At 37.5% G+C, this 288,358-nt stretch overlaps 1 protein-coding gene and 3 long non-coding RNA genes across 31 annotated transcripts; 2 read left to right on the forward strand and 2 right to left on the reverse strand.

The window, feature by feature from the left end:
- Positions 1 to 4,822: 4,822 nt before the first annotated feature.
- On the reverse strand, positions 4,823 to 166,010 carry ADGRL2 (adhesion G protein-coupled receptor L2). Of its 26 annotated transcripts, none has more exons than XM_064428495.1 (26): positions 165,671 to 165,817; positions 164,213 to 164,876; positions 132,752 to 132,924; positions 80,512 to 80,725; positions 60,217 to 60,326; positions 55,554 to 55,568; positions 53,809 to 54,609; positions 45,622 to 45,918; positions 44,970 to 45,073; positions 43,947 to 44,132; positions 42,279 to 42,317; positions 39,238 to 39,421; positions 37,268 to 37,390; positions 36,788 to 36,993; positions 35,592 to 35,765; positions 34,381 to 34,590; positions 33,196 to 33,416; positions 31,856 to 31,922; positions 24,845 to 24,936; positions 23,953 to 23,997; positions 23,639 to 23,665; positions 22,803 to 22,971; positions 13,320 to 13,448; positions 12,833 to 12,929; positions 10,029 to 10,157; positions 4,823 to 6,680 (listed from the first exon to the last, which is right to left on the reverse strand). In XM_064428495.1, exons 3-26 carry the CDS (start codon positions 132,822 to 132,824, stop codon positions 5,926 to 5,928), a joined length of 4,467 nt encoding a protein of 1,488 aa, XP_064284565.1. In that variant the 5' UTR covers positions 132,825 to 132,924; positions 164,213 to 164,876; positions 165,671 to 165,817; the 3' UTR covers positions 4,823 to 5,925. The 26 variants fall into 26 exon arrangements, with proteins under 26 accessions (XP_064284565.1, XP_064284567.1, XP_064284571.1 ...); XM_064428517.1 differs by lacking the exon at positions 165,671 to 165,817 and adding an exon at positions 7,372 to 7,424 and having other exon boundaries at positions 6,541 to 6,680; positions 164,213 to 165,054; XM_064428518.1 differs by lacking the exon at positions 165,671 to 165,817 and adding an exon at positions 7,386 to 7,424 and having other exon boundaries at positions 6,555 to 6,680; positions 164,213 to 165,054.
- LOC135305161 (uncharacterized) lies at positions 162,974 to 182,083 on the forward strand. 2 transcript variants are annotated; one of them, XR_010366439.1, is made up of 4 exons: positions 162,974 to 163,259; positions 163,707 to 163,774; positions 179,360 to 179,491; positions 181,924 to 182,083. It is a non-coding gene; the product is annotated as an uncharacterized LOC135305161 (long non-coding RNA). The 2 variants fall into 2 exon arrangements; XR_010366438.1 differs by lacking the exon at positions 181,924 to 182,083 and having other exon boundaries at positions 179,360 to 180,088.
- A 3,530-nt stretch (positions 182,084 to 185,613) lies between these two features.
- On the forward strand, positions 185,614 to 199,174 carry LOC135305160 (uncharacterized). 2 transcript variants are annotated; one of them, XR_010366437.1, is made up of 5 exons: positions 185,614 to 185,718; positions 189,300 to 189,376; positions 192,816 to 192,965; positions 194,050 to 194,162; positions 197,569 to 199,174. It is a non-coding gene; the product is annotated as an uncharacterized LOC135305160 (long non-coding RNA). The 2 variants fall into 2 exon arrangements; XR_010366436.1 differs by lacking the exons at positions 185,614 to 185,718; positions 189,300 to 189,376 and having other exon boundaries at positions 192,094 to 192,965.
- Positions 199,175 to 231,993: 32,819 nt separating this feature from the next.
- Positions 231,994 to 237,240, reverse strand: LOC135304145 (uncharacterized). The gene is made up of 3 exons (XR_010365590.1): positions 237,133 to 237,240; positions 235,907 to 235,967; positions 231,994 to 232,191 (listed from the first exon to the last, which is right to left on the reverse strand). It is a non-coding gene; the product is annotated as an uncharacterized LOC135304145 (long non-coding RNA).
- Positions 237,241 to 288,358: the final 51,118 nt, after the last annotated feature.

Below are 288,358 nucleotides of genomic sequence, written 5' to 3' on the forward strand. Positions count from 1 at the left end.
GAAGCCATTAAAGCAAATGCGTATTAAAGAAGTGAGAGCTAAAGTAGTTGTGCATTAGAAACTAAGAGGTAGAGCAGGATTAAATGGTTGATTTTTTTTTAGCATGACAAAAGGCTAATGGTCTAGTGCCCCTAGACTGTTCAACTGGTGCTATCTGAAAATGGGGATGAGCATGCTGCCGGGGTGGTGGCACTGTTTGCTGTTAGCACAGAATTACTTCAGTTAATCAGAACTAGGGAAGATTGTGATTGACCTGGGTTAACAAAGTGAATAAATGGGCAGTGTGATGTAGATGAAATGCAATGCTGAGAAATGCAAAGTTGGGCACACATTCAAGAGAATAATTGGAAGTGTTTGTAGGCTTTGCTGGGCTCTAAATTAACCAAAACTATTTAGGTCATTACTGACTATGTCCAGCCTAGTGGAATAGTATGTTTTAAAGGGATCCTATGAAAACAAAAGATAATGTGAGACGATAGGGGGTGGAAGTAGCGCAGAATAGAAGATACAGCTCCCATCCATAAATCAACATGACCCCATAATTTTGTTCTTGCCCCATTTCTTAAAGCATACTGGTAAAAAGTAACCCTGAAGACTGCTAACTAAATAATTAAAGAGGTGGAGGATGCTGAAAACAAGGGTTTGTTTAGCAAGAAATTAAGTAATAGGAAACAGAGGGCAAGTATTTAAAACAATGAATGGTGTTTGGAATACAAGGTAAGAAGCTCCTATTTATACTGCTAGTGCAAAAAAAAAAAAAAAAAAAAAGTGGTATATTTAAAGAGAATTAAAATGAATTCTTTTCATGAGAACCTCATTAACCCTTGGGAATCATTCTGTTCAGCAATCTTGGCCAAATGTTCAGCAGCATTATGTTATTTTAAAGCAATTCTAATGCTAGAATAGGACTGGACCAGTTATTCCATTGCTATCTCCAGAGATCCAGCTTCTCCATTAAAAAAGCCCATACAGGTACTAACCTGCTGCCTCCTATTTGGGAACCTGAGCTTTTAAAGTGCACTGATGTTTTTGTGCTCAGCTTTGCTGGCTAAACTTTGAACTGGTTGGCAGTGGAGAGTCTACATTGTGCCAGGGCTCCTACTTCACCATATAAAAGAAGGCGTGCACCCAAGGAAGAAATGGTTCAGTACACAAACTTTGCTGTAGAAAAATTTTCTTTATAGAGCTACCTATTCTGAGGGTAATTTATGCAACTGTGATTTCCCCCATCTGGGATCCCAGAATGATGTCTGCAGCAGCTGGTGCATGATATTGAATGGTCCTTTAAAATCTCCTTGCTGCTGAGTAGAGGCTTGTGTGATTTTCAGTAGCATTTATAACCACTCAGGCTGCACCATGGTGTGATCCCCTGCACATCCCCACTTGGATGGGGAGCGGCTGAGATTAATGATGACATAACACACTAAGAAGAGATATTAATGCTCTTAGGCATGAATTAATGAAATACCATTGAGAATTTATCCTGCATGAATAAAAGGATTTGGAAGTTGTCGTTCTAAAAACCACATGAACATTTTACTGAAAAAAACCCCAAACACTCTGTTGAAATAGACAGGGTCCTAACAAACTCCAGACTTTTGGCAGAGCCAGATGATTGAACTGGAGCCATTAACTGAATGCCTACTAATTTACAAAGTGTTTGTGTAAATGAGAGACACAGATCTCTTGCTTTCAGGGTTGTGACAGTGATAATTTTTTATCTCCAACTCAGTGCAAAACTGTGGTGTCACTGTGGAATAGAGACCCAGCATACCAGTGGCATCCATAAATCTGGGATCCTCATCCCACAGCGCAGCAATACAGCAAGATCCTTGCTTACTGAAATGGTAGTGCTGCTCTTCATAAATGTCAGAGGTGATTGTCACAATTTATTTTTTAAAAAATTAAGGAATGCTTTACTGCGATCTCTCTGGGGTGTCTTTGCAGGATTACTGAAAAACTGAAGGATTACTGCCGAATCCCATCTTTTTAATTTCTTCATGGTTCCCTAGAATTAGTGAATCAAAATGTTGGGTGTATATATATATATATTTATATGATTGTCTACCTGTAGCTTCTCTTGATTTTGAAAAGCAATTTTATTCAGGGATTAAAAGTTAACACTACTGTATGTTGTTATGTAATCAAATCTGGAAGAGAAGTTTTGTTATTTTTGAGGCAAAGGAAGGATAACACCAGCTACAGTACACAGGGACCGTTTAGTCTTTTGTTGCTCTGTTAATGTCTGTTCTGAGTAGTAAAAAAAAATTCTTAAAACTTAGGACATCAAGTATGACACATATTTTATCCATAATTTATGGCAACTTGAAACACCTTTTATTGCCTACATAAGTGAATATATGTAAACTTTATTAGTAACTTCATTTCAAATTTAAAATAAGCAAAGGTGTATTGTAGAATTTACAGAAAAAGGTTAGTTTTAACTAAGAAGTTATTACCAGTGTTGCATTTCTTCATGTTATGGTTCACTTATGTAGAATTGAGATGTATTTTATATTCGACAATGCATAGCACCATTATACAACAGTTCACTAAATGCACATCCCATTCAATCTTTTGTAGGAATTAATATAACTGGACTGAAGTTACAAGGAAGAATTGAACTGAGCCAGTAGGGTTAACACTGATACTAACAGGAAATTACCAGCCACAAGAAAATTACAGCTCTTCTGAAAGACAGTGCCTAAAATAGCAACATATCGTGGGCACCATCATAGGAACTGGTTAACTGATGACCCTGAAGAAACATTTGTTTCCATTAATTCTGCTGCCATTACTTCGCTATTCTTGAACTCTTCCTCTGAATTCTTCTGTCCTTCTGATCCCAAGACAAGATGGCAGGAATGTTAGAAGAGAACATAAATGACAATAAGCTGTCAACTATATAATTATACTGTAACCTACTACATTGAGAAATTGCACCAACAGAAATTTGGCAATGTATTGGCTGCCAGCTAAACACAGGACACTCACTAGCTCAACATAAAAAAAAAACCAAAAAAACCAGGCTCACTAAAAAGCAACATCTACATTACAAAGAAGCTAACAAAAGAATTCCCTTATGATACTTAGGTTCAGCTGGTTCATCTTAGGTTCATCAGCTACATTTTCTTGTTTCATGAATACTTGTTACATTTGCAATTGTAATATGTATTTAAGATCACAATGCTACAAACCTTTCTCCAGTATGTAGTTTTGCCACCTTTAGTTAGACACAAAGGAGTAATTGCTCGAAATGGGGTTGAAGATTCTGCAGAAAGTTGATGTTATTAGGTCATATGTACTGTAATTACTTGAGTACCATAATTTTGAAATCCTTAAGAACATGATTTCCTAGGTAGAAGGCAGCAAGTATGCTTTTGCCCGACAGACTAAGGGAATAAATTTTGCTCCAAGGAGTCTGCTGTGTACCCTGAATCAGAACTAAGTCCTGTTTCATAGAGACTTCAGATTTTTGAAGCATCTCTACTAAACAGAAGTAAAGCCTTTCTGATTAAATTTTAAATGTTTGTGACTCTACTGCAAACACAGTAGCTTTTAAGCATTAAGGAACTTACTGGCAAGAGTTACCAGTGGCTGATGGTGGAAGATGCTTTTATACTCATGAACAATTGCTGCAGTGTCACAGTCCTGAATAGATATATTGAGGTTACCTGAACCCCACAGTTCCATCTCAACCTGGATTTTAGTTTGAGCTTGAACCTTCTCAAAAGTGGGAAGTCTTGCCCAAAACATTCTTCTGAAACCCAAACTTAAAAATGCATTGACTTATTTTCCAAAAGGACTTTATATATTCCAGTGCATTAGAAGATAATGATACAGCTTTCAAGTGAATTTTTGCTGATATCATACAGAAAGTCACAGTGGCCACATGTGAAACTGTGGCCTCTGTGATGATGAGGCATTAATTTGAGAGTTATTTGAAAGAACACAGTTTAGGAAGTGGTGACAAATGCAGTCCTTGATGCTATCTTTGAAAGGCCCTGGATGAGAGGAACAAAAGAGGCTTGGGAATCAATACAAAAAAGATTTCAGACTTCCAATTTAGCTACTGATTTGTGGATAACATCTTGGGCATCAGCTGCTTTCTGCAGTTCACTAGCTTGACAAAAATAGGGACAGTCATGCTTATTTATCTAACACAAACCAGTGCCATGATGGATGAATTATTTAGCTAGCACTCAGTGCTAGCCAAATGCTGCTTATTTGTGTTTTCCCCACTGCAACAATGTATCTTCATCACTAATAATTAGCTGCTCATTACTGTTGCTAAGAACATGAGAGTGGTGTTTACCACCTTATTTTTAATTTTAGTGCAGATGCCTACTTAAAAGTTACACAAATATATGAATTTACAGTACATTTTCCTAATGACCCTGCTATATCTGGGTTTGATCCTATTCAATTGTGACAAAGGAACAGTAAAGATGACCTCTCTTCTGTGGAGCTATAGACAGTTTCTGTTGGATTCTCGACACTTAAATCATGAAATGTAAAGATGCCATTCTAGGCAGGACACATCTGGGTCGAAGGACTGCTGATGCCAATTATGCTTTGTACATAATAATGCACATTTTACCTATTTGGAAAAAAATTCACATTTATTTACTGTCAAACAGGTGTTAAACTTTACACTGGGTATTAGTGATGGGCTCATTATTAACAGGTTTACACAAAGGGATGAAAAAAGCAGAATTTTGTTGAAACAATTTACATTTCATTTGATTTTTTATCATAAAATAAATTAATTACTAAATATAGGCAGAAGGAATATGGAAGAGTTATAGTTATGTTTTATTTATTTTTTTTTTAAGGACAGGCACCTTTTATTCACGAGAAAGCTTGTGAGAAGTGTCCAGTGTCCCCTTTACCCCTTACCACCCAACCCTGATTAAAGAATGAACAGGGAATTGAGTTACAATCTTTGTTAGCTACACCAAATTTGTGCAAGGCTTGGCATAATTGGCTTCTAAAACAACTTTCTCCCCAATTATGTTCATTTTTTTGGCAATAAAAATTCAAAACTTAAGAATAAAAACTAACTTGTCAAAGCAGAACACTGTTTACAGTGAAAAAATAAGTGAAAACAGGTAGAAGTTGCATTTTAAACAAACTATTGTACTATGAACAGTGTAAGAAAAACAGCTTATAACATATGTGCAACCAAGAGCTTTTCACAATATTTTCTTCAAACTCTTTAAAATTATTTTTTAATGACAATTATATTTCAGTTGGACACAAATGTATTTATTTTACCCTAGCAATAGAACAAAATATAATTTCTTTAGCCATTTTTTCATGAGAACGGTTCATTGTACAGTTGAGGAAATATATGAAATAAGGCCTGTGGCTTGATTGCTAGTGGTTAGACATGTATTCAATCTTTGCCCTAATGGAAAAGATTTGCAGTGAACTGCAAATTGATGCAGAATATCTCTCCTGCTTTTGCAAGTCTTGTCAGGAACAGTAAGGTACAGTAAATTTGTCCCACAGGATTTTAAAGCCTACGCCTTGTATATAATACAATGTAGGCCTAGGAAAAAAAAATGGTGCAGCCATATTTACAAATTTAGTTCACAAACTGCTGCAGCAAAATGGCTGGAAAGTGTTTATTTCTCTTTTTTTTTCACAATTTTGTTAAATTCAGCAGCAGAAGATATCGTAAATACCTTGTTGGTATTTCTTTTCTTTGTAACAAATAATTCATTTTAGTATACTCTGTGTATATACAAAGTTTTTGTTTTATAAAAATTCACAGAACTGCGAGGTCCAGTCACCCCTGTTACTGGAGAACCACAGGGTCAACAGAATTGTCTCTTCGAGCAGATATGAGGGAGCCTGCACGGGGCCAGTTAAGTCTTTTTAATACTTGAACGTGACCTTTAATATTTCTTTGCTACACTATTAAAGGCTTGTCACTAGTTGCATTTGTCCTTCTCTAACATCTCCTTCCGGAATACATCCTTCTTTGTTAATGGGAATGATATAGCCGTCGCTATTGCCCCTGCTGATTTGATAGTACATCTGAAGCTGATGGCCAGCTCCTAGGTTTGGCATGCTCTTGTAGTAAATGTCCTCATTTTCACTCCTCCTGGAAGGAGAGAGGTCTTCTTCAACGTCGGGGCTGCTCTCTGGATAGGGAGAGTCTCTGAGGTTGGGCATGCTCGTGTAAAGAGAGTCTCTGTTGGGGGACTGGAGGTGGTCGTCAGCCTCAGCTGTCAGCTGTGAGACGTAGCTGTCAGTTCCCTCGGTCTTCACTTTCTTCTGGGGCTGGTACAGAAGGGAGTGAGTCCGCTGAGGGATGAGCGGGGCTTCCAGCTCTTTGTGGTGGAGCTCCAGCCCGGGGGCGTCACTGTGCATCAAAGATGAGGCGTCTGCCACGATGGCGTCATCTTCGCTACTGCTCCCGCCGATCACAGCCTTGGCTGGCAGCGCCCGCTCCAGGTTGTGGTTCTTGCTGCTGCCCCGCAGGTTGTTGTGCACTAACTCTGAAATGATCATTTTCTCAAAAGCTGCATCATTCAGGCTTAGTCCACAGTCTACAACTTGCACGCTGTCGTTATAGTCTCCATTGCGCAGTGAGTAGCTGTTGTTGAAATTACCATTTAGCGGTAGAGTATCCATGGCACTTGTATCCCTGGCATTGTTCAGTGAATGTCCTGAAATGGAAAAGGACAGATCTGGTTATTGCCTGACATGTTTTTATCACCTTTTTTTTTTTCTTTTTTTTTCTTTTTAACAAAATTCTTTAATGTAGTTCAGGACAAAGTTGTACTTGGAAGTAAAACTTGAGAAAAGTTAGGTTACTGAACATTCCCAAATGTAAACATTTGCACACCTTATAGGAAAGATGCATTCTAAAAATACCAATGTGTGTTTCCTGTGGGGAATAATGGCATTTCAATTTCTTAATTTAGTGTCAATTATGTGACTTTTCCACAAGGAACTGTTCACTCCATGCCCTTGCATATGTAATGCAAAGCAATTCATTTGGAAACATCTATGTTTTGAAGTACATCACCATGATTTAGAAAAAGAAAATTAACAGAATTTGTCCTAAACAACACTAAATTAAAAAGGAATTAGATCACAGACATAACTGAAGGTAAATGTACAACATAAACCCACATAACTGGCAAGCAACTACTTTAAAAACATTTCTAACATTTTTTTCCTGTTTTTTTGGTTGTTTTTTTTTTTTTTTTTGAGATGGAGTAAAGAAAAGAATGAAAAAAATGGATAAATACAAAGAATTTATGTTAAACAAGGACAGCCATCTTTCACACTACAGGGACCAGGGCCCACAAGCACCATCCAACAACACGATAGACAGCAGGTGGAATGACTCACTTTGGACAACTCACATCATGTCTGTCTGCTCAGGCTATCTGGCCTAAGAGTAGCTGATATATAAAAGAAAGTAAAATGATTTATTGTAACATGATGAAGAATTACTGAGCTTCTCAGCAACTTAGTCAGAGCAAGGGTTCAGCAAATTAGATTACTAAGCAATAACAGCTTTTCTTTTCCCACTTAATGAAATTTTTTTGCACTAATATTCTGTCTGCCAACAAAGGCCCCAGGCTCCTAAAGGTCAAAGTTTGCCTGCAGTCTGCATCAGTCACAGTGACAGCGCTGAATGAACCAGAATAGTTAATTAAGAGCTAGGCCCACAGTTACCATGGGCATGGAAGTCAAACGCAGAAATGTTAGGAATTTCTGTAAGTATGGGTCACAGAAATTAAACCAAAGAATAAATATTAGTTGTGGAATGGGAAGAGGAAATCAGCCATGGCTGATATTTCATAGTTGTTGAGGGAATGACAGATTGGGTAACTCTGCTGAAAACATGAAAAGGAGTTTAAGAGGGGGGAAAATGAAGTCTTATGATGATTAAAGTCTTTATGCTTTGGGTTTTGGCTTTTTTTTCCAATAACTTGATAAAGAAAAGGTTTTCCTATAGACACAAAGACATGTAAACTATGACAGCACAGTGCTTCCCAAGCAAAGCAAAAAAAAAAAAAAAAGGAAAAAAAAGAAAAAAAAACTTTGCAAGAAATTAAACAGTCTGAACCATGGAAATTAGATGGTTAGAGCATTCCTAGAAAAGCACTTGATCTACAAATATGTCTGGAAGTAAAGAAAGAATGAAGTGACTTTACTGAAATGAGACTGACCACTGTGAGGCTGCTGCATAATATGCAAGGCTTGGAGGAGTAAAAGGGAAAAGCTTTTTTGAAAAGATTTTACATTTTCTTATTTTGTGGATTTCTTTTTTCATAATTAAAGCTGCAGCTTATCCTAGAAAATTCAATATTCTCTGGAAATATTGTTTTCAATTAAAAAGAGATTGCATTTTCTCATGAAAAGATTTTTGTCTTCAACTTTGGAAAATAGAGTAAGCATTTCCAAATAAATTCTCAGCAATTTGCAAGTCATTTTGCATTTGTGTTATTGCTAACTCTTCTCCATGTGTACTGATTTTAACAGTGATGAGGGTTGTTTGAAAGACCTCTTTAAGCTTTGATTAAACAACTATGTAGTTTTGCAATTTCATGTATGTTCCAAGATTTTTCTTGCAATGGATTTAGCTGTGCAGAACATATGGCATTTATTAAAGTAGACAACACATGGACCACATGCTGGATTCATTTCCCTCATGAAAGTGATTTAATTCTGTAATTTTAATTTTCTTTTCCTCTGCTAAAGAGATATCAAAATACATCTGATAATCCAAAATGAGTTTTCTATGATACACTGCAGAGTTAAGCATGCTAGAATATATTCAAATTGGTTTGATGAGGCAAATTTTGTTGCCCATGATCAGGTAATTAATTTGAAATCTTTCATAGCCTGTAGCAAGATTACTGTAGGAATGTAAAAATATAAGTAAATTGTTAAGGATTTTGGCATGACACTGCTTTGGTTTTGAACAGCAAATTATTTCAGCATTGCATAACTTGTGTTACCAATAGGGTTTGCTACAGACCTCATGGTGTTTCCCAAAAAGCAGTTTGCAAGTACTTTTTGAATGTGGAAACATTTTATTTGCAAATTGTGAACCACTTGCCCGCTGAGTCTACTTCATGACCGCTAGATATGTTTTAATTGTGCCCATTAAAAATCATGCTGAAAAAATTTACATTTGATAGGCAAAGTTAAGTTTTACTCCCATACTTGTCTCTCTGTAGGTTGCTAGAGGAAAGCATAAGGAAAGTAAGAAAACAAGAGAATGAAAATAGAAACTACAGTTCAGTTAAAAAGGAGACTTGAAATAAAAACTGGAAACAAGGTTTTATGAGCTCTTTTTCAAAGATTTATCATTCTATTTACACTAAAGTGATCTTAGGACTCATTAAACAGTATCTGCAAGATATTTACTGATGAACTGCAACATCATTAAAAAAAGCAAGTAGATAATGTAACAACAAAATGTTAGGTAAATGATGACACCCTTTATTCCTGCAGAACTAAACTTTTCTAACTGTTCATCTCAAAATTTTCCTACAGGAAAATGATCTCCCATAAAGCTGCACTATACTATAGTTTAGATCTGTTTGATGCTGGATACAATTTTCTACACCGGGGTATCCAAAGGAGTCAAGATGCCTTGCACTGCTTTAGTATCTCATCCATTCCATAAGCAGAATTTTCTCAGCAAGCTTTAGAGTCAACCTTATATTGCATAGACATGATACCTCTAAGTGATATTTATCTTGAAGATGGGCTCTCAGACCATGTGGTGTCAGTCCTTTAATAGTATATTAAGATTTATGCCACCTGTGTTAAAAACATGGATAATTACTGGTAAATACTGTTAGGGCAAAGGCATTACTATAATATAGTGCAGTTTTACAAGCTGACATTGGCAACACTGCATTTCTCGAATTTATTTCAGAAATTCAGACTGTATGGCTGGGGTATTGCAACTTGAGTTTCTATCTAGGGAAAAGAGGGAGTTTGGAGTGAGCCAAGAAAAGCAGTTTATTCAGGAAGTATAAGCACACCTGGTGAGTTAAACACAGGAGCTGAAGGGGCATTACATACAACTGTTTCTGCGAGCAATGTGTTATAGGGGTTGTTAGTGCCGTGTGGTCGAAGAAGAGGGTTTGTTAGTAGGTAATTGCCAGTCATTCCTAAAGCAAAAGAAACAGAAAAAAAATGTCAGTTGCTTAATTTTAGCCTGACAGTTTCAATAAAGAATAATTTTTATTCATCATGAATCATGTAGGATTCTAAAATGTAATTCAGCTGAAAATTTCTGGATGTATTTGAGCTATGCACTGGAAATGGGAGCAGGAAAACACAGTTAGATTCCAGTAATTCACAGGTGCTATCCAAATCCCCAAAGTAAACATCTAGTGAAAGTGATATTTACTAATGTATACAAAATCACTGTTACACAAGAGTAGCAATTAAATGTTTAGAGATCAAGGTACTACATAAAGCTATTAGGACTTTAAAAATGATCATAGGGAGCACTTCTGTCCAGAATTGACAGAACTGAATTTCTCAAACTGAAGGGTATTGAAAAATCTCTTATGACAAGATCAGAGCTGTTACTCACTTTATTAAAAACACACAGATAGTGGAAGGGAATTGCTGTTTTCAAACAGACAGTGGATGACAAATTGCAAGAAGTATATGCAAAAGTATGCATGCTGAGGGGAAAGCAAAATATTTGCTCTAAGAAATCAGAGTATTCACATTTTCTCCTGGGACAGTCATGCTGCAAACGTATCTGCCAGGTTTTAAAAAAGAATTCCTTGAATGACAAATTTCTTTAAACTATCAGTTTACAAACAATGTAAGACAAAGAAAATTACTACACGAACATACTCTTTTAAACTCTTGTGCACTCAAATTTACATGTTAACGCAACACCATTTAAACACTCTCAGAATAAGAAGATAAAAAAACAGCCTTTTTCAGAAATTATTAAAAAGTCAATTAATCTCTGATTTGTAGCTACTAAAGAAAAGTACTGTGATTTAAAAAATAATTTAAACATTTCAATAAGATTAAAGTCGTTTCTTTTTTATTACTTTGCAAAGCAGTACATCAGGATCAGTGTATTACAGACCCAAGGACAATTAGAGAGACAGCTCTATTTTTATAGTATATTTTTTATTTGGCAAGTGATGATATATATTCCAAATATTAATGTTTTTGTACTCCCAGAGCTACTCAGCAGCAGAAATGAGCAGAAAATTCTAACACTCAGAGAATTATGGTCTAACTATGCTAATCTTATTTGAAAGTTTGTATTAGTGATCAACTAAAAAAATTATCATAGTTTTTTCACATTGTAAAGTACTTCTTACTAGAAATAATAACTGAAATATATTTTGCTTGATTTTTTTTTACATTTTGCATACTATATTTAATCTTAGAATAATTATGTCCAATTTATAGTTATCATTTTTTTCAATCCAAATTTCCTTGTCACAAGGAAAAAAAAAAGATTAATTGAAAGCTTGATTTTTATTTTAAAGGAAAAATTACACATCATTAATTATTAAGCTACCCTTATACGTATATATCACTGAGATAGTGACAAAATTATAACTAAACAGAGTTGATAGAATTTTTCTAATCATGGCAGAACATGTCCAGTGACGTGACTGGAACTTGAAACAGAGAGAAGCTGCTGAGACCTCAGTTCAACACTGAATTAACGAACAGTGCAGCACAGTTAAGGCAAACCTCAGGAGTCAGAGATGGCAAATTAGGGTAAATACCAAATTTTATGTGGCTTGTATTTTTGGAATTTTAGTAAGACACTGAAGGAGACATGAAAAATATACATTTTCTACCTAGGAGAAGTTACGTAATTTTGAGTTTTGCCAGAAGAACATGCAGGATTCATAAGGCGGGTGGGAGGAGCAGTAAGACACACAGGTCTTAGCCACTTTCTATGTACCAAACAGCAAAAGTAGAATCACGCTTTCTGATACCTTCTACTTTGCAAACGCCACGGTTTTTACTTCCAAAATAAATGTAAATTCACGTTCCTGCTGTCACATCCTGAATTTGGATTTTCTGTTTGAAACATTCTGAGTTGAGCAGGAAGTGGTTGCAGTGTGACCAGGGCTACCTGCTCTTCACTAAAGGCTTGGGTGGAAGAACAGGCTTCAAACCTGGCTTGCACAGAGCAGTCCTCCCTCCTCTGCTGGCTCAAACTGCCTCCAAAACACAGCGGGGAGGGGAGACAGGGAGGGACAATCTGTCTTGGTTAACACCCTTCTCTTCTGTCTGGGCATGAAAATGAGCTTACAGATTCCAAAGTCTATCTGAGATGAGAAGTTTTGAGTTTTGACTTCTCTGTGCGTGAAAATCTGCATTCTATCCCATGTTACAGACATGATGCTCTTTGAAATAGAAAAGATAAATGCTTTACAGACATCTTTTGCATAGAAATGATATCAATTAGATTTCACTGGGAAAATTTCTGCACCTAAAAATCAGTCAAATATGCATTAAAATGTTACTGCACTCATATTTCTATTTCAGATTTAACCTATAAAGGTTAGGAAAGATTTAAAATTATGATCTTGCTTTTAAGCTAAATTATTGATGAAGCTAATTTAAATACATTGCCATGAATTGAAGAATTCAGCTTCTATAGCAGGGGCCAGTTAAGGGAACATGGTTTTCAAAACTGATGGTGGATAACTTTAAAACTCTGCTTTTAGAGAACACTTGTTCCAGATTTTTTTTTTAACATCATTTTCAATTCTTCTGTGTTAAGTGATATAAAATCTTTAATAAATTTATGGATTCTAAAACTGAAATGTTCCCAGTGACTGACCTTGATTAAGTGTTGAAGTGCTGTTGATGTCACCTGAGATAAAAGACGATTCCGATTGTTTTCTCACAGTGTCATTCCACATCCTCCTTATCCGACTCTGTTAGCACAAAGCAGTGAGACAAAAGCATAGTAGATTACAAAAAGATTTTTTCCTACTCATGTGCTATTATGTAGAATATTTGTGTTTATTTTAGCCTAAAGTAAAGCATTTTTCTAGCACATTTAAAAGTTTAATTTATTAAACTTTATTTCAATGAAACATGATGGTATAAACCTTCTCATAAATCAATCCCTAATTACAAGAAAAAAATAATATATTTGTATTAGTCCAAAATAACTGTTTAAAAAGAAATAATTCTACAATGCAGTAGTATGTATTTACTAAATGACAATAATGAGAAGACAATTAGTCTTTCTGACTGGAAGACATCTCAGTAGGCTTTTCATAAATAAGGTAATTAAGAGATGCTGTCAAAATCTGTGTTACCTGAGTGCCAGAGGAATAACGAGCACTGGTTCTGGTGGTTGATGTCTTCACTGAACTGTGGGGACTCTCAGTTGGAAGTCCTCCACAGCAGTAGGAATGTCGGAAGCATTTCCCATATTCCTTACGTACCTGTGGGGGAAAAAAAAATTGCTTAGCACACAAAATAGTTTTAAATAGCTGCTGGCAAAAACACATGAACCTTGCATTGAAACTACTCACTTTTCAAGCAAATAGATAATTCTTGTCTGTTGAATTGCTGGCTGTTAGCAAACCCACATATTTCTCTCTATTCAGTGGCAGTATTAGCAGCTACCCAGGAGTTTTGAACCAATTATTTCCAAGGTATACACACACTTCTAAGAGATGTCCCTGAATAATCATTACTGACTTAGTTATAGGATTGTTTTTATTTCATTTTCATAATGTAGATTAATATAGTTCAATTTACCTGAACTGAATGCTGGATGGAAATAGTGTTTTTTATAAGAGCTTTTGGTGCAGAAAGCACAGCAAGCCTGTCTTCCCATCCTAGCAGGCAAGAAGGGCTTGAGCACTGCTCAGTAGTACTCCTTATGCAATGACTTCCAATAAAGAGTGCCAAATTTCCAATGCCTGTAAAGGAATTTTCTTACTCTCTGTAACTCATCCAGCTGCTACTTCAGATGGCCACACCTGCCCTGGCACTGAACCGAGCTCACAAACAGCACTGCCCCGCTCCAGGCACAGCCCCAGCTATGCTGCTGGTGCCACTTGCCAGTGTTCCAGAGTCACTTTTTGAACCATAAAGGCTGGGAATGAAGCATCTTTCACTTTTAGGACCAAAACATAAAATTCTAATTCCTCTCTTTGTTGAATATAGCAATTTGAATATACCCACGTTTATGATTGTTTTAGGCTGTTTGTTTTTGGTTTTTTTTCCGACAGAGCAGCAAAACTAACTAATGACTTCAGTATTTGGGCTACATTTATTCACTTTCTGTTTCCAGTGACCTAGTGGAAACTTAAGTTTTGTTATGAGTGGTAACAACTGCCATAAAGTAATCAGGATCATTTTACAGAGCAGTTAATTCTCTTATATTCCATGACTGCTTCACTGACTATTATTTTTGGATAACAGAAGAGTGTGTGCATATCTTGGCAGCAAGGCTGCATCAGTGAAAGGACACAATGGATAGAATTTGTATAGATGTGTAAGTCTAAACTCATAAATCTTCTATCAGATTACATGTGAATGTCTCAAATGTCTTCTCTTAAGTGTCTGTTCTACATCAATGAGACTCATGAGTTTCTGAGGGATTTCAAAAGAGGGATTTCAGCTAATCTGGAAATTTTGCCTGATCTATGATTATATAAGACAGAAAGTTATGTGTACGCAAAAAGGGGAGAGGAAAAAATGCAAAAAATTAATAGTGTGTGTTGGGAAGGATGAAAGTTTGACAAGAAAGTCTCGCAGATATGTATGCTTAGCAGAAAGATTTTTGAATGTAGAAGCTGAGGAAGGAATAGAGATGGAAGCAAGTTTTGATATAGAAGAAAAGAATTGCTGAGCCAGTCTTACTGGATAACCAAGGAGGCAAAGGGTATGTTAGTTAGACGGGGGTTTTTATGACTTAGAACAAAGGATAAACCCACCTCAAACAAGAAGATGTTTTTACCAAGCAGAAAGATAGCACAGGCAAACAAGTCAGCAAATGTTGCAAATAGAAAAAAGGTCTCAGAATTTTCCACTGCAAGAAAACTGAAGAACAACTTCTAGCTTAAACTGTAATGTACTAACCTTTAGTGATTGGAGAATACTAACATGAATATGGTAATTGTATTAGTTATGATAGGCTATAGATAAAAGTTAAGGTATAGATTGGTTCTACTGTATTAAGATGCTCAGCAAAGAAAAGTATATAATGCATTTGTAACCTAAACTCAGGGTCTCCAGGCCTGCCTGCAGCTGCAGCTGACAGCTGTAGGCTCAGGCTCTGTCGCCCACGACCCTGGACTGCTCTAACATCTTGCATGGAATAAACTGCATTTTGGAAGAGCCGCCTGGAGTCCCGCATCTCTCATTTAGGCTCTTACAGTGGCGCCCACGTTTTAGTTGGCAAACTCGGACTTATTAGCAGTAAGAGACCTCTCGGTGAACTCAGTAAAAAGCGGCCGCATGGATTAGGCACCTGAAACGAGGGTGACCGGGGCCCGGACAGAAGCTGCTGCTGGACAGTGCCTGGATCGGAGCCTCTATATACAGCGCCTGCTGCATAGCTGGACAGCAGGTGAGCACCGGGAATAATGGGGCAGAATAAGTCTGTTCCTCGGAGAGATGTGTATCAGCATTTAAAATCATTAGTTAAATCAAGTCCAAAATCCTTGCCTAAGCGAGAGCTCAAAGCGCTTTTTAAATGGACTATAACTCGTATCCCAAATGCTGACTCTGAAGCCTTCTATACCAGAGACTTTTGGGAATCTGTGGGGGTTAAATTATACAATGCTATCTCTCGGCGCGATAAAACAGCAGCGAAAGTTCTCCCCGCTTGCCGAGTCCTTGTAGAAATCTTCGCCGCGAATGCCCCACCGCCGCGCCCCTGCCCCTGCCCCGTTCCACCCGCACCCTCGCAGCCGCGTCCCTCCGAGCGGGCCCGGCCGGCCTCTCCAACCGCGAGTGAAGGGGAGGAGGGGGAGAAGAAAACAGCAACTGCCCATGCAGCAGGAGAGGCAGACGAAACTAACGATATCTCGGAGAGAGAGGGGAATTGCTTTATTCCAAAGCCAGAAAACCCCGAAAACCAAGTAGAAATATTTCCGAATAACGCCAGGTCTTGCCCCGGGAATGGAGATTTTTCAACCCAGAAAGAAATACCTAGCCCTGGGAATTCTCCGGCGCTGCTTCCTGGTTCGGAAGAATCCCCACAGGGATCAGATTTCCAGCAGCCCGGCAGTCCTAGAATGGGGGTTCCCATCCCCCCTCACGAAATTAAAGAACCAGTTTTACACAAGAGCATCCTCCACGGCCCGGCACCTGTACCTGTGCAGCGGCGCCGGCATGCCCAAGGTGCACTGGAGCCGGCAGCCCTGCGGGGTCCGGCCCAGCCACTTCAGCCGCGGCTCGGGCACCGCGGCCCGCCGGGTGCTGCCCGCGATCGAGGCACCCAAGGCGGTCGAAAAGGACCAAGACGAGAGCCAGAAGATGACTCCTCAGAGGCAGCGGGACCTGCATCTCATCGCTGCGCAGGTCGCCACTGGCACCAACAACCACTGAGGGAGCCAAAAAATCATCCCCCAGATCTCCTACTCCTAAAACTAGCAAAGCTTTGGAGAACATTGCCGATGTTCTGCAAAATAGACAAGCTCATCGCTATATTCCACGTAAACCTTTTTTCCTTGCAGTTCTAGGAGAAACGCTGAGACAGTATGGCCTCATTTTCCAATGGGATTCCTCTCAAAATGATCCTTTGTTGATAATTGAATGGGTTTTTCTTTCTTACAGGTCACCAAAGACAATCTTCACATCTTTAGAGATGATTTCTCAAATTATCATTAAGGGCAGAGCAAGGCTTCTCTCTATAGCAGGTTGCGAATTTGAAATAATCTATTTACCTATGATTAAATCGTATTTTGATTGGGCCATGCAAAAATCAGAAGATTTGCTCTATGCCTTGTTAGATTTTCCAGGTGTTTGCTCCATTCATTACCCAGCACACAAACTGATCAAAGCTAAATTGTGCTACAAAGAGAAACCCCTTATCAGTGAAGAACCATTAGATGCAGTCACTCTTTTCACTGATGGGTCAGGACAAACACACAAAGCAGTGATTACATGGCAGAATAAAAACACTAAATCTTGGGAGCAAGATGTTCAAAAAGTTGAGGGTTCTCCTCAGATTGTTGAATTGGCTGCAGTTGTAAGAGCATTTCAGCTCTTTCCAGAGCCCTTTAACTTAGTCACTGATTCAGCATATGTTGCTCATGTTGTTAAGAGAATTGAAGGGTCTGTTTTAAAAGATGTTAGCAATGACACATTGTGTCTTTGGCTTACCTGTCTTTATCAAATTTTGTTACACAGAACTAATCCTTACTTTGTTGCTCACATTAGAGCTCACTCTGGTCTCCCAGGATTTATGGCAGAAGGGAATGCACGAGCTGATGCATTGGCATCAGCAGCATGTGATGAGGGAACTGAAGGAGACGTTAAAGATTGCACTTCTGTGCTTCCTGCAGCTACCTTACCTAACACTGTTGAACAAGCTAAATTGAGTCATACCTTTTTTCACCAAAATGCACAGGCACTCAGACGAGATTTTCACATCTCCCTAGAGCAGGCACAAGCCATTGTACGGGCTTGCTCTGACTGCCAGCTTGTTCAGCCTATCCCTTCTACGGGAGCAACCAACCCAAGGGGGTTGGAAAGTTTGCAAAAGTGGCAAACAGATGTCACAAAGTACTCTTCTTTTGGGAAATTTAAAAATATCCATGTCTCTATTGATACATTTTCAAAAGCAGTTTTTGCATCTATACATACAGGAGAAACAGCTAAGCATGTTTGCCAGCATTTTTCACAAGCATTTTCTTCATTAGGTGTCCCTCAAGAAATCAAAACTGATAATGGTCCTTCATATGCTTCACAAGAATTGGCCACATTTTTAAATGACTGGGGTGTTCACCATACATTTGGCATTCCCTATTCTCCTACAGGTCAGGGAATGGTAGAAAGAACACATCAAACTCTAAAACGCATTTTAGATCAACAAAAAGGGGGGGGAGTCCAGGATACACCTCAAAGAAAGTTGAATAAGGCTTTGTATGTTTATAACTTTTTGAATAGCTCTGCAGAAGAGCCAGATCCTCCCATTTACAGACATTTCAAGAACAACAAAAAAGCAAAACTGAAGGAACACCCTCCAGTTTTAATTAAAAATCTAGAATCAGGAAAAATAGAGGGACCATTTGATCTTATTACATGGGGCAAGGGGTTTGCATGTGTTTCTACAGATACAGGACTCAAGTGGATTCCAGCAAAAAACGTGAAACCGTACCACCCCTCAAAGCCCGTGGATGCTTCCGCAGCAGCCAGTGACCCTGCGAGTGGAAGCCGAGAGACAGGCACGCAAACGTGATCTACGCAGGATCACCCAGAGAAAACTGTCTGCCAGAAACTGTTCAAGAAGAGAATGGAGTTGTATTATAATTTGCGCGGGTGTATGTTACTTTTAACCTTTTGTTTTTATCTTTGCAGTGAAGCTTTACCTGTAACTCAACCAAAAACAAATGTTTGGGTTTCTTTAGCCAAGTCTGCAGGCTCTGACACCATTTGCTTATCTAACACTAGCCCTGATAAACCTTTTTCAACTTGTTTAGTTGGAGTGCCTTTCCCAGAAGGTTTTGATAATGTTACTTTTGAGAAATATTGGCCATATGATGATCACCACATTTCTCAACCTCCCAGCCCAAGACACCAAACTTATATTGATAATTTTAAAGCTGATAAATCTGATCTTCAAGAATTAGAAATTTTAGGCTCATTAACTATGGACACTTGTTATTTGTTTCATTTTATAGGACAAAATGGGCCACATTTAAATGTTACTCCTTATCACCCAGTTTATAACAATATGACTTCTTGGTGTAATCAAACTAAGCTTCTTATATATGATGAACCTTATGCAGATCGTTTTAACAAACTTCCAATTCAATTTCCTAAAGGAATTTGGCTCATATGTGGAGACAGGGCTTGGCAGGGTATTCCCTCAAAACTAGATGGCGGCCCTTGTGCCCTGGGACAACTTACAGTAATTGCTCCCAGTATCAAAAAGCAATGAAAAAGAAAAATAGAAAAATAAGATCTTCCTTAGGGCATCATTATGAGAGCAACTGTGATAGTGAGTTTCATCCATGGAACTCTGGAAATTCAATTGTTACAAGCATTTTTTTACCTCAATTAAGTTCTGCAATTGCACTAAAACAGTTAAACAAATTAGGGTGTTGGCTCAGTAAAGAAGTGAATGCCACCTCTACAATAATTAGTGATTTGCTGACAGATGAGGAAGCAGTCAGACATGCCACTCTACAAAACAGAGCTGCTATTGACTTTCTTTTACTAGCACATGGACATGGTTGTGAAGATTTTGAAGGATTGTGTTGTATGAATCTGTCTGATCATTCTGCTTCTATTCATAAACAGCTGCAAAATTTAAGAGATTTAGCTAACCAAATTACAACAGATAAATCATCTTGGTTAGACAATTTGTTTGATGGTTGGAGCTTTGCACCTTGGCTGAAGGAACTTTGTAAGTTAGGCTTGATTGTGTTAGTGGTGATAATTACAATTATGTTAGTAGTACCCTGTGCACTTCAGTGTGTGCAGAGAATGATGAATAAGACAGTTTCTAGCATCTTTGTTGTTCATCAGAACGGGGGAGATGTTGGGAAGGATGAAAGTTTGACAAGAAAGTCTCGCAGATATGTATGCTTAGCAGAAAGATTTTTGAATGTAGAAGCTGAGGAAGGAATAGAGATGGAAGCAAGTTTTGATATAGAAGAAAAGAATTGCTGAGCCAGTCTTACTGGATAACCAAGGAGGCAAAGGGTATGTTAGTTAGACGGGGGTTTTTATGACTTAGAACAAAGGATAAACCCACCTCAAACAAGAAGATGTTTTTACCAAGCAGAAAGATAGCACAGGCAAACAAGTCAGCAAATGTTGCAAATAGAAAAAAGGTCTCAGAATTTTCCACTGCAAGAAAACTGAAGAACAACTTCTAGCTTAAACTGTAATGTACTAACCTTTAGTGATTGGAGAATACTAACATGAATATGGTAATTGTATTAGTTATGATAGGCTATAGATAAAAGTTAAGGTATAGATTGGTTCTACTGTATTAAGATGCTCAGCAAAGAAAAGTATATAATGCATTTGTAACCTAAACTCAGGGTCTCCAGGCCTGCCTGCAGCTGCAGCTGACAGCTGTAGGCTCAGGCTCTGTCGCCCACGACCCTGGACTGCTCTAACATCTTGCATGGAATAAACTGCATTTTGGAAGAGCCGCCTGGAGTCCCGCATCTCTCATTTAGGCTCTTACAAGTGTGGATTTACATATGTAATGTGCTGTTTTATACAGGAGTTTCACTCACAGAATACATACTTGTGCTGTTTCTGTAAATCACAAGATGAAGAAAAGTTGAATAATTTGTACTTTAACTTCAAACTAGGCACAATAGTTCAGCTTTTTATAAAAGTATATGGTACATATTTAAAGTCAACCCCTACCTATATCAGCACAAAAGACATGTAAAAAATGAAAACAGAAATGAAACAACCTAGAATTATAATTTTTTAACCCTGGAAAACAAAGGTGTATCTACATCGTCACTAGGTGGTATAACACCTAAGAAAAAACACTCCTGAACACTAATGGATACTAAATGCTCTAAGCCACTACAGAGTAGAGACAATAGCAATCAAAACTGTATTTTTACCCAAATACCACCCTCCAGGGCTGGTTTTGCCTAATGCCTGTATTGCAGTGAATGTACATTATCTGTCAGGACTGCGCATTCCACTGTCATTATTCCTAAATTATAGTTTGTTGGAAACTGATGGAAGCAACAGCACTATCATCTCGTCAGAACTGGAAACATAATAGTTTTCACTTCCACAATTCTATTTCTCTGTTCAATTTAGTGACCAAGTAGTAATAACAGAATAAAAAGACTACATTAGCTATGCAGACAGAGCACAGGACAATATCCAGTCAAAGGCAGTGACACTTAAAAATCTTAAATGGCAGCTTTAACATTCTTTCAGGTATAAATCTTATTGCTCTAGGTTATGTTTTTTCACACTTGACTGGTATTTTAATATTGCCTTTTGCTGACTCCACTGTATATAAAAACAATGCACAGCTGTAAAAAGAAATAAAAAAGGAATCTGTTTCTGATTTTTAAGTCCAATACAAATTGTAAAAAGGGAAACATATGAAACTCTAACCTAGAAATTATTTGCATTTTGGGGATGTTTGCATTTTTTTCCCTACCTTCTTCTCTTAGGCTCAATCTTCTAAGTGTGCTTTTGTTCTCTCCAATTGAGTGGAGTGGAATATTCATCTGGGTAAAATTCTGTCTACCAGATCTTTTCCTAAAACACTTCTGAATGCCATTGTCTCCACTAAATTTAAGAGATGCTGGTCATATTAGAGCTGGTACAGTTGATAACATGAGCCTAGGATTTTTGTATTTAAACAACACTTCATCCAATGGTCTCAAACCATCTTATAAATATCAGTTAATTATGTCTCCAGTGAGCTAATTATAATGGGAGTTAATAATTGCTAGGTCTCCAGCCTAAAACTGGTAAAAATATTTAGAATCTAAATATTGCAAAGTGGATATTTCCAAATGTAGGACATACTGCATTTCATGTCAAGTTTGTTTGGGTGGGATTTTTTGACATTCACCCTTCCTCTCAACTCTTGTTACTTTCATTTGTCCTGCCTTCTAACAAAGGCTTTCAGAATTTTTAATGCACTCTTCATTAAAACACCACTAAGGCATACTTGGAAGCAATCTCCACCATCTGGGGAAGAGAAAGGGTGCAGGGAACCCAAAAAAGGGTCCCACAGAGCGGTGCCCTTTACTTTCCTTCTCTCCTAATTGTTCCTCTCTCCCCTTCAAGATTTCTCTCTGTCTCTGTCTGTCTCTCTTTGTCTCTCTCTCCTTCCAGGTCCTTCTGGACCCTTCTGCTTTCATCCAGCGAAAGGGAGCAGAACTAGTTTAGCTCATCCCACTTGTGAGGGAGGCTCCAGTGAAGACCACAAAGCTATTGGGAGTTCTGGGGGAGGCAAACACTTGGAAAAAAAGCATTAATGCTGGCATCTTTTCCATCTTCAGAAAGCTACTCCAGGTAGCAGCTGTCTAGCATTAATGACTACTTTCTTCTAAGGTGTGTCAAAGTTCATAATGAAATAATCTTTTACATCCCACTTAAATTTGTAATGAATGAGCACATATAGTACAGTCCCTGCCTATCACCCATAGCTTTATGTAGCAGCTTAATGGGATCTCAGGAAAGGTGCTCTGCCTTGATCTAAGAAAAGGCTGATATGGGCTGATATCATAACTTATCCTCTGTTTGCAGCACTGCAGCAAAGGCAGGACTTGTTTCATATGGACATAAAAGATTTTTGGCTGTAAGTGCAGGTTAATATGTACCACACTGCCAGTGTTAAACTTTTAGATTTTCTTCACATAACCTTCAAACTTTTCAAGCCCAGCTTGGAAATGCTGCATCCATGTTAAACCTGGCTGGGTCACAGAGCAGTTACATGACTCCCACTAGCACATACAGCAGGAGCTGCATTGGAATTCTAGTCCCCTCCTCAAACTATTTCAAAATACTCCAGTTCTTCAAATTGTTAATTTTATCTCTATTTTCTTAAGAATTATGTGTGGCATTTCTAAGGAGTTAGGGAACATTTATCTATGGTTTTGGTAACTTACTTTCTTTTGAAGGGCACAATGAAAGATGAAAATAAACATTCCTTGGAAAGCATTAAATACTGTGAAGAGATATGTCATCACAACGGTCCCTTCATTTATAAACAGCAGACCAAATGACCATGTTAGGCCAAGGAGACACAGGAGAGCAAATGCACCCAGGACCCAGGATCTGTAAAAGAAAATTAATTTTAGTAACATTACTTACGAGAATGTACTTCGCCAAATCCAATATTAACATTTCAGTTCCTGCAGTTGACTTTTACTATTTTCACATTCAAATGTAAAAATTCCTTGGGTTTAACCTTTTATCTATTAAAGAAAGAACAATTCCATTCAGTACTCTTAGACTCCAATGAAAACAGCAAGAATAGATGTAACCTTTGTCTTTCTCAAGAACAGCATAGGATGTCAAAACTATTTTGAAATGCAGAAGTATAGCACAAGCCTCAGCTAGTCCATTGCTTTATCTGCTTTTAGAGAAGAGATTGATAAATCTGGCTTAGCCACTAATCACACCATAGATTTTAAGCAGTGGTGCTGCCATATGACACCAAATAATGTAACACAAATGCACAAAGGTTAAACAGCAGATTAAAAGCCTAGAGCCCAAATCATTAATGCTTCGATAAACTCAGCTAAACTGAAGCTAGAGGATGTAACTTCCGCATGAAGAAACCCTGCTGAAATGCGACAAAAATATGGATATTGCTTTACAGAACAATCTAAAAAAGATTCCATCATGAATAGGTTAAGGAAAAGGAATTGTAGCGAACAGCACAGAATGAAAGGGAAAGGGAATTTAGTCAGTGAATTCCACATCTAACTAATGATCTTACTTGATAAATGGCTTATTATCTTCATAGCTAGAAAGCATTATAAGCAGAAAAGAGAAACAAAATTATTAGACAGAATTTAAACAGAAATTAATAAGAGCATTTTTAATTGTCTATAAAAATTAGTCAAAATTAGGAAATTCAAAATGCAGAGGCAAGCAATTTAAAAGTATAAAGGCAGGTAATAGTTTAAAAGTCTTTAGCAAATCAGGTATCTCAAAAATAGTTAATTAAAATTAAGGGAAATCCACAATATGACCGAGTTTGTAAAGTTAAAAATCATGCTAGAAGTTTGTTAATGTAGGGTTCTATCTTACCCAGGTAAGTCCGTATTATAGTAGCCATCACAAACACGGTAATTACTGGTGTGGATGAGAAGACAGAGGAAAAGGAAGAAAAGAGAGAGATGCTAAAGATTAGCTCTCTCTCTCATCATGCAACATGCAATGAAGCTGATACTGACCTATCTAGAACATCTAGTTCACAATGTTATCCTTACTGAAAGTCTCCCTTTGCCATTTCCACCGTTCAAAGCAGATCTGTAAGACCCTTTCACATCCAACCCTCAGTGTTAGAAAGTGGCACCATCCCTTCAGTGGTGGTAACAAAAACCTTGAATACAACGTAAGGCTAAACAGAATACAGTAAAAAGCTATCTAAAGAAGTGAAAGCTGCCAAAGCCTGGTTAGTTATCAAAAACTTATATTACTCTGCAAAAGGGATACTACAGGAGAACACCATGATAAAGTAAACATTTGTTAAATTAGCATGAAAACAGCAGATAATCTTCAAGTTAACAATAATAATAGAGTCAATTCTCTTGGGAGAACAGGATTACGAGTAGAAACTGCTCAGAATCCCTAAATCAAAAAGTCATTTAACAAAACAAACTTAATAATATCAGCCATGCAAACAGGAACATAATTTTTGAACTGCATTTTAAATGCAAATGAAATTACTACAGTGCTGTGGCATTTCCGTGAAACAGTTTCTTGGCACTAGTTCCAGCCTGAAATTATCTAATTTTGACCGGCGTTTGTGACACTACAGCAACAATGTGACGAAAGCAGGATTGGCTCTGTTTGCTTCTAATTGACATCTGCAGTTGCTGGGAGACAATGGCATGTGCTCCTAATGGAGAGTAGCTTTCAATCAGTTCAGCAATCAGAAAATAATCATAGTTCTCATACTTGAACACAAAGCACTTACTTAATGTTTTCCAACCTGCTAGAGTCTGGTTTCAAAGTGTTTGAGTGCTTCACCATTTTGCACAATGTGATCACCAGGAAGATAAGATTCAGCTGTCAAAACAGATAAGAATGAAATTAAACTACTTCAAGTAATAGGTTGAATAATGATGATGTTACAGGCTAAACAAAAACCCTGTAGTTTGTTTCCAAGTAAGTAGTGAAAATTGGTAACTGTATCAGATGGTCTGCAAATTGTGATTGCAAATAAGAATGAGAAGATAAAAATATTAGAAGTCCTTGTTTCACTTAATTTCCAGAATGCACCACATCATCACGAACCACCATATTTAACTCATGTCCAACACTTCCTATTGTCAGTTTAGCTCTGTCCTTCAGCATGTTTTGCTCATCACCTTCTCCCCTTTACCTGTCACCCTTGGCCCTGTTCCCCATATCACTCTCTGAGGACAATGGTCACTGCTTTACTGGGCTATACTAGTTGTCTTTTTATCACCCCATCCTGATTTTGAAATGTTTTTCACCTCTGCTGGTTTCTCCTTTATTTTTTTTTTTATTCCTTTTTGTTCTCACAATCCTACTGGGGTCTTGAAAAGACCTTAAATGTAACTGGGAAAAAAAAAGAAGAAGAGAGGAAAAGAAGAAAAAGAAACACAAAGATGTAGCAAATGCATCAAACTTAACAGTGCCATAGACATATGCTGGTGGTGCACCCTCCTGCTGCCCTCTTTGCCTTTGTAGTCTGGATTCTGTCGAAGCAAGACTCTGTGTGCACTTGAAGGACTGTGGCATCTTATTCTTGTTGTGTCATTCATACAGGTAACACCAGGGAAGATACTGAAGGAAATTTTTTATCATTCTCTTATTGAGAAACAGAATCACAGATATCAAAGTTACTGGGTGCCTTTCTCCTATCGATTTCAAAGCCTGTGAAAAGCACAGGCAAGCCAAATACAAGGATGCCTGCAGGACACGGGCTAAAAAATGGTATCCTATTAATTTCAGTAATTAGTTTGTGCTGTCCTATATCACACAGAAAAGTTGGACAAAACTGTATCTTTGAAACCAGTAAGAGCCATGTCCTTCCAGCAAGAAGGCACACATCCTTGTCTAGACTACTACAACGGTGCACACAAAGTGGCTGGACCAAAAGCTAAGAGAAGATGGAAGAATATGCTTGGACATCTTTATAGTACATACATTAGACAGAGAACCCCATCCTCACAATCTTCCATATATATACATATACATATACATATACATATACATATACATATACATATACATATACATATACATATACATATACATATACATATATATATATATATATATCTGCAACTGGTTACTGGTGGAGCATAATTATACCCAGTCTCTCAGTTTGGGAAGCCTGTTGTTTGAGACAGCTTCAAAATCTTCATTCTTTTTGTAACACTGGGGATACCAGTTCATGCTAGATGTGTTCCTGCAGCTGTGCCTCAATGGTCAGAAATGTCACTGAAATCCTAGTAAAGAGCTGGTCTTAATCTTGAAAAGATTAGTATTTTGAAGTAATCAGAGTCTGTTAATAAGAACATGAATTATAGAAATAATTCCTACTGCTACAGGCAATCATATTATTGCTCCTGTTGCTGTCTTAAAATCAGGATGGACAGCATGAACTACAATGCAGTTCTTAACCCCAGAAAAGTGTCTGGCAACTTTTCATCTTATCATGCAAAGTCCAACATTTTTACAATTGCAGGTTGAGATTAATAGAAAAAGGTGTTTGTGATACAAATAACAAAAGTAATCTTTTATGATTGATTTCTGTTTGTGTTTCAAGAACTGGCTGAAAATACTTAATATTTAGGCTGATGCATGTACATGGTATAGGTTATGCATATTTCCATTGCTGCAAAATGTAATAGAAGTGTCAATAATTCATGATCTTGGTGATAATCTTTTATGATTCTTATAGGACATTACTAACCACATGAGAAAAAACCCTTTTGTTACATCATTGTGATCTCTTCCTCTTATCTAGGTTTCCACTGTAAAGTGTAACTTCACTGGATGAGAAAACAAGCTGCTTCTTTCCCTGGCCTTTGCACCAGACAGGAGAAGGGCTCTGCAACTGACCTGACCCTCAGCTCCATGTCTTTGCACACAGATTTCATTTTCCTCTATTTGAAAAAGTTTCTTGCACAGTTTGGTAGCTGACATAACATGAACTTCAGCCTGCCTGAAAAATGCAACCTCAATTTGCTTTTTGTGAAAACAAACAGATTAAGAGCTAAGACACATGCCTTGTGTCAATCCTAACATGTACATCAACTTTGTCTGCAGCCTATGCATCCGGGAGTGCACAATCCAGTTCAGAATAATATTTACAGCACAGCTGGAAGCTAATCCCTGCCTAAGTAGCTACCCTAGAGTATCCTGTATTGTACTGACATCATCATTCTTGGATCAAAAACTCATAGATATGGCTTAGCTCATAAATGACTGCCTTATGAAACAAGAGGGTTTTATTGTCTGATTCTTTGTGCAACTGAAGTGCTGGTTTGCCACATGACAAATAAAAACTTGTATTCACACACTGAGGTTCCTTTGGTGATGTGGGCAGGCATGGCCTTACCCCACAGCTTGAGCCAGGCTCCATTGTGTTGAACAGGTTTTATGTAGGTGCTCAGCTCTGTCTGGGTGTATGCCCTTACTGCTCCAGGGAACACTGCACAAAGCAGTTTCTTAAGTGACATTTTAATTGTAATTTATGTACAGATCCACAAAACCAGCCCACAGAAATAATAATGCCATATCACAGCAGCTGAGAAAGTACTTCTAAGTAAAAAGGAAAAATACTGTACTTTGGAGACAAAGTAACTATGACAACTGAGCATATGATACTTGTTTCTCCATCACTGTGAAATGTTGCATAGTTTTCAGTTTCAGCAGTCAAAAGACCATGGTTTGCCACTTGTTCAAACATTCTGGCATCCCTTTTACACATCATTATAAAAAACCCTATTTTGCTTGCTTACAGATACTGTAACCAAACCTTTCTATAGATTTGCTTTTGACTCCCTAATTGTTTTTCATCTAGAAATTGACTGTTTTGGAGGAATTGACAAGTTAGACTTTTGGGCATCTTGCCTTTTTTTTTTTCCCTTTTTTTCTCATGAAAGACACTAAGCAGGGAGGGAAGGGAACTTGCTGGAAAAGAATTGCTTTTATAAGGAATAGCTGAATTAATTTTCTTGGTGAGAAATATGTAGGGGGGGAGAAGAAAACACAGTTAGGACTTTTGTTTTCATTTGTACAAGCAAAGCTTTTCCAGCTCTGAGCAACATGGTCTGGCCCAGAGCTGAGGCTATTTTGAGAAGAAGGCTTGACCACAGATGTCCTGGAGCTCCTTTCAACCTGAATTACTTCTGTGAGGACTGAACTGTTACTGATCTAAGCAAATGAATTTGTAGATGTTTTCCAAGCTTGACAGATGGTCTGAGTAGGACACCTTTCTTTAAGAAAATGTTCACCACAAGCATGCAGTACTCTGAGGTCATACAAAGGCCCACATGAATTGAAAGAGAGACTTTTGAGAGCAATCTTCTAAGAGAAAAAATGGGCCTCTGACAATGGTTGCGTTCTCATCGCTTCATGTAACATAAATGGTCAGTGATTGGCTGGACCTCACCCTGACAGCTGGGCTGCATCCATCCCAGATGAGCCAAAATCTGCAGCTGAACAGTACCCCTCTTCTTTAATGCTAATAAAAAGTATAAATATATTGTTCACACACACAGATGCACAATGAAATGGGGCATCTTAGTAATTTTTGCTTAGACAGCTCTTGGTAGACTAATACATGGGCTCTGCCTGCAAGCTGGGAGAAGCAAACTGCAAGTTTTGGCTAAATTAAACCAACACCACTCTTTCCTTGGACATGAATGAATACAGACCTACACAGCAGTCAAAGTGCTCAGGCTTTTCTGACCACAGATTACAGAAGTGCACTGTTTGTTTTATAGCCATGAACCTGCTCAATGGACTCACGTCTGCCTTGAGCTTAGCAGCTTAAAATTCATTCCACACTGCCTGCAGTGCTGACATGGATACGATAAGACAGAAGAACAGAAACACCACTCTGAAGTAACCTAGCTGAACTGCACATGTTCTGACCCTTTTTGAACTCCCCAGAGCTTTTGTTACCTGGCAAATGCAGCTCTAAAACTGCTCTTGTATCTCCAGATCTTTGCTCTTAGCCATGCAGAAGCCGATTTCTCCCTGGGACTGGCAGTGAGAGAGGTGCTCTCTGAAGGCTTCTAAATGAGTGTGCACACTGAACTCTTACTGAACTGAATTAATTATTAAAGATGCAGATGGAGCTGTCCAAATGATAAGAACAGCTCCTGACGTATCATGATCCAAGCTTTCATTAAACCATTTCAGGCATACTAATGGTTTCCCACCGCTCATTACTTACATGCTCTTTTCTCATAGATATAATAACCCTGGTGCCCAAAGGCATGACAGGCTATAGAAATAGTGAAGTTAAAAGTTCCTCAGAAGATATACTGAGGAGCTTCATGCTTCCCCCTCATACTTCCCATTCTCATTTTGTGCAAAAATGGGTACTGATGCAAATAAAAATGTTTATAGATTCAGAGAAAAAAAACTGTAAATTAAAAGAGAGGAGAATACTGTCAAAAAAGAGTTTATGTGCAATACTATTAAAGTGAGAAACATAGAAGTGATTTAAGCCACATGTTAAAAAGTTTACCAGGGCAACATTCTCACATGCTGCTGACACTAAGTAAGCTACACTACAAATATAGCTCTTTGGTTACAATGCACATGACATATTATTTTTCAGCCACTACACTTCTCACACTTCTTCCTCTGGTTTCTCTTGCTTTTTCAGCTGGGACGATTAGAGGGCAAAGCAATTGCTAGAGAAGAATTACTCCTAGGTACTGTGCTGTGATTGCTACCTGCTGTTTCATATTTTTCAAGTTGGGAATACTGCTCCCAAAAGCCTTTTGCGTCTCAGTCTAAATGATTTGCTGGAGGATAATAATGTCATGGCCAGTAAATAATAGTGAACTATGTCTGTACATGGTCAATATGATTAAATGTCCTTCACCTCTATTCTCACTCTGACCTGGTTATGAGGAAGTGAAAAAGCCGTCAGCAAAGCCCAAGGCTTCCCATGTGAAATGTTATTTTAGAGAAAGGAAGAGAAATATAGGTGACTTAGCAAAATACCCCCAGTAACAATAAAATAAGGAAGGAGCTACAAAAAAAGGAAAATTATCACCACATAACTAGACTTGACGTGACTTAACTATTGTAGCATGAAACTCAGAACAATTTTCAGAATAATTACAACTGCAAGAAACAACTTCATGTTAAAAAAATATTTTCTATCATGTTGAACATATTATCTTTCTAAGATTTTCAACTGCAATTGTAGATTTAATTGTTTTAAAAATCCCCATCATTCTGAGATATGATTTAATTTAAATGTATTTAGAATAAACTCTGTGCAATTATTATGGTCTACACTTAAAATTTACTAACATGACAATTTTTCTAATTCAAGTCATACACACATAAATTTTGGCATCTACACTCATGTCTTTGAAAATATGCCAATGAACTCTAACAACCTCTACATTGCACAACTATCTTTTCTTAAGTGATCGCTGAAGGATTCAAATAGTTTTTGATATAAACAGAGTAAATGCAAACCAAAACATTGGCCAGGAAAATTTTTTAGTAGAAATTTCCATAATCAAAGTATCAGTTTGTACTATAAGTACCAAAAGTGGTGAAATATGATGTCTGGCACACAGATCTATAAAAGTCAAAGAAATTTCAAAATTATGCCTGATGCATGTGCTTCACACTGAAAAAATAGTATTTCTGAATATGGAAAAGTAGAATTCCTGAATTTGGAATAACATTACACAACTCTACTACTGTGAAAGAGCAGGAAAACATGCAACTATTTAAGATTTCAAAAGCATGAAAACAAGTGAATTCATCCCTCCAAAGTATCAGTAATTATGAGAAAAGGCCTTTATGTACATAAGCTATGTGCCCAGCCAGCTTTCTACAGTATTTCCCAAGTAAAGCCAGGCTTTAAAGATACAGAGATAGCAGAGAAAACCCAGGTGAGCCAAAATGCACATCTTGCATTCACTGTGCTCAAAAATTCCTCCACTCTGCAGTGTTGGCATTGCTAGTCTGAAATAAATGGGAGAAGTTCTCTCCCTGGCTGATGGGTGACTACAGGCTTTGTACCTGGAAGTGCTCAGAGAATTGGTAATTGATGTCTGAGTGAGCATTCTGTGTTAAGGGGACAGTGGGGCACCCAGCTGTGGGTGCACAGATGGGTGCAGGCACACAGTGTCTGCAGCAATGAATGTGCACAGGTTACATAACAGCCCATTGTTTATACTAAAACAGGGGAACTTCTGTGCTGACAGGCACTACATGCAACACAAATACACACAGAAGTAGGCATGGAAAAATGTGCATATGCAAATACACAAATACTGTGTAAGTGTAATGGAACAAAAAATTATTTAATTATCCATTGCATTAGAATACCCTTTTGAGATAATTATGTTGGATAATTAGCAGTTAAATTCTAGAATGTGTACAGTAGTGACTCAATTGAAAGCAATAATAATGGTTCCTTTTAAAAAAACCCTGTGTTTAGTACTTCATTGATCTTTCATATGACTACACATGTCAATATGACCTTCAGAATTCAAGCCATTAGGAAAAAATGGCCATGCTGAAGTGCTACACAGCTTTGACAATTAATCATTTGGTCAGCACTCTTTAAAGATTTCTACACATTTATATAACTATTAGTCAAATTACAAATTGTTTTGAAGCATTTTTATGGAATGTCTTGCGAATAAGGATGGCATTGAATGAAATTTTAATTTCATTTTAATTTTTTTAATCTGCTGTGAGGCAACCTAAAAAGAAAAGAAAAAAACCCCAAACTTCTTACCAGAATAATAAAAGTAACAGGTCCAATGAAACTCCAGATAAAGTAGTTATCTACGTGTAGCCAGCAACTATTATGAAAGAAAGAGAATGAAAAGTGAAAAGCTGCATTAGCACCTCAGTCTGACAAATGGAAAATGCAAAAATATTTCTTAAGGTAACACTTTGCCAGTAAACAATGATGAACATTGCACAGTACCACTTATTCCATGAACACCTAACCTGAACCTCTTCTAATGAACTCTGTGTAACACGACTGAACCTGAAACTACATCATTAGGAATAACTAATATAAGGAGAAACAAAACCAGAGCAAGCCCTCCTTTCAGTCAGAAGGTTTGGTGATAGGTGCTATCATGGACTAATGAAACTAACATCAGTAAATAATTTTTGCAGGCTTCCCATGTGATCTTCAAAGCCTGCTTTTAACTTTATATCATATGTTAAGTGCTCACGCCTGAGGAATATGAGACAGAAAATGCTCAGATGCCATGTTTTGCTGAATAATAATATGGTATAAATAAAATGTCCCATCTGGGAGTTGAACTGTAGAGAAAGAATACATAAGATACCAGACTAAATGACGTATAAACCTATTAGGGCCAACTTCACTTAGCAATTCATTTTTCATACAGCCCAGTTCCCTGCTGAATTCTCTTATTTGTCTTTCATCAGTAGCAACATCAAGCAGCTTTCTTGTAGTCAACAATATCTTCCCCTTCTGTAACTAATTTCATCAAAGGACAAAATAAACACTACTGAAAGGCAAATTCATGCCTCCAGCAACTCAAATCCTCAGAAATGTTTCCTGTCTACCTTCTGTCACTTCCTATATACATCTGTATTTTTGTAAATAAAAGGCAGCGGCTAATTTTAATCCCACTCTACTTGCCTGATAAAATATTACCAAAATAAAACATATAGGTTGGAATATTGTACTGTCATACTTTGGAATGAGAGCTAGCTAGAGGGACAGCTGAACAAAGAGATCTAATGAAGCATTAGCTTAAAACTGGGTGGTTAGGCTCGTCAGATACTTTAAGTTGAGAAATTTTGCTTAATATACATCTGAGTACAAAAAGTTATTTACTTTTTCAATTTGTTTCAGGTCAATCTTTTGTGTTAAAAGAAAGACCATAATTTAGAATTGGTCTCTCTAGAGTACAAATCCCCTGAACCTAGAGAATTACAAAAGACTTGATTGTAATTTGTGCACAGCACTGCCATTCTCTTACCAATAAAGCTTTCAGATGGTGTTTTAGTCTGTCAGGGACCCTCTGACAGCTAATAGGCTTTAAAAAATTATTCACTTGAAAAACACTCAGGTCACTTGCAATTACTTACGCTTTCTCTGTTCCATAGCTCTTGTAGTCAATAGCTGCTGAGACACCAACTACTGTAGCAGGGAAGAGGTAGCCAGCAACATAATAGTACTTCTTTCTAGAATATTCACTTTCAAATACTTCTACTAACATTAGATAAAGCTGCACTCCTTCTAGACACATCCAGGCAAAGGCTGCCAGGAAGAAAAAGTGTAAGAGACCTGCAAAAACCGGACATGCAATCTGCAAAGAAAGAGAGAGATGGAAATGTAAACCACAAAACCTTCACATCACTACCTCTCCAACTGAAAAATGCAAATAGAACTGCAGAGAGTTTTATTAGAAACCTTTTACAAATTAGGACCATGTTCCCTATCTCAAAACATAATCTGAACATTGGAAAACACCAATATGTGCTCAGTAGCTACAGAAAGTGAATTATCTGAACAGTATGAATGAAGATATGGAAATTGCACCCTCATCACCCAGTCATCAATTTCAGAGTGAACTTCTTAATTTTATAAGCAACTTTTTTATTTTGAAACTGATATAGTTTTAGGACTTACAGTTTAGATAATCCTAGACATGAGCAGTTGGTTCTCTATGCGTAATGTGATACTACATATTTAAAATTATGTGTCTGCCCCACAATTTTTTGTCTGTTGTAATATGGAAATTTCTACCGTTGTAACAGAAATTGGTCTGAATTCTTTCCTGATTGGCCAAATTCTGGATGAAACTATGCTAGATTATTAATTTCAACCCAATGAATCATGTCAGAATTAATTTTACCAATACCACCAAAATACCTGCCTGAATGTGAAATGTAAAAAATGTGTATACATATAGAAAAGGCTTTGTACTAATATATATGAAAATGTAGTCAATACCTGTTAAGACATTTGAATAGATATAGAAAACATATTTATGTTCCTAATAGTCAACATTCAATTTTATCTCCTCTTTCAAAAGTCTAACCACCTGCTTTGTTAATAGTCAGTGTTTCTCAACTGAAAATAAAAAGCATATTTTGGATGGATGTAAATACTATGTATGAATATATCTATCTTATTTTCATGCTGAGCTTTTATTTCAGCCTTGCTGTGTTGGAGTGCTAAAAACTTGTCAGTGTTGTCATGTTTTAATTCAAATCCATTTCAAACAGTCATTTCAGAGAACGAGATCAGTACACAGAGAGAAAACTTACCTTGTACTCAGTCTTATCGATGCCTATTAGGAAAATGAACTCAGCAATGAATAGGTTGATACAAAGGTTCTTGTGAATAGTGTTACGATCACTTTGCAGGCCACGGAAAAAACAGAATGTGAAGATGCAGATGGCCAGGCAAACAAGAGAGATGAGAATTCCCACCCAGGTGATGACAGTGAGGAGCAATTCGTGCACTCCATCTTTGTACTAGAAATAACCAAGAATGGAGAAAATTAATATGACTCTTTATGAGTATAAACAAAAACCTATTTTCACAGGTATCTAGAAAAGTTACTTGTTCATTACATGAGATGGGCAAAATGTACTCAGTAATTTCTCAGTCTCAGGTCAGCTTCCCAGAAGAGCAAGATCAGGGTAAGTAAAAGAGGAGCAGGCCTGAGAGAAAAATGTGGCTATTTTATCCAGATCAGATAGCATTTTTACTTTTTCTATGGCTCACTGCAGACTGGTTGGAAGTATGAGCAGAGAAACATAACATTTTTAAGGTACTACTAGGCTCTGATGAAAGGAGGGAGGAAATCTTTCCCTAGGACTTCCTGCAGACCAGCAACTCCACAGCAGAGAAGAAAGCAATGCTTTTCACAATGATCAGAACAAAATGCAGAATACGTTGCCCATGTAATTCTGGCTTCAATCTTATGTTTAGCTAAAGGAGATTCCTTACTTCAGTTCTTCACAGTGACCTTTTCAAATACAATGGCTTAATGAGAAGTCTCCTATCCCTGCAAATATTGCATGCTCTTGGGCCCCTGACATGCAGGAAGTGCTTTAAATAGACAAGATTTCTGACTATGAAGAGGTGTTTAAACAACCAGTATGGAAGTTCCTTGACCTTCCTTGGCAAGGAGAGCTGGCACTTGGGTTTCCAGGGAACAGCCTGCACAGCTGTCTCAACAGACACTCTCCATCTGCACTGAGAGAGAGTCTATAAAATGATTGTAAGATTGGTCAGTAACTTTAAAATATGGCTTGCAGAAAACTCTTGCTCTTCCTTGTTTTCCCTGTTATTTTGCTTGCAACTTTATGGATGTGGAAGAAAAGTGCTACAGAAAGCAAATTGCTTTGGAAAGAGTGGGAAGGAGCCATAAATACTAAAGAAACTTCGGCAATTTTGGATCTTGCTAAAAATTTAAAGCTAAGTCTTTTAAGTTTGTTCCCTGCTGATGGCTGGAAATATCATTACCTACCACAATTTCCCGACGAGCCATAAGAATTGCAAAGTTGGTGAGGTGACTGCAAGCACACGTTGTATGAGTTTTGTTTGTGTCAACCAGTTTGCAGCCTTGAGTTGACCAGTATCCCATCATAGTCCTCTCTGAGTAGTTCCAGAAGGAACAATTTGCATTGAAATAATTGTCAGGCTGGGAGATAAAAGGAAAACATAAAATGAGGTTTTTACACATTAAGATGGCAATAACAATTGTTTAATACGTGTAAAAGGTAATTTAGATTAAACTTTGCACGTTTTGGACAATAAAGTTTTTCATCAGCAAAGCTGTGGACTATGTTCCACAAGGAAGACATCTAGTTTAAAAGGGACTTTATAGTCCGAAGCACTCTGAAATGTAGTCTCAATTCCTGTAGACCCCATCTTAAATAATTACAATTTTTATGCACGGATGGTACATTATAGCTATTTTTCCTTTCTGGAAATTTAGGCCTGTGAATTTATTCTGAAGGGTTTTTTTTCTGAAATTGACAATTTGAAAATAGGATTTTTTTCCTTTGGTTCTCACCTTTGGTCAGGCCAAAGTCACGTGAATAGGTATCACTAAAAAATTCACTCTTCAATGCCTATCGATTTTGATGAAAAAAAAATCTAACCATATTTTCTCTATTACAGTAGTGATTGTTTATTTTCCCCATGTCACTCATGAAAAGAGAAAAGGACAAACTTAAGAGCAAAGAAACACATTAAACAAAATACCACGAAGAAAATATACATAAATTCGAAGTATAACAGATCAAGATACCATACTTTATTCTTTGCTGAATAAATGCAATTTGAAAAATTTGTATAAGCTTTCATAACTTGGTCCATAATTAATGTAAAAAGTTAAAGAGTCTTAAAACTTAACTACATCAAACTATCAAGAATCTTATTTTCTACCCCTCTACCAAGGTAAGAGTTAATTTTCAGTTAGAAACAAATGAGTCATTTACATTTTCATGTTGATTACTGAATTAGCTTTCATTAAGAATACACTTAAGTTCTAATAATCACTGAACCAGGCTCATTTAATTTTATGTTCATAGACTTAACTCGAGTCTCTGACCTAGTGCAACATTTAAAATTCAAATGGAGAAAAAGGATGTTTCTCTGCATTGCTTTTCTCTCTTGCTGATTTTGTGACCTTCCCATTGACTCATTAGCATAACTCACATCAATGTGCTCCAGTGTGAAGTGCACAGGATCAGTCAGGTACACTCGGCTCGACTCCTTGTTGATGGAGGCCGCGATGACGTGGGAGTTGACGGCGATCGTGCTGTTCTGCCCCGCCAAGTCACTGCCCAACTTTATGGTTGCATTTTCAGTACTCAGGAAACGACCCAAACTTTTGTAAATAATGAAAACCAGTTTGGCTAGTCCTACAAAAGGGAAAAAAAAGCCCATCATCACTCCACAGAGGTCTACAGCAATCTGCACTCTAATGACAATTAAGCATCAGTAAACTGAGAGGTATTTTCAGGCCATAGACTTGAAGAAAAACAACCAGGTACCCATAATCATAAAAAAAAAAACAAAAAAAACCAAAAAAAAACCACAGAGCAGCTTTGTGGTGTTTTGTTTTGATATTTTAACTAGGTAAGGTAGGTTTTATAGAAGTTAATGGAGTTCCACTGTTCCGTGCCCAAGGCTCACCGTTCCTGCTGTTCTGTTTCATGGTTCGTGCAGAGAGCTGAATCCAGTTGCCTCCTTTACCAGCCTGAGGAAATCGCAAATCCTGCACTTGGCCCTCAGTAGAAAGCACTGCAACATCCAAAACTAAGCAGACCAGAGGAAAAAAAAAATTGTTAAAAAAAGAGAATGCAGAGAAAGTCTCTTGGCCAGATTACAATATGCCAGACGACAATTTTTCCCCCAGCCTTTATTTAGTTTTCTCACGTGGCTGTCTGTAAGGCAGATTTGCACTGCATGCTTCAATCATCCAGACATAGCTTCTTTAACTAAATCTAATGCACACTGCTAAAATGACAGCATTTTAGTAGTGATAACATGACATCAAACCTTGTTCAAATTTGTGCCCACAAAACATCCACTTAAAGATACTACATACATGTTGCAAAAAAAAGGTTAGTTTTGAAGATCTTAATGCCTATGCAGTATCCTCTGCTGACAAATTTAGAACTTTAAGTATTGATTTATAGTTTTTAAACAGTCAGCAAAAAATACCTAAGTATACCCATGCCATGTATTCAGCTAAATCAGAATGCATAGCTAAAAATTATTTCAAATTTTTTTTCTACATCCCATTCTTTATATTTATGGGAAACCATTTTATTAGTTCTGCTAATAAGCATTTAAATTGAAAATCAGATGCCACTCAGTATTACTTTTATAACAGATTGCATATCAGGAAATTTTTATGGGATTACCATTGAATGCTGTATTTTCTTGGACAGATAAAATCATATAGGTGAACATGGACAAATGGTTGACAAAAATCTGTGTTATATTAAACCAGTCTAGCTACAGCTCTGAACTACAGACTGACAAAAAGCATGAAATTAGGAAAGCACTTCTCTTTCTTCAAGTCATACATACATATGTGTACTAGCAATTCAGTCTTGCATGGCATCAGGGAAGTGTTATTATGACATGAAGACAGCTTATCACAAGAATATTCAGTGTCTACTCATCTCCATGGAACTGTTTGTGTACATCCAAAGGCAGATCTGTGATTCTACCCACATTCCTTCAAAACAACTGGTGCAGTTCCTTTGATGAAGGCTGTGAGACTTTTCCCCATCCTTTCCCCATCTTCCTACTCAATTAAAAACTAGGCGGAATCATCTACAGCTACCAATATGCAGACACTGAAACGTGAAAAGTCTCATTTCTGCAGTCTATTCCAAGTCTCTATCTTGGTACTCTGCATATTAGCAGACTTTCAGGTTCCTTGTACCTTCCTAAGACTACATTAATCTCTGTAACAAGGAATTTTAATTTTATGCATAGCAATGATTTTTGCTTTAGCACATCCTGCGCAACAATATTTGCACATTTCTAATACCAAACCCCTTCATTTCTCTGTCACCACTTAAATTCTAAATTACGCTCCAACTATCTCCAGCTATTTTGCAGTCTCTGGAGCATAGCTATTCTGCATTATGGGAGATGTAGTTCACTGAACACATTTTTACCTGAAGGCAGTCATGTTTAATATAAACATTTGGCCTATGCTGAGTGCCTAAAATATTTAACTGCCACAGTACATTGCAAAAAAAGTAATTTAAATTTATTAGGAACAGTTTATATTTAATAGAAGCATATTCTCTGCAGCTCTACAGAAAGCAGTTACCTCAAAAAATCCATACTCTGCCTTTTAAGCACTCTTCAAATCCACGCATTCTGCTAATGATTTTTCAATGATAAATCAACTTTGTAACATCAACTACTTTCCATTTTATAATGTACTAATGACAGTAAAGAAGAAGGCTAATTTCAAACAAGAAAAGTGTGTTTTCCCTGCTTTGGAGCACTCACCTTTCCATCAAACATTGCACAGCTCGGCCTTCAGAAAGTATGTTGCTGTCTGGAGTACTTTTTCCTCCTTTTGTGTAAAGCAATACACAGCACTTTAACTTCTGCTCAAAAATAAGTTTACTTACCAATATTTTCTGTGGGCATTGAGACTCTGCTTGGTTCTACAAGGTTATCAGCCAAGACAAAAGCCCCTTCTTCTAATGTATCAAGTAACATTGTGGCTGCGTGGGCTTGTTCTGAAGAATTCATGTCCTTCCAGGACTCCAGAGCTTCAGGCCTGAGCAAGTTGTCCACTGTATCCACAACTGCCTGCATTCATTAGAAAACTATCATTAGGTCTGAAGCCCTAGGCAGCTGGGGAAAATTCCCAATGTTATACGGCGACAATTATAATACTTAACTGTCAGAATGATTTACTGTGATTTAATGGCACAAGAACACTATTTTCAACATTAAAATATTTTCCATCTGTTTGTTGGATTAGCATGAGTAGAAGCGCAGCTAGCCACTAGCATTGTGTGGTCTCTAAGCAGTAAACATGCAAATTTGACTTGTTTTGTATCAGATATAAGTATGGTATTATTAATGTGCTGAAAAAATGTAAAAATAAATGCCAGAAGTCTTGCCTGAAGCTTTCATCTTAATGTCAAAATGTATAACTTCTATTTAAAAATGCTAACGCCAAAATTAGCACTCTGCAGTTTAGGCTAAAATGACAATAATAGTCCTCTGGAAACTGAGCCCCACTAGTGCAGCCATAGTATATAAACTACTTGTCTATGACAAATAGACCTTCTTTATTACAGGAGGCATGAAATGAAGCTGACTCAGTGGATATAAATTAGTTTTGGCCACTCACTCCCCCTCCTTTTCCTGTACCTGTTCATAGATACTTAGAAGGATTACCAACTCCCATTCCTGCACAAAGGTCAGTTAGAAAAGGAAATCAATAGAGCAAACAAGATGTCCACTGACCGTTCCTGCTAGCAGTGACGGCAAAACTGTAAAGCTGAATAAAAGCTGCTATTTTAAAAAGTTTTACTTGTAACAACTCTATCATCATGCTTTAAGGTTCACTGAGCTGCATATAAGGTAGTAATAAATAAGGAAGAAGAATAATTCAGTGACATGATTACATTATTTTACAAAATAATCCAATCAGAGTAATCAGGTAATCAATTGAAGGCAGGCTTTTACATTAATGCATAACGCTGCTGTGCACTGAGTACAGCAGGCACTGCTGTAACACCCTGTTTACTCTGTCCCATTTACCTATTCCTAATGTGTCATTAAGCATATATATAATTTGTTTGATCAATTTAAAAGCATTGGAAATGGAAACAGAACACATTATACAAACAGAAAGATGTCAGTCTGGAGTACAATATTGTGCAAACAAATGAATGGGAAAACTTGGTCAAGGCTATTGTCAGAGCAAGATTAATTAGCCTAATCCATTTCAATATCCTCTTTCTGTCTGCATTGTGAGCCACCACGACCTTCCTGGCAGGTGGAAGATACTTGGAAGTGGCTTTAAAGCCTTTTTTCTTTCTCTAATGGGAGAATAGTCAAAATGCTCGCACTGATACTGCTGCAGCCATTAACTAGAGTGGAACAGAAATTGGTCTGCAGAGGCCAGATTCATTAGTCACTAAGAAATACAGATTGGAGCCTCTAATCTGAGGTACAAATGAATTCTCTGTCACAAAGTGGGAACTCGCTTCATTTGCATAGTGTAAGTCAGCTTTTGATTTGTAATTTCAAGAGGTTTATTAGTCTTATCTAAGCAGAGAAGCCCATTTGAGACGTACAGAAAATGACACCAGTTGGAAATTAAGGTTCTGCTCTGGTTTCTCATGTATCGCCATACAGCACTGACGGTATGCATTCACTGATACGATACGCTTTTTGCTTATTATGGCATAACCTAACTCTGCATTTTCCTTGTGGAAAATCATCACCTGCCCAGTAATATCTCTGATGTGCTTCTCCTCTCAGAGAGAGGCAAATGGATGGGAAAAACCCCACAGCCCCTGTGACACAGCTGCCAGAGAAGCCCCGTTACTGCTCTTCTCACAATCCTATTTGCTAATGAAAACGAAGCAGAAAAACCCACTCTACCCAAACCACATCTGATGGATTACCCTTTACTATTAAAATATATTTTCTAATATAAACGTATTACAACTATTATTGCTTAAGAAGTGAACTTCTCTCCAGATCTCTGTCTTTTTTGTCAAATTTCAGTATAACTGGACATCTCCCATCCACTTTCAGGGCTTTAGGATAAAGGACAGAGGTGCCCTGTACAGAGAAATCTCTTTTTCAGTAAGAATCTGAATTTTATTATGTTGGAAAGTATTTCAAAATTCTTTCCAAAAATAATTCTTACATTTAATCTCAGAGGATACAAGTAACAATCAGTATTTTTAAAGAAGTTTTCAAAAAATCTGCAACAAAACCTTTCAGAGCCAGACATGTCTGTTCTAGAACTTTTTTCTCCCCTTCATAAGGGCGAGGTGACATTATTGGCATTGTACTGCAGCAAAGGAGCTGGCCACTACAGGCAACCATTCTATAGCTGATGAAAGGAACTGGAAATCAGGTAGCAATGTGTTACACGCTTCTATATAGCCTGGTTAATGGGACACGTGGCAGACATTTTACTGTGAAGTTAGAGAAATGTTTGTCTTTGCATTGTATCCTCAAGTCACTGAATTGTAACAATTCTTAAAACTGTAAGAAGGAGTGATTTTTACTAGGCATAAGAATACACACAAATCAAGCCACATAATGTATATTTTTCTTGCAAGCAAATTAACTCTAAACAGTCTTTGATATAAAATTCTACCAAAGTGAACTAATTTCTTTGAGTTGCAAGGTTTTTACCCCTACCCAAAATTTTTTTACAAGAGAGATGTTACTTCCAATTCAGATAATAATCCCTTCTGCTCTTTTAGTTTAGAACAAGTTACAAGACGTATGAACTTTGATTTTTTTTTTTTCGGAGTGTTATACCTGTGCAAAGCCAACATTTGTAAAGTTGATATGGGGCACAATACACATTTATCAAAGACTGAAATACATAGGATCATGCAGCAAGATGATAAAGCGTGGCAGGTTGCTGAAGCAGGGAGAAAGCAGGGTGACAGCACAGGAGATATACCTTAAGGTAAGCCCTGCACGTCTTCTCTCGTTTTTGGAGCTTTTTAATAAGGAAAAAGAAAATCAGAAGTTAGAAAGATTCTGGAAAACTTCAGAAAGAGAAAAAAAAATACTCTGGTGTTTCAAATCCTGATTTTGAATGACAGCCTGGACATAAATCTAGTTTCTCTTCATGATGACTACAAAAGAACATCACACAGGAAATGCTTTTTCCCAGCTGTGGTTTAAGCCCAGCTGGCAACCAAAAACCACACAGCCACTTGCTTGTTTGCTCACCAGCAGGATTGGGGAAAGAATCACAAGGGTAAAACTGATAAAATCCATGAGTTGAGATAGACACAATTCAATAGGTAAAACAAAATAAAATAAACCAGGGAATTAATTCACTGCTTCCCATGGGTAGGCAGGTGTTCAGCCATTCCAGAAAAGCCAAGCTCCATCACATGGAATGATTACTTGGGAAGACAAACACCATAACTTCAAAGTCCTCCAGTTCTTCCTAATTCCCGCTAACTTTATATGCTGAATATGATGTCACATCATATGTATGGAATACCCCCTTGGTCAGCTGGGCTCAGAGGTCCCAGCTGTGTCCCTCCCAAATTCCCATGCACTCCCAAATTCCTTGACAGTGCAGCAGAATAAAAAGAAGAAAATTCTGTGAAAGTGCTGCTCAGCATTAACAGAAACATCTTTTTGTCAAAGATATGAAAGATTTATTGCAGCACAAATCCAAAACATAGCCCCATACTAGCCACTGTGAAGAAAATTAACTCTACCCCAGTCAAAAGCAGCACAGCAACCTTTACTCAGGGGTCTAGATATCTTTTGCCCAAATGGTGGGGTTTGTATGAAAAGGTCAAAGGAAAAAATCTGTGTGTGGGCACTTGATCTGTCTCTGGGAAAACTATTTTAAGGGCATCTAGGGACTGTAAATAAAACTATTGCCAAAATAACAGAGAAGTGCACAAATCTCTCTCTAAAGGAGAACGAAAAAATATTTCATTTGTGGCTTGCTGACTTGGCTCATGCAAGGAAGAGGCTGAGAAATATAGCATTTCCTCTGAGAAAAAGAGGAAAGGTAATAACACTGTAATTTGTATTTAAACCACAAAGACACATTTTTTCTGAAATGTTTCTTGGAACATGTTTCCAGAGAAAACATTAATTCACGTTTTAGTTATGTGCAGTAAGGCCTTTTTATAAAGATCAATTATAAGTCATGTTGGTGTCTTTAGAAGTCTAAGAAAGTGCTATTATTCTGCAGGAAGTTGGATTAAAATAAAACCTTGCACCTATGCAGAATTCCACTGATTTTATTACATGTTCAGGGTTAAAAGGATCACTGGATAAACATGCTGATTTGTTACAGAATTTCTGAGAGCTAATACTCATTTCCCTCACACTAGTTATAATGCATTCCAGATTTTAATATGGGACACAGCTATGTATTTTAGGACCAGTCAGCTATTGTGAATTATATCTTATTCCCTAAAGAAGGTAATTACAACTTTCTGCTATGTATTTACTGCTGTTTTCTCTCATATGCTTATTCCAGAACTGTACACATGCAGGAACAAAGTATAGATTAATATTTCTGAAAGGAAGAAAATACCAAACCCAAGAGCAATTGTTATCCCTGCAGGAGGAGGTGATGGGAGGTGTGTACCTTGTTATAACTCCTTCCAGCAGAGTCTTTTTCACTGGGCCGTAGTTCCTGAAGCTGAGCATCCAAAATATCCACGAGCTGTTCCATCAGCCTCACTGATGAACTAACATCACCAGCAAAGACCGGTCCTTTGGTGTGTTTAGCCAGTTCATTGGCCAGACTAGCAGCATTTTCTCCACTTCTGATCTGAAATGACAGTTTCTATTATCTCAGCAGGGTCTCTTGTTCTGCTTGCAGCTCCTAATTCCAATTCCCTATGTACCTTTGTTGTGGTGAAATAACCATTTGCACATACATTGAAATCTGTAACTAATTGAGACCAATAACGTTCTCTTTATCTCAGAAGATTAAAGGTTCTTAGATCCGTGACACACAAAAGCAGTTCTTAACAGCCATCAAAACCAGAAATCTGAGTGGGACTTTTGGGCTCGATCTTCTATTCATCCTCACTTTTATTTTACTGCCATTATCAGACAGTAAGAAATCTGTTTGTTCATACCAGTGCTTGAGGCATTTGAAAGTCAAGTAGCCTTGTACTGACAACAAATTATCCAGTTTTCATAAACTTTGCAAATCTCAGTAGGGAAGGAAAACACAGAAAGTGGTTCTGTGGTCTAATCATACTGTTATCAACGCACTCAGACAAAAATCTATTTATTACAGTGTAATTTTTTAGTGAACAAAAAAAACCTTGCTGTATATCAGAGGTTTTGCTGTGTGTTGTATATTATTTGATTTTTTAAGGAAATATTCTTTTGGTTTTTGAAAACAAGCAAAGCTACTTTGTTTTAAATAGTGATGAGGACATGTAATCACAAATTCAACATAAGAATTTAGAGAGGGCATAGGAAAACACACATAAGAACATAACTGTTGGCCAGTACTTTGCACATGGAGTACACATAACTCCTTCTTTTAATGAACACAGAGTAATAAAGACAACTTCAACAAACTGAAATATTAATGCTCAGAGTTAAAATCCTTAATCACCAGTGTATGCCAGATTAAAATGTTTCAACCAACCTTCTGAGCCAGCTGATTTACCCAGTGTGAGGTACAGTTGCTAAGATCAGGGCCTTTGGGGTTCCACATTCCCGTTAAGACCACGCAGAGATACGAGGCAGTTCCTACAACAGATGTAGAAAACAACAGTGAAATGGAAACCATTTTTCTGCGTGCATTCAGGAAATTGGCTACACTGTGCTCCTAAACAACATTCAGTTCTGAATGCTGCTAATGGTAGTAGTTGACAATAATTGACAAAAACGTAAGGAAATAATGTAGATCACAAAGAGCAATAAAAAAAAAAGTCTGTGAAAAGTACCAGACGTTTTCTGCAAACAAACAAAAAGCCCTTGATTTTTCCTGGAGCTCATCCAGAGGGGAGTTCATAATGAGAAAGGCAGCTGTAAGCATATTTCACAACAGTCCTCAAGCAATGACCTAAAATTTGACCTGGATTCACACAAGTGCAAGCACAAGGTAATTCTGTGGCTATGCTCAAATGACAATTGCAGATTTTAACTTGACCACTGCCTGTAGATACTGCACTCCCTGGGTAACAAAAAAATCATGGGACAGACAGCCTGAGATTAAAAAATATTCATCATGAGAGAGCTGCATATTGCTTTTGAAATGTCTGCTTGACATCAAGATATAGTTTTAAAGGCAATACCTCGTGTTCCTTTGGGGCAAGGGCGTTCAACCATCATTCCTCTTTGTGTTTGAGGCCAGCTAATTCCCCTGGCCTCAGTCGGTTCACAGAATCTCTCTGGCAAAGGGAAAAAACTTGTCACAGGAGGGATTTTGGTTGTGGAAATGGGTGGCGGTGGTTTGGGTCCTCTGCTTCCTTCCTTTGTTCCTCCAGCTGATGTTGTGCTTATGGGACCTCTCTGTGACGTAGTGCTAGTGGTTGACACTGTGGTTTTGTAAAGCTCTGCTGAAGAAGTTATTGTCACTGCTGTGGTAGGCACTGCACAGGGAAAAAACAGAGTAATAATAAAATAAATTACTTCAGAATTATATATAAAAAATGTTATTTAAAAACTATTTATGTAGCTTTCAAGGATTCTCTGGCGTCTCCTTTCCTTTATCTTAATATTACTCTTATTGCTATTCTGGATGCTTAAGATATAACTTTGAAATTTTTTTTGTTTTTTTTTTTTTTCTTTTTTTACTCCCAGCTCATACTGTTATGACGTTTCACCACATTCTCCAAATAATCTCTTCTGTAATAAAAATTGATAGTTACATTTCTAAAAGCTGAAAGGCATACTAGGGAATTATCAGTACATAACAAACACACTCAAAGCAATTAAAGATTACTTAATCACATTTGCAGCAGGAACAACTCAATAGATAGAATCATTTGAATCAGTGTGCCGTGAACAATGTAGTCCAGCTTTAACAACAAAGGCAGCGGGCTGTAACTAACGAGACCATTTTTGAAAAACAGACCCCCAAACTTCAAGTCACCCAGCACACCTTCCAGGGCAATAATTACGATAACATCTTCCTACCCAGCAGTCGTGCTGCTTGAGAGAGCTGCATGCCCGATTAGCTCCAAGCAGAGGCAGCACCCAGCAGGTACATGGCGCTCTCCTCTTTGAACATTCGGGGCTTTAACATCCTTTTTTGATAGAGCAGGTATGAAGACACAATTCATACAAGCCAGTGGCAAGGACTGAGTTTTCATCTTCAAGGCAACACCAGGACAGGCTTAGGCCAAATCCCTCCTGCTCAGGATGTGCAGCTGCTCCTGCCACTGACCCACAGCAGGAACTCATGGCTGGAGCTGCTGAGGTGCAGCCCGAGCCATGCCAGGGTTTTCAGGCTTTGGAGAGATAATATAAGTTAATGCTAATGGAGTCTGGAATGGCTGTGCAACACCCTCACTGGTAAAGCAACTGCAACAGTTATCATTATTTCCAAATATTCATTAGTGTTCAAAATGCTTTACAGGCACAGAACAGTACAGAGGCTTGTGCTGAGAAAAAATAAGCCCATGAAAAATATTTTCGGCTTTTTTCTTTCTCTTTTTTTTCGTATTCTGCTAGGCCGTTGCATTCTTGACTTACTGGACAATGCAGCTTCTCTAAATTAAATCATAAATAAAATAAAACCCAAATAAAGAGCAGTCTCACTTTTTTCAGCAGCTGTTTTGTAAATTAGTGTTTTGCATAATATTAAATTTCAGCCATTTGGCAAATTACCATTTTCTCAAAACCCTTTTTCAGTTATGTTTCACTTACATTAGAGGTTTAGAATATTAATTTTATTTATTTTTTATTTTCACATGAATTTAGGGCGAAGTTTTGATCATCATAATCTGGTGTTTCAAGACTAAAGGCAAAGATGTGCCTATCATCCCTCTCCTGCTCCCAAACTTTTGCAGAGCCTGTCTTCTCTTCAGTCTCATTCTTGGCTGCTTGAACACAGCCTGTGTAATTGTGCTGAACTTGTGGTGTAGCCAGCGACTACTGAAACCCCCAGATCTGTTCTGCAAGTGCTCGCCTGACATCTTGTGAAACTGCTCTAATTTGCTTTTGATTACAATGCATCCAGCCTTCTAGTGCTTCCCAATTAACATTTGTCAAAAGCATTTGCAATCACTTGCACAAGTGTCAGGCAAGGCCTGCTGAATCAGGTCCTCAGGAAAAGGGAGCTCATGGGGATGGAGAATGATGCAGGGGACAACCAATTATTACGATCCATCTCCTAATACACTCTGCTAATTAATACATATTTAAACATCAAAATGGGTATTAGCATTATTGCAATTAATACTCAAACCCTGTAATGTTTAGGACAGTTTTGTCTCAGAAGCAAAAAGTGTCAGAATTCATAAAACTCTTTGAAGTTGAGTGGTGAGGTAACAATTTTCAGAACATATTTGGTGCTGCACTCTGAGCTAAAATAATTCTGGCTGTCATTACACAACTTTAGTTAGTACAATTTTCATGCTAACAATTAAAATCAGTTTCAAAGCCTATCACCCATGATTAAAAAATGACCTGCATAGCATGGTAGTACTACATAGAAATATATAAGTAATCTCACATTGTAAGAGAAAGCCTTTAAACCACCTCTCACGAAAAGAAATGAAAAACATTGCAGATAACTTCTAAGAGTTTTTCTCTTCAATCAAATTTTTGAAAATAAGTCGGCATATTTAAGAATGCACCAGGAAACTTCAGACCGTGCTGGAAGTCTGGGAAAGAAGATGGTTGAAAACTAAGAAACAGCCAAACACATCACTTCAAGGAATATATCTAGCTTTTAGAAAGCAGGTCATTTTGTCTTTAATGACCTGTGGGAACTTAATCTGCTCGGCCATTCTCCTGAGCTGCACGAAGACACATGACAGCTGCCACCACCTGATGTGCCTCGTTGGCAGAGCTGAGGGCGGTGGCATCTGCGGGCTCTGCCTCGCCGAGCACTTTGCCAATACAAGGTAATGGCAGTGGTGATTAACAGGCTGCAACAGAGAAGAAGAACAAACTCCATGTCAAGGTTATTAACCTATTGTTCTAAGCAGCAGGGGTGAAGCTATGTAGTTTTTGTCCAACTCCAAAAAAGCCACTTTTACAATGTGAGATTCTATTTTGACTTTTTCACTAGGCTTGATATGCTGAGGAGAAAAGTGAAACCTCTTTGTCTTCTTTTTTTATTAAGAATAGGTTCTTCTTATTATCAGCTGAAGATTGTCACTAAAATTACCAAAATAAGAGAAAAGAGCAATAAGAAGTGAATCCAAAGACTCAAATTGAGGTGCAATTAATTTACATTTGTTTCATGCAGTTCCTAACAGCTGATTTAAACAGTTATGTATCCTATCTGTTACTAAAAATGAAGACACCACTGGAGTAAAACTTAACACCTGTTTAGCAGTGTGATGTCTATAAAAAACTTAACACAATTGCTGTAGGACAGCAGGGGAATAGTAACTTTCTTTCCCCAACTATCAGTGAAGAGCAGGTTTAGAGACAGCATACAAACTATCTAGTATTCCTTGCCAACAGGTTTGTATTCTAGGCAGACATAAAATAAGTTATTTAAAAAAATAAAACTAAACCAAGCCAAATCAAAAATATCCCCACCCAAAATACAACTCTAACATTAGATTTACAATTGTGTTAATTATAATGCCCAAATGACGTGCCACTTCTGAAAATGGTTTAATTCTCCCCTCTGGCATGCAGGTCATTTGTGAAATCAGCTGCATGGATTTTTCAGTTAAATGTACATTTTTATAGGTCAGGTATTTCAATTTATTTGGACACATGAAAATCTATGTGCTCGCCTTTATTGTCAAAAGGTGTCATATACAGAGCTGCTATGTAAAGCAACAGAGATCAGAAACCTGTGCAAATCACATTTTTCCTGCCTTCTGCTTATTACTGATCTATACCTGTTTTTGTGCTTCAGTGAATTGCAGGGAAGGTACTAAGAGTCACCTAATTACCTATAGATGACTCCAGCTATTATGTTAGTCAGTATTCTACTGACCCTGCCAAATCCCATTCAATTGAAAGTGAAATGTTTACACATTCATTTATAAATTTATACCTTGAAAATGATAACACACGTGACAAAAAATATTAGCAAAATACCTGTGGTTAAGAAATATGCTATCTGGTCCCCATTATATTGTCTTGTACAACCACTTTCTCATTCATCTGTAGTCTATCAGATTTGATATACTAGTACAGACCAAATTTACTTAATTTGCTGCATGACTTTCTTTTAGATTCTTGGTGTTGCACTAGTTTCCTATTACTTCATATTACTAGTTTCCTATTACTTCCTATTACTTGGTGATGCTACTCTCTGAGTTTCTGTCTATACTCACAACATCCATTTCTTCCTGCAGTGATCCAATATTACTTAATGATGGGTATCATGGCACAAAAGGGGAGACAACTACAGTTTGAACAGTTAGCACAAATTGGGATGAGTGTAGATGAAATCTCTCCCTAATGCACTAACACAGAACAAAAGGATTTATCTTCTTTTTGTTACCAAGGAAACCTTACAATGTAATGCTCATATTCAATTTTTAGAGGGAACATTCCCGCATTCTTCCTGGTCTTTTAACTTGGAATTCCTTTAAAAAGTCCTGTTTCATCAAGGATTCATTTGGACTCTTGGTACCTCCTGTAGAAAGAATGTACCTGAATATATCCACTAAATTTACCAAGGATTTAAAAACTCTGGTTTGTCTCAAATTTTTCAGTGTCTTTTTGCAAGGCCTGACATATTTGATTTCATTTTAAAATTAGGGTTGTGATTTTTAAATACTTTTTACACCTGATCTTAGAAAACATGCTCTTCTGCACCATCTGAGCGGTACTTGACAGCTGTAGCTCTGGAAACCATTTCTACATCGACACCAGAGACGCACAGCTGCAGGCTGAATGTTTTACACGAAGCACTGTCTTGGCAGACACCTTGCAAATGCACCATCTTGGCAGACACAAGCACTGCAGAAACAGGAGCACCCCTTGCAAATGCAGTTGGAGCATTTGCTCAGCATCAGATGTGCGGACGTGGAGCTCAGGGACATGGTTCAGTGGGGGACTCGACAGGGTGAGCTTTATGGTTGGACTTAATGATCCTTCCATCATTCTATGATACATCTGTGTATTATTTCCGAGAGAAGCGGGAAGAAAATAACATAAAAAGAATAGGGTTAAGGGAGGAGTTCTAAGGGCAGCAGACCCCACTGTCTGAGTACTAAAGAAGCAGTCTGTCTCCAGCAGCTACAGTTTTAGAAATCTGAAGAGTTTCTCCTGAAGACTAAGAAAATAAGGATACTGGGAAAGTCACAAGAAGAGAAAATGGTGTAGGTTTGCAGCAAGACCAAGGTCAACATTAGGTTAATTGCAGTGGTATTTCAGAGGTTTCAACAGGGAGATTTAAAAATGAAGGAGACAATACAGAAAACAAAGCCAGGAGTTCCAGGACATGGATGAGCCCAAGTTTGGGCCCAGGGAGCAAATTTGAAGGGAAAGTGCAACTCAAGTCTGACAAATTCATCTTTCATGTAGGAAGAAAGACTGGTGTTTTTGAAGCACTTCGTAGCTGGACATTGTGGTGTAGACAAAAACTAATAGCCAAGACAGATATATAGGGAAAAAACCTAAAAATCAGTGTGTGTCTTATCTATCATTATTTCTCACTTGGCAATGGAGGGAACACAGATTACGGGTTTTCCACAATGGTCCCAAGTTAACCATTTGAAAAGAAAGGGCCATGACTTCCAATTTTGAGACACTGACCTTGTGACACCATTAAATACTTGATATTAAAGTACTGTTGCAAAGGACACTGACAGAAAGTTCTTGTGTTAGGTGACTTACAGAATGTTATGGTAGCTCTTACGTTGTTGAGTAGATGATTAAGAAATCTGAGTTGACAAAAAAAACCCCAAACCAAATTAGAATAAAAAAGCACGAAAACACCATTCCTCAAGCATGCTTAAAAGCTGATCTAATTCCACATGAGATAAAAAAATCCAAATGTGTGTTACACATGTAGATCCTTTATATAATAGTCAAAGGACTGAGCTGCAATTTATACAGAATTTATATTGAAACAAAGAGGAACTGGAAATATAACAGAAATAAATATAGAAGTAGATACCATAAAGAATTTCTTCTTGCTTTTATAGACGTACATCTCAAGGACAATTATGTTAGATAATTCTTCTTTTCATTTAGTAGTTTCTAACTACAGGCAATTGGCTTAGGCAAAAGAGGAAATTACCTGAAACATATTCTTAGATCTGCAATGTACATACCCACACAAAATTAAAATATTGGGTATTGGCTTTATCCAAGGAAAAATACTGTTTGTGAATGTATGCATCACATGCTCAAATGAAATGAGTGTCTTCATTTGTTTTCTATATTTTAAAAATATCAGAATCAAAAGATATTTACTGATGTCCTAATGCATTTAAAACCCAAACTCATAACTTACTGAAATATTCCTCTTCTGTCTTCATGGGTGAATGGACAAATAGCTCAGAGGAGAGGCAAGCACCCTGCAGTGTGCCCTGGACTCATTCTCGCCTAGTTCTTGTTGGAATAAAAATTTCAGCTCCTGCCTTGCATGTCAGCAAGGAGCCCAGGAAGAGAACAGGGTGCTGGTGGATGCCCAAACACGGTTTTGAGAGCAGATGGGATGTGGCCTGCACATACACGATAACTTAAGATCTTGAAGACTCTCTCATAATAAAAACATTAAGAAATGCCTTACTGGAGATGTCTGGAGGTTTACTAAAGTGAACAAAGGATTCCACAAAGCCTTTTCTGCCCCTGCTTTCCTTTTACACTTCTTCTTCTTCTATGCAGTGATTTAAAGATTAGCTTTTTTCACATTCACAGCAGCTGCCTGAACTGCAAAAGCTACTTAGAGCCTGCACCTCCATCTTTTCCTCTTACTCTTAAAGCTTTGGAGAATTTAAAATGCATCTTTGTCTCGGCTGAACTGAATGAAAAGTAGCATGCATGAGAATGTATGAAAATGAAAGCTTTGATTTTTTTTTTAATTACATAGGTGGTTTATCTCTCTGCTAAGGGCAGCCCCAAAGCCTCCCTGAGGAATGGACTTGCTCAGTGTACAGAGAGCAAAGCCGGCCAGTTCCCCAAACACCTGTAACCTGCCTGAGCCTGGCCAGGTATTGTCAGGGAGGTCTGTAGGAGAGTGGGCAGATCACCCATGGCTTTGGAGATCACTAACGTATGGGTTCTACACCACCCTGTTCTGCTGCCTTATATGCAGTTTTGTATCTGGAAAAGCTATATGTGTGCTGTTGTAATTGTAGTGTATAATTCAGTTTGCACTGCTGTGCATGAATCAGCTTTGCTGAAGCAGGACAGCAACTTTTCATGTGGAGAAGCCATTATTACTAGTTTCTTGAAGTAGAAAAAATGGCTGCTAAACATGCATAGCAGTTAGATGAGAGAAGTGAAGTATTACCTTCATTGCTAAAGCAGCTTTTGCTGCATATATCTTCTGCCACAGAGCATTTCTCCTGATATTTACTTTCCTCTGTAGATGTTAATATGTGGCTGTGCCTGTTCATGTCATTTTTTGGGATTTCTGACACCTAAAGTCCTCCATTTTTCTTTTCCCTTTTGACAGTTAGTATCTTTCATTTTAGGAAGTAGTACCAACTTCTGGCAAGCTGGAATGCAATTGTAAGGGGCTTACTGAGAAATCCACTAAAAAGATGTCAGACAATCTTGTCTAACCCGACATTAGAAACTGTGAAAATAAGGCTGCAGAAAAATACTTATGCTTGGTATTGCACATTAACCCCATATGTCTCCTCTGGGACCTCCCATCACACATTGCTCTCCACTGCTGGCGCCAAGAAGTTAAAAGGCCTGCGTGTGTGCTGTAATCAATTCAGAAGGCAGGTAACACTGAGCGGATGGGAACAGGCTTCTGGCTCAGCATGAAGCAACTCCAACTCAGTTTAGCTATTGGAGTCAAACTGACTGATGGTATAAAGTAAATAATTCCCCAACTCACTCTCAACCACAGAAAAGCTACGCAATTGCATTTAAAAAAGGAAAAAAAGAAAAAAAGCAAAAAAAAGCAAAAAAAAAAGAAAAAAGAAAAAAAATGAACAGCACGAGCCTGTAAACCAAATAAAGTAATCCTATTTTTGTTCACAGGTTCTGCAAATTTGTCTTGCACTGCTGTAATGTTGCTCAGCTTAGCACAGTGCAGATAAAAAAACCCTGCCTCGCCCTTCTGTCATGAGCTAAATCTAAGACCAAAAGCATCGTAACTTATTTCTCTGAATGGAAACATCAAGAGATCAAAAATGAGAAAAAAAAATTCTTACCTTGGGCAGGATCAGGTGGGCCGAACTCCAAGGAGTATCGCAGAATGAAGTTGTTATTCCACACATACAGCTGGTTGTCTCTGGGGTTGTAATCCACTGCGGCGATGTACTGGTACTGGTTGGGAAAAGGAATGTCCACGTGCTCGCCTCTGCTCAGCCTGGTGTTGTAGATGTAATCGATGGCGTTCCTGCCGGTCTCGCTCTCGTTGTCCTGATACACCGACCGCACTACGTACAGGACACCACAGATCATGAAAGCATTGGATGCTGCCCGCTTGTCGTAGGTCGTTTCCCAGGTGGCTTCGAAGCGCAGAGTGTAGGGGTTCAGCTGGCTAATTACTATCATCCCATTGTTTTGTTCTGTAGCATAAATTACCCACAAGCCGTTTTCATCAACTGCCAAGTCAATATCAGTCTTTCCTCCCCATCGGTAGGGAGAGGTGTCGTGGTAATTAGCATAATTGATTATAGCCTCTCCACTCTTAATTCTAGTCCTCAAGTCAAATTTTACTATGTTCCGAGTTCTTTCCTTGTTGAAAAAGACAGCTCCATCATACACCACAAATCCAGTACCATCCACTCGGTTTGGGAGTTTGTACGTCGTCTGCTGGCGTCCGTTCTGGAAGTCCTCTAAAGAAGCATATTCTATCAAAGTATCCGTGCGATACGGAGTCCATGGCATGAAGTATATTTTATCTGCAGCCTGGAGAGGATCTTTGCACCAAGCACCTGCTTTTTGCTCAGCTTCATATAAATACGGTGAGTCCACAATTGCTTTCAACGTCCCCGGGCAAACAAAAACTAACAGTCACAGAGAGAAGTAAGACAAGAATTACGTCAAATTAAGACCATCTCATAATAAAAATGAAAAAAAGAAAAAAAGAAAAAAACCAAAAAGGTAGGTAAATCATAATGACTGTGTCAGGAAGAAAAAAAAATCAATTTAATTGGCACTAGATTATACCATATGTTATAATTAATGCAATTATCACCCTTTATCATCCACTTTTCTTAAAGTTACCATGTTCTTGCTGTACCAGTATGGAAAGTGGATGGGAACTGTTTTCACTAGTACAGACCAAGGCTCAATGGCATACACAGACAGCTGAAAATGTAGAGCTACTCTTGCATTTTCGTTTCAGACTTTTAGTGAGTACACATTAACGCTCCAGAGCTTTTAACTGGTGTGCAGCAGTGTGCTAGGTCATTTCAGTCCAAAAAAAAATCACATTGACTTGTTTAGAACTTTAAGAAGTGGTGAGGCTGAAAAAGGAGGTGCCTCGATTAAAAATAAAGGAACAAAACAAATCATCAGGTATATAGAGAAAGCAATTAGGAGCAGAGAAAACAAAACACAACCAAAGCAATGAATGAAACAGACCAGGAAACCCTGTAACCATGGCATGCTATGGAGAGGGTTCTGGAAGCCAGGCAAGATGACACTTGATTAACAAGAATTTACCCAAGGGTGAGAGAAAGAGAGGGAAAGAAAGACAAAGAGAAAGGGAGAGAAAAAAGCAAGGGAGTCTTCCCTCCAGCCCAAGTACTTCAGACACTATACCCCGCCACCTACTTTAAGCAGCCAAGTCACTTTATTGCAAACAGTCGACTTCTTTATGAGGTGTACTTATGAGATCCTGCTGATTATCATAATATAAGAGTGTTGTGGGGAGGGGAAGGGAAGAGGTTAACATCCATAAGGCACATAACAAGGAGCTGGGGTTTGGACTGTATACGTTATTTACCTTTTTGCTCCACTTCTATTTTAAGCATCGGAAGAAAAATAAAAAAGTGCAAGGAAAAAAGAAAGAAGATTAACATAAATTGACTATTAGTCTAAAAGATTAAATTAGTAACAGACGCTAAATATAGGGAGAATAAGAACTGCTCTATATTGGATAAAGAGAAACAGACAACAGGACAACCTAGCAGGAGAGAGATTCTACGGTTACTCAAATGAACATGGATCAATTATTTTAGTAGATTAAGGAGGAAATACAGATATGTTGACATGTAGTTTCACTTAGTGAACCTGAATAAATAATTAATTACTTTACTAATACATGCTATGTACACTCTTCTTCTTCTAAAAGCATAATACTAATCAAGTTGGTTTTTAAGAAACATATTAATTTATCATATATGTGCAAGTGCACATATACATACTGTATTGATTGATAATTAGAAATACAAAATTCAGTATATTAATTATATAGGTTTGCATATGTGATTATTAAACCTCCCCCATCTTTGCCCCAGACATTTCCCTGCTTTTCTTTCTTGTAAAGAAAGCAGCTTGCACTCTTGGGTCTCCTTAGGCTGTATTTTATTTGTTTTCCTGAATGTTAATCTTGAGAACTTTTGCCACTTCTTAGTCTATAACTGCAAAATCAGACTAGAAGGAATAAGCAAAAACATCTAGAAAAAAAGAAGCAAAAGCACAGTAAGCAAGAGGAAAAAGAAGAAAAAATTAACAATTAGCTCATTCAGATATTCCCCAGCATCATCGATTAAGCCCGAAACAGCAAGCTAGTATGCAAGGACAGTATTGTGTTTAAAGCAAACATCCATCCTGCCACCATACACGGAAGACATAAACCGAAGCCAATTAATAAAGTTATATTACTACAGCAATTTTTCCCCCAGGAAGTTTTAAGGAAGTTACAGAAAGATATATAGCTGAAGCCCAGCTAGTAAATAGCTTTTCAATAATTATTTGCAATAAAACCTATTTCATATACTCTGTGGCCTTTGAAGTATGCTCCCTTGGTTTCATAAAATGACCTGGAAAATGACAGATGTACCAAGCTGTGCAACAGTAGCTGCTGATACCAGGGAAGTGTATCAAAACTATTTGCACAGCTATTACATTTTCAGTATTACAATATTATCCTGAAAAATGCGTTTGCATGTTTCATATAAAGTTTTGGATTTTCAGTTTCATTTAATAAAATTACATATGATTATTTTGGGAATGATATTGGCTGATCTGATCTAGTGTTTCTTCAGGAAACAATTCCAAAACTTTACAGGGGAACCAGAGGGTGTCAATATTTTCAAAATGAGCAGTAGTTTTCCTAGCCTTTGTACCATTATACATCTTCAGGTAAAATACCCATTTTTCTGTAATTTGTAATTCTGGATTTATCTGAGTAAACAGAAGATGTATTCTGAGGTGAATTCTTGTGTTTCACCATTAGTATTAATGACTTTCAGATGATTCTGTTTGTGAACTTCTATGCATTATTTCTCACCAAAGAGCAATATTGATACAGTACCTGCTTAGAATTAGTAATAGGAGACAGGGGGAAAAAGATAGGGATAACTAAAATCATTACTGGCATGCCTGCTCTGCATGCATTGGTGTACAGCTGCACATTTTTCAGGGACAGATGGGCTTATTGAAATAAACAAATGCTGCAAAGACCAATCAATACACAGAGAGAGATAATAAAACACTTTAAAATGCTTTCTATTGAATTCCTGAGTCCAAAATAGGCTTAAAATAAAAATGCACAGATATACAAAATGGCACTTTTGATGTTCTTTATAAAAGGGTTGGCTTCTGTTAGTCAAAGTGCCAACATACATCGTGAAGCACAAGTGAGAGAAATGTCAAGTATAGTACTCTCAATCTCTTTGTAATTTAATTGATAGCACTCTTATTATTTCAGGACAAAGCAATGCCTATCAAATTTGTCTGGAATTTTTGTTCAAGATCCAACTGAGTATCTGAAAAAATGTTTTGTTGTTTGGTTTTTTGGGTTTTTTTTCACTTTGAGATGCAAAAAAGGAAGCATTTATTAAGTACTTTCAAACTTAATTAAATTTGCAAAATGAAGTACTTTCAAATAAGCAAAGCAGCTATGTATTTCTGGAGGCCAGCAAGACATAGAGGAGCTCATAAACTGCATTTTGTACAAGGGTGACAGCAACTCCAGTGCGTAAGAACTCTCACCTTTCACCACAAAACCTATTAAAATTGCTGTTTGTCATCTCTCATGGAGTGAAAGCTACCACAGTGAGTATTGCAAATTTTTTAGTCTTGTAGTAACTGAAGATGAAATTAATGAAATAAATGAACTTTGGTTAGAAGTGCTGTGATCACTAAACTCCTCCCTTCCTGGGCCCACAAAAGCTCATCCTACCTTCCTAAGAAGTCTCCTACACTGATACAGCTGCTATTTGCAAATCTAATGATTTCAGTCATTCTGTAAATTGAGATAAGGAGCTCTGGAACAAGTAAGGAAATAAAATTTAGATTTGGTAACTGGAGTTTAGCAGGCATCAAAAAAAGAGACTTGGAAAAATAACAGGATAGGCTTTGTGGGACAGGGAAGAAAGAGAGTAAACAATCAAAATGGCTACTGAAGCACAATGTGATTTGAAACCAATCTTCAAAACTCATTTTAGTAACTGGCAATCTTTTTGATGACTGCTGGTAATGACAGGTGATGCATCTTACAGTTCTGGAATTGGGCAGCGTCATCACTGTACGTGCTGCAGTTGACAAACTCCGAAACTTACAGACTTTGAAAAAACAGGGAAGTATCCAGAATCCTGAATTATGATAGACACAGAATTACAGAATTCAAAGGGTAGGCCAATGCAACTGACAAAAACAAGCACTTTAAAATTAAAGTAACTACAAGTTAGAGTACAGGGTAGGCCGCGCTGTGGCACTATACTTCTGAAACTGGAAAAGAAAAGATTCCTGGAGATAGCAATACCCAATCAGTAGAACATATCCACACTTCTCTTCCTAAAACAGCATAAGAAATTATGTTTTAACATTATTTGCATTACATTTTTTCCTCTATGAGCTAACCTACTGGAACTGGAAACGTAACTTCTTGTCACTTGACTGACCTCAGGTTTTGGAATCAGATGCACTGCCCTCTTTCTGAGAATTTGGAAATGAAAATAGTGCTAAAGCAGAAGTGGTCTTTGTGGAACAAAACTTTGGTTAGATTGGGGTAAGACATCAGTCCTCAAAAGTGGCACGAGAAGAACAGTTACAACAAGCCACCAATACTACACACAGGAGGAATGGTACTAGGGATCACTGTTTGCAGTAGGCTTCCAAACCTACAAATGGTACAGGGAAAAAAATCAGCAAGCAACCATTTCACAATGACACAGCAGAAATGAAGAAAAAACAGATGATCTGTGCTTGGCCTTTAACAACAGTGAAGGTTCAGTATGGTGAAGCAGTACGAAGTAGTTTTCAGTTTCAGAACTCTAAATTTTGCAGGAAACAGTATGGACAGTTTTGGCATGGCTTTGCTTATGCCAGAACTCATTTCCTTCCTTTTTCAATATATACTGTCACCACAGTGTTTTTGTATCTCAGACTTGGCCAGTTTCCTGTACCAACAGAAAATACGACTTTGGTTAAGGATTACTGCAGATCAAGAAACTCATGCTTAATAATAACTCAAGGGAATGATCAGTGCACTGCTCAAATTCCATTGCAAGCACAGCTATTTCTCTGTTGAGTTACGGGACGAGGGAGAAGTCACTGCAAAGAATGACCTTACAAGAAAGCAAAACCAGTTAAAGTGTCGAATCTGCAGAACTTTCATGAACATGCATACATGTCAATAAAAAAAAGCATTAATTATTGCAAGGAAATAAGAAGTATGTCTAAAGCTACTGAACTTTGGCATTATAAAGAATATTGCACAAAACTGCTGAAGTAGCCACAACTTCACATTTTTCTATCTCATCATGATTTCACTATTTACTTTGTTTTCAGTGAAAAACTCTATTTTGCTAGCTGATTCAAGACACAACTGACATTTTGTCTTTCAATTAAAAGCAAACATTTCTTTCTCACTCTTTTCCCCTTTGCTTTTAAAGAACGCAGTGTGAGTACCTTATTAATGAATTATTCACTCTGAATCGGCGTTCATTTATAACGAAGCACAAAATCCTTTTACAATGTCCCCCAACTGGGTCACTTGCCTCTGAATGTCAGTGCTGGGTTTTGCTGTGCACCCAAAGTCACCACAGCAGCAGGTAGCCTTTCAAGTAGATCATGATTAAAATTGAAGTCAATTCCTGCTTTACAAGTCTGTGAGCCAAGCCAATTTGTCAGCAACTGGTTGCGGGCAAAAGTACAAATTTCTATCTGGCCTATTGAATAGCTAATTTGAGTTTGTTTTCTGGAAAAACAGTAGCCTTAAAAGCCAAACACTTAAGAACACAGACAGACACTTGGCCAGCATCACACCATGGCTTCCTTCCACACTTTGTGAAGCTAATTGGAGGCCCTAGTCTGCAAGTGCTTTGCATGCATAATGGGGCCATGGGCCATAAACATATGCTTCTTTTCCATGTAACAGCACTCCAGCTTCAATTGTGAGGGCCAGAGGAAGTGAGCAAGAATAAAAAGATTATACTTACTGTAAGGAACGCATTCATACTGAACTTCTAGATATTTGTATGTTCCAGGACAAGGATCAGGAAACACATCTGACCCAGTAACTACTATACACTGTGTTCGGTTGTTGCACCTGTAATGGGAAAAGAAAGCAAGCTAATTAATTTAAAATTACATTTAATTTGCAAGTTCATACTAAAGGACTACATTCAGTGCTAACTCTCTTCACACTTGGGCAGTTCAATCCATAAGACAACAAAGTTAATTAATACTAATTAGCCAAAGTCCAAAAGAAGACTTCAGGGCAATATTTTAGTTCAGGCTCTACTTAAAAATTTGGAGATCTATGCTACCTTAACTGTCCCCACTATCAGAGACAGCTGTATCAAGTACCAAGTATAGACTGATTTGACACTACTTCAACAAAATGAAAACAAAATGCAAATACAACGACTGAAAAAATGTGCCATTTTGAATAATGTATAATAACAACAATGAGTAATTCTTTCCATCTTTAGAGACATACATCCTGCTGAATGGCTTTACTTCTCAGAGAGATTTTTCTTGTGACTCAAGGAAATTATTTTGGTTAGAAGAGCTATTGTAGACAAAGAACATTAGTGTTTCCATTTTAATTATTTTAGGAGCAATTGGTGGACTCTAAGCCTCTTCTGTTAAGGCTACAGGAAGCAGTAAAGAAAATTAATTCAGATGTATTTTTAAGGAAACTGAAACATAACAACTATTTGCTTAACAATGAAAGAAAATGCATTTTCATACAAAGAAGAACTTTATTACAATGCCTCTAATTTTGAGGATCTACTAAACTTCATGTTTTTGAAGAGTAATAATAATAATAATAATAAATTTTAGACTACTATTATTTTTTCCAGAAAATAAAAACCCAAAAACAAAAACCAAAAAATTAGCTTGGAAATTAAAAGTGAACAGTCACCTAACCTTGAAGAGATAGTCAAAATGTAATGCAGGAAAACAGTCACGAGGAAGAGGAAGAAAAAAAAAAGGAAGGTCAGGGAGTTTGGTTACTAAAAGGGAAAGAGCTTGGCTGATCTTCTCAGGGGTTAGTTTTGTTTGTCAGCAAACTGAATAACAGAAGTCTGAACTTAAGTAATAGACTAGCCTTTGACTCCAGCTGTACATCAACTTCTCTATTGCTCCACTTCTTCCCATACTCCTGAATACCACATAACCCAAGCTAAAATAATCTGCCTTGTATCAGTGGCTTTCCACAGCTGCACAGCACCAACAGCTATTAGAATAATTCATGCTACCTCATGAAATGTGGAGCAAACATATTCAAAGAACTCTATTATAAATTACTTCCTTTTTTATACAGTAATCAAACTAGGATAGAGCCAGTCAGAACATGCTGTGTGCCTCTCTGCTGAGCAAACTCAGAGACAAAAGCTCTCTGAGTTGATCGGTTAACTATTTTTATCTTTTTCCTCTTTAAAAAAAAAAAAAAATAAAGTTGCTTATTTATATCATTATAAGGCTCATCCCTGCAGAACTGATTGGAAATAGTCAGGGATTTCTGCATATACACAAACATGGATATGGATAGGTGGTGGGAATTCATCCACCACTGTTTCCAGAGGGCAAAGCCAGGTCCCCTGCACAGCCCTTGCACAAATAATGCCACCCCACTCCCACCCCCGTGGCTCAGTCAGTGCAGCAGTCTGGAATGACTCAGACACACACAGTGGCTTCAGACCCAGACTGAAGTGGTGAAATGTGCACCCAGCTTGCTGAGAAAACCACTGTACTCAGTGTGTAAAATGTGAAAATGTGCACACAGCCCCTCCCGTGGAGGACAGAGTGCTGCTGCTGTGTGTGTGGTGTAGATGGAGGCTGCAGAAGCAGGAGAAGGCAATGTGGCCCCAAACCTCACAGACCTCTCTGCAATATCCCCAGTACAGGGGTTTGTATGTGCCACACCTCAGGTACACTAACCAGCATGAGAAAATCTCAATTGTAAGATTTTGTAACAAATTTATTTAAATTTGTGTTTCTTTAGCAAAAATCTTATGCTGAATCTGAAGTAATCCCTACAAGACTTCTCCTAGTGCATCTTCTGCATGATGGTTCCCACAGCTTTGAGCTGTATGAAAATTTTATTTTATACTCAAATGAGCAGCAATTAAGACAGAATTATTTATTTGTTACAAAATAAAATGAGTACATATTGGGAGAAATTGCTTGAGAATGAAGCTAACCAAGGTCATATTTAGCAGTGAGAAAAAGATAGACTAATTTCCCTGAGAAGAGTTGTTTTCTTCAGTTTCATTTTCTCCCAGTAAAATGCTGCCATAAGCTAGGAAACTGAGAAGAACTTCATACTAGGTTGATAACACTCCAAAAACTTTTGACAATTCCTTTATGAAAAATTTCACCTGCTGCGTATATAGTCACCTTTTGCCCCCCCTTTGGCTAAACCTAAGAACAAAACGAGTTATGTCCACTGCTGTAGTACACAGAAGTGCTACCAGGCCCACCAGCACTTCCCCAAGAAGGGGAATTACTTGAATAACTACATGAATAGTGTATTTGTGCTTTAAATTATAGCTTTGCACATTCAAATCACTGATTTTGCTGCACTGTTGGCTGTATTTTATAAAACCTGAGCAATTTACACACACTTCTAAGATTTCAAATTAAAGACACTTGGTTAGGATATCTACAGTTTTAAAAGCTGACATTCAGGTAACCATAATCATTTTTTATCTATTTAGAGGTCATATTTCCATTAGAGTGAGATTTTAAGAAAAACCAACAGCAACTGTAGCAGCTGTCAATCCTAATTCATGGGTTACAGAGAAGAGATGAAGAATAAGTGAATTTTGTAGAGGTATTTCTGAGACAAGTAATTCAGGGAATTTATACTACTGTGATTTGTTCTCTGAATAAATTAAAGCCTTCTGTCTGCTGAAAACCAGGGATACTTCTGTTATTTATTGGCCTATACTTCTGCTACTGTCTGCAAAAACCATTTTAGAAACTGGTAAGGGTTTCAGCTGAGCTTCTTAAGGACTAGAAGCCCCAAATTCTGTAGCACATCAGATAAAAGAGACTCCACTCTCCACAAAATAGCACTAAACAGTAGATTATCCTACGTGGCTACAGATTATCAAAGCTACCTCATCACTGCTACAGCAGAACTTCATGATTTTAAGAAACCTTTACACTTAGAAACACTGTGCTTGAAGAAGAGAATATTCCACTATTTCAGCCTTAAATCTGGTGGCCCATTTATTTTTGTAATGGGCAAGAACCTTTTGTGTCACAAGATTCTCCAAAACAAGGCTATTGTAGAAATAAAGTGCCTTGGAAATTGCAAAATTGGCCTAGACACCATTAGGGAAAAGAAAATTTAAAAATCCAAACTTGAACTGATGAATACCTTGGAGTCGCTCATTCATTTTAGCCGAAGTTATTTTTTCTACGTGATATATTGTTAATTGGTCTCTCTATTCAAACTCTTTCAGAATTGTTATAATGAAGGTGTGATACAAACCAGCTGTAATTTCTGCAAAGTTAAGAAGACAAATCACACATACTCTGGTGTTTCAGTGTTTGTAATCTAGTGTTTAAGTTCTCTGTAGGTTTTAAATACCATTTAAGCATTCTGCAATCTACCTAACTGCATGCTTCCCCAGTATATGTTAAAATATGGACATTTTTTCAGGGGATTATGTACAATCTTAAAATTCATACGATTACACACTGAGAAATGTTTTCCCACTCTAGAAGAATTCACAATATTCAGAAAGATTTATGACACAATGACTTTGCCATTTACAAGAAAATACAGCAGATCAGCAAAGAAGTCTGTATAACTCAGTTAACTTAGGAGAGGCAATGTATTAATTAAAATTGAAATGCTAGTTAGGAAGGACTAACTGCAGTAATGAAAGAATGATAATTCAGGTTCTTGTGCTAGCAGTGACAACACTTTTGCAAGGGGAAATGCAGGAATTATCACTATTCTCATGAATGCAAGGAGCAATTGTGTACTCTGACACGCGTTCCTTCTGCATTTTAGTATGAATGAAGAAAGGTTACATCTTCATAATGCACATGCATCACTTAGAGTAATCTAAAAATCAAATGGAGTGTTTAATTAACAGTTACAGTATAATGTCTGAACTCCTTTCACCTCAGGAAGAAGACTGTGCAAATGAGAAATGGCCCTTCACATTTCAGATGAATACAGAAAGAAAAAGGAAAGTAAAGCAGCTCCAGCAGGGCCGGTATTATCTTCTGCTCATGATGCAGCCCTGTCCCTGCTGCATCCATCCTCTCTGCTCAGCTATAAGGACAGCTGTATTTTCCATGATAATTTGTTTGTATTTCAACTCTAATCTTGACTTGTACAATTCCCAACAAATTGCTTTTGCTTTTTTTTTATTATTATGATTATTACCTTATGCTTATTATTGCACTTTTTCATGTGCAATGTATGGAGATGAGATTCCATGTGCAATCTATTGTGCGAGGTGTTTTAATCAATAATCTTGTTCTGCTGATTAAGCAGGGGCTTCTGTTTTGGCAAGATAACATTACTTTCTCCTGTCATGCTCCCAAAGCTATTGGGAATCTTCAGCAGATCATTAGATATGCTACAATAAAGCTTTGGTACATTCTCTTTTCTTTCTTAAATTGCTTCTTCACTGTCCTATCATTCCTCGTCACTGCTGGCACTGCATTATTATTACAGCTCCCCTGAAACCTGCACTAGAGCTATGTCTGCAGGCCATAGGATGCCATTTTCAATTGAAGATTCTGCTTGAAAATATAAATTAAGAAAATTTCATTATCTCCTGCCAAGGGCCATTATTCACCATTGTTCTAAGGAAGATTAAAAACGCACAATCTATGGACTTGAACAAATACTCCAGCATTAAAATGAAAACCTCAGTGTATTATGACTGGATCAGAAAGTGAAGCACTGAGATCTGAAAAACAGATTCTGGAAAGACATTAGCACTGCATGGATCAAAACTGACTGAGGGAAGAGGTCATCTCTGTGAGCAAGTCACATCTGACACAGAAAGATACACGCAGATCCTTAACAAGTGGGTCTTGCAGTTTGCAAAAATCAGGTACGTATGAAATAACGTATCCTTCAAATGCTTTTGTTTTGCATACACAACTTTGACAAAGATAGTAACATAAACATCATGATATTTTGAAAAGGATATGGATCAATGTATAGCCAGAAAAAACCTATCAAAATAATTTTGGGTATTCCTAATGCTGTATTTCTGTGTAGGTAGTGTTTCCGTAAGTAGGGTGAAATGCAAACACAGTCACATGTAATTTACTATTTAAAAAGAGATACACTATAAATCACATTTAATAGGTAAAATTAATTTTTAGTAACATAGTTGATACATTAAAAAAACTATCTTGGTATGTTTTGAAACTTTCAAGCCAGTTCTGATATTTCTCTTTCAGCATATTGATTAAACACTTAAAAGCCAGCACGATGGCATGTTCCTGCATATCGCCTGCAGCAACCTGCTTAAACACCACTCGAGGCACGTAAACTCTGAGCTGCAGCACCACATACTCCATATGGTCTTCTTGTTCCTTATTCACCCTGGTGAGCTGCAGTCTGAGTGAAAAGATATGGGAATACGGGATGAATGCACTTCATGTGATGACTTACACTGCAAAATCCCTGAACCTCATTATCCAAAGTAAGTAGCTGTCTTTACAGCTGTATTCCTAATGGTCTACAACTGCCATGTGAGATGTGGTTTTGCTTTTGTATGAGTATTCACTAAACCTCCACTCCTGTCATTAAATGCAAAGTTACAGATGCATGAAGACATCAGATATTCCTTAAATGCTACGTTTTATTGCAAAACTTACATGTAAAATGGAGAACAGAGATTTTATTTTAGAGGTGTTTTGATATATGAGTATGCACAAAGAAATGGCGCAGTAGATAAATTTACAGGCATGTATTTAAATTCTGAGTTTCAAATTCACCTCACAAGCCATACCTTATTATGTACTGAGACCTAATGAGTTAGCAATTTAAGCCAAACCAAAGCCTGGAAAAAAGACCGCTGTGAAAATCCAGCCTTCCTATAAAGCCTGGATTTGAAGGAGGATTGGTCAACCATCACTGCTGTTTCCACTACCCTTCCCATGCAGGGTGAGTGCACACATCCTACAGAGCTGCACGTCCCTAAAGATAGATCTATAATCCTGGGACTGGCCTGACAACATTGCTCATTAATTTGTAAGAATTTTTTTAAATTATTTTCAATTTAGAAGCCCCAAGACTATTATAGGGGAATGAGCACGCAAAAAGGAAATAGCACCTATTTTACTGAGCTCAAAGAGGAAATGGATTTAGTGAACTGTGCTTTGCAGTTTTCATTATTAAAAAGACAAAAGGAGATACATGAGCAGGTATGATAGCAGAATTTAGCCATAAGAGCTGTGTCTAGATATTGGTGACACACCTATGATTGCAAAAGCAGTGAGGCGTCCTACAACCTGGGTTGAAAATTCATGAACCAGCCCTAGGATTTTCTATACATTTGGCAACATGACCATTACAGTAATAAATCTGGGAGATTTGGATGAAAAATATTTGGGGTGAAGAAAAAAAAGGGTGTTTTTTTCCTTCTGTTTTCTTTCAAAATATAATACTGATGATTTGTTGAATCTTCCTAATTACCAAGTAAACACATATAAGGAAGCTAAATAGTCTATAATTAATATTGTAGGAGAAGGTGTCCCATAGCCTTGTTTCCATTTGCCCAATAAAAAATTGCAATAATATTTAATTGTGCTTTCTTTTTACAATGTAATCTTGTGGGAGTCTAAGGGTACACATTAAGCATAAAAACCCCAAATAGACAATAAAACACAGCATAAAATATGCAACTCCCATAGGCCTTTTCTTAGAATTACTCTGTCTGATTCACTGTCAATGAATGTGTATCAGACTTGCATGGCGAAGTAATTTAACTATATATCTTGCTTTCAACCTCTTCTTACAACTTTAATACATTTAGTTATGACCCATTTGCCTTTTAGTATTCATGTTTCTAAGTTCAAAGCAGTCACTGTTAAAATGAGGAATCTTCTCACTTACTCACATCTAAGCTATCAGAAATAGTTTTTCTTGTTACAGTTCATCCTTGTTCTAATACTTTTCTTACTGGTGTAAATGCTATTATTATGGGGTTATCATTAACCTGAAACTGGAGCATCAGATAAAACAGGGAGAAGGGGAAAAAAAAGAAAAAGGAAAAATAAAGTGGATTTCCAGTGGAATACATAACTCCTGCTTTCTCCTGATATTTTTAGGTACTTTTATAATCCTGCTTTTCTATCTCTGCTACTTTCTACCACTTACACCAAAGGCCTACAAAACAATCAGAGTTTGTGAGGAGATGGCTGTAAATCAAGGACAGTAAAAGTAAGTATCAAAGATGCAATGAGGTGTGCAAAGTAAATAGAAATCTCCTGGTGAGGTCTGTGGAGAGAAACACAAATCCCATAACAATATGAAGCAGAAGAGACCTGTTCTTTAGAGAAAATGTTTCTAATGCAACCCCACCTGAGGAATAAGAAATGGAAATACAGTAATTTTATTAATAATAATAATTTCCGTATTATTTACATGCATGCATATTTGCAAGCAAGCTGCAGCGTGGGATTACGGGCAGTGCACATCTTAGAACACCAACTAAGCCAAGCAGATCCGCACTGCTGAAAAGTAATAAGTTCAAAAGATCCAATTAAATGTTTCACCATTTAGACAAAATAAATAGCCTGCAGCTATGCTTACTTACTAATGAAAACTTTAGTAGTGCAGCATCGTCGTATCTGAGCAATTTGCACAGATTATTCACACCGAATGAGCACGAGTGCAGCATCATGCCTCGCGTGTTGAGCAGGTTTCAGGGGAGAAACATGGGGCTTTGAATAAACCCAGAGCTTTAAGAAGGGGCATTTATTTCAGAGGCACAGTGCTACAGCAGAGCTATAGAAAATCCAAGAGAAAATCCTGAAGCACAGTGTCTGATCCTCAGGAATAACACTGCAACAGACTTGCAGGAGAAGAGACTACCAGGCAGAGAGTATAGGATAACAGTAAAAACCCTTTAGAATTCTTTTTTTGCAGCATAGTTGATCTTTTTTATCCATGGCTTGGCATGCACCATATTCATAACGTAGCTAAAAGTTATGTAACTTAAGACAGCTTCTGAGTCATTATTAAATGAGTAACTTTGAAAATTATAATATTGAAAACATGTAGCCTTATCCTTCACGTTAATTTGCACAGATCTGAAATACATTTTTAACACCCACTTTAATTACTAAAATAACGTATTTTAGATGACAGGTATGATTTGTTACTGCAACTTTTGAAACAGAAGCCTTCATACACTTTCAATGCTCACACTTCCACCAGATCTCCAGGTCTGCGCAATACATATTCAGGTTGATTTGCTATGGCTCTCCTGAGTTTAAAACATCTTTTCTGCATACAGAAATGCATATTCAACAAAAAACTATTTTGCCTCTTAACAGGAAATTAAGATTTAGTCATTTACAGAACTGGCCACTGGGTCAACCAGATTCCACAGAGTCCTTTGGTTTCCTTGTGCAACAGGCAGGCTGAGGACAACTTCACATGGGGCATGCAGTGGGCACAACCCCAACTCAACTTTAACACATGCATCCACTTTGAATAATTAAAAATATTATAGCCTGTATCAATTAGGAGAAATTATTTACAAAAATGTTCACCTATTGCAGTCAGCATATGGAAAAATAATCATATTTTTAACAAGGGAAATGGGAAATCGCTATGGGATGCCCTACTTAGATTAAATTAGCAAGATCTTGTTATCAGACCATATAAAAGATACACCATAATAAGACATGACCTTGCAGAACCTTGGAGCCAATCCGTGATTTTTCCCCTATAACCCTTCCTAATTATCTGCAAAGTTACAGACCCGTTTGTGGCAGGCTATTTTTCTGTGAATAGTGAGGGGTTTTGGGCTTTTAAATATTTAATTAGTCTTCTGAAATGAGAATTGTTGCACATGCCAACTGCTTCGATTTTCAAACTGTGTTCATCCTAATTATGTTCAGATTTAGATTGGTCATCCCAAACCTCTCACTCTTGTAATTATTTACTCCTTAAAGATCATTCAGCAGAGAAATATTTTTCACCCTTATGGCTCTTTCTTTCCACAAATGGCTTTTCTGGTCCGTTAATTACCCACTCAGAGGATTAGAGTTTGTAATAATGCAAGAGATCCTGCATGTAAGATGAGTTTTACAGGGTGAAAAAGAATAAATTGTTTTTTGTAAACTTGCCTTAGGGAATATCCCCTTTTTGGGTTATCATTTTCATCAACAGAGGCCATGTGCCCACTGCTGCATATCCACCAACTCCATAAGGCTGCAGAGTGACTCATTTATACAGCTCAACAGAACTCAGAGCAAAATGCTGAGCAAGAGGCAAAAGACAATTTGGTTATTTTAAGAGATTTATAAAAGTGCAATCGGCTAGCAAGAAGATACAGTCCTTTTTTTTCATAGTTTTTACTACAGATTTCATGGCCTTAAAGTTACACGTATTTAACTGATAACTAATAATAAAATTACAACTTTTCTCATTTCATCTGCTGATTTTTTCCAGAAGTGTTGTCCCTTGGTAGATCTTTAATCAACTCTCTAACAGTGGTGTCATTTCCTATTAAAATGTCTCTGAGAGTCCTCACTACGAGTACTTTCTTTTCTTCTGAGAGGAATGCCTGTCACAAAAGCACTGTTATTCATTACCCACAGTGATGTCTGGATCTAATTATCATCTGGAAAGCTAGCAGGGCTTCCAGGTATAGGACTTCCCCTGCAAAAGTATGCTGCTCTAACTTGGAAAGCACAATCCCAGTTTTTCTATGCAATCCGAAGTTAAGGGATTAAGTTACTGATTTGAACTGTGCACTCTCTGTTTCCTGGAACTTCCAGTTTTGAGCCCAATGAAATTTAAGGGAATGCTTTGGTTTGCTTGTTCCCACATCTGCAAAAATCCTGTCTATTCTGCAGCTGGTTTTTACACAGGCCAAGCAGATTCACCACTTTAAAACATAAATCAGAAATTTCACTGGCTTCACTTTGTCAATGCACAGATAATCTTTAATTATGTCAAAAATATTAATGATCTAATCCTTTTATGAAACTGCCTGCCACTGAAGGAGTCTCGTGTGCCTGCACAATTAAAAACCGCATGTTAGCCATACATAATACTGTGTTACATTTGATGCAAATCCTTTACTATTGAAATAAGCACTGGGCTGACAGCAGGAAGTGGCTGATAAGAAAGCAACAAGGCACTGCTGATAGCATTCACGATAAGTGAGCTCTAACTCATATGTGTTCTGTCTACAGTACATTACCCAAAGTGCTCCTGTTTTAAATGTGACTCCAGGAGGTGTTCTTTTGCTGTATCTCTGTCAAAAAGGCAGCAAAATTATCCAAGAAAGCTAAATACACAAAGTAAATTATGTTTTTCATACCCACCAGTGATGCTGGCACCAGAATAATATACTGAAAGTAATATCACTGCTGCTACCTCCTAGATGAGAAAACACCTACAGTTTCATGAGTGTAACAGTAGAGTTGAACTCAATGTCTGTAATAAATTCAGTAAACAGGGAAAGATTATGGGTTCAGAACTGTCATGTTATTGCTACACTTACAATTCAGCCTAAAAGAAAGTATTTAATAGACAGAGCACAAACTCTTGAGTTATGACAAAACAATTTTACAGTGCTGCAAAAATGTGTGTATTAAATATATTTCCAAATTGCTTCTTCATTATATAGACCTATATCACAAGAAGCAAGGTATCTAAGAAGCAATGAACAGTAAGGTTTAAGATCATAGATTACTACTAAGAAATGAATACAGATGCCTTTGAACCTACAACAGCAAAATAGACATCTTGCCAGATGAAACATTGTACAGGTTGATGTCACTGAGAAGGAGTTAAGAGTTCTTCCTCCAAGGTGTTCAATGTGCACGACTTTGGTTAGAGCAGCTTGCCCAATTAAATTATTTTTCTGACTAATTTCTTTTCTTGTTTTTCTGTTTTGCATGTATATGTGTGTATGTGTAGCAGAACAATTTGAAATTCAAAGGTTCCAATAGTTACTGTACTACCAGGTAAACCTGGAAAAAATGGCTTTCAGTAGTAAATTTGTAGTAAGACTTCTGTACTGTAAGTGTATTGTAAATCAGGTTGGACATGGAAAAGAATTCCTTGTGGTAAGAACCTTTCCTTCCCATTGACATGTCTACAGTAGGCTAAAAATATCCTGAATATTGAGTATTCGGTCTATGTAACACTCTTAAGACTGCATTAACTTCATTGCAGTAACTTGTTTTATAGGCTCAGTTCATCATGACCTATAAAATGTTAAGCTGAAGTGCTTTAAATATCTGCTAACACCATGTGCAAGCCTGGGAGTACAAGGCACTGTGCTGTGAAGCGGCAAAGACAGCGCTCTTCTGAGAAAGTAGCACGCACTCTTATGTCACTGATATAAACAGGGTAAGCCTGCTAAATAATGTATGAAACAGGCAGCCAATCTTTATATAAAGCAGGAATTCTAGTTGAATTCTTTGTGTGATTTTATTTTACCAGTATGACATTAGTTGTTTAGATTGCTTCCTAAAAACCACAGAAGCTGAGTATCATACTAGACTAAAGGACACACATGCAAACTCCCTTCATTCACAGTTATTACACAAAGGGAAAAAAAAAAAGAAAACTTCTTTCATTTGTGATAGTAGTATTTTTGCTAATTATTGTTCTGCAATATGGATAAGATAAAATGGAAAGAGGGAAATTATCTGTGTCTCTCAGTAATCATGGCCCATTTATTAAGCAATTAAATTGCAATTTTATTATTAGAGGAAAAAAAAAAGAAATGCTGTAAAATAGCACCATTGGTTGTACCTTTGATCCTTAAACTCTTCCATTTCAGCAACCTCATTAATGTCAAAATACCACGAATATGGCCATCCCTTTTTAGAATGTATACTCTGGGCACAGGCAGAATCTATGGGATTCAATAAAGAAGACTCTTCTTGTTGAATACAACTAAAAGCTTAATTGAGCCACAAAGGTCAGAAGGTTCTTTTTATTGCAAGTAGGAGATTATTCTGTGGCAGAAAGACATTTACAGAATATGAGATCTGCTAATTTCTCTACTACTCTGTAGATAGTTTTTAATTTTTAAACCCATGTTACTCCTCTATTTCTTTACTCTGAATTAAACATCTGCACTGTAATAATCTTTAAATTCCATTTCCTTTGTGTTACTAATGAAAACTTTTCACTTTCATGGCTACTGCTGACTTTTAACACTAGAAAGTACTCATAATTTACTTACATATATTTAATTCATATTAATCTGTCCTAATTTATGATCTATACCCTGCTCTGCCCATCTTCATGTACCTTTTCCATGTCAGTTCTGTTTACTAAGTGATATTCAACAGATTTCCTATAGTGCAATGAACCTTAACAGGCAGCTTTTAATTGCCTCGCGTAGGAAACCACATCACTATTAATTCCACAGCAAAAGTATAAAATAAAACTATTGCTTCTCAGACTCTAGAGCAATTAGACCTCTCGGCTATTTGGCTAACTCTGCTTCATGATACCCAGTGCAGTTAATTATATTTTTTGATGTTAATAGTCTCTGTCAGTTTCAAGCATAACTCCTCTTTGATGAATATTTAAATTATATTTGAATAAAAAAATAATCTTGGTTACATTTCATATTCAGCAGTCATCACAGCTTAATAAAGGTCTCCTCAGAAAGGGTTGAGATAAATGGCTATATGAACACATGTATAAAGTCCTAAATCAACTTATCAGATAATGTAGCTGTTTTGGCTAAATATTATAGAGGTTTTATTGGGGTGGGAGGAATTAATAGGCTTCAACAATTACATTATTATTCTATATGAACTAAATTTGGTGCAGCAATATATAAGTAAATTAGAACTTTTTAATAATAAAGTTCTGACTGCAACTGAACCAGGAACTTATACTGGCTAGACTAGAAATATGAAAACCATGTAAAATTCATGCAAACTCATTCAAGATGACACAAAATTCAACTGAAAGGTGCTGAAGGTTAAGCAATGTTGTCTCAGTCAAGTTCTCTAAAAAATTAGCAAATTACTAAGAGAGGCAATTATATACCCAAAACATATAGTACGTGATTAACTGGGCTAAACAGTGTGCACACCTAGTAAAGCCCATTTCAGCAAGCAGAAAAAAAACCACAATAAAATCACAGGCTGAAGCATGTATTTTATGTGAAGCTCAAATACACAAGCAACAGCATAAAATACTTAAAATTTTATGTATATATATGTATAGTTAGTTACATTTATTTTCACTCCATGAATAGCAAGGAAACACTGATGAGTGTGTATATATGATCCTGCCAGATAAGAGATACGCTGACTTAAGAAGAATTTGATTGTGGTTTTGCCAATAATAAAGGAAGAAAATTACTTGAATATAAGATATGAAAACACTAAATAGAATATCAAGCTACACCCTAGTAAAATAATGAATCCCCTGTTTTTTTAAGCAAACTAAATCTAAATTTTAAATGTAATTAGTTGGGATGAACGATCCTTTTGTTGTTTCCTTTGTAGCCTGTCCAATGTCGCGACTACTGCCCCATGTGTTATGTGTTTGCACGTGTGTAGTAAAATTTCTTCTGCAGGAAATTAAAATAGAACACACTGCAAAATGATGATCAAGTACCACTGACAGCTATTTCCCCTCACCTGACTGCTAAGAACCTTGTAATATGAGGATTTCTATTTCATTTACTAAGTAATGCCATGACAGAACAACCCCATTAACAAATCCCCCTATTTTTAATGAGTAAAACTAGACCTACTACTTTCATATTAAGAATTAATGATAGTGAAAATACACAATGTCAGAAAAGGTTCTTTTCAGTCATGGGTATTACTGTTTCCTGCTGTAATAACACCAAGGACTGTGCTGTGTTTCAGGAAACTTCTAGGCTCTGTGATTATGCCTTGTTCATGAAAACAGACTACACATATTTCTGCTTTTTTCTTCATATTTAAGTCATAACTAAGTCTTGTGACTAACACATAGAAAGCAAAACAAAAATCAATCTGGCCACAGCTTGCATGAAAAGCTTAGTTTCACAATAAAGAGCATTTTAAGCTTCTGCTGCATCAAAATAGTCACAGGGTTGACTGCTGTACTATTTCAGATTAACAGAAGTCTTAGTTTTAAAAGGGTGCTTAAGAAAAAAATATCCAATGTTAATGATGTTGTATGGCAAATGTTTTGTTATAAGCAAGCTGGAACAGAAAGCACTGGCAGGCCAAAGCAAAAAGTCCTCGTTTGTGAGATCAGCATCAGTACGACAGAACTTACAATGTGTGCAAATTCCAAGAACGTACCCGATGCACAACAGCCTGTGTACCCTGTCATCAGCACTGGGATTTCTCTGACATGAAAAAGGAAAAAGACATGCAGAAAGCAGAAAAAGGCAAGCTGTATCTCTTATTCAAAAACACTTTTCACCTGATAGTATCTTTAGCAAAGGGAGACAAACTTCTGCTGCTGCAGAAGGAAAAGCAAGGGAAAAGCAAGGATAGCAGCAGGGGTCAGCAGAGCCCTTGCCTAAGCCTGGCAGACCCTCGAAGTGCAGTGTGCCACTACCTCAAATACAGGCAGCTCCAAACGGCAAAGGACAAAATCCAGCCCATGAAAAAGGCTGTAAGTCATACCACCAAGAAATGCCAACCTGAAGTGTGCTGCAGTTTAAACACTGAATCAACCCTGGGCCCTGAAGGAGCTGTTTTTAAAAGAGGCTCTGAAATTCTTCTCTGGAAATCTTGCACAGGCTGGAATTCAGATCTGCAGTGACCCACAGCAGGCTCTGCATTCTATCAGCAAAGCACCCTGTGCCAAGTTTCCTTTTGATCACACCTTTTTGCTACAATGAATGAGATTCATCGGTTATAGATTTCACCCAAGCTTGCAGTCCAGTAGAAGATTTGCTTCATCCACTCACATTACAGGACAGACCAAACTTGTTTTCATTTGAAAGGACACTAATATGGTGTGACAGTGCTTTCTGCAGACCTGACAAGCAGGAACAGGAAAGAGGGCTTGAGAGATGAGTCTTCTTTGAAATAGAAATCATTTTGTTTTCTTTCAAAAATGTCTCACTCCTTTATATATAGGAGTTTTCAAAATGACCTATTTCTTGGACGTGTGAATAGATGGAAAAGAATGAACATCTCCCATGGGACGCATTAAGGAAAAGTAAATCCTGGGAGAAGGAATGTATGTGCTGCTTCCTTCAGCTTTGCCTTGGTCACTCAGCAGGGCAGGGGTGTGTTGCTCACGTTGTGAAAACCCTCTGCTGGAGTGCAGCTGTCTCGCAGAGGGATGATGGACACAACAGGTTACGAGCATTGCCATGGGAGAAAAGTTCATGGTAACAAAAACCCAGGCGTGAACTCCTCACTGGTGTCATGATGGACATGGTAATTGAAGGTACATGTGTTGCTTGTGCTATAGATAGGACAGGATAGAGGAACAGGAAAAACAAACACTGCTGAAGAGGATTTATTCCTCTCTCAATCCCTTTACTTTTCTACAGTAATGTTTTAAAAGGCAAGAGTATCTAAAAAAACTGACAGTTGCCTAAGTTCATCTATTATACCTGACATATTTTTATGTTTAAGGTTACGTATGGAAAATGAGGTTTGCCTTGTTTGTGCACATTTGGAAAGCAAAATTATATGGATTAAATATGCTTAGTAAAGATATAAAGTACACAAAAGCCACAGTTATAGTATAAATTGTAGGTGAAAACAGAATTTAAAGGCTATTTCAGTGCAAAACTGATATAACTGCCTTTTTGTTGCAGATCAAAAACTAGATCCAAAATAAACTGAATATTCCAACGTGAGACTACTTTTTTTTTAATGCAGATGTTTACATGGTCTGAAAAAGAAGTCTAAACATTTTGGATTTTCTTCTTTTCAGTGTTTACAATACTCGTGGTATCAGATCAGAGAACATACAGTTCCTATTTAAAAATTCAAGGTATTTTAGCCTGTATTACAAGGGAAAAAGTGTTTTCCTTCTGAACTTAATATTATTTGGCTGTCAAAAGTAAATGTTTGAATTTTTCATCTATGTGAATGATTCCATAGATTCTGAGTGAATAGGCTTCATTTTCTTTAAATACAAAATACTAATTTTCTACTAGTCCCAACAATAGTAATAACTACAATTGCTTAAAAAATAAAGTGTACAGATTGGAACAGACCCACCATTTTTTAAATATGGGGTTTATCAAGATTTAAAATGATATAATTCCAAATTATATCTGCCACACCATCCAAGTATATATTTAAATACATAGTCAATTAAAAAAAAAAAATCTAATTGCACTGTCCTGGAATCACAAAGATCATTATCCAATTGTGACAACAAATAACCCTGAACTTCTAAACAAAAAATTTAGGACTAGGAAAAATGACTCCTACTAAACAACCCCTAATTGTAATTTAAAACGAATAGTCCCAGCATGCAAGAATCCATCTTAGCATCTTATTATTCCACTATAAAATTACATACATAAGAGACTTTTGATTTGAAATATATTTTAAGTACATATTTAGAAATATCTATTAAATATCTGTTATTCTTTTACCTATGGTCCAGACCACAGGAGACACTGGAGACACAAAATGAAACACCCAGGCGGTTTGAACAGAACTCACAAGATCCACCTGCAATCTGCTTGCCACAGAAATGGATAATACAAGGTCATAAGTAAATTTTATGTTGTTAATTTTCAAATCTCTGCTGCGCCTATAAAAAGCAGTATTAGCCTTATCAACTTCAAAGTTTCATGACAGTTTCTGATACAGCCACAAAAATGCACTTTATGAGCAAGCAACTAGAGCAATTTCCTCAGGCTGCTTTGCATCTTCTGCTTCCCTGTTCATTTAATTTCTTTTTAAATGAAAAGGAAACAGAGGAGATTTGTCCCTGCTAAAGGACAGCAGAGCACAGAGGAGTTGGACTATTTTAAGAACTAAAACGTGCGTGAAACATGGATCCTCTGCCACTCACTTATGCTACTTGCTCACCAAATATTCCAGAAATTAGCTTATTTCTGTACTGAACTGCAGCATGTGGTAGAATCTCTCAAACTTGATGGTATGCAAACGCTGGGGTTAATTATCAGAGAAGTGTGAAAGAGGAGAAGGATTTTCTAAAGGTCTACACTCCTTCTTCAAAGCTTTAATTTCAACCGTGCCAGTCTGAAGTTTACATAGAATCTAAATACATCTGAAAGACTTTATTCTGGAATAATTGGGATGCAATTTCAATCAGGGACTAAAATTTAATAACTACTTTACAGAGGTAAAAGCAAAGCAATGAAGTCATTAGTGTTCTAGTCAGGCTTCCTAGGAATGCATTAAGTTAAAAATCTTTTGAGAACTGCTGAAAAGAAAGAATAGGGTGAGGTAGAAAAGATTAAGTAGCAGCTCATTCTGAGAAAGAGGAGCTGATGCATCAGTGGACACTGGCAAGGTCTGTGTGCTACTATCTCAAATTCTCTGGAAGGGGAGCAGGGCACGTGATTACATGCCTTTGTGTTAAACTGGAAACCTCATCTTATTTTTCAATCTTCAGATTTCACAGTATTGATCTCATTAAGCTAGTGTTTTCACCTTGTAATTGCAGAAAATGTAGTTGCTCTGCAAAAGCTGTGGATTAATGTTGCAAATGAATAATGAGCACTTAATAAATGCTGCAGAACTACATTTAACTGTATCTCTAAACCGAATTGAGTGCTCAAATGCAGTGGTAACACAGTTGACTGAAGTGATAAAAACAGGTTCTTAAAAGGAACACTGCAAGATGTAAAGTAGAAATATAGAAACTATTGCTGTTTATTTCTAAAGGTAGAGAAGATTTCACTGTCATCAAAAGCTCTAACCAATTAAATGAAAAGGAAAACCAATGAACCTGATAGTCCTTCAGGTTAGATTTTTCTATGCAATTGCCGCCATCAAAATACAGCTGATGTGTTACTTTTATATATCAGATCAAGGACATGTGCTGAGTACCAAACAACAATTTGCCTGAGACAACAAAAAATTTCAATCACCGATGCAGTTACAAATAAATGAGGTATAAGAACTTTTAATATTTCATAAGAAGTTTGCAACACTCTTATGTGCTTTTAATATAGCACATTCTAAAATTGAGCAATTTTGGAAAAAATTAAGCAAGAGATAGCTTTTCTACTTAATGACAGGATCTAAGAAATAAAACTATGAAAGCAAACTTCAAATTGGTATAAATGTCAGACAAAAATAGAAAGCAAAGTGTCAAATGATCTTTGCCATTTGTTCAGACAAAAAAAAAGAGAACAAAAACTAAAAACACTTTGAGCATAGATAATCTGAACCAATGTCCTACATGTGATCACAATTTTATTTTAATGTTGAACAAAGCATAAGAGTAGAAGATGGGGGAAGTGTAAAAATGCACTTTGCTATCATATTTTTACAGCTGATTAACTGAGAGGGAAAGACTGAAATTTCAGCTTTTCAGTAACAGTCTGATGTCTCTTCAGCAAGATTGCGCCTCTATACTTGTCTCTCACTACCCTAATCTGTATATTTGCAGTGAACATAAGGAAGACTTTGATCAAAACACAACATGCATTTTACACAACAAGGAAGTCTACAGAGCGGCACTACATTTACAAAAGCAATTGAAGGTGGTTTCAAAGGGAGTTGACAGATTAGAGGATGATGACACTGCTGCTGCAGTCTCGATGGAAATCTGGCTTGATCTAATTAACAACTACGAAGTCAAACCACAAGAAGATAATTCAAACATGATTTAAAGAAGTTATATTACCTTTTTAACAGTGTAGCGATGGAGCCTTTCCCTTACTGATCAAGCAACAAGCCACAGGTTCAACACAGAACAAGAAATAAAAGACCTGATATCCTCAATTTACCTCCAGCATTTGAAATTGATGTCTGATCTACAGCCCAAATATTTGACTACAGAAGTAAAAAACATCAGCATGTTTGTATAAAAATGATAAAAAATTGTAAGAGTCCCACCCATGACAACTTAAGTGAATCAGTAAATCAAAATGGAAGGCTGTTTTTAAGAGGTGACCATGGGACTAAGTGTTACCATGTTCAAACAGAACAGAGGAAATGAAGCACAGAAGGCAGGACAACTTGCATATTTCATTTGACACATCTGTGTACAGGCACCAGAAAGCTTCCAGGTTATTCCCATTCCCTTTTTATTCAGATTCCTCACCCCAGGAAAAGGCACTGAGAGGAAAACTTCCAACCAATCCTGAACTCATTCAGGCTTTTAGTTTAAGCCAGTAGCAGTGCCAGTGACTTATTTGTGCTGACATTTCCACAACTGTCTAGTAGTAGGTGACTGTGCTGCCCATATACAGCTTTTAGCACAGGACTTTCTGTGAATCTGAGCTCTCATGCACCTTTTGTAATAAAAATATTTTTATTGGCAGTTGGGGACATGATTTAGAGGTGGAATTGGCAGCACAAGGCTAATGGTTGGTTTCAATGAACTTAAAAAGTCTTTTTCAACCTAAATGACTTTATGATTCTTGGTTGGTCCGTCTGTCTCCTCTGAATGTCAAGAACTGTCTTGTACTTATATGCACATGTATGCTCGTACACACATGTATAATGACATATAATCATCCTGACATGCAATCATTTGCATGCCAGGATGACATTTTCATGGAGGGACATGACATTTTCCATTGGAGGGAACTACTATTAGGAACTATGGCAGGGATTTACTGCATTTACTGAAAAATACAGCAGCCATTTGGAACAATTCTCAGGGCTATTTGACCCCCTGAAAGACAAGGACAGGGAATCTCCAAGTAAGAGAATAGTTTCATTCTCCTTGAAGTTATCTTTCTGCTTTTTAATGTTTGTTTACAGAAGTAAAAAAAAAACCACAAACCTGTAATTACAACTGGTAGCTTCTATTTCCTTTAAATAGATAGAAACAATCTACTTGAATAGCAAAGTGGCAATCACAGCTCAACATTTCTACAGCATACACCTCTCTCTGTATTAATGCAGACATTTTTCCTCGTTAGTCCTCACCACGATTTGTATATTTTTACCTTTGTGTCATAATTTTGTAGGCGTCTGGAAGGAAGCATTCTGTGTTCTCCATCTGGAAAGGGTCAGCATCACAGATCTTGTCGTCTGTCCGTCCGTAGTTGGCACTTTCTATCATGATGACGTCGCTGCCTGGACACCGCAGGTCGATGGAGTAGCCTTCGCAGGAGAGCTCCCTCCTCACCAAACCAAACGGTAGGGCTGCTCGGCTGAAACCTTGGGAAAAACAACAAGGACAAAATGGGCTTGAGCCTGAAGGACACACTGAACTGGACTATTCCTTTTCTGCCACATAAACACCAATTCTCATGTGCTAAAGGAAGTGCACCTTTACACAGTTTGACCTGGTACCATGTTAAGTGAGGCATCTTTCATGGAACTGTTACATCCCCACACCACGGCTGCTGTGTCCTTAATCTGGGAAAAGAGGAAATTCCTTTTCACTGCTTCTAATCCTGGGCAGGGCAGACAGTGGAGCCTGTCTGCATGGCTACACTGCACGTTCCAGTTTCCACCTCTTTTCTCTCTGCTTGTGTCTCCAGTCCTTGGGCACAGTCAGACAGGCTGTGTCTGGAAGCAGGAAGCAGCAGAGCAGGCAGGATTTGCAGAAGTGATTTAAAAAAAAACAAAACAACAAAACAATAAAACCACAAAAAAGCCCAAAGCTGTAGTTCCAACTTCCTACTTCATTAGTCTTTCTTACTTTGTCTCTTCCTTTCTCCAGGAAGAGCTGGTTACTTTTGCTTAAGTATTTTGTGACCTCAGCATGGACATACACGCTGACACTTCACCTAGTTAAACTCCACTGCTCGTTATGGTGTCTTCTACATGAATTTAACTACATACAGGTAGGATTTTAAAACAAATACAGACAGTAGCACTACCAAAAATCACATATGTGTACTGCATAAAACCTCCTAATCTCTCACAAAAATTAAAATTATATTAATTTTAATTTTTAACATGTTTTTTTCTGCTTAACAGAATTCCTAAAAATAAGTAACTTCTCCAATCAAGCAGTGTAAAATATTTTTTTTACTAAAATACATCAGAATAAGAGTATCCGCATGCTACAGTTTCTTGTGCACAGTTACTGATGGATTATTATTAAACAGTATTTTTGTTTCTTACAAAATTGTGTGACTTTTGGAAAACAAGCTGGGCAATATGGTGGTGTTAAAAACCTATTTCTTTAAAATAGTAAATTCTGAATTTTCAGGAGAACTTCCTATTTTTTTAAAATTCCTTCATAATACAGTAACACAAGGCCATTGATATTTCTGGGCAGGCTGTTGGAGACTATTGTGACAGCACAGAGAAATAGCTGCTAAGTATGGACAGTTGGAGCTCTCTGGCTTTTTGAAAGTGAAGAAAATAAACTTTTCTTAAAAAATATGATGCACTGGAAGAAGCAAGGAAGCAAGCACCTAAAAAAATCAAGAACAACTTGAGATAACCCCTTGATAGTAAATTTTCCCATGAACCAGAGGCTGTAACTTTTTCTATTGAATTCTGTATATTAAAACTCCTACTATATACAGATGATTATCTGTTTAGACAGCAAAAGTTTTTTATAATGATCACACTAGTAAAAGGATGTGGCTCCCTGGCATGAACTTGCCCAGCCACAAGGAGAACAGTTGGCCAGAGCCCAGTGGCCATGCCTTTGTATTTGTGGAACCATATCCTACAGGAAACCAGTACTGTTATTCGGCCAGTATGCTTCAGTATTTGTTAATCAGGGAAGGAGTCAGTGCTGTGGAAAGCATCAAGTTCCACCTCAGATTCACTCCTGGCCCTCAGTGTGGCTGCACATACCATGAGCAATGACAAACACTATGATTACAGGCTTGCTGAGGTGTCACGGGCTGAGAGCTGGAAAGAGCTAGAACACAAATCCATCACATTCATACCCTGCACGTTCCTCCCGTGCAGCAAACTAATACAATGAAGACAGAAGTCACTCACAGCTCAGGGAGGGTGTGAAACGGGAACAGGGAGGGGTACATGCAGAGTCCCCACCACACATGAATACAGCAACTCCTTGGATCAATTACCATCACAACAGCCAAGGTGGGACCAAATATGATGCTGCCATTCCTATATCCAACTACTCCTGTCAAATCTAATGCCATCCCCAGGAAGCTCATCCCTCCAGCTGGCAGCAATGGTGCCTGTATCTCCTGCACTCAGCCGGGATTCCATGGCCTGCAGCAACACCATGGCCTGGCTGGGGGAATCCACCCCTCCCAAACCTTTTGAGTTTCCATCAGCAAGAAGGGGAACAGCACCTACAGCTGTCCAAAGAGGTGTTTGCACCAGGGCAGGAGGGTACAGCTGCTGAAGTGTCAGTGGCTTCATGTGCAGCAGCAGCTCAGGATGGTTATGGGGCCAGGGCTGACAAAGCCACACACAGCCCCCTGGGACCAGCACTGACCCTTACTGTGGATCCTGCAGCACAGGCTCCACATCTGCTAGGAAACACTCTGAATTCAAACACAAGACTTCTGCAGTTATGCTACAGAGAAATCAGCAGCCTGCAAATCTTACTTCATCATCTACGGCAACTGCTATAATGACTCTGAATGTGTTTTATCCTGCAGTTTTTTCCCCTGCAGGCATCCACAAGAAGTTCTGTATCAGGACAAACATTAAAAATATTAGAGCAAGGTTAGATCACTTTGCAGGCAACAGAGGACACACCTGAAATTGCTACGTAGGTGTTACATTGCAAAAGCAGCAAGCAATAAAGCAAAACAATGCAGTGTGTGTTAGGTGGGAATGCTGCTCTAAGGAATCTCTGTGGTGCAGAAAGAATTTTAACTAAATAAAATAAATAAATTCAAAGTCCACTAGCAGATCTGCTATGATCTTTATGCTGAAGCTTTATTTGTAATTTTTCCTATCACCAAAGAAAAAATAAATATATCAACAAGCAAAGTGTAATTCAATCCATCTTGCAATCCTGACAATAGAAGAAAGAACTTGTGGGAGGCCCTGTAAGCGAAAAATCAATATTGCAGCTTTGTGCCGTGCAAATGTGAATACTGCCAAATAGCAGTGCTTAGGGTAAAATGAACTGTTTTGCTCCATTTTCTCCTCTCTGAACAAATGATTTTGAAAGGACAGCTTTTTTTTTTTTTTTTTTTTTTTTTTTTTTTTTTGGAGCTATAAAACGTCAAGCAATAACTCCCTGCGCCTTAGGCAAGTGATTGGAATAAATACCTCTTGGCAACAAGTGCAGTGACTTAGGACTGAAATTCATTTACATTCAGGAGATAATTCCCGATAAGCAGATGCACTGCCACGGGATGGAAGTGTGAACAACTGGCATCTGAATGCTTCAGCATCATTCCAGAGTTTTTTAGACGTAAGTATGTGGCTCTGTCAATAATTACTGTTGTCACCAGTAACTTTGTATCTCCAATGCAATTCCGCATGAGTATTCCCAACACTGTATTTTCTTAAACCTGCTGCTTGCCTTACCGAACCTCCAACAAACCCACTTTGTTTGGCTGTCCTCCGGCAGCTGAAATCAACATTCCTCCTCTTCCTGCTAATTGCTTCGAGGCAAACTGTGCCCTGGATGACACCGCTCCTGCTGTCTGCCGCCCAAAATGCTCCCTGATTGCAGAGGCCTTTTGGTGCCTGGGCTGGGACTTCCAGCACAACCTAAACATTAACTCGAATAAGCGTCTATTACCTAATGCAACATATGCTGTCTCTGATTCACTCATGCTTGTGTATATTAATCAGTGTTGTATGCCAGTTTTTAATTTATTTTTTCTTTTTGATGGAAGAAGATTAACACCTAATGAGAAAAAAAAAACATTGTTTCTGTCCTGCTGACCGTTTTGATTATAGAAAAGCTTCCTGGCAAACATATGTTTCCTGCAAATTTTATCTGCTCACAAATTAGTTGAGTGCAGGTTCTTTATTGAAAGGAGCAAATAAACTGCTTTTGTGAAATCTCATTTCTAAGAAAAAAAGGTAGAGGGGGTGTTTAGTGGCGATATACATTCTTTAATTCTTTATTGATCAATCCATGTAAGAAAAATAAACTGAAAGGAAAAATCAAAATTTCTCCTCTGGTATTTTAGTCTATAAAATGAAAAGTACAAGTCCTGTACAAGAACCGTAATTCAGAATCATGTTTCAGAAATGTGGTAAATTCAAATCTGGCTAAAAAATTTTTAATTTAAGTTTGCAAAGCCTTATTTACCATTCCACTGGTAAATTCCATTGGTTCCCTCAGAAAAACTATTTCTATTTACAAAGACAACCTAAATTTGTCAAAGCGCAAAGAAAAGTTAATAATTCACAGCATCCTGCCCACTAGCACACCATATTTTTGAGCTGTCAATAATAAGAGAGTGCGCTAAGTTTGGTAGATAAAAGCAAAAAGGCACCACCACATTTGAATGTTCATCGAATACAGAGGAAAAACAGTGGAATGTAAACAGGCTAACATCAGTACTCGACATCAGAAGCAAGGAACCTTTGATTAAAACTTAAAGCACATAGAAAGTCAATATGGAAGTATAAAATTATTTCAAAGAATGAAGATACTGGAAGAACTGAGAATCCAAAACAAATCTCTGCAGAAATAGCTATATATGGCTCTGTGAGCAAGGAAATATTGCTTCTTGTGTTATTTGGCTGTAACAGAAAGGTCTTTTGAAAAGAGCACATCTTTTCAAACAGAATGTTTACAGTTGTCTCTTTCACAATCTCTTTTATTTTACCATATCATGCAACACGATGATTTAAGTTCTACACTAGATGAAGTGATGTGTCCTGGGCAGCATTTCAATAATATATGTTTAACAAATGCAAAGCCCAATGAAAACCGTGCTGAGAATCCTCTCCCTCTCCACTGAAGTGCATACATGCACACACGGGAGGGTGCACAAAGACAGCTGAACACACTTTGCCATCTGAAAATCATGCAAATGCTCAACATGGGCGCCTCAAAGCTTTTATAATTCCTCAGACAAGTCTCAGCATCCTGCAGTTTCTAAAGAATCCCATGAACTCTGACAAGGGAGACTTTTCTCCCCGTCTCTCAGCACTGTATATATTTCACACAGACAAGCATGTTATTTTGTTAAACAACTTTTAAATTATCCAACCCTGGTCAACAGAACGCTACCAACTACTACAAAAGACAGAGGCAATTTAAATGACAACTGTGCTTTCTCATTCCATCTTTGAAGGAAAAAGTCATTCTGGCAAGCATGTCTATTAAAAGATTACATTGGCACAGTAAGAGCTACTGACAGTGCACAGAGGTCTGGAGTTCACAGCACTCGGCTCTTCTTTCAGGGAAACCCAGCAGCCGTGCACAGGCAGCCTGTACTGCAGCCCAGCACACAAAACCCCACTGTTCAGTCGGGGTCAAATTAGGCAGGAAGTGATAATTTCAAAAATATCCTCCTACAGCTGGATTCTCTACCATTTTATGTATACACTCCTTCTTGTCAATTAAGATGCTGAATGGAGCAGACATCGGGAGAAAAGGGGTTTTTTACTAAAGGAAAACTATTTTCTACTAAGAGACACCTCCCTCATTTTTTTTAAACTCATTCATAAAAATGGGATTATCTCAAAACAAAGTACATGAAAGTAGCTCATTATTTGAACTTTAACAGAGACACAGAGTCCTAAGGAACAGACCTGACCATTTAAATTACACTGAAGCCAGGCAACTTCTTCACTGAATAAATGAGCTGTGAGAGGAGATTCTTAATACTGGTTTTTAGAATTCTGCTTCTCAGACATTTCATATTTCAATTGCATAACTAAAGTCTGGAAGCCCGTCTCTTACTAAATGGAAATATGATTTCCTATCAATAAAAGCTTTTAAAAATATTAAGTAACTAGCGAAGGCTTTTCATAGTATTTTTTTACATTTTATTTGAGCATGATTTGGCCTTTAAAAAAAAAAAAAATTAAATCTTTGACAAGTTTTAATGTTTTTCAAGATTCAGTGTGAGCAGCAAAATTAAAACGGCATGTAATTTTCTGTAATTATACACTTAATATTCAGTATACATAAACATAAAGTACATATGTCTGCTTAATGAGATTCAGGAGAGAAGCCAGAGTTACACCCTCTGACTCACACCAGGATGGGTCCTGCCTTCCAGGTTCACTGAAACTTATTACAATTTTCCTTCTATGTTTTCAGTCTCCATGCAATTCTCAAATATAACCCTATGAGGCTCTCTTCAGCAAAAAAAAAAAAAAAAAAGAGTCAGGGCTTACCTACTTTCTGCACCTTGTTAAATGATTCAGCAAAACCTAAAGTGAGCAGCAGCATCTCAGCCTTTTAATCTAACAGCGTCGATCCTTCCTGTGTACTGCTGGCAAGGATCTCATTTAAATTCTCCTAAACAGCTCTCACCCCTCATTCAGAAGGGCAAGAATGTGTCTCTCTGAGCCAGCAGAATTAAAGGGCTTTTTTTGATTGTGTTTTTGTTAGGCTTTGGGTGTGTGTGGGGAGAGTGTGTGCACTTACATAGCAGGAGAGAACAGAGGGCAGGGATGAGTGCTACACCGAGAGACCTGCAGACCACAGTCCTTCAGTCACCTGGAACAAGAACAGGCAGGCTGCAGCCATGCAAACATCCCCATGCTAGCCCAATACGTTTGGGCCCTACTCGGAAGGAATCACCACTCGGGGAAAAGAGATAGTTTGGTCTTCGTGCCCATTTAATCCTTCACCTGCCTGCTGAGGCTGCCATTAGAGTGCTAATTAATGCTAAACTGTGAAAATGGGCTTCTGCACTTTGAATCCAGCCACACTGAAACTGGAGAGAAACCACTAATTCCTTTAATGAAAGTCACCAAACCAGAGCCTGGTTCCTGGCAGCATTTTAGCAATGCCTACATATGGCAGATGGAAACCATGTGATCTAAACATGAAAGTCTAAATATCTAATGTAAAAATACATGTTCTTCAGTTCTCACTGAACACCACATTGTATTCTCGTATGCATGCACCTTTCCCATCCCTTTCAGTGGTGCTGTATGCATGAGAGCAAAACTTTGCCCTCTTGATCTAAAATTATCCCTGTTTAAAACAGTATTCATCTGCCAATGATATTTCTTTTCTTTTGCCAGCCAGATGTCTGTTCTCAGGCTTCAAGAATCTCCTTCCTTTTTTCCTTCACATCATACACACTTGATCCTCTGCCAGCTCACAAAAAGCACTCTACCCTTTTCTTTCTTGCCATTAAATACATTGCATCTTCAAAATTTCTCTAGGCAAGTAAGTCCCATGGTCTTTGTAAACCTGCCCTCCTGAAGGTTATCTCCAGTTTACCTACTGTGAACTCTCTGAGCACACCACCTGTCAGGAAGGAGAAGCTTCTGAATCAGAAACAACCTCTTAAAAAGGGAGGTAAGACACACAAAGGCTGATGTGTCAGAAATATTGTGTTAACAGGATTTCCCGTTGAATTATTTCCTCTGCACAGGATACTGGTAGCAGAATAAAAATAAATATTCTTTTATTTTCTATAAAAGTGTATCTTGACAACAATTTATATTTCCAGTTATTGCAATCATTTTTTGATTGGAAAACATGTGTTAAGGAGGGGCAGAGGAAGAGGAAGAAAGGGGAATTTCCATCATCAGTATTCAGAGTGGCCAGCTGACAGAACTATTTTCTTCCCTTCGTTAAGAAACCCAAAGCCTTGTCACCTCAGAGACTGACAGAAGCCACCGCAGAGATGTATAATTTCCTTGGGAATATGTGCATTGGTGGAAGCCAAATCATCCCAGCAGGTGACATGCTGGGTGCTAATAATAACCCTTAGTGTCCTGTGTACACTGCCTTCTTAGCAGGCTACACCCTAACCTATGTAAGAAAGTAAAACATTTAATCTCACTAAGATACCTGACAATTCTGGCTCATTTTAAATAAGACATTACTCTACAGTTGCCAGAGTTTAAAATACCAAATGCAACTCTAGTGGTGAAAAAATAATAGATTTAATTATTGTACAATTGCTACCACATGGCAATACTTGAGATCACAATTGCAAACTTAAAACCGGGGCATTTTCTTGTTTACAAACAGAATTATATATACACTAGAAATGGAATCAAGAAACGATATAAGAGTTCACATACTCTCTTTTGTTTCAGTAAAATGATGGGGTGGAGTCAATTGTCACAGTATAATTTATAGTGGAAAAGTTATGTGGTTAATTTTAATGATGGCAAGCTGCTTAAGAGTGCTTATGAGCATGCAAATAGCATAGCAACCCCCCTCTTGTAAGTATAGCTTCAGAAACATTTCAGAGAACTCAGGGGTAGAAAGTAGAACCCTTGGAAACATAAAGGCAGGGATTCTGCAGATGAAATCAAAATATACAGTCATACCTTTTGAAAACAAGAAGGGCCATGTGATAAATGTACTTTAAGGTAAATGTGCCATCACTTTAAATGTTCCCATAAGTAGATACAAGACAAGAGCAGCATGCAATCTTGGAAAATACCTGTCAGAGTGAAAGGCTTTCTTCCTGACCTTGCCTTCTATGAAATATTTGTGGATTTTAAAAATATTATTATAGAGAGGAGAGGGATGTACCACACAGCTTTTATAATGTACTTAATGTTCTGGCACATTCTATGAATCATGAAATAATTCTACATACACACTTAAGAAAATCCTCTGAATAATAAATTTCATGAAGAAAGGAAAACTATTTCATTTTTTGTAAACAACGAGGTAATTTAAAAACTCCTAAGGAATATGTGCAGCTCTGACATGCTCCCTGGGCAGCAGGGAGTAAGAATGGCAACACAGGTACCATTTCCAGAGTAAATAAATGAAACAGGCACTTTTCCACCCATCAAACTGCTGTTAATCACCTGTGAAGGAACTGCATATCCATATGCCTCATTACAAACATGAAAAACAAGGGAGATAAAGGGATAGGATAATTAAATTCCACCTGGAATCAAATTCAGGGCTTCTGAGTTTGAATTCCGGTTTTCAGTCCTGAAATTTGTGTCTTCCTCACCAACCATCACAATGTGTATGGCAAGAATGCCTTCAGCTTTTAGAGAACCAGCTAATGAAGTTTCAAATGAAATAAATGAAAAATCAGGATTCCTGAAATCTCTGAGTACTAAGACAGTAGCTAAGCAATTTTCCATTATCGTGTGTAAGAGCTCCATATTTAATACTATTTATATTAGAAAGTAACAAGAGGGATGAACAGGCACTGCAGCACAACACAAAAAGGAAAATTTTGCATTTGCTGATTACTTCAATTTAGAAGCACACATCTAATAGCTGAAAGACTGTGTTTCCAAAGCTCTGCATTGATCTTAATGCAACCCATAATGAAGGCAAGGGCTAGGAAAGCTCTGCACCACACCCAGGGAAAAAAATCACTCAAATGGAAACTCAAAACCAACAAGATAGAAGTGCTGCACCATTACTATAGATGTGAAAGGTAATTTTCTCAGTAATTAATCTGCATGGTGCTTCACTGTCCCAGGTCAGAGTTTTCTGTTTAAAAAATCTTGCCCCACGTATTTAAAGCAAGTATCTCAGGAGACAGCTGTGAAGTATAGAAGATCTGATTGCTCCACTTTTTTCCACACCACCTAAAGCGAGGCTTTGCTACCGACAGCACGGTGCTCTCCTGATCCATGACTGAGGTGTACCAAGAGGCAGCGGGATGCTGGCAATCCGAGGGGAGGGATGGCTCCAGAGCTCACTGCAGGGCTGTGGGCAGCACCTGGGTGCCCAGAGCTGAGCACACCCAGGGCGCTCCGCCCGCCCAGCTCTCTGCACTGCTGCTGCCTTCTGCAGCGGTGAGTGCTCTTCATCAAGGTAATTTCCATTTCGAGCTCAGAGCGTGATCAAAGTGGCCATTATGGCAGCGTAATTGAGGAGGGAATTGTTAATGTGCTGGGGATGCCAAGGAGGGAAGGAGAAGGTTAGGGGTGTCCACAGGCGGCAGGAATGAGCAGGTGTTAGGGTAACTATTTAAATTAGGCATCCTGACACAATCATTTATAACAGGGGCTTTAGACTCCCTGGAAGGCACTACAGCTGGATATCCTATCTATTCTACTCAGTAAGCAAATAGCATTTCTTTTGGTCCAAACAGTGACTTTAGTAAGTCTGCAGTACTGCAAAGTGAGCTGCATTTAATTAAACTATTCTCTGCAACTTAAACAATGCCATAGTACTACTGCAGTGCCTTTTCTATCTCTGCCACTGCTGAATTTGACCTCCAAATCCTTACTGGGATTCAGCAACGTGTGGCCCGCTTTATCTTTAAATATACAATAAAGGCAATGTTTGAGCTCCAAAACCAAAAGGAACCCTATTTTCTGCAACGCTTTTCACATACACAATCCTCTAGAAGACTACAAGGGCACATTGCAAATCAAATGCAAAATGCAGAAATAGTATTATCTCCCACTGAATTGCTGTCATCTCTGAAGGATGTGTTGAGATCCAACATTATACAACTCTTCATAGTAGCAATTTTGTAATATTTTACCTACTTGAAAATAATAGGGAATTTTAGGTAAGCAGAATCTTAATTACCTCAATTAAGTTCTCATCCTGCATCACTAATATCATTGGGAGCTTTGTCATTAACCTCAGTGAGTGCAGGACAGATTCTTTAGAATTTAACCTGGATACTCAATATTCTTGTTCTAATGAAAAATGCATTAATGAGCTTCATTAGACTACTCAATTTTAAAGAAGCATCTTCCCTCAGCAGTCAGCCTCCCCCAACAGCCTAATGGGACACCAGTGCATGAGTGAGCCAGAACCTGACACAAAGAGTGTTTAGGTCACTGTAAGTCTTTTATTGACTCAGTGAGCTTCATGTTCAGCCCACCATGGGAAGAGCAACACCTATTGACTCACTTCAGGAACTCCCTGAGGTGGAGATGCTAAAACGTGTATACACTTTGGTACAGCTGAAAGACTGCATGCAGTGAAATAAACACAATTAAACCAAGAAGTCCTCCCTATAATTAAAAAATGACACAAGTTTTCTACATAGTCTGCACAGAGGATCCTCAATGCATTTCAAACACTACCTTTTTTCCAGTCATCTACTGGGACACATTATGGCAAAACCAGTGATCTTCTGTGACCTTCATTTTATTTTATTAAATGCAGCAGACTCCTCATGCTGAATACGAAATAAAAAATATGCAACCCAGGAAAGTACTTTGAGAAAAAATGCCCTTTGGAAGACCCAATTTCAATCTTGATGTATAATGATACAAATTTGCCAGTGACATTTAAATAAAAATCTCTATTATTTATATTATTGTGTTCAGACTTCTATTCTGCATTACTAAATTTAGAACAGGCACTGAAGATCACTATTCAGTCAATGTTTTATAAACATGGGAAATACAATTTCAATAAATATTTGAAATACATCTCAAGTTAGAAAAGACTGGCTGTACTCCCCAACTTTGGACACAATTTAGGAGATATTTTCCTTTTCAAATAGCTATCCACCTGGTAGTAGAAAAAGCTCCCAAGTATCAAAATGCACTTTGTTTACACAACAGTGACTGATGTATTGCTAATAAAGCTTTCAAGGAGAAAATAATGTGAGTTGCCTGAGCAAGGGAAACTGACACTAGCAGATATTTTATCTTTCCCACAGCTCTAAGGACAATTGAAAAGTATCACTTGTTGCAGTCCCTTGAAAAACTGGGTGGGGGGAGAAGGTTAGGAGGTCTAGTATTCCTGCTAGTAAGTGCAGATTAACAACTCACCACCCAACATAACATCCACTGAATTTCAGTTATCTGCTGTCTGAGTAACCTGCCCAATATTCCAAATGCTAAACACAGAGCCAAATTTGTAGCTGGTTTAGAGCCACATCAAGGTGGGATAGGTGTAGCTGGTCATAGCAATAATGTGGGGTTATTCAAATTTGGAAGGGAGGGGACTTACTGAAATCCTTCTCCCTAATTAAATCAGAGAATGAGAGTTTGAAGTGGTAAATAATAAATCACAAAGAATCCCCAATCTGGTTGTCAAGGAAACCAGTATGCCTCTGCCATAATTGCTGTGAGCCCAATCTTGCCCTTTTTGACATCAAGCCTTATCATGCATTCTGGTCAGAGACTGAGGAAGTGGCTTTTCTATTCCTCTCAGGCAGAGCTCGGGCTCGCCGGAGCGGGGCCGCACACGCACGGCGGCTCTCGGCGCCATCCGTCCCCTGCCTGCAGACAGGGATGGCGATGGGGACGGACCAGGGAGCGCCAGCACAGCCCCATCAAGTCCTCACTGAGACACGGGACAGCCAGTCCCAGACAGACAGACACTGCCGTGCAATGCCACAGCTGTGTTTACTAGGAAGGCATTCCTGATTTACTGGTGCTAGCATCTTCAGCCTGGTCATCACAGCCCATCACAAGTCCCAGGTATTTCCAGCTCCCCTGTGCTCCTACTCCCTTAAGCACTTCTGGAAACAGGAATCAGCCATTCATTTCACTCATGGACATGTAAGATACTTATAAAAGAGATGAAGAGGGAAAGGGAAGTACAAGACAAATAAGCTTTCAAAAGCACAACAAAACAGATTAAAAATTGACTCCATGCCAAGTCATTCAGATAGCTCAATGCATCATTGTCTTTTTCCTCTGCGACGATAATTACCTTCTATAAACATATCCAAACTTGTTTTTTCCTTCTGTTTCTGGTGTAATCACACATGGCCACTGGACAAGCACCAAACTTTGAGCATAAGCAATTCTCAGTGCTGCAACATCAGGAAAGCCAAAAAAGGAGGATAACTATATTAGTGTCTCTATCTCATCCTTCAAGAAATCCTGAAGCAGATTTCAGAGGAAGTATCTTCAAAGTAAGGAAATAGGAGGAGCAATGGGCAAGTACATTATGTTCCCAGCTGACTTTAAGGAAAAGAAAATCTAGAGACAGAAGAATTGTGAGAATGAAAAAAAAACCTATAAAAACTCCCTTTAATAACAACAGAGAGAAAAAGATTACCAGAAAAAATTCCTGTAGATTCTTTGAATCTTCTGCAACTAGTTGACTGGCTCCTTGTTGTTTTACCAATGGATAAATCTTCTTTTCATTCCTAATGTGTTACAAGCAAAAACCACTAAAACCATTTCCCTAAATATATTTTTATAAATTTAATGTTAGCAAAACATGTTCAAAGTAGTAAAACTGATACACCCTTGTGATTTTACACCATTCTAATGATCTTCATTTCTTTCAGTTTATAAAGAATGTAAAAGATTCAGCTCAGGATCCAAGTTTCAATGGGACACTGGGGATACTCACTGCATAATTCCAAATCTTCATTTCGACACCACACTTGGGTAAAGGCAATTTACTGATTTATTTTTATCCATTTTTACTGAAAGGGGTGTGCTAACAGCATTTTCCTCTATCTGCTCAGCCACTACTCAGAGATGGCTCTTTAGTTTTACTGACTCTAACAACTGGCATCTTTTTTATGTTAAGTTGGTAGATAAACCAAACATCTCAGCAAAACATATGGTGTGACACAATTTTTCTGCTGTAATATTCAACTACTCAAACATTAACTAAGGACATTGGTAAAATCCTTTGTGCAACAGATCTGCAGACATGCAGTGCATAAAAAGCAACAAATGTTTGTTCCACAGCAGGCTCAATCAAAGCAAACTAAACTCTTCTCCAAACCCAACCCAAATCCCTTCCATATTCTTCTTCCAAGGAAATATAATGCTGGTGTTTGGTAGCTAAGAGAGCTTGAATTCAACTTTGACCTTTGTTCCAAAACAATTCATTGCAGAATATCATGAGATAACTCAAGCTGAAGTGGATTCCTGCCTCGTCTTATATGTTCAAAATAGTCTTTAATCCAAATGCTTCTTACAGCTATAAAACTTAAATCACATATAGGAAGAATTATTCCTACATAATTTAAGAACTGAAGCCCCTCTAGTTGTCATCCCAGTTAAAAAGGTACAATTATGAATTAGTTACAACCAATTACAATAATGTACATTACTCTCTGTATGACTGTATATGCCTCTAAAACTTGATTGCCTTACCAGAAAAAAATATAATAAAAGTTTCCATCAGAAAAGATAACACAAAAGTAAATGATTGAGCCATTTGAGTATAAATACATTCATTTGCAAAATATACATGTACATCCATCAGAAGAAAAACAGGCCTGTAGCTGATTTACAGATAATTTACTATGGCACACTCTTACTACTATTTCATTCTTATTTGAAAAATTAGTCTGGATTCCTGAGCACAATGACAGGAACCAGTTTATTTTTATGTCTCTCGCTAAATTTCAGTGATCTTGAACCTTTAGGGCTAAACATCTCTGACAATCTGTTTTTATCATCCAAGAGTTTCACATACTTCAAGATTCAAAGAATGGTGTCACTAGCTTTCCCAGTGACATATCATGCTGGAAAAGGAGTTCAATATTACCCAGGACCTGCTCCATCATAATCCACTGTGAAAAAAATACCTCTGTCTCTTCTGTTGGTAGGAAGCCATAATAAGCTGATATTTCTCCTCTGAACAATCTTCCAGGTGGCCAATTTGATTTGTCAATTCTTTAGAATTTTTATGTCCTCTGAGCAGTATTCTATCCACTATCTTTTGTCTTCACCTTTTTGCTTAGGCTCCTGCAATTTTGAACAAAAGCTTTCAAACCTCTTATCCTCTGTAACACTAAACTCTGGACTTCAATAAGCTTTGCTATTATGTGGGGAGTTTTTGCAGAGCATTATTGGCTCTTCTTCTGAATCCAACGTGCTACTTTCACCGTATGAACCGAAACAGAGGCAGTTTGTCCTGTAGCTGTGGGCACCAAGGGCATCCCACCTCTGTCTGTGCCAGCCTGCACCAGGCAGCAGTGGGATGCTGCTCCTGTGCTTCTGCAAACTTCAGCTCACTGCCTGCCCTTCAGACATCTCAAGAGTTGTGCTGCAGGGCTGAGCACTGCCTGCTGAGCACTGCTGGCTTTTGGAGGTTGGGCGTGGCACCACTAAACTGTAGATTAGCAGTTTCTGAACAATTCTGAACTCAAATGCAATCTTAATATACCCCTGTACAGCTGAAGCATCCACAATCATATCCTGCTGTAGTTATGAAAAATGGTCATTAATTGTAATTGGCCTAAGCTACTTTTAGAGAAATTCTATCTCCAGGCTTCATCATCTATCTAAACAGCCTTTTTTTGTCAATGTGTCCTGCATTTCCTCACAGAATACCAACTATATTAGCAAAAAGGACTGGAACCAAAACAGGAATGAAAAATTAAAGGCACTATGAAACAAACTAGTTGTGATGCTTATTTATAGGCAACTTATTTATAGTCTTTCTGGGAGAGTAAGAGGAGACTGAAACTCCCAAACAGCTAACCATAGCATTCCCCTTTGTGAAAGTAACAAACATTAACTTGAGGAAAAAGCTCTGCAGGCAGGACAATGTTCCACTGTCTCTTTTCTTTCTTTCCCTGGTCCTGGTCCTTCTCCTCCCAGGTACCTGACAGGATTAGATACAGTTCACAATCCCCATTTGAAAACAAAAATTGTCTTGGTATCAGATTCAATAGAAAAACATCCTAGCTGCATGGGATAATTGATAATTTTACTATGGCTAATGATTTTGAAAGACAAATCATTTCTCATTGTCATGACAATCCTGTCCACTTATAAATCAGAAACCCTTCAATTTAAAGTTCTGTTTTAGGCACTTCCTGTTAGCCTTTGGACACCAGATCTGTAACAGCCACAGGTGATGGCATATCAGAAGACAAAACAAGGGTTATTTCACCTCAGTAGCTAGTGAGAAGCTTTACCAGGCTTTTCCATCATCTTTCTTCACCTGTATAGCAATAAACCAGCCAGTGGAGCAGACAAAGGAGCTAAATTTGTGCAAGCCTTGCTCAGTAGGGCTGCTGGAACTAGGACACTGAAGAACATCAGAGTGGAGGCAGTTTTACCAAGAAAAAACAAATTTGGCACTAATATGAAATACCTGACAGTTTGGAGTCTAAAACTTGATCAGTTCTGAAGGTCTGTGCTTTATGAAAAGTAACCACTAAGACACCTGCAGAATAATTCAATGAACTGGAATCTTGGCTTCCTTTTTTTTTCTGAAAATACCACATTTTTTCTTAGGCTTGCCAACAGTTTGAACAAGTAGCCTTAGAGAGGTGTGATTTAGTAAACAAACATACAAAAAATTAACTTGTGAATTATAAGTACTTGAAATAGAATCTGCTGTGCCCACAATTCATATTAACATGGTAAGCTCTTACAGAATGCCTTTTCAAGGAAAGAAATATATTCCTTGTGTGTTCAAGTATAGAGCCATAAACCATATGAGACCCTATTTATTTCAAATTTCCCATGATGCCATTTACTCCAGCTTTTAACCTTTTATGTGACATTGAGCTATTTTACAATCATAAAATAGTAGGAAAAAACGACCTGTTAATTTGAAAGGGACACATTACAACATCTCTCCCCGGCGCTATAATATTTTAATTTCTTTTTTTCAAGGGAAACCAGTTGGAAAGTGACCATCTGCTAGTCTTTTAGCACTATTCAAGCAAAGAAATGCACAAAATGTCCTCCTTTCCCAGAAAGTGTAGGACTATTAACTGAAAGGAATTTAAGATATTGTCATGTGAGTTTAACAGATTGATTAACAACAAAATTTAATCTCCATTTCTTAAATTATTGTTAAATTTACTGACTATAAGATGATGATATAAAACTGCTGCACATTGTATGACATCTAGAGCAGTATAAGAAATCTGAACCTTTCCAAGAAATAAATCAGTATTACCAAATTTCCTATGCAAATGGTGTTCTTCTATTTTGAGTGTTAAGCTAAATACAAGCACACTTTACAAGTACAGTTCTATTTCTCACTTCAAAATACACAATGTGCTTTGGACACTGGGTAAGTTTTCAGTATCACTCTAAGGTTTTGAATATTTCAAAACAGTTGATAACGGCAGTGAAAGAGAAACTCGACAAGCTCTCCATGCTGATAAATATAGAACTTTTTGGATGAGTAGAGCTCAATGGAGCTGTAATCTTGGCTGGCACCTGTACATGATACTATAACACATACAGCTAGAACTGCAAGTTTGTGAGAATAAATTAAATTAAATTCACATTCACGTTAGCACTTTAAAAGATGTTGTCAGTACAACTTTGTATGCGCGCAAGCCACTGCACTTTTGAAAGTTTTACCCTTAATGTTTAGAATTCAAGCACACTGTCTCTAAGGGTTAGGAGACACACTGGCTGCATCTTAGTTGGCCTTTATCCACATTATTCACATCTGTACCTCCTCAACATGCCTAACTAAACTGCAAATTAGGCTGAAAATAAAGTAACTACACTTCAAATTGTTAAATTCTAAACGAGTTTATAGTATCTGAATTGTGAAATATAGCAGATGTCAAACGCCCTTACCAAAATGTACTCCACAGTTGCCTTAAATCTGCACTATATTTTACTTTAAAAGCATTTTTCCCCCTTGTTCCTCCTCCTAGTCTCTCTCTCCCTATAAAAAAACAATCAAGCAATTCAGGAATTTATACCAGTAGCAAAATGCTTGCTAAATATAAAAGACAGTTTCTCGCTGTTTAATGGAATAAATAGATCTTTTTGATCAGCTATTAATGACATAGAAGTCATATCCATTTGCCCAATAAATGTGCAAGTTTTACTGCTTTCCTTATTTTTATTTATAAATTTCATAATGGCAGTAAGGCACTTTAAACTGTATTTCTCAGGGAATACTGCACTTTGGGGACTGTTAAAAGTCACTTTGCCTTCAGCCTTTATCACCCTACGTGAGGTACAATAAACACTAAGAAATGTGCTGCCTATTGTGTGCCTTGTTATAAAGTTTAGGCCCAGCAATTCTCCTGTCCTTTCAGTTTGAATTTCCTTTCTTCCCAAGCCCTTCTCAGACATGTTCTTAGCCAGTCTAACTGATTCATCCTAATTTTGGATGACAGACTGGGTTGAGCAGTACAGGCTCAAGTTATGCAACAGGCTCATTCACATGTCTAAAACCTCACCTACTGCTTATTCCATTCAGTTGTGGCTTGGGAGTACTGCTCACTCATATGTTACATTCTGGACCATTTTCTCTAAAATATTCCACTATTCCATAAGAAATTTCCTGTGCTCTCTTTCAGTGTCCAGTTTCCAGTAGCCATACATTGCCAGGCTTCAATTAAGTCAAACAGACCTTGCTCACGATGTTTCTCAGGATCCAGAGCACATTTTTAATACAAATTCAAGGAAGGTTGTACATCATTTATGCAATTTCTTTACCCTGAGGTAAGACAATCTAGTGGTATTTTGCAAGGTACAGAGAAAAGTTCTAGTCAAGCAGTAAACTACAAAAGCTATTCAGAAGACAGTGATCCTCTAAACTTGCTAGGATGCCATGCAGATGTTCAAAAGCCACATTATCTACAATTTCCTTGGTTCTTGGATCACTGAATCAGACAAGAGAAGGCCAAGACTACAAACTTGCTGTGAAGATACAATTGTTAATTCTCTACATGGTGCTAATACTCACACAAAAAGCCAAGCATGCACATAAATATGCATTTATTTGCTGTTATGTTAATTTTGTTAAAAAACATCAATAGTTGATAAGCTGAATGATGTGTGCAATTTTGAAAGGCTTTGCAAACATAGATGTCTGACTTGACCTTATGACTATTTTCTCCTTCAGGCAAACCAATATTATAACCAGAACAACACGAGAGGATGAACATTGTTGGGGAGTTGCTCACTGTGCCTGTCATACCCCGTTAATGCAACTTTGATTTGCCTTTGTTCTGACAGTAGCAAACAGCTGCTTGTAAATGAGCCACAGTCCCTGGGCTGCCTCCCATTATTCCACACTTTTGTTTGACAAGGTCACTTGCTGTGGGGATTTTGGGGAGAAAGAGTGTGCAGCCTATGGAATTAGAGTTAAACCACAGGCAACCCAGCTTGAATGCTCTTATTATATTTTTTCATAGCACCAGCAAAGCAAAAATAACAAAGAGGAAATCTTTTACTCTGTGAGCAAGTCAAACTTTTCTTTTTCCCAGTGTTCATTTCATAATCCTAAAACTATCTTACAAAAAGCAAGTCATGTTTCCATAAATCCCCTTTCATTCAAATCTTAACAGGATTTATATGAAAGATGTATTTAATTACAAAACAGGATTAACAAAAACAGATTAATATTGTTTTGTTCATCCACTGCTACAATTCATCAGGAGACAATACCGAGCTATAGCTAACAGCAACTCCGACAAACACTGCAAAATCATAAAGAAACAATCTGATTTATGCCAGTTTTCAGAGGAAATCGATTTATTTGTGATAGGAACTAAGGCACGTTAGTCTTCCAGAAAGAAAAGCATCACATAAGCAAATTATTGCTATGATAGCTGTCCATATAAGGGCAAGTAGACATTTCTCTGGCTGGCTTTTATGATGCTGAATTAAACTGTAAGATCAGTTTACAAAGATATTAGGATAGTATCTGGTGCTATCAAATCATCCCAGAACTTTCATTTTCCAATTTGACCTGTAATCTAAAGGCAGTGAAAGCTGTCATTTAGGATAGCCTGTTTCTTTGTGACAACTGTTGCTTTTGAAGCCACGAATAAACAAGGAATAGGTAGCAAATATTCAAAGGGATGGTTGATGCCATGGGAGGAGACAGCCAGTGGCAGTCTGCAACCACAGATGAATCACTGCAGTGTGCTTTCAGAACTCACAAGTCAAGAGAAAAGAGGGACAGACTTTAAAAACGCCTTTCAGGCTCTTCAAGAAGGGTCACTGAAAACAATGAATGGAAATCAGTCCAAAAACCTCCCCCAGCAGCCAGCTAAACTATTCCGAAGGGACAGTCCCGATTGTTCAGATTTTTATCTCATCAACCCAAAAAGTGACTGAGCTCTTCCTGCCCTGAATCGTTTGCTTCCTAGCTCTTTGTTTCACCACTGGAAGAAATGTCTTCATCACAAAGGCCTCTGCATCCGCATTAAAAGAAAAGCACAGGGACATTTCTGGAATCTTTGACTTAAAAGTTAAGTCTCCTGGTGTTCTCAACAAAAAAGCACAGATGACTGTTAGACAAATTTACACATCTTCCCTGGACTCACTGAAAATGCCGACTTAGCTTGGAAGATTAGATTTATGACAATAGGATTGGGATAGGCAGCCTTCCACTCTCTTCTCTCTTCCAGCTAATTCAGCTTGAATCTCACTCCCCACCACAAATCTGTCAATGTGCAGGTAAGACAAGTCTTCCCAAGTTTCAGCTGGAAGTAGTTTCCCTTGTCAAATGTAAGTTACAAAATACATAATTAGTGACATACCTAAAACATTCTAACCGAATTAGACTTGAATTATCCAGTGCTAACAAGCAGTCATCAACAACAACAAAGTCTAATGATAATTCATGGTGACAACACTCACTTTCCAATAAAGCACCCTGAAAACATTCCAGTAGCTGACTGCCAGAGTGCAGGATGGGAGGTTGTTAGCCTCATTTGTATTCAAAGGCAGGCAAATCACTAAAAGTCATTTACATCCTTCCATCTTTCTTAGTTCATGTCAACAGCAGGTGGTCTATCGATACTACCTTTGAAATAAGTAGGTGGCTTAAATTGCCTTCAAATTTCAGTAAAAACCTTGAATTATAGAATAGACCTTGAATCTTAACTTTCCTGTTTTCTTTGTGTGGGCTGTAATAGAACATGAATAAGTACAGCATGCACTTTGTTCATATTTAACCTACATTAAAAACTAAGTTTTGCACATAAATCTCGGCACCTTAATCTTGAGCCTTAGCAGACAGTTGCAGACACGACCATTTATGAGCTCAGCAAAGTGAGTTACAGAAGTTTATTTGTAATGGTTTGAGTAAAATCCACAGCAGATTACAGAAGATTTCTATAGTTTTTTGGTTTTTTTTAGTTAAAACACACATTTTTGGGATAAACAGATGAAGACTGACTCTTGAATCCTTCCATGCATGTGTTTAAGTTTCCCTGCTGCTAGCCCACTGGGAACTACTCCTCTGAATAGATTATGTTCACTACACACTCCTAGGGACATATGTCTTCTATTTTTCTTTGTGTCATTGTGACTATTTCTAACAGTCAGTTTAAAAACACAAATGTCTGTTGTCAATCAGGACCAGTTTCTGATGAAGTGAGAAGAAACACTGCCTGAGACAAGAATCAAGGCCATCTTCATGCCCAAAAGAGTACACAGCCAGCAGTAAGCAACATCACAAATGTGTTAAACAAATCCAGAATAGATTAAAGTAACTAAAACTAGCATTTGGTTGCTTTTCTTCTGTGATGTTTGCTTTCACATTTTGACAACTCCCTCAGAATTTGTGTGAAATTCAGTGTCCGCCATAATTACTACTTTGATGTCTACTTTCAAACTTCCATGAAGAACAGTGACTTTTGAAACACAGAGGTCAGTAAGAACTCTGCAGACTGTGCAGATTATGCTAAATTAACTCCCATATTTTGGTCAGCAGGTGGAGAAAGCATAATGCACTGTTGCAGCATCCCTGAAAACCAAAGCTGGGGTTAGTCCCCACAAACCCATTGCAAATTCAGAGGCTTTGTTTATTACCGTCTGGCTTCAGCTGAGCATTAGTAAAATATGACACGCAGGATTCACATTTAAAGGTCTGTGTAAGATTTTGTTGCTAATAAATACACATATTTGTTTACAAAATTGGGATTTTTCTGTGTGAAAAATGGTAAGGATGCTGAAGGTGTCCCCTGAGCTACTAAGCATAAGGGAGCCTGTACTTCACAATGAGTTAAAGATTGTTTAAAGACCAGGACAGTCATTAAGCTGTATTTACTGTCTAGACAGGAATAGCTCCACCTAACCATTCCCAAAGGTTGTTAGCATTTCTAAAAATTAAGCAGCAGCAGGAAAAGGTTAAGATCAACTTACTAATTAAGTTACGCTCACAGAAATCTGGAGAGGGGAAGGGAATGTAAATATGAATAGCATCCCCAGTCTGAGTTCAAATCCTTAAATACAGGTCTTGCTTTACTAAGGAAAACATTAGGACTGAGCATCAGCGTGAAGTTGATGCCCAGACATGGGGCTGCACAAAAATGCCATTAGCCTCAGACAGATAAACTCCAAGGGGTTTATTTTATCTAAGTTGCTGGTAGACACAAGCAGTGTTTTTCTTTCCTTACTGTAAATCTGCAGTCTACTGGTAGAGTACATTCACTCGTCTTTCCTAGCTTTTGGTGTTAAAAGGGGAATTCAAGATAACCGCCAAACAATAAGGAATGTTCCAAGGCTAGTTATGATGTTAATTGTATGGTAAAAGCAGATATTTAGGTCACTTCCACGGTGCTTAGCAAATTCCCAAGGGCACTTGACAGGAAAACAGAACTCCTTCAAGGAGCTACACAGGCAGCAAAAGAGATAAAAGAGATCCCTTCTGGTGACAAGTATTACTCAGAAATTCCTGAGCAAGTGGTGAGACTGGATAGTGTGAGAGATCCCTCAGACTCCCAGGAGGGACAGAAGCTCTGCTGCTCTACAGGTTTCTGTAGGTAGAAACCCTGAGTACAGTGTACTCAGAGAGGCCTCTGGTTTCCCTGCCCCACAGCTCTCCCTACACAAGACAAGGCAGCATCGCTGGGCTTCTTGACATGCTGCAGATGAGAAGAATCTGTTGATGCAACAATAATAATTTAAATCCTAATCCAAGGAATAACTGCATAAGCAAGGAGCAGGAGACAAGCAGAGCCATCCATATCTCTGGAAACAGAAATGAGGAATGTAAATCAAATTGTTCAGAATCACTTAAATTGCCATTTAAATCAAAGTCCAATTATTTAAATTGTCAGAAAGAAACCTATATTTAGATAACCAATTTATCCTCATTTACTTTTATCTGTATTTTTATTATAAAATAAAGGATAACTCAGTGATCGTTAACAAAACACATTGATAAACATAGATTTTAAACTGAATTTGCATTTCCTTTTCTCAATTTGTAGATCTATCTACCTTAATGCTATTTAAATGGAGATTTTTACATTTTTCCTCTTTTCTTATATTGAAAAGAGTAAATAAGTACTTTTTTTAAATTAAATGAGTATCAATTTTTTTTTGTTTATTTATTTATATTGGACGTTTTCTGGAAAAAAAAAACAGACTGGAATTCTGCTAAACACACCGTTCATCAAATCCTGGGCATTATCGCCGCATAAATTAAGTTATCCAACTTGTTTGCATTACAAATGGACATATTTAAAAAGCACTTTTTCTGGAATGAAAAACTGAATTGTTTGGGTTTGGTGACCAGGTCACACAAAATTTTAAAACCAGGTTAGTCCCCTCCTCTCCGCTAAAAAAAAATTAGTAATAAATCAGAAGGAAAAAAAAATTCCACTTTAACTATCCCTAGATAACTTTAACTTTTAAATAAATTGTCACAGAATTTAAATGAACAGAATAAATGGAAACGAACAAAGAAATCCCAAACTATTTCTACACCTGCAGAGGACAGCACTATGCCTAAAGCCAATTTAGCACCTCCCATTCTTTTGTTCCAGACCAAGTCAATGCTTTCACCGTTCCTCTTAGAGAGAGCAAACCGGTAGGGCTTGAATATTGGTTATTAAATGCAACCCGAGAAGGGCCCGCAAGGGAAGCCCAGCACCTGCAGGCGCCCAGGGCTCTGCCCGCCCACCCCTGCCCGGGCACAGGGAGATGAATAAAAACAGCTCTCCTGACATCACTTCTGCTAAGCAGACACTAATGACCTTTTTTGTTTTTTTCCTTCCTCCTACTTCCCTGCGAGAAGAAGTTGATAATGAACTCCGTGTATGACACTGGCACTCTTACTGGGGAGAAATAATAAACTGCAATTCCACCTCTTCCCTGCCCATCTCTTTGGGCGGGTGGAATAATGGTGATGCCTACATTTTCTTCTCCACCTCCCTCAGAAAAAAAGGTTAATAAGCCTCTCAGCATTTGTTTTTCATGGAAAATAGTATGTCTGGATTAATTAGCATTTTCCAGGTAGCACAGTAATAGTATATTGAGTGCTCAATACCAGGTTCTTCCAGAAGCCCATTACAAAAGTGTAACCCAAAAGCAGTTGAGGATTCATTCATTTTAGAACAGAAGAAATAATTCTGGCTACAACTGCAGCAGTAACTTGGCCTAGAACTGACAGAGCCAGACTATTGCATTGGATCAGAAGTGTGAGCAGAGCTGAGTGACCCAGTTAGAAGCATCTACTCTCCTCTGAGACCACTGACAGCAAAGCAAGCCTTCGTGCTTTCAGACAATTCATACTTGATCGAGGTTGGAGGATACATGTCTAACATCAGCACTGGGCTATTCCAGAACTGCATCTTGCAGGGTTTCTTGTACCTTCCCCAAGCAAACTATTGACAGGATGGGCATGTGGACCCCTTCAGCCTGGAGCTTTGGGTGGCCTGAGAAGAGATAAATGTTTGTCTCCTGTCAAGCACAGAAGACACTCTCCAAATTTCCAGCTCCTGTGTGAATGCACCTGCATGGGAGTATTTTTGTGTGAAAGGTGGGAGATGGCACCAGCAGCCAAAGAAGACTCACTCCTGGCAGGCTGACCTCTGAAAGATGCTAAATGTAGGAACAGTATTCACTTCCAGATCTCAGGTGGAAGAAGAGGCCTGCAAGCAGTCCTCAGTGCTACTAAGTCCCAGAAAAACTCATTCTCTCTGGGCTAGCAGCTCACAGCTCCAGGTCAGACCATTGGCAACTTCACATCCTACTTGGGGGTTCCACAAAGGTACAGGGACCACAATGCTCTCATGAGATTGGGACCACATAGCTAACGTTAAGACCAAGGCTTGAATGCCATATCTCCAAACCTCCCAGGCCAATATTGCAAATGTCTAAAGATTACTGCTTCCAGAATTAGTAGTTACTTACTGATAAAAACTAATACTGAAAAGAAAAAATGCAAAGATCAGCTACATACATATATATGCTGAAGAAAAGAGGCCAAAACTAAAACCAAACTGAACAGAGTATCTCAATCGATCTGTACAGTCCCATTTGTATTATTATATTTCCAGAAAGGCATCACACAGTTTCAGAGCAAGACATCTGCCAAACTAATGAGAGCCCAAGAGCCAAAACAAAAGTACAAATAAGTACTAAGAAATCAAAAATCCCCAAACTGTTAGGTAGACTCCACTGTGTAAAACTACAGGTGCTTAGGAAGAAATTATTTCTTAACTGTAACATAAACATTTACAAAAGATGGTATTTCTTCATCTGGTGTTCATCAGAAACTTTTCCTCAAGTCTCAAAGCAGCAGCCCAAAAATTTTGCTTCTTCCAGCACAAAAAAACAAAAGGGGCTGTCACCAGGGATGGGAAAAAGAAAACCTTGAAGAGCTGGCTCAGAGTAACTAAATACTTCAAATCCAAATTTTACTCACTTTAACATGTTTGGAAGCGATGCAGGTTGGCCGAGAGCCATCCTCAACCCAACAAGTGTACCTCACCAGCTGGCATGACACAGACAAGAGCCCCCAACACCTCGGGAGGGAGAGTCGGGAACAGATCGGGTGAATTAATGCAGCACTCCAGGTTGTGTGCCTGGGCAAAACTGTTTGTTCTTCGGCTCCAGTTTCAAAGTCAGTCAGTATTTAAACTGCTTGTTCTCTAGCTCAGATTTCAAAATCAGTGTTTGTGTTTTATTGTTTTAGAGTTCAGCAAGACCAAGCACAATTAGCTTGTAAAATACTATACTGCCTGTCTTCAAGGTTGAGGGAGGGTAAGGAAGCACAATGTCAATAGTGAGTAGTTACACACTTGGGCAGCTCTGGGCACGCTCACTTTTATGCCACAGTGTACTCGGGCAGCTGTTGAACTTGGCGAAACCAAGAAGAATAAAACTGTGCAGTCAACAGCAAAGTAACCCTTGTCTGCATTTGCAAGTGTGGCCCATTGAAATGCCACACTTCTGCTGTCCTGGGAAGAGCAACATTGGGAGGACATGTGGACGCAGCAGGGATCAGAGCAATTTACTTACTGTAAACGTTACTGATTTTTTTTTGTTCAAGAAAATGTTTCAATAATTTGTTTTGGATGCACAGTGAAATTTCTGATCAGAGGAGGCTGAACATACTGAGCCAGGAGTTAGGATTTGAATGAGTGAGAACAGTGTTTCAGGGGTGTCCTCTGCTGGGAACCCATTGGGTTCTGAGGCCCCATGTCATGTGCGCGGGGTGCAGGGAGGGTCTGGAGGCTCTTGAGAGCTCCACGTGTGAAACCTGCAGCTCCTCTGAGGGAAACATCTATTACAACATTACAGAAATGGCTCAGAATCTACACATTTCAGTTCTGTGGGGTACAAAATCAACCCAATAGAGGGTGAAGAGATGATTTGTGTTTAACTACCTACAAGAAGGACAAGCTCACTAGCAACTGTGCTCACAAACATGGCAAACAGAACGTAGGACAAAGCTCTGAGAAGCTGGGCACATTTGAAAGCAGCACATTCTAGAGCAAAGAGAAACACTGCTGTCTGGACACAAAAAGCACTTCCTTCTGACTAGTTCTGAGATTTTAAGTCCACCCTGGATACATACTGTGACAAATGCATGCATGATATGGATCCCTGAACTTCGGTATGAAACAAACAATCCAAGTGGTCAGTCCAGGACATGCAAAGGTTAATTCTTGGGCAATGTGTTTGATAGCCTCAGCTCTGTTTTGTTAATTTATCAGATTAAGGATCTTCCAGGGGAATGTCAGAGCCCACCCACCATTCCTAATGATAAAGTTAAAAAAAAAAAATTAAAATACAAAAAATAAGAAAGACCATCAGAAATAGATATCTCTAGCCATTTAGCATATTAAGCATTTTGGTGCAGTTTGTAGCTACAGCTATGCCATTCAAATGCTGTAAGTATTTTGAAAGGTACTAATCAGTGGTTCATAAATACTTATTGATACACTCTAGTGGTATTTATTTTTTTAGAAGTGTGTATGGGCATGCCAGCGATTCCTAAAAGAGGGAAAAATATGTATGAGAAAATTGTTATTCTACATTATTTTCCACAAGATATGTGAATTTAGCCAGAGGCTATCAGTCTTGAAAGCACACTACTTTTAGAAAGCTTAGTCACATGTTTTATTTCATTTTTTTATTCTGTTTTTCTCAGTAGAAACGTACTTGTACAAATGTGATTGCCTCAACTCCTGGCTCCAGCCCTACAGGGAAAATCCACAAGTGCGTGCATGCAGTTGTTTTGTAAGATCTCAGTTTATTTTCCAGCAATTACTACTCACTAGTTACAATGATGCATTACCAGATTACCCATTCCAATTGCTTATTAAAGTAGGAACTGGGTATCTCAAGTCTGTTATAGACATAATCCTGGGGGTGCCTCTTCTGGTCTCTGGACAGCAAAACACACATCCCCAAACATCAGTGCTCCATTACCCTTTCAGGCACATGAGGTACCTTCTAGCTAATAGCCCAATTAATCATGAGGATGTACTTGAAAAGAAAGTTGAAATCTTGTTTGGATAATGAAGTAGAGATTACAGGATGCCTAAGAGGAAATTGTGCCATACAAGCACAAATTGAACATGTTCATCATAGTGATACAATACACTTATTACAACTTTAAAAAAGTAATTGACAAAATCTTAATTATCATTTTACAAATTAACAGCTACAGGTAAAAATGGATGTGGATAAATGAAGGGGTGGGAGGACTCTAATAGGCTCAAATCATATGCTGTTGCGAATCCATATAAATTATTTTTTTTATTTATAGTTATTAACTCCACAAGTATGTTAATAATACATCTTTTATACACAGATTGGACTGAAGAGGTTGAAAATGAAGAGGAAAATATATTTTTCAATGAAGACAGAATACATTTTAATGACCTAAGGCTGTTGAGCCTAAAAATACATTTCATAGAACTGTCTTCAGAGTTTATTTTTACAATTAAGAATATTTGTGTCCATCTGTGTGAGGCATTGGACTCTGATAAAGATGGACAGGGAAAATGTCCACAAGCTCACCCTGGTGTTGTTCTTCTACAGAAGATGTTGAATCCATATTACTTCTAATAAGGTAAGGACTTCACAAATACAGAGTAAAAAATAACATCACAGATTTTGCAGTCTGCATTTACATCCAGACAAGTGGCAATTTGTTGCTTATTCCAACTGCTACCTTTTTAAGTAATTTTTTTAAACTGTTCACTGGATTCAAAATAGTCAAACTTCATTATGTAGTTTCTTTGAATTTACTTTCCAATACAAAAGTATCTGTATTCCAGTTACTTCAGTTATTGTAGTTATAATTGTCTGTATTTCAGTATTTCATTTATTCCAGGAAACTTTAACAAAATCATTAAAATAGGATAATATGGACGATTTTTTTTCCTGCTTAGGCAGTGAGCAATCGTAATCATATAAAAATCTCGTTTATTATCATTTTAAACACTCACCCCTCATTAAAACAAATTGCTGGGTTTACACACCTGAATCAAACTTTCAAAGTCATAATGAGACTGATGAACACTGGATACCTTGTTCATGTGACCAGATGTAAAAACTACTGTAGCTCTGGCCAAAGATACTGTGCTACTGAGTAATCAAGACAGCAGCTCAATCTTTTTGTGTTGTTATCCAATTCACAAATAAAGAGCATTGAAGGAGATTAGAGGAAAGCCCTAAAGTAGCCAGAATTATACCTGTTTATGTTTCTGCTAGCTCTGAACATACAAACAGAGGTGGGAATTAGTGGAGACACTACATGCTTGAAAATAGATATATAAACCTGGAATTGACAGACTCCCAGGAAAACAAAAATTATCTTAATAAGAGCAAGGGAGCACTGAATTCACTGGTAGTGAAGGCATCACAATTAGACTTGTTCTCATTTAATGAGGCTCTGTCCTGAAATCTCTCACCTGCAGGAATAAAACAACTACCATGATGTTTTAATTTTATTATTTTACCTTAATTTCATTTCAGAGGATTTTTTAAAGGAAACAAGACCTTTAAAATCAGATCTTTTAAACTACCTAACAAAAAGGGCATCAGACTATTTAAAGGGCATGAAATTCCGCACTCACATATAGTCTCAAATAGGCTGGTAGGCTCTACTTTCATGGATAAGTACATCCTAAAGAGATTACAACATCTTAGGCAAAAGGCTATTGAATTACAGTGTGGATTAAATTACAGAATTTGGTAAGTGTGTATTATCATATATCAGCACATCCACTAGTTTACTTCAGGAGATAAGTTACTAAAACTATGCAAGGAGCTGAATAGCCTCTTATGACAGTTTGATGCATTATTGATTTTTTCCATTTTTATTTCCAAAACAAATTTCATTTAATTTTCATTATTTAATTCTTAACAATTCAGGGAATTCACAGACTCTTTTTGGCTGTTGAATGTCTTTGTGCAGAACACATTAAAGTAACTGAGGAGAAAATTCTGTCATAACAATGCTTTTCCTGCTAATTATGGGCAATTATTCTCCTAGCCCACTGTCAGAATTGCAACCAACTTAATTTTTATATTTGAAGACTGGAGAAACACAGTGAAGACTGGGAACACAGACAGTTATCAGTACTCAAGCATTCCAGGTTACTACTCACCCAAAGCAATAATTATCCCTTGATTCAGCTTACCACACAGTCACCCCTCTGTTTTAACAAAGGTTTCATAATACAAATTTTGCTTTTTCATTTCAGTTGCATAGAGAGGCTACTGAAGTTTGCTCTCTTATGACTAATGCACTAATGCTAAAATAAACTTACCTACATTAGATATGCCAAAAAGTTCATTATTCACACTTTAGGCAAGCAAAGCAAAGAGATTAACTCTTCTGAGCATTCAGTCCTGCTAATTCTTAATAGCAAAAGTAATATTTCTAGGATATTTGTACACTAGAGGGTAATATGAAGCAAGCCAAACTATACTAATGAAGAACAACCAATTTAAGTATATACAAAATAATGTTTTGGGGTTTTTTTTTCTGGAACTGTTCAAACATAACCCAATCAAGAAACAACTATATTCAGCCTCTAGGAACTTTAGCAGGTTGAACAATGATCAGGCCTGATTGTATAATAGCACAGCAGAATTTGGGATCCCAAGATTTCTTTTTACCTGTAATAAACTATTGTTCAGTTCATTCAATAATGGAATATTCTACTTGGGTCAATGATAGCAGCTCAGGCAAACAAAAGAAGTCTTTATGCTCCATCTAGACGTTGCAAGGTACTTATTCAATTTCTTCTGCATCAGGGGCACTGTTCCTTACCTAATATGTATACATTTGCTGAGTGTTATTCAGCCTTTGTTGCTTCTGACCCTCACTTGGCATTTAATTCCCAGTCCACCGGGGTATTCATGCTTGATGGCACTGATGCACACACTGAATGCTTTATTTATTTAATGGCACAGGGAATGAAGCTATAAACTGTATTAGATAATATCCTGTTTAAAGATGCCAGTGGTCGGTGTCGCAGCAGTCCTAACCCACGTCTGCAGCAGTGAATGTGTCACTGGAATTCAGAGGACAGTATATACTGATTGCAGATCAACACTGCAATAAGGAAAGCAAGGCTCCAATTCAAAATTCCATTTAACATTTTCCGGGAATATTGCTATATTATTGAAAATGTTATGCATGCGTTTATGTTCTCTATATTTTAAAGATTCCCATTAATCTTCACTGCTAGTGGCAAAGAAATTTTCCTCCAATACTACAGTCCCTATTAAAACTGCTGATACTACAATGAAATTTCAGTTGTGTCCCTGTGTATGCTATTTTATTGCAGAATTATTTTAAAGCACAGTTCTCTGTGCCTAAAGCAGTAGAGTTGATTGCAAACAACTCATGTACAGTTTGACAACTAGTGAAAAAAATAATACTGACCTTTATTCAGTTAAACAATTTTGTCATTTATAACAATAGATGTAACTTCACATACCTTGGTAAGGCTCAGTCTCTTAGTTAAGGTAAGATTATCCAAACAGTTGCTGAACAGTTCTCTCAAAAGGTTTATTATCTAAGCCCAAACAAACAATATTTAACAAAAATAATGTAGAAATGACCAACATGGTTGCAACTTACTGAAACCCCCACATTTAAATATACTGACTAAAGTGAAATATCACACAAATAGGCAACCACAGCAAGAGGTATTTTAGAGGAACTTAAAATTATTCAGGAAGCCTGGGACCTAAGATCCATAACAGCCTATATCATCCGTTGTTTTTAATTATGTCTTTTAAAAAAGCTCCCCTGCTGTGTTTCTGAAATACTAAATGGCCTCCACAGCTACTTGGCATAACTCATTCTAATTCAAGATTACAAGATGGTATTTTCAGACTATTCCCTCTTTTCCAGCAACTACTTAAATGGGAAAAAAACCCCATTTTGTCTTAATTCCTATTTAAGCCATCCATCTGAAGCATAAAATTTGAAATGCAATAAATGTCAAGTCACAGAACATAACATTTACATTATATTTCTGAAGAATTTCTATCTAAAATAATTTTTTTAATAAGTAAAGTAAGATGATTTTAATCTTTACTTTTAGGAAAAAATCTCACGGTGGAAGTTTTACTTGTAGGCAGGACAGGGTCAACTGGCTTCAGTTTGGTTCCAATTTTTATTCTGGTGTGCAAGATAAAGAATTTTAAGATGAGAATCACAATGCTAGAAGTAAAATGTTCTGCTCAATACAGTAGACATTTCTTAACTGCACTTCCGTGTTCAAATGCTAAAGGTTGATAGGTGTATTTATCCTATAAGCTGTGAACTTTAACTATTGCTGCTAAGAAGGTTATGCCCTTAAGGTTCAAACAAAACACACTGGAAGACACACTTAAAAGGAAAAGGTGCAACCACTTTGTGTGACCTGTCCTCTGCAAGATTACTCCCATTACACCGAGAGCTTTCTTCTTTCTTTACCTCTTCTTATTCCTAAAATACTACCGATTCTTTTTCAAACAATCCTGCCTTTAAGAATTGCCGAATTTGCATAGGAGAATTACCATTGTTATCTCCCTGAGAAAAGAAGCTGCCAGGTAATGGAAAGGGAAGGGAGTAACTGAACCTCGGGGTCATAAGGACTAAGCCTTAAACAAAGACAGAATACAGAGTATTCATGAATTTGCAACTAGTCAAAATGTGCCAAGGACTGTGTTTCCTCTCTGTAAGCTCTTTTGTGCTTCGTGTAAGCAAAAGTCAAGCCAACCTCAAAAGAGGCAGTATCTGATTTTCTGGACAGTTTCTCTGATAGGATGTAGCTGGGGCTCTGTTTATCTGAAATAATGCTTGACAGCTGCATCCCCCAAGCACACACTCCAATACAACGTCCCAAGATGGGTGAAGCATGTATAACAAAATGAAACTTAAAGCAAGACAGCCGAGTCAGAGTAAATCCCTGTTTCATTGAGTTCTTTCTTGACTGAAAGACGTAGAGACTGTCTCTTGGTAACTTACAGAGAAACCAGCAGGTCTAGGGGGGAATATAGTGCCATTCTTTGCCTTTTTCTTTTTTTTTTAAACATTGATTTTGAACAGCACATTAGAAAAAAGGATGACAGAATCAATAGAATTTAAGATGCTCTTGTAATCTGGGTTTAACTTCATAGTAACACCTCTAATCAAAGGCAGGGAACCCTTTGTGGCATTTTGACATCTACATCTATCATGTGGATATGGCTTTTATTGAGCTGAATTAACAACTTTACTCAAATAATTAAAATCTAGCCGCCCAAAATGTCAGAGTAAAAGTAGTTTAACACTTCATCATTCTTGTAAAAGTGTAATTTTAATCTCTGCATTATGCCAGCTGTTTTGTGGGTTTACAATAAAAGTAATCAAGCAGTAGAACAGAAAAAGAAATTGTAAAACAGCAAAAGAAATAACATCACAGTAGCCTGCCACATGTTGAAATTAGCACAATTTTACTCCATGGAAATTAAATCCACCTATAAAACTGATAATACCTCAAAACTGTAAGCAAGGGAATACTTAAAACATCAAATCCAACCTGGGCTCTACTTTTCTCCTTAAATAAAAAGAGTAATAAAAATCTCTCATTTCCTCCCAAAAGTGGAAGTAAAAACATCATGGATTCTATCCTTCAGTTTTTCTTCTTACATCCTGTTGCTTTGGAAAATATGGTTCTCCAACTACAAATGGAGCTTAAAAAGACTAAGGCCATATTTTCAAATGGCAGAAACAAGTATCACCACAAAAAAAAAAAAAGGGTGAAAAAAAGGCTTTGCCTTTCATCTTTGCTGCTCCTCCCTTGTTTAGGCTAGGTGTTTTGTGGTGCGTGCTCACTTTTCTTTTTTTTTTAATGCTAGTGGATCACCCATGCTGCATAACTGATTATGGTTCAGACCACATTTCTGTAGGGAGGGGCAACCTAAAGTAGAAAACAGGTCCCAGGGATGGAGAGAAGGGTAACATGCTTTTTAAGTGGTCACATTGGCTTATTTCAATCGCAAATGAGTATAATCTCAGATTATTTTTTTTTTTACAGTCAGTAGTTGAAGGATTGAATAATTTAATTAATTACTGAAATATAGACAAAGCAACACACTGATAATCCTCCATAACAGAGATTCTTTGCCTTTCCTTTCTATTGCTTGTAGTGGGGTACAGGACCATTTACACTAACAGATCTGACCTTTCAAAGCGATGCAGTGAGTGTGAGACAGGGCAGGCAAAGGAGATGAAAGATGATGCCGGTGCCGCAGTCATTTTATGTTAAAGGCTCTGCCTATATGTGTAATTCATACCACTGAAGTCAGAATAATTTGAGAGCTGAGTTTTCAACAGCCTTTATAAATGATGTGTTTTGTTTCAGGAAATGTCGTCTTCACTGAAATGCTGGTAACATGTATATAATTATGTCAAAATAAAAACCACACTTTTAAAAAAAACTTCAAAGCCTTAATTTTAAAAATAAGCTACATTTCAGTGACTATTTTTTTACTACCTTGATGCCAATTATTTTGAATTTTACTGATACATATCTTTGTTTCAGCCAGTTTTTTTCCTTACTAACTGCATTGACAGTGTTAACAAGAGAGCCACATTTTCCATGCAGATAAAAAAACCCCAACTTCATAGCCATGTCTTTTTTTTTTCACTTCTCTTATGTTTTAAAATGCAGACTATGTATTTCATATTATGAGACTTGTACCACAGCAGTAGAGACCCTACAGCAAAACACTTCCAAAGGGCCATGCACTGTCCCCAGTTGCACAGCATGGATTCCTATTTATTTCAGTAGGAGTCTTAGGTAAAAAAGGCAAAAACTAATAAGCACCTAGGGAAGAGATTAAATTTAACCAATAAAAAAAAATAAACCCAATCTTAAAGACTTCTCATTTTGGGCAGGTGCTGACACACTTCTCACCTCTGTAAAGTGAAGAGCAATGAGACAACCTAATTTTTCATATTTTGATAATGCTAGCTATGCCTAGCAATTGCAGTTAAAATTTCCAGCAAGAAATTTCCTCTCCTGTGACTTGGATCCAAGTCTGAACAAGTACCTAGGCTGATAGAACTGAGATAACTCACAAATCAAGTTTCTAGGCTAAATTAATACATCCCTCTACTACTCACTTTAGGCTGAGTAAGGTGAACTGAATTTCATTAAGAAAATCTGGAAAGTGCTGTTTGAATTGGCAAGGAAATAGGGTAGGCTGGTGGGAGGCAGAGAGCAGCAGCTGAACACATCTGTAACCTGAACTCCAAACCTTTCTAGAAATCCAGGATCCTCCTAGGTGAAAGGGGAAAAACAGATACAAGAATATGCACTAAAGAATGCCTCTTATCTTGACTGGCCACTAAACCAACAATAACTTGAACGTTTTGATGTTTCTGGGAGATTAAGAATTGCCCCAAAGGGAAACACTGCAAAAACAAATATACATGAGTTTTAAAATATATTTTTTAAAAATTATAGACAAGCCAAAAATATAGGAAAAAAAGCTGAAGGGGAAATTAGAGAGAAAATGAAAGTCCTGCAGACAATGAAGAATTGAGAGGGTTCTGATCTTCCACGAGATTATTACAGCTAACAACCCGGTTCAAGAGAGATACAAGATACATATTACCATTTCTAACCCCTTTAGAGCACCAACAATGTAAAATACACTACAGACATATTTTAATTGTAGAGCTAATTCAGTTGTTTTTACTCTTTGTTTAAAAGTATATCGTGTTCATATGGCTAAGTGCTTTTGTTTGTTTTCCATCAACCCCACTCAAGCTGCATTGAACGTTGGAGTAGGTGAACAAAGGCTTTTCTCCCTCAGACACCTTTGAAATATTCTAGTCCAAAAATGGACTAGAAAAGCTGTAATATTTGTTTTCCATTATTTTGATGTTCCATGTGAGAAACTGCATGTTACTCATTACAAAAGCTTCTCACACGCAATTACTTGGCCTGAGAGGCTGCAGCTTTTCCTGCACAAGAAGCATTTTCTTCCTCCCGCCCTGCAGGAACATCTTGCCTCCTTGAAATCTGCCTCTTGCCAAACAGGGCACCTTGCTGCCTGTGAGGCATCAGCCAGGGGAACATTTTTTTCTGGCCTGACACTCATAATCCCACTTGCCAGGCTGCTGCTGGCAATTGAGCTGGAAATGCATCCCAGTGCTGTCATCCCCTGTCCTGAACATGCCCTGTACAGGTTAGGTAGGTAAACATTTTTAAAAATTGAGAGGTGTGAAAGGGTCACTTCCTTGATAAGAAAACGGAAAAGAATTAAGTAAAATACAAAAGCAAAAAAGTAGAGCTTCTTTCCCAAGCAAGCCTTCCTAGCCCTTGTCTTGGTGTACTCAGGTTTTTGAGCTCCTCCTTTACCCACAGCTGACTTGCTTCAGAGAGTTATTCACAGCTACATTTCTCTGTTCCTTTGTTAAAGATGGAGTCCCTCCAGGGCTGCTCACAGCACTTGCTTAGGGCTACCTTCCTCTCCCTTCCATCAAAAGTCTCCTATAGGCATCTCTGCCTTTCAGAATTTCCAAAACTAGTCATATCAAATACAGCTATGGAAATTTATATTTCCCCCTTCTGCTTTCTGGGGTAAACATTTATTTTTTTAAAAAATCAATTACGTAGGACACTACACTTCTTGAACCAGGGCATCATGTTTCATTCAAATGAGATTCAAGATTTACTATAATGTAGAACTTCAGATTATAAATCTCATATATTTAGAAATATTCAGCATATACATAGCTTTCATATTGCCTAATGCCTCTTTTTTAGTGCTTTGGCTAGCATCCACACTGCCTGTCCATTACTGTTTTGTACCAGTTGGGAAGTCTTTTCACTACAAAATGCAGTTTCCTCCAGCTGAAACTTAAGTGAAAACAGTAAACAAAACAAATCTGTGATTCTGCTACAGTTGTAATAACCAATTCCTTTGTTCAGATTCAGATCCACTAAGATTCAGTAAAAGAAAATATGCCATATTAAAAGGTGAAATAATACAGTCCATGTTTCTTAAAATAGCTGATCTATTGCCTTCTGCATGAATCCAGCCTCTTCTGCAGGGAACAGCACAACCTGAGCACAGAAAGTGTCATCCCTGTGGTACCAATTGCTCACCATTTAAATAATGAAATCATAAGAAAATAGGTAAGAATAGGGACAGCTATATCTTGAAATAGAACTGACTTGCACAGTAATGTGCTTAAATAGTTTTTGACTGTTGACAGAACAAAGGAGATTACATGTTGACCATAGGAAATACCAGTATGATGAAAACAATGGAAGAGTTTACTTCTGCAGCTCAACCTCTATCTCCTCCTACATATGCTTCAAAATAATCTTCATGATATAAAGCTGAAGAGCAAAAAGAAAGTATAAAGCCAAAAGAAACACACATTGCAGTGCAAAAATTGAAAAAAAACCCCTATCCTTCAAATAATCATTATGCTGGAGTTATAAGACATAACACAGCATAGTACTAATGGCAAGCGGTAAATTTAAATGAAAGGATATAGAAACTGAATTTGCTTAATATGATTAGAATTTTTTCTTAATTTTAACAACTACTGTTCTTAAAATATGTCGTCATGAACATTACTCTTAAAATCACTTAATATTTTTCAAGTGCAAAATATTTCACTATGAAATTAATAAGTAATAGGAATAAATAATAATAATAATAGTAATATATAGTAATAAATACTTCCTATTTATTTAATTTAGAGACATGCTTTTGTATTGCGAGTTTTGGAAAGAAGTGAAAAGATTGCGGTTTTGTCCACTTTTCTCTGAATTCAGTTTGAATTGAGCTCATAAATCTCACAGTAAAACTTACAAAACTGCTACAACAAATAGCAGAAAGACAAGAAATGAGAAATGGCTGATCTGACTTTCTGCTCAGGCTATTTCAGGATGAGCAGATCAGCTTCCCAGATGTCTATTCATGCCTGGACTGGGAAAGCCATTATAATGCAAATCAGAGTTAAAAGGTCTGGGGCCTTACCTGGCCTGGAGGTATTCTCTGAAAAAACCTGTTTTTCCTGGTCTAGGAGTCATAGAAAGAACTGACCCCTTGAACAAGGTAAATGAGTTCTTCAGAGTCCTGGAATAAATTCCTAGGCTCAAGATGCTTTTTTGGTCTTTGTTATTTAACCATTTCCTTCAGGTTAATGAACTTCAGCAGAAACAAGAGTTGTAAAACACCACTCTCACAGTCTCATAACTGTTTTAGGCACCTAAAATATAGGTACAATGCCTAATGGTATCCATTAACACACTTTCAGTAACACCTAAGAACCCACAGCGTGCACCTAGAGCAGCTGCCTCCATCTCCAAGCATTATCAACATTTTAAAAATCCCTGCTCTTATGACAGAAAACTGAAGCTCTGTTAAAACTAGAACAGTGACGGGAGATTGAGGAAATAGTTTCAGAGTTAATTTGATCCATCCTAAAGCTGCACTGCATGTCCCCATCAATGCCTAGCCGCTCCCAGGGCTTGGAAACAACCCAGGCTGGTGCTGGAAGGGGGCCAAGCCCCAGCTGCTGTCAGCACAGGGCCCCGGGGCTGGGGGATCCAGCAGCCCAGGCTGGGCTGCAGGAGGAAAAACCCAGTTGCAGGGCAGGGCAGAGAGCTCCTGGGACTGAACCCCATGAGAAACTGGGACACTGCAGCCCCAAGCCCGTGAAGCAAACTGACCTCTGCACAGAACGTGCCCTGGCAGCAGTTCAGACACGCAAAGAGAAGAGATCGACTCCATGGCACAAAACCCACACCCCCAGTTTTAAGGCAGTTATTGTACGCCTGATTTGCATACAATAACTGCATGCTCAGGTATTTCTGCAGCCTCCTTCCATTTGGGACTACAGGCTGGGGGTTCTCTTTCCCTTTGGGCTGGTTTTGGGGAGGGTTTTTTCCCTTGGTTTTGTTTGCTAGGTGTGGGACATTTTTTCTTTAATTAACAAGTTGCTACGTAACACCTTCTGAGTGCTAGCAAATATTAAAAACTAGAGGCAAGGAAAAAACAAGTGTAGAGGTGCAGCTACAAATAAAATTTTCTTGGGCAAATATATACAACTGAGATGCTCAGTTCAGTCAGATTCATGGGCAAACACCATTATTTTAGCCTGTATAGAACACCTAAGAATGAAAACTGTAACTCCTATAAGAAGGGTGGAAAAATGCAAGGAGAAATCATAAACAAACAGATGTTGCACTTAATCATAGTAAAGAATGTTCTGTACACCAATAAAGAAACCTAAAAGGGTAATTGGATGACAGCAACATTTCTGAAGTTTCTTTGGATTCATTTTAATAAATATCGGGGAAAGGGAGGGATAATTTAGCTGTCTGAATTACTGGATTATGAATTAAATTGTTCCTTTTAACATTCTGTACTCAAACCACAGTCCTATTAAGCATAAGACTCTAATGTGAAATTTTAAAGAATGAGAAAATATTATCAGTTCTGCAAGTGATTAAGTCTAGCCCAAAAAGAACATGTAAGGCAAATGCTTTGGAAAGCCTGCCTTTCTGTGTAAATGACAGATCAAAGTGTTATTAGTAAAATTATATAATCTTGTTAAACTGGATCCTGGAAAAGGAGTACTGAAAGGCAATTTAGATTCTACCTCTTCCTTAAATCACCAGGTTTTATTTATTTTAACTTGCAGGTCCTTGCAAAACTCTCACTGGCATGTACATTCTTTCCTTTCCACTGGAATCACAAGACAGGACAATCAGGTTTGTTATCACAAACCCCTCAAATGTAACATACACATGCACACATTTTTCTTGGGCTGTGGAATAGCAGTCTTCTGCTTTTCACACAAACTTTATAAGGATAGAAAAATTCTCACAAATTTATCTTCTGTTCCTCACTGAAGACTTAAAAAAAAAAAAGAGAGAAAAAACCCCCTCATGCACAGATGGATGGAGATTTCTTACATGTTCTGCACTCTGTACTGTCACCACAGGACCACCTGCAGTCCTGCATTGTCCAGATAGGTGTTCTCAAAAACACCTGGGTAAGCTGTTTGCCCAAGGACTATGTGCTGGAGATAAGAGATAATTAGCAAATGAAACTATTCCTAGCACTCCTCCTTCAACATTAAGTGCAGAGCTGCAGCAGCAAGCTGGCACCTGGTACAGGGAAATGCTAGATGTGATCATTTCAATTTACACATTCAGCACTACATCCCATATGCTTGTCAATGTGAAAGTGTCAGTGATAACAGAGATACCCTAAGAAACTGCTCTGTTGAAATGCTGACATGAAGTTTTTATGTATGAAACAGACCCTCTACTCTGGACCATCTGTAACGTCTTCCTTTTCTCATGGGGCATGTGTTGGCCATAAAATCTTTCCATTAAAAAAACATATAAAAAATTAAGCTTGACTTTAAAGGGAGAATTATAGCCCTTAAACATCTGTAAACCAAATTTATATATAAAAGTATTTTTCATATAACCACACTACTTGCTCAGCAAGAATAAAAAAATTGCTGAGCAGAAAAAGTTTGCTGCAATTACATATAGCAAAATTTATAGCTGTGCTGCAAAATTAGAGGAAAGTATCTAGCAGTATGACTTTTACCAATATATAAAAGTAAACAAACTGGCAAATTATGACTGGCTTTGTCTCTTGACTCTTTATTTTTTCCATGCCTGTGTTCTGTACACATCTTAAACTCACAGGTGTTTTTTTTTCCAAAACGCTTTCCAATGATCTCACAACCAGAAATTTCTTAAGTACAACAAAAGTAGGAAGTTTCTTTTGTGTGAGAAGTGATGAGTTTGCTGAATTAGGTGAGTAACCAAGGCTAAGCAAGACAATGCAGAGAAGCAGAATGATTTCCTCTGCACAGCTGAGGTCTGTGAAGTGGTGTTAATCATCAAAAAAGGATGATGGAGAAGGTGGAGGGAGGGAACAGGATGGCAAAATTTACAAGGCAGCAGTATTATTTACTATACTCCTTAAATGATCTGAAAATGCATTGAGAAGTGAGAGATGGAGAAATATGCTCTGTGCTAATGACTTTGAAAAGTAAAGTTAACAAAAGACAAGGAGATTCATGGCCACAGTAATGCACTCCAAAACCCAAACTTAAATACTTCTTTTTCAAATCTTAAGCAATGAGTCAAGAAATATCTCCTGGTACTCAATGACAGTGGATAATTAAGAAATGTACACTCTAAGCAGGCTATTTTGTGCATTTTAAGTATTTTGGCATCTTCCTCTGAGGCTTTCAGTACTGACTACCAGTGAAAGAAAAAATTCTGAAGGACTGAGATATAACGAGGCAATTTCTGTTCCAGTAAAAGTACTGTTAAAAAAAAAAGTAAAAGTACTCTTAAAATCCCTAAAGTAGTCTTGCAAGGGCTAGTTTATCTGGGAAATGAGCCCTTTGGAAAAATCTTGTTCCTCTCTGCAGGACAGAAATCAGATGCAACTCTGGATCTACTCACCACACCCTTATAAAGACACAGAGGCTGTCTTCATATTTGCACTTGTAAACCCTTGCAGACAATTTGGGATACCCTTCACCCTCTTCATAAGTAAATCAAGGAGAATGAGGCTCTAGATACTCTGACTTTAAATGACAGAGTCCCACAAAGGAATATTAATCACATAAAGTGTCAAACTGGCACTGTACTCCAACAAAGAATGGCACGTTCTAGACCAGTTTTCCATATGGAAAATGCCCATTCAACTGGCACAATGGTTTCCCAAGCTTCAGTGGATGCACAGATCTCACTGGTTTTTTATCTATTTAAGGGTGAAGCACTCCGACATGACCTACACCTCTCCCAGATGACAAATGTCCGGGTGACGTGGGTCAGGGAAGAGGCTGGGGGAAAGTTCTTCCTAAAAGAGGAAGAAAGGCTGTCTCCTGCTAGCCCTGCCTCCTGCATCACAGGGGTGCCAGAGAGACCACAAGGGAGCTGTTGGGGGGACAGAGCAGGAGTCAGCACTTCCTCCCACCATCAGGTGGCAATCCTGCAGCTCTGTGTCCCCAGGCTGACCCCACCTGTGTGCAGGGACCTTCTGTGATGTCAGGAGTGTCCCCCTGTGTCCCCCTGCCCAGCTGCATGGAGGGCACCTGCAGCCTCGCCCTTGACGGGTTTTCCAAGGCACACTGCCTACTGCAAACATCTTCTGATAATTAAATCTTAATGCTTTCACTTTGGAAAGCAAACACCAGACACAGAGAAGCTGTACACATCTCCCCATGCTCCAGAGACTTTCCCAAATAACTTGTCAGCAGTACTAATTGAAAGCGTGTAACATTAATAAGTTAACAGCAGACATATGATCAAAAATACAAATTTTCAACAAAAACCTGGAGTTTGTCAAGAGGGAGGAAACAGATGCATTTATTATTGTCTGATTGTATTGTTTTAAGCATTTATTTGGGATCTAATGTAGAAATTGTGTTACACATTTTAACATATGCTTTATGAGTGGGGCTTTTTTTCTCCCTTTAAACAGCATCAAAGCCTTCCATCAACCTCATCAGAGGCACTCCAAGTTCTGACCTCCTAAACACAACAAACACAGAAAACAACTGCAGTGCTTCTCCTAAAGTATCTGACTGTAAGGTCTAGGTGTATATTCAAGTGACATGGGCAAAGCTGACAGCTCTAAAAACAGACTTAATAGTTTAGGTTGCAGACATGCTATTGTGTTGTCAGCAGAATAAGCACTCTTGTAACCTTCAATACTTTGGTTGAGGAAACTAAAAAAAGTTGAGCTTGGAAAATGGAGGGAAAGCAAAATTAAGCATTCTAAATCTAGGGAAGTTAGTCTATTATCATCCAAAGGAAACACCTACTTGTGTTGCAGATCTAATTTAGGAGGCATGACTTTATAAATGCTCAAAGAATAAAAAGGAAATTTTAACTGAGCATATATGTTCACACTGTCAAAATATATCTCTCTGTATCTGTATCCGTATCTCTATCTATCTATCTATGCATAAAACTACCCCGGTTTAAGATCTAACTATACACATGATTTACTGAAAAATTAATTCCCAATGAAGGGTATATATGTTTGTGGGCATTAAAACAGGAATTGATTCCAGAGGCTTTTATTCCAATACCTCCTTCTCTTTTAATTCCCCCAGGTTATCTTAAGAATGTAGTGTAATTGAGAACTATTTTCATGGAACAGTAATTCTAAATAAGTGGGATGTTGGAGATATATTGTATGTCTAAAAATGATTTTATGTCTAAAACATTAAGTATCAAGCAATGAAGATAGCATCTTTTGCCCATTTAAATGCTTAACTGGCATAAATAAATACATATTAAAAAGTCCCTCTAAGAAAAAAATTTTTAGTTAACAAGCTTCTAGAAATAGCCACCTCATGCAGGCCAAACCAAGGCATCACAAAAATATGCACTGTCTTTTTACTGATAGAGATATTGTAAATACTCCAGTGAATTGCTTGTGAACAGATAACTAACACGGCCCTATCAAGATATAAACATGTTGCCAAAAATTTTCAAGATCTTTAATAATGAGATTTCCTTGTGTTACTTCTTCATAGTGTCACTGGTAACAATTCACTGGCCCTTATCAGACAAGAGTTCCCATTTTCTATCATTCCATTTTTACCTGCCTAATCAGTTGAACAAAAGTACTTTATGTAAAATGATTCCTTTAGTTGCCTTAGCTACAAATCCCTGCAGTATTGTATAATTGAAATCTACTCACGTAAGTTAGGAATAATTAGGCCCCAAAATTAAGTCAAACACAAAGTTAATTCAAATAGTCAGCTGCTGTCATTTAAATGGTTACAGAGTTTTATTGTTGCTTAACATCCTTGAATGCTTCTAAATGCACTTTTTTTTCCTCTGTTACAACCTTATCCTTTACTCCAGGTGGAAAGAGGATCAAGAGAATGAATTTCGATTATTTCATAATCATTCATACCTTGACCAAAAAATTTCTTTACTAGTTTTTTCCCAGTTATTGTCACTAGATTTTTTCTATTTTATTTTTAATCAGCCATATAAAAAAGGGAATAAAAAGAATCAAAATAGATGGAGTCTCTGAGGTAAATAAAATCAGAATCACTGAGTCTGTTACAAATAACAACACGATGACGACTTTTTAGCAGCAAATACTCAGGAAGTCTTTCTTCATACTTCAAAAAACCTTTTGTAAGAAGAAGGCAACATAGAAATACAGTTAAAATGGATCCACGACAAAACTAAGAGCCAGAAAATAATGCATCAGAGAGGTAAGACTAAATATCACATCAGGAATTGTTCTCAGGACTGAGTCAGGACTCTGTTGATTTATCAGCGTGAAATTTCAAATAATTTGAACAGCAAAATGTTATATTGTTACATATAAAGCATAAAATAATTGCTACATTATTAGATTACTTTGTAACTGTTAAAGGAAAGACTGCTGGTTAGATGTATTTCTGGCTGTTTTTCTGTCAGCACTCACTTTACGCTGCAGAACAAAACAATGTATCACAAATCCTTCAAGACAGTTTACATATGGATGACTTCCAGCCTTTTTGCATTGTGAATTTTTAAAAGTGTACAGATGCTTTTTATATCTAGGAAGATCTATATACATATATAGATCTTCAGACTAGAATAAAGACAGAGAAGATTACTGAGCAGGATTTGAATTGAAGGCCTAAACCATGCAGTGTATGCATGATATATTATGCCGATAAGATTTTTTTTTTTCCCAGCTGGTGCATTAATACATGAAGTGATGTTTTGTGGACCCTATCCATCTTTATGGGTAATAATCCACATCACAAACCACCCGTTTGCCCTCTAGTACTTTCCGTGCTTCACTCTTCACGCATGCCAGTTTCATCTGTTGCAAATTAAATGATGCAAAAGCGTAAGCAACAAACTGTTCAGTTTTGTTTACTAAAAGCATATTTATCTTAAGCCACTAAAAAGCACGATCAGTGCCCAGCTAGAACACAGACTTTTCCAATAGACTTTCAATGGCAAATGTTACAATGTTGCAGAATAAAGAGCCACTTAATTCTAGTAACATTGTGCAATTAGAGGCAATTCACAAGCCTGAGCGAAATGAACCAGGGTAGCTCAGTGGGAGAAATACAGTGCAAGGCAGATCTAATCACAGGCACAGGACCAGCAGCAAACAGGAAAATCTGAGTGAAGCTCATTCAAAAGATGGTTAAAACAGAAGCGACATGAAACAGCACTGAAGCCTATAAAAGGCAAACATTTCCCATTGCTTTTCCAACTGTTCAGCACATAGGCGAATCTGGTTTCAGTGTCAGCTTCCTCTCAGGTTTCCTAAATGAATTACCTAATTCAAATTTAACAAGAAAATTGCTCCAACAGCACCTTGCATTAATTGTACTTTCTGCTGGAAGAGAACAAAACTACCCAACTCCTGAGAGAGACATCAAAATCCCTGACAAGGGAGAACACAAAAGCCAGCCTTCCTTCCATCGACAAGATCCCTCATAAAACTCACCGAGTGCTGTATCCAACAACTGAAAGTTATGTGGTCCCCCTGGGTTTCTCACATGTATGGGTTGCTCAGGCAACAGATGAAAAAAAAAATTCATTTTGCTTCTCAACTAGTCTCCCCCACACATCTTTTATACACCGAGAAAACATCAGGGATTATGATACTAGGATAAATTGAGAAAACAAAAAGAATTAAACATTCCCAACCACCTGGACTGGTCCAAGCTCAGAAGGAACAAGCAGGGAATCTCCTCTACCACTGGCAAGACCCTCAAGTACAACTACCTGGCTTACCCTAATGTCACTGGGACATGGATGAATTGTCTCCCTGACTGAAAGGAGTCATAAACAGAGCTGACATTCATACAGCTCCATTTCTTTATACTTCAAATGAAAGCAAGGAGGTAGAGATTACAGAAACACACAGAGCTTCAGCACAGTTGGGTTTTGAAAGCCAATAGAGTAGTTTGAGACTCTGGAACAGCAGAAATGTAGAACAGCTCACACAAAAGGATTTTTTCAGCTTCTACTATCAAAAAGAACTGCATATTCAATTTACCATACTATGTCTGTGGATTTCAGGTATGGCTCATCTATAGAGGCACACATACCAAATATACCCTGTGATAAAAATATAAAAAATTTTGTATTCCTGAGAAAAAATTGGAAAAGCATCCAGTATTCTTGAGTTTAATATAAAGTATCAATGCAAACATAATGAATAAACAAACAAAAAATATCAAAAGGAGCAACTGTAAATATTCTTCTACAAAAACAACACTGATGAATAAAGATGATACCAGTTAATCACTGCTAAATGTCTGACAGTTTTCAAGTGTGTCTTTGCCATTGTTAGGAGCTCCTATACTATTAAATGCCTTTATAATGGGAGCATGGATGGACAAGACAGGAATCTCTCTCTGTGGATAGTTTTGTCTTTTCTTCCTCATGTAACACAATCTGGAACGCTAGCCCAAACACGGAAGTGGGCACATACATGAAACATATTTTAGAGCCATTTGTGTAAGTCCTTTCTCTGTAGTGCCTTCATCCTACATTTGCTTCCTGCTATCAAGACATCCATCCATGCAATATACAATTAGCACAGACTATGACTTTCTGTGCGTTTTGCTCACAGAGGTAAACCACGGGCATCAATGGATCTACTTGCAAATATAAAACCCATTTTGTGCTTGTAGAACTTGGCAACAAATACTAAATCTAAAATCACTATACTTTATGATAATTTTTATAATCTGATCATAAGGACACTAAATGCAATAAGAAAGTGCTGAAGCATTCATTGATATTGGATGCTTTAGGCAGTTATACTCAGGTTTTACACTATGATCTGAAAGTACAGTATAAAACAATGTTAAAACTATATCGAAAAACTTGTTACTAAGAAAAGCAGCATTCTTCCACTCAACAAAAAAACCCCAGAAATTAAAAATAATTAAAGATTTTTAAAATACAACTCAATAAAAAATAAACTATGTTTTCCTATATTTAGTAGTAGACTACTAATAAAGCCCATTTGCTGTTTAAAAGACATGCCCAAAATCTGCTACTGTATTCCTGCAAAGGTCCCTTTATAATAAAGGGATCTAAAACATTCCCAGATTTACATCTAACAAAGAAAAGCACCTTAGGCAACGATGCTGGTGCAGGTCAGCTGAAGGTTAAATAAACCCCCTCAATTGCCCTGGACATCAGCACAGCTCACCTCACCTCTGAGGCCCACCAAGGTTACAGCAACCAAAGACAGTAAACTCCAGCAGCAGCTTAGAGGGCTCTAAAAATACAGCATCTGCCCTCAGCACAACACACTGCACTTCTACCATTTTACACATTACAGGGGTTTTTTCTTCTGAACACAGAGCCCAAAAATATGCAAAATCTCCCCTCATAAAGGACAATGTTTTTCAGTAACTGAGAAGACAGAGTATCAAAATAGTAATATTATTACTCATCTCATAGTAATTATGCATTTATACTCTTTTCTTTGCTTAAACTGTAAGACTCCTACGCTAACGCTTCCTAGCAAGTTTTCATTTAAATGTAAGTACAGTATTTAAAATGGTTCTTTATGCATTCTTCTACACAGTTCTTCCACATTTTGAAATAGTGATAGCATTGCTTTGGTTTCAAAAATGTAATGTTACAGCATAGAATCCTGCAGACCTCAGTACTGTGGGAATATATAAAAGGCTATTCACTGCCAGTATGTTAAAACATCTCTGGATTTTCTGGGCAGTCTGTCAGTCTCTATTTTTGGGAAGTTGAAAAGCTTAACAGACGTTCTCCTTTAAGAAGAAGTTTGGTCTTGCTGTTTAGATAAATTTTCTCTTTAGAAGACATGTTGGCCCTCTATCAGAAAAGAAAAGAGATGTCCCAGATATGTATGCACCAGAAAATCCCACTGAAAAATGGCATGATCTTTCAGGACAGAAACAGGACCCAGAGCAGCAGTTGCTTTCTTCAGAAAAATTCTGCATAATCTGCATTAACCAACTAAGAAAAAAACCCCATTTGCTAAAGAATCCTAAACAATATCAGGTATACATGATATAAATAAAGATAGCATTAAGCTTATTAAAGTGATCCTCCAAAGAGTGGGCAATACCAGTCTGGCCTTAGCGCGCTCGGTGTGCTCATGGATGCTTTGCAACCTCTGTAAACCAAGTGGTTCCTACTAACTGGGGGCCTGACTGAGCCCTCACTGTGATAAATTCCATGGCCAGAATTAAATCAGTGCTCCTCTTTGCTCTGGTGTGATTTCATAATGGATTTCATTCCTTGCAGGACCTAAATCCACTAATTAACAGAAGTTGATTTCTACTCAAGGGCATGGTACCAGTTTTTTTATCATTTTTATCCTGGGCAAAGTCCTACTAATACTTCCAGTGAGCATGTAGTAAAGCTGACATGCATTTACTGTTAATTCAGTACCTGTGCCATGCGCCTTAGACACTCCATGTCTGAGTGGCTTCACAGGAAGCTGAAGAGCTGGAGTAATACACTAAAATAGCAAATATCTTTGTAGTGGCCCAAAGTATGTTATCTGTATTTAGCATTTTCTTTAGTAAATGCACTGCCATTGAATATGCACTTAGAACTGCTTCCAACTCAGCATTCAGCTCTTTGGCTGGCATAGCTGGAATTTACAGGAATATATCCTTTTCAGTGTAACACTCATTAAAACAAACATTCAGAAGCAAAGACAAGCTGGATTTCTTTAAATAACATTAATTCCATTTAGGAAAACAGAATTAAATAGATAATGAAATCATGATGCTTCTTTCTTTGGACAAAGCATAGATAATAATTCATAATAAAATGGATTTAAATTGTATTAAACCTTGGTTAAAATAGAATGTTAGCAAAGAAAATTATTTCAGCACTTCCCAGGCACTTGTGCTTTTCAAGCAGCAGAAAAGAATAAGAACAAACAGCATCAAAAGCTAGTCAAAAAGGTGGACTTTGTAAGCAAGATAAAGCTTAAAATACTGAAACCTGTACAGTCCAAAAACCAATCTACACCAGAATGTTTAGCTCTGACATCTTTTTTTCATATGCATATTAGTGTATCTGTCTTAACTTGCTTGAAGAGAAACCAATAATACATATAATATGCTTTCTACTCTGCTTTGCTATGGAAACAAGACGTGTGTGATCTCACTCTCTGGCTTTCTTTATTTTCTCAGATAATTTTTAACTTGTTAGTGATTTCACCTAATTAGGAAGGGGGAAAAAAAAGGGGGAAAAAAGAGGTGGTGTCAAAAGTAATTAACTTCCTAGAGTTTGTAGGAAATGGGTAAGTAAAGGTGCATAAGACTGAGCAGGAATCCTCTCCTTATGGTGTGGGACAGACAGGGACATGGGACAGACAGGGGCTCTGGCACAGTGCAGAGGAGCTCTGCTTTGCCCTGAGTCCCCAGGCCAGGCCCAAGGCTGAGCCAAACTGCTTCCCAAGGCAGTCCTCTCAGTCTGTCTTTGCAATAGAACCATAGTTTGAAAGACATGCCTATATAAAATGTGCTAGAAAAAGTGTCAGAAAAATAACTTTCAGAAATGAGATTAATAATACTCCAGCTCATGACTTGAGCTTTTCATTCATCTTTCCAGGCTGTTGCCTCTTCCTCATTTAGGGCTGCAATGCTTGCTGTTGATGGCAGTAACAACAAACACAACAGTATTGACTTCTTGTTGATCAGATGTACCAGCAGTGTATAATAACTTAGTGTGGTTTTCCTGTCCAGCTGTCGGCACGTGTCTGTTCCAGGTGCATTTTACCTTAAGGAATGGACTGTTTCAAAAGCTTTCCCATCTGGACTGCATAGCCAGGAAAAAAAAAAAAAAGCAAAACCAAGACCTTCTTATCTGAGGATACGATTCCTGTTTGGATAGGCAACACTAAAAGAAAATTACAGCCTTTGTATAACTGTGCCTGCTTGCTAATTCCCTGGTGAGGTTAAGTTAAGGCTGTGAGAGTTATAAAGGCTTTTCTTGATTGGAAAATGTTTCATTATATGAATAAATGAATCACTTGTCCACACCCAGAATAATTTCCCCTCCTTCCTCTCCATTAAACTGTACAGAAACATTAAAATGTAACAGCAGGGAATTCAGCCAGGTTTTATCTCTCCCAGTAACTGCAACAACCTTCATGTACACATCAGATTTCTATAAAAAAAACTACGTTCCAAGCAAGAGAATTAAAGATTTTCTTATTTCTAGCAAAAGTTAGATGCTCTTATTTTAACCTTTGTTCATGTTCGTACTTCCAGGCATGAAGTGCTACTAAAGCATGTTATACTTGGCATCTCTTATTACTGAAGCAGAAGGCAATGTAATTTTGTGAGAAAGTGTAATAATGCAGTATTCATTTTTCTTCTGTGGCTGGAAGCCAACTTTATATTAATATTCATTTCCAGTATACAGAGCCACAGTATTTCATTTATTTTAAGAATTTACAATTAATTTGGTATGATTCTGTTATCTGCTCCCAATTTCCTTCCCTGTTTCTTTTAGCTGAAAAAGCAGCTCTTGTATAGACTTTAAAAAAGTAAATTCACAACTGAAGCATCAAAAGATTGCTACTGGCTACTAAAAGCAAGAAAAACAGGGACTGAACAAAATGAACTTGAAATATTACAGATGACAATGAAAATTAACTTTCTGCAAATGGCAAAAATTCAATCTGCAGAAGTTCTCAGTTGACTTTTCCCTTTCCAAACTCAGCAGATAAAACATGTTTTACAACTTGCTGTTTGCAACTGTAACCAAACCACAGAAAGTTGTTCGTCTGCTTTCAAATGTTTTCAACCATCACACAGCAATGAACTGCAAGCACCTGAATGTTTGTAAAATGCATTAATTAGAGAGATCTGAAACAACTGCAATAATATTTTTTTTAAAAAACCTTAGTGTTTTAAAAGTTCAGAAAAAACCCCATAAATAGATGTCTCAACTTCCTACACCTTAGGTTTCACCTAGTGCAACCACTTTTGCAATGTAAGTGCATTTCTAATTAGCACCAGTTACTACCAAACCAGCCAGTCACAAAGTTTATAACTCTGTTTATAACTCCAATCTCCTAATCCACATTTACCTGCGAAGGAGGCTGGAAAGCATTTTCTATTCCAGCTGTTTGTACTTACTGTCCTGTACAAGTAGGATTACAGCCAAGCCCCCAGCCTGGACAGGCACTGTGATGGCAGCGAGTACAGCATCTCCCAGAGCAGGAGTCCCACCAAGCATGAAAACATCTCAGATCTGCTCAGTTTTCTACTACATCCTGGCAGCATTTGAGAAGGAGGGGAGGGATGGGAAACTGACTGTGGAAGCTATTTCAGTGAAATGAGACTTCCCCAAGTTCAGAAACTGCCAGGAGGACTCCGAGGAGGCGCTCCCTGAGATGTGTGTGTTCACACATGCAGATGAACAGCCCATCTCGGCAAAGCTGTCTGCCAGCACGGCCCGAGCTGGGCAAGGCTGGGAAGAAAGCTTTGGAAATGATGCAGTGAGCGTGGAAGGCTGCAGAAAATATCTGAATTTTTAGGGATTTTTTATTTCTGTAATAGTTCCTTTTTACTTATATAAATTTACGAAGAAAGAGAGGGGGAGGCAGGGTAGCTTTCCAGAAGTATTTCTGAAAATCTGACCTTAAAATTCAGGGAATTTTGACAGAGTAACGTGCGTACCTGCTTTAAAAACTGGTGAGATCATGACAAAGATGCAGCAAGGAACTCTGTATATTATACATCAATTACTGAATAATGTGAGATGGCATGGAGATGCTATTTTATTACTAAACCAATCTTTTCACCTGAAATCTAGTCAATTAAAATGCTCACACCCAAAACCAGCCTCAAATTCTATACAAATATTTGCAATTAAAAATTCCTAAGTCATGTTTTCCTTTTCATTCATTTGTGTTCCTCTGTTTATTAAAAGGGCCACAAGAACAGCTGGGGAGATAGACTAACTGGATTTTATGAAAAAAAAAAAAAAAACAGATAAAGAATAGATAATGCAACCTCTTTAAAAAATTTTTTCCTTCCTCATCACTTTAATTTAACATCTATTTTAAACACATTTGATAGCAGTGAAGTATTTTTCCTTTTTCCAAAAAGAGCAAAAATATTTTCAAGTAGATGCTATTTCTGTATGAACTTTGAGTTTTATTTCCTGAAATTTAACTTGCATAGCACTAATCTTAATGAAGTGTTTGCCATTTCGTTTTCAGTGAGCGAAATTAGAAAAGTAAAATGGGTTTTTCATTTAGTTGTTTTATATCACATTTAACATATCCATGCATTTCTTGTGCAATGAGAATGGAAAAGGAAGGATAAAGAGGAAGAATACAAAAATAAGGCACCTACCAATCAAGTCTATTAATACTTCACTTGCCTGAACATTGCATTTCAATTTCAACATACGACACTACCAAACCTAAAAAAAACCAATTTCTTCTTTTCTTCATTAAAAAGGACAATTTGAGTCTTATAAATTAAGCCTAGAATATACTACATTTAGTTTGTCATCCTCAAGCTTCAAGTTATCTAACAGAAATTAATTGTACAGTCCATTTAACTCATCTGAAAACCCAAGTAAAAAATAAACTAAAGCTTACCTTCAGTACACTGCAGGAAGCTGATAATGAGCAGAAACCAAAAACTTTGCATTCTGAAGCCAGAAGACACCATTATTGATCCCTGTAAGAATTTTCTTTGTATTCCTTAATGAATCCAGTTATAAAAGCCCAGCATCATCGAAACCAGTGGTCTGCATTATTCATCTTCATACCTGGAGTAGCAGAGGATTTGGAAGAAAAGGAGAAAAAAAAAATCTATCAGTACGTGAACACCAATAATTTGGAACACCAAATTTTACTTCACACGGAGATGGAAATATTTAGTAAAAACTGAGAGTGTGCCTGCACTGTAGCTGGGAATTTGGCAGGGTTCTGGGATGTAATCTCTCAAGGTCAATCATCACTAAGCACAATGCCAAATAATGATACGTGTTAAAGTTGAAAGCGTGAGTGTTACTGATGTATTTGCACTAAGACACATGGAAAAAAAAAAAAAAAACAAAAAAACCGAACAGGAGAACACTTGCACTGAATATAAGAAACTGGATCTGGAGATGAATTGGCTAAGCTTTTCTCACTCCACACATCTGACACAACCTGCATTTCTCTACCTCAAAGAACCACAGAAAAATTAAATCTAGGGCACTATATATTATAACTTACAATATATATAATATGTATTATATATTTGGGGGTTGGGGGCAGGATTTGAAACGTGGAGTTGCTGAGAACAAGACAGCAACTCCTCTCAGCAGGAAGGCCGAGCAGGTCTGCTCCCTGCCACGGCTCTGGCGTTCCCTTCATGCTACACAAAGATTGCTCTCCTCGGATGAGAGAGGCAGTAGCAGCTGCTTTGCTGACAAAATATGCCGTTTGGTGAGGCAGCCTCTTCATATCACTGCACAGTTAGCTGTATTTCTACACAATAAACATCTTCAGAGAAAAGGGAATAAACAATGGATGAGACCTTCTTCTGTCCTTAGCCTCAGACAAGATTTGTCTCCTACTGAGAAATACGAACTGAACTGCTCCTGTAAACGATGTACCAAAGGAAGAATTCTTCAAGCTATCATTTGCATTTGAAAAATATAATTACAGTGATAGAGTGCAGTAGCTGTGGTAGAAGATTTGACAGCAGAGTGCTCCCTTTTGCTAATGACTCTATTCTCTCACCAGCCAGCTGAGTAACTACACACATCCTCTTCCATATCTCACTGTGTGAAGCTAGGTCATGCTTCAGCCCTGACTACTAGAGTTTGGGAAGCTAAAGAAAAATTAATATCCAGAAAAGAACAGTTTATTTGAAAGTAGAAAGCTGGCTCAACATATTACAGACATGTGAAACAACTCTGGAGAACACTGAACACTGCAGCAACCATGGATGCAAAGGGCTGAGCCCGGTGTCACATTGGCTTGGACGAACAAACAGGACTGTGTAGACATATTGCTGAGATATCTGAAATTATGTTACTTTAAAATCATGTAACAATGACTGTGTAAAAATTTAAGTGGCAGGATCCAAGGGCCACTTATGATTCTTATGAGTACTAGAGCATGTTAAGGGCTTTAAAAATACATTTACCCTTTTAGCAAGGAGAAGGGGAAAGGATGAAGAGCACAAAATGCCAGATACAGAAATTCTACAAGATGTTGATAAATTTTACAAATAGAAAATGTGTATTAGTTAATGTTAATCCTAATCAATGATAAAAGTTTGGTCCCTGAGCACACAAACAGCAACAAAATTGACACTCATTTTTTCCCACCAGGACAGAAAGATGGGAATTAACAGAAAACATTACGGAACAATTTCTCTGGCTCTCAGGGAAGTCAGTGTATCTGTGGAGATTATTAAATAGCCAAGGAGGTTTCTTTACTTGGCTCCTCTTTAAGAGAACTGGAGGCATCCCTCTCACAATACAAGTTTGCTTGTGATTCTTCACACAGGGAAACAAAAGAAAACTGACAACTGAGACCATATGATTTAATGTTTATTGATATATAAAAATGAACCCTTTTTCCAATTTTCAACAACAGATAGGTGCTCTTCAGTCACAAGTACTTTTTTCCACACATATTTCAGCAAGAAGCAGGCAACAGCCAACGGAGTGCAGGATGGACACAGCATGGCTCCCCCTGGCACACACCCATGTGCCCTGAGGTACAAGGTGTGACCTGAATTCAGATGGTGACACAGGAGGACCCCGAAGTGGTTATGAGGACACAGTCACACTCCAGCTCTAGGTCTTTTACACTGGCCTGAGACTCTTTTGTAACTAAAAGAAAATAAATCTAAAACTCCACAAAGGATGCACTGCATTCAGCAGAAATTAAAATTGCAAAGGAGCTCCTGCTGAGCTAAGAAGAAAAAATTGCCACCATGATCTCCAAAAAAAAAAAAAAAAGCCCTGGAGATAGTTCAGCTAGAATCTTGGGAAGAGTTTGGATTAATTTTTCACCTGTAGCACCCAAAGGAAAAATCATAAAACTATTCCACACACACTACAGACTAATCAGCGTAATTTCAGTAAGCAATCAGAATAATCCAGGAAAATAGATGATGAATAATAATGGCTAAAAGTGAAATTAAATCAGCCTCCTGATTGCTCCCAGTCTGCCCAGAAGATTTGGACTTCCTGAGACTCAACTTTTATCATTATTTCTATAACATATCACTGTACTCTCAAGTTTTGAGATAGCTTTCTTCAGCTTCAACTGGATAGTGACATCCCTGTGCTTTATCATCCTCAGCCATCACTTCCTTGTGGGCCTTTTTTAATTGGAGCAGGGAGGAAAGAGTTATGTCAAAAATAAAACCAATAATCAAAGCATCACTTGCGGTAAGACCCAGCATCTCCCTAGGAAATAGTAGCAAAATGTATGCCAAAGACTTTGCTTTTGTTTTTTTCAATTGAGTAGAGTTCTTGACCTTCTAAACTGACTTAGTCACTTTTATAAGGACCTACAGTCAATATATACAAATATATTGATGCATTTGAAATACCAAAACCAGCACAAACTACTCAAATAAGAAGAAATTGCAAGCGCTATAAAGAACAATTTTAAGTGTTTTGGAAATATATTGTTCTCTTTAGATTGCTGTAGGCTACAGACATAGAATTTAATTCAGTGTGCTGCTGCAAAAAGAATTCAAAATAAACTAACCAGCCCCTACCAGATTATCAGTAACACATGTCTATCTAAAAACCCCCCAAAAAATGAAACTGTGTTTGAAAACTGATGCAACTGGATTTGGGGTTGCTTCTTTTATTTTGAATAAGTTAACGTGTTCACAGCAAACAAATTTTAATGGAGCCTCTGTATTTGAGAATCTCTGTGTGGCTCTGAGTAAAAGAACGTGCAGCTCCAACCATTCATCAGCATAACAAAAGCTAAACCTGAGAAAGGCATCCAGACATGAGCTGGAGCCAAAGAGCACTCGGACTAAAGACTGCTGTCAGCCACATCCTCCTGACCATCCATCTATCAGTGATACAGAGACTGTCGGTGGCATCTCACAACAACAACAAATCCCAAACCAAACCAGTAGAAGCAGGAAAAGATGTATTAAGTTACTTCTTTTTAAACAGAAAGAGGAGACCACAGCAAGTGGCTGTCCTGTGCAAATAAGTTATTTCCCCTCAGACCTTAATAAACATTTTCTCTGCATCGCTGACTGCTTCAGCCTGTGGGTGGGGCAAAGAGAAACTCCCTAGAGCAAAATCTTGCTTGAATTTCAGAGTGCAATAAAAGCTGCCCAGAAAATTTCAGTTGTAACTTAAATCCCTACCTCTGGGCCATAGTGCAATCTCCCACAGGAAAAAAAAAAAAAAAACAACCCCCTGCTGGAAGTAGAGTGGTTCACCTTGTTAAGATTCTTCTCATATCCACTGTCAAAGAAGGCTAGATCAGGAATAGAAATGTTAATGTTCAAACCTGTAACACTGCAAAGGTACTGGGCATCTCTTCATACTGTATTCATAGGCTGTGCTCCAAGTCCCGAATATCTCAGTGCCCCTGCCTCGATTCCTTGTTCTTCTGTGCTTCTGAAACTGCTCACAGACGGAACAGGACCGCTGCAGAATACATGCCACTGCTGGCCATCCCTCTCCCCACAACATTGCTCAAGAGCACCCCAGAGATAAGAGAAAGCTGCTCCAAGCATGCTCCTTGAAATACTTTTATCTTTGAAGAGAAAGACCTCTAAAAGACTGTCGTGTCCCAACTCTACTCTGTTTAACCTTCCCAAGGTTTTATTTTCAAAGCCAAAAAAGGGTCTTTTAAGAGCTTCCGGACAACTGACACAGCATGCTCAAAAGCTGCCTTTTCCCTCCTGTTCTATCCAGCTTTTCAGGCAATTAAGACAAAGGAGAACACAGAGATCTTTCCAGCTAAGCAAGGATGTTTTTCTTTAGCTAAAAGTCATTCAGACTAATGCTGATGTATTTTAGAGTATAGTGCTTAATTTTCCAAATCATTTTAGAAACACCACAGAGCACTTGCAACCTCAGTGAAGCTTTAACATCCCTATTACAGAAATAAAATCTGTACTAGCTTTACAGATGATGAGGCACACGGAGGTAAGGAACATCAGGCATAACTGCACAGCTCATACTTGCCAGGGAACTAGCAGGACCAGGCAATCCTCATAAATCCTGTGTGACCTACCTTGCCACACATGCAGCACCCCCACTGCCTTTCGTAACCCAGTTTATGAAACTGAGTAATTCTGTAATATATATGAGCCATTCTGCAGAGGAAAGGAGGGGGCAGAGAAGGCAAGGGTGAATAGATATATATTCATACAATATAATGGACTACTTAGTCTCCTGAGAAATCATGTGTCCATGTGCTTTCCCATCATGAGGCTTTCCCAATTTAAAAAAAAAAAAGTTAAACTTACTATAATCTGCAACACAAGAATTTAATTAGTGAAGTGTGATTAGTAAAACTGTCTAAGCCGCATTAGTAAAATCCTCAAATGAGACTAATACTGTTTATGATCCAAGAGCTACCATTTTCTACATATCTGCAGTGAGATCCAGCTCTAGTTTTCAACATCAAACATGTCTTCAGATGCATTCAACATGAGTTATTCCTAAGTTTTCAATATGCTAATTCAAAAATTGATTTACATTAATAATGGCACATTAGTGCTCCAGTACCAGATTGTAGAAAATCTGGTTATGAGTTTTAGCTATGAGACCTTACAAAAAAAAAAACCCTGACAACAATCAAGACTGCTGATCTAGTAAGCCTCCTTCTACTACCTATGACAAACAACCAATGCCTGATCTGCTCCAATGAAATCAGCTGCATACTGCAAGGTGAAAGGAAAGGCTCTGATCCACCTAAAATGGCTAAAAAAATACTTCCTTTTCATTAAAGCAATTTAATGCTCAAAAGGTAGCAGGGAGTCTTATCTACTTTTCTGTATTAAACAGTCCCTATTAATTGTCACCTTGAACACTGGATTTCTAACCCAAAACATTTCTTCCCAAGTTACATGGAAAGAATACAGTATGAGGAAAGGGAATAATACAGTAAGAACAAGACTTGACCAAGGTCATCCAATCTTGCTACAAAAAAAATTACTTCAATACATTCAGCTGCATTGTGCTCTGAAGTTACATGATAATGCCTGATGAATGCCTGAAACAGTGAGCAATAAATGTGTTCCCTAAAATTGACAAAGACCCCAGAAACACTCACCCCACCCCAGCTTGAGTTCCCAGCTCTTCAGTGTAATGGATCATTCAAAATATCCAATCTACCTATGCAAGACATGACACTAAACAATGCACTGACACTATTTTACCAGCGGAACATCACAATTTAGTCCATCAGTCCCCAGCACCTCAGTGGTCTACCACAATCATTCACAGAGAAAATAAATAGGATTTGAAAGGAAAAGACAAAGATTTTCCTTTCTCATCAGCACTCTAATTCAGCTTGGCCTCAGTCTTGTGTTTTACAGACACGTTACACAGCGGTCCATTCCCAACAAGCCAGCTTTGCCCCTTGTTAACACAGGATAAAGCCTGGACACTCAAGGGAGTTTTCATTCAATAAGCCAGTAAAGTAAACCTTTGCTAGTGCTAATAAGAATGGCTTTTTTTGGCTCCAGGCACTCTCCTTTTGCCAAGCCTGAATTTCTCTTTTTGCCTTTGATAAATGCTCAGAATCAAGGCGGGGGGTAGGGGCGGATGGGGTGTGTCACTCAAGCCTCATTGCAAATTCCCTGTATTTCACCTGAATCCACCATCCTGCTAAATGAGACCACCTAGAAACAAGCAGTGCAGGTAAAACCTTTCTACCACTTCTACCCTCTGTGTCACTACAGCTTCCTGGGGACTCAAAGATAATTCCCCACCATCCAAAGAAGGGGGGAGGGAAATGGATGCTGTAAGTCAATTACAGCCGTTATCGGCTGTAATATCTCAGTGCCATGCTGAGCATGTTAAATATGCTGATCACTGTGGACACCAGAGGCACAGTCTGAGGCTGTTTGCCATTCTCTTCATTAAACTGCAAAACAAATAGCTCTCATTTTCAAACCTATGTAGGACAGATTTTATGAACATCAAAAATAAACAAGAAAATAATGAGTATTTCTACAAAAACACTGAGAACCATATGACAAACCCAAAGAAGCAATTGTAACAGCTGAAGAAAATTCAAAGGCTTTTCAAACTTCTCAGAGAAGAGAAATCCTCAAAATAATCTATTTATATTAAAGAGCTCATTTCTTTCCCTTGGAAAAAAAAATCACTAGACTAACATCAACCAAAGACATAGCAGTCTTGTAAGACAGGAAACTGTTTGTTGACAGCCTTGACAAGGCTTTGCAGAGGCCCGTATTTCTCAAAGCTGTTATGCTACTTAGCTGATTTTTTTTTCCCCTTCCCCTCCACTGTTTTTCACAGCTGAGAACTTGTTTGAAGTGGAAGTAGACTGAAAAACAAAACAAACAGAACTAAGTCCTGGGACTGTGGTCAGACATGTCGGTACCTGTGAAGCGACATGGTGTTCCTCTAATTGACTGCAAGGATTTCAACACACCTGATCTGCTTCATGGCCACTGGCCCTGGGCTTAGGCAAGGAGATGAGCTCTGATACTGAGTACAGAATGCAGCTCTGGGGCCCCCAAGATATGAATTATGTGGACCTTCTGGAGGAGGTCCAGAGGAGGCCACAAAGATGACAAGAAGCACCTTTCCCATGCAGACAGGCTGAGAGAGCTGGAGCTGTTCAGCCTGGAGAAGAGAAGGTTCTGGGCAGACCTTATAGTAGCTTTCTAGTACCTAAAGGGACATATGAGAGCTGTAAAGGGACTTTTTACAAGGGCCTGCAGTGATAGGACAAGGGAGAATGGCTTTAAACTGAAAGAGGGTAAATCTAGAGTAGATGTTTGGAAGCTTCTCTTCCCTGTGAGAACGGTGAGGTGCTAGAACAGGGTTGCAGATGCCACATCCATGGAAGGGTTTCAAGACCAGGTTGGGTGGGGCTTTGGGCAACCTGGTGTGGCAGCATGTGTCCCTGGACCTGAAAGGGGGGTTGGAACTAGATGATAATTTAAGATCCCTTCCAACCCAAACTGTACTATGAGTCTGTCTTTCACAGCTGACACTGAAGTAAGACAACTCCGCAGACCAGCACAGAGCCAGCAAAACACCCACGCATTACTACCTTCCAAAATAAAATCAAGTTACAGGCAAGAGCAGACAAGAACACATTTTTATCATGCATGTACAGCACTTTTATCCATGCCATAACCAGGTTAATGGGGGCTGTATAGCCCAAACACGCTCGACCTCCTGGGAGATGGCTGTGCTGCAGCCTTGGCATTTGATATTCAAGCGCAAACCTCAGTTTGGTAGCATCAATTCCCTGGAAACTACTGCACTGAAAACTTCTTTCCTGGGCACGTGCCAAGGAATATTATCAAAAAGATTCATGAAGCTGCTGGTTTAACATTCATTTTAAAGCATCCATTTTCTATCAGTTGTACTTATATTAAGTGGTCTGTATTCAATATAAATTATATTGCTCCAGTTTCAGGAACAAGCTTGAGTGTGCAGCAAAATCACTTTTGATTATTTTAAAAAATTCTACCAAAACTTTTTGTTATCAGAAAGATACCAACTCTTTATAATATACTGAAAAATATTTACCATTTTAAAGTGGGCATACAGATATAGTCACCATGCACTGAGTGTAGTTTGGGCAGATCTTTGCTTGGAGAGCATTAACATCTTTGCTTGGAGACCATGGCCTAATCATTGTGCAGTGAAATATGAATCAAAATCAATGGTGGCACCTAAGATGTAATCTCTGCTGTGTTTGGCTCACTGCACTGAATCTGTGACTCATAAATCATTGTTACTAGCCATTCAGTGAAATCAATATTCAGATTCCCTCTTGGTCTATACATATGACCACTAAATGAAATAATAATGACCAAAATCTGTCATATATTAGGTTATCAATATTACCAAAAGGGTTTTCTTGGGGGCAATGAGATAATCTAGGATAAAATATATCAGATGAGCATGCAAAGAAATGTGAAAAATCTGTGATTATATACAGAGAGCAGGAGAAAGGAAATTTTAAATATTTCTTCTTCCATCATATGCTCAAGTATTACAATTTATCACAGCATGACAACAATGCATTTTATGAAAGACCACTTCAATAATGCATGCTTTTAGTGTTTTAAAACATGTTGTTTTAAAACATGCTGTACCTAAGCATTTTTTTTCTTCTTTCAAATAACCTCTTCTTACATTATTCCTAGCTTTGTTTCTTTTCTCCGAAGCACTATTAATATTATCATGATCAGAGAGTATGTTTTCTTTCCAGCAGCCTTATGGTCAGGACATTTAGAAGACCACATTTTAGTTCCACTAAAAATCACCACCACCAAACAAACTTACAGGAGTAATTCCATAAACCTGGATTTTCCAAACCATTTACAAACCATTTAGTTATTAAAAGGTAATGGCTTATGTCTTGCATAGAAACCTGAGAAGTGCTGTGTGCTACCATCCCATACTTGGCCATGAGCCACAAGAAAATTTTTACTTTTGACAACAGAAGAAGGGAAAAAGCCTTTAACTGCTTTCTAAGCAGTCAAGAGATTCTCCAGGCAAGTATGACTTACAGGTAGAAACTCCACTGAAGCCTTTGGAGGACTTCTGTGGACTTTCTAAGAACAAAAAAAGCAGGCAGTGCCAGCAGACACATCTTTAATGTTCACCCCTTTTACATACCAGTAGAACTTAGAAGGCTGAAAACTCTAAAATCATGAAATAAAAATCAACAGACTCCTTGGTTTTCCCCCCTTGTAACTGGCTTTTCTCATACACACATTCAAGAGAAGAGCTCAAGGGTGAGAGGCCCTGTATGACAGCACTGCACACATCACTCTCTTCCTTGTGCCTACACACAAACATACCACTGAATTACACACCTACGGCTTGCTCATCACTGAGCATGTGAGAAAAGTGTGCAATAAATTTGGCAAATAAATCTACAGCAGAAAGGGCCTGATTCTGCAATGAAACAAAAGATCCAATGCCCTTACTGGATGATGGGCTCTGCAAGGACAAGTTGCCGAGGTGTATAATAGTGCAAGAGTGCTGTAGTTAAGAGTATTTTCTTGTACAATTTAATAAGCAATGAACATTCAGGTGACTATTCTTAACCATACAAGACAGCTGAATAAGTACCAGTCATTCATCAGAGCTGCAACATTCTTTCAGTTGGGGAAAACTGGGCTTTCTGATTTATTCAAACTATAAGAGAAAAATAGAAATTATTTCAGTTATCTTTCATTCCTTTTGTAGAAAGTCTGAGTCAGGAAACTATAATGATTATATTTGGAGAAGTTACAAGCAAGAAGAACTTTAAATTACAATTCAGCAGGAAGGCACCTTCTGCTTGCATGTACCACTGTTTAAAACTCTTCTTCCTAGCAGCGTACATAACATTTTCTCTTCTGCACAGAAATTTCTGAAGAGAAAAAAAGAAAAACTCCCCATGTATTGTGGAAACAGTGAAGGTCTCTTCCATGCATGGTGAAAAGGGAAGTGTGAAGTGATATCTTTTAAATATTAAACAAAATGGAATATGAGTTATCTCCAGCACTGCCATGCCAGCCACCGCGAGCACTTGAGGACAAAGTAGCCTGAAATTGCTTTCATGCAAAGAATTTTTAAAAGAATGAACACTTTTTAAAGTATTCAAGAGAATGAACTCTTTCTGTTGAAGTGACTGAAAACATTATATTTCCTGTACATTTATTTTTTTTAATCATCCATACAGCACAGATGAAATTTAAGATACATTTTTAACACATTTTTTAGCAGCAATGTGACCTCTGATATTCTGTGGTTTCATCAAGCAGACCAAACCACACATTTACAATTTCTTTTAAGTAATATAGCTCTTGATGGCTCAATGTGACAATGACACTGTTACTTTGGAAAATATCCTATTTTTCTTTAATTAGCTTACATTATGATTTTAGATGATAATTTATTTAGCCTTTCATGATTATAAATACTTATTGGCTTTTATTTTATATTCTTTTACTAAAAATTAAAGAGAACTATTTTTTATTAAAACCCTGCTCTTCATACGTTCTGCTGCAGTTCATGAACTGTATGTGCAACTAAAGAAAAAAAAAATTAGACTACATTTGTCTATCAACAGTATTTATAAGTGAGAGAGTGGAAAGATTACAAAATTTTAATAAGAACATTATATTATAGTAGCAATAATCTAGGTGTTTTACTGGGAAGTGAAGTGGATTACCGTAAATGAAATTTTTAAATGTCCTTTCCATTTTATAGATAACACAAAATGACTCTTTTCATGTCTCCAGCGATAAGGATACATGTGCCACACATTTAAATAGTGCCTTCACCCTATCCAACCCTGCTCATGAATTAATAATTCAGTGACATTAATACAAGAAGATAAATGATAAAGAGGTTACAGCAAAAGGGCCAGTGGTACACATATACTTCTTTTAAAACAGCTAATACCTCTCTGCCAATTACAGTTAGAACTTTTTACAGTTTTCAATGGCATTTTTACAATCTAAATAGCAGCTTATGCACACACAATTTCACACAACTCAAGCTTAATAAATCTCCTGCTGCTACCAAACAATCATTCTGGGGGATTAAAGTGCAACATCTGCTAACATTAATAAGCATTTTACATAGCAATATGTATAAAAGCAGTTGCTATCAGTCTGCTGAAAAAGCTTCCAGACTGGTTTGGCATAAATTACACCTTTATCGTTCAACTGCTACCTTCAGCTTACGGCAGCAATAAGGTAGCTATAATGCTATCGAGCTGGAAAACCCAAGGAAATTATATACGGACTGCTATTATCCTTTGTAGTGCAACAATTTTCAAAATACTTGAAAAATAAACAAGAAAATGTATATATGCAAAGAACTTCAGGTAAGAACCTGGTAAAGTCACATAATGTCACTACTTAGAAGAAACCAAAGCTACTAATCTGTTGCAAGAGAAAATTTCTCTCCTAATAGCAGTTATAACTTTCTAATCCACCTTGGGCTTTTTAAATTTTTATTTGTATTTCTACCAAAGCAGCATCTACTGTGAAAGAATGCCTGCCTTTCCGAGGAGTAAAATAAATATCAGGGGGTTTATTTAATTAGGAATTCCAGCATACATTTTTAGGTAGAATTTGGCAAATGAGCACACTTGGAGTCGAGAGACGTGTAACATCAGCTTGAGCCAAGAACACAGTTGGCAAAAGCGGCACAAACTTTTACTTGCAGCCCTGCCAAGGCAACTCAAGCCCTGCAGTTCAGCTGTGGACAGCTGAATGCCAGAGCCTGCCAATCACCCTTCTCTGGAGGGTGAGGGAAATGAACAAAATCATATTCTAGCTTTGAAAAAAAACAGGGAGGTAAAGTATTTCAGGCTCTCACTGCATAAGCTCTACTGTCCTGGTATTTTTTAGAAACTGAAAAGAATCAATAGTCAACATTGCAATAATAGATATGATAACACTTTGAATACCTTTTTATAGCGCCTCAAGATAATTTTGTCACGGGGACATGTGGGCCAGTATCTGCAAGCTCATTTCTTGCCTTCATGAAAGAATAAATTTGTATCAAAAATATTCATTTATAGAAAAGAACAGCAAACCGGATCAAATACATATGTAGAAATTATTTAATACACTAGGTTTAATTATCATTTAATGTCCCCTGATTAATATCAAGATTTGCTTGAATGGGATTGTTTTAACATTATTTTAAGTCAAAACATTGCTTTAAAATTACTATTATCATATTCTTCTGACATCACCCACATTCTTATTTGACACATTTTAAGAGAGATGAAGAAAATCAAAGCAATAAGATAATAAAAGATTCCAGCAATGCCAGTGCTTGACAACTAAAACTCAGGGCCTTTTGATGATATCAGACCTTAAAACCCAGAACTAGGGCTAAGCAAGGCTTAGCTGAGAGAAAAGCAGTTATTAAAGGACAGTAAAAAGCTTAAAACAAAACAGAAGTACATTTAGTCTCTACTTTTCCTCAAACCGATGGTTTCTTTAGGCTGAAGTCTGCACCTGAAATTCCCATCCATATTTCAAAGATCAGAATCACTGTTGTCAGAGGAAGCCAGAGGATTAAGAACCAGGTGCCTCAGTGCCACAAACAGTCTTTCTTAAACCCAGCTTGAATTTTAGGTTGCCGTTTCAAAGTAAGTTTTATGAAGTTACTGTGTGCTACCTTTAAAAACACAGCTTTATATTAAAGTGATAATTTCTCCCTTTTTTTATTTTAGAATAAAATTATATTGGCACACGATTTTCTTTTCAGGCTATTCCTACACCCGCACTCTAATTCTCACATCACACATATCCCCGCCATGTGCCAGCCTTACATGTTCTGGAAGATTTACTGCTGCAGTGATAGTCTCATGGCTATTTCAAATCCAGGTCACAACTTTCCACAGTTACTTAGATTAACATTTGCAATTTAATCTATTTTAACACAAGAATTCAACAGCGCTGAGACAAAAATGAGGTGACTTTTTTGCTCAAAGATGACTGAATATTAAATATGAAATTTAACAGGTTGTAATCATAACAGTTTGTAAACACTGTAATATATATGTCTGCCCTAATTTAGTAAGATGGAATTCTCACACAACACTTATCAAACTGAGCATAAAAAAATTGTTCTGGCATTTCACTAAATTAAAATCTTCAGTCCCCACAGCCAGAATGCACAAATTTAGATTTTATTAATACCTTAAATCAAACTCACTTTTATGAAAGGCAATTTACAAGTCATCGTCTCTTCCAACAGCCAAGAACAGAACGGGGTCTTAAGCATATTTTTACAGACACTTTGATGACAGTCTAACCTTTTGCTCTGATTGCTACTTTTAACAAAAATAGCATTTTCTTTGAAATCCAGAAAACTCTTGTTTTCATGAATATAGCTTTAAGCCTTCAGTGACAGAGTGGCTGACAGCTCAACAGACAGAAAGCAAATTTAAGAGAAGCTGCCCCTGTTAAGAAAATGCATGCCATTTTACCAGCTTCTTGTTCAGCAATCTCAAAAACTCCAAACTTAATCTAGATCACCGGATTTCACATCTTGCCCAAAGATATTGTGCCAAACCTTCACACTCACAAAACGATGCCATTTATACACACATTCAGCAAGCCACGCTGATTTAACTTGTGCTCTACGTACTTTTAATATTTTAAAATCCTAACACTAAATAACAGCAGTCGGCATTACAGGCACCTCTGCAATAGATTGCAAATCAGATGCACAATGAAACCATCATCATCAGGCAGACTCCGTCTGCTGCCAGCTACTCACCAGAAATCAGCGAGAGTCTCACCATGGGGCTGGGGAAAAAAAAAGGAAAGAAAAAAAAAAGAAAAAGAAAAAAGAGGAGGGAAAAAAATAAATAAGCAAGCGAGCAGGCAGGGCGGGAAGACGGCATTCCCCGCAGGTGGTTTCGAGTGCAGAGGAAGCGGGAAAGCCCCTGGGTAGGGCAGGGAAGGGCAGCAGATGGGCAGGGAAGGCCCGAGCGCGGAGCCCGGGAGAGCAGGGCTGGCAGCAAGGAACAGCCACAGGGATCAGAGAACACGGCCCCGCACAGAGAGGGGAAAGACCTGCTCACGGGAAACAGCTGAGCGCAATTTGATTTCCTTCCAGCGGGCTGCCAGCGTTTCGGGTCAGCTGCCCAGGACCCATCCTAGAGAACTCGCTCCTCTCCAGGACACAACTGCAAGCTACTTGCTTTTGCATCCACATGAAAAGCCCACCATCTACATCAGTGTCCACAGAATTCTCTGGACTATTAAAGCGTAATGAACATGGACACTCAGTGCTACGAGAGCGGCCAGCACGCACAATATGTGATGAGATCTACGTCTGCATCTCTTACCTGCACACAAATATTTTGAAACATTTGCCATGCTGCAAGTAATCATTTTCTATAAATGGCTGATGATTTCACAGTACCATTGCAATATTCTAAAAGTGGCTAATGATTTCAGAGTGGCATAATAATAATAATATTAATTTTAAAAAAGCTGATCACAATTTCAACACATCCATTGCCCATTCTGGGAATTTTGTTTGTTTGTTTAAAAATCAAATCCAGGAGAGGTTGTGACGATAATAAGTGTACAGCCTACTTACGGATCACTGTTGGGCTGAACTAAGATTTCATTTCTGGAATTAAAAAAGCAAGACAGGAAGATGAATAATACAGATGAAAATGGTCAGGCAAAAAACAAGTCAACCTAAAGATCCATCTTCTCAGATATGCAAGAAGCGACGGACAGAGGCATGACAGAACACTCCACCCGACACTGCTTGGTTATCAACATACTCTCCAGAAGTTACTCAGTTTTATTTTAATATCTCTTCAGTCAAAAGGCGATTTGACATTTTTGACCTAAAAATAGCAGTTTTATAGGTTTTTTAAAATAAAAATATCTAGTCTAAGACTACCATGGTGTACAAGAGGAGCTTGCAGCAAGCACAGTGGAAGTTTTCAACAGCTAGAGATTTCACCCTAATGATTTCTTGTCTCCAAAATAAAAAACAAATTCACTGTGACAGTATTATTTTACAACGGCAATTTTTAGCTTTTCCATGGTGTTGTTATTTACTAACTAGAACATGTAGCTGTACAGTCCAGCTGGCTGATAGCAGACTGAAGGAAAACAGGCTCTTCCTAGCTAGCAGCAACCTTCATCCATGACTCTGGGCACACGTTTCTTCTCCTGATCTCAGAAATTTTATCACAAGATAAACTGGACACATTTATTTTTAAATAAGTAGTATTTTAATAAAGACCCAGACATATGTATACTCAAGTATATAAACATTCATGAGAAGATATTTACTTAGGATTGGTAAAACTTTGTTGTTATTTAATTCACTTTTGAAAATATTTGTAAAACACAGTGTCTAAGAACAGCTTAAGATAGATGAATGTATTTTTAATTTTAGCTAACTATTTCCAAATATTTAAATATTCTACTAAGTTTTGCATTTCTGTCTAGGAACGTATTTATCTTGCAATGGCCACTAACAGTTAGCACCGATTACTTCAACATCCACTGAGCACCAATTTCTGAAAACCTGAACTTACACACAAGTTTCCCACTTCCCATTTTTAGCCCCACTCAATAAGCCATAATTATGATTTTTTTTGTGTGTTATAATTCTATTACAGGTACTGGAGTTGAACAACTCATTAAACAGGGGTTGAACAGACTGTGGTGTGGGAGGAAAAGTACCACTGCTCTTCCACTAAGGACCAAAACATCAATAATTCAAGTTGATTGGGAAACACTATTCAAGCAGACAATTAATTTTTAAGAATGTGGTAGAGATGGTAATAAACATTGCAAAACAATTTTAAATTTTACAAGGCTCATCAACAAAGATTACAAATATGAAGCTTTTGAAATAACAAAGATTATCTCTTCTTCCTCCAGGTTAAAGGAAAATGGACTCTAGGCAACATTCTGGAATCCAGCCAGCAAAACTATGAGCATCACCTGTGACCCCAGCTGCTGCACAGGGCAATTGTGAAATTCACTAAAAAAGAAATTCACTAAAACTGAAGAACACCTGAGAACCCAACAACTTAAGGAAAGAAAAAAGTAACCAACACTCTACCAAGCAAAATTAAAAATGCAAAATGCACCTATCCACTAAGGTGGCTCCATTTCCAACATGCTCATAAAACCACAGGGACTCCTGAGATGCTCCCGCAAGCTTCCCAGGGTCCCCCCAGCACAGAGAGCCTGGCCACAGCCTCCCCCAGCCCCAGCACGTGTGTGCCCTTTCCAGGGAGGGAGATAAGTAAATCAGTGTTTCCTATGGAGCACAGGATGAACCTTTCTGCTCGTAAGAGCTCTTACTGTTTCCATAGTGAATGTCATTTACATGAAGGGATTATAAAGGTTCCCACATGAAAATGCATCTCTGGCATAGCTACATTCTTTCGAGTTACTTTTCCTCCCACTTGCTATAGTTCCTAGGTGAAAGGAAAATATTGACAAAAACAGGACATGAGGGGGACAAAAGATAACCACAAACTGAAAAACATGAAACTGTCAAGCCATTTACAAGTCTTTTTTTTTTAAACTTTAACTCCTCACGGCAACTGGGCAGCCTGAGATCAACTACACAGGGTAAAACACTTTAATTTATAGCCTAAGGCTTCTTCCATGTTTAAGAGGAAGGAGCATGTAAAGAAATACAATATCTTTCTCAGCCCGTCTGTTCTTTGAAATGTCTTCATTAAAATGGAGATTTTGACTTTTTGACTGTGAATAACAGAAAAAGGACAAACCTGGTTTCCAAGGATCTTCATCTGCAGACAGCACACACAAAGCTCCTCGTTCACTCTCACAGATCACACTCATGTATCACAGACAGGTTTTCAGGGGGAAGGGCAGATGGGACCACCTCCAGCTCATGATGATTAGCTAAATTAGTCCTAATTACACCTTCATTTTATCATGAAGCAACTGAGAGAATAAAGCTGAGAATGTGGACCTGCAGGACAGAAGGATTCATACCTTTCCAGACCCAAGTGGCAGCCATGGCAGAGACAACCACTGCACCCAGGATGTCACAGCCCATGCCACCAGAGAGCTACAAGTCACAAACGTACAGTAACAAAGCTGTTCCTTTTTTTTTTTGAGGAGGGTGGGAAGGGGTGGAAATCCCCTGTATACACTGGCATTCAATGTTTCACCAACACTGCAGTAAAACCACAACTTGTTCAATGGTCATATGAGTTTGAGTGAATGTTAGAGGATGATACCGGGGGCTACTCCTTTAGAGCATCTGTGAACCCCAAAAAAATTCCACTGAGCATACCTACCCAGCTAGCATAGCAGCAGCTAATACTTCATATATGCACAAGATCTGAGCAGTTTTCTTCTAGGTAACTTAAATAATGGCTGTAATTAAGTAGTTAAGGATATATTAATCCTATCTCTCAGCTTTGCAGAGGTTGTGAACACAGTTGTGCAAACTGCTTAATCACAGCACTGAAATAGCAGCAAATTTTCTCACTGCCCCACGTATTTTTCATAAACCCTTACCAATTAGTTTTAATAATCTGTTAATGCTGCAGCTTTATTTGGTCCATTGATTATTATCTGTTTAAAATACAAACAGAAAAAAATAATTACTGGACATCTTCCAGCAGACCTACTAAATTTTTTTTAATTTATTTGAGTCTGATTCAATTAACATTAGGACTTTGGTAACTTTCTTTTTAATATATGCAAAATTATATTAAACAAAAAGAATTCTTTTAAATAATTTTTTCATATATTGAGTGATTCTTTGTGGAAAACATGCAAGAACTAAGATTTATTGACTATGGAATTTCTAGCTATAAATCATGCTGGGGGGATATGAAACTAAATATAATTAAAATAAACAAAAATTTTCAATTGGCTGTTAATTAGATAGATAACACAAAGATGCTGACTGTTGGTCTCTATATTCTTATATTTGTTTTTTTAAATTCAAATCTGTTCAAGCAGTAGTTGCTTATCATGCCACTGACCAAAAAAACACTGTAATCAAAAATAATACTATTAGAAGAGAAGATGTAGGAAGGGTAGATGAATTACTGTACAGGTGACAGAAGCATAAGGAAGAATTTTATTCACAGGTATACTTGAAAGGTTATATTGGTTTTATGTGCTCTGCTCGGCAGATTTTTCAATCATGAGCCAAGAACTGCTGATTACTTGCATCCCATTTGCCAAATATAAAAGCTTTATTAGTCATAACAGCATGGCTGTTCCAAATAGACAAAGAGATATAAATAATAATAAAAAAGACAGAAGAAAAAGACTTGCCCCTTCTTCAGGGTTAGTTGTCTGTGGGCAGTTAAGTATGACTTAGTGTGGCTTCATTTCTAATGCACGCTACAAGTAAAATGACTACAGTGTGGATTTGTGCTTTGATTTGTTGTCTTGCAAGCAGAAGAATACTTATTTTAAGAGGCCATTCATTATGGCATTTGTATAAAAAGAAAAATGGTTAATCTATCTCACAGTTACATATACACATTCTGAATATGTTTCAGGAGAGCACATAAGGCTAACAATTTGGTAAGAATATTTCTGCATATATTTTCCTCTTTCAAATGCAGAAATTGTATTCTGAAACATTAGACAACTTTTAAAATGATAAATCCATGTAAAACAAATCCCCTGCAATCTATTTTAATACTTTCAAAATTAATTATAAATACTGATAATATTAAAGTGTGGATGCTTTACCTCTTACTTAATTTTTATGCATTATTCACTCTTTCATTCTAAGTACTGGCTTCTTCTTAGCTTGGGTATAACAAGCCAAGCACTGCCCTCAACAATGCAGTCACAGTTCACGCTCTTAAATCGGCTGGAGCTCCACTTTCACTGGGGGTAACATTCATCCTTTTGTGTCTTCTTTTTACTCACAGACAAAAGATACGATCACTTTCCACAGTTCAAAATGAATGCAATGTGAAGCTAACCTAAGAACCTACAGGAGTTAGTCTAAAATAGAAAATGTTATTCTTCTTCTGAACACAAAACTACAGACAAAGTTCCAGAATTTTGCACTAGATACAACATGCACGGGCTACTGGTCACAGATGAAGCCATATGCTGCTACCATGACAACAAAAATAATGAAGTTTGGAGTATTAGCTTTAAAGCAGCTTTGAGGTCCCAGTTATTTTCCAGTAAACACAAGAAACCCACATTTAAATCTATGGGCAACTTCTCCTAGCACATTTTCAGAAGTGGAATATATCATGTCAAAAGAAACATGTACATCTTTTCTCTGGTGATCAATAACAATTTAAAACAGATGGGTACAGAATCTTTCTATAGAAACTCTTACACACAGAATTAATCCAAAGCACACAGGAAACGTGTCTTACAAATTTAACCAATACTACCATTGAATGTCTACAATGTATGCAACATGTACTGGAAGTTCCTTATACAATAAGAATTGCCGTCTATATATTTTCTTAATTTGGAATTACCTTATTGTAATTTTGGTACAGGAAATCAGGGAAAGAAAGCTATTTTGTTTGTTTAAATTCAGTATTTACTAAATTATAGCTCAAGATACCATCTTAAAATATGTGGCTGTTTCATCACACTCTGCCATGCAGACTGCTGTGCTATTCAATGCAGTTATTCATAAATGACTATATAACCTAATGCATTTTGTTCAATTAGTCCCCATAAGTGTTTTTTATTGACAAAACATAATTTAGTTTTATTAAATGTGACTGGAACATTGCTTCTGCCAAGTAAGTGAGTATTAATGTCTCACTTTTTTTGTTTTTTTAAAAAACAGATGGAAATTTTAAGAATTAAGGAACAGCTTGAATGTCACTTACATGAAAATTGTACAAGTATGAAATTATTGTCACTTTTGTTGCCTGCAGTAATTTAAAAAATTATCTAAGTTACTTATCACCATAAAAACCTGGCACTAGTGAAAGAGAAAATGTGTTACGCTCCAGCTAAAACAAAAAAATTACATGATTTTATTAAAGTAGGCTCTTCCAATGTAGCATGTAAATTACCATTGTTCTACCTTCAAAATACAAGGCTGTTAAAAATATATCTTAATCGCAGCTGCATTATCCTCACACCAGAACTAAAGTTACATTCACGTCTCGATTTTCATACTGTACGGCAACCTCCACTGAGTGGAACTTCTGAAACATCCCTACCTCACCAGGAAAGAAAAGGACAGACTGGGTAAAGAAAGATTACGTCCTTGCCTCTCCACAATTCCTCAACAAGATTAAATTAACAAACCTCTCTTTCTCATCGTGACTTACACATCACTGTTTTCCCATGCAAAAAGGATGGTACAACTTTTCAACTCCTAGCACCTACCAAAATCTCCATTAAAGTTAAAATTTATATATTTTCTGTAAATCTTACCATTATAATCCTATTGGGGTGTAATTGCTGTGGCTAATATTCTTACCCTGTTATGAAAATGCTCAACATAAACGTGGCACTGAGTTGTTAAGATAATACATGATCATGCTGTGAGAGGGTAATACCTATACAATAGCCCTTGCCAATACCATAAATCTCTTTATTAGACAACAACCTATTACAGGAGATCTACTTAACTGTTTCCCTACTTAGAGGGCCATTTGGTGTTACAATAACAAGCTGACTTTTCACATTAGAAAGGATTAGCCAGTATAAATAATAAATTGACACAGAGTTACTACTCTTTTAGATATGGTAAATCTTCCCCGATGTTTAAAAAGCAAATCCAAACTAAACCCCTAAAATCCTGTTAGCCTGAATGTATATTAACTTTAAAGTTCTGTTCATTTAAACTAAAAAAATAAAAAAAATTAAAAAAATCAACTCTTTGACCAATATACACCACAGATTTATTACAGGAGAGCATACTACAGAAAGTTGTTTCTGTTTTATGAAATTTGAATATATACTGCTTTATTTCCTAACAATATAATAGCAAATCATCTTTCAGTTTACTGAAATATTTTAAAGTAAAATGATTGCCACCTTTTTTCCACAGATAAGTACAGAATAAATCTAAGTACCATTTATTATGTTTCTTGCTTAGCAAGTGAAACTGTATTATATATTAATTATTTTCTTCTCTGAAATCTTAACTTTTTTGAAGGATCACACACTTTCATTACCCAGACAACTAAAATACAAATTATAAAGCCTGCAGTACACCAGATGATTTCTTTCATTGTGCTAAATTACGGAAAAATCACTACCTAAAGTACAAATTTCTGATTCTTCAAGCTAGTTTTTAAGTTACAATTTACAAATAAACTTAGATTAAGACATTCCTTGTTCTTTGTTCTCAGCATTTATTAAAGCTTAAGACAGAAATCCTTACAACTGTTTGCCTGCTTTAGCACCCGACTGGCTCAATTCCTCAATTTGGATGAAACTCATTCACCTCTTTATATTTTTAAATAGAGAAAAAGCAAAATTAGGAGTTAGCCTTTCATCCACATATGGATTATGATCCATAACACTGCTTGGGTAAATAGGAAATACTTACCTCCTTAGTGTGCTTTTTGGCTACCACACTACTCTGCACGAGATGTGTCGAAGACGTGAAAGTACTCTGCTGTCTCTGTGATGCTGACATGACATTTTCAGAATCTGAGAAGACAGTTTATGCAACAAAAATCTGCTTCCTGTCATACAGAATACCAAAACTGTCCTCTTGCACCTCGACCGGCAAGAATTGTTTTCCTCATCTCTTTCTTAAACATCTGATTAATAGGCACTTCTTTGAAATATGAAGTATTTTTTTAAGTTGGCTTGTGCTTATTGATGTTTTAAAATCTTTGCCCACTGTGATTTTCTGTTACTGATGGATAGCCTTTTTAAAAGCTGTCTTGCAGAGCCTTTCTGCTCTGTATAACAGAAAAGGCACAGTGAAATGAAATTGTACTTACTGGAAACAATTCCGCCCTGAATGCCTTGATTACTCTGATTATCTCATATACAAGCTCCCTCTGCAGGTAATAATAAGAATGAGCAAAAATATGTGAAAAATGTGGGCAACAACCAGCATAGGAAACCAAATAATCAGTCATCATTTTAAAGAAACCCCCAGAAATCCTTCTCCCATGTTATCCGGCATAAGGAGGTAACACAGGAAATATTCTCCACTTTTTTCCCAGTTCTGTGTCTCTTCCTGTCTCCTCAGAAAAGTTAAACATTCAGCTTTAGTCTTTCCTATATAAGTCACACAAATTTCTTTTTCCAAAGTCATTTAAATGCTTTCAGTGCAGAAAAAAAATAAAAGAGAAAAAAGAGAAGGAAAAAAAACCAATGAAAATTTAAAAGTGGCTCTGTTTATCCAGAGCTAAACAAAAATGAAAGACCACCCCAAACAGTAAAACAAGTTCATGCTATCTGATGCATTTGTCTAACTGAAAACCAGCCAAGCAGCAGCATTCCTTCATTCTATTTACTGCTAGGAGGTAAAACCTAATGTCACTTTTGGATACAATTACACATGCACTCCACCAAAGTTTAAAATGCAATTGAACTGAATGGTAAGTTATCTTGAAAATTAAATTACATATATTTAAAAAAAATCCCTATCAATTTAAATCAAATCATGAAGTAACAATGTAGTTTTCATCCAACTGGAAGCAAACTGCTTTTCTCCCAAAAGAAAACCCTTACCTTAAAATGTCTCAAATTTGTTTGCCGTAATGGGATGAGCTCTCTAGATAAAAATCCCTTCAATGCAAATGGCACAAAGCTTCAGTGAATGAAGCTATAAATATTAAGTACATTGTAATTAAGCCTTCATCCTATCTAACCTTTAGCACACACCCAAAAAACTGGGAAGCCATCAGGCAACATTAATTTCTCTTCTCACACAGCGAGAACAAATGTATGCCTGTGGTTTTGTTTCTCTTACAGAGCAAAATCTCACTTTCTGCAAGTAGTGCCCTTAAGACTGATGAAGAACATTCATAAAATGAATGTATACGCATTGGGCATAAAGTCACATATGCCCTGTGTAAACTTTGATTTTCACTGGGAAAATAAACTCCAGAATACCACCCTTCAAGCTTTCAATATCAAATTAAAAAAAAAAAAAAAAAAAAAGAAAAAAAAAAAAGAAAGAAAAAAGGGAAAGGGAAAAATACCCCTATTTCAGTAGGATACAGCTATATCAGTACTGATATTTCAGTATGGCTACAGCCATTACATAGGATAAACATAAGACAAATTTTGGGTTTTCAGTTCAAGAGGATGAGACTGCTGCAAATAGAGATCTTCTTTGCTGATGGAATATCTTTAACAGCTGGATCATCAACCAGTTACTATGAGATACTATTATAGACCTGCTCAAATGAGGAAATAAAGAAAGCAGGGAGAAAGAAAACCCAACTTTTTGGAGAGATGATGCTCTGTTCAAGCACGGGTAAGATTACTGCCTGAAGGGCAAAAGGATTTCTTCTCAATTTCAGATTATGTCAGCCTGCACCTCCCCTCTCTCTTCACAACAACTCTCAGCCTACACCCATGTTCCTGGCACAGAAGCTCAGCCAGGAATACACCACTGCTTAGGCACTTTCTCTCCTTTAAGCACTTTATACTGATTTACACAAGAATCACCCTCACCAATTGACAGTCTGCGTTTAAGAAATACTTATTAGACTAAAGCAAATAAAAACTGCTGGAGACACTGCCAACAAAATAGTTATGAATTGGTCTCCTGTAGAACACTCATTTTGTTCAAAATGAAGATTCAATCATTATTCATTCTGGGAAAGCAGGTTTTTCCAAATTGGTCACCTTACATTGAAAAAGTCTAAAAAATAGTGTAATAGTCTAATGAAAGGATGCCTGGATCAGATGAAAAGAATTCTGCCTAGCATCAACACAGGCATCGGGAATTTGCCAGAGAAATGCAGAGTCAACAGCAGAAGTTGTTCTCAGAAATATTTTCTTAAAATGTCACTTTATTTAAAAGCAATGCTGCCTACTGAGAGGGAATTGTTTCTGAACCTGCTCACCCTGGCGTAGACTGCAATGCTGTAAAAAATTACAGAGAATACACAGAAAAGTGAATTAAAGTCTCCGTCTGGCATGTGATCACTCTCCACCACTGCAGCACTGATTTCACAGTAAGGCTCTCTCTCTTTGCACACCCGAGCCCATCAACAGCAGAGCAAGTCTGATAGTCAGGAACAAGGTCGGTCATCCCCTCCCCAGCTGCCAGAAACAACTTTTAGCAGTAATCGGCGTTATTATTCTGTCATCTGGATTCAGAGCAGTAATCGGTGCGAGGTGTCGACTGATGGGAAAATACCAACAGAGGGCACAAAGGAAAGCAGCAGCCCAACCTAAACGAGAGATTGGGGATTTTATCACATCCACAGGCAACTGGATAAACAGAAGTACTCTAATTTTTAAAGCATCATTCTCCAGTGATAAATTGTTTTTGCTGTTACTTCACTGATATTATCTATTTTTCCAACAGTTGCCGACACAAATGTAACCCGCCATGAAGGAGCTGTACCTGTCTAGCACTGTAGTGCACACCCAGTGCTTGGCTGCTGCCACACTGTCCCCACCACAGGAAGCAGCAAAAAAGACAAAGAAATGTGAAAATTCCCTTCTTGACCATAAAATGTATAAATACTCCCATATATCTATGAATCAAGACATCCTTTATTTAAGTATTAAACACAATTTGTATAGTACCAGAACTCGGGATCTTAAATAGTAGTCTTCATTCATGTCATTTCATTCCAGTTTTGTAGCCCATTGCAATAAAGTAACACATCATTAACATATAAACATAGTAAAAAACCACTCATCTGTGTTACATTTTAGAAAACCTGCTCCCCCTTTTCCTCATATTGCCTGTTTTGCAAAAGGAAGTATCTTTCTTGGGTGATAAACACATTGTAAAACAATTGTAAAGAAAAAAGATTTAGAGTTATTTAGAAAACCAAGGAACAAAACAGGCAGACTGAGACTCTACCATACTCGTATGAGGAAATGGCATAAAATAAATCTCTTTAGACAAAAAAGCCCTGCATTACGTTAAAAGGAAAATATTCCTAAAACTGGATCTACGTAAGAAACACAAGTAGCTTCTTATTAACTAACTAGATTTTCTCCGAAGCTAGCTACTCTCACTACTGAAAAACAGACATTGATACTTAAATCTTTTTGTGTAAATGTTAGTGTTTATAATGTGCTCCTAAGAGATTAAGATTAGAAAAAAAAATAACCACACAACCAAGACAGGCCCTTTTTCTCTCAGCCCATGATCACTTGTCAAGCCATGATTAATGCTGTGCTCTGTAGAGGGAGACATTACATCTAGGCTACAACAGACCTAAATTTTACCCTAAGGCAGAAGTCTGATTTAAACATCTCTATTCAAAGTGACATTTGTCCTCTCTTTTCAACCAGTTTCCTCTGAAATTCCAGTAAACTGACTTTGTGACCTACAAATGGTCCATTGATTCTAACTTGTCGTGTTGCCTGTCCTTGTAGCAAAGTTAGTTTTGGTGACTGAATGAAGCAAGATGCTATGCATTCAAGAAAAATACAGGAGCAGAGTCCATTAGGTGGTCTATTAAATGCTCCGTTGGATAACAGCAACTAGAATTCATGGCTATAAGGATTCCAGCTTACACAGAAGAGCTACAGATAAATACTGAGGTCAACATTAGAAATCAGAAAATATTTTTATATTGAGAAGTAACAATGGCCTTCATATTCTGAGGTGATGAGCAAAGATTTTTTTTTTTGTTACAGACAAGAACATGGGCATCGTCAGAGCCACCCTGAAAAGTAATTACATTTTATCTCTCGCCTTTCACTCTGAAATGTCTGCTAAGGTATTTACATTTGTCTGTTACGAGAACAACAAGTGAAAAAACTAGTTGTTATCACTTATCTCAAGTAAATACTATTTCTCCAGTGAATGGTATTATTCCATCTATTTTATAAAGTTATTGTTAGATCCTCCGATTTATTTGTAACTGCTATTGTAGGAATAAAAATAAGACATGCTTATACCTTATAAAGAAAGAGACAAATAGCAGAACTGGACATGTAGAATAGTCAATAACCTTCTTACTGAACATGAAAAATGGCAACATTTGATAATATTAAGCAATTTAGACAGTGCTGGCAAGTTCCTACTAGCCAAGGTAATCTTATTTCTGGTGCTTTTCAGGGTAAATTGATTTTTTTTCCTTCTCTTTGCTGCTCTGATAATTGAACAAACGTATACAAGTGTGATGGGATTTTACTTAGCAGACAACACATAAAACATTCCCCAAACATGGAATATCTTACTCATAAAAAAGCATTTTTGTTGTAATTAAGCAAACTGTATTTAAGCTTGCTTTGTGCCAGAGTAACAATCAACAGCATTTTGCTAGAGACTGTACTCTACCTACAGGTGTTGAACATTGTGCTTGCTTCAGTCAGGCTGCAATGCTTTTTACTATCTTGCATTTCTAAATAATTTGGGCAAATGGCAAGCTAGAGCTGGCTGAATCATTAGAGTACCGCATGAAAATCAGAAAGAATGAATTCATGACATATGCATATTACATATTCTTCTAAAACCCATAAAATGCTCCATTTAATATAACAATCCGTAACTTGGAGGTGCTACGATTCTGAATTTGAAGACTTTTTTTCCTTCCTCCTTTTGGAATCAATTTCTAGTTAACTATCAGTTTGCATCTAGAGAACGCTGTCAGATCGTAGCACTCACTAAGCAAGTGTATTTCTATAACTAAATTGCTGATATTAAGCGACACAATCTTCCCAGTCCATGCTGTAGAAACACATCTCGTATATTACAGGCTGAAAGAAACATGAACTCCTAGAAAATTACCTACTGAAGAGGGCTTTAAGCCTGTCATCTTTCACCTTTTAAATGAAGAATGTTAAAAGGAATCATATTTGCTAAATAAAGACTAGAAGTATTTTCTACACCAAGTATATATAAATTACCAATATTCCAGAACCACCTGCTACTTTTATTTTAAAAACTGTTGGAAACAAAATGCAGCTACCTTTGGAAACTATTTAAATATTAAACACGATTGTTAACAGTATTGAGAATGGCCTTAAAATAGGTTGTTGTTTTTCCAGTTTTCTTGACATCCAATTACAACCATGATGGTTTAAATTTTTTACCTGTTTCAAACAGAGGGTGTTTTTAGAAATAATAGAGAGCTTTTAAGTTTAAAAGCTGCACATAAATACTTAAGGAGGTGAATTTCTCGCAATTTCAAATCACTTTTGTAAATCATAAACATCAATCCTAAAAAATGCTTTGAAAGAGTCTGATGACATCTCCAAGTAACAGGACTGACTACAAATTCCACTAGCCTGTGCTCTGAACTGTCTTGGTTCATAAGTGACTGCTTGTCTACCTGTGCATGGATATGACTTCCACTACACACCACACACAGTTTAACTTCTTCACTTGCAGCTGACTAGGTAAAAATCACTATTTGTTACTTCCAGTTCCTGTACAATCAGTCATCCACAGATATTCCTTAGCGGAAATGCAGGGGAATCCCAGAGCATTTTTTGATATGAAGTGTTACTGGTAGGTTATTTGTCATTAATATTAGGCATGGCACAATCCCCAGCAGGAGCCATAGTACAAGGCAACAGTATTTTCTTACAGGTATGTCAACATTTTGGGTGGACAGAGGATAAACTCTAAGTCTAAATTTCAGTAAAAAGTTATGATTGTGTTTCTGTGCTCTCTAGATGTCAAACAATGCTTTCTACTGCCTGGTTATTATGAATTATATGAATTAATGACACACTATCTAGAAATGTATTTCAAATAAAACTTTGATAAATATTTTGCCTAACTAGAGATTTCTCTCTCCAAAACCTTTAAGTGAAAATTATGGACTTTAAAAAAAAAAGCTGTAATTCAAAACTGTAGGAAATTTTCTTCATCACAACTATTTTCATTTTAAAAATATCTATTCGTCAAAATGTCATGTCTACATATCACATTTCCAGAATAAAACCAACCATATTATTACATACGATTAACCATAAAGACTACAAACTCCTAAGACTATACTACCTTGCTTATTTAAACTTTAATAAGGTGCTTCCTTACTAGAGACTGGGATTCCTGAGTAACCCCCTTTCCTGACTTTACACATTCAAAGTGGTAAGAGATAAATAAAACATTGAGAAAGCTTCTGAAGTGATCAAATAAGAACTAACTAAGCACACTTTGGTTTTTTTAAAGCTTTCCTCTTGCTCATTTTAAGAAGGGAAACACCCAGAAGCCTGGTGTTAATGTCTCTGCTGATTGTGAAAATTGCAGCAATAAAAACTCCAACTGCTTGTTTTAAATTAAGACTTGCAAGACTACATGTGAGATCTGTATCTTTACATTAGTTTTTATAACATTTGGAAGTTTGGTTGCCTGCTTTGATGTTGGTCTATTAATGAGCAGGGGAGCCAAAAAACAGAAAAAAAAATGTTTACTGGAAATTCTCAAGTCAAAACCTGAAGTAATTGGTTTGTTCTACCCCACATGATTCAACATCCTGATTCCCCCAACTACGAGCTCCCTGAGCTATCTGAACGTCTATGCTTTTTTACTGTTGCCAACACATAGCAACCCACAGTGATTGAAAATGGCAGCTGAAGTGCTGCTGCAGCACATTAATTTTTCTCTAAGTGGTCCAATTTTGTCATCTGAATGTTGAAAATCTTCTTTTTACTACTTTATTACCTTTAGAGATTTGTCGAATTTGGGGTTGCCGTCACATAAACCGAAGTGCAACATTTTCAAGACAATTTTTAGATTATCCCTAATAGCTGAAAGGATAATGCGCTTTCTTTATAGCCCTCTGCATTCAAAGCAGACTAGTTAACAGCAACTTAAGTGTGATAATGGCAATTACATCAATATGTTCCTTTTACACCACCAAAAGGTACTACTTCAGACAGCTGAAGACATTAGGTAAATAAACTGCTGGAAATTACCTGAAAGTAATTATCTAATTTTAGGACCACTAAATACATCTATTTACAAAATGCCCAAATAGCCGTGTCCGTCTAAGAATAACAGAATACTTGATCAACTGCAGTGTTTTTCACCAAGACATACCATATATACTCAGTTCCTTCATTACATGAAAGGAAATTGAAGCCTGAAATTGAATATCCTACTCTAAAGGCACATCACTTTCATAGCAGTAAAAGAAACATCCCCCAAATGGTGAATCAGAAGAAAAAAAAAATAAAACAAACAAACCCACCCAAACAACAGACCAAATGCTACATACCAATGACTTAAACCAACTTTTTAAAAACACAAAATACCTGTTTTAGTATCTGTATCATTCAAGTAAAAGGTTTGGAAAGAAGAATAGGCAAGGAAAATTTAGGAAGTTCTTTTTTTTGCCAGAGATATAAACCAGAATACAGTTCCCAAGAAACATCTGGTCTCTGGAAAAGGTCCCAACTTATTGATGGATAACTGGATTTTGCTTGGCTTTTGGGTTACTGGATTATGAATATTGATTTGCAAAGGTAATAAAAGGGTAGGTCAGGCCACATCCCCTTTCAAACTCAAGAAAATAGTAACAAAAGAATAAAAAACTTTGAATATGTAGTCTCATAAAACAACTTTCAATGCGATAAATGTTCTACACAGCCACCAAAACAGCACTCCTGCCACAGCTGGTTGAGAATTATTTATTATAGGGCAATACTAACCACAAATTAGGTTATCTTTGTAAACATAGTATCACTGATTAAATGAGATTACAAGAATTACTCATTTTCACTTTTTTCTATAATGAAAAGGAAATGGAAGCATATGGCCGGTGGTGATCAAAACTTCTTTTAAAACTCTCCATAAAAATATCTATTATTCCAGCCTACCCACCCATTAAGGAAGGAAGCATATTTGTTTCAAAGGCCTGGAACCAAGAGGTCTTTTATTACAAGATTTCATTTGTTTTCTGAAGTAATTAGAAGGTCTTCCCCATTCATCCCTCCACGCAGTAATGTGTAGGCCATACCAGAGCAAGAGCGCGGGAGAAAGCACTTTCTAAATCCCCCTCCCAGAGAGGAGGAATCAGAAACCACGCCACAGTGCCTGTCATAAAAGGTCACTTTTTTTGCTCGGAACAAACCATTAATCAATAGAGTGTAATTGTCCGAGCGCTTGCAAGGGCTCTGCAGCGGAGGGACCTTGTTTTTCACTCGCATAATTGCAAAACAGCAAAAGTTCAGGAACATAACCCAAATCCACCTCCCCATTTTACCCCTTTACAATTCCCACTGCCCTTTGGGCCTCTTCTTGGAAGCAAATGGAAGACAAGCTGAAGTTTGGCAATTGAGCCGGAGCTAAGAAACCTTTGATATGCTAATACCCTCCTTCAAACGGTAAGAATTCACACTTGCATTAATTCAAACAATTTCTGCAGAATGATGCGAAATGGCACCTCTTTTCGTGGCAAGCAACAAAAGGAGGGAGCCGGGGCGTCTGAGGAAGCCAAACAGCAGAACATTTGTTCCGCAGGATTCCTTCCGTCGCGCACAGGGGCATTTCTGGGCAAAGAAAACACACCTGAGCACCAGCAGAGCTCTTTACTTTCTGACAAACCGCGCTCAAATCCCAGCAGGGCCGGCGCAGACTAACAACAAGATGTTATTTTTAGAGCCAGACACAGCAACGGTGCCTCATGACACACTGTTTTCTGTCTCCAGATGGCCCCAGATTTCTACATGTGAAAATAAATAGAAATAAAAAGGAAAAAAAATTTAAAAAAAGAAAAAAAAGTTGTTCTCACCCCACAGCCGACAAAGGGTAATTTATTCCTCCTCCCACAGGCACCCCCCACCCCGCACGGGCTGGGAGCAGGGCGCTCGGCAGAGTTACACAAATAAACCCGCAACAGGTAATTATTTAGCGAACGGGTGCAACTTTGCGCGCTGCGCGGGGCGCGCCGCGGAGCAGCGGGCCTGCTCGGCGGGCGGACCCCGGCCCGCAGCCCCCGCGGCGGGGCGGCCAGCGGCGGCGGGCGGGGCGGCCGCGGCTGCCGCAGGTCCCTCCGCAGGGCGCGGGGGGGCGGCGGCGGAGCGCGGCCGTTCCGCGCGGGCGGAGCGCGGCCGTGCGGAGCAGCGGCGCCGCCGCGCCGCCCGCGCCCGGAGCCGCCGGCTCACCGAGGGTAGGCACATCGCTGCGCCGGCGGCGGCCCCGCGGCAGCGGCAGGCGAGGCAGACCCTAAAGTAAGAAGTGCATCTCTGCCGGCGGCTCGGCAGGGGAACATCCAGGAGTCAGGGAGCAGGCGCCGGCAGGAACGCGCGGCGAGGCTGCAGCGCGGGGCTCCGCTTACCTATGTCTGCGAGCCGAAGGCGGGCCGGGGTCTGTGTCCCCGGCGGGACCCGCGGTCCGGGTCAGCCCGCCGAGCGCGGGGCTGCGGGAGATCGCGGCGGAGTTAGTCCCGGGGCCCCGGCGGCGGCGCGGGAGCGGGCGGGCGGGCGGTGGGCTGGGGCGGGAGCGGGCGGCAGCCGGCGCTGCGGCTCGGAGGGCTGGGGCAGCGCAGAGCAGGGGCGGCTTCTTCTCCACGCAGCCGGCCGGGAGGGTCTTCTCGGTCTAAGTCAACATTTTCCTGCAGTTCCCCACACTCCGCTCCGCGGCAAAAGCGCGATGCAGCCAGGCTCCCGCACGCACGCACAAGAAATAAATTCAGTAAAAAAAAATTAAAAAAAAAAAAGGCGAAATGGAGAGGAGGACGGGCGCAGTGCAGTGTGTGTGCCCAGCCTCGGGAGTCCCTTCTGTGAAGCGATCAGGAGGCGATGCCAGCAGCTGGGGCAGCGGGGAACAACTCGAATGTTACAATGGACCCCCTCCTCCGTGTCTCTGTCGCTCGCACCGACCGGATTCACATCTCCCGGGATGACATTCTGGCCTCTGGCGGAGTGCGGGGCCGGCCCCTCCTCAGATTTTCTCCTCTTCCTCTCTGTGCTGCTGCCCCGCCAGCGACTGGAGATCGGGCGCTGAGCAAGTAACGCGCGCGATAATGGGAAAAACGCAATACATACACACCAAAAAAAAAAAAAAAAAAAAATCCCAATGAATGTATGGCAGCCTCTCCGTGCTCGTGCACCGCTCCGTCTGCGGCTGGGGAGCGCCAAGTCCTGACACGGACTCTCTGAACTGGAGTCACCTCCAGCCTCCTCCCCCTCCCTCCAATCTCCACCCCTTCTCCCTGCGCTCCCACCCCTGGGCTCAGCTAATCATATAAACATATTATCACGTAGAGCGGCATCGGCGAAGGACAAAAATCTCCCCCTTCCTGTCTTTTTTCAGTCCCCCCCCCGCCCTTCATTCATTTGGGGGGGGGATGGGGGGGCTGAAGGCTAAATAGCGGCCGCTCGGCACCGGAGGCCGCGCAGACCGGCTGCGCGCTGCCGCTGCCCGCGCCACCGCCGCGGATGCCGAGGGGCGCGCACCGCCGCGGAGCCGCTCGCCCGCCGCCGCGGAGCCGCTGGGCGCCCCTGCCCGGCGCCTCGGGCCCCGGCGCTGGCCGGGCCTGAGGCCTCGGGCCTGCCGCCACCCCCTCCCTCTGCCTCCCCGGCGGCTGCAGGCGCGCAGGCCGGCCGGCCGGAGGCGTCCCCGCCGCACCTTGGTGCCCGTGCCCGACCGCGCAGCGATGCCGCGCACCCCGCCGGGTGCGAGGGCCCGAGCGGAGCTGCCCGGCCGGCTGGGCTCGCCGCGCCGGGCCGGCTCTCCGCGCCGCAGCGCCCGTCCCCCGCCTCCCCTTCCCCGGCATCAGCCAAAAATCGTTCACCGGCTGGGCGAGCCGCGAGAGAGGGCAGGCAGGGCGGGAAGACGGGGGGTCCCGGCACCCCAGCGCCTTCACGGCTCCGCTGGTCCTTCCTTTTTTCCTTCGCACTGACATGGCCCGGCTTCTGCCCGGCAGGGACGGCGCGCCGAGGCACAGCGATGCTTTAGGGAAAACATGTCAGGGCAGGGTAAACAGCACTTGGAAACGATTTAAAGGATACTCAGTTGACTCACTGGTGTGCTCGGATACAAAACGCAGTCTAGTAGCGTTGTTGCGTTCTCCCAAAAATCTGCTCTTAGAAACAAGGTCTGGTATTGTAGGGTTTGTGTTTCTCGTCTGCATGGACGCAAAACACTGAGAATCCGCTCTGACCTTTCAGGATGTGCAACATGGGCAATTCCCCGCTCTCAAGGTCAGGGAGAAGCAGCTGGGCATTAGCGAGGGCCGGTGCCAGCGGGGGGCGAGGGCCGTGCGTGCGTCCCACGCTCCGCGCCCGCCCGGGGCTGCGGTGACCAGAGGGAGCTTTGACAGCCGCGGTCAAAGCAGCTCAGACTTGACCTGATAACTGCCCCCTCCCTTTGTTTGGGGATTTTAGCCACCCCCTCCCTCGCTGCAGCACTGAAATGAAATCCTCTCAACTGCCTCTGCTCACGAAATCGCATGCACTAGGCCGGACCACTTGGGGCTTGATCAACTGTTTTAGGTCCGAAGCACATCGACAATCCAGAGTACAACACCTACAATCAGGATCATTACCTTTATTAATGGTAATGATTTTTTTTTTTTTTTTACCTAATCATTTTGATGTCTCTGCATACCTCTGCAATTAGTCTTTAGAAACTGTAGCATGTATTAATAAAAACAGGACATGATAAAAGGAGACTGGATCTTGAAGACCTTGCAATATGGAGCACTGAGAACCATAGAGCTGGTCCAGGGCTCTTCAAAACCACATTAGACTTTCAACAATGCTAGCAAAACCACATTAGACTTTCAACAGTGATAGCAACAGTCTTGGGGGTGAATATCTAGAAGTCACTGAACTATGGACATGCCATAGCCATGCTGGCCTTCCTCAGTTCAGAGTGTTTGTCCAGGGGACTGGAAGAACAATCTCAAGCTTTTAGTACCAAAGGAGAGTTCTGCCACAGTGAGCAGTGCACATTCCTAAGACCAGTTTCAACTGGGTTAAATCTGCAGAATGCCTCAAACAGAATGGAAGGACAGATCATCTGTCTATGTAACAGTTTTGTACCTACTATATATAGTTAAAAGTATGGGTTTCTGTGAGAGCAACATATAGCAAAAGGGCAGAGTCGCTATTAAGTTCTTTGTGTATTCCTAATATAGCCAATTGCCCTTTCTTGTTATCCTTATAAACACCTGTATAAACCCTCAATAACACCTTATGCATTTCCAGTCAAATTAAATTATACAGGCATTTTAATATATTTTATTAGAAGCTGATTTTCATTGAAAGGACTGAACGCATCTGTTACAGAAACATGCTTAAAAAGAGGGTCATAGAAATATAAAGATATACATATTGACTTGCTATGATTTTACCAAAATTTTAAATTTTATCATTAACGAGTCCTTCTTTCTTTCCTTTTCTTTCTCTCTCTCTTTCTTTCTCTCTTTCTCTCTTTTTCTTTCTTTCATGTAATTGCAGATAAGCAGTGATACCCCTGAGCTAACAGACTTTTGCTTAGTTGATGAGAACAGGATTTAGCCAGAAAACTGTCGATAATACAAGAATTATCTAGGGTTGATGGTTTTCCTTTGAGAGGACATGAGAGAGAGAAGTTCTTCTGTTTGCAACAAAAAAAAACTCTGTTGGGTTCTCTAATTTTTTTTCTGCCTACAAAAAGATTGAAAAGAACTGCAGAACTAGGCTTTGTGCTAATATTTGCAGAAGTCAAAGTGAATTCACCTATGTGGATTCAAATGTAGGACTGAAGTTCATTTTCCCTCTTTTCATCAAAAACTTCTGGAATCATATTTCTTTCTACATGCAGAGATGGAGTTTTACAACTCTTTTACAATGGCAAGCTGTAAAACTGAGTTTTAAACAATTGCTAAAAATGCAGAGACCTTTTTGCATTTGTTTCTAAAACACGTTTCCATTAATTCTCATTAAAACAGCATTAAGATATAAGAATACCTGGCAGAGGTGTATATTGTTTTGGCAAGTATAATACTATTATTCAAATGATTAATTTTACTTCACATGAATCAGCATATGTTTCTTTAAAAGAAAAATTGTACACACATGTACTCACAGCATACGTAAATCTGATCCTTTAGTTTTTACTAAGCCACATTTATTGCCAGATTTGAATATTAATATGTAAGAATAAATTATAACAAATCAATTTTCCACCATTATGACTTCCTACTATTTACTTTTTGACATATCCCTATAAATATGAATCTTATTCCATACAGGCAAGTAGAAACAAGTAGATTTTCCTTAAAATCTTGCTTTGCTGCAACAGTGCAAAATATCTAGTTTGAAAACATGAGAAGAATTATTATATTCTTATCAAAATATTTTGTGATATTTTATCCCCACTCTTTAACTAATGTTAAATTTGTAATATTTCATGTTAAGGTGTATGTTCTGTGTGTATTGCTCTCCAGTTACTTTCATTAACCTGCTGGATAATGTCCTTGAAAAACTAAAAAGCAAATCTATAGCAATTTCTAAAATAATCATAACAATTGTGTATCAATTAGCATTTCCAGGGCCCACGTGTAGGACAGTAACAACTGGAAAAGATTGAAATGTCAGCTGTGTACTTGAAAGAGATGCATCTGAGAAAGATGATTTAACTTGTGGCAAAAATTGGCTAAATCATTGTCTGTAATATGATCTTACAGGTTGCTCTAGCTTTTTATTTTTATTTTTTTTTGGTCATAGAATTGCATTTTATATCTGCCTATTCTTAAAAAGGTTAGTTTAAAATGCTTCAGTACCTTGATAAATAATATTTTGTATTGCCCTAAGTGTCAGTTCCCTCATGAGTAATGGTTTATACAGATTTTATGCAGCCTATTTTTTATTACTGCAGTTTTATGACTGAACTTTAAATACTAGCGACTGACATTTCCTCTTATCTGTCTGTACTCCTGTGAATAACGTATCAATGAACCTGTAATTAGATGTAATGTTGGCAAAGACTGACAGAAGAGGTAGTAAATATAGTTATGCATTATTATCAGCTAAAATTGGTGCACTGATATAAAGACCCAGTTTAATTGCTATGATGTGATCATTTTTTTCCCAAGGAAAAGTAACAAACCACCAAGTGATTTTAGCATTTCAACATAAAACAAAAAAGAGAAAATTTTGCTTATTTTATTAAGGAAAATCCCCAATTAATTTTGCAGGCAAATTTATATGAACAAACTGTGAATGATACAACCCATAATAGGAAATATCCAATGTATTGCCTTAAAAGTTTGGAAATATATCTTGACAATTACCGGCCTTTTAAACTAAGTAATTGATTTTACTGTCACTTCGGGGAAAAAAAAAATGAAACCCATCAATAAAATAAGAGAATTCTGCAGCTGTTTCTAACAAGCAAATGTAATATGAATTTGCATTTTGCATAGTTTACTTCAGTAATCAATTTTAATGACTCATAATCTATATGATTATTTAAGAAATGACAAAATCATTGACTTATTCATAACACTTGCTAATTGTTTTTAAAAATACATTCTACATATGACTAAGGAAACACCCATTTCCACTTGCTTTATGTTAAATCAACATCTAACCACTCATGGTGATTTCATTCAAAGAAAACAGAAGGAACACATTAGCTGTGTGGTTAAAGAGATTGATGGGCTTCAAACATTTTAACCATGGATGGTTTTTTTCCAACTATAGAGACGCATGTTTTTAATTTAAATAGCTTCAAGAAAATGAAGATCATTTTATTCAACAAAGCTGTTTTCTCTTGTTTCTTAGAAATTAATTTAATTTTGTTTAATTAAGTAATATTAGAAACAACCTTGTTTAGAGAAAATGCAGCTATGAAACAAAAGCATGTGTATGCCATATTAACTCCTATTCTGAAACAGAATTTTTGTCTCACATTAATAAATTAGAAGAGATCAATATTATTTTTGCCAGTGAATTTAGATGCAGTTTTTAATGCTGTATTTTTCAGTTACCTCTCTACTCTATGAAGTAAATTTGGGGGAGCAGTGGAGCTCAGTGTTACTGAAGAAATAAATTCTTTTGGAATTCAGGTATTTTGGATGTATGTTGGTACAGAAAAGTTTACAGTTTAATGCTGCAGGCATTTACAAAGGCCAAAGAGTTTTCAAGACTGAGCTGTTAGGAGTAACATAGCAGGACACTTAAAAAAGAAATTAGTACAATTCCCTCTTTTCATATGAAAAGCTCAGCACTGAAGTTTAAATGATGAGCCAAGAAAGGAACTGCAGTGCTGATCTTTTGGGGAAAGAGATATGTCATGAGATCCCAATTCTCCAAATAGGTTTGCACATTCTAGGTTCCCTTTTCTCCAACTGCTATATCTGTATAGGCACACGTTCTGCATTTGGGCAGCAAAAAAGTGTTTTGTTTTAGTTTTTTCAAGGACAGAAGCCCAAGAGAATACTAAGAAATTACATAGATTTTTCTATTTAAAATAAATATAGATTTGCCTGACAGGCAGGGAGCTCCTTCTCCTCCTCCCCCTTACACAACTGTATTGTACAATTTGCTATGACTTTGCTCAATCTCTGCAATGTGCAGTAAGAGAAGTACCCCATGAGTCAGACTGGCATGTGTGGTGGTCTCAGCATATTCTCATAATCTCTCACCTCTTACAACCCTCCTGCTCAATATAAAATAATCAAATTCCAATTGCATCTGGACTCCAATCTCTAGCTTATATTTATTACACAGTCCTTTTAAGTATCATGTTACCTAGGTTTCTGGCCACTCTTCTGTTGCTTCTGTATCATAAAATGAAAGGTAATGCAAAAAAGATAAACAAAGAATTCAAAGGCAAAATGCCTTGGCATTGCATTGGCAAATATGAATCCATGAAGGCTTTTCTCTTCTTACCCAAACACCTCACTTAATCTGCACTGTTAAAATCCATATTCTTGATGGAACAGACCTCTCATTTGAGGAGATGTGAACAGCTTTACAAACCCATAAAGATTTAGATGCCTACATTGGGGATAAAGTTAAATTTACGTTCTTGGAAGTTAAAAAAATCGGAAAAAATACACTAAATTCTTGGACCACCAACCAGAACTAAGGTCTCCCCATTTTGGTTGATTGCCCAAATCATTAAGCTACAGAGTCATGTTCCCTCTGGTGTTCTCACTTTCTAGTACAGTGAATCATGAATAATTTTCTGCCTGGTGCAAGACCTCAACAGGAGAAGTGGAGAATATTTCCATCTCCAGTCAGCTTGTGGGTTAGAGAATTGTTTAGCTGGTGAGAAATGTGCATTTGAAACCCTTCAAGCAGAGGAGAGAACTGACCCTGTTTCATACACTGCATAAGTCTCTAAATGATACTTGTAGAATAAAGCTACACCTTTAAAAGAAAGGGATGACTGCTGCTGGGTTTAGTGGCAGACTAACTGCATTCATGGGTGTCAGATGCTCTTAGACTGTCACCTTTAGCTGCTCAGCTTTGTTTTACACAGAGCCTTAGCAATAATAGAAGTGCAGAGCTCCTTAGTCTGGTTTATCTTGACTGAGGCAGTATTTGGCATGATGAATATTACAGCTGCAGGAAAATGTGATATAAAAAACATGGAAGTGCCTGTTGAACATAGACATCTTCCCCAGGTAGGCAGCATTTAAGCAGAGTAGTCTTTAAACTTAATGGCTTAAATTCTTTCCATGTTTCTCTTTAGGAGTCAAGTTGCAGAAATTCTATATATTGCCTACATGAAAACCTGGTCCATAGTCATAATAATCAAGTTGAGAGATACTGCAATAGGTTATGAACAGGAAAGGACAGGGTGCTCACAATCAATCATGAACAAAAAAGAACCTCCCACTGGGACTTCCTCACCTCGTGATTGCAACTTTCAAGTTTCCCTTACCAAAAGATGGGGCATGAGAGACATACTTGCTTCCAAATGTGCATATTTCAGCTCCCTTTTGCTGTTTTCCCCATGTCTCAATATGTATTATTCTGTTAGACCAAATGTTTAATTTTTTATTCAGAATTTTCAATTGGTAGCTTTAATCAAGGCAGTGTTAGTTGTGTTTTACATGTTCTACCCATCAGCTCCTCATGCCAGTCTGGAAGTGCTTTAACTTCAGTTGATTGGTTATACTTGCTTTGATTTTGTTGTGTGGTTTAACACAAGGACTTGGTACCTTATATTTTTTTATGAGATTATATTTTTTCCTCTTGTTACTGATTGAAATGGTGAAAGTTATGTGATTGGCTCCCTCCGGAGCAGATACCAGAGATGCATCATGGATCACTGGTCAGAGAGCCTAGACACAGCAGCAAATTCAGTCTCCCTCCCCTCCCCATCAACTCTGTACAGCGGCACTGCTTTGCAATCCATCTCAGCTGACATGAGCAGAGCATGGAGAGGGAGACCCAGATTTGTTCCCAGGCTTACATCTTCTAGTTCACATTTTGTTGTGCTTGTGCTACTTTGCCAGGTGTAACTCTGGCAGCTGTAAAGAACAGTCATTTGCCTTCACTGAAACCGCCTATAAAAGCCTCTGCTTGGGTAATGATTTGTTATATATTACAAACACCTGCAGCACAGCGAATTAATATCACTAAGTATAGGGATCAAAGATATTCCACCTTTTTTTTCTTTAATTAAATGATCATTTACTTTTGACAGACCTTAATGTTTTTGACAAATAGACTTGAATCTGATTGAAGGTATGGCTACGCCTTCCTAAAAACACTGCAGTCTAAGAATGACATTACTACCATGCTCCTGTTTTGAGGAACATTGATTGGCTGCTTAGTACTACTGCTAATTATAAATAATAAAATGTATTCAATAATTATTTAAGATGCTATTCTTCACCTCACTGTGAGCGAATGCTGCTGTTTGCTGACTACTCACCACCAGAATATGATCTTTTTGTATTACATCTGGTAAATCATAGTACTACATTTAATACATCATTAAGACACTTAAATTTTTATGACACTCTTGGAAAGCAAAGTGATAACCCCATATGCATTTACACAGGAATGGCAGAATTTTCTGCATATGCAAGCACTGAATATTACTGAAGAATGAACCACAGATTTGCATTGCATCATGTTTTGCCTTTTGGTTTTCTCTTCCTTTGCTTCTCTACAAGGCTATGTCAGTTTAATTTGCTTTCATCAGAATTTTTGTTGACAGTAAAATTAATGTGCAAATTTCCTATCAGTTGTATATATTAATATAATTCCCTCTCAAATACAGTTCATTGAAATTAGCACTGGTAAAAGGTGGGATACATATTCATACAGTTATTTACATAAATCCCATTCAGCTTTATGCACCCTAAGCTCTAATGCAAAGTATCTACTACCACAGGTAATTTTAGCACAAGAGAAACAGCACATAAGTGGCATCTGACTTCCCAAAGATTGGCTGTCTTCTAATAAAGAGATTATTTGAAGAGAAACAAATCTGTTAGAAATTACATTTGTGACATAACTTTTATACATAAAACTATTGTCTTTACAACAACAAAAAAAAAAGTTTTAAATACTGATGTGTCTCTCCAACAAATCACATACAATTGGGTCTTTTTAAATTACATAAATTGTGCATAATGCCTCATTTGTGATACAGTGTAAAATATGAATAAATTAAGAAAATTTTCTATAAGAACTTTGTTATGAAGCAACTTATATGACACAGTACACAACAGACCAAAAAGTAAGTTTTAGAAAATTAACTATGTACTGGGAATTGATTTATTCAGCACAGCATTTTTATCGGTTCTAATGTCAAAAATAAAATCAGTTGCAATATGTATATTGATCTGCAGGTTATTTACCTGGATTTAGAATGCTAACTATAGAAAAAGCCGTTAGGTCATTATCTATGTAAGTTTAGGGAATTCAGGCACCAACCATATCTTGTTGTGAAAGGCATTTGCTACTAAAAATACAAACTGGAATCTACTATGTGCAGGTGCAGATTCTACTCAGCACCGCAGCTCTGTTTGTGTAAGTTTTCCCTGGTAAACAGAAGAGCTGCAAGGTCACGAAACAGACAATGGCACGTCTCTGAGAAACTTAGGCTTTACTGTATAGACTTGCAGTTTTTATATTTCCCTGAGCATAATCCTGCAACACATGACTTACAGCAGTCTCTATTTTTCACAATTTTCCAGTTAATGAAAGTAATGTTTAAATACTCTGAAGTTAGATTATTAACTTCTACAAAATAGAAACAGATGTGTGTCTCAGTATGCCATTAAATTTATGATTTACATAGTATTCTTGAATACAGCTGAGCAGAGGCCAATGATTCTAATTTGCTCTAGATTTACAATAACCTGATCTGGTTTTTGTAAGTACTGAAACACTTTAAACAAAATTAGAAAGCTGTTGTGCTTTGTGTGATTAAAGATGCAATTCCCTTTGGGGTAATGAGAAGAGTTAGAACATGTTTCTTTCTTTATGGATGTTTCTATTATAAACAGGAGTACTATATATTATATATTTTTGTTACTATTTCCTTGCTTTTAATTATAAAATAAACCGATTGAGTTGTACTGGAGTTACAGTGAAACAATGCCAAAATCTTGCTAAAAAAATGCATACTGAGGTTTATAAAAAATCCTTAAAATTCTTGAGGGCCTTAAGATCTTGTTAGAAAAATGCTAGTTCCTTATAGTTTGCAGAATTCAAAACATCTCTGTAATTTAAAACTATGTAGTTTAAAGGAATTATTTAAAAAGCTAACACATTTCTCAGCTTATGACACTATGTTAAGGCACAGCATTTTACAGAACAGAGTTTCTGTGTATTAACAGCATTTTACATCTGGAGATAGAGATTCACTGTAACTAATGGCAGAAATCACAACTGGAATTAATATTATTGTTTAAAACAAGGTGTATCTATGGGTAGAGATCAAGTTGTGTTGTTGTGACACTAAACACTGAAGTTTTTAAAAAGAGTCAAAAAGAGATTAGATCTGTCAGATATTATCAATGCAGAAAGAACATTCTGTGTATGAATATTTAAGGTCTGTTTCAAAGATTCTGAAAATCAGAAGCTAGGCCACTAAAGTTGTATGGATTCAATGTTAGCTACAAATGAGGTATTTCCAAATTGTAATCCATGACTCTGTGGCCAAAAATGTAGGTCATTTACCATTGTAATTAACTTTTCCCAGGAAAAGGTGACATAGCAAGGAAGTGTATACATCTATTTAATAGGGACTTTTTATAAGAATTTTTAAAACTACTTCAACTATTCTTTGTATATTGCACTCCAAAAATCAAATGGATTTTATGAAGGCAGAAGTAATAAACCAGACATTTATTTTACATAGTACCTGGAATATAATATTATTTCATGTATTATTTTATTCATATTCTATTTTACATACTGCATTGAAGATAATATAGGCTCAATATTATACACTCATATTAAATCATACTACAATATATGTGTTTATATTTATCTTTACCTCTGATGAAATGTTTAATATTATTAATTCTTTCATTTTAATTATATATAATTAACTGTCATTAAAACAGGAGCATTACCTTTTAATAAAAATTTAATCATACATTTACTCAAGCACGGGATCAAAATGCTACACAAGGATGACATGTCTTGAAAGTGATTGAATGAATTCAATTTATTTGGTCACTCACTCTTCCAACACACTTAGGGATCGCCATCTGGGCTTCACTCAAGGGATCTCCAAGGCTGAGCTCCCACACTCCTACAGGGTGTCAGACGTGGGACTGCAGCATTAGGCACTGCAAGCCCAGTGCCCAGCCTGGCTGCTGCTCCAGCCTCAGCTTTGGGGTCCAGCAGTGCCCCGGGCCCTCCAGCACATGGTCCCTTACAGGGATCCTGCACTGGGCCCTGGCTTGCTGTGATGGAGCTCTGGCAGAATTCCTGACCCAGGCAGACTCACATGCACAGATCATTTAAGGAAGCATAAGGATCACTATGGATTTTTTTTTCTGGGGGATCTGGCTATGGAAAATGGAATGAAAAAATGGTAGGGAAAATATTTTTCATCACACATTGAGGCTGAAATGCATATAACTGGACAAATGTGATTTCCTCTGAACTTGCTGGGAAATTTTTCTGTTAAACACACAATTACCCACACACGAGGCATCAGACTGACAACAAGAGATTGGCAAACACTTTAATTAATTCGCCTTTGTGTCTAGGGAAGAATTAGTATTGGAGAATTGTTTGTTTCCTTCCTGAAAAAATGAGTATGGATATGGAATAAATTATTGGTAGGAATGAATGGCATCAGGCCATCAGAACTTTCTACTCTTCACCCATAAATTAACATAAGCTGAGGCCTCTCTTCTGCAAACACACGGGTCTAGGTCAGCAAACTTCTGCTGAACCAAGACCATATCCACAGTCCTACAAATACTTTTTACCAACAAAAACATTAAGTGAGAAATCACAAATAGTGGGAAATGTGTCATCTCGTATTAAAATTAGTGGGGAGTTTTGGAGAAGTTTTTAATTGTTTTGATAAATTCATACTAACTCACTGAGGCCCAGATTGTGGAACTGTGTTTGCAGCAAACTGTTCTTCAAGAAGCCCTGAGTGATTAACTTGGGAGGCTGGAGGTAAAAACTGCAGATGAGAATTCCATATGTCTGAGACAAAGCACCTGAAAGGAAAACTCACATTTTAATGACAGAGCATCGGATGGCCATTATAGGAATATATTGTATTGATAAAAAGGGAAAACACCTGGTCAACAAAGGTTTTGCAATATTTTTTTCATATTAGTTATTTTAAAGTCGTATTAAGCTGTCAGAAGACTTTGGTTCATTATGAACACTCTGTTTCTTAAAGATGCTCGGTGAGTCTGGATGCATTTAGGATAATTTATTTTCCAATCAACTCTGAGTTGGCCAGACCTACTTCTATTGAAGTCAACTTTTATTTTTCCAAAGAGAATTAAATTAACTTTAATTTTTCTTCAAAAAGAAACTTAGTTAGGTTTCTTAATTGTCAATTTTCTTCAAACAATTACAGCATGACAGAATTTTTAATACATTAACACCCAATAAATTTTGTAATTCCTTATATTAAAGACCACTCTAAAAACAGTTGTCTGGTGCAATTACTCAACAACTCAGAATAAGTAGGAAGTTTAAAATTGTGTTTATATTAGTTCTTAACCTTTCTAATAAGGTTTAAAGTTATCTTATCCAAAAATACATTTAAATTGAAAAGGGGACTGTATTTTAAATGTTTCTGTGGCTGGAAGACTTCATACATTGAAAAAATAATAACTAAAAATACAATGGACCCTTTCCTATTTTTTTTTTTTTGTATTTTGCAGGAGTGTTTCATATTAATATTGACACAAGTAAGACACTTCAACAAACTTGACAATTATAACAAGGCCATTTTGCAAAGCTTTTTTGTTGAACAATAAGGCTTTTTTGTTGAACAATAGAAATACGAAGAGAAGAGCAGATTTGGACTATTCAGTTCCTGCCACTCCGAACTCTCTGTCTGTTGCACAAGGTTCTGGTCAGAAAGTTTTAGTGTCTCAAATCTATAGACTGCCCATTTTCAGAAAATTCCAGAATAGAAATTCCAGTGAAAACATGTAGGGGAACTTTCCACCTTGTGACAAGACTTTTTTACTTATGAAAACCTGGCTTTGCTGAAGAGCTGCTGTCTTCATTATTTAATTTCTTTGTGGAGCTCACAGTCAACATGATCCCGTTGAGTTCTTTATTTAATATGTTTCAGAGCACAGGACACCTGCTGACTTCTTTAATAACGAGTTGTCCTCCGTTGGCTTATATGTGAAAACTGTTCAGCAGAGGCAAGTAAAGAATAACCTTAGACATTAAGGCTGATTCCATTAAAAATAAAATAAAACTGTGTCCAGGCTCCACACCCGAAGTCCCTAAAATAAATTTGCAAGGGCTTTTCACAGCATGGAATTCAGGTGGATTTTTTTTTAATTGAATTCTGTTCTGTGTGAGTGCAGCTCAGCGGAATTCAATTTCCATGTAGGCTCCCAGGAAACAAATACATGCTAAGTATTTTTATCACTAATGTCTTGGATTTAGTTTCTTGAGTATTATTTAGGTTTGCCTGTGGACAGAGTTGCTAATGTTTACCTTAACACAGGGCTCTGTGATTCCCATTGGAAAAGGGACTCTTTAAAAAAGAATTGGCTAAAGCATGGAAGTTTAACAATGAATAAATTCCAAGGCTTTGTATTGTATTAATAAGGATCAAATTCTACTTCTTTGTACAAATCCTATGAATTCATGGAAAATCTCCATATTCCCAATTCAACCTACATTTTTTTTGTCCCACTTTAAAATATCTTCCCTACTTTGTCGGAAGCCTCTTTCACACCTTGTTGGAATTATGGGGTTATACTGTTACAGATGATTCAGGGAAGCTCTACACACTCAGTCCTGCAGTTTGTAAAGGAAGTAACCCCACTAAGATCAATGAGTCCTGCTCTGAGTGGACGGTAAGTAAAACAAAGAAATCAGACTTTGACCAATTACTTTATCTTAATTGGCCTGATTGTGCACTCATTCACATTTCTCCAGTAATTCTTTCCCTTCTGCTGGAAAACATTATCTCACCACAACCCACAGGACCCAGGTGATGAATAAAAAGCATTGCACAAATGAAAACTATGCTCAGCCACTGGTAACTCACACTCAGATTCTTTTTCAATAGAATATTTAAAAATGCTTTTGTTTTACAACTATAATGAAAACTGCTGACTGATAAGGCAAACTGTTAAAACAATTAACTGGTTTAGGTTTTCTGTTAACCCTTTATTTTAATCAAAGAAATACTCTGAACCAGTGGTTCGGCCTTGCTAATTATTTTATATTACAATCAATAAATTAAGCAGCCTTTATCCACCCTTGGTGTTATGTGAAGGATGCTTGTCTGATGAAGGCACATATGCTCCCACCTCAGGTTCTGCCTGACGACCTAATCCAATGTATGCCCAAACCCCTACTAGAAAACAGATTCTGCTTGGTTTTAAATCTGCTTCCCTTTTCTTTAAGAGGAAATATCTCAATTTACTATATTGACTACTATATATAGTCTATATTATCATTATGCCCATGCCTCTATATTCTATATTATTTATTACCTATTGCCTGTTTGTATTATATTGCTGAAGAATCTTCAGGTTGGATGAATGGAATTATTATTTTGTAATTGAGTATTTTTAATAGGTAAGTTTATTGATACATGTGTAAGGTTTATTAATGTTTTTGTTACGTTTGTCAGGAAATTAGGATATGGTAGAGATATATGTCTTTTTAAAAAACATCTTGTAACAACTTGTGCACGTAACCTCTTTTCAATTTCTGCTTACGAGTAATCATTTTTATATGTGTTTAAATCACATTTCAATTTTCTGTAGACACACTTCTTACTACATAACATATACTAGTGCTAGTTTTGTAAATATGTTTTCCCTATTGCTTTGTAGAACTGAGACAAAACAACAGATTCTCTGCAGGATGATAGCAATGACTACCAAAAGATTCAAATCAGGATGGACACTGGACAGCACAGAGAGGAAGGGGCTCTCCAAATGGCAAACCTATCCCAAAGAACTTTGGTAGCACTACCTCCTTCTGAAATTACAAAACTTTTACTTTTCAGTCTTGGTGGTGTTGAATGTCATGAGAAAGGGGGAAGGACCAAACCCCACAGAAATCTCCACCACCACCATTTCAGTGTGTGATGCAAGAGCAGATCTATGGGGCCACTGTGCCCTGTACCTGCCTGCAAGTACAATCCACCAGAGAGATGATGGATGAATTTAGGTCTGGCAAAAATAATTGGGACTATACCCTGCCTAGGGACTTGTGTGGGATTCAGGCCCAGCAAGGAGGTGCAGGCAGTGTGGGTGTGCCCACACTGTGGGCGGGGCAGGCTCTTGGCCCTTGCCCTTTTGTGCCATTCCCTCAGGCTGCTGCATCAGGGCGACCTCGGAGGAAGGCTGCACTCTTCAAAGATGTTTTGCCACAGTTCATCTTCCTTTTACTTTCCTTTACTGTAATTCTGTGTGGTGTAGCTGAGCTGGTCACAGACAGATAAAATGAGACATGTTTTTTTCACTTCAGCTCATGTCTCTTCTTCCTGTGCTTCATACAAGTATTTTGTAGCACATGAGGAAAAATGTTTATGTACTGTCTAAATCAGTCTAAATAAAATGTTAAAGGTGACAATCTCTTTAAACATTACTGATCATTACTTACACAACTACATTTTAAAATTGTGAAAACAAAAGCTTTGACCTTGTGAGCTATGGAAATATTTAGAATCAAATCTGCTCTGCTTTTTTGGCTAATAGTTGTGATTTGCATAGTAGAACCTTGAATGTAGTCATAAATAGCTACGGAATCCATCTTGGCATAATGCCCAGCAATGTTAGGGTGCCAGACAAAAAATCAGGTCAACCACTTACCAAGTAAGTCATTCAGTCTCAACAAGGTGATGTCTAACAAAGAAGCTACAAGGCTGAAGACAGCTAACATATTCAGCTGCTGTTCAGAAAGACAAGAACTTTTAATTTATCAGGATAATCTACTACTCATAATCAGTACACCAAGTGAACTCCCTCTTGAAAAAAGAGAAAAGCCCGTCAATTGTTTTTGCTAATTAAGATGAATATTATTCCTGTGAAATGAACCAAAAAGTTCTGTATAACCAGAATCCCAATAGAGATCTATAATCTCAAAGAATAATTGCCGAGTTTTAATTGAGAAGAAAGTGAGAACTATTTTTTTGTCTCCTTCAGTTTTTAGCTGCAGCTGTCTTCCGTGTATTTTAGTGGGTCTTTTATGTTCTCAGTTAATCTGACATGACTTTCCATATATTAAACTTGTGGAATTAAAAATTTATGAGAAAATGTTTATATATTTGATGAAATGCTACCACAAAATGGCACATATTTAGGAATAATTTGAGGTAACAGATCATTTATTAACATATATAGAAAAAAGTCTATTTTTAGATTAAAATCTAGATGTTATGACTGCTCATAGTAATGTGCATTTAATCTTTATACATTAAGCAGAGGTAGAGTTAAAAATGAGAAGGTAAGAGTATTTTCTTAAAGTGATATTAATTATATATTCAACAATTTATTTTATCCTGTGATATTTATCTTGGTTTCGAGATTAGAGAAAGCCTTGTCATGCTGAAAGGAAATAATGTGACGAAGCTCAGTTTCCCATTTCTTAAACAAAAGATACCCAACTTGAAAATATATATATATTTGAAATAATATTTACATAAAGGAAATCCATAATCAACAGAGTAACCCAGGACTCCTGAGCAGGGAGAGAGAATTCACTGAGGTACATGTTAATATGTATAAAAGTTAATTCTACCCAAATTAATATATTACTGTCTCTGGTGAAGTAACCCTTAAAGTCTAATCTTTTGTCCTATCTGCTTCACTTTTAGTGTAAATCATACATTTGGCCTCAAAATAAAAATAATAATAATTTCAGTTAACATGCAAATTTAGAGTTAAAAATTAGATCAGGATACAGGCTGAATACATTTATTTTCATGAAAAAATGAAATGCTGTGTCTCTCTTATTCCCTTCCCCCAAGCCTTCTTCACAAAATCAGCCTCAGGCTAAAATGGTTTTAAGGAGAACTAAAGCTGCTGGTAAACACTTACCTCTGACAATATTTTTGTCTAATGAACATTGCAGAGAAGGGTGTATGCAGTACAAGTGTCTGTCTGTGGCTGCAACCTACGTACAATCCTTGTGCCAAGGGCCCACTGCTAACAGGCAAATATACACAAAAGAGGCAGGCCCTTTGATGGTTTAATCCCAAACATACTTAACTGTCACATAGTTAATCTCTTAGATTAAAAATGACTCTTGAGTTCTTCTTGAACATTTTTATGTTTGTGGATGAAAGAGGTTAAATGTAGTTCTCATGCCTGTTTGGACTGTTCTTTTATTCTTCTTTTTCACGTCCCCCCACCCCTAATTTAACATGACTTTTCCTTTTCTTTAATCACAGATATGCCCCTGAAGGATCTGCAGGCATGATAGTTCTGAAATACCCCATTCTTTCCCTCTGAGCAGGCAGGTAAAAGTGCATTATAGACCTTGCCAAAGCACACCTCATTGCTATTATCAGAGGGGTAGAGGTACAGATCAAAACCAAGCATCTAAATAGCTTCACCTGCAGGTTCTACTTTCCTAGAAAAAAGTTTCAAAGAACAACTAACCCTCCACATTGATCAGACACAATTCTTAAAGGTCATCATAAGACTTGTGTTTTGCTATTGGTTTTCTTGAACACATTTGGATACTGCTGCTCTCAGATATAACAAAAAATCAGTCCCACATATTTTGAATCATTGTTTTAAGCTCTGATGCATTAGATTTTGTGAATAATCTACTTTCTTTTATGGAGTTTTGAGTTCTTTTAGGGATAAGATGGAAGATCTTTCAAGTGTAACACTAAGAAGCACTTTTTAAGTCAGAACTTGTGCTCCAGTGAGATATTTTTCAAATAACATTTCTTTCCACTTTAGCTTCCACAGTAGTTTCACTTCATGATGGTTTTATGTTGATTTCATACTACATTTTTATGTAGTGGGAAAGGATATTTTTTGTAAAGTGAATGCCCAAGACCTCCTGGAAAACATTTCTCCTTAGCAAGGTACTCATAGGATTCACTAGTTTGTTCAGAAGTGTTATTTTAGGATGACCTTTACACATACAGTATAATGGATTTTTTTTTTTTTGATTGTAAAGATGTTATGATCAAGGGGCAAAATAACTACTGCCTTTTTCAGCCATAAAAAAAAGGAAAAATGAAACCATCTTTTTAAAACAACATGATAGCATGCAGAAGTGATGTCTGTGTTTGTAAGCTACACATTTTTAAATTCACACATACAGCAAAGCTCTAGTGAAACATAAATAAAGATCAATTTTACACAGTTCAAATAGCAACACGCTATGAAAGCCACCCCTTTTCAGCCTAAAGAAGAGAGATAGCTATATTTAACATTACAAATAGTTGTTCTTAAGAATGAACAGTTGGGCATTCTGTGGTCATCAACATTTCTAACAAGGATGTTAAATCCTCCCATATTTTCTTTTGAGTAATTGGCATAATGTTCTGCAAATCTTTTCTAGGTAGCTTACAGGATTTGAATATTCAAATATTTTCATCTGTATAAGCCATATAATTATGAAATTGTATAGTACAGTTATTTTTCAAGCAATTTGGCAACCCTTTCGTACAAGAATTTACCTTCTGTTCTGTGTTATCAGAAACAGAAAAAGCTTTTTGCTTACCATTCTGGAAAAGATGGAATTCATCATTCTGCCATAAAAACCCTAGAAAGCAAAGAAAGTGTTATTAGTTATTATATTCTAATCTGCAGGGATCCTAACTGCCAAACAGTGCATCAGCATCAAAACAAAAAATGAAAATACATGTTCAAACCATAGATCAATAGTTTAATGCAATTCCAAATATGTATTATATGTACTTAGCAGGTACTGGATGAGAAAAAAACACAAGTTATTGTGCATATCTGTATTTAGAACTGCATGCCAGTTGGAATTTATCTGCATAGTGTTCACAAAATACAGACATAGGATCTTGGCATCCAACTTATGACTGTATTTTTAAAAATAAAGCTACAGGCTTGCCTTCACTCTGCTATGGAGTGGGAGAAAACATGAACATAAAGGGTTATAATCAGAAGATACAATTATCAATGACATGTTAAAGGCTTTTTTCCTAACTCATAGTACTGAAAAAATTCCACTACTATTCAAACAATTAATCAGCCTCTACGTTTTGCTTCAGAATAATATTGCTCACAAGTTCTAAGTTTGCAATGGTCAGAATGGGGTCCTGAGGGAGCACTGAGTACACCCCACACCTCATCAGCATGCTCTAACCGTGGTGTGAAAATGAAAGCATGGATACTGGTTAACTCTCTTCACTTCCTTCTTTTCTATGATCCCTTTCAGTCTGTTTTCCACCTGACATCACGGCTATTCTGTTTTCTTTAGAAAGAAATGAATCACTGCTACCATTCCCTGTACCAAAGGCTGAACGGAGAGGGAGTGATCACTTTCACTCAGTACCTACACAGAGCTGCTCTCTGATTTCATGTGCTATATGTACCAATTGTGCACTTTGAGAATAAAAAGTTTTCAGGATAATAGGCTAAATTCTGTGATCATTTCTCACATAGAATACAACTTTACTCCTGTTGAAATGGCCAGATTAGGTACAGAATCTGCCTCATATATAGTTTTCTGAGGTAAAACAGTTTTGTGCCAAAGAAGGAAGAACCCTTAAAGCCCACTTATGATTCTTAACTGTCTTCACTGCTTAAGAAAATTAAATCTTTAAGTAAACATTCAAGGGAGAGAATTAAGAAATTTAATTAAATATTATGTTGAGAAAATGTTACTAGTACCAAGAGATGCAGTCACAAACCACTTACAAAAAAAAAAAAAAAAAAGTTGAGGTCTAAGTAGGACTATTATCTTTAAAGAGGAAAAGTAAAAATTCAAATAAATGATAGCTCAATTCTAGGTTTTCACCATGACCACATGTACCACTGGATGAACTAGGGTATTTAAGGGAAAGGGAGACTCCAGGTAGAGAAGAATTCCACAGTACAGTAAAGAAGTTATTTCCGTTCAAGGAGTTTACCTTGGGCAAAAAGGGAGTTTCCAGGGTGTGCAGTGCTGCAGAAATTCAGACTTAATGTAGGTTGCATGCAGCACAAGAAATAGGGAGCCTGGCTAAAGCTCCTGTAAATTAGAACAATCCCTGAGGGCTGCTCTATTTCACATGAGGATTCATTGGCCTGTAGCAGCCCTGAATCTCAGCATCTACAGAGGTGGCTTAAAGCCACTTTCTTCATGGGCTACACCTCCTTCAAAGTGCCTCAGATGTAGCATGGGATATTTCTTTTGCTTCCTATATAAAACACAGGAAAACAGGATCCCTCTCAGCCAAACAAACAATATTTCACGTAAGCTCAAAATAAATCCTTTGAACATCTGTTTCAGTGGAGCCAAGTTCCCACAAAGCACTGGATTCTGTGTGCTTCCCAGAGATCTCTGCTCCTCAGCCCTCTGAGTTTGCAAACATGCTGTTTGAGTGAGGTATGCATTTATCAACTGCCTGTTTGGGACTCTTACTAAAAAAATCCATTCATTTCAGCAAAGTAATAGTTCCCTTTTCCTCCACACAGCTTTTGAGTCACCTTGCCACAAAGCTGTGATTTTCTTTTTCCAAAACTATTTGTATACCAATAAAATGTCACTACTTCATAAATGAACAAAAGCTCTCATTGACTTCAAAAGGAATTATATTCACCAAAGATTTTGTCTCTAGTTCTTACCTGCTTAATTATTAAGATTCTAGAATGTGACTTACAGTGTTGTAAGATACAAACTGAAAATTGTGGGCCTGTCCCTACCTATCAGCCAGGCATGCAATCCACCAGGCTGACACATGAGTTGTTCAATACTTTCACACGAGTGTCCTCCTGAAGGCATTGCAGCAATGCTTGTACTTAGAGTTAAGTATATGTTTTAATGTTCTACTAAACCATAGTTTAAGTACTTAGATGGTTCCAGATGAGCAGAGCAGATGAAAGTAAGTAAGTTTAGTGTGATGGCTAATGCATGAACTTTTTTGACACAAATACTTTTGCTTAACAGGTTATTTGCTGCTATATAGAATACAGAATTATTAGTTTGGAAGAAGTGAGTCAAGGCTTCTCCTGGATTTTGTTTTCACTGGCTGAAATAAATAACTGTCTGGGTAAGTGTATGATCACTCAGCTCTCAAATTTAAAGAAATGCTAGCAAGTTTTTGATCTCCTTTCTGAAGAAATCAGATTTGTCTATTTCAGTTATAACTATTGTCAGTGCCTCTGGCACAAGCATTACAAATGTCAAAAAGAAAAAAAAAAATCAGCCCTGTAGTTCCTGTTTGCTCAGTGCCGTTTCTGGAGCATTAAACAAAACTGCCCATTTCTGATCACGGGCTCCTGAAGAGGGCAGCACGTTCTAGATATTATTGAACTGTAAGCTCTGAGGTGCCAGCCTGGGCCTTACTGTACTGTATGCAGAGGAAGGTGAATAAAACTTTCTGGATATTCTGTGTACATGCTTCCCATAATACAGTAAGTCAGCAAAAGTCCTAGGCTTTTGACCAAGGTCAAAACTGTATTTGATTATTAAAGAGAACATTCAAATTAGGTACCTGAAGCAAAATATTTAAAAAGAGAGCAACAAAATACCAGCAAGGAGAACTTCCACAAGGAGTATGTTTTATCTTTAACACTGTAGATAACTTTTCCTATTGGCAGTGCATTGACTATCAAAACTACTAAAGGGGTTAGATTTAATTATCTCACTTCTTTGCACATTTCATCTCAATTGCTATGGCAACATTCGGTTGCCTCAGCAGCAATGTACACTTTAATCAGATATTTCCTCACTCATTTCTCTGTGCACCACAGCAATGTAGTCAAATTTACAGCCAAACCCTGATGCATCTGATAACACCTCTTAGGAATTAATGGTTAGGTTTCCTCTGCCCCTCACCCATAGCCACAAATATTTCTAGGGAGTTTTGCACTCTGATGACAAAAGCTTTAGGAGTTGAGAAGTGTGTGAGCTTCCCTACCACTGTTTCTTCCCTACTTCACTTGATATTATGTTGTCTTCTGCCACCATTCCCTTTTCCCAAGGCTTCTTCCCATCAAGCAAAGGACAGGTCTTCTGGTCCCTGCAGGAACTCTTTCAGGGCTGACAAAAGGAAACATAATAATTGGGCAGACAATATGGTTCCTCCCATATTCCACCCTGCCCTGAAAAGCTTTTTGTTGGATTACTCAGCCCTGATTAAATGCTTCGTCAGAGTACATCATAGTTCTTTAAAGTTCTTGGCCCAGAAACCAGGAACACGGGCTGAAATAAAAGTAATTAGAAGTGATGAGCAGATAGTAGGGACTCCTTATTGAAATGCAGACAGTAAAAAGAGTCAGGAAGCTAAAAGTACATGGGGATTACTAAATTCAGGTTATGGGAAATCTTGATATTTCTGACATAGCATATTGTCTGGTTTGCTAACATGTCACCATTAAGGTAAAGGGCAAACAGAGATAAGTTCCTAATGCTGCCTAAGTGTCTATGGTGAAAAACATAGAAATGCATTAGAAGGATTGAATTTGTTTGGATTATAGTCAAACATTTAGGAAAGAGAGACAGGCATAAAGCATTAAAACATAATTCCACATATTCTGAAGACTGTCTTTAGATAGTCAATTTTGCTTTTTTGCATTAAAGAAAACATTCTATACTGCTTCTTGTTCTAGATATATTTTTCATAGCTGTTCATCTATTTGCATGTATTCAACTATCACAGCTCACTTTTTAATAACGTCTCAGATTATGCTGTTCTAAAGCTTTTGGAAACCTTGGGTAAGTACAGGATCATTTTGTTCCAGAGAGGTATAATGACCTCTCTGACCATGCAACATGAAGTCATTTTATCTCCATGTGAGCCACAGCAGATTTTCTAGAGGCTTCATTATACCAACAAAAATAAAGTCTTCATTTATTAGGAAAATACAGGAAAAACTGTGCACATTGTGCTTTCCATACATGACAAAGATCTGCTCATAAATTACAAGGAAGCTCACGCTACATGGGATGTTCATTATAGATATGGGGAGACTTTTCCAGCTCAGGTACCAAAGCCTAACATTTGTGAGCCTAGGTCATATGACAGCACTGTCTCACAATCAACCAGTAAAGTTATTATTTTTTCAGTATTCTGATGAAAATGCTAAAAGTTATAGAATCTACAATGCTTTTTCACAGCAGTACTTCTAGAGATGTACATAGTCTTTGAAATTAATAGGTCTAACCTTATAAATAAAAACTATTTCAGTTTACAGGACTGCTCTCAGTAGTCTCATCTCCTTGCAACTTCGTATATATAATATGAGCTTATATATAACTATACATAATATATAACAAACAACACTGTACCACAGGGGATGCAAAGATCTTTTAAAGTTCAGTTTCTAAAATTGTATTGAAAATGAAAATTTTTAAAAAGCCCAAAACTTTATATCTAAAAATTTTGATATCTGTGAATAAGTAAAGAGTACAAAATGTTTCTATTATAATTTCTTCCACTTGATTGTTGATTCATGTAACATTGGAAGAACTATGCTGTTTTCCACCAGTTGAGAATCTGTTACATAGTCTTTATAATAATAGTAATTTTTTTTTCTGAAATTACCCATGTCATACAATTGGAAATTTAGGCCAAACAAAAATTCCTTGTTAGAATACTTTATAAACAGGAAAATTTGTAAAATATTGTTGTGGTTTAGAAATGGTGCTCTCCAATTTGGTGCTCCCACCAAACCCACTTGAGCCTTCCCCACCCAACCCACTTGAGCCTTCCCCACCCCTCTCCAAATGGAGGCAGAAAAGGCAAAGATCATGTGTTAAGAACAATTTACTGAAAATGGAAATGAGATAAGAAAATGAACAGTAGCAGTAATATTAATAACAAAAGTGTACAAAAAAGAGAGTGATTCACATGCAAATATGCTCATTGAGGAGTTTGTGACCTGACCTGCAGCTACACCACCCTGCAAGTCCTTCCCTTCCTTCTGGAAAAGAGATTCCTTTCCCCAAAGCCCTGGCAATGATGTGGGGTGGTATGGAATAACCTCCTTGTCCTGGCCATGCCCTTCCTGGCTACTGCAAAAAATTAACCCTATTCTAGCTGGAACTAGGAAAAGGATATTGCAAAAACCCTCACAGAACAGTGTCATGTCATTCAAAGACATTTTTTGTACCTTGTGTGATTTTGCTGTAAATGTGTAAGAATTCCAGTTTTGGAACCTACTTCCCTATCCTTTTGACTGTTTTTAGGATTGTATTTAAGATGTACCCAACAATATTAGGAAAAAGTTACCTATACAAGAAGCAGACTTGGTAAAGTACTTTAGCCCTTTACCTGTTCTGTTTATGTGAAATAAACAAAAGTAAAACATTTTCAAATCAGTTTTGGGTGAGGGTGAGATTTCCACAGGGTACAGTGGAGTTTAATACAATGTAATCTCTAAACTAAGGCACATCACACAGTTCTGTAGGGGATACACAGTTCTCACTAGGTTTCTTATCAGCAGTTTACAAATTTTTGCTATGGGTTGCCTCTACTTTTCAGTAATAGTTTGTTTCATTTCCCCCTTTGATTCCTTCTCTAAGAAGATTTTTCTTCAGTCTGTTTTAACCTAACCCCACCCCTTCCCTCATTCTGAATACAATAAACTACATTCTTCATAGCTTAAAAACTCTCCTGTTTCCCTCCAGCACAAGCACAGCTCCTGGCATCCTCCCACTGCCCAGCAGTTGTCCCTCCCACATCTCCAAGAGCTGCTGTGATCCAGGTATTCATCACAGAGTATCCTCCTGGTCAACCAAATCAAACATTTTCTTAGGAGAAGTGCCTGTTTTTCTTGACCCTGGCTCTTTGGAGCCCGAAAATTTGTGTTCAAGAAGAGGACATGGAGTGTGGCACCTGTAGCTGCTGCAGGTCCATTTCTCAAATGGGTGCCAAAGAAGGGAGGGATTTGTGTGACAGAGAGACAGGGTAGGACGACAGGAAAATTCAAAAGCTGAGTAAAACCCTGAAGACTTTTATTTTTTTTTTAATTCCCACTTCCAGGTGCTCAACAAATTCTCCTTCCTTTCCTTTGGGTAAAGACTTCTTGCTTGGTATATTGCTTGCAGCATTTTCTGCTACCTTCTCTAGTCACTTAATTTCAACTCTACTTGAGTTTAAACACCATTTCTGTAAAGCCTAATCAATGTTTATGCAAGTGACCATATTATTTTTTTTAAGTTTAACAAAGCTAGAGAGTGGAACTACTACAGGGGTGGTACTGCCCAGGTTTGTGTATGTTATGCACACACACAATATGTACATGTATACACAGAATTTATGTATGCTTTTACTGTAGCACTAATACTCCCTAAAGGTATTATTATGTTGTAAGACAAATTAAAATTAAACAAGAGGTAAAAGTGCACATGAACTGAAAACTGTTAAAAAATGCCTACAGGCAAGACAGAAGTGAACAGCAGGAATTTATCCAGCTGTGGGTGTCTTGGGGTTCCTCTGGGCCAACTGACTGTGCTCCCATTTCTGCTGCAGGAAATGCAATTATAAAAAAACAAACCAAAACATATAGGTGTTGTGAATTTCAAGCAAAATGACGTGAATATTTTTTCTGCCTCTAAGATAAAAATTAAGAGGATTTCTGTAAAAGTCATTAAGCTACAGGACTGAATGCAGAGAGATGGAGGGAATACATAACAGAAGAGCCCAGAAAGAAACAGATATCTACCCAGGTCAGAAATGTGATAGCAGGTAGGTTTGCTGACAAGCACATCTCATAAAATCTGCAATCAGTGGAGTATGTGAGATCAGCTTTGAGAACATTTGTAAAAAAATCTGTCCTGATAGGGTATTTCTAAAGCTAAGTGCAAGAGAGGGATTTTTTTTTTGGACTGGCAGATGCAATGAGACCCTATAAAGGATACCTGAGATGTGCAGAGCTGACATGGCCAAAGTTCTGCATACTGAAATCAAAAACAGAATCATAAACAATTATAGTGGTAGTAGCATGTGTTAAATGTATACTAAATTTGGATTTGAAAAGCACATTTTATCCAGGTGCAAATGGGTGCACTGATCAGAGGTGAAGGTGATCAAACTGAATAATTCTTTATCTTTGTAAGTAAAATTGTTAGTTTTACTACTTCCCTTCATTCAAACCTTAAAACAATGTATCTCTCAGTGAAAGAATTGCTGTGCAAATTATTACGTGTTATGCACTGAGGAAGAGAAACGACATGGCTCGATATCACAGTCACATAATGAAATAAGGAAGTACTCCAACCAGTTAATTCAGTTGTTTTCATGACAGTGTTATCCAACAGTTATCACCACGACAATGCATCTTTGTTGACTCAGAAGTGCTCAAAAATGAAAGAGCATTTGGACATGGAGACAAGGATATTAAGCCATGGTAGGAAGGAAGATTAGGAATGTAATTCTGTCTCGTTTTTACAATACTGTAATCCCAACGGTACCACTGGAAGTGCTCCCAGTTTCCATCAGGACAAAAGAAAGCATGTCTTCCTCTGATTCTTTGTACTTGGAAACTATATCTTAATAACAGCTATATTTATAGTCCAACTGCTATATAATAGAAGGAAATATGTGAAAATTAAAAAAAAAAGTATTAACGCATGCATCAGAATAGCACAACAAATAGAATGTGGCTTCCTCCTGGTGAAAATATAAATTAATCTTCTTTTCTGCTTGAGCATTTTGACTCCAAGTGCAGTCTTATAATCTAATTGGTATTACAGAATCATATAATGTTTATACTGGAAAAGACCCTCAAGACCATTGAGTAAAACCATTCACTTCATGCTGCCAAGTCCACCACTAAACCATGTTCCTGAGTACCACATCTACATGCTTTTTTAACTACTTCCAGGGATGGTGACTCAGCCACTTCCCTGGCAAGCCTGCTCCAATGCCTGACCACCCTTTCAGTGAAGAAATATATCCACTCTAAACCTCCCCTGGTGTGATTTGAGGCCATTTCCCCTTGTCCTATTACTTGGTACTTGTCAGAAGACACTCACCCACACACATCTACAACCACCTTTCAGGCAGCTGTAGCATGGTCAGGTCACCCCTGAGACTCCTTTTCTCCAGGCTAAACACCCCCATCTCCCTCAGCCACTTCTCATAAGACTTCTCTTCTAGCTCCATTGCCCTTCTGTGGACTAGCTGCAGCCCCTCAATGTCTTTCCTGAACTGAGGGCCCCAGAACTGGACCCAGCACTCGAGGTGTGGCCACACCATTGCTGAGCACAGAGGGACAATCCCTGTCCTGCTCCTGCTGGCCCCACCATTGCTGAGCACAGAGGGACAATCCCTGCCCTGCTCCTGCTGGCCCCACCATTGATGAGCCCAGAGAATCAATCCCTGCCCTGCTCCTGCTGATTCCACCATTGCTGAGCACAGAGGGACAATCCCTGCCCTGCTCCTGCTGGCCCCACCATTGCTGAGCACAGAGGGACAATCCCTGCCCTGCTCCTGCTGGCCCCACCATTGCTGAGCACAGAGGGACAATCCCTGCCCTGCTCCTGCTGGCCACACCATTGATGAGCCCAGAGAATCAATCCCTGTCCTGCTCCTGCTGGCCCCACCATTGCTGGTACAGGCCAGAGGCCATTGGCCTTCTTGGCCACCTGGGCACAGCTGGCTCACGTTTGTGTTCAGCTGCTGCCAACCAGCACCCCCAGGTCCTTCTCCACTGGGCAGCTTTCCAGACACCCTGTCCCAAGGCTGTTGTGCTGCATGGGGTTGGTGTGACCCAAATGCAGGACCAGCACTGATGCTTGTTGAACCTCACACTGTTGGCCTCAGCCCATCGATCCAGCCCATCCAGATCCCTCTGCAGAGCCTTCCTGCCCTCCAGCAGATTGACACCCACACAGTTTGGTGGTGTCTGCAAACTGCCTGAGAGTGCCCTCAATCCTCTAGTTCAGATCATCAGTAAAGATAATAGACAGAACTGTCCCAAACACTAGTGACCTGCCACCAAAAACCACCAAAGGGTGCAGCTCTGTTCACCACCACTCTCTAGGCCCAGCCATCCAACCAGTTTTTAATCCAGGACAGAGTGCATCCATTCACACTATGGGAAGACAGTTTATTCAGGAAAACATTGTGGGAAACTGTCAAAGGATTTACTAAAGTCTAGGCAGAAAACATTCACGGCCTTTCTCTCATCCACTATGCAGGTTCCCCTGTCATAGAAGGACATCAGGTTGGTCCAGCAGGGCCTGCCTTCCATAAACCCATGTTTGCTGGGCCTGATCCCCTGGCTGTCCTGCACCTGCTGTCTGATGGCACTAAACATGACCTGCTCCATGACCTTCCCCAGCATCAAGGTCAGACTGACGGACCTGTAGTTCCCTGGATTCTTCTTTCCAGCCATTTGTGTCATATTTGCTAAGTTCTTGTCAACTGGGACCTCTTGGGTTGGCCATGACCGGTGGCTGGACACAAAGTGGCTTGGTCAGCAGTTTCACCACTTCATGACTATTAAATGCAAGTAGATGAGATTCATATAGTTTTTTTTTTCTATATGAAATGAAACAGTTTGTATATAATATACTATTAATAAAGTATATAAACTCTTTTTCCTTCAGAATAGAGCTCTGTGAAACAAATCTAACCTTAAATTAAACAACAGACTCAAAGACTTCTGCCTTTATAGGGCACTTCCATGCTTAAAAGTACCAATGTAAAATGTACTAGTTTTGCTCAACAGATCTGCTCTTTGGACTAAATCCAGATTTCTAGTTATTGGGAGAGACTTTTACTTCTGGATCAGGCCCCTTGTGTACATCCACATTCACGTATGATTACTTTAGTGGGAAAAGTGGTTTTATTCCCATTTGTGATAGAGTGAACTGAATTAGCTTTTGCCATTACTTACTGTATCAACAATGAAATTTATGCAATTGCAGTGCATTTAAATTCTGTACTGTAATAAAACCACACTACCCCAGTGAAGGGTAGCAGAAAAACTGCTAATGTTTAACCAGGAGCATCTTTATTAATAACAAGATGCATGAGAGAAGGAACCCAGTCTGGTCTTTTGCAGACCATTTCAGTTTTCCAAGTTTTGTAGTTAAAAGCTGTAAAATATATTTTTATTAGTGAACTGAGAAAATTAGATAAATCCTATGAGACTTAAAGCATGTGCAAATCTATTCTGCCATTCTAACAAAGTAATTTTTCATGATGCAATTGCACTGAAATACTTCCTTTTGTGAAACAATTCAATTGTTAAAGTATTTTTGAATATGAGTAAAATGCATTTAGTAAAACTCACTTGTACCCTTTCCATAGTGTTGCTTTCTTTTGCAAACTTGGCATATACTGCATGCTGGTATTTTATTTATTACATGCAATATTTAAAAAAAACAGGTGTAAAAACTAATGTTCATGTTCTTGTGTATATTATAGGTGAGACAGCCAAAGGTCTATGGAGAAACTAGACCTCTGGCCTTTATTGAAATTCCATGGAAGATAGGCTTCCCAGATTATGTAGAGAACAGAATTTCTCAGCATTTATTCAGGTATGCATAAAACTTCTTAAAGTAAAACTTCTATGTGATCAAGTAGTGTGCACATAGGACTGAGTTTTACAATTTCCTGAATAGCTTTTATGAGGAGGGCTGGTGCCTCTGTCTTTCTCCTCCCTTTGCTGTTCATGTCCTGCTTTCCTTTTTCCACTCCCTGCTTCTTAAAGCCTCCCCAGCAACCTGCTGGACTTAGCAGGAGTTGGGGTCAGGGTGGTGATCAATGGCTCGGGCTGTTGAGCATTCAGCCATTGATCCCACTGAATAGATTCACAGATCTCAGCCATGCCATCACCAGCAGCTGCTTCGACTTTGCCTGCCAACTTTCTGTCACCTCGAGGATTCAATGAGGTTCAGAGGCAGTGTGAGAAGGTTATATAATTCTGTCAAGAGATCATGTCTTTGATTTTTTTCATCTCTTAGACCTACATGTCTACTCTTTGGGGGTCTATCACAGGCTGAGAAGTTCCAATATATTACATACCATAACACAGCAGTATAAAGAGTGCTATATAAAATATATAAATGTCCTTCCTTTGAAGAGAATAGCAGGAGCTTTCACTCCTTTCTTTCATTAAAAGAACATTACCTAATGCTGAAGAGAAACCACAGCTGTATTCATATATGTATGCACATGCTTTGCTGGTAATTTGAAACACATTGTCAGATATTATCATATCTAGTGTTCCCTCTCTCACTTATGTTTAAATATTCTATGCCTAATGCATAAGAGTAAAAAGTTACTTTAATCGCTTGGATAAAATATTCACAGTTTAGCAACTTTACTGTGAAAACAAAATATATTTCAGCAAACCATTAAAAAAAGACACTGGGAACTCAAATACTGCTTTCTCATCTAAAAATTCGTCATGCAGTGTAGCTGGCCTGCTTTTGATCCATTTTTTCCTGTTTACTTAGCACAGGTAGTTTGTGCTCTTGCTCACATACGCTGAAGCACAAAGCTGCCACACTTTTGGACGTTGCCACTTCCAACTTTGCACCCTGCCCTCCACTGGAAGATTGCAATCTCATCTCCAGTCCCAAAGAGCAGGGCAAAGGCTTTTCACTGGCAGTTTAAACTAGCAGGCAGTGTGGATGTGGGTGGCTCAAGCACAGACACATGCTCCTCTCTCTCGTCCCTGTAGGCTGACAGGAATTTCCAGCAGAACTGTAAGATGGACAGCTGTGAGCATGAATATCTGAATTCATGGCAAGGACATCTGGCAGAGCTTGTCTGTCACAGCCCATGGCTGAAAGGCTGGTTGGCAGGGTGGGCTCTGCAGGCAGGGCTCTGCTGGAGAGAGGTGCTGGAAAGCTCAGCCCTACAAATCCTCCCCAAACAACTGGCAGCAAAGAATGAAAATAACCACAGTGCACAGAGCAATGCTGTAGCAAAGTCAGATTTCCAAGTTTAAAACAATGCTGAAATGATTCTCAGGAGTCAGGCTGGCTGAATGCACTGGGCTGAGTTCCTGTAAGAGGAAAGGATGTGAGGGGGGAATATGAAAGTATTCATGATTAATAATGATAGCTATGATGGTAACATTATCTGCTCTTCTGAATGATGCTTCCAAACATTCACAGAGAAAAAAAAAATTCTAGATATTTTCTAGGAATTAGAAATCCATATTAAAAAAAATATCTTTAACTGGTCATTTTGAAAAAATTCAAATCAACAGCATCCCTTTTAATGATTTAAAACATCTTCAAAGCTTCATGAACTCTCCCTGTTAAATGAGGCTACTACTTTAACACATTCAAAGAGATCTATGCAGCATGAAAATGGACTCAAAATCCAGGAAAAGAGGCCATATTCTGTTATACAAATGCAGTTCCAGGGCTTTAATGAATCCAGACAATTTACCAATAAACATAGTACATAAATTAAGTTGATTTACTATGCAATCTGCAATTTAAAAGCTTCCTATTCTACCATCTTGCCATTTTTATAGTTTATCATAATAAAAAATGAAAAGAAAGTGATATCAGTCAATATTACAGGATTCCATATTAGCTTTTCACATAAACCAGGTGCAAGCAATTAAGAATATGCTTCCTGTATTTTTAAAAAGCTTTTTGTTTATTTTCTTTTATCCATTCAGTTAAAAAGAAAAGAAATATCCAGAGCTACTCTGTACAGTTTGGGATTTTTGCTGCCTGTCTTGGCTATCTGGATGCATCAGCTCTCTCCTGAGTACTTGGTGTCTTGTAAGGCCCATTTAAGTTCACATTAAAAGAGATAAAATTTTCATAACAAGTTATGGGAGCGATACTTCTAACAAAACTAATTTTAATTGAAATTAACTCAAATGCAAATACATCTTTCCATGTTAGGTTTGGTATACTCATTTCATACTCATTTCATAGCAAAATCCATGACTTGGACTAAAACTAAGGTGACATTGTCACTTTAAATCACAACTCTGTATTTCAGCAATTGGCATCTCATGAAGTGGTTGTGCCACTTGCAAAATATTCAAGGACAATACTAAACAACATCTACAACCTTCCCAATGTTATTTAAAGAAAAATTAGGTTTTCTATCTCTCTAATTTCTTTGCCTCTTCAAATACTGTTAACATTATTTTTCACACATCCTAGTTTCTCCTCTTTTGATTTTAATTAATTTTTTTTCTAAATTAATCCTTTGTTTGAATTGCTACTTTTGAGAGGGAAAGAAAAGAGTTGTACAACAAACAGCTGAATATTTGCCAGTTTGCTTTGGGTCTTTTCATGTTCCTTCTCAGAGGCCAGATCTGACAAGGTGCTGAGCATCAGGCAACTCACTAAAAGTTGAGGGTGCTGAGAATATCTCAGAAGAGCCTAGCATATTGCAGGATCGTGCCTTGCACAGCAAGTTCTCCAAGTGATGACTATTTATCTTTCACTGAATAGACTTAGCATAAATTTTAACAAGTCTGATATGACTGGGATTTTTTTAATGGGCAAAGAGGAGGCATTTTTCATGACCATATCACTCAGCACTTTGAGAATGAAGTGTACAGCAATGCCACCCAAAATGTCTGGCAAAGAACCAGATGTCATAGTAACAAACACACAAATACTGGAATACATTAGAGGCAGTTGCAAGGTGGATAAGCTCTTCGGTGCTGAGAAGGCAACCAGATCACTTTAATTAATTTTTATTAATCAAATAACAGTACAAAACAAACTTACACACAATAATCAAGTAACCATAAGGATGACCCTCAAAGTACTGGACAATTTGTACTATTCAGCTGGGTTGTATTTTTTATGTTACAGATGCAGCATTTAGTAATAATCTAAATATGCATGCTAACTAAAAATAAAATTTTTCAAATGTAATTTTGGCCTAAAATTCTTACAGTTTTTCAGTCTATTATGAGATAGTATATATTTGCTGTTTCTCCATTTCTTGCAGATGAGCACTTACGATTTCTTTCACAGACACAGTAAAGAGCCACAGAGGCTGCAGCTGGACCCGAGCAGCACCTGTATCATTCCAATCTGAACTGTGCAGGACACTGTGCTGGGAGGCCATCACTGCCCTTCTGCCAGCTGCCTCACCCAGGCAAGGCTGCAGCAACCCTGGGAGACTGCTCTCACTTACACAGGGTTGTGTGACATGATCTGTCACTGCAGGACAGAAACACAGAGCTCACAGTTAACTTGGGTTAACTTTAACAAAGGCTTACTGAAATCTTTGTTCTTAAAAGCTGAATGAATTTCCCCAGGATTTTCCTTGATGTAAGTAAATTATGTTTATGGCTGAGTGCTGGCAGTTACAACTGTCCCTATCCTAAGTTGTTACTTAACTCATGGATGCTGTGCTACTTTTCTATTCAAATGTGTGCAGTCAGGTTTCACTCACTGCATCCACACATATCACACAATCATGGAATCATAGACTCATAGGATGGTTAGAATTGGAAGGGACCTTAAATACCATTTAGTTCCATCTGCCTTGCATGGCTGTGGACACCTTCCACAAGATCAGGTTGCTCAGAGCTCCATCCAGCCTGGCCTTCCAGGGATGGGGCATCCATAAGTTTTCTGGGCATCCTGTTCCCCTGCCTCACCAGCCTCACACTAAACACTGATATAACACAGTGGTTTATGTCTACATATAATGCTCCAGCTATACAATAACTTCTGAAAATACAGAACCTTTCATTATGAATAATTCACCCAAATTAAAATCTTACCCTCTTTGTGAAACCTGAATCAAACAGCCTCTCCTGATAATAAAACTATCAATACAGACAAAGATATATTGCAGAAGCAGTGGGTCTATGGGCATTATAGAAAGCTGACAAAAAATTATATATGAAATGGGGTTTGAGATACGGTTTCTCTAATATATAAATAGCACTGCCTTCATTTTTGTTAACCTCATGTGAACATCCTTTAAAAACATTTAAAATCCTATTTAAGCAGTGTCCATTTGCTCCATCCACCAGGTCCACAACAAAGTCCACAGTGCAGAAACAGTGCTGTAAACCTCCCCCTGAATGCCAGAAATCAGGGATGTTTCCAGGGAGCTCTTGGTAAACCTTGTCCTGATGACAGAACTGCAGTAGCTTGCCATGCAATAATTTGTTTAGAAAATGCTAGCAGTAGGTTTACATTCAAAAATAAGCACAGTCCTCATCTAATTACAGAATGACTTTCCATCTCAAATGGAAAGTCAATATCCTCTCAAATTTCTATATGTACATATATAACATTCATTAACTCTATATATCTTAAAAATCTATTACAATGTAGCTATGTAGATGTTCAAGGCAGAGAAATGGAAAGCATTTGTTCTGAATCTACACAAGCAAAAGGACTAAGAAATACTAGATCACAAAGCAAAAAAAACCAACAAAAACTAACAAACTAAAAGAAATATTGTGAAAAGTTCTTGCTCCTAAAAATTCTTGCTTCTTTTGAATTACTCAGCTTGTACCAGAAAACATCAATAAAAATACTTAACCCTTCATAATTTACTAAGTTTTAGCAATTAAAAATTTTTCTTAATCACAGTCTTTTTTGTTTCTGTTTTGTTCTTTTCTAAACATAAATGCATATAATTTTTTTGAGTTTAGTATTTTCCTTTATCACATCTATTTCATCTTTTTTTACTGGACATAATTTCTACTGTTGGTGCTTTGCATACTTTGAGCTTTCAACAGGTTAGACCTGAGGTTTGCATTTCCTCCTCATCATTCAAACATATGAAAAAAAAGGAAAAAATTTTTGACGTCTTACTGTGTCCACAAACGTCTTTCCATACTCACCTTAGTAAGCCTCTCAAACTTTCCTATCATTAGCCTCTTTACTATTCTGTATTCTGCCTTCTCTCTTTTTGCTTTACAATCACCAACTGCCTCAAAAGATAAAGAAAAAAGTGAAGTGCTTTGATTAAAAAGGTACAATGAAGACTGAAGAATGTTTTGTTTAGGTTTAGTTTCTTAACTTGTTTTTAATCATAATAAACAAAATTAAAAACAGGCACTTGGACATCAATGCAAGAACACACACACAAAATGAGACTGAAAACATTTAAAAACTATTTTTAAACTAAATTTTAATGAAAATGTCTAATATCTGAGAAGAGATATTCTTCACGATAATTGACATCTGTCTTTCATAGTGTACTCCACATGTAGACCACAAGGCATGGTGCTGATGAAGATGGGTAACTGAAATTTCATAGAAATGGCACTACAGAGAGGTAAAATGGTGCTCAGCCATCGAGTCAGGTACACCTGAACCTGCAGCACCTTGATGCTGTTTCTGATTGCCAGGACTGTCTCCTCCCTGCTTCTGTTTTCTTAGGTAAATTGCTGAGGATGGTGAGTGAGATAGGAGATAAGAGGAAATCTAGACTGTATTCTAAAATTAATATCAAAGTGACATATTGAGGTCTTCTCAAGTACACAGCCAAACTGGCTGACTATGGGAGCTCAGCAAGAAAGCACTGCATGGATATGGGAGCTGAAAGGAACAAATCCCTCAATTATATATGATTTCTATGACTTTATTGCTATCTAAACTTCATTTGGACTTTTCCAAATAATAAATCAATCTAAAAATTTTGCAGTAAAGCTAAATTAAGATTCTTGGGAGCGCTCTCTTGCATAAACTGAAGTTTATGCAAAATTCTATTACAAAACATCTGCCTACAGTTGTGTAATCACTGTCAAGTCTGAGATTATACTGTATACACATCCTATTAGGTTAAAGTCATTGATAGTGTCAATGCTTTACTGATTTTCTGAAGTTTGGTGGAACTTTTAACAAGTTTGCTGTACGCTTCCAGTTTTTTTTTCTTGTAATATTGTGTATTTCAGTAGGTACCCATTAAAATCACAGTGTGGTTTCCCCTAAATCCCCTTTCCTTCTACAAAACTGACATAACATATTCTCTCAGCAAGCAAAGCTTCTGGTGAATTCTGTGATCCTTTTTAACAGTCATTCAGCATCATCATGTATCTATAAATCAGGAAAAATTTCCTTTTGTCTTGTGAATTTCAGGCATTAGATGGTCATCTCTCCTGGAAAGGCATCAGATTAGTTTGTTCTGTAGATGGTTCACAGTGGAGTTCTTTTTTAATAACTTCCTAATAAGTAAATCAATGTACTGGTTTCCGCTGACTGAAAGTGCCTCCATCAAGGTACAAAGGCAGACTAAGAAGCCTTTTCATATTTCATCTGATCTCAGGTCATTGAATTGATTCTTTATATAATAGTGAAAAGGCTTCAAGATTCTGTAATTAACATTCAGGGTACTGCTAGCACATGATCTTAGCGCTCTCTATATCAAAATGCCTATTTTTTTTCTTGTGGCACTGCTTTTGCTAGCTGTTCCAAGGGTTTACCAAAAATTGTGTGTTTCTGCCCTCTGTGCTCTCAAATTACTGTATCAATGGAATTATTTTCCTCTTGACATCACACTATGAAAACACTTGCTTTTGATCAGCAAACTAAAAGGCTAGTTTTTACACTGAGTCACAATTAGCCTAGATGTTATTTTAATTTATAGTCTTATTGTTTTTCTGAAGATCTCCATGATTCTTAAGACATCACTAGGTTTGCACAGGGATGTATTTTTTAATAATTGTATTTATCATTATGTGTCATTAAAATGAAAATATCTGAAGTACTTCAAAATAACATTCAGAAGAATTTGAGAGTTAATGACACTAATCATAAGAGCACCTCAAAGTGTATAATTTAACAATACACAAAATAAGGAAAGCACAACACAGAATTCCCATATCAACTCAAGTTCTAAAAATCTGTACTGGAGCCAAGATACCTGGTGTCTTACCTAAAGCTCCAGGAAATCAGTTTCTAAACACTAAAATGTTAAAGATGCAGGATGTAGCTACTGAAACCCTTCTTTAGGGGCTCAAAACAGTTTCAGGGATTTTTGATAGGGATCTCACATTAAATTGACCTTTCCTGGTGAAAAGATGCATTACCTGTAAGCAGCTGCTAACCCTGCCCTGACCTGCCCTGAGTCCCAAGGCTATGGAGGTGTGACTGTTTCCTTTCCTGGCTGCTGCAGTTTCCCAGCCAATGAAACTCAGATGCATATTGCCAGCAGTGAGGGAGGTCATGTACTTAAAGGGGAGAAAAAAGGTGTAAGAGAACCCTGGCTTTGATCCTGCTTGAGTCACTGGAGAGATGTGTGGCTATGAGGAACTACTTGGCTTCTTAAAACATCATGCAGGTTTCTGGTCTAGATAAGAAACCCTGCTCTAGAAACCACAGCCACACTGGCCAAGGCAAGCATTACATGTAAATAAATGAAGGGGAAACAAATATCTGTTTGGTTGGGTTTTTTGTGAAATAGTTCTAAAGAACACTTAATGAGGCAGCCAGGGCTCAGGAAATGTAGGTAAGTGTGCTCTGCAGATCTAAGAGCAGTGACAGCTCCCTTCTGTCCTGGGCACTGGAGCTACCATGCAGCTAATGCTCTCAGACTCCTGCAGGAGAAGGTAAAAGCTGAGGATTGTTTACCATTGCCAGGCAGGAAAGGTTGCCTACCCACCAGTGATTGAGCCCCAGCAGCACTGGCCTTTCAAACAGAAAGAGGCTGAGGAGATATTTATAAGTTAAGCAGCCTTCTTGCTCCTTGAGGGAGCTGAAACATGAGCAGGTTGCTGCTAAACACCTTCCCTCCTAAAAGCCTCTTCTCAGGGGTAAAGTGGTGGAGAGTAAACAAAAAGGTATATAAATGTAACACATTTATATAAAATGCAATAAAACATATTTTGATACATATAAAAGTATGACCAAAGGTTCAGAAAACCCACTGCATGGATTATAATAGTACCTTAAGAATACAGTTAAATGATAGTTTGCTTCAGAACATACTTCGAAGAAAGAAGAGAACTCTGTTCATTTTTGATCCTCACAAAGTGTAGTTATTTTTGGAAAGAGAATTGTTAAAAATATTAATGTTATTGGATGGAGCAGCACAGTTTACAGTAATTGCTACTGGAGTCTGTCTGATGATTGGTGGTCAATATTTTCACATGAGACTCCCCACAAAAAAATGTGCTCTTTAGCCTGTACTGAACCAGAAAAATACAGAGAATTTGGGTGAGGAACTGGAGAGTATCATTGTTTCATTTACAGTGAAAACCACTGCAGTTCCAGAGCTAGCACCCTGACTATGTGTCTGTGTATTCTCTGAAAATAGAGCTGGCTTTGGATTGAACCATCTCTCACCAGCTATACAGAGGGGAAGTGATGTCACTCTAAAAATAAATATAGAAATGGGTTTTCTGGAAATATTTATATTTTGTTCATGAATAAAGTGCTGAATGTACAGCCAAGGAGAGCCCACTGCTCAGCTTGCACCACTTGAAAAAAGGATAGTTTTTAAATTTGCAAAGATTCTCACACCAGGGACTTTTTTTTTCTTTTAAAATAACTGACTCTTGACATAACCTTGTCTGTTTTAAAGGCCAAACATTTTCCTTACTCCCAAGTGCTTTGTGAGCCTTGGGGATATATTGTCCCTGGCAAAACTGGGATAGCAATATCCTGGGAACGGGTGCTTTCCATCAGGGACAAGGAAATCGCTCCAAACCACATTTCATTCTGGTTACAGCATTTTAATGAGATTTGCAAGCCCTTCTGAGACAGTTGCAAGAAACATTCAGCCCCAAACCCTCAATCAGAATCCTGAAAGTTATTCTAATGTCTCAGCAAAAGATGGATCTTAGGACTCCAGTTTGGCTGTGATATTTCTTACATTATATTTAGCACTGATTAATTAGGGGGTGACTAAGTATTGACCTCTCAATTAATTTTGAAAGAAGTTGGATGACTGGAAATACCTAACAACATTTGAGAAGTGACTCCTTAACTGTTTCCTGGAAAACAGCTTCCCAAAGTCTTCTTCAATAACTTCCAAACCCCTTCATGATATGGATTTCATCTTAATCAAGCCACTCTTATTCTAATGAATACATAATTTCCTATGAGAATATGAGCAAGTATTTATATGGGAAATAATAAAATTGTAGCTAGCAATATAACTCTTAGTGCAATAAGAGTGTATATATGTGAATGCAAATGAAAGCACCATCTCTCTGTGATCATGCCTCAGTCACTAACAGCTTCTTTGCAAACAGTGTTGCATGGATCCAGATATTGCACTTAGAGTGAAAAAAGCAGCTCATTGAGGATAGGATCAATAACACCAAAAGGATAAAATAATAAGGGGTGTAAAATAACTGTTAAAGAAACTAAGGGTTAAGAAGTAAATTTTTAGGGTAAAATGGGATTTAAATTTCAACAGGAATGAATTGTGATTCAGATCATGCTGCTTTTCGAGTTTACACATTTTGAATTAATGTAGCATGGATTATGTTGCATAAAACAATGACAATACATGAATTCTACTCATGGAAATTACTCATCCATCAGCCAGTGTCAGGTACATTCAGAAGCACATGCATTAAGTTCTGCACTGTAAGTTCAAGTCATTTGTATGTGAATAATGCTAGTTATGCTAGTGAAAATGAAAACAAGAAGAGATAAGGAAACTTTGGGATCCTTCTGCACTGACTTCTCTTTGACCCAGGAAAGAACAATGAATGTTTGCTTTCTCTTGCAAGGGGTGCCGACAAGGCTACACAAACAAAGAAGCAGAAGCTCAGCTGGTGCAAATTAGTACACTTGCATTGACTTAATGGAACTGCATCCTTTACCCCAGCTAAAGATGTGGACACAAATGTTAAAGGTTCCTCTGTTATAGTTTTTTCAGGACAAGGATCAATCATAAATCCTTTCACAAATCTTCAAACAGAACTTTTCCCAAGCAGATTTTGCAGACCTGAGTCTGATTTTCTGTTTCTTGAATGGCACAAAATATTTGATTCCCCTCATAACTGCTTTTGCCTAGTCCAGTTTCCACATTATTTTGTTGACTCTGTAGTACTGCGGTGAAAATAGTCCTTCCAGGTCCTCCTCAGTTCACTAGCAGTGTGCACTCAAGGGCAATATTCAAGGGGGCCTGGCCATGCATGCCCATATGCTTCCATCTGTCTCCCAAAAAACTAACTACAGTCTCTGAAAATTAGCAGGCAAAGGCCAACAATTTACCTCAACAAAAAGACTGCACTCTATTTTTAAAAATTCCTTTCAGATGGAGAAACCACTTCCGTTCACCTAAAAACACAAAACAAGTTAGATCAAAAAAAGAAAAGAAAAAAACAAAAAGAAAAACATTTGCTAAATTTTACTGCTGTCTGAAGATCTATCTCTTATATGGGCCTGAAGTGATGTCGTGTTTGCCTGGAAACTGAACTGTTTTGAAAACAGTAAAAGCATGTTTATAATAGCTTGTCGTTCTCGTCAGTGCTATTAGTGTCCAGTAAACTCTCTCCTTGTAAATCCATAGATGTCAAAGGTTTCTGTGGATCTTTTCTAAGCAAGTGTATAGTTTGGCATAGTGTCTGATTGGGCAGAGGTGAAGGATCCTGGTGTACAAATCTTGGATACTGCCATTGTCTCCTGTTAGAAAGTCTGGGAGGTTTCTAATGCTACTATTTGGCAAATGCATTTCGGAAGAGAGCCAAAAGACTGCTCTTCTCTGGCTCTGGGAAGACTGGTGCTCCAGAAGAAATCAATAGAGCCCAGTAAAAACAGAAGAAACCAAATGAAAATGTCTGATAGTGACTGTATGACTTCTGGGCTTAGATGTGCTCTGCCACAGTAGCTTATTTTTACTGTTCAATAATATTCAGATTAACACCACTGTTAGAGGGATTATAGCAAAGAAAAACTTATAAAAAAGTATAAAAGGGAATAGAAAAAAAATTGATAAAGAAGACTGAAACAAGAAGGGGGAAACAAGCAGAATGGGAAGAGCAACCTGACTGGAAATGCAGAGAGTTTCATGACCAGACATGGACACTGGGACTGAATCTTTTAGGATAAAAACAAGACTGACCCATTAGAAAAACTTCATTTTCAGAGAATAAAAGAGCAATGTTAATTTGAAAAAAGCATTTTTCTTGAGGCAAGGACAGCTGGATGCTTTTTGCTACTAAAGCAAGATCTGTTCCAGGAAGAATTCCCTAGCAATATGTGTCTCTGTCTCTATCCCCTTTGCAAAGGTCCCATGAAAACTATTAAATTACTGCTTGTCATTCTAATTTTGATGCTTTGCTGAAGTTCAGAAAATGGCTGCCAGCCTAAACTGTGAACTGCTTTAAATCACTCCTATCCAGGTGATGATGAATGTTCTCTAGATTTTATCTGCAGAGTGGAAAAAACAAACAAGAATACATTACTCAACCCCTAAGAATTTTTAGAAGCTGAAATTCATCTAAAGGAACACTTGAGTCCTGTCTACCCCCCACTGAACTGATTAGGAATTTCAGCTAAATAAAGAATGAAGGTGAGACTGAAATGCCCATGTAATCAACCTTCACAAAAAATCTAATACAAAGTTAAAACTCTTTTGAGATAAGTGCAAACATGGGAGCACTGAAATAATACTGAAAGAAATGAAGGAGGCTTTTTAAAATTCCCAACTTGTGCCTTCCTCAAAGTGTAATTCAAAACTGATTAAAAGTATTAAATCCTTTTTATGCAAAGGGTTAATAACAAAATTCAAATAGTGGTGTGGTGTCCCATGGATACTCAATAATGAAAATTCAAATGCTCATTTCTTTAAGCCTTTTGTGTCCCTTTTCTAGATAATTGGTTTTTTGCCTAATTTTTGAGGCTATTTAATAACACCTCCTGCTAGACATTTCATGTAAACTCAGCAAGAGGAGGCATCGTGAGTAATAGAAAAGAGTTCTGCTCATTTTAAAGCTCAAATTCATACTTTTCTTAACAAAGGAGATCCCCACTGTTAGAGTTTGGCAACCAGCGGGCCAACTGCATTGGGGAAGATTGGATTAGGGGGGCAGCTGACTGTGCAGTAAAGTCTCCACTCCAAAGAAGGATTTTTATGTAAATTCCATTACAATTCATGCTTTTTGGAGATAATGAAATGGATACAAAACACTTCAAGGTTTCCAAGTCAGCAAAATAATGAACAGGGGCATTCAGAAAGTTGATTTAATACATTTTTTTTACATTGGGACCCTTGCATGAACAGGATTGGCATCTATTCAATGTATCACATGGAATTTACTTTTCATACCACTACCTACACCCCATAACTTTTCAGGCTATTAGTGACAGGTGAACATCAGCTATCAAGAGTTTTCCTCAGTTTAAGCTCTAATAGGCTGTATCATTTTTCAAGTGTTTGCCTGCAGGCAAATTTTACCAAAGAATCAGCCAAATACTTTTTGAAAATAGATTATTTTCAACTCAACAGCTTTATACAACTGCCTATGACTATGCCATAGCATTTTTAATCAATGAACTTCAAATAAGAAGAGTCTGGGGTCAAGGGAGCATTACAATGATCTCTACTTTGTTCTCTCATATAAGGTATAGAATTTAATTTGTCAGTATTTGCTCTGATCATAGTGGAACCAGAACCTGGATGCTTTGATATTTCTTTAAATTTGTATGTTTGCTGATTACAAAATTAAAATGTGTATATATTTGTATATTTTGTATATATTTGTAAAAGTGTGTGCAGATAAACATGTGTAGGCACACACTAAGCATTTTTAGACCAGAAATACTCTCAAATGTTGAGTTCTGCCTTTCAATCCTGCTGATATGAATATCTCTGGTGCAAAATATGCAGTGAGAATACTTCCACCACATTGAAGCGCCCATGCCATCAGGTCTATCAATTATTTTAGAAAGACTAAAGACATCATGGGAGGGCCAACACAGAATAAAACACACATGTACTACTTAAGAGCTCTGCAAGGCGTTTGGGTACTTCTCTCCTGTGGTTTGTGTGTTAATTTTAGTATTAACCTGATATTAGTGATAGTCAGGTTCACAGTGCTCAACGGGGATCTGTTCAGTAACCACATTCAAAGCAAAACTCTACTGCTGATACTGTTAGTGTCTTTATGCACAACATCCCTATTGATATAAATTCTTCTCTTAAGAGAATGGAGAAAACATCCACTTTTAGGAGCTGAAAGAAATAAATCATTAACAAGTATGTAAACTACAGATATAGAAAGATTAGCAAAGTTCAGAAATGGTATAATACTGAGGCCACTGATGTCTAAAGTAGTACTCTTCCCTCTTGGTGTAAGTTTTCCTTCAAGCAAGCATCTATTTATTTAAATAAAAAGGAATATTCACCATACAGTTTTTCTTCAATATACATAATCAAAACAGAAACTAACTAGTGTTCCAAAAGTGTTTCAAAAAAGGAATCAACCAAGATTTGAACCACAATTGACTTTGTATGATGCGAACATTTAGCTATTAAGGTTCTTTATTATGATTGATGAGGCTAAAAGGTGAGTTTATGAATTAAAGTTTGCAAGCTCTGTTGTTTAATGAAAAACATTGAGAAGCCACAAAAAGCAAAATCTGAGAAACAGCTATTCTTATTGTTTACCACAAGATCACACCGGTCATATTGTATCATTTAAGAGTAAATGTAATAGGCTTTTATGAAACAAACAAAAGCAGTAACAAGCTATAAACAAATTTGATTTGTGGTGCTTTTGTGGTTCCAAGTTGTTCATTTGGATATAATCACATACCTTGCTTTTCCTAGGGAAACATCCAGCCAAATATTTCAGGAATAAAAAGGAAAGTAAGAAGCAACAGAGAGAGAAAACATGTCAGGATCCTGCCCTGCTTCCACTGTACTAAGCAGTGATTACTCTGGAAAGTGCTATTAAGCTGAGTACTCAGTGGGCCAGGTTCAGCTACCCACATTCAGGCAGACTTAACACACTGGCCACCAGTGAGTCCTCCTGGGCCGTGCTCTGAACACCACCACACAGCAAGCAGTTACTAATATGAATAGTCCCGCTGACTTCAATATAATTATGGAGAAGAAAGAAACCACTCAGGGTGGGTACAGCCAGTATCAAAATCAATCTCAACAGGAATAAGGATGGCAGAATCAAGTCTTCTGGGCACAGCCAGCTCACTTAATGCTATAGCAAAACACAGCAAAAAGCATTTATGCCTGATAGACTAAAAACTGGATGGAAAAAACCCTTTTAATTAAGAATGATAGGATTGGAAAATTTTCTTCCTAGAAGAAAATAAGAACATTCCAAAGATACAAGCACAACCAAAAGAATGATAAAAAAGCCACTCTTTTTTTTCCGTGTTTAGGAAATGAATAGAGCTGAATTGCTCTTTGTCACAGCGATATAATACTGTCTTCAGGTGGCCATTGTTTCCATGTCACCTTTGAACCACACAAAACCCTTGTCAACATGCTCCTCAAATATTCTGTTGTTTTCTTTCAAGGAGTGATTTATAACACTTCCCAGCAAGGAATGTGCCACATCCATTAAACATTAATACTGACTTATAGTTTTCTAAATCATGGCTATCCGCTTTGTAGTCTTGTGCTTGCTTGTATTCCAGGAAAAGAAATATGTATTTTTCTGTTGTGTCATTTATTTACTCAGCACTGGGCTCTACTGAAATCTCCTGAAAACAATGAGAAAATGTCTTTTTGTTTGTTTTTTAAAAATACCTGAGTTTGCTTGAAATACACAGTGAGAGACAGTACAAATATGAGTAACAATTTGATAAGACTTGAACAGAGGCCACAGCACAATATGTCATAGCTAGGACAGCTCAAGAGGGCTGCCAGAATTCTCTTTAAAGGAAAAAGCCTACTATGACCTTATATGGGAAGATGGGAGAAATCCAGAGAAAGTAAGATTTTTATTTAAACTGGAGAAGAACAATGGTTCTGACACAGAAGAGAGATGTTTCCACTGGACAGCTGGTCTCCAGCTATCCCATCACATTCACAGGTATTCCTGCCTCATGCCTTTTCTGAATACAATTTACTAAATCACTTGAACAGACATTTAAAATTATGTACAACAATAATACCATAGAAATGAATGGAAGTAACTATATGTTTAAAATTAACATGCTTAAATGTAAGCCAGAATGAAGCACATAATCCTCTCACCACGATATTTTCAAATTGTCCTTGAACCTTGGTCAGTGAAAACACATAGAGTCACAGAGCAATTCCCAACACCTCAACCAGTCTTGTCTGTGACACTCATTCCAAGGCATTAGACCCTGGATCCATGGGGAAGATGACTGCAGCATGCTGGAGGCATTGGCTTCCTTGAGCACTTTTTGCTGGCTATGCAGCACAATCTGCTGTGCTCAGAAAAATGCATGTCTTAGGGGAAGGATTTGGAACTAATGCACTCCAGAGCATTCTTAAACTCGACTAATCAAGTGATCAAAGTATTAATTATTATTTTTTTAGGACAGCAGTATTTTCCCTCACTGCAATCTAAGCACAATCTTCCATCTTCCATCTAGTTATATTGGACTCCACTCTTAACCAGCCAGCGCCCAAAGCATGGTAAAAGCCTTGCTGCCTAATAGAGTACTCTGGAATTCATCAGGAGACCCTGGGAAGCCCCAAACCATACCAGTGTCTAGCATATACTGTTTATTGTCAATTTTGTAATCTATGGTAGTTACTACATTTCAAATACAAAGAAGTCTGCACTATATAATGTGAAAGAGAAGACAAAGCAACCCCATCTCAACATGTGCTTCGGACAGTAAAAGCAATTCTCTACATGCACATGAGGAAATTAACAGCATTCCCCACACATTCATTCGAAGCAGTGAACATGCTGTGCTGGATGCACATATACATCAGAGAAGCAAAATTGCTTTAAATAATCAAAATACACAAAGGAACATTTTCTGTGTGGCTGGAAATAACCCTGACAAATGTTAATGCTTTGCAAATGAAAAACATTCTTTAAGAAGCAACATAAAAAACAGAGCAAATTTTCTGATGCATACAAAATAAGCTCCTGTATTAACCTGTGTTTCACTACCTAGATGTATACAAAGATCATCGTGTGATGAACAAGTATATTCAAACTCTTTTTTTTTTTTCTGAATTATGAATCTATTTTGGCAAGATCCAGAAAGGTCAACAGCATGATTAAAGATATGAAGAAGTTCCATATGGTGAGATAGTGAAGAGGAGTGGACTACCTGAGTTTAGCAGCAGATTTTGCTGATGTATAAAGTAATGAATGACAAGGACAGACCTATGTACTTTTCCTGTGTATATCAACAGACAAAAGAGTTTCATCCAAATTAAGGAACAGCATTTTTAGTGTCCCTGCTATTACGTTACTCAGCATATAATTAATCAGTGAAATTCGTTGCTGCAGTAAAATACTGAGATAAATTGATTTCAAACAGGATTAGTCACACACGGATAAGACCAACATACTGATTAAGACTGGATAGGACGATACACAACTTCCATTTCTTGGGCTACCAGTTTTGATTCCTCAGAACACAGCAACTGTAAAGTCCAGAAAAAAAGCTTTGCACTGGTATTTTCTGGGTAGGGGAGAAAAAGCTACATACAGTCTTTTGTCATAGTCTTTGAAAGGTGTGAAGCATCAAACAAGAGGGCTTACTTTACTGTGACAATTTCTATATTACAGTTGCCTACAAGATATTTTTTCCTAATTGAGAATACTGACAATATATAATAAGTAAATAAAAACTGAAATTGAAAAGCAAGATTGAGTTGTAGCTAGTGTTTACAACAAATGAAGCTCAAATCCTGCTGTTATGTTTCTGACAACTTTAATAATAATAGATCATCTTGTTTTAGTTGCACACTGAGAGGGGGCTGCAAGGTGTGTCACCCACAAGAATGACTAATGTGTTATGCTTATCACTTTAGAAGCAGAACTATCTGAATTCTGCTTGCTAACTAAAGGGCAGTGCAAATTACCCCGACAGCACCATGTGCTCTTTCTATACCTTGCTTACAGGCCAGGATTGCTTAGTCCCAATGTATTAATAAGTAAGTGCAAGTATTTCAACAATCAGCATTTTAGCATTTGCATGCAAACTCTCATGCTGTGTAATTATACACAGTGCTGGCACTCAAATTAATTAAAGCTGATTTCTCTGTGACTGCAAACTGGTCATATCCCCAGACTTGCTCTAGTATGAAGTCATCACCCTATATTCAACATGACACTTTATGTCCCCAGCATTCTTAGCAATGCTAATATGCAACAACTGTAAATTAGGCAATATTTTACACAGCAGCTGACAACCACTGGTTAGTTGTTGAGTTCCTCCTCCCCCTCCCCCCGACACTTTCCACATAAAAGTAAGAAACCAGTTATTTCCATTGTGCTTGCTTTGTAATTATCTGAACTAACAATGTAAACAAATTACATACATTGTTTCAACAGATACTCGCCCATGTTTGATTAGGGGTTACAGAAAACTTATAAAACACAAAACCCAAAAACAACATCAACAATGTTTGTTTGATGCTAACATGCAATTAGTCTCTGACAATTTCAATGTTAATTGAAAAACTCCTCTTTCTCTTTTTCTCTGAAATGGCTTTTTAGTTTTAAAAGGCGTGCTCCTACCAGGCAAGAAGAGGGAATTGAGGAGGCAGAGCAGAAGAGCTGACTGTTAGATTTCAGGACTCCTCATCAAATAAAGTGGAACTGTAGACAATTCTTTGCAGCAGAGCTCCATAAATGCTGACTTCTGGGGCAGTGCTGAGTTCCAGTCTCTTTCACAATAAAGTTGCCTGATCTAACTTTATAATTTGATTGAAAGAAGTTCTGTATTAATACTTTTTTCAGCAGAGATTTCCTTTGAGAAATTAAAAGATTATAATAATCTTTTATCTTAGAAATATGACTGCAATAGGACCATTCTCCTATAACCTTCAGAAACAGAAAATAATACAATCAAGCCTATTGGTATTTTGCATTTACAAAATTTCATACAGACTTTTTCTTCAGCTACAGAACTGAATTACTCCAAGAGAGATTATGGCTTTATTTCCTAGGAGCCACAGACTGTACTTGCTGATCTCCTAGAGCTTCTCCTATTCATACCAGTAGATTTACCAGAGTGAGTGACAACAACAGTTTAAAAAATGCTCTGGCTCTCCCACTAAACTCCCAAGTAAGATGAGATCTTTTTTTTTTCTCTCCACATAATTTGGTCCTCAGAAAAAGCAGAGTCAAAATATGACAAAAGAGAATTGTACAGGTTGATATCATAATAAAGTAGTTTCTTTAAGATAACATAAATCATAAAGAGAATTTCTGTATGCTAACAGCAATAATCAGCATAGGAAGTTCTCTTCCCTGTTGACACAGATACTGCTGAAATACAATGAACAGATCAAACCCCACCTTCTTTAGCCTGAATTGAAACACTCTTGTGGCTGTTATGCTCCTTCCTTCAGTGTTGAGAATGTTCAGCTCTGATGGATTTTAGGTTAATTTTCATCACTTATAAAAAAATATAAATCAGAAAAAAAGGCATGTTGGCTCACATTGTTTTGACATGGTGAGAACATGGAAATGCTAAAAAGACTTATTTTGGGTTAACAAACTGAGATAATTGAAACATAGAGTGATAAATATAGACTTGGCAAATATCTGCAGAATCAACGGAGCTTAAGCAACTAGAATATTTAGAATGCCTTTGGTAATGTTTTAAAACTTAGCAATAGCCAAAGTTCTGTGAGTCCACATTAAAATCAAGAAACACTGAAATTAGGCAAAGACAAAAACCGTACCCATATAATTCTAAATGTTTGTTTCTTTTCAAATGCTACAGTATATTCACATTCTTCTGTTCTCTACTAGGACAGGCCAGGCCCAAAGACTTGTTTCTATTCATAGAATCACAGAATAAGCTGAGTTGGAGGGACATTCAAGGTCCAGCTCCCATCCCTGCACAGCACCATCCCCAAGAGTATCCTGACCAGCACTGCTGCAGTTCAGTTAACACTAGAAGCAAACAGTATTTTGTAGCATTTCTTGTGTGTTATTCTAGAACCATAATGTTGTTTGAGCCCTGTCTGCAATGCTAATTTCTACAGGCTGTAGTACCAACATTGCCAATGCTCCAATGGAGAGAGTAAAGCTTCTTACACGTGTAGCTGGATTTTACTCCTGGGGAGGGCATAAATCAATAGCAAAAAATGATAGACTAAATGGAATTATTGCGCAATTGCCCTTCTTCAGCACTGGCGATATCATTCTTGGTGGGTTTGAAAGCTCAGGTTTATGGTACTGGCTATAAATACTATGATCTCCATTAAATGTTTCTGAAGACATTCAACATCAGTGATAAATTCAACTTGCAACTGGGGCAGCACATTTTCAGCAACAGAGTAAGAACAGGATTTTGGCCACAAAGTGCCTCCTGGATTAATGCTTTCTCAAAAATTCCAGTGAACTCAGTCCTCTAATTCTCACTTGGTCTTCCTTCACAAATCTCTGTAAACAGGATCAGTTCAGGGTGGATGCTCAGGTTAGCACACACCTCATTCTTAGCCAGATGCAGTTGCATGAGTTGGAATAGACAGGAATGAGACTAGAGGTCAGTCTCTGATACCCAGACTTCATACAGGCCCTTTGCATCCAAGAGAAGGAGATAACAGCTACAACTCAACAAAAACATGACTTCAGTATCCAGTGCTCCTCTATTCTGACATGGGAAAGACCTCTTGTAAGTGCTAAGATAAGGTGAGATATAGATAAGATGAGTCTGTTCACCATCTCTGAGCTTCACAGGCATGTCACTACCAATCAAATGTATACTAGAATTACTTGGAAAGAAGTCAACAGTCTGTGCCATCATGCTCCAGAGTGTGCTGCTTTTCTGAGGCAGCTGAGCTATATGAAAAAATGATAGGCACTATGGGGCCATTGAATAAAAAGTATTATGGTGTTATTACTGTTATAAAGAAAAAAGTAGATGATCACTGAAGTGATCAAGTAAACTACTGCCCTTCTCAAGAAGTGTTTAGATATGCCATGTCTGTCTGGAGAAAAAGAAAAGCATGCAGTATAGAGCCTATTTAATTTTAAGTGCAGGAACAGGTTATGCTTCTTGAGAAATTACCAAAAATTTTGTAGACAAATTTCCATCTCTTCTTGTTCATTAAAAGACATGTTTGGAAGACAAGGGCTTTACAGTCAGGGACACAAAGTGTATGAACTCTCCAAAAGGACACTGGAAATTACAATACATGAAACAATAGTTCTTTGTTGGTTCCAGCTGCTGTCCATTCAGTTAATTTTAACAGAACTATTAGAAATCCAGAGTCAGAAAGACACAGATTTTCTAATCCAGTAACCATGATTTCCTTACAGCTGATACGTGACCTAGAGTACAACAACAGTGTTTTTGTGATACACCTGAGAAACCTTCTATTAGACTAACTTTATGGTTAGTTTAAATACATTTAAATAAGTAAGATGCAAAAAGTTAACCTGAGGTGTAAATATCAGAATAAATGCCATCTGAAAAAATAAGCCAAGACCAATCATGGATGTGGCCAACAACTCTACAGTCTACCACATAAAAAACATGTTGAACACAGCCCTGGAAAGGACCTCTGTTTTTTCAAGGTCAAAAAACCCTGAAAACCTCAATGTATCTTGTACATTAATCCAAAATGTGGAAGCTTAGAAAAGAAGCATGTATAGCAAAGTAGCTTTTCTAGCCAAGTAATAGAGTTAGTAATAGACTGTTTACCCCAAGGACACTCTGGGATTACTCTATTTTGCCATGTACAAACTGAGAAGTTGCATAACAACTGATGAAAAAGACATCAGTTATTGATCATTCAGATACTAAGGATTTCTGGTGAGCTTAAAACATAACCAGGTCAAGAGTAAGGGAGCAAGATTTATTATACTGAGTTTATATTACCAATGGGACTAAAAGCAGCAAGCTGCTGCTCAGCTTTTATACGCTGGTTCATTTTCATGTCTTGCAGCTCAAGAATCTCAAAGTTCTACATAAAGTTAACTTCAAAGCTCTAATAAGAGAAGACTGCCGAAGCTGACAGAGAAATTGTTGAAACTGATTCTGTAGCTCACTCTTTGTGACTGAGCAGATGCATTTCTAAATTTTCCTTCCCATCACTTACCAGCTCCTTCTCCACTAAATTTAGGATTGAATGCTCATTTTCTGAACATTTCCCATTCTGTTGGGTTTGTTCCATGTTTGAGAATCAGTAGGTCAAATGTGCTGCAGACTATTTTGTTAGATTTGTTAAAATCAAATTGAAACTGTATGATTAATGATGTGACTCATCTGTGTTGGTTTGTTGGTTTTTTTTTTAAACAGGAAAGTAAACAAGTACTTGTCTAAAGCTCCACCTGCTTTGCTGCTGTTATGGTGCTGTGCATATCAGAGAAAACAATTCCCCCTTCTCAAGGCTGAACTAAAATTAGGCTCCACCTGCAAGATGTTAGTGAAATCTTACACAGCTGCATTCCAGAGACAAGTCCTACAGATTGCTTTTGGAAAGCACTGCGCATTTCTGGCAAAATCAAAATCAAACTTGTTAGCTTTTTTTGCCTAACTTTTCAAAAATGTATTATTAATGATAAATGTAATTATTATCACACTAATCATGCTGATAAGTAATCTCAAAAATAGATCCATTTAAAATGTAATTTTACACCCACATCCCACTGTATTTAACCACTTCTTTGCAAATGCAGGCAGTAATCATAATAATACTTAGCACTTAGACAGCACTTTATTCATTTATAGACACTTCTGTGGCACTCATCACCAGAGTAACTTTATTTTCTTTATTATGTCTTCAAAGTGCTGCACTGACATTAACAAATTAATCCTCACGGCACTTCAGTGGGAAAAGAATAAGTCTGATCATGTGCTATTTACTAAGCAAAACTCTGCTCTTACCCACCCCCAATAACCTTCTGCTCACTAACAGAGTGAGTATGAACATTGGAACATAGATCACAAGGATTACAGAGCCCTTTAAAAATACCCAAATTCCAACTTTGAAGAGACAGACAATTGCTACTGAATTCAATAGTAGAAGGGTCTAAATTGTATTCCTACCCTTTCTTACAATAATTCTTTCTGACCAGTGAATGCTAAATATTCCAATGTATGGAATTGTTGGAAGTGTCTATGCAACTGTAAACACAACAAACCTAAAACAAATCAGTATTTCATGTAGCAAGTAGGAGTGTGTTATGTAGAGTTTCTCTTTCCAGAGGTGATGGGCTTTTTAGACCTTCATTTATAAAGATAGCTTATGCATATTGTAGACTTAAGTGAAATTTGTGTTGGTTTTCATGCTCTGTGTTTGCAGAAAGACAATTGCTTGTATGAGACTTTTCATAATAATTTAAATGGGAAGTGGATTAACTACATGTAAGTCAGTTAATATAGTAAACAAAAGATGAAAACAGATATTGTCTTGTTATATATTTGATAGCTCCTCTGCAGATAATTTTAATAAATGAGAATATATACACTCAAAATCTCAGACGTGCAGTCATTAACCAGTTGTAACACAATATAATTGATACCTGTAACTCATGACAGACTCACAATTGATAATGTCACAATTTATTTTGCATGCAAAGATGCTAACATAAAAATAACTGAATCAAAATAGGCGACCAACTGCAGTGCGAGAGCAAACATTTTGTTTACCGTGCTTCCCAGTTGTTACTGTCAAAATAGAGCTATAAAAGGAGGTTTAACTTGCAGCTCCGAGGTAGTGAACTCCCCTCTCTTAACACACTATAGGCCATTAAAGACTTGACGGCCCCCTGAGACCGAGTAATTCTAGTGCACAATATAACAAGTCACACAGGGCGGGTGGGAGTGGGCTGGGGCACTTAGATAAGTTTCACTCATTGCAGTAGCCCAAGGGAACAGTGCATCAAGCCAGCTGCACTGGCTCAGTTCATCCTGTAACTTTACACTATTTTCCCTCTAAGTCACTACTAATCCCTCGGGTTTACATGTTTTTTTGGGCAGCATCAGAGAAAAGCAGTGTGAAATTGCCTGAAAGCCTCTTTATAAATAAGACTTATGATATAGACCAGTTCTGTTGTTGAAAGACTGAAAGAAATGCCCTTGAGGATTGCAAGAACTATTTTACAGGTCTCCTACTGTGATGTTTTTCGTCTCTGTCTAATGACTAATAACTTTAAAAAAACCCCAACAAACAAACAACCAACCAACCATTCCCAGCTTCCTCTTCTAATTTAAGTCAGCTCTGTCTGGTTTACTTTTGGTCAGCTACAACAATACATCCAATAGAAAATATCCTTTGCTCAGAAATTTTGGCTGTCTTGTTACTAACAAATTGGCTCTTTTTAAAGATTTGTCTTACTCCCTGGAAATTTTTAACACTTTGGGACAAATTCCAATCTGGCTGTGTGGGTATGGTTTCAGCGAAGGTAAGAGAAGGTAAATCCACTAAAATATAAGGATTTAGCCTGGGCATTTCACATGCACATTTAAGAGAGGCAAATGCTGCTAATCTTGCATCTCTGCCTAATATTCTGTGCTACAAACTGAGACACAGAGAAGGTCACTAATCCAAGGAGAAACTTCCAGCTGACCTTGCATATTGTTTAAACCCAACCTCAGTTGTTCCTATGAATTTGAAAAGCCATTTCATATTGGCAGAATTGTACTTCAGGGATAAATGTCCATTAATCATGCAAAAAAACTACTACAAGGTGACGGAAAAGCTAGATGCTGCCCAATTCAGGACTTAGATGACCAACAAACAAGATCTCATTTATAAGAAACAAACATAAATGGTGGTAAGATATTTTTTTTTCTTTGTTTTAACGTTAAAACCTGGAAAATTCCAAATTCTTATGGAGTCAAAGTGTTTCAAATCACACCAAATGCATTATCTCCTGAGCTCATGCCTGACTCTTTATCTAAAAACAGCCTTTAAAATTAACAGTCTCAGGGATGCCAGCTAACACAGTACCATCACAATGACTTTCCTAGCAGCCACGGCACCTGTTTCTGCTGCTGATAGTTCTCAAACAAGTAGCACACAAGAAACATCCCCAATGGCCACCAAACATGCAGAGTACCAGTTGGTTTACCTTCGTGAGACCACGCTTTCTCAAGGTTCACCTTTTGGGAAAGTTTGTATGCAGCAGCTGATTATACAACAGACTTCAGGGCTCTACTAGTAACATTTGGAATCAGTCATTAGATTATATAATGTTCTTTGCTTGCAAAATAATTAAAAATACAATCCCTACTTCTGAACTTAGTTTATATTTCTTTAGTACTTATTTTATTTTGGACAGGGGAAAAAGGTGTTGCAGAGATAATGATATCTTCTGTCAATCATCTTCAAGAACAAAGGGTTTTTTTTCTTTTGGTTAACATTGGTTATGGCATTTGAACCACACTGAAGCAATTCTAAATTAGCCTACTGGCTTTCCACTAAGTAAAGTTTAAAACATTAATCTTTGAATGACAATTTTTTTATTAATTCTAGCTGAAGATCTTGACAAATATATTTAACTTTTAACTATAATGAAAGGGTTACTAACTTCAAGACACTCTCATTTGTTTAGTGAAAGAAATAATGTAACTCCATAACTATGCCTATATGGATACCTAACTATTGGTACCAGAAACCTTGATTGGAAATTAGGTGGTGCTTAGGATAAATTTATCCTTTAGACAGAAATATGGATGAAACAAGTGCACAACTATGTCTGCATTGATGGTTCATTGACCAATTTGCTATTGAATCTGTGATAAACAGCATCAATGCCCTTATGTTGAATCATACGAAGTTCCTTAGCAGACAAACTGAAAAGCCATTGCTTTTTAATGATAATTTTTTGTTGAAGTCAGAGACAAAATTCCTGTCCTGTGGGGTTCATTCAAGGCCCTCAAAAGCAGGATGGGATGCAGAACTGATTAGTGAAAAATTAAGAGTTTCATCCCAATAAATTACCTGAGTACCTGCTTTGGAATTACTCTGTATTTTCTCACAAGTTACCTCTACATGAACAATATGAAATAGAAAAGAACTAATTAGTGTGAATGAATATAACTGGAAGATAGAATGAAAAAATCATTATACTTCTAATATTTTTCTGTGGAATAGATCCTCTCATCATAACAAATGGGATATATATTTATTTAATGGATGTGCATATCTCCAAAAACTACACTGTTTTCAGAAAGTGCTCAAAAAGCAGTCATTACATGTGGTAACTGTTTGGATAATTCAGGGAACAGAACATCTTCTCATGTTTTTTTCCAGCATCTTTCACACATGTTAACATGAAACATTTGTTAACTTATGTAAGTTGTTCTCCCTAACTTATGTAAGGGAAGGTGTTCTCTTGCTTAGACTCAGATAGTTTTGAGTGTGCCTGGAGAACTCTGTGAAACTGTAAGTTAATCTGAAAAATCATATCCAGGTTTATGGAACTTAATAGCTAAAAATGTGATGGTACATTAGTGAGCTTTACTCCTACTTATGGTAAAATCAATCATTATAAGGTGACCTTTACTGTTTACTCCTTTTGTACATGGATTTTCTGAAAGACACGCTATTTCATGCTGTATACCTGCTCTAAAACATTGGAGGAAGAGATCAATGGCATGGCCTTGAATGCTTTGTTTATCACAGCATTTTTCAGAACAGAAGTATGTTTCTATGTGGCAGAAGTTGCTTTTGACATGCAGATCAAGCAAGATGGTCAATACTGAGTCTTCCCTTTCCGAGCATTCCAGTCATTCCACTGTGGGAAGCCTCTTCTTTCAGCTCCTCTAGCCCCTGGTTTCCTTTTGTACCTCGATGTCTTACCATTGCCCCTTTGGACCAAATTCCTTAGCAGAGACATTTTCTGAATTTGATCTCTCAAGCAGTTTGTTCCTCTCCTTTCCCTTCCAAAAGATTCTGTGACAAAGTCTTTACTCTGACATTCTCTTCCCCATAAGTAGTTCTCAGATGCTCTAGTAATCTGCAAATTGGTGCAAGCTTTTTTATTTCAGCTGAGAATGAATGAGGAGAATAGTAAATCTGGATTGTTCTGCTTCAACAATATGCCATGGCCTTTTCTCAGGGGAGAAGAATAGTGAGGGAAACTTTGGGCCTATTCATTAGTTTGACTGATATTTTTTTCTTAGTTGACAGCTAGCACTGAGAGTACTTCAAAGGTATTAAAGAAGGAACAGAGGGCCAGCACATCCATTAAATCCATTTATTTAATAAACCATAAAAAGCTTCAGTGCATGAGTGAGATGTCTACAAGTGCATGGAGCCAGCTTTCTCCCCAACCTTTTACTACCTTTTACTACCACTTGTAGGGATGAGGAGGAACTGGAAATCATAAGCTTTTTGAGAATGGCAACACTTTGACTTGAACAAACAGCACAGCTTATTTATAGCAATCTGCATAGCAAGGCAAAAAAGCCCAGGTTTAATACAAACCAGTCAGACTTTCTTGACCCAGCAATAAGCAGACTTTGAGAGAGTCCAACACAAGATAGACATCAGTATCTAACATGTATGTAACATCCTCCTTAGCAGCAGTATCAGCAGGTTTGGCAGAGAGCTCTCACAAAGCTGTGCTAGATCAGAACTAGATTAACTTGGCTTTACTCCCCTGTTTCTTGAGACAGTCACCTCCGGCACTTATATCAGCATTCACATTCCCCTTGGTCCCTTGGTAATTAGAAATTCCTTGAGGCTAAATGAATATTGGAAGCATATGTAAACTCACTTGAAGATCTTGGCCAGTAAGACTTTAATGAATTGATGGGAACCAAGATGGTGCCAAATCCAAACTTTCTAGAGAACCTTCAGGTGCCGAATTTGCGGCCTGAAAATATTTACCTTAGATAAGTTATCACAACCTATTTATTGAATTTTGCTGGTGTCTTCTCTAGTGTGCTACTGTGGCAAATGATATTACAGGTCACTCCAGGGTGATGAAGAATAGTTTTTGTTTCCTTTGAAGCTCACCTTGAACACTTACTACTGAGGACAAAGTGAATCCAGGACCTAGTCATACATGCATCATGTAACCAGAAAGTCTGACTGTCACCTACCAGCTGTTACCAGCTGCTGGCCCACAGATGTAGGTCATTGGGGTCACTCACTCCACTGAGGTACAGCTGTGGCTTCAATACTGAACTGCTGTTGACCAACAGCCGGCAAGGAATCATTTGGTGCTGCTGTCCCAATTCTCCAGTATTTCATTATTTTTTCTGTATTTTCTTCTGAGACTAACCAGGCTCTTTCATCTTGGCTGAGGTGTGCCAGTTATGTTTCACACTGCAACTTTTTTTTTGTTTATTTTAATTTCACTGCTTTAAAATTCTTTGCTTGTGTTGGCAATATTCACCAGGTGTGTGCTGGCAGTTTTCTGAGAGGTCTTTTGTTGTACTATATCAGCTGACTTTGAACTTGTCACTCTTAGACAAGCGGTAAAGAGCATACCTGAAATTATGATGCACAATCTACACTTCACACATGACTCAGGAGTTCTGTTCGACTTTTAAGAAGAGAACAAATCTGTGACTTTAATTTTGCAAGGTTCTGTGCACTCTCCAGAGTGCTGGTAGCAGCTGTTAACTGCCAAATGCTATTTCCAGGGTTGTACCTCCATTAATCATTGTGCAGGTGCATGAACAAAAAGTGGTTTTCTGGCACGATAAGGTGTTCACTTCAAGAAACTGAAGTTAGACAAAACAGATATATTGATGTTAAGTCTATTCAAGATGAAGGGGCAAAAAAATCAGCACTTTTCTCATGAAAAAAAAACAAAATAATTTGAGACAGAATTATTACAAGTTTTAAGATTTTCATAAACAATTCTAATTTTTTTGTAAGGGAAACCACAGAAAGAAAAGTTCTGTACCTTTTAATATAAAATATTCTCATGTGTTCCTAGTATTCACTGTGGTTGTAGTCCCAGATTTATATTTTGGAGGTGTTATTTTCCAAGCCAGGTCTAAAGACTGGATATTGTTTTTCTCGGAGCAACTATGAAAAACTGAATAGCTGTTTTTTATATTGGAAAAAACAGCCCAAAATCCATTTATATGGATCATGTCACATAGTTTATATAAGGTAACAGTAATCTTTCATAAAGGTTTGTATAGACAGCTCATTCAGGTTATTCTGAAGTAAACATCCCATTAATTGTCCACACAGTTTAGTGTCTACAAAAAAAGTACGTGATTTAATGCACAACTTTGGGCCTCTAGCCACTGTATGCATGTAGGCAGGACCCAAATAATCTTAATCAGAATGCTTTTGATGTTCCAGCAAGTTGTCTTGTCTTTCATGCATGGATCACATGAGTTCACCACAGGCTAACAGTGCAAACTTTTAGTGAAGTCTGTATGGGTATTTAACATTTTCTATGAGAGAAGAAATGTCAGTGTGCTGTAGATTGAGTGCAGAACACTGAATATTGTCCAGCATGGGATTCACAAAATTAGAGCTGGAAAAAGCTGAGACCTGATTGCAGAGACAACCTTCTCCAAGCACAGAACAAGCACAAAGAGATCTCTTGTAGCTGCTCCCTATTTTTGCATTAGGCAGTGGAGCTCACCTCCCCGGTCCTGTAATGTCTTGTAAAGAGGCTTCCCTATCAAAACATTATCTGGAGGAACTGTGCTTGCCTTTAGCATATGCCACCAGCAAATTTCCTGTCACTGTTGGGCACCCTGAGTCTGACACTTCAGTGTTATCAGAAGGACAAGGATCTAGCCCTAAGTGAATATTGTCCAATTTATAGCTAATATTTTCATGCAATACCATTTTCTTAAATTTCAATTGGATTCCCTTTGTTTTTCAAAATCAAATTTGCTTATGGCAAAAAAAAAAACCCAAACAAAAAACAAAAAAAAAAAAAAAAACCAACAAAAAAAACCAAAAAACTTTTCATCAAATAGTTTTAAATGCCAGTTCCCTGCAGCAGTTACTATTAATAGTTAGATGTGTGGCACCATCATTGTTCAGCCTGTGCAAAGCATATTCAGAGCTGAAAGTGATTTGGAGAGCAAAGTTTCAAAGGTGACAGGTGTTCATATCTCATCAAAAACCCCACTGCTCTTCTGTTCTGTGAATTTTTTACTCCTATCTTGATTCTAATATATATTCTAGAAATCTGCTGTGTCTTAAAATACCACTGAAGCACCTCATGAGAGTCCTCACAAAAAGACTCTGGTACATCACGGATGCTATGTTAATATGTAGAAGAGAAAGATATGGAAGACAGTTGTCAGATACTACAAACTCTTAATGAGCTGAATGATTTCTTCTAAGGTGAGTTATGATAAGCATGAAATCTAGATTTTCCCCCTTTGTAATTTTAAAACATTTGTTATTGAGTGGATTGCATTTTTCAGTCTTAAGAAACTTCACAATCAAAGAAATAATCTGGAGCCCGCTAATTGTCCATGAGCATAAAAACTCCTTTAAAATCTACTTGCAAGTGTCACATGTGATTGCTGTGAAATGGAATCTCTCATTCTTAATCCTGCCTACTACATTAGTTGCATTGGTTCACAGAGGAACAGAATCACAGAATGAGTCAGACTAATAGAAAACAATTTCTCTAATTTTTTTTCCTTAGAGCTGCTGACAGCATACAAAATGGTGTCTACTTTCTGCAGGGTTACATTCTAACTCTGCTGGCTTACAAAAGTAGCTTTAATTGATGTTTGATCTAGGGTCTTCTATTGCTGAGCTTGAGTTCCATCAGAATGAAAATTAAAGTAATGTATTTCTTTATAGCTGTATGTGTCACTTACCCTGATGTTAGAAAATTGTGACTTAAAAATCGGATTGAGAAGGAGCTTTACAATCCATGTAGAACAACCCTCTGCTCAAGGTGGGATCCAATATGCTTTCTGGAATTGCCAATGGATGTCTGTCCGATCTGTTTTGGAGGTTCCACAGGCAATATAATGCAGCACTTCCACAGCTCTCACTGAGACAATTTTTCCCAATTCTAAACCTGTCCTTTCCCCCTGGCATGCACGACACACCCTTGAAAGAGGTAAAGACTTCCTTCTTCCTGTTTCATGCTCTTTGCCATGTCTTCCCTTCACTTTTTTGCATCAAAGAATGCCTATCTTGTAATAAATGTTTGGAATTAATTTTCCAAAGCTCTAATGCTACTTCTCAAACAAACAGAACAGAACAAAACTAAGATAGCTTTGATGCACTTATCCTATTACACCACTTCTTCTCACAGGTAAAGTGCTTAGCATATAATAATGTATAATTTTTTGACACCTGTAATTGACATCCTGGGACAATGTCTGGGCAATAAATTTAGAAGCACATAATGAAGAGCCTAAACTGGCACTACCGTTATGTAACCTTTAGCACTTCTAGCCTGTATTTATAACGAAATAATTGAAAAATTCTACCTGGGAATGTCATAAAGGAAACTAAGAAATATTAAGAACAACTTTTTTCAAGTAAAACTCTGAGCAGACAACACAAAACTGAGGAAGTTATCGCCCTCCTGTTGATGCATGAGTTAAAGTGAAGATTTTGGTGGAAATTGAGAAGCATGGAGACTTAAGCTACAATGGTGACAGTGCTTTACCTAAGCTGAAGGAGGCAAGATAGACTTAAAAAAAAAAAAAAAGAAAAAGCTTTTACTTATTCTATTGATTTCAAAATTCCTGAATAACTAGCCATATGTTCAGGTAAAATATTAATATTGACCACTAAAATGGATTCTGCAAGATCCTACAAGATACACAATATGGAATGAACATTCTAATATAACATCATAGCCTAGCATAACATCTATGCCCCAAATGAAGGGGGAATGAAAAAACCCAAAAACCATAAAGGTGAATGAACCCCTTGCATGCCATTTTTATTGATATTTTTATTAAAAATAATCACCTCTGCAAGCTTTGAGGTTAGAGCTTTTCAATATTAATGTGTTCTTAAAATCAAAATCTAGAAGTTTTTACATCTAAACTACTGATTTTACAGTTTTAACTGTCCAATTTTAATATTGACAGAAATATCTTATATAATAAATTAGACTCATCAGGAAGGTGATCAACCCCAAATTTAGTAAGGCATTAATTTTATTTATTTTAAACTAGATGTTTCCTTGACATTCAGTTACTGTAGTGCACTGATTATTCAAATAACTTTTCACTTGCGCAGCTTGAATTTACTCAAAAAACCCTCCAAGCTCATCTATTTAACCCATTTACTCTAACTTGAATTTTGTGCAGATATTACTACAATGAAAGGATAAGTGGCATCTGATAATAACTAACATGAAACACAGAATCCACAGGGTAAAAAGTGCTCTGCTGAGTGTTTGCTGCTGAAAAGAGAACTGTTGATGGACAAGAGACAGTCCCTGGAAAGTTGGCCAATAGCAGCTGTTAGTACTACAAACCAACCTTTATATAAAATGTGCATTTTATGATTCCTAGTATAGAAGATCAAAAATTAAATATAAGCAGGAACATAATTAAAGGATTAATGGCCAAAGCTTCTACATAAAGGAAGAGATTTCCAGAGGAAGAAAAAAAGTGAGCTATAAGCATTTTTTTAATGACTAGGCTTTAAAAAAACCCTCGAAAATAGAAAAACAACAGCGCTCTTGTGCTGGAAAGGTCACATTAAACAATTCCACACTGACTCTATCCGCCTTAAGAACTAGGAACCGGTTTTACCTCCTTAACTTGCCAAGAAATGATTCTCAGCCTTGTGGGAAGAACCATGAATCAGAGTTCCTTGTTTTCAACAGGTAGTCAAAGGAAAAGGTTCACTTATTTAAAGTAGTTCACAAATACAATGCATTTGAGGAACACATTTATGGGTTGAACTGCCATACTTTACTTGTAGTCTCATGTAAGTTCAAGTGGCTATTTTAACACTCTACTATAAGGAATTTAATCTTCCTTAAAGAAATTCAGTTCTCTGTCTCTCTCCCCTCCCCCCATGAAGCACTTTCTTGGCTTGATGAAAATCCTTTCTTTCTCTCTCACTACAGATACATAAGTTAAATCCCCAGACTGTTGCAATAGTTATTTTTTTAATAAGCCATTCAAAAATTAGATGCTGGCAGGGAAAAATAGTTAACTACACCTTTTGTGAGTAGTCAGAGTGGGTTAGCCAGAGTATAAAGTGAAACCTTTGAGATTCAGAATGGCTGAGCCATCAGGGAGCTTCCAAACACTCTCTTTGGTAACAGATAGTAAGCTCTTCAGCTCAAACTGTGTTGTCATATGTTTTATTCATGGGACATCATAAGGGCCGCCAAAGAGATTATCATGTTGACATCAGGCCTCCTCAGAGAGAGAAATTCTTTAATAGTTGAACTGGCAGGGTCAGTGAGTACAGAGATGCCTGCTGGGCAACCATGGAAGGAAGGAAGGAAGGAAGGAAGGAAGGAAGGAAGGAAGGAAGGAAGGAAGGAAGGAAGGAAGGAAGGAAGGAAGGAAGGAAGGAAATAAAACATTAAACTATTTAATGATGTCCTTCAGCAGTCAGAAATCAATATATTTTATCTCTTGCTGAAAAGGTTATATTAAGATTACATCATTTTAGTGGCATCATCCTTTTTCTGTGACGTGAATAATTGCAGAGGTGTGTGGAAAAAAGCAGAGTCTCAAAAAGCAGAACTTCACTGGATCTGACAAACCTTTACTAATACTTATTTGTGATGTTGTGTTTAGTGATTTGGGTTCGTGTGTAATCAAAGTGCCACATGGTTTTCCTATTGTTTCTTGCTGAAGTAAATATGTTTTAGCAGGCACAAGGGCACAGAGCATTGGTTTTTTGTGCTTAAGACCCTAATTATAAAGCTGGATATAAGATAAAACAGGTCCAGCAGACACTAGTTATCTACAGTTGCATACATACACAGTCACTTCATTGTTTGTATTTTTGTATTAAGGAGGCAATATATGTAAACCTGGCAAAATGGGATAACTCTCATCAGTATTAACACATGAGGCATTTAAAGATTGTAAAGACTGGCTTGGTATTTGCTCTCACTTTCCCACTTTATAGAAAATGTTGTTAGTACCATTTAGATTTGAAGTTGGTACTCAACTGTTCCTCTTTTTCAAACCCTCCATGTTCTTAAGAAAAATTGTTTTTTAAAGAGAGTAGCTCCAAAATTCCAACCCAGTTTTGCTCATTGGAGCTAAAATATGTCTACAGCTTTTTCTCATTCTGTCTAGGCAAATTCACTTTTCTCTGTCCACCTCCCCCATCCCAGTTTCTTTAATTCCTCTCCCCACAAACTTAATGGCAGCTCTTGAAACCAACCTGCTGCCTTGAACTCATCATCTTGGGTATTTTCTACTTGCTTTCCTTTTTTAGTTCATCCAACTCAAGTTTCTACAAAATTTCAAGTGTAATGGCTTTTCTTTTATTCTTCTCTCATGTTATTTCATTTACTTTTCCAATAGCTGCATGTCCCTTTACTTTTGAGGGTTTATCATTTTTTAATTTGGTTTTAATTTTTGTCCAAGTCTGATATTGTCTATTTCCCTCAACCAGACAACTGCTCTGTACTTACCTTCAGATGGTGCAAACATTTTAAGAGAATAAATGGATCATATAGGGGTGTAGAAGAAACTTAAGAGTTAAGATGGGATGAACCGGTGTTTTGGGAGTTGTGTAACTATTCAGAGCATTGGGTTATTTTCTATGTTGTGACACACAGTTTATGTATAATCTTTACTCCAATGCTTAGCCTTTCTGTACTTTCTGTCTCCTCTCCTAAAATGTGAAGAGCAGTTCTTCCCTCATACACTGTTTTAAGAAAAATGCATTAAAAAATGAAATGGACAGGTAGAACAATATTTTAAGTACCTCAAGATTTGCACCAAAGCTTGGTTTGTTTAATTTAAAAGTTAAGTAGAGCTACACTTATTCATTTGGAACAGGAATTACCTCTAAATTTTAGTCAAGCAATATCAGAAACAAGAAAAAAAAATTGAAGTTCATAGAAATAAAGGCAAATTGAGACTGTCCTTCAGGGAAGAGATGCCTGAGTTGTGCCTATGGCCATGGGCACGGAGGGAGGGAGACACTGGCTTAAAGATCTGTGAATAGCACGAATATGAAGCAATGGCATGCCAATAGCTACAGCAAATGTTTGTAAATTGAAATACTGTTTTACTTTGGAGAGATCTGCTTATTAATTCACAAACAGCAGACGTACTTCACTGGGCATACAGCTTCTATTTCCCCATTATGCACAGATTCATGGCTCAGTACCTAACATGCTGGCAGATGAAAACATTTTGAAAAAATATTTTTTATACATTCTGTTGTGTTAAATTCAGTTACATGGCATCAGATTAGGCTGCTGGAAGCTAGAGTGATGAATTGCAAGAAAACATGATGACACATAACAAGCTGCAGCAGACTTGGCCAGAGTGTAAGAAATATGAATGAGGCAGTGAGTATAAAGATACAAAGGTACAAATCCAAATAATCAACTACATCTAAGTGGCACACCACACAGCGTGGGGGGCAATACTGGAAATGTTTATTTCTTTGGTCCTTAAATTTTCCATTTTGGTCTTATAACTTTGAATAAGGAATGCTTGCTCATGAAGGCAACAAGGAATTGAAACAGCAGCTGGCAATTGCTGAGACATAGAGAAGCTTTGATTCCTTCACTACGTGTCAGGAGGAAGGATGCTTTATGGGGACCATGAGGCTACCACTGGGACACCAAACTGAACAGGGCTTGTTGCCCTGAGTCTTTCTCATGTTATATTGAAAAGACTGGTGAAAAATTGCTGCTGTGCACGTTCCAGAGTGTATATCTATCAAAAAAAGTCAGCAAAATTTGGACTGCATTTTCCCTCTCAATTTGTGTTTCAGGCATTACACTATATTTGGAGTATGAACAGTACCTTGGACTTTTTTAGAGTGCAGTATGTTTAGCCTGACAGTGTATATGAAGCAAACACCTGCCTATTTGAAGAGAAAGTGGATTTAGGAATGATGGAATAGGCTCCTGTGGTGTCCTTTGTTTAGTTTATTTATTTATATTTACCAATGAGGCAAAAGGCTTACAAACCATAGGTTTCCTGGTCTCCAAAGACAGGCATAGTATATTTTATAGCCAAAGGAAGGCATAACTGCTATATTTTTCTGTAATTTGAAGAACCTTCGTATTCTGCACTTTGTATATCATTTCAGACACTGAAAAATTTCATATAGCTTTTGGACCTCTTTCTCAAGCCAGTAAGTAAATTCCCTTTACTACTCTGGGAAGCACTGTAAAAGGAAGAGGGAGAACAGAGGAACTTTATTATATTGTATCATCATAACTATTTGAAGAAATACAGATGGAGTATTACAAAAACATAAAGCAAAATGTGGGAGTGGGAAAAGAACTGTCTGTGCATATACATAATGCACATTAAGGGTGAAACCAACATGAGGGGAGAGAACTGCAGCACCAACACAACACCAGCCTTTGAGATAACACTGTATTTTAGCAAGTCACCGACTGCAGAAAGGCACTGACCAAACTTACAAATACTACAGGTAAGTTCAACAACTACTTCAACTTTGCCTTTTAGTCTTAAGATATTGGATGCCTGCATCAGCTGACCAGAAAAGCATTGGTAGGAATGATGAAAGCGAAACTATACTATTAAAAAAACCCCAAAACCAAAACACCCTTGGATATCTCTGATACTATTCTGGCACAAGTTACATTTGGGGGCAGCTGCAATGCAACAACACTGGATGTCAAAACCCTGAACAGATGGTAATTAAGAGAGGAAAGAAAAGGTCTGTTTTCTTTGGATTATTTTTTTTTCTCTTTCTTCCCTAACTTAGTTAATCCATATCTTGTTTGCTATTGTAATAAAAATATAAACACAGCAAAACTGAGGTAGTCAAGAATTTTATTTTATCAAGAATAAAAGACAAAGTCACCAATTTCTGGTGCAGCTGTGTATGGAATCCCTTTAAAGGCACCTTGGGGACTGATTTCAGGTGTGTTGAGCATCACTGTGGCTTCCAGTAAACGTCTGTATATTCTACATGTCCAACATAAAGGGAAAGGAAAGGGAAAATCCTAGCAAGAGGATTCCAGTATTGCTGTATTTTCTGGAAGCACCATCTAATATGTAAAAATAATATTATTTATTTGGATTAAAAGACATCATAATCCAGTACTCAGTAGAAGATGCTCAGAAAAGAGTAACAATAAAACAGGCATCTAGTGCTGCCTCCCTACTATAATATTCCATCTCTCAGTCATCTGCTGTCACATATTCTGAGTCAGTTCTTGGTGGATTTTATGAATTTGTCTAATTGCTTTTTGAATCCATGGAAATTCTATTATCTACAGCCCCCCAGAATTTTTTAGCTGCTATTATCTATTATTATGTATTGTTTGATTTTAACCTGCTATCTGACAATATAATCTGAAGCCTATTTTTCTTGTATTATGAGAGACAGTGAGTAATTGTTCCCTAATCACCTTCTCCATGCTATTCTGATTTTATGGAGTTTTATTATATCCCTCATCAGTCATCTATCCCAGACTGAAAAGCATCTAGTTATTCTTTGTACTGAAAACAGTTCCACACTTCTGATCATCCTATCTCCCTTCCTCTGTAACTTCTTGGGTTCTAACTACAGTTACAAAAAGGGGAGGGAGGAGTGTGGGAAGGAAGGTTTCTAAAATATCTGGTTTGTGAGAGCACCATGAAGTAATGATTGTTCCTCTTCCTCTCTTAATAGTTTTTTCTCTCTACTGAGCGATGAGCTATGGTTTTAGTTTTGTTTTGCCTAATTTATTGGGTTGGATTTTTTAATCTCTCCAGCTAGCTTTTGTAATTCCAAGATCTCTTTCCTCAGCAGCAATTGCTCAGCCATTTTGCAAGTTAGGAATGTTTTTCCTATATGCTCTTGAGTTCGGACACAGGAACAGGACTTTCAATATTTAAGATCTGTATGGATCTTTCATGATTTGTGGGATTTGTGGTTTCCCATTTACTGCTTAGAAAGAATAGAAGAAAGCAAAACAAATAGAAAAAGAAATCTCTGTGAAATGTAAGGAGCTTTTGTGGGTTTCCTATTACTTTAATACTATATTTAATATCAAAGAAATTAAGTAGCTGTCGGTCCAAGATGGGAAAATCAATTCTTATTTGACATTTAATTTGTACTTTTGAGATGCAATGTAACACTAGAAAAGTATAAAGGTTCTGACTTTCCTATTGGTTCATTTCAAAGCTTTGATTAAACTTTTCATTTTAAATAGTTTCAATTCTTTATTTGACATTTTTACCAAGGTTGCCAAATCTCTGACTGTTTTAAATGAGAAATGAGAATACAATGTCATTTCCTATCCATAGATCCCAGGTTTTTGAACAACATTTCCTTGGAATGTGCATCAACATTTCACTAGAAATTCACAATGTAAAGGATTTGAAGAGACAGCAAAGTCATAATACAAGTATTAGACCAGCTGTATTCAGCATCTCATCCTGTATCAAATTCAGACTGTTTGCAAGACGAGGAATTTTTTTTACTCTTCCATGAAAAAGGCTGAACAGTCCTATTCTGTGGAACAAAGAAACACAAGAAGGCCATGCAGTGTAACTGAAAGCACAATTAAGCCCTTTCCAGTGAAAGCACAACAGATAATGAAGCTTCATATCTTTGTTAAACTGTGTACTCTACATTTTTTTTCTATGCCTATTACTATTACTTTCTGTATTTGCCTTTAGAAACACCACTACATGCTGTAAATATCCCCACAACCACATGTTAGTGGCTGCAACTCAGCAATGAAGTCATGTTCTCTGGTCTGGAGCTGAAACAAGATCTAAACTTATTCCCACTGACAGCAGTAAAAATACTTACAATGGAAAATATACTGTTAAAATTAGTGTTCCTTTAAGTATCAATTGCATTATTTCATAACTGAACTTACTTAGTCATGAATAAAGCCGGATACTGCAAATATTTATAACTAAATGGTGTGCTGGCAGCAATCTGTCAAAGTGGAATGAGCAGGACCACTGCCATGAGTAAGTGTCGCATGAGGAATGAGTGTTGGCCTAAGCAAGGCTTCATTCCTGTCACAGGGATCTAGACAAGAGGGGGCTGATCTGGAAGGAAGGCTGCACTTTGTCTCCTTGCCTCTCTGCTCTGGGGTGCCCAGTCACCCCTCTGGCTGCTCGTGGCTCCTGCCCTGCCCGTGCTGGCACCGTGCAAGGACAGGGCAGGGCTGCCTCCATCCTGCTGAGGGGCTGGGGCAGCAATGGAAAGCAAATGTTGCCTTGAGAGGAGAGCCACGTATTCATTTTGATAGGTAATTATAGATGACTGCTGTGACTAACATTTTAAATATGTGACAGAGTTGGGATTGTGAATAAATGCTTTAATGTAAATGGGTTTGGTAAATTCTCTCAGACAAATATGCTTTTGTTCTCTCCATACAGCACCGAGCACAACACGGCCCTACTCCTTCTTTAACTTCTCCAGTGTAATGCAAGTAATAAATAACAATTTATGCTCATGGGAGGATTTAGTAGTTAGGACATCTTGTTTATTACCTTACAGTATACATAATTCAAGCTTTATTTTTGTTACTTTTTTTTTTATTTTTAGTAGACTACTTTTCCATCTTCTTCAATCAGAAGTCAATAAACTACACTTTTGTCCTATGTCTAAGTTGTCAGGGTCTCTAAGAGAAAATATGTTTTAAAGGAGTAGGAGTTAATGGTCACTCCTGCACCATAAATTGCATTGGCAGACACACTAGTAAGCTTGTAGAAGCAAAGATGGCTTTCTCCTTGAAAGCTCTAATGAGACTGGGGAATAATATACAATCTGTGATTCAGGTACACTGCACTGCAAATTCAGGAGCTTTTAAACAAGTTATAATGCTTAATAATACTGAAAATACATTCTATCCCTGGAAATACACTCCATCTGCTTCCTTTCTAAACCCAGCAAGATAAATACTTGTTATATTTGTGGAATTTGAATTGAATTTGAATTATTTAACTGCCTTTGATTTCTATTGCTTTCAAAACATTAACGATTATTTGATACATGTGAAAGCAAATGCCCTCAAGGATTTGCCCCTTGAGTCTTGAACTCAACCACAATGGATAAAAAGGAAAGACACCAAAATCTCCTGGAAACTTCTTGTCCATTTTCAAGTAACAGATTTTAACTCAGCTACTACAAATCTTTGTAATTCACATCATTATCATTAAGCATCATAAGTCTCTCAAGACACAGCCAATAGTGGTATAACAGTTTAATTTTATCTGATGTGCTTTCAGACTGTGTAGGCATCTGCTGATAGAAGAAAACTTGCAAGGAAGGAAAGAATGAATCTTAATACTTCATTGATGTACTCTGGGAATGTCTTTTAAAAGGAGTAAAACAACTTAGGACTGGACTTTTTCTAAACAATTAAATGAGTCTCACTTCTCAAGACTAAACTTTGACAGATATGTAGTTTTATTCTTACCACCATATTCTTTAATGTAGTTTTATTCTTGCTACTGTATTCTTTAAAGCCTGCACAAAACTGATGGATGGGCAGAAATCATAGCCCTGGAAATAACTCAATATGTATATTAACCCTCAACAGAACAAGGCTGATTTAGTCTGTAACCTGCTCACAGCCAGTGCAACCAAATTATTTCTTTTATTCTTCCTGATCTTTAGAGAGGATCAGACACTTCTGGATATTACAGCAGTTGTAGTGATTAAGGCCTGGAAGCAGTTAGTGACTGCATATCTCCCTAGTGTCGGTGTTGTAACTTTACTCTTTTTTCAAGATGTAAGTGTACATTCAACTACTCAGAATCTGTAACGCTTTCCATACTACTGGGTCTTACTTTATGAAAGTATTGCAAAGTATTTTCCAGTAATTAAAGTGTAAGAATTTAAACAAGATAAAATTAACTCTTAGAGGAAACAATGAAAATTGAAATCTAAATAGTTGAAACATATAAAATAAATATATAACATAAATAAATACTGATTACTTTTTTAAAAAAGAAATTATAATTTGAAAATCTTAAAACATAAAATTCTGCTATTTTAATTGGAAAATTAAGTTTAACTCAAGAACAACAACTTTTATTTGGAAATATGAGATTAAAACACCGTGAATTTACAGTTGCTATTCTAAAATAAATTACATGAAAATTATATTGCCAGTCTCAAATTTGAACAAAAATGTTTTCTTGCAATCAGTGTTTCCTTTTATCTTGACAAGTTCAGAGCTTCAAAAATTCGACAAATCTCTTATCCATGCAAATCCTCAGGGAGCTCTAGTTTTGTAGTTTAATCCTTAAAATTGCTCAACCTTATTAAAACAGGAGTTTATAAATGGTTGACTATTTTTATGAGAGGTGTAGATACAGCTCTATAACGTGTAGCAGCATTCTTTAGTCCAAGCTAACAGAAAACTAAAGCATTACTGCAATATTACAGCCTCAGTTTTATAGTTCTGGGTTTGACTGAGGTATAGAATTATTACAGAATGGAAATCTTTCTGCCATTTATGGCTTTTACCTTGCAGTAAAAGATGCTGTCTATTTGGCCTAGTCAGTGATACCGGGAGCTATTGCCAACAAATGTCATCATTGGGAACTGTTTCACCAACTTCTTGGAAAAGGATAGTAGTCCATCTTGCCTCATAATTCCTACTTTCAAATACTGCTGTTTATTATCCTCTCATTTTGAAATATGATTATATAAAACCTGTTATCTGCTACTTGCCACTATTAGAAGAAAATATTTCAGAGTCGTAACTCAAGAAGTACCAGATTATACTGATTTTCAACTGCTGAGAGCCACATATCCTGTGTAACAAACTCTGACCCTTCAGTGCCTTTTAAGTCAGATATACCACTAATGAACTTAAAAGACCTGGAAACAAACTTTGGAAATTAGAAACATTTTTTTTATTATTCTCTTACCACATTCTGAAGAATTAGGCTTATTAGCTGTCTTGAAACTAGAGCAGAGCTCTTAGTCGAGTTACCTCAATGTGTCAGCTTTTGCAGGACATTTGCATATGGAAAAGAGGTGGCCGGTAATTGGGAGGAAAACTGTTACTGATTGTCAAAAAGATTCAGAAAAGAGAAAAAAGCAACACGGTACCCTCAATCAAGGATGTCTGTTCTTTAAAGTCCAACATACAGTAATGAGAATTAAAAGCCCCTTGGATTCATATATATTTGTTTCAGGACACTGAGTGCAAACATGCCTTTTATCACCTTTAACAAAGCAGGACATGCATTACCTTTCACTCAGTTCAAGCTGTCCTCCTGCCACCTCTTGGCTTCACAGGTCCACGACAAAACCTACAGCAGATGGAACACGGAGCAGAGCTCCCCTGCCACCCTCTCACACCTCAGCTCTGATTGACTATGTGAAGTTAATTCCAGTTGCTGAGTTACTGAATAGGCCTTTGTGAGCCATCACATCACCAGTGATCTGGTGCAGCATTTTATTTTATGATGGAGATGGATAGAGTTTTGTGTAGTCATTGTGAGAGGCTCTTACACAACAGTTAAGAATCCTTTCTCAGGACACTAGTGGAAGATAATCTGCAGTGATTTGAATTTTACACAAGTTTTCTAAAAAGTCTCCAGTTGACATAATAAATTAATTCTCTTCACTCTAGCAGGATAATCTATCAGCAGAGCTCATTAGCATCTTCCAAAACAAAGCCTCTTCTAAAATCCTGTTGACATCCCTGAAATTTATTGCAAATCATATCATCCTATTTTAGAAAACAGTACTGGAAAGGACCTCTGGAGGTTAATCTGATCCACAGAACTCGACAGCCTGCAGACCAGTGGTGAGCTGCAGGACTGCTGCCTGTGCCAGCTAGCAGGAGCTGCCTCCCAGTTGTTATCAAATGCCTCCCGGCAGGCAGAGCCAAAACCTGGCTCCTGACTGCTGTCAATACCTGCAGGCAGGCATAATCGGGAGCTGGCTTCCCACTGCTGGCAGACACAGCTGGGAATCCATATTTGTCATTATTCCAGTGAAATTAAGATACAGTTTTTAAATAACAAAGTATATTTTACTCTGAATTTTAAGTACTTTATTTATTGCCCTTCTTCCCCAGATGGGGAATAAGAGCTGGAGACAAGATAGTCCATGGACATTTTTGAAGAAGGATGGATGATCTACAGATGACTACAAAATACTGTGAAAAACAGAACGAGACTTTCTCACTGCCAAAGGCAGGATAAATACAGCATGCATCAATCTTGCTTCTAAATTTGAAGGCGATTAATTCTTTATATTAAAAAAAAATCATAGACATAATTTTATTTCCAGTAAAATAGCTAACCATTCTTACTACACTTGATGCAAATTTTCATGGCATTTAGTGATACTTTTTTAAAGTATCACTAAAAAAAGACCCCTCAAAAAGCAGAACAGGACAACTTTTGGAATAGAAATTACTCCAAACTCTATGAGAAAACCTAGTTATGAGAGAAAGTAATAACTTACTTTTTGCTAAGGAAGAAATTATATGCTCCAAACTTTGTTCAGCCTTTCACTGAGGTCTGACATGATGACTTCCAGTTTACAGAATCAAAAGGTTCCTATGCAAAAACTGATGAAATACCATATTGTTCCAAAATCAAACTGAGAACTTTCAAAACTACATTTCTGCCTGATTTGGTTTACTTTATGAGATGCAAATGTCACTTGGCCTTTCACATCCACTGTGGAAAGCAGCAGACATCACCACTCCCATGCAGTGCTACAAATCATCACACACCATGCCCTGGCTCTATTTTGGTCTGCTGCCTTTCTTTTTTCAGCACAAAAAGCTGAAAGGTTTCCTTAAGACTCTATGTTATATAATGGAGGTAATTGCTGTCTTTTCTTACCTTGTATTTGGGCTTTGGCTGAGAAAGATATTGGGGGACAATTCTGAAATAAAATGCTTTTCTGCTAGGTCCTGCTGCCTTTCCTGGAAATAAAATGCAGGCGGTCCTGCATTCTTATTGTGTGTTTAGGTTGGGTCATTCTGTCCCATTCTTTCGAATATATTTTGTGTCACAGTTTGCTTTCCTAATGTGCACCAGGCCTGTGACAGTGGCCATAGTATCAGAGTAAAAGCTTTAATGTGGTCTTAGGATTATTATTAATGCTACTACTACTATCATTGCTATTACTAGTAGTTGTCATATTATTAGAAAATTAACTATGCTAGGGAAAATTTGTATTTGATGCTTTGTTTCTATTCAGGTGCTTGGCTTTGGTTAGAGAGCAATGTTTATGTTTTCAAACCCATGTCATGTGTTGATAAAATTAAAAAGTAAATGTCTACACTCAAGTGTCACTTTTAAAAAGAAGATTAATTGAAATGCATTATTTCACATCTGGAATTCTGCCTTTATCTTGAAAAATCAGTTAACATTAAAACAACAACTCACATATTGCTCATGTTACCAAATGCTGTTCCTGTCTATTGCTCCAGTATATGAGTAAAATTAAAATTAATATCCAGTCATTCTGAAGCAAGATGGGACAATTGTGAGCTTTTACCTCAGAAGTTACTTTAGTTTAGTTTCTTCTTTAGAAACTGTTTGCATCATAAACTATAACTACATCAAACAATCCCATAATGTTTTGTTTGTGGCATATTTATGCCTGCATGTGATCAAGTTAATTGCTAGGTGACCAGAGACACAGCACTTGGAGGGGATTTAGGATAAAAAAAAAAAAACATTTTGCCTTTGTGTTTGAACCCCAGACCAGTGTAAAAAAATCCCAGTGACAAACAAAACACATCTCTGACACAAAAACGAAGATACATTCCTGCCTGAAATTAACTGTGAAAACATTAAGATTCAATTAATTAAAAAAAATGGAGAGCAGAGGAGCAGAGGGGGAGGTGTTGAAGACACAGAATTTTTCTTGGGGAAAATGACTCTGGCAATCCTGTTACAATAATTCTTGTTTAGCCAAAGACTTGTCCAAGCATGAACCAACCGGAGATAGTTTGCAAGAACAGTGATAAGGAATAGGTAAGGATTTCAACAGAGCTACTCAATATACTACTCAGGTGACCACTTTCAGTTGCTAAAAATTTACTGATAACACTTTTATTTTTCCATTTTGCCATTTCAATCCTAAAATACCAATATAAATCTGTGAACAATTAAATGAACCCTTTCCACAGATATTTCCCCTAATCCAGAGAAATAAATTCAGATATATGATACAGCACACATTGCAGCTGAGTTCCCTAACTTACATAACATTTTAAAAGAAAAGCAGAGTAAAAGTGACATGACAGCTCTTTGAGGTCATGGCCCAGTATGTTGATCCTACTATATTTAAAGGGTAAGGTTGGGTCACTAACTAAATAAGAGCAGCACCGAAGATTTTTTTTTGTTGTCATTCATTTTGGTCTTGATGACCCCATCAGAGGTCTCACTTATTAAAGTGTGTTTGTGTATGGAGGCAGGTCCAGAGGGAATCTCTTAGATTATGCTCTTAGAAAAAAAACACTGCTTAAGGAAACATCGTGATGCCATTGAAGCTTCATTCTAACCTGGTGCACAACCAATACAGTCACTAATTAAATAGATGGCTCTGTCCTGAAAAGAAGCAAGAAGCTGGTATTGTTGCGTGGAATGGGAACAATATTATCATTTTGCTCTACGCGTTCCTGAAAATTACAAAAAAACTAAACATACAGGTTTAAAAGACATAAAACATTCTTATTATTGTCTAATATTCCAGCCAACAAAGAACAGATATTTATTTCAATATATATGACATGTCAGAAGATATATGAAGGTATAATGCCTTTTGACATTCATATTCACCTTCATGTGATTTAGAGGTACCCTGCGACTACTGGTGTTAATTCCATTTGTAATATTTCCCCCTGTTTTTTCACTGGAACCTGCATGCAACTTCCTCTTTCTTACTCATAAATAAATTAAAGAGGGGGTGAAATGCAAATTAATTGCACGTTATTTAGTTACAAAACTTTATTTAAATGACAGAGACTTAGAGAGTTTAGGAGAGCTGGGAAACAGATCTGGAAAACAAGACAAAACCATCCTCAGTAATGAAAACTCAAAATTCAAATACTTAAGGGAAATAATCTCAAAAACAAATATACTATGGAAGGAAGATAGTGTTTGGAAAGCACTAAAAAAGAGAAAGACTGAGGACTAGTAGTGAACAGCAAATTAAATAAGGGCTTGCAATGTGATACAGCACTAGGAAAACAAACAAATGTGGTTTTGGCTGGCCTATACAAAGGGATCACATTCAAAGTGATGTAGTAGAACTGTATCAGAGGAGAAAAGCATTTGTGACTATGCCGTAGAAAATAATGTATTAACGTAGGAGTATACAAGGTGATTTACTGTGTTAAAATTCAAAGCTATGTGAATAGGTGCAGCTTCACAAAATTTAATAAAAATTAAAGGTCTCCTTTTTCTAGACCTCAATTTGATTCACTTTATTCATTAATTCTGTGCCTTCTTCATTCCCATAAATTTACTGGACTCCTTGGAACTTATCCTGATGGTTTAAGAAGACTGCTACGTTGGAGACCAGCAGGTCAGTGAATTGCTTTCCACTTCTATTCTTAGTTCCATTCCCACTTTATGAGCACACAGATCCTGCCTGCACTCCTGGCTGCTGCTCTAAGGTAGACACGTGCAATCAGAATTCCAGCAAAACAATTTGCTTGATCTTTAGCTCTTTTGTTCTGAAAAGTTCCAGTCATATGACATTATTTATAGGGAATTTCTGAAAGCTTCTTATACCATTTTCACATGACAATCCCCTGCTTAGGCTTGTAGCTGCAAGGATTCAGGAAAGAAGCACAGGAATGGCTTCAGCATTCTTTCAGTGTGGAAAACAGACCCGGTGACACAACGGCTACAGAAAGGCTGAGGCTGGGCTGTGAACTTCTCTGGCTTTGCTCTGTCCTCAGCACACCTAACACACCTCCTCTGCCAACCTGTGCCCCCTCTGCTAAGCTACAGCTGCACGTGAACAGTGCAAAGTACCAGGGCTGCTGCGCTAGGAGGTTCTGCCTGTGTATCACTGAATTTGTCGTCTTCACTCACTTTATATCAGTGAAAATGCTTTACAACATGCTGGGCAGTAGAGGAACAGGCCAAGTGTTTGCAGTTTGGGAGCACTAAACCTGCACACTGCTGCAGGACCCCTGTCCCCAGCTAGGCTTTCATAGTTTTGGCCAAGACACCAGTGGTCTCACCAGTTTGGAGGGAAATGAGCAAGTTAATTGCTAACAGCACAAGGAAAACAAGAATAAAAGAGTCTGCAATCTACTATAATTAAAAGTAAACCCCAACAACCTATCTGCTCTGTTAGACAGGGTAAGCATGTGCAAGGCCAGTGCTCAGTGCTCTTAGGTAAACAAACAAACAAATTCACAAACACAGAACAGATGTTTGAGTCATAGAAACTTTAAACTGGTGGGGTCACTGCTTGGATGTCTGCCACTTTCCATGTGGCAGTATATAAATAAGGCACAGAGCCTGCAATCTTTATAAAAATCTATATAGCCTAGACAGAGGAATGGGCTACAAATTTGTAGCCCAGGGAAATTTGCTGATGGCATAGAGCATGGTAGCATACCATGAAGAAAGAACTCATTTCAAGTTTAAATAAAAGTTTTTTAATTTGCAAAACAAGTTGGCTGCTGTCTGTCCTGTATGAGTCTTTCAAGGTAATAAACAAATATAGTGTATACACAGGTGACTGCAGTGGAATTACAGTGGGATTATTTGGAAAGAAATTGTAAGAGGGGGATCTTTTCATCAAATATCAGTTAAATGTGGAGAAGCATTTAAAGAGAAGAAGAAAATCCACCAGGAGAATTCACTACACAGGTGAGAGTTGAATGAGTGTTTTTCAGAGCTCTGAGCCAAGGTAGAAATGTCTGCTTTTACTTCTAAATCCCTTTCCCAACAAGCTGTTTTAGCACTTGGGAAGGCACAAAGAAGGAACAGAAAGATAGAGAGGATGATGACAAGCTATAAATCTCAAAGCTTAAATTAAGTGGTAGGGCTAGAAATACAGTACAGTGCGTCACTTGTTATGGTGTGACAAATGGTGCTCCATTTGCTAATGTCATTTACAACTGGCCATTAATAAAGGGGCTGGGACAGGGGATGCCACTTGCAAAAGTTGTAAAAGGAAAGTGATTAAAAGTAGTGGAAGTCTGAGTGTACACTTCACTGTATTGGCCAAGAAAGAATTTAATTCTTACCCTTAAACATAAACATTTTACTGATAATGTGAACTGCTCCCCCTAGGATTTTAAAATCTAACCATAACAGACAATACTCCAGATGTGTTGTACGGAGAAATTACTGGGAAAACCTTAACACAAAGTAGTTATGGAAGAAGCTTTGCACTTTTATTGTAAGACAGAGGTTTGTGGAACATCCTCCTAAGAGGTTTATCAAACCCGTTCATAAAACAAACCCTAGATATGATCTCAGTGGAAATCTAATCACCTTTCCCAGTGCAAGAGCTTAGATGTGCACACCCTTCACCTGATTTCCTCTTGTTTCTCTTTCCCTCCATAACGTGGAAATAAGAATTAAAGACTTCTCATCCTGATGCTTAAAGAGGTCACAATATATTTCTTCTTTTTCCTTATCAGTCTCTTCAATATCATATACCCAGATTTTTGGTATACACTGGTAATGCCTCTTATTACAAATTATTTTGCTAGATTCTTAATTAAAAAAAAAAGGGGTTTTGATAGAAAAAAAAAAAAAGTGGGCCCCCCCCCCCCATGATCTTTTATCTAATTCCCTCTCAGAGCTACAGTACCTTCTGAAAAGGATATAAGCAGAGGAAAAAGCATGAGCCCAATTCCCCACATACCAGAGACTCATGAAATCATTTCATTCACACTGGAGACTTTGTCTGTGGTCATAGATCATTTCACCTGTTGCTTCTCTGGAACACCAGTTCTGAATCTGTTTATCCCATAATTTTAATTCAATGGTCTACTAATACTGAGCATTAAGTGGCTGTAAATGTTATGGGTGCCCATCTCCACCACTCCGTTAAAGTTGGATTTGAGTATAAACCTCTAACTTTTGGAGTCCAAACAGACATACAAGCTACAAAATAACAGGAAAACCCTGCACTAGTTTCACTGGAAGCTTTTACTGGGGAAACGGGAGAATGCCACTTTTACACGAATGAGAAGCAATACTTACTAGTGTAGACAACACACACAACTTGTGAGCTACATAAAAAATAAATCACCTTAAATTGTAACACCAGGGTTATTGGTACATTATTAGAAACAACATATGTATTTTTAACTATAAAACAGGTGTTAAAAAGGGGACAAAAACTATCATAAGCTGTTCTGTTTGAATAATGTATTTCTTTTAAATTAATGCACATAGTTTATACATCATTGAGCTGCACTTTGCTCTATTCCAGGGAAACTGAACTTCTTTCCTGATCACCCAGAGAGGAGGTGCATTAGTATTCACATTGCTCTGACATGGAACACTTTTGCATATGTCCCTGTCTTCCACATTATTGCTGGTAACCTTCCAATTATGATGATAATTGTAAGCAAACAACTTGAAACAAATGGTAAGAATTAGCAGAGCCAGACTGTGCCTGACTTTGTTTCTTTTATTTTTATGTTCATTTCAATGCTGTTTGGTCAGGATGGCATTTGATTTGAATTTATCAGTCTTGGAGGAAAACCAGCAGAAGCTAATGTTTTATCCAAATGCAGACAAAATAGGCATGTAATTACAAGTTGTTTCAATGCATTTATTTTTCAACAGGTAATTTGATACTCCTACTATTCAAGAATTAAGATGTCACAGATAAATAATCACAGCTCTTCAAGTTTGCCTCTCAAAAGTACTTCAAATCTTCTTATGCTTTTTATTTAGATTTCAAGTACATATATAATTATAAACTTGAACTTTAAAAATGTTATATAGATAAACTTTTGTAATGAAAATGAAGCTGGAGATAAAAGAGCAGTTAAAATAAATGGATGTTAAGGGGAATATTTATCAAAGTCTACATAACTGTAAAGGAGCTTTGTCAATATTCTGGTCTGCTACGTTTGTATTTTTTTTCCCGAAGACTAGGCAACATATTGTCTGCATAGTGGAGTTTGCTTGTTAGCTTTGTTCAGGTTTTAAAGTACTGAGACCTGTAAATGTAAGGGGCTACTTTGCCACTATTCAGTAAAAAAACTGTTATGTCATAACTCTGATTTAAGATCTGTGTGCGTCATGGATAAATAACTGAAGGAAGTTTAGTGATGCTAAATACTAAAAAATGGAGAAGAGGAGACTAGGAAAATTTTGGTTCAGTTGATAAAAAAACAGGGAAGAGAGACTCACTCTAAATAAAAAAAGGAACTTGTAAATGTCAGGTTTAAAGCTGATCTTACTATAATAAAGAAAAATGTGTTGTTAAAGGGACTTCACCATTACTTTTTCTCAGAAATATTATTACTAGAACTTGTTCATTTAAATAACAAGAGCGACATGCAGACTGTCAGCAGTGTATAATACAAGCAGATACTACTAAAGACATTATGGTATCTGTATAAATTAAACTATGAGAGACTTTACATGATGGAGGGAAGACGACCTGAAGGAATTTCAAACAATTTCCAATTTTTTTTTTTTCTGGAGTAAAGTAATTCTTACAAATACTTTTGTGGCCTTAAAATGGCAGTATCCTCTAGCCTACATTGTTTTAGACAACAATGAGATGCTGAGATGACCTACCACAAAAAGTATAGTAAATAAATCCCTTTCATATTTTTCTACCAATACAAAGAGAAGTTGTAACAATATTACTGAGAGATGGACATGTTTCACAAATGAGCAAACAGATGCCAACTCAATTAAAACTTCAGCTGTGGGATGAAATTATATTAGAATTTGACATGCTGTACACAGAAGAAGAATTGTTTTTTGGTAAATATCACATATGTACATTTTGATAAGCCAAACTGATGGCAGACTGAAGTGTCAGTAAAAGCAAACTGAATTGTACAAAGTTTCTCAATTAGATTTGATCACCCTAATTTACTGAAATCTGATAGTGAACTTAGAGATATTTTTTTATTGAAAGCCCATGAGAGTACAATTCTATTCAGAACTCCTTCCCAATGCATTCTTTGTCTAAGAGTGCCTGACAATTTACAATCTACCTTCATATCAGGGACTATTGTTGAGGAAGAGGCTCGCTATTGTAGGTTGATAAAAGATCATCATGCTTTTGAAGCATGAAACTAAGAACCTAAAAAGACAATGAATGGAAGAGTATGTACAGAGGGATTAGAACACAGGTACAGCCATCACTTAAACCACATAGCTGGAAAGATGTTGTGAAACAATACGGGCTTGGATTGGCAGTGTTTATGCATCCATTAATGCATAAGTGGCAAGGAAAGAGAAGTACAAAGGTTTAGGTGTATAAACAGTAATCTACTAGATAATATAGGCAAATCAAAAGAAGCCAGCTTCTTCAGGAAAGTTATTCCTTGGGTAAAATTAAGTATTGGTAGTGATTTTAGACCTAATAAGTTAGATGTAATGGGAAAACATGGAAATTTAGAAAGAAAGTAAAATAAATGGGTTCAAGACTTAAATCAAAATAAGAGATATGCAAATTCCCTGAATACTGAACATCTAGATAATTATTTTTATATAATCTTTTTCTGCTCCCTACTTGCAGATGCTCAACTCTTTCTTTGTTTTCTGTAGTATGGCAGTTTTCAACTTAATGATACAAATCTTTAGTCATGACTCCAAAGTGTAGCTGTTAATATTTTTTGGTAAACTGAATGTCCATCTAAAAAGGGGCTGTATTTGAATAGTCTATATTCTTTCTTTTGGTTTTCAATTAGAACCACAACAGACATATTAATTACTTGAAAAGATCATATTACTTTCATCTCCTGGTATCTTCCTATCTATCGATATCTATCTTGACCTATCTTTCCTTTTTTAATCTTTCCAGATTAATCCAGGCTGTTGCATGCCCATATATGATGTGAAATACACAAAAATATATTGAAAAGAAGACAACAGAAAACATTAGTCCTTAAAACTTAAAATCAACTTAGGAAAAAATAGGAATTGGGGCAGCTCCTTTAGCATTAGCAATGTTTTCTGATCTTTGGTAGCTAAGAAGCTGCTACGATATTGCCATTTCACTACTGATAGTTCACTTGTTTCTTTATATTGAATGTTGCAGCAGAGGATTGCTTTGGCTGTGAACAAACCGCAATGCCTGTGAAATAGCATTCATATAATGTGGCAGTGTATAGATTACAGAAGCTTAGTAGATGCAAATCCAAGTCTGTATTTTTTGAAGGAGGGCAAAAAGAAGAAAGAAAGAAAGAAAACGTAAAATACTGAACAGCAGGACTGCAGTGATTCATAACTTGCTCTCCACATGCTGTGACTTGTCACTGGTTGTTCATGACTTCAGCACAGTCTCTGGGGATTCACAAGAGTTTATGCATTAGCACAGCATTATTTCTGATCCTACTATAATAAAGATAGTGCACTATCCACACTTTTCCTACTGAAAAGTGCACAGAAACGTACATGATTCAAGTCTTTGATTCCTTTCACATAGTAAAAAAAATGTATCCAGAACCAAGTGAACTGCATACAAACTCCTGCAATCAGATGAGTATAGGCTGCATCCCTACTCCAGACAGGGGCAGGCAGGCTGTGGGAGTAAGCGTACAGTGCAGACCCTGAAGAAATGTAGAAATGGTTCTGTATATGGATTACCAAAAAGAAAATATGAGAACTTGTCTTGTAAATACACAGTCATGCTGCATGCTCAAACTCGCTATCTGGTAACAGCTATGGACAAAATCTTGTAAGTGTTAAGGATAAGTTACAAGAATCCTTCTGGAAGGATGGCACAGAATGATGCTTTTCATGCCGAAGCATTTCAGTTGCTTCACTGGAACAGTACACAGATGCAAACAGCTGGTAAGGTGAAGAAGAATGTGTGGGTGCAGGTTGAGAATGAAAAAGCAGGTCAAATATTAGAAGTACGTGAAAAAACAGCTCTGTATCAACTCATCCTACCAGTAGAGACAACTAGTGGCTAATGTCCCAGATTCCCTCGTTAGCTGGCAGGGTAGGATAGACCCACTTTGGAGGTCCTGCTGATTAGGGGGAGTTTAAAGACTTGCATTTACTGAGGAAGGGATGCATTAAAAGAAGGAAGGAAAGAAAAAGGCTTTCCTCTTATCATCCTTCTGTCATCACCCACAGAAAGGAATTTGACCTTTTGATTGAGTTGTTTTCTTGCTTTGTTTAGTAGTGAATTGTCATTTGCAACGGGTCTCTGCCATCCATGACGTCCCTAAGCTCTCTCCTATAGAAATTTATGCTATGGAAGGAATGCACATCAGTAATAAAGATCAACAGGATTATGGTTACTTAATTGGACTCTGGCTAATAAAATTAACCAATAGATTTAAGAGAGTTTTTTGTTTTCTTTTGTTTATCATTACCAACATTATTTTCCCTCTGATTACATACCAGGGAAAAGCATTTCCTATTTTCCTAAGCTTTTAGTGAAGATTGCTTCTTTTTACATTTTGAATCTAAATTTTAGAACTGGAAATTCTTAATAAATGTTAGAATATAAATTAAGAAAAGTGATAGCTCCATTTTACAATACAAGCCAGTTTAGGGTTGCCTTATATTATCACAGTTTGATTAGAGTAACAATAAAAAAAACTCATAAAGTTTCCTCTTTGCTTTTAAAGTTTTGCCTCTTCAGGTTCTATCAGAGGAATTCCATATAAGAGAGCAAGGCTTAATAATTCCTTGTCTCCTCTAATATTCACTTTTGCCCAACCCGTTTTGCATTTGTATACCACATTAATATACTTGCAGTTATTTGAATAGAAACTGTATTATGTATTTTGATTTCTGAGCAATAATTGGAAGTAACAACAGAATCTTAAGCAGTAACCCAGCTGTCTCCCAAGCATTATTAAGCCTAAAGAGTTATTGTGAATGCACAAAACTACAAAGGAATTGTAAAGAAATTATTTCATCTGTATATGATTTTAATCAAGCTTGGCTTGCTGTTAAAAGGCTTTTTTAATGAAGAATGCATTTCCCTTATGAGAGTCCCAACCGTGTAGTTCAGTATCAGCCAACCAAGGACTATTGCCATAACAATTAGAGGGTTTACCACAAAAAAAAAAAAAAAAAAAAAAAAAAAAAAAAAAAAAAAAAAAAAAAAAACCGCTGCTAAAAAAAACCCCACAGAAAACAAAACAAAAACCCCCACAACCCTGCATTTCAGTCTGTTTCTGATCATTTATTTAGGGAATGGCAGACAACTAACAGACAAAAATAAATGAATTGATAATTAGCAAAAAGTCTGCATGGACAAATAGAAGTTAAATAATATTTTATTAATATAGTTTTCAATCCAGTTATTTAATTAAAAGTATCAGCTCATCTGGGATTTTCTTCTTTTTCTACATCATTATTTCCACTACTATAAATTACTGATTATAATAGGTTAAGTCAAAGTCTTTGCTGCTAAATTTTTAAAAATTTAATATGTGAGTACTGGTTTTCTTATTTCTAATGCAAACCCAGAGAACTCATTTACAGAGCTATGAAAACACAAAAAGATTATTTTGACTAAAGCTGGCTGAAAACTGAAACAAATGTCTCTATCTTGTAATTTTAGGACATGCTCCTGCAAACATTAAAAACTCATAAAAGAATACTAACAAAACCAAATCCTGATTTTAATGGCATTAATAAAATGAAAACTTCTACATCTGTCTCAGTGTTTGCAGTCAGGATTGGTGCATTAGTGCCAAACTTTGAAAACTCCAACTCACACAAATTGTTGCTTTGAAGTTAATGAGATATTTGTATGAGTAGGGGCTACTCACTTCAGCCAGTGTTTTCTGGTTTGAGCCTTAGTCCTTTCTGTTGCCAAGTGTGCTTAAGTTTATAAGACCATCCATTTCAACACATTTTGTTTAGTTAAACTGAAGTACTTCATTTTTAAGGAAAAAGTTATATTGCCAAAAAGTATAAACAGGGCTAACTTTAACTAATATAAATATTTGAAAACCAGAACTTTTTGTAACATCTTATAGAAACAATCCTAATGCAGATGACAGAGGGAAAAGTGCTTTTATGGAACAGATAGTTCAGCTGAAGGATAGCACAGAGGAAATTTTAAAAATAAATATGAATAAAATTGTCTTCTAACATCCAGCATATTTTAACCCAGTTCAGAATATTTTTGCCTAACAATTAAATGTAAATGTTTTACATTTCCAGTTCTGCAGCATAATATTTAAACCTTAAGCCACTCTAATTAAGAGAAATCAATAAATTTATTCCTATAGCCAGCTTTAAAGTTTATTTGCTAATAAGCAACTGGACAAGGGATGTGTGAAATGAATAGCTAAAGAAAAACTCTGACAGCAAAAGAGAGGTCCAGAGGGTGAAGTTGGTTTATTAGGCACCGTTTGTCATGAATGGGTCTACTGCACGTACAAAAGCAAATCCCACTACCTTAGAAGATTAATTCTGAAGGAGGCACTCGTGGGTCAAAGTATACATAAGCGTGTGCCTAATCTCAGAGAAATCAGGCTATTTTCTCACAGCAATTAAGCAGAGGTCTAGGGTTTCACCCACAGTGTATTTAAACACAGGATACAATTAAACCCCAAAGTATTAATATCTGTGCTGTGCAAAATTGCCCAGGAAATAGATTTTGCACTCTTTCAAATGGAAAGCAAGGCAAATTAAGGAGGGTGACTTTATTTGAGTAAAAATTATCCTGAAACAAATGTAAGTCATTCATTTTTAACTGTTAATTCCTTATGTACACTTTTTTCCCTTTCTTTTTCTGCTCACATAATTTACTCTGGAATGTGCAATGTTCAGTGGATATAAGCAATCAACACCATCTCATGAAAATAGTTTTGCTTTCAGGGCTAATATAATATCTACATGATAATGCTTAAAAAAAAGCATTTTAAATTTTTTTTGAACAAAAAGCTGCTCTGTACTTTAAGAAATCTTTAAGATCAAGGGGAAGAGTGACTGCAGCATCTTATTCAGCAAAAAGCCGTTACAAAAGAGCTCTTTCCTCCTCCATGTCTACGGATTATTGAGCAGTGTGAGTAAAAGGAACACAGTAACTTAAAGAAATTTAATGCCAATTTAAAATACTTCTAGAGAAAAGGGACAAAATCCTCTAAAGATGCAACATAATTTTTATTGCACTTGAACTTCTCTACATAAATGTAGTAAGAATTAAATAATCATTTAAATAATCATTTTAAACAAACTCTTTTTCATCTCCCTAAGAATCCTCTCTGATTTTATGGTCTTTCACATTATTTAAAATATGATTCACTTTGGTCTATCTCTCACACCTACATAATCTATTTCACTCCCAAATCGCTTTATAAAAATAAAAGCAGAAATCTTCCCCCTCACTGTAGACAACTGGCATATCCTACCAGAAAAACTGTTTATATACAAAGTAACACACTATACTCTCATATATCTCATCTCCTGTATTTTTACACTTAAAAATTGTTACATCTTTACTACCACAGCAATGTACATAATAATATAAACAAACTAATTCTAGCTTTCAAATCTTCTATGTATTAAATTTGAAAAATTCTGTGAAAAATCATGGTACTTCAAGCTTTCAAATCAATTATGTGTTACACAGGATGCTAATATTCTACACAGTCAAGTAACATGAGGGCATTTTTAAAAATAAACAAAAAAATTGCTTCTTGCTGATCACATTGGTCAGCGAGAAACTATTTTAACCTTTAAAAATGCAGCACATCCCAAAACAAGTTGCTACTTAAATAAATGCTCTTCTTGAGCGCAAGTGACCTTTTAAATGATTATGTCTCAGCACTTGCAACAAGAAGAATTTCACCTATCACCTTTACACTGTTGATGCGCTGCATTGGGTGAATTCATAACCTTTTCACAATATGTAACACACTGCAGAACACAAAATTACTCACTAACTTTAATTAAATCCCTTTAGAAAAGTCCTGCTGACCTCTTTGGAAGAAATCTTACTAAATTAAAACAAAAAAGAAGCAAAATCCAAATCCCTCAACATCTGACAGCTCTAAATGAACCTCCAACCATTTCAGAAAATTATTTTTCTGAGCACTGAATAAGTTTGCTGCTCTGAATTTTTCATAGTAAGGGTTTTAGATAAATTTCAGTAAAGCTTAAAAAAAATCTTGTTTAAAACACATAACTCTGCTTTTCCAACAATCTCTAAGGGCCTGGTAGAAGCTTGGTGAAATCTTTGGAACATGCCTTCAAATAGTAATCTAGTTTAGTCCTCCAGATTCTGAACTTACAGAAAAGAATCCTAAACAAAAGAAAGAGAAAAAATATTTTCATCATTTTATTTTCTAAAGCTCCAGACTTTTTTTTTCCTGTGAAAATACCAAAACAATAGATATAAAAGAACTCTGACTAACAAAACAAACAGCAAAACTGCTCCTGAACCAAATTCACTGTTTTCATATAAATGATTGTAGCTGGCATAGAGCTGTGACCTCTTTGTTCAGTACAAAATGACAACAATGATTTCAAACTTTAAATTAAGTTAGGAGCAAAATCAAACATAATATATGCTACCTTCAAAATCCATGATTAATTTAAAGGGACACAAGAGTTTGCAAATTCTTTTTCACTCAGTTCAAGTTAAGGATCAGCACTCTAAACACAGTTAATGTTTTCTGATTATAGAAAAAGTGCAGTAAGCCTCTGCCTACACACGTGTGCAGTAAGAGTTGTTAAGCATGTGTTTAACATGAGCACACACTTCAAACCTGCAAGAGATACATTCCTTCAGCTACATGCAGCCTGAATTTATAAACACTTTGTAGTCATCTGCTGTAAGACAAAGGTGCTGAAGTTCACTTTTGATGCTGAGATGATGGTAATTATTTACTATGTTCTCTACAACATGAATTAAAGAGGAAACATAAATCAATGTGGTTTTATACTTAAAAAATCTTTATGAAGACTGGATTTTAAATGAAAAGTGTGACACATTTTAAATAACATTATTTGTTGCTGTCTGTACTGTATTTTTTTTTAATTCTGTTCGAGACAACGCTAGAGAGAAGCTTATTTATTTGAAATTAAATCTATTGCCATGGAAGCATGTATTAAAATTAAAAATAGCCCTCAATAATGAAAACAAATTTACAAAGGATTTTTCTTTTTTTTAATGTTCTGGGTTAATAAGCCGGTGATCTCAAAAAGGATTACAATCTCCTGATATAAAATAAAAATTAGTGTCCAATAATACACTGAAGTACTGGAACAAACAAAGAATTGGAGAGACATAAGAAATATGGAACTTGCTGTGGCTTTCTCTAGACAAAGGAGATGAGTTATCTGATTGGTGTGTAATCACAAAGTTAAACAAACAGCAATAAGGCTAAACTAATTCACTGTCAAGTCGACATGTCATCCTAGCTGGTTCATTATGTGCATTTGTGACAAACAATACAGAAGAGACAACTGTACTGAATCAAATAACTTGCAACAGTTTACACTCCTATAAAACTATTTACATTTTGTCAAATGAATATTTATAACAAGTGGCTTTCCCTTCACAAACACTATAGCTCAAGCAGCTCCCATTCATTATCGTATTTAGGAAGTACAAACACTAATTCTGTGAATCAGCGGCACAGTCTGTTGTAACTTGCCAGAAAACAAGGCCAGCAATACTAATATAAAATCTAGGAGAAACGTGCTGTTGCCTCCAGTTTTTCAAATGTCCCAGCATTTTTATGTCTCCCAGTCACAGGAATTCAGTTTCAATATTCTATCTGCCCTTCAGCATAGCATGCCCCAATGAAACAGCCGGTGGAGTTTATTTTGCACTTTATCAATACAGTGTAAACCAGCATGTGCTTACCTCCATGGGGTTACTGAACCCAACTTGTCTGTGTGCACAGACAGCACTTTGGCCACAGATGTGACTGGTTAACTGTACAAGCAAGGAGGATAAATCCACACAACAATACTTCATTCACCAAGGAAATCTGCTGTGGATTACAGCTTCTCTATGGTTACGTCTGTTCTTAATTTACTGCTTTTATTCAGTTTTCAACCATAAATGAGCCCCTTATGAGGTATTCACTATGAAGAATTGACAACTCTTTTTATCTACTCGAAAAATATTTTTGGATAATAATTTATGGTTACGAAATATTTTAAGCAGTTTGAATAGTTACATTATATTCTTTCAGTACTTAATGATGCAGTATCCCCTATAAAAATGGAGACCTGGCCAATCTATTGATTTCACATATTTATAACAAAACCCAGCAGCCTTGGCCATACAGAAATACAAATTTTAAAACTGCATATATCATGGGAATGGCATTGTGGTTTTTTTAAAAAGCTATTAAACAGTATCTCATGAGGAAATCCTGGGCCAGATTTGTGACTAAGGGCCCTGTGGATGGGAATATAAAGAAGGCCTTTTTGCAGGCACAATATTTTGTTTATGGCCTCTTTTTTTTTTTTTTTTTTAAGTTTGCGATAGATGTAGATTTTAAACAGTATTCAACAGAGAAATTGTGAAGCTGTCTGTTATGCTGGGGAGGGTTACTGCATTATTTATGTTTTATTTATGAAACCGAAATGTGAGCATGGGTATTTTAATCTTGTTTCACCATCAAAGATAGTCTCTCAATTTGTATGCTGAATTAATGTGCTATCTTCTTCGTAAAAGCAATCTAAAGGGACTGATTAGCATTGGGCACTCGGTGATGCTCAGAGAAGAAGGTTGTGAGTAAGCAGAGCTGCCTAGGAAACGTGCTGCAAAGCCACTGGTGTGAAGGTCTATTTGTCACACGCCGGTATCGTCCCTTCAACGGGCTCTGGCACGCGGCCGCAGAGGGACATCATCCATTGAAACTGTAACTGGCCATGGAGGAAGGCAACCACGTGAATGACACTGAATGTTTTTTATTAATTGAGACAATAGCGATGAGGCTTTAAAAAACCTTCCAAGATGACAAAGTCCCCTTTGCATTATTTCAGATTAATTTAAAGTGTTGGCACACATAGCTTTACAACTTTATTCTTGGCAGAATATGAGTACTTTCAGACTCATTGATACTCAGGGATTCTTCACTATTACAGAGTAAACTCCCTGTAGATAAACAAAAGAAAACATTTGAATGAGGTACTTGCAGTGTTTTCCTCATTAGCAGCTACAGTGTCTTGAGCAGGGAATGAGTGTTTTGGGAAAAGAATTCTTGGCATTAACAAGAAAGGACATTGTTTTTACAGGCAAGAACACTTTATGGCTTTCTGATACATCCTATCACAATACCATATGTAATCCAAATAAAAAAATACAACTGAAAGCAAAATTAAGTGTTAGGGTACTTTAAAAGTAAGTGCACTTGTATATAAATACAGCAGAGAAATGCTGAACTGATTTTGGTTTGGTTGCTTTAAATACTGCCCCTGATGTTTTATGGATTCCAGTTCTTCCTTTGTTTGCTATTTAATTGCAACTGGTTTTGATTTCTTTATAAAAAAAGAAAATGCTTTGTTTAAGACTGAATATCCTCATTTTCATTTAGTGAATGCAGTAAGAATGTTAGGTGAAGGCAGACATTTTCCGCATGCATTTGAGATTCCCCTGGAGTGGCTGGATAAAACACTATGGCAGATACTCAGCTCTACAATCAGAGGGATTGTGCCAGCGAATCTTTAGAGCTTTTTGAGCACAAAACTTCCCTGAGTTAGAGGTTACCTTTTAATGGTGTGTGCATGTGTGCAGCCACATTGGTGTGCTGGGACTGTCTCTGTGCTGTAACAATCTGGGTGCTTTCCTAATCTGCATTTATGAATGGAAGTTTTTAATTTAGCTAAAGTCAGTGGATAGCCCCAGGGCTACTATCAGTTATGTTTGGTACCATGATCCAAACTTAGCACTTACATCTCACTTATTATGTAGAGATGTAATGGATGGCAAAATCCCTAAAAGCTTGATGAGCCTGAGAACTCAGCAACTTCTTTTGCATGACAGATGCACATGTCAGAATGAAAAAAAAATAGGAACACCAAAGCAGTAAAAGTTGCTGCTGTTCTGAAGTGCCAAATTGGCTTGAAAAGAGCCACCTGGATTTGTATTTTTGAACAGCATGTGCTGCCCCAAGAATCTGCATTGCTTCTACTGCATACAAAGACAGGAAAGGAGTTCCCTCTAAAAACCAAATCCTTGGATTACTTGCATGTGCGCAGCAAGTCTGTGAGGTGCACACCACAGCCACCACACGGAAAAGCAAGAGCTGAAACTGCTGGTAGAACATAAAATGCTTCTATAGCCTTTGGATATTTTATAGATTTATGCCCACATAACTGAAATTGTGGAGAGGAGAAACACTGACACCCCAAAAGTAGCTAACAGCTCCTAACTGGCCATTTCAACAAAAATTTGAATGAGGTGAACACTTAATAATTAAGTTCCTTCTTTTTACTGTAAGGGCTACTGAATATCACACTGCTCCAAGCCATACAGCCATTTTTTTTCCCCAAGGATTTCTGTTTCAGAAATAGGAAGCTAAATCACATGTGTTTTCCAGCATAAATACTACAAATCACAATAATTTAATGCTACAGGTCTGAATCAAGCTGACAGTGGCAAGGACACTGCAACATAAGATCCCTACTCCACTGTGAATTCAACTTCTACTCACATGTCTTGCAGCTAAGAATGGATCTGTACTGGGACACCCGACCCAGGCAGCTGATCAAGCGTACTCCATCTGACCCATCTGGCACTGGAGCCAGCCTCTGCTCTTGCCTCATTTATATTTTAGATCAAGGTACTAATTTGAATCCTACTCCTCATTGTAGCACCTGTATTAACAGGTGCTAGTCAGAGGACCATTTAGCACTAAATTCTCCCAAATCACAAGCACAGAACTAGCTGTGCTAAACAGCTTCTTCTTCCCAAAATTCTTCAGCTCCTCAGGAGTCTACAAAATATACTAATTCTTCTTTGATGTGAGGGAATGCATTGTTAACTGAATGATAACACACAGAGAAGCAGAGGGGCTAAAATATCATCAAATTATTGACCTGATTTTTTTTTCTTTACCTCTTTTCTCATATGTATATATGCACTTAGGCAAACTGAATTTTGTCCAGCTGATCTGCTCTACAAGTCAACATGTAAAAATTAACAGTTTGCTTAATTAGAGTTTGCAAATTGAACCTCTGGAAATCAAAATTCATAGAAACATTCAGGTTGGAAAGGGCTTGGCAAGGTTGCTAAGTCTAAGTTACTGCTTAAAGCGGTCTCAAAACTGAATTTAGACCAAAAACTAAGAATTCAGCCTTTAGCAGGAATTTTGACTTGAATATCTATTCTCTTGGAGACACCCACAACCTCTCTGGACAAGCTGCTCTAAAGACTACTTATTTTCATAGCATGAGATAAAAAAATTCTTGCACCTATTGAAATCTTTCCTACAACAATTTATGACTGTTAACTCTCATGATGCTGCTGTACATCTCTGTAAAGAGTTTGGCCACATATTTTCTGTAAAGTCATTGCAGATACTGGAAGGTTGCTGTCTCCTTGGAGATATCCCTTCTCTGGGGTAAATAAATCCTAGTTCTTCAGCCTCTCCTCACAGGCCAAGTGCTCCAGCTTCCGATCATTTTGTAGGCCTTCCACTGAATTTGATCCAGTTGTTCAATATTTGTCCTGTGGGGAAGTTCAAACCTTTTCTAGCAATGCTATTTAAGAGGAATAATCACTTCCCTTGATCTGTGCTCCTGGTTACAGAACCCTTTCATGCTGTTACTTCTTACTACTGCCAGGACGACTGCCAACTCTGGTATAGACTCTTGTCCAGTGAGTTCCCACCTCCTCCCAGAGCTGCTGTGCAGCAGTCCATAGCTTAAGCTGATGCAGAACCATTCTTCCCAGGGCTAGAGCCTTGCATTTCTTCTTGATGAAATTAATTGAGTCTCATTGTCCCAGTTCCCAGTATCTCAAAAAAACATAAAATTGATGGGCGTCTCCTCCTCCAGGTCACCGGTGAAGATATAAACCAGTGCTCGTACAGGTCACAGAGGAACTACACTTCCCAAGAAGAGTAGTAACCATGGGCTATTACCTTTTGAACTGGATGATCCAACCAGTTTTTCACCTTAGTAGTTCCCTCATTTAAACTGTGATGTTCCTACTTGGATGCAAGGGAAGTTGTTTTGAAACCCTTGCTAAGGGCATTGTAGATGACACTCATTATGCCCCCTCCACCTACACATCTACCTGTTTCATCACAGAGGGCAATCAGCTTGATAAGCATGATTTACCTTTGTACATTTCTGTTGCCTCTTTCAAATCACTCTCTTCTTCACATGCCCAAAATCTAGCATCACTCCATTATTTTCTCAGGGACTGAAGCAAGGACAACCAGCCTAGACTTCCTTGGGTTGTCTTGGCTTGAAAATTAATAGGAATTTTGTCTTCCTGCAGTAATTAGTGACTTTTCTTGATCTCCACAACCTCTCAAAGATGATGGATAAAGTCCAGCTCATCCACATGTTCTCTTAGCACTGCTGGATGCCTCCCAGCTGATCCTGCAGACTGGTATAGGTCAAGGTTTCTCAAGAGAACTCTGACCTGATCCTCTCCCACTACTGGTAGTTTCTGTCCTCCTTCAATCCTGTGTGTCTAGTCAGAGGCATGGGAGGCTTTGTCAGTGATCAGTGGAGCAATGACTCTTAGCTGCACCTGTGTTACTATTTAGCAGCACTCATTTAGCACATTATCCCTTTTTACTTCTAATACAGCTCTAGAGGCTCTTGCTGAATTTGATATACAGGTTAAACTCTAGCTTTACCTGCCAGTTTCAGTTCTAGCTGAGGTTTGGTTTTCCTAACATCTCTGCTTGTCTAGGCAAGGCTTGGTATCCTCTTTTTCCCTTTGTATATTTGCCTTTGTCTATGTCCTTTTTGCACAGGAATTCAGTCACTAGAACATCCAAGATGTTCTCCTGATAATTAACACTTTTCTAGGTGTTGGGATAAACACTGTTGTGCTTTGAGGAGGCAGTTCTTAAAAATCTGCCAGCTTTCCTGAGCACCGTTGTCTTTCAACACTCCTTTCCACAGGACCCCACCTATAACTTCCCCAAAACAGTCTTGCCTCACGCAGCCTGACACTTTTCTTTGAAAAGCCACTAGAAACTACTTCATGCACTCCCCTGGCACCTTCTTCCATGCCTAGCCCTCCTAAAGAGCCTGTACCATTCACCTTTACTGCACCTCAGTCCTATCAGCCACTGCATCAGTCATCCCAAAGATGTTATGGCTCTGCAACCACACACTGAGCTCCAGCTCCTCCTGTTTATTTCCCAGGCTGTGTTCTTTGGGCACAGGCACTTGAGGTTGGCCCTCAGGGTGGGATTTAGCCTTTCTGATAGTTTGTCCTGTTAACCCCCCCTACATAATAACTATAACCTCTGTTGCCTTACTTAACTACATGGTTGCTTTCTGATATCCCAGTCTACATAGTTTAAAGCCTTCTCATCAGGTTGGCAAGCTTGTTGTAATTGTTTTTGCTTATAATCACTGCATGCAACAAGACGCAGCTGCCTTCTATTTCTTTCTTGAATTGTGTGCAACAGCATAACAAAGATCAGTTATGAATGCTGGACATCCTGATAACCAAGGAAGAATCCTTTTCTACATTAGTACAAATGTCAACAAAATCCCTTTGCTTTGCTATGAAATAACAAGCAGAGATGACATGGCTCAAGGGAAGGATGACTTTGCACCTATATAGGCTTCAGGCTGATGCAATGACTTCTTGATGTCACTGAGCAGCCCAAGAACAGGTCTGACAGGTTTCACAATTAGAATACTTCAGGATCAAAAAGTATAAAGATGACTTAAAATCCCCAAGCTATGCCAACTCCTTCTACAATTGAAGATCTGGTCCTATAAGCAAAGCATCCAGCTGTCAGTGTCAGGAGTCAACAAACCAGACTTAAAGTGTAAGCAGCTAAAACTGCACTAAAACAAAACATCCACATACTGAAATTAGGTATGTTTATTAGCAATAGATTCAGCACAAATGAGAAGGCAAGAGGGACAAGCTAAATGAATACCAGATTGCCCCTATCAGGGCAACAGAAAAGTGAACTGGTGTAGTTGGTGAGCAGCTGAAGCTTCAGTTTCAGAAAATGGCTCTGGTTGTAGAGCCGAACTCCTGTTGTTTTGGCTGGCTCCTTTATATTCTAGATACAACAGCTTAATCCTAATAGGCACACATATCTTCACTGATAAATAAATGGAGCACTGGAATGCTGTATGCAATTCATTTTAGCTTGTGTCTGGGATATATTGCTAGCATGCAGTGTGTGGGGCTGTGCCAGATGGCAGGGTTGGCATCTGCAAAGTTGCTCAGTGGGCATCTCAGTACTACTTTTCAGTAAGCAATGCACCAGTTCTTTCTAAGATTGAATTCTGGGAGAGAAATGGCTGCTGAAACTTATTCACCTGTGTTTTCATGGCTACGATCTGTAACATTCAACAACTTGGCAACAACTTCAGCACCTAAATATTAAAAAGAGCCAATCTTTTAGGCAAGTCTAGGATATTTTTGTAAATCAGATTTCAGATGACTAAGGGCATTTACCAACAGACTTCAGCAAATGTAATTGCAGAAAATTGCTAGATACCTTCTCCCACTGCCTGCTTTGCCCCTCTGCTGAGTACAAGGAATGGAATGCTTACGTGTTCTCAGCTGCTGAAATGCGAAGTCCCAGGGTTTAGATTAAAGGCACTTTGGTCAGCAGTTTAAAGCAAAGCCCTCAGACTGACATGACTGGGATGTGGGTGTGTGTCCCAACTTGCCTGCTCTCCAGTGGGAGCAGCAATCTCCAACAGTGGGGAAACAGTGGGAAATGATAACATCTCACCCAGCAGTTGTACTGCAAAGAGAATGCGTGCCAAAGACTTCAGCGCCAAAGGCTGAGTTGCTTAAAGATACACACAGTATGGGAATTTACAATACATCCACTTGAATATAAGGCCTTTGTCTTTCACTGAATCAACAAATATTTATGGAAAATGTCAGCAATTGCTTCTCTAGTTACTCAAGTGCCTTTAAAGAACTGGTTACACACCAACAAGTGTGGAAAATTGCTAATGAGCAGACAAAATGACTTAGACCCTTTGAAAATGTTTCCCAAATGGTAGAGGGAAAAAATATTCCCATTTATGGATGGAACTCCCATTAGGGAATGGGAAGCAGAAAATAAGAAAAAGTTACATTCAAATAATTATTTTTGTGATTTCAAAGGAAAAGTGGATCTTAGTCAAAACTGAGATTGAAGGTATGGATAAGGGACAAACATGGAAACCTATTTTGAATTAAACTGCTAGTTGATTCTCGCCTTAAAAGTCCAAAAATGCTATGAGGTGCAGTGACTATAATTAATGGAAAGTAATTTGTAGATATTCAATCACATTTAAAAAAAAAAAAAAGGCAAAACTAATCTCACAAACCTAAATGCAAAATAACAATTGAAAAATCTGTCCTTTAGACTTGAGATGAATTTAAATAAAAATGTGTATTGGATCTGCACATTAATAAAGCCTGTTAAGATCAGTAGAATAGTTTTTATTCATCTGTGCTTCATCAAGCAGGTTCACGACCTCTACAGAACTGCAGCAGCTCCCTCTGTTCTGAAAACCACATGGGGGAAGATGGTAAATATTATTTTCTGATTAGAAAATGTTACTGGAATTGTCATAGAGAAATATTTAATGTGGAGAGTGTGGTTCAGGAATTAAAACATACACAGCAGGAGAAAAAGCAGCATGGAGCAAATTTTACTCCTGGTGACAGGCAAGTAAAATTTAAGGATTGTCTATGACATTGAAAACAATGTGCCATAGTTATACAGTTATCACTGGGCTCATGAAGATACTTAAGCACCTGCCTAACTTAAACCATGTGAGGATTCTCATTGTTTTAGATGAGACAAAATGGGTATTTTAAATACAAGCAGATGATTAAATATCTTGCTGAATTGGTATTGGAGAACAATATAGTTGAGTGATTTTTGCCACTGTCAAATAAGCAACATCTAAATAACCAAATGTGTTAAATATCCACATCAATGACATTTGATGAGAAGCACAGGAAACACTTTGTGCAGAACATTATTCTAACATAATACATTAAATATGTGATGCAATACTTATTAAAAGCTCAATACACCAACTATGTCAGCAGTTCCTTTCCTGATTTCATTGCAGTTTGCAGGAGTATGTGTATCCATGTGTGCTTTACTAGTAACCAGCCTGCTTTACTCTTTTTGCAGATTACACACCAGCCTATCTTTGTAAATCTGAGAGCTAAGTGGGTTGGTTAAAATATAAAAAGGGAAGCATGGTGCTGTGTCTCTCATTAAAATCCCAAACATGACAAGGTTAGATAAGAATGTCAGAACACCTCCTTAACAAAATCATCTCCCATAGGGCTAATTCAAAATCTCTTCTACTTCTTTTCAATTTAACCCCACCTAAAGGACTCAGAAGACTCCGAGCTCTACTGCAGTTATGGCAAACATTGCTTTTGACTTCCATCAACTGCAGCAAGGTCAAGTCTTCACCATTATTTTTCCAAGTTTTCAGTTTGAGTGTTTCAGTCCAGCTTGGTTATCTCAGTGATCTGTTGATGTAATCATTGATTCTGCAGTACAATCTTTTCCCCATTGGTGAAACATTCTTGATTAGCATATTGTTGCCATATACTTGTATTACATGTTCTGTCATTATCAAATGGAGACAAAGGTAGTAATGATGCCTGTGTCAGCACACACCCACAATTGCTTATGCTCAAATCCTCCTCATCTAGAAAATTCAAATCACCATAAAGGTTCCCTGCAGCTAAATATTGCTTTCACATAATTGCCAGGAAAGGGCTTCCTAAATTACAGGACAGAATAAATTATAGGAGAATCATGTTCCTTACAATTCAAGGGGGGTATTAACACAATCTGTAGACTCCCAAAAATTACTAATCTGAATTTAAATTCTACATTTAATTGCAGCAAGTTAAACTCAGTGACAATGTTTTCTTCTCTTAAGAATGTCTGTTCTAGAGAGAAATAATATGGGCTTTAGACTTTTAACAGATGCTTTAAACAAGTATTCTATTTATTAATTACTAAAAAATGCAATGACCCCTACAGTATTCATTCAGAGTAAAACTTAAGAGGAAAATAATATGAACCTCAACAGACTGTTTGAGTTATCTGTCCCTTCTTTAATCTGAGAGATTACTCAACAAAACCAATGTTCATTCAACAACATTCATGAAATCTGTTGTGGATTACCAATATCATCAGTTAAAGCTGTTTCAAATTTATTGCTTTCATTCAGGTTAAATAATAAAAGAGTCCATTTGTACCACCACATGTATATACATGAATTCAGCTTTCATCATTCTCTACAGGTTTAATCCCATGATTTATGTTTTTTAACACAGTTTTGGGCAAATCTGTTGAAAAAATTCAGCCAGACTGATAGAAGAGTTAGACTGGATTACCATGATGTGTGCCATGTTTAAAACCAGCCTGTTGTGTTTGGAGAAAAGGAAAAGTCAAGCATTTTAACTCTGTAACCCTGCTTGAAGCTCTAATAATTTTAATGGCTTTAGCAAAGGAGAGCTGAGTAAGGCTGGGCGAGTTCAAAGACAATAATCTTTATTATTAGAAATATGTTAGAAAAGCAAAGAAGCAAAGTTTCTTTTTTCTGCTTTTTCTTTAGTCACAGCAGGAATTAGAGTTTTCTGACATTTAAACAGTTATGGCAGTGTCTACATGTTAATTTTTTTAATTTGTCTCTGTTTTGACTCTCTCTCCATCTACCAATATTTTAAAAAGAAAAAGCAACAAAAACAAACACACACACAGAGAAAATTAAATGTAAAATGTTTCTCTTATGTTTCATATCACAGCTAAATTTTTTCACTTAAATTAAACTAAATTGAATTGAAAGGCTGCACAAGTTAGCTGAGGGTTTCGCTAATGAGATACAAACCTTTTTGTCTTTAGGTTACTGGTTCAAATCCAGGCAAGTCTAGAAACAGCTGAAAGCTTTTAACCACCTGATGGCTATGTGATACTTGAACATGAAATGAGTTTGTCAATCAAAATTCAACTTCCGGAAGTGTTCCCACCATAAAAATAACCATCCTCCAACTAGAATTATTTGCAGTCTTCTGAAAGTTCAAAAATTAATGACTCTGCACCTTTTGAAACAATATTTTAGATTAAATGACCTATGTTGAAGCATGTAGAGAGTGAAATATGGAGAAGTTTACACTGCTGATACATTTGTGAACATGGCTCTCCTAGGTAACAGAGGCTTGAATGACTTTCCTTCCTTAAACCTCCTGCCTCTTCTCTCATTAGCATCAGCTAATGTAGCATGTACTTCTAAAATAATTTGCACAATCCTATTGGGGGGAGAGGGCAGACACACGCAAAAATAAAGTCCTTTATCTGCCAGATGAAGACAGAAAATATTTTAATTTCCATGTTAACCAGCTCTTGAAGAAAAATAAAGCTTCTGAAAGTTTTGAAGGAATGTCAGTAACCTGTGACATCCTCCTACAATTCATGCAGTATTCTTTTCTGCATGTAAATAATTCCTGACTTCCAAGAATAATTGATCAACTTGAACAAAAATGTTTTTACTGAGTGATAGACACTGATCTTCACCTCCTCCGCCAATCAAAAGGCAGAACTTCAATTTAAAGTAAATAAAAAGGATAATTTAAATTTTTTTCTTAACTGGAATTTTTATTATCTCATCAACTTTTTATATTTTAACATCACAAAGATGTGAGAAGCTCAAACAATGAGAGTAAAATGTGCTGTAGAAGCCAAGCACAAGGACCATATTTAAAGAAACTTCCCACCCTAGCACTGAGACAAAACCAGATTACTCTTCATAGCGCTGATTTTAAGTAAAAGGAGGATGAAAAATTTTGGCAACTTTTTTTCAGGTTGGGGATAAAGAGTCAGAGTGAATGGGGTGACATCAGACTGGTGACATCAGAGTGGGATTCTATAGGGCTCCATCCTTAGTCCTGTGCTCTTCAACATCTTCATAAAAGACCTGGACGACTTGGGCTGGAAGGAATACTGAGTAAGATTGCCAATGACACTGAAGTGGGAGGAGCAGTCCACTCCCTCAAGGGCAGGGCAGTCTTGCAGAGACCTTGACAAATCAGAGGTGGGCAATCACCAACTGTGTGGAGTTAACAAGGGCAAGTGCTGGATCCCGCTCCTGGGCCAGGACAGCCCTGGCTGTGTGTACAGGCTGGAGAGCAGCTGTGGAAAGGAACCTGGGGGTCCTGCTTGATGACAAGTTGAGCCAGAAGCACCCTGGCAGCCAGCAGGGACAACCATGTCCTGGGAACATGAGGCACAGCATCACCAGCCAGGCAAGGGAGGGGATTGAATACATTTTATGTTTATTATTTATATTATTTTATATTCTTTTTATTATTTATATTATTTTATATTTATTATTTATAATGTCACTGGCTAGAGTTGGGTCATTTTGGAATTCCAAGGAGGATTTGAAAATCAATAATTTAACCATTCTCTTCCCTTCCTTCACTATGTGAACTCAGTCAAGACATCCTCCTTTCAATGCCACCATTTACCTTGTAAAAACCCACGCTTTTACAAATCCTAATACTAAAATATTTATGTTTAAAAGCTCAGAGAAACAGTGATGCCATTTCTGGGAAAGAGAGCAAAGTAACATCTAACTTGAGTTCTTATCAGACTGGAGCAAATTAGAGTAATTAACATTTTGAATAATCCTATTATCTTCAGACCTGCACTGGTACTTATTAAGAATCAAAAACCTATTTCTGCTTCAATACTCTCTACTTCTTGTACACTAAGTGAAATTAATTTAATGGGGACAATCACAGTTCACATTAATGCACATGGTGCATGTGGCCTTTAAAATGGTGCAAAAACATTTACAAGGTTTCAAAACAATCCTGAATTTAATGATGTGGTGACTTACTTCTAATGTAACAAATCCTGCAAAATTACAGAAGATGACTTACAGTGAATTTTCGGAAGATGTCTGAGTAAAAACCATCCTCTACCCCTCCGAACTAAGACATTGGGCTCTCCAACTTCAAAAATAGCTTCTGTTAAGTTTTCCAACAAGGATGTTTAAAGAGCCAAAGATGACATTAATTTTAATTTTCATCTTGAGTACAGATTTTAGTTTCTTTTATGTCTTTTACAATAATATGTTGCTATCAGTCTGACCTTTTTTTTAAATAAAACTGGTTCATTTGTTTAGCTTTCAATAAGCATGTAGCTATAACAAAATCTTAGAGTTTACTGGAAGTTAGTGGAAAATGTACCCTTCAGAAAGAGACCGGGATGTGCTTTAGCACTTGTGCTGTATTTCCCAGTATGTTTATATTGCACAGCCAGCACAAATGATTGGCATCTACATCTGAACTCACAGCTTAGCTCAGCCTAAGTTTAAAGATTCCAACAGCAAGGTCTTTCTCTGTTATACATCCTTGCTATTTCTGCATATCCAAAGGGCGTAGCAAAGTGGTTTTTAAGATAAAATGTTCTCAAATTCTTTCCCAACAAGAAAGTTCATTTCTACAGTGGGTGTCTTGCTCAAAAGATTTGCTGAAAAGAGGCAGACAATCAGCACTCAGAAAATTGTCACTTCTTAAGCAACCACCCTAAATAAAATACAGCTTAGTCTTTAACTTGAACCCTCCAGTTTCACAATCAGTGATGTAAATTGCTGTGAATAGGGGCCAGACCACTTTGCACAATAGGAAAGGGGACGAACACAGTCCTGCTGGGGCTAAAACTATGAAAACCTCTGTAGAGATGAGATGACATAATTAGGGAGAAATTGTGGAGAGTCTAAACAACAAGGATGGGTTCTGAAAAATCACTCAGTTGTACCAATAAACTGGCAGAACAAATCAGTTTAAATAAGCTGGAGAGGCAAATCACAGCTGGAAAGACCAATTGATTCATTGGGTCATGATGCACTCATTAGATCAACCTTGTCCCAGCTCTCCTCAGCTCTGCTTACTGAAGCTTGGAGACCTCCCTAGAACCATGCTCCAATTCACTAAGGCCTTTTCCAGTCATTCCTTTTTTCCTTCTGCTCAGTGGAGGAAAAGCATTTGCTTTATTAAAGGCTCTCTGTAGCACTAAGGGGGATAAATGTGTCTCCTAGACCCTAAAAGCAAGATTGAACTTTTCAGTGCAGTCATGAATAAGGCATAACATGTAATAGCAGTGTATTTTCCAAGACTGAAACTCTGGAAATAAAAGATCACAGGTTTCTGAAAGATTTGTAGCAGTTAAGAAGGGATCAGTTCAGGGGCATTCTGTGTTACACAGAGTGGTCACTTCTAGCTGTATAATTAACATAGCAAGTCAATTTTTACATGGCTAAAACAAAAAATCCGCCTTCCCTTTCCCTTCCTTTGCTCCACTATAGCTACATTATTGCAGTTATGAAAGTCAGTTTTTTCCCCTTATCTGGCTTGCTGTCCTAATCAGCTATAGAACAGGGCTTATGTGGGGAAAGGAAAAGAGTACCTGGCTGGTACAAAGGCCAGGTTTGTCCTTCTTTCCTTCCTTCCTTCTTTCTATACAGTCATACATAAAGAAGAAATGGATGTGAGGAAATAGCCTGGCTCAATGTACAGCCTTTAGTTTGGACAGCTGGAATAAGTAAGTGAGGGAGCAGCATTAGCTTTTGTTCCCTTACTTGGCTGATTAATCAGGACAAGAAGACATACAGAATAGGTGTAAAGGCATATGACAAGAATTTGGACATACTTTCAATTTTCCCAAGAACTGCAAAGATGGGAATGAATGAAATTTAGAAATATGTTGATGCATTGTACTCTCTTGCCTCCAACGCTTTGGAAGCTTTACTGACAAGTTGCAAAGTCTTCATTGGAATTCAGCAAGCTGTGATGAGAAGACCTTGCTTTCCAAATGTTAATGCTGAAATTCCATGCTTGAAAGAAAGACTGACAACAGACAGACAGAAAAAAAATTAATACACTGCTTCTTGTCAGTCCTTTGGGATTTTTGAATAGCAATTTGGCATCCTTTGCCATTTTAGTAAACTGAGAAGAAATGTAGGTTTCAAAATTGAGAAAGGACTTGAAGCAAACTTGCCTTTGACAAATATTTCATTGTAGAAAATTCAAAATGTGGCTACAAATGTTAGCTAAAGATGCCTTGCTGACAAGCAGAACCATTTATTATCCATATTCTGTATGCAGCACTTACTGAATAAGGTGTGTGCTCATGGCAAGAATGTTTGATAACGTTAGGAACAGCTGTGAACATCAATCTGCCACTGCTCCAGGACAGAGGAGCTTCTATTTCTAATAGCTGGCTCCACAATTAGTAGCACCTGTCTTGGGCTTCTCACTTATACTGACCCTTGAGTGGCCCACTTAATGAAAAGGGAAGGAATTCAACAGGACTCTTTCAGGAGTTAATGAAACTACCTACACTAATGCAACCACAATTTGGGTGGCATGAAGTAGCATAAAAAAGATAATTATATATTATCTTCAGCCTGGATGAAAGGATGTTTGCTAGTCTTTCTGAATTTCAGTCAATGAGTGTACACGCTTTTAATGCATACGCGTCCACTCATGCACTGTGCCTTATTGTGGTGAGTAGATGGACCACAAAACTGAGGCACAAGGGCTGATGCAGCTCTATTAAAGCAGTGAGAGTGCTGGGCCTCTTTGGGGAGAGCCTCCATCTCCACGGAGAGCAGAAGTTCTCTGCATTGCAGCTCCCCAGGGCCCAGCGTCTCACCCAGAGGAGGGCAGCTAAGGTTATGGAGTGATGTTTAAAGGATACAGCAGCTCTGTGGGAAAGGAGTTACACACACTAACCACCCAGCTCTGGGCATCACTGGGTTTGGCTGGGGTTTGCCAGCAGATGTTAGGTTTTAAATATTTGACAGCACAGCCAGGGACACCTGTCTTGACGTCTCACCCTTCATTCACCCATTTAATGCAAAATTTGACCTTGTGTCCTGAATATGCCAGGAGAGACAGGCATAACCCTTTGCTTAATACAGCCCTTCTCTGTAACCAGATGTTTTAATACAACCAACGCTATTTAAAACAACAAAAACATATCTCATTATTGTCTGAGGAGAAAAATGGGCCTCTGTATAGCACACATTTATATTCTGCAATAAAATTGGCACCTGGTATAGCAAAAAGGAGATCAATGTGCATGTTACATGACTTTACAGACTTCATGTGAATAATGAAAAAAGTATTAAGTGAAAGAAGCACTGAAATTACCACTGTCGATAATTGTTCAAGAGTACAGAATAATTTCTTGAGAAAACAAGAGGCACTATTCATTCCATTCTATCACTTGAGCTCTGCTCTCTTTTTTTTCCCCCTGGAATTAGTTTGGAAAAATTCAAGGATCCCAGCTGTTTAATAATGACGTTGTTGTATTCATGCAAATCTCCCAGACCTTATGTCAACATTTAATTTTACAATAAATATAAAAATAAGGCTAGTAGCATCTGTAGTCCCCTGGGTTGTAGCTGGCAAATCATCCAAAACATCCCTCTCCCTCTTCCCTCCTGAACATCCTTGCTGCTTAGGAGGTAATAATAGTCAAAAGGAAAATGTTAACATTCGTGTGGTGTATTGAGAGAAGTTTATAGATATTGACAGTAGTGCTCACGAAATAGATTATATCAAAACACCAAATATATTACCTTTACCCCAGTGGTAAGCTTTTGTAAATTGAAGTCAAATATGTAATCGTTGAACTCTGCAAGGACGATAAAGGCATCACAGAAAGAACTTCAAGCACTGTGAATTTAGAGAAGAAACTGTTCCCACTAGCCGTTTACTCTTAATAAATTTTAAAGAAAAAATCTACTTATTTACTGAATGACACCTCAGAAAGAATTTATAAATTCTGAGCTGTTTGATAAAGAATGCAGTATCTATACCTCCCTCTAGAAGTTTTGGCAGTGCATTGAACCCCCAAAAAAGCAAAGAGAATTTGAATTGTCATAAAAACAGGTGCTTAAATCTTAAGAACCAAGCATCTCACAGAAGAAAACCTACGGATTTTAAATATAATTGGGCAAAAATTACTTCAAAACAAAAACAACCAAAAAACCCCCAAAGAAACACACAAAAAAGTTATACTAAGAATATGGAGTTTTAAAACCACAGTAGAACATTTAATAGAGAAAATTCTATTTAAAAATATTCTTCATGCAGTTCAATAGGAATTTCTCATAAGAATATATTTGTTCAAAACACATGTTCCTCAAATGTCAACAGATCAGATTGTTAGACAGATATTATAAAAAATCACTCCCAATTCTGAACCTTGAAAGACCAAAGCAACAGCAGTCGAACTGCCTACTTCAATGCATGCAGAAAGCTAAACTAGACATGCTGGAGTCAGTGAGGAGTACACCGGCATCCCCCTATGTAGCAGAATTAAAGAGAAAACACTTCAAAACACTGGGATTGCTGGTAGCCACTGGCAGCCTTGATGAATCTCTTGTTTCACCACCTCTGTGGGAACTTCCCTGTTAATGTTCAAATGGGTCAGGATTGTACTTCATACATAAAAAGATGACCTCCACAGCAGGTTTGAAAGGTCGCATCTCTTAGGCAGCTAAAGCCCAAAAGGGTGAGTAGGCTCTGGGAGGGACAGCAGGGATGTTTCTTTTGGCTTGGCCCCATGTAGATTCAGAATGTGTCACAAAGTCTTAGACTCAAAAGGCACATACAAAGACACATCTGCTGTCTCAACCTAAAGCCTGTAGCAATATGTGCACCATTTATACAGGTGCTTTGGAGGAAGAATTCGTCCTACAATCTTCTGTATGTCTCAAGCTAACAAAGCCTTATCTTGCACTCTCAGCTCAAAACATCAGCCCTTAATCTCACAAAAGACCTTTCTGTTTCTTTAAAAGAACCAGTAATTTTTGTTGTTCACATTCAGGGATCCCTGTAAGGATTCTAATCCATGTGCATCTCCTCTCTGGCGTCCTATTGCTTCCCCAGACACTCCACATTCACTCTGCAGACTCTGTCCTGTGCTGTGCTTCTTTTGTCTCTTTGCAACTTCACACTTTCTTGTCCAGGCTGCTGCCTCTGCCTCAAACAGTCAACCTTTCTCCCCCTTTCCTCAGTGCATCTAATGACCTCATACCCTTTCCATCAACTCCTCATTTTCTTCCCGATTTTCTTATTGTCCCTTCCCACCTCTTATCATTACTTAAGAACAGCCAGTAGTGCTAAAACAATTGGGCTAAGAAAAACTGAACTAAAAACTTTTGTTTTCATACTTCCCCCCGCCCCCCAAGAGCTATACATGTTTATAGTAGCTTTGCTTCAGATGTGATTTGTGCTGATTAGATTAGGTTGCAAGATGCCTTGGACTGACTTTCGTATATGAAATGCCAGTCATGTAGGTATGTGTTATAAATGAAAGAACACTAAGACAATAATGAATACAGCAGTTGCATCTCTGTCATATCCTTTGCCTTGGAAATGCTGTGAAATATTCTGAGTGGACTGTGTGTGAAAGGGTAAGTTTATCTTTCTAGTTCTGTGTAGCTGGAGTCCCTGAGGAAGTGCTCAATACCAGTGAAAAGCTGAACAGTTTCTCTAAAACCTCAGGGATCTTCTATCAGCCATGCCACACATACCCCTGCTTTGTAAGTCATCCTCTTTTTGTATCATTTTCTACTCTAACTTGCAACTCCCATTGTATTAATTACATTTAGTTCAAGTATTCTCTGTGATGAGAAAATATCTGTGTAACATATATTATCTGTAGAGATATATCAAAAGAAAATGCATGGATGAAAGACTGGAGACATGTCTGATTTTCAGCTGCTTCAAATGATTTAGTGGGGCATTAATGATTTCCAAACAGCATCTTTAAGACTGGAGCACTGATCCCAGCACAGTTGCTTTGGCATCTAACTAAGGTCTCACATAAACTTGGGTCTAGAATGATAAGCCTGATCTTGTGGATGCATTTAAGACGTCATCAAAACATGAGCAAACAACCAAGTAACCCAATCGAAATCGACCCTGGAAAGTGTGCAAGAACTCCAATCTCTGTTAAAAAATAACTGACATGAATATGTTTGAGGGAAGCCTGGTAAACTTGAGTGCAATATTCCAGCCTAGTCATTTATTTTGTTCTTTCAATATTTATGACTTAGAGGAAAAATTAAGAAGGTAATCAAAGCAGGAGTGCACCTTTTAAAATGCAGACTTTAAGCTGATGTGAGACATGCAGAATTTGTTCTAGCTTTAAACAAGAGCTTATTCTGCAGATCATTTACAGCTGTGCAAGAGATCACAGTGCCATAATTTGCCCTGGACTGTAAATGCACTGGATCACACCACAAAGGAGCAGCAAAACCAGATTTTTCTCTTGCACACATACAAAATTCAGTATCCATAGCCAGCAGTCCCTGCAAGCCTGGCAAAGCTTGGAGGTTAGTACACCTGCCCCAATTCCCAGCAATGCTCCCCAGAGCAGGTGCACAAAGTCTATGGTTTAGGAAGTCTCTTCACACCTGCGCCTCTTAACTAATGACCCTTTTTGTTTTCTCCTTTTTTGATCTCCTGAGTATGAGAGATTATGCTGACACAGCAGACACGCAGGTGTGGCAACCCCAAGGAGAGGATAGAGAGGGCATGTGCCTGTGTGTGTGCCTGCCAACAAACCATTGATTTTGTCCTTTATCTTTTTGCAGGTGACTTCTCAAGGGACTAACAAAAATACCTGCATTTTTAGAAGCTTGTGATTTCACTGGAGCCTTACATACGTCCATGTTTCTTTGAGGCAGGAGGAACCAAGAGGCCCTTGAAGCAATCCAGTTAATTCTGATCCTTCTACTTGAGAAAATACTTGGCTAGGCCTGATCCTAAGTATTTTCTCAAGTACTTGCACACTGTGATGTCCACTGGTGTCAGCACAAACACCCTCAGCTGAGCTGAATGTTATTTGGACCATGGTCTGCAGTGCTGTGGAAGAGCTAAGGAAGGCTGTCCTCAGAGATCTGATAGCTCCCAAATCTTGGTCAATCAAGCAAGTACATGAGGCAGAAAGTATGTACAGTCTGTTCTGTTTATTGCATACAAATAATCTGCTTTTGAATCTAGCTTTTATTCTGCTTATGACCCTTCTGTAAGTTAATCCTGATTTGTGGATATGCTTTCTGTTTTCAAGATTAATCTTGAGAAGTAGAAATAAACAGTTCTCCCAAGTGTCATCCATAAACTCCTGAATTTCATTGTTTATTCATTATTCTGTCTGGGAGCCATGTAAAAATCCTTGTTGTTTGGTAAGGGAGCTAAAATATTTCACACAAAATAATGATGTATACCACATGATCAATAGTGTGTAACAAATATTTTTGTTTGCACAAATACCTGCATTTTTACCAAGAAAACCCATGCTGTAAACAGGCAAGAGTGACAAAAAAAAACCCTGTTTGTATTTAATAGCAATAAACACTCCTGCTAATGTGGTTTGACTGGATACACATTCTGAATTCAATTGGATGCTTATACTCACAAACTCAATGTTGTGTGATTAATATATAAAATCCTATGGGTAGAATATGTCATATTTAAAATAATCGGAATGGATTCACTTTAAAGTAATTTGCCAATAACTTGTAATCAGTATATAATCTTTAATGATGATATTGCTGAACTTTGCCCATAAACCAATAAGCAGTTTAAGAGCTACTTCTATTTCATAAATTAAACATTATCTGAATAAATACATGTCAGTACAAAAGCATTTGTGTCTCATATCTTTTCCTTGATTTAAATGGGTTCATCCAATATCAGCTAGGTAGTGAACTTTGAAGCAGAGTCCACTGTAATAATAGTAAAGTTTAATGATGCATAGCTTTGTGAGACTGACAAATTCCCAGCCAAAGTATTGATTCCTGGAGAATTTATGAAGCACAGGCTCTATTCTATGTCATTACGGTCCATTTTTGGCTGAAAGAATCATGTAAAATAGATTTTTAAATGAGTGGTAATAGCCAGACATAAAGAAGGTATTGATGTGTGTCATGAAGGGTGAAATAGCATGCCAGGTAAAGGCATATAACAAATTGCAAACAACAGTGCTGAAACTCCTGCAAATGTAAATTTGTTTTTAGTTTTAATCAAACCTTTGTTTCAGTAAGTACAAATTTTGCCACGGAACTGAAAAAAGCCCACCCTTTTAAAAAACGTAATTATTTACAGTTCGATTTCATGCTTCACATTGGAATGTGTCTATAAAATGCATATCTCGCTTACAGACCTGTTAATCAATATGAATTGTGTACTACATTACAACAAAACTACATCTGAGATTATTAGGGAAAAAATCAAATGCACATAGTTCTGCTTACTTGAGCAATATGTGAAAATTAATAGCTTGAACCTCCACAGAACTGGCTATTTAAAGACAGGACACTTTTTTCCCCCTTTATTTATTTTTTTTTAAAGACTTTTAATAATACTATCTGAGGTATTTTCCAATAAGGTAAAACCAAATTATGGCACAAAATTGAAACGGGAAAAAAATCTGAAACGGCAAAGGAACTGACAAAAAGATGAGGAAAGAGAGCTGTTGATTGGGTTACTGGAGCTTTAAAAGAAAGCAACACCGCATTTTAATTGCATTCCAGCAACCTCTTTTTGATCTAGCAAGAGGTCACCTAGGTCTAACAATGCAAGGGACCTTCATAGTCCAGATGTAAATATATCTCCCACACACCCAGAAGCACCCTGAGAATTAGCTAAATCCTCCTCAGAGCAGCTGCTTTTCAACAATTCAGGAGTTTATCAGCCTAATAAAAAAAGCAGCTAGCAGGAAAAAAGGCTGACAGTCTCAATAGGCTCTTCTGTGCCCTAGTGGGGCTGAAGAACTCTTCGAGGTCTTAGTCATCACTGAAGGGAGGGCTCTGAACTGGCACACATCTCTCCCACAAACAAGCTGCAAGACCCAGAGAGGTCATTCTTTCCAGAAATGGTTTTCCCAGGCAGAATGCAAGTTGATTCAAAGAAAGCATGCTGCATCCAGGTGCAAGGTTAGAACAAATATACTTTCAGGCTCACAGAAGCAGTGCAAAAAACATTCCCACCTGTCATACAGTCTAATAGTAGCACTATTTACTTCACTTCCAGTTCAAATCTTTCTATTTTTGTATTCCATATGTTCACTATGATTTCTAAAAGCAGACATGATCTCTCAAATGCAGCATTTTTGTCTGAGGATTAAATTCCAGCTTATTTTTTTACAACAATTTCAAGAGTCTGTCTGGGCATACTGAAAACATGTATGACAGCAATTTCTCCCTTCCTTTTGCCTGTGAAGACTTTTAAAATTGCTGTAATGGAAAAACTTTTATGTGTTAATGAGCAAACATGTAGTATGTATAAAAGAACATAATTATTGTACCTGACTGCAACAAATCAACTTTACTAAAACAGAACTGTCCTTTTATCAACAACATTAACTGCTGAAAGGGGAAAATAAGTCTATTTAATGGCATATTAGATTCAATAAATAAGCTTATTCTACAATTACTAACTCACTTGATGACAGGTGTCCAAAGAACCACCTTTGATCACTGACAAGGCCCCACAAAATCATATGAACTATGATAAATACCTATAATTAACAGTATGAAGTTATTTCTGACCTACAGCAAATGGATGACATCATGTTCAACAGAATTTTCAGTCTGTTTACTTACTGATCCATGTGTTTCATTTGGCCTTTAAGTTTTCTGGGCTGATTTTCTACAATTCATGCATGCACGTTCATGTATAAAAAGAAATTTATAGCATAGCTTAATTTCAATATATAATTACTGCAATTTGCACATGCATTTTTATTTTAATACTGCCTCTGTAATATTACTGTCCAGTTTTTACATTTGACTGGCCACACAAAAAGAAATCCATACTGAACACTGAAATGTAATGCATATTACTGAACTACTTGTATATTCCCACATCTCTGCTGTCATGATAGATCCATAACAACTTTTTAGCTATAACTGAAAGATACTCTAGCTAGCAAAATAAAAACCTAGTCAATGTTCCTCACTTGCCCCAAATTTCACTAAGAAAGTGCTCTGGGAATTTATCCTTTCCAAGCTAAGCTGAACTGGATTTAACAACTTAAGTGCACACAAGCAGAGAGTTAATACACATCAATAGTCTGTGGATGTAAAACTCCATATGTCACTTATTTGTGTGTGTAAACTCAGTTATTTTCATGCAAACCCAACTTAACTGACATTATCACAGATTCTTATTTCTGTAACTAATGTAATTTTACATCAGATTTTGACACATCAAAAAATTTTTGGTGGGTAGTAAAGTAACCCTAGTGATAGACAGAAAAGTACCTATGGCTAGAATGAGTAAATTTTAAGTTTGAAGAAAACACAAAACCTCTCTGAAAACTGCAGGCTCTCTATGAACTGCAGGCCCAGCACACAGAGGGTGCATTGGAAAATATCCTTGACTGCACTTTTAGGAAGTAAAGCAGCACTGTCATCAGTCAAAAAACCCCAATCTTGCTTTACAGTATTGGTCAAATGAAACAGTTATTCAGAGATACCAGTGCGGAAACCAAAAAATGTTTAAATATTCTTTGTCTTTATAAAACTGTCACTTTAAAGATAGGCTTAATCATTAACATTAGAAACAAAGTCTATTCCCCTGCAAGTTTCCATCGGTCTGTATTTTATATATGGACTTAAATGAACAGAACAGAACACTGAATCACTGCACCACAATGTCAATCTTTCACTTTTACTTTGTGCTTAGCCAGACTTTTTTGTCCTGGACTGATGTAATGCAACCTTGACACCCTCTAAGGTTCACCATGCTCTTGTCACTCAGTAGCACCAAGCAAGCAGAGTGTCTGAACACACTCGCTCATTGTTGTTACAGCTGGTGTTGCAAATGCAAGCCCTGAAAAAATGCTGCTTGTCTGGGAACTCCTCACTATAAAAAAAAATTTGTTGAGTATGTTGGGCCATTGATTTCATACATGTTGTATTAGGTTTGGGGGAGACAAAAATTACCTACACTGAACAGAGCTGCTTTTAACTGTGGCTACAAATCAAGGCCACCAAGCAGCAGGGTAATTCCTATAAACACCAGAGAGAGGAACACCATGCATCTCACAGGCAAACACAGACCTTTGTGGAGAAAAGTTTCTTTCTGTCTGCATCCCAAGTACACAATATGAGTTTTGTACAACCTACCACATAGAATTCTGTTTGATATATGTTTATTTCACATTACTTGAACCTCCTTTAGTGGAAATAATGTAAAATAGTATTTCCCACAGGATATACTTTTACTCTCATGAATGGATATAAGCAAGCTGCTTTCCAAAGGAAGAGCAGGTCACAGCTTACCTAACAAAATTCATCTCAGAGGTTAGGAGGAATGACTGCTTTCTGCATGACCAGCTTTTCCCTGTTATTTTTCTTATATACTGCTCTCATCAAACTGGAATGTGAGATCTAGATGCTGCTGTAATGGTATCTTCTTTGATTATGCAACTCAATAAAAACTACAGCTTAAGCAATAGACAGGAAATACCACACCATACAGCTGACAATCTATCATAGTTGAACAATGTTAAAATTATATACAACAATATCAAAGGACCATGAAATTCTGTTAAAAGCATTGAAAATGAAAACCTGTATAGAATTTTCAGAATATAGGATGGAAAAGTGCAATATAAGACATCTAGCCCTTTGTGGATTTGTTTTATTTTGTTTTTCGGTTTGTCTTTAATTTTTTTTTTGAGTGAGGGTTGTCTGTTTGTGAGTGTTTTTTGTGGTTTTGTTTTTGTTTTTTGGTATTTTGGTTTTTGTTTTGGGGTTTTTTTGGGGGGATATTTTTGCTAGTAAGTAATAAAGGTATGGCCTATAATCTGTGCCGAAAATAAGAAGTCATAAAAACTGTAAAAGCAAAAGACTGAATACAAATAATGTTTTGTAATACCATAATTGTAGTGTACACTTAGTCTCCCCAGGAATGTATGTGAAACAAATTAACAAAACTGGTTTAAATTTATTTTTGCTTATTTTCTAAAATGTTTCAGAGTCAGGCTTGGTAATGACGATGAATATATTTTGCACAACTTACAAATATTCAAAGACAGAATGCCTTTTATATTTTATTGCAAATTCTCTATATATCTAATGTATAGAATAAAAATAATAACAAACAAGGAATTCTTCAGATAACATGTTCCAGTACATATGTTCCATATTGATACACACTCAAAGCATGTATATGTATATATACATGCTTAGGCAATGTATACAATTAAAAACATCTGGAATATTCACAACAAAAAAAAGTTAGAAAATTCACAAACTTGCAAGAAACTCCACGCTAAAAAATTAAGTTTGATCACCACCATCTCTTTAAAATTTATTTATGTGAAATAGAGCATCCTCTGTTCCTGACAAGTGGAACATTTACACATGCAAGGTTCTCAACTTTGTTTCTTCATTTTCAGTTTATTATAATTGCTAAATTCTCTTTTGCTTATGAAGATATACTCCAGACATATCATACTATATAAAGAATATCAAGTACATTCCTTCACTGATATCTGTATCTATATGTCAATACAATGGCTGTGTAATGAATGTGTTTTAGGATGTGTGTGTGTTATGGGGGGCAATTATCTTGTCAAGCGTAAGACATACTGAAGAGAAAAGGAGTGCAAATTGCACTCGATAGCCTTAAAAGCAGTATTCTGCTCATAACACGTTACACATACCCCTGGAAATGGGCCAAAATGAACTCTTCCCCGAGGTCTGCATTTTGTGCATGATAAGGAATAATCAGTCTCATGTTATATAAATGCAGGTGACAGCCTATGTGCTACAATAATGCAGATATAAACCAAAGTGATGATACAAACCCCTCTACTAGATGTAGATTAATGTCACTAAACATTATTTTCCAAAGGTCATGGTCTCCAGCATACTTCTGGTTTTCGCAAGGCTACATTATTGATAAAAAAGCTTCCACTCAAATATTATAGAAGACCTTCTACTCCACTTGACTTGCTATTTTTACTTTCTGAAAGATAATGCTATGTCACTCTAACTGCAAATCTAAAGCATTAATTTCTGTTAAAAACCACTCGAACATCTTTAGACTTTTACAAAAAAAAAAAAAAGTAAATAAATTTCAATAGTTCTCACACTGATGAAGTTTACTAAGGACTGGAACAAGCTTTTCAAGTATAACACTAAGTACATCCACTCTGGAAAGGAAATGTTACATAAATCACCTGCCATGCAAACTCAAGAATTTGTGCGCAGTCCTCCACCCATCATCATCATCACTCTATCAGATCCTTTTGCCCTGGACAAGGCTGTGACCATCCCTGCCCATATCAGTGATGATCCAGAGAACAGGCAAGAAATGCATGTGTGCAATCATTGTGGTTAGCACAGCTGGAATGAAAATCCCAGTGACCTCACCAGTGCCACGTATTTTTGTGACACCATAGCAAAAGATGTTGAAAGAGAGTTAAAAGAAGGCTAGTGAAATATGTTTGGGATATTAATTGGATGTCCTCTGAAGCATAAGCAGCAGTGTGGTGAAGGGCATGAAAATATCCATTTGCAAAAATTTCCAGAAGGAAATAAAGAAACTGGCATCATGGCTAGTTGGAGGCAGGAGTTTACACCTGAATCAAAGTCTAAATCAAACCATTCAATCTATTAGGATTGTTTTCTGGCACTGTGCAATGCATAGATTTTCTGAAGGTTCAGAGAATATTTTATAAAGAACATCAGTTCTTACCTGGCAAAAGAGTTTAACAATCTCATTAGAGAACTACTGAATATTTCTTTTTAAGTGTCCTACTGATTTAGGAGGTAAAATATTAAGCATTTTCTCTCACATTACAACAGAATATTTGCTTATTCTTCATGATAAATTAAAGATTTCATGAATAATATTTCATATTCTTTTCTTAGAAAGTCATAAACATAGATGTTGGTTCCCTCTTGAAAAAGCAAATATATTTAATAGATGGAAAAGCCAATTAAACATCTTCCAGAGTGTCTTTTTCACCAAAATCAATCTTTGACTCCAAGGGCCTCATTCTCCCTTGATATGTCTTCTACAATTTCCCACTCCCTGTATATATACTAATAAATGAGCAGCATGACTGTAGGTTGTAGAAGAATAATTCTGCTTACCATCAAGTATCATATTACATCATCTTTTGGACTATTTCTCGTCTTGGCCATTTTGAATGGCAGGATTTTGGCAACTTGTCTTCTACTGAAATACAGACCAAACACAACAGTGTCTTTCCAAGGGAATTTTTTTCTTCAGTCTTGTCAGATGCCATAACACCTCACGGTGCAAGACAGACTAAAGTCATGTCAATCTCTCAGTTATTCACTTCTAATCACACAACTTTATCTCAGTTCCCAGACTACAGCTGCCTGAGAAGCCAACACAGTGCTCCTGCTGTTCCTGTTCCCACATGAGCAAAGCAAAACCAGTCCCTTATCTCCACTTGGGACACTGAACATAAGCAGGGTCGGCACATGTTGGAGAGCAGGAATTTAATTTTTATGTTCTTGCAAATTACTGCAGTAGTTTACCAGTCTCAGTGCTGTATTTTTGATACTTCTTTGTTCCTCTTCCCTTGGAATTGAAAAGTTTTTTGAGGTGGATAAAATGCTTCTTTTTAAGTCTGTACTTTGTACTTGACTACAGTTGAGAACAGTGATCTTACATTGACTAGATAAGAGTACTGCTGCCTCAGTTCAAGTCCAAGATAGGCAGTCTGATAACCCACAAACTCTGAGTACCAGGGAGCTCTCAGAATTTAATTCCAGAGATCAGTGCATCCAGGCAAAATGGGCTTATGAATCTCATCAAGGAAATAGTCACAGTTACTGTTGGTTATCAGTGCTACTGCAAGTTTAATTGTTCTCAAGGCGTTCAGAGTTTCTATGTGGATGACTTCTAATTGCTGTTGCATCAGAATGAATAAACAGTTCTTGGGTAAAGAGCTATGATCCCAGACAGACAGATATTGCTGAATACTGTTCAAAGCAATCTGCACTGCACACCTGCATCTACGGAGGGGTTATAGTTGTTTTATATTAAACACTATCAATAACCCTTTCTTTGAATTCAAACTTCTTTGAATCCACAGGCAATAAACAGAGTATGCAAAATAAGTGAAGTTTCTTTACTTGTTCCTTCACCAATCTGTCTACAGTTCTGATGTATTGTCTTTAGCAAATAATCCTGACAGGAGTGGTTAATCAAGTTCACTATTTTTATAAATGAATTTGAGCTTAACTCTGATGTTTTGCATGTGAGACCTGTTCTTATAATTGATATTAAAGAAAAAATGGGAGCCTGGCTGTCTTCTGGCTCAGTTTTACTTTTTAGTCTACTATAAAACTGCATAAAGTTTTCTCTTAACCATGTGAACTCAGACAATATAAACTAGAAATCAAATAATATCAAATGCATTATACCTATAGTTAACTTTTTTTTTTTGTCAATATCATGGCAAAATGTGAAAAATTGATGTAACATTTTAAAAAAGCAGAAACAAGAGCAAATAGTTAGGAATTGCTGCTGTGAAAGAGAGAACTAATTCCTATGAAGCTCTCTTAACCTTTTTTTCTCTTTTTTTGTCTAGCCTTTTGATGAAAGGGTCACTTTGAAAGAAATACAAAATTCAGACTTCCTAAAGAGTATTTTCACAAGCAAGCTCCCTTTCTGGTTGTGACAGTCTTTCAAAATCTCTCTGCATCTGGATTTAAACCTGAGATAAAATCCTATTTAGTCTCAAATTTAAATGAATCCACTAAAGGAATTTTAAAAGTAAAAGCTGAATTTGACAATTTGGAATTTTGGAACCTGGTTTTAGCCTTCTGGAAAGGTTTTCATTCAAGGATGGATGTGAAGGTCCAGAGAAAGAGTTTTAAATAATTGATGGGTGTGGGACAGGGTGATACCCAAGAGGAAGGCTTCACAGTCTGCTCTGGGAATGAGTCAGTCCAACCAAAGCTAAACAGATGATACAAACTCCACCTCAGTGACTAAGACTTGGTAAATTCTGCTACTGTTAAGGTTTCCATTGTAATTACATCTCCTCTTCAAATAAACAATATGATGCTCATTTAAAATAAATTAACCTGCTATTTCATCTAATGCATTTGAAACTGGAGTACTCACTCTCCTCAAGTAAGCAATTGTTACTTTCCTTGAGCAGTCTGTATTTCTTCAGTGATGGCAGAGAGGAAATGTTCTGCCTGAAACATCCTGGCATAGTTTGTGCTGCTAAAATAAAAGAAATGACAACCTAAAGGACAACTCCCATTTTTTGCACCTATGAACAATTAAATGTACTGCTGGCTGCAATGCTATTGCTCCATTCCTCCCAGAGCAGCACTACTTAATGCCTCCTAACAATTACAAAAACAAGTAAGTCAGGATCATCAAGAACTGGATTGTGCTAACACACAGCTAAGGATAAATTTGGCCTTGATGAGTCTCTCTTTACTCAACACTTCATGTTGTTTTATTCAGCCTGTCCCATTTCTTTCTTAATCTCACCTGGGATTATTCTGACTCCTGTAGGCTGGAGAGGAAAAACCTATTTTTTGGTGTAGTGAATATCATTTGTTTGTTGTATATTGGTACCCATGCACACACTCTCTTTCACTAAGACTATGCCCCCAACAGTTCTCCAAGGGTTTCTGTATTTCCAGCATCACTACTGTCTACATCCAAGGGCCATTAAATCATTCACTAAAATTTGCTTTTAGCTACATCCTACTGCACACACACACTGCAAATGACCTTTGCTTAAAAGTGCACAGGACCCTTTATATATATCAGAGAACTACAATTCTGCACGTGATTTCTTTAATATTGTACCTTTGGCCAGAAACTGAAAGTCATTTGTCCATAGTTTGAAGCTACTGGTCAGACAACACTGCCAAACCCCTTTGTTCTGTTCAAATTGGGTTCAACTCCCATTTCCTATTACTGTGATTGATAAATCTTGCACAAGGAAAACACAGCTAAAGCATTAACTATTTCATGGGAAATGGTAGCTCAACTTCACATAAGTTTCCTGCTTTCAATTTTTCTGGTTTTGTTAGTGGCTGTGGCTGTGAGTGTGTGTATGTGCATGCACACACCTAATCTCTGCAACAGTTCAGAAATTCTCTCCAATCCTTCTGGTCTGCTCTAGTGAGCATCTCATTAAGCCTCTGAAGGACTCACATGTGTTGTACTAACCTTGACATGTTACACAGTCTTAGGAAGTGGAAGGCAAAACACAAATTGTCAAAACCATGAAAGGAATAGCTTTTTCAATTTTATATAATTTGGAAAATATCAGTGGTAACTATAAAGAAATTCAACCCCGCCTCCCCCTCCCAAAAAACCCCAACAACAACAACAACAAAACCCAAAACCAAACAAACAAAGACCAAAACAAACCCCAAACAAAAACAAACAAACAAAAAATAAACCGACCAAAAAACAAACCCCAAAGAAAAACAACCTTACAAAATGTCTTGAAACAGGCAGGAACTTTTCCTTCTCTCACAAACCCAGAGAAGAAAATTCACCTTTCAAAGTCCTCTTAGTCAGCTTTTCATGGTTACCAGAAATTATAAACTATGGACTGTCTTGCAAACACATATACACAATTCTTTTCATAATGTCTGATTCAACACTCTGTCATCTGGAAAATCTCCCACTGACTTCAATGCAGTTTTACCTAAGCAAGGCCTGAGTAAAGACTGCAGAATACAGCCCATAAGCTTTAAAAATACACTGTGTACCTTTGAGGAGGATAATCTTTCTCTCTTTATACACCCTGTGCCAAGTTGGACCTGGCACTGACAGGATTTTTGCTATTAGCAGACAATAGGGACTAGGTTAAAAATAGTGTAGCCATGAGAAAGCAATGATTCTGATTAAGTAAATTCCATTGAACTCTTTCTAGTAAGCATTATTCAGGTCATGAATGCTAATTTGTCCTGCAGGGGGCTGTGGGTAATTACCCAGAAAAACTATCAGCTTTATTGAGTTGCTACAAAATAGTATTACTGAATGGAATGCTCTGTAAAGGGACACAACCTTGATATGTGCCTGTAGAACTGAACAGTCTTTTTCTGAAGAGATCATAAGCTGGACCAAAATCATAGTAACTTTACTTTGGATTAGGATACAGTCTAGGCTACTTTTATGTTTCTCTTAAGTAAAATTAACATGCAAAATTATGCAGCACAGAAGTGCCACTATGACACCTAGAGCAAATTTAGCGTTCTGCATATTTAAAGTTGTGTAGAATCAGAACCATCTTAAAAAAATGAAGCAAATGTGGCATATTGGCTGCATTCCAGCAGTCACATAGAACTGCTGACATTAGTAAAATCTAGATAATTTAGTCCCATATGGGAATCCATACCACAATTATATTGTCCCTGTTCTGACACAGTCCTGATTTTGCACTTCTTTAAACCTAGCTTTTTATAATTTTAATTCCCTCCACCAATAAAGCAATTTGCATTCACACAGCCTTCTCTGCTAAGTGAGAGTGAAGAAGAAATCTGTTACATGACCTTGGTCTGTTTTGCAGTTGATTACAAGGAAACAAAGTCTTCAGCTAAACTGTTCTCTCATCTGTTTTTAATTGATGTAGAACATTGCACTCCAAACCGTAGCAGAGATCTAAACAAGTAGCACACCATGGTAGGTGACAATTCATTTTCAGTTAAAGAATGCATTTGTGAAGCAAATTCTCTTGCATGGGAAGAGATGCAGCACACACATTGGAAGTAGGTATATACCAGGGAACTACATACACTTGCTGCTCACCTTACTTCCTAAGGAACTACCAAGTGCCCCAGTTGAACCTTACCTGACTTACTGGGCTCAGAGGTAGCATGCTCAGGGCAGAATCAATCCCTGTGTGTCCTCCAGCCACTCTCTGGGATTTTGGGGCCTCTGGTCAGAAGCACTGCTATGATCCTTCCTGCAGATGTCCAAAGATCCACTGACTATTGCTACAGTGGCAAGGTACTGCCAGAAGCTTTAGAATGGGCAGGTAAATACAAAGGAATGGCAAGAATGAAGAGAGGAGTATAACAAGATATTTCATGCAGCTGTACCAAAGTAAATTAAAATTATTTCCTTTTGGTTTGGACTCAGTATAAATCTCCAGTCAGTAAAGACTACACCTGAGCATTGTCATGGTCATCACTGCACAGACAGCTGGAATCCTCATCTAAAGGATGTGCCAGCAGAAACTGACATTTCCACTCAGGTCCTCTTTTATGGCACCTGGGATCTGCTCCATTTTAATTGCATAAACCTATGGTAATTAACACCCATTGATTATATGGCCCTTATCCTAAACATTTAATGGCAAAAATTAGTTCCAAATAAATAGTTCTTCAAAAGCACTCCAGGTAAAAATTACATGAATCAGATTTTATTTGTTATTACTTCTGACATTTTTAGGTACTGCGACAGGGAAAAAAAAAAAAAAAAAGCATGTGAAGAGTATGATGAAATTAAAATTTAATATAAGGAACATAAAAATTATCCTCATGATTCTTCTTAACTTCTGGAAGTGCTGGACACAAAACTTCTTAAAATGTAAGGCTGTGGCAGATATAAGGAGTGTTTTCTTTAAATTTCAGTAACAATAGAGAAACCAGCAGCAAAGTTTGCTTATTATTTTAATAAATGATCTGACATTCCATTCTTTTATTTCAATTCCTCTGGTTTTCTCTCACTTTGCACTCTCCAACTGCTATTTTTTTTCCTCACTCAGTCTCCAAATAAATTCATTTCCTTTACTCAACAAAAGATTAACATTCTCACAGAACCAGCACTGCTGAGATTGGCTATTGTAATTTGTTTGAAGGATTGATTTCATGTTCAAAATATTGGAACAGCAATGTTTGTCATTAAAATAAAATACTGAACATAAGTTTGAGTTGGACATGATATCAATTAATAATGTTTTTCAGTGCCTTACTTTCCATAAAAGGTATGAGGTTTCAATCAAATATCAAAATGTAACCCTACACATATTGCTGAAAAAGGCTCAGTGTTGTTCTAAGTGTTTCAATGCATCTGTAAAAGTTTGCTATTCTATATTTTTACATTGGATTTTAAAATAAATTTTATTATTACTTATTTTGAAAGTTTTCCTGCTTTATTTTGGCAAAGAATAAAAAATTGTTTCATCCTCATAGCTAATTGTTTTATAATTTCCTGAATAAAGTCGCCAGCTATGAACAAAGCCAAAAAAATTTTTTTTTTGAAGCTTAATTTTTCTAATGTATTAAAAAGGAAATAGTTTTATCAGTCTTTTAGCATCTTGACAAAAACAGAATTGAAAATCAAAACTCCACCTCAATCTATTGTGATTACTAGCAAATATAATTTTCAGTATCACTAAAACCCATAAGCAATCATGAAAATTCTGCTGCTATTGCATTTTTTTTCAATGCATAAGATCAAAAATGCACAACCATCCCAGATTTTTATTCTTAAAAGTATCATATTCCTTCTTCTTGCAGTTCTTTCAAGAGAAAATTAACACAATATATTAATGAAAAATACCAGCTATGAGGAGTGTGGAAAAATATGCTTATAATATTATTTAGTCCCCCTGTTTCCAAAATGTTTTCCAATAAATTTTTTTCTTACTCCACTCGTATGTGAAATATACCTTCCCCTGTTTCCAGCTGACAGATAGGTGCTCCTAAATACAACTAGCATTTTGTATTTTGTCTTCACAGTAATATTAATTTCCCAAAAAAGATAATACTGCCAGAGTACATAAGATTAATTTTACTGTTAAGTCATTAGTCACTACTTTGTGCTCATTCTATAAAAGGCGGGAAGCATTAATCTGAGCATACCACATGGGACTGTTCATCTTAAGGAAAGGTTAAAAGAAGGTTTTTATTTCCATAGGGGCATTAACATAAAGAAAATATAAACACACAGCAGCCCCAACAAACTATAAAATTCTGGTTTTTAATTCAGGCTGTGAACAACTGAGAGTCATTTCTCATCATTCCTGAATGTGCTGTGTTGTAGAAAGAGTCTAACAAGGATTAAAAAGGCCGTCCTATGCATGCATTTTGCTAAATCCCTGCATGCCATTCTAGGGTGACTGTACTGTCTGAACAAGTTCTTTCTGTTTGCCTGTAAGAAATAGCTGGCTCAAACAATTCATCTGATCACTGAGGCTCAGCCAGAGAGTGTGCCAGCCCAACTATATGCAGTCTAATACTCTTTCCATGAATGACAGTTTAAAAAGGACTTTTTTGCTTGAATGGTCCTCCATAGGATGTGGAAATAGGCTCAGCTAGGGAAGGGAAGTAGGGAGGGTAGGAAACCAGAACCAAACATCACTGTTTAAGTCCTACTGGCTACCTGTCTTTTACTCCAGTGCAAGCAGACAGAGTTACAGTAAATTAATATGAACTTACCTGTCAAAAAGCTCTTTATTTTACATCTGTTACAAAGCAGTTATCTGAAAAGGGCATGAGGTCAATGAAATTGCACAATAGCAATACAACAGTGAAAGAAATGCACTGGGGGGATCCTTGCTTCCTCTTATGAACAGCCATTTCTCATGTGTTCAGATGTTTTGAAAGATTAAGATGTGGAAATGTCAGAACTGGTCTGCTAAATCAAGCTACCAAAACATAGCTTGGATAATAATTATTCCACTAAGGCAGAGAAGGAGAAAGTGGCGTTTTACATTACTATTGCAGAAACTGTAGATGGACAATAACTTCACACTACAGGTACAATAATCACACTGACCATATATATTGGTCTGACTGCATTGAATACGTAACAAAGCCATGTTAAGTTTACTGAGCACAATCATTATGTTCAAGAGACTCAAGTTATTCACATCAAGGTCTGAAACTAATTGCAAAGTAATTCAGTTTGATATTTCACCTTGCAGAGGTTATGTGAGTAACAGCCTTACAAAATAAACTAGGCAATCCTATTTTCTATATGCTGGTTGAAATTAAGACTATCTCACTAAGAGTTGCCCTGTTCTCCCTTGGCAGTGAACTCACTGCTTGGCTGGAGAGATACTTATCTACAAAAGTAAAAGTTTTACATGTGTTCCAACCAACTGGCCTCTAACCTATCTTTCTTTGAAAAGACAGAGTAAGCCTCAGGATTGTGAAGCTTATACACAGACAGCAGCTTTCAAAGTATTTGCAGGCCATGTACAAAGCAGGCAGCTATAATGTGAATTCCTCATTACTATCCCAGTGAATACATTTCTGCTTTCCCACTGGAATCTCTCCTTAGTGACAAATGACTAATTCCTCATGCTTACTCAGTTCTGACCTCACCTGAACACATAATTTCCATCAAATACTGCAAAGCTTTCCTAGTTTTGTGATGTGGTCAAATTTCAGACAGCTCAAATGTCTTCACTTAAAAGAAGAAGTGATGATGTTCCAGAGACCTCAAAGGCAAGATCCAGCAAGACATCCTGCCCTTGGTGTAAGTATATTGTGATTTCCCCATTCTGTGAATTATGCTACATCATGTGTGTCTGTTTTTATAATCTGACAATTGTGCAAGGTGATCCGGATATTATTTCAGGACATTTTTGTGAGTTTTTTCTTCAGTTTATAGAGGATTTTTTTTTTCAGCCTGTCTAGTGCTGAAATTTCTATTCCAGGTTTCCCGTAGATATAAAAGATACACATGTGCATAATATTACTTATTCTTACCCTGTCAGCATCCATAAGGCATACTGTACCTGGCCTTTCCAGACATACAGAGAATAGTAATTACCTAGAAAACATTTGCTAACGAAATTTCCATAGCATTTTATTACTCTTCCCTTCTACAGTCAGATTGCCATCTCTGTACATGTATGAGACTTACATTTGGGGAAGAGATATTATAGCAGCTCAGGGCTTAAAAGACTCATGGAAAAAATCAGAGCAGTCTCTGGATGTGACAGCTGACAAGAAGGTTTGTGTTGCCATTACACAACATCTTAGGACTCTCACAGTCCTCAGATTGTGGAAGATGAGCTTCCTGTGGGCTGTTTGTTGGAAGATCTCATTGCCACGGTTATTAGATGCTTCATTAAAATTAGAGCATCCCACTTTAGTTTGTGGGGTTTTTTTTGGGTTTTTTTTTTTTTTTTTTTTTTTTTTTGGTGATTGATAGTGCTGAAAGAGCAGAAATCTCAGTTTCTCCATGTGTGTGATCTGCCAACAATCACACAAGCCCACACTAGCTGCTCTGGTCACTGCAGGAACCTCAGGAGGTTGCTGGGTCCAGATGGCTCAGTTTATCAGAGCACACTACTGAGTCTCTTAAAGGAGCTGCAAACCATCTGGGCAGATTTAAAGCC

Source organism: Passer domesticus, chromosome 7 (assembly GCF_036417665.1).
Source record: "Passer domesticus isolate bPasDom1 chromosome 7, bPasDom1.hap1, whole genome shotgun sequence".
NCBI lineage: Eukaryota > Metazoa > Chordata > Aves > Passeriformes > Passeridae > Passer > Passer domesticus.

Bases quoted from the DNA above. Each gene is read 5' to 3' on its own strand.
- ADGRL2 (XM_064428497.1), bottom strand. From the start codon at position 132,824: ATGGTGTCTTCTGGCTTCAGAATGCAAAGTTTTTGGTTTCTGCTCATT. The intron at 42,318-43,946 runs GTACACACCTCC...CTTATTAAAAAG, and splicing joins CTGGAAGGAGTTATAACAAG to CTCCAAAAACGAGAGAAGAC. The intron at 12,930-13,319 runs GTAACACAGATT...TTGTGCTAACAG, and splicing joins GTTATTCCTCTGGCACTCAG to AGTCGGATAAGGAGGATGTG.